Genomic DNA, 284,366 nt, shown 5'->3' on the forward strand with positions numbered 1-284,366 from the left:
TCAATCATCTGCACCATGGTACGCGTGACCGTGTCCAGGAACTGTAGGCGCTCTTCAGCTGAACTGAGCTGTCTCCCGGGGGTATAGGTGTCAAATGGAATAAAGTTAATTGGCTAGAAAAACACGGCACACTTTCACCTTTTCTGGCGCACTTGTAGTTCTCGATTCAGAGAAGCTTAATTAACGACTACAAGTCGTTTGTGGTCCATTATGGTGTTGTTTGCCTAAATTTAGGTCTTTAAGGAGCGGACATCACTCGGAAATACTTTGTTGATGGAGGAATAATGGCCTGTTCAAATTTATCTTGGCCTTAAGTCGCATCTTCTCTATTCTTTAAAATACTTTTATAATCGTACTTTTTGTACGCACAAGGGTATTCTATAGAAGTAAAGTACTATAAACGTTTAGTTTATTTCCTAAAGGATCTCTAAAGTAAATCTGTTAGAGAAATAGGTTTCTATAGAGAGATTCCTAGATCTTGAGACTATATTCAAAATATTCAAATGTGAGTTCCTTGGAATTCCCTTAGGCTTGACGTTACGTCATAGAAAAAAATGCTAGGACGAAATGAAGCTTATTTAGATGAAACTTTTCATTCAAACTGAACATTCTTTCTCCTCAACTTTCTAAATCTCTGTGTTGGGTTCTCGTAACCAGAAAGTGTGTATGCCTCCCCGGTCCGGGTCGGATTTTGCCAACCTTTCAAAAGTTTTGCATCACGAAGTGAAAAGTGAATGAAAACGAAAAGTTTAACAAATAATTTACCTGGAAATCTATTTCAGATATTTCGGGAAGGGAAACAGCATCGTTCTCGCTCGGGATCTTCATATTCGCAACAAACCTCTAAAAAGTTTTTCCCACCCAGTGTCTTTTATTTTCTTCCGTAAAGCCCACATCTCTGCAACTCGTACGATGATTATGACTTCGACACATTTCGGTGCTCGGAAACTTTGCAAGAGGTTTCATCTGCCGGGAACGAGTTTCCCCATGTGAGCCGCACAGGTTTGTCTAAGTGTTAAACCCGAACTTGGACTCCATCATCCTTTTGCCGCTGTCAAAACTTGGGTTCACCGGAGACCACCGTCAAGCCGAAGGGAAACCCGTGATCCCGGAACGGATATGTTTGTGTCTTTCCACTCTTCTGAACTCAACTTGGCGAAGCAGTTTAGACGTAACACATAATCTTTTATGACGGATGAAATTTAACTTTCTGCAGGTCTTTGAAAACCTCCAATGAAGTGCTTTATGGATTTGGCATAACATTATTAAATTCTGTGATGAAGTTTGCCCTAAAATTCCTTAAAGTGTTGTTTGAAACTTCCCTGATTTTAATGAAACAAACAAAAACCGGTAGAAGCTGTTCAAAGTGGGAAGCTTCTATTGACTACAATTTAAGACAATGCAAGTTATCTTGATTGCCTTTCATCTCTCTATAAATCGTTGTTGCCATTTTATCTACTTCAACGCTGCGTCTATCGAATCCAAAGCGCAGTTAGCAACTTTACGGCTCGGCAACAACTTTGCAGACAATTTACTTAATTCAACATCCGTTGTGAAGCTCACCCCAGCTGACCTTTCTCTAACATCATTATTTAGGGCAGCGGTGTGGCGCTCCCTTCCCATCACCCTTTTCGAATGGCATTGGCCAAGTGTTGCCGACGAAAACCAAAAAAAAAACGTGTGAAAGACGTAGAGCAGAAGCAAGTTCGCCGAACGTATCAGCAAACATGATAACGATTGCTACCGTCGCCAGAAAGGCAAAAAGTCCAATTCGATCCAATTCCGATGCCAAGGGGGGGCAGTGTTGAAATTAATGGAACGCCAGCTCGTTCCCCCCCATTCCCCGGTGTTACACTAAGCTGTGGTTGTTTTTTGTGTGTGTGTGTTTGGTTTGGTTGTGAAAAAGTTTTCGCCAGAACGGAATGGGTTTGGGGAAATTGTTTAATTTGACTTTGGTAGACTGCGTCTGGCCCGGGTGGTTTTCGGTGTGTGTGTGTCTGGGTCACTCCATTTTTCCTCCTTGATTCGGTTCGGGCGTTTTGAGGACGATGTAAATCGTAGCCAAAATTCTCCCAAAAAAAAAAAAAAAGCAAACGCGGTTCACTTCTCGCGACGACGACATGGCGGCTTAGGAGATGAAGCCAGCATTCCGGCCGGGCGCAAACAAGAAAAACATGAAGCCATTCCCTTCGGCGTGCCATCTGTCCCATTAGGAGTCGGAGTCGGAAAAGTGAAAAGAAAAGCTCGTTATTTACTCACGCTCCTTTCGCAGAGCAAATGCTAACTCCAGGCAGTGACTTCTGCTTCTGTTTGTCATTCATTTTGCATGAACACATACAATTTATCCTACAAGAAAACAAGTAAATAAAAAATTACAAAACTCCTGTGATGTTGCCAACGCGAGACACGATGCGATGTAAGAATAAAAACACCATGAAGTCGGCTAGTGGAAGTAGAAGGAAAATCGGGCTGACAGACAAAAACGCTGGAAGGCGCAAAGCTCATCTCCGTGTGTCAAAAATTGGGGCCCCCCGTAATGAAATATGTCAACTATGAAGTTGGTTGATTGCACACCCTGGAGGGGGGGGTGGGGCGGGGCGTCGACCTTCCGGGGCAGGGGGTGAACCATATTTATCTTCTTAATTATGCCGAACTCCCCCAATTCCCGTTGGGGAACAGTGGTAGCGATTGTTCGGACACCCTGACGCGCTTGTTTTCGACGGTTTTCTTTCCCGGTCCCTAATCGGATTAGATAATGCAGTGCTCGATGGCGCACCTTTGGCCCTTTTTGATGTGGCAACATAAAACACGGCCATTACGGGTCGCGATTAGCTTTTATGCCTCGCCGCAATGGCTCTTTTCGGCATTTCAAATTAAATCGAACAGGGCGTCACGCTATTTGCATAGTCCGAAATGGAAAAATCATCTCGAAAGGCCAGGAGAAGGTTGGGCCAAAGTGACGACGAGATCCGATAAACGAGATAAACCCACCTCACCGTTCGGTATCGGTTGCAAGCGCGAGCCCCCGAGCGCCGATAATCATCTGTTGAGGACAGGCTCATAATTCCGATTATCGAAATCCGTCTGAGTTGTCCATGCCTTCGTCCGAAAAAGGGAACCTGAAAGCTGGGAACCCCTTCTTACTGAAACATGAGCCCTCTCACCCGGGCTCTTCGCCTTAGTTCCCCCTCGCCGTGCGGTGCATCTTAATCCACTCGTGGCTCATTATTCATTCATCAACCCGAAGCCCTCGGGCGATGCAACTGCGGTGGAGGCGCATGCGACGGATCGGCTAGATGTCTCGGGCCGATCGCCGAAGAGGCGGAAGGCTATCGATACGATCCATCCATCGGTCGAACTTCCCCAAAGGGAACGAGCGAGGGCGATAGTCATATTTTGATGCTAATTTAGTCCCATTTGCGTACAACAAAGAGCGGCCGAGCGGGAGAAGCCTTCGGGAATCGAGCCCACGCGTCTACGCCACGCCACGCAGATTGTCGATGAAATGCATCGGCGCATGTCGGCAATCAATCATGGCTCCCCCCCGCGTACATGCAATCGTTATCGTTACTTTTTCCCTCCCGTGGCGACCGCAAGCGACCTACGCCTGCTGTCGATCCGATAAATCCCACGGGACGAGATTGATAGCTTACTCCAGAAAAGAAAAAAAAAACGCTCCCTTCTCCAAACTCGTTTCTCGAAAGGTCCACCAAGGACCCCCGAGCGCCTTAGGAGTAACGCAATAAATCCTGTCCGTTTCTTCCAACCTTCTTCGAGGTTGGAAGTGCGTAATACTTTGTATCACGTGTCACGACCAGCGTTCGAGCTGCTGGAAGTGTAAAGCTTAATACGGTAGCAGTTATTTATACGCCGTTCCGGCGTTGTCCGGCCGATTCTTGTCGGTTTCTTCCACCGAGTCGAGTCCATCCTTGAGCCGCATCGAATGTCGATTGCGGTTTATTTGTGCAGAAGCTTTTGAGAAGCCTCGCAGAAAGGGGCAGATCATTACTACACTTTAACTCAATTGCCCTTGTTGTAATCATTATTTACATCTCTTCAATTGCGAGTTAGTGTTTCTCATTGCCATTGCAAAGCACTTGAAACGTTGACAGCGATGATCATGTTTCTGACATAACTCATAGCGATGATTATCGCGCACAGCACGGACTACGATCGAAAAATATTCGTTCAACGCTCAGTTTAAAAATGAACTCTGTGCGTTTATACCTTATATGTTCAAAGGAACCTTTGAAGCCTCCAGCATTGTTTACACCTAAGGCGCTCAAGTGTTTACATGAAGGGGATGATTGTTTCTTTTCAAACGAAGTGGTTGATAATCATTTCAATAATTATACAACGTGATAATAAGTTCATATAAAACTACAAAAAGGATCCTCAGAAAAGCAATTAAATCACTCTTTTTTTTATAAGAACCCTGAAATGTACGAATTTGTTTAGGAACGAACGGATTTGCGAAAAGAATTTGTTTCGTTTATATTCAAAATGCCAATGGTAAAATGAACACATTTAAGGGGAGGTGAGTGAAATGTTTTGCCTCGCTTTTTTCTCGTGAGTGACCTTTGACAACTCGATTCGAACGAATTTTTTTTCGATCGTAGTCCGTGCTGTGCGCGAGAAACTCTTTCGGAAAAAGATTTAGAAAACACTACAAAAAACAGACAGGGCAGGAAGCTAATATGCTGTAAAATGTCATGGAAAAGGAGCTCTGGGTATTCGGCACATTAAGGTTGCGAATCACTGGTCTTATGCAATGCTTCCATTGAGCTTTCATATTCAATCTCAGTTCGCTTGAGGGCGTTGTCAAATTTGCCCAATCGATGCGGATTAAATTAAAGTTCTATGCTTGCATGCCATTATTTCATTCATGAATTCGATTTCACAAATCAAATTAAAATGCAAATCAATTCCTTGGCAAGGCGCTTTGACGAGAGAGCGCATTAACTCACCTCGTCGAACAAGCCGTTCAGGTTGAGCCTTCAGCAGCGAACCCCGCATCCCAGTTCTATGTGCTTTTCTCCAATGTTGTCTACACGTTTCCCGGTTAAACGGTATGATTGATCGATGCGGATTCACCCTAGAATGAAACCACCCAACCGCAAAAGGTTTCGTGGCCTCGGAGTTCGGGAACAGTTTTTCTTCTACCTTCTTTGGAGTTTTTTTTCCTTTTTTTCTACAAACTCATCACCCATGCTTACAAACGCCCCAGTTAACGCTTTTAATCATATTAATCATGTACTTTCAACATCCATCAAATGGTGCTCCGGTCGACGCGACCAGCGAGACGAGAGAACGCAAATAAAAACTCACATCCGTCCTTTCCGTTCGCTTTTATGCTTACGGTAGGTTATGTAAATATGCGGCTGAATGCTTCGAATTATGTTGTGCTTGTATTTTTTTTTTTGTTTTCTTTTCACTTCTCTGGTTCTCCTCTCGTCTTCTTTCACGCTCTTTCACCATTTCTCCTTCGGTTCAACGCGTTTCTTCAACTGTTTCGCCCATCTGTACCGCAGCCTATCTTGGCGTTCATATCTTCGCAATCATTCCTCCGTGCCTTCGCATCCAGTTTTCCCTTCCGCTCGCTTATCTCACCCGCTTCATTCATCCCATTCATACGAGAAAGACACAGTTGCCTCGTCGTCGTTCGCCACTTGACGAATTAAAGAAACTTGAACGAGTGCGGGTGTGGTCTGGGGTGGTTGCGGGTGGCGAAGGGAGATAACCGCGGTGGCATGGAAAACCAAACGTACCAGTGCATCCCTTGCTGCCTGCACGAATTTTCTCACCACCGTTCTTCTTTTTTTATCGTGCCACAGTTCACCGCCTTCTTCCATCCGATTGGGTTCCGGAGGCAACATAATGCGATGCAGGCGTACGGGTATGACCTATGCTGCGGCCCAGCACCCGCCGCTTCCACCATCTCCCGAGCCGTGCATATGTTGTGCATATGTTTAACGTCGACGTGAGCATCGGCACGAAACGCCGACACGGAGCCGCGTCGAAAAGTGCATCGCATTATTTCGATTCGCTCAATACGGTTCGCTCTCGATGATGATTATTGGTTTCGCCCCGGCCACCTGGAACAAAGACATCCCGGGGGACGGAGCCGGAATGCAGCTCGCATATGATCGGGTACGATCGATGACCGGGAGATTGTTGTTCAGCATATGTCAAGCGGCGAACAATCTGACTACTTGAACCTTTAATCGAATGCAAATGGAGAGAATTGTCTAAAATGCAAATGAAAACCCGTTGCAAGAGGAGAGATGTGTGTCTTTCAATCTAAAATAAGCGTTTCAAGATGAAAAGAGAGAGAGGACGCGTCAGCTCTTTCCAGACCCGTTCTTGCATCAATTTGTTCAAGATGCTACTAACACAGCGAGCCTATTGCTTACAAAGAAAAACTTCCCCCTTCGAGGTTTCGGACCGCAAAGGAAAATGCATCGCTTTTGTGTGGAAAAGAATTGGAAGAAGGAAAGCCCCCAACTCGCGGGACACCAGCTGTGTCCATCTGTTTGCACAATTTGTAGCCAACGATCGAGACGATTGATATTTGATGCCATATATGCTGCCGGACGGAACGGTTGGCCCACTGTGGAAACCTGGGTTGGGAAAGAGGAGGGGGAGGGTGCATTTTAAATTTATGAAATCAACAACAATGCATCGAGACCCGTATCCGGCGACTTCACCCTGGGCCCTGCTCGGGTTGTTTAAAGTTGATTCGTTTGGTGTCTTCGGTTTTTGTTTTACTGTTCCAGTTATCTCTGTACGTTCGGAAGCCCGCTGGTTCCCTCGTGTGTTTTCCTTCGCTGCTTGAAATGCAAGGCACATTTTCGGCCAAAGCAAGCGCTTCCAATTGTTTCTCTTAGGGATGGAGAGCAAACGAAGAGAGTGAGGGTTTGAAAGCATCGGTTTGACTGAATAGTAATAGGTCTTTATGCTTTCAAACTGTAGCCACCGAAAAAGGACGCCCGGACGAGGTGTGGAACAGGGGAAAGCGGTCTCCAGCGGTGGCCGGATGCCCTCCGCATGGCCAGGACAATGTAGAGAGAAAGGCCGTACTTGTAAAGTAAATATGACATCGTGCAGTCCTTGTTTTCCGAGCGCGACGCCATCGAAAATTTCGAGACGAGAAGTCAACACGGCCGGTTTAAAATGGTTTTTTGTTGCCATTTCCTCCATTCTGCGCCACTCGGCTCGGCCGTGGAAACGGTTTTGTTAGAAGTTTTTGTTTTTGTTGGCGGAAAACAACGCCAACGCGGCCCTTCCACGGGCGGGAAAAGGGTGCAGCCTGCCCGCGCGGGGATACCGGTGCAGTTACATGCACCAAAGTGCATCGCCAACGAAATCCACCGTAATACCCGTCGGCGAGTCGGGAAAAAAACGACGTCCCGCAAAACCGTGAAACTATGAGAAGCCTAAGGGGTTGGTGTATGTGTGTGTAGGTGTGTGTGTGGGGGCAGGGCCGGGAAAATATCACCGGGTCATTGAATGCATCCCACCGTCTAGTTAGGCGTCCCAGGTCAGAAGGTTGTCCATGGTGGTCCGTGTGAAATTGTTCAAAACTGGAAATCAGATTTGAATTCCGTATAGAAAAACAAAGGGAAAAAGCAAGGCAAAAAGCTGGAAGCATAAATTTATTGTCACCCAAAAGCTGGGGCGAACAAAGCGAGTCAACTACGGTGATTAAACCGGGCGATAGCATTGACGACGAAAGTTATAGACGTCTCGCTGGAATATTTATGATTCGGCCGAGAGAAAAGTTATCATATTAATTATTATTCTATACCGCTGAAAACGGTTACATCTTCTAACGTGTTCTGACAATTTGGGACTAGCCAACAATTAACCATTGTCTGCATAAACAATTATGCGTTCGTGCTATTAAGTTTTTCTTTTCCGGTTCGTTTCATTCGACATATGACATAAGAAGTGAGTGAATTGATAACATTTGAAGTGAGGGTAAATTTGTATATAATATTATAAAGTATACAAGTAAAAAAAATGTAAATAAGATTAAGCTACAGCCTTAACTCAGACTATAAAAAAATCCTGAATGTGGAAAGGAGAAAGAACTGAACACAGCTTAAAGGGAGAAGTAGCATAAAACATATCAAAAGGGATGGATCATAAACGGAAAAGCGCAACGAATGAACAACCGATGGTAAGCCTTTGTGTGTATGTGTGTGAGGAAATGTTTTATCTCTTTGGAACAAATAGACAACGACCGATCGGGCCTCGGGGCAGAGAACCGTCTAACGATGGCACCGTGGTCACGACGGTGTTGATGGTGTTGATGATAGTGTCGATGGTGGTTGCATGCTTAGGTTTCGATGCGCGCTGCGATGCAGTAGCAGCACCAACTGACCTAGAAAAAAAGCCCAGCGTCCCATCTTCCGGCCCCCCCGGGCACTCGTATCTCGCCCTAATCAGCTTCATCTGTTTCCAGACGATCCCGAGCTCCGAGAAGAGCACCCGAACGGGGAACTGATGCGGGCACGATGATGATGTCGCCGTGTTTTATGACACGCCAATAATGTGGCCTCTATGCTTCTGTCCGGCATCCCCGGGCGGGAGCACGCTTCGACGCCCTTCTGCTTTTCAGATGATCTACGATCTCCGCTGCGCAGGGATGATGGCGAAGGTCTCTGATCGAATTAAATTATATTTCAGCCAGCAAATGTAATTTGCCGCTCCGCCATTATTCGAGTGTCCTTTGCCAATCCCGACACTTATTAGCGGCTAACGTACTTATACTTTCTACGTGAAACTACTACGTTTTACAGCTACATTTTTCCTCTTTCTAATTCCCACAAAAGGGACACACGTTGACTCAACGTTCGAGGAAAACCTGGGGTGTGAACGACCTGAAATTGTTCGCACCGTCTGCAAGGATGCGTTTGGCCGCGAGGCGTGGGATGTTGCCAACAGCTCGATCTTGATCCCAAAACAGAAAGTAACTCAAATGAACGAAAATCCCACGGCGGCGCGAAACGGTGTCAAAGTTTGCCCGCCTCCCGACTGGAAGCTGGCGATAGAGTAGACTGGGGCAAAAAGGTGCATTCGGTATTTGCAGGAAACAAATCGATAGAATCACTTTAGGCGTGTGTCAGAAAGAACCAAAGAGATGATATGAAGGTTTTGCATATGTTTGTCCTAATTAACTAATTTTGTAAACTTAGAATCAATGCAGGTTGTTTGCACAGCTGAATGTCATATATCGCTCTATTAGCCGGTTATTAATTATGTTATATTTATAATAATTATAATAAGCCGGTTATAATTATTATATTATATATGTACAGTAGTTAAAGTATCTTTAAAAACATGTTTGATTGGCAAATGGTGAGATAAGGTTACATGTTCATCGTCTATCCAATTATGTTGGAAGTAATTATTGAAATTTCGTTTTCCATCACTTCACTTTAGTGATGTGCGCTCTGAGTGAGAATGAGTGAGTGATTCGAATATTAATACTGAATGAACGATTTAAATCCTAACAGATAGTTTTTGTGACTCCCTTTGATTTGAATTCTTAACTGGGATTCGAATCCCAAAAGAATGAACGAGTGGGTAAAAGAGTCGCTAGTCGCCATAGAGATTCGAATCCCAAGTTGTGATTCGAATCCTAAGTTGTGATTTGAATCCCAGTTTGGGATCACTACATGGGAGACTAGTGACTCTTTTACCAACTCGTTCATTCTTTTGGGTTTCTTAAAGATTTCTTTTTTTGGGTGACTTAAAGATTCGAATCATCGTTATGATTATTCACTCTGATTCAAATCTCTAAAAAGAGTTGTTATTCTCATCACTACTTCACTTCTTCCCTTAAATAAACGTTTATTGTGGAGTAAATGTTGTGCTTAAATATTTATAAACAATCTTAATTTGCTAATTAGACTGCTGTAAGTATACATTCATGATACGGTGCATGAACTCCTGTTGTTGTTTTCTTAATAAAAATAACATACAACAAGGCAAACATAATGAACACCATTTCCCTCTACAACGCAATGGCGTCGTTTTTCGCGACTTCCTACGCACACACAATGGCAACGTCCATAAAACTGCATTCGAATCGAACTCCATTGACAGCAGCATCGCTGCGCTGGTCCTTTCCCACCCCCTTCTCCCCCATAACCCAACTCTCACGTAATGGACTCGCGGCGTTGATGAACCATTCCCGCAGCTTTTTTGTTGCGCGTTTCGTGTCATCACCGGTAGCTTTCAGCTGGGACTGGAGCTCTGGTCGCACCTTCGTGGCCTGCGGGATCCTCCGCGAAGTCGTTTGCCATGGCTCGTAATAAGCCAGCATAAAAATGGCTCCCCCGAAGCGTGGGTGGCTCCGGGGCCGTCGAAGCACTCGAGAGCGCGCATCTGCCTGCCAATGCGAGCCAATTTCGAGTGACTGCCCCTCGGGGACCGGCTCGGCTGCGAGTCGTGATCCTTGCCGTTGACAAATATAGACGCTCCCTGACAGTTATCCTCCTCCGTTGGTCCTTTACTGTTTGCACTCGACGGTGGCGGAGGTGTGGGACAGACATTTACACAGCAGTCCGTCGTTCCATCAACGACTCCTCGGAGCGGTTTCGGAACTGATGCAGCAAAAAAGGCCAAACCAAAGGTGGGAGCTGGAGGAAGTGCAATGCCTGGTCGGTTTTTCAAACAACAAAAATAAACCACCGTAAAACGCATAATTCCTTCAATCATCCACTCTCCGGAGGAACATTTCTTTGTGATGCGCCGTTTCTTTGGACGTCTTTTCCCCGCTCAGGGCAAGATGAACAATATGATGGCGGAGATGCCTGCGGGTTGTTCGACGGAATTTAATAAATTATTACGGTCGTTCCAATAATTCTTAAGATATTCTTTTGAAATGATGCTTCCTTGTGAGGTACAAGCTTCCTTGAAAGGCATCTTATTAAAGGCAAATGGTGTCTGCCTTAAGCACAAAGTAAAGTTCTGTTCCTCCCGTTGGAAATAAGTTTTAAATATTCAACTTCAAGCTTGGTAACTATTGCAAACCGGGAGGATATATTACGACGCGTTCGATGGAATGCCTTTTGGGGATGATATGAAGTTACCACCCGCTACCGAATCCGAGTCTTCTCAGAATTGCAGAAAAAGGATCTCATCTGTTGAAGCTTCAGCTTGAAGCTCCCAGGCTTCGGACCGTTGGAAAGACGCCCCAGAACGATGGGATTCGAGTTGGAAAAGGTCGATCGGCGGCAGTTGCCATATTTCATAAGCCACCGGGGTGGCCCTACTTCGTCGGAACAAAACCCAACGGTGAAGATATCCAGCTGTCTCTGGCCTTGAAGCCGAATATCTAATTCTTCTGCGAATTGATCTGGATTGTGAAAACTTGGGGTTATAACATTCAACGCCTTTTCAAACGCTGCTTTGAAAGTTGTTCCAAAACGTGAAACATCAGTAAACAGTGTTTAAATGCAAATTACATCTTTCGTTAATATGAGCAAAACGTATTTCATGAGAAACAGTAGTTCTCAAAGATCAATCTAAAATTGTTTCACCATAAAATATTGATCTTTATATCTCTCGAAAGATAACCAATCAATCCACTTTTTAGCAACGTCGACCCGTTGTGCAGACCATTTAGGTACTTCGTCAGCGATTGTTGGGTGGTGCTTTTCCAACGACCAGCTAAAGCGCCTCCCTTTAAGAATGCTACAAACCATGAGCCATCCTCAATGATGCCACTTTATTGTGACGATGTTCTCGATCGGAATTGGCTAAATGGCATCGGGGCGAACGAAGACAACCGGGGGTGGTGAGCATGATTGTGTTATGATAAACCCCAAATCAAGGCAGTAGGGGGTAGAAGAAAACAAAACCGACGACCAAACCTACCCGTTCCCGCGAAGGAAGCGGTTTTGGGACGTGATCCAAGGCCGACCGTCGGAAGATTGGATTGCGAATTGCGAAAGGTTGCAGGGCCGAGAGTGGTCGTCGCATCGGACCGCAATGCATCCAATCCTAAGCCGGGAGGCTACAATCGTCGGAGGAACGTGATCACGTTGATTAATGAGCAAATTTTAGCAAAACTGTCCGATTCATTAAGCAACGAATGTAAACTCGAAAGACGCGCTCTTCCAGAAGATTAAGGAGGAAGATTAAGCGCCCTCTCACAGGAGCAACCCCAAACCTCCAGATTCACGACCAAGGATCATCGTCTTCTGCGGTTTTGTTGTGATTCTTCCGGGTTATTTTCTTGCAGCTGCCTTTTCGGAGGCGTCATCTCAATTTAGTTTTGCACCAACGAAAACAATAAATTATGAAAATGTAATTCATCGTGAATAACGGATCGCGTTTTGCAAAAACCGGCAAATTTGTTAACCGTTAAGCCGCTCGATGGTTCGGAGGTATAAATTTTATATAAACCCCCCCTTATCTCTTGTCCATTATGTTTTTCATTTGTTTTCTGCAGCCTTTCCTCATTAATATCCACGGAGATGGCGCAACATTTTCGACCAATTAATGTTTGTTTTCTCGCCCAATCCCTTCTCCCGGAAAGGTGATTTCAACTCTTCCCCGAGCGCCCCCTTCTCTTCTCCACTTCCCCGGAGATTTTTTTTGTGGTATTTTTTCTTCCCTTAATTTACTTTAAATTATCTCCTCAACACGATTGCTTTCCCTAATCGGTTGCATTGCATGTGTTCACTCGCCATGCAAATCGCCACACACGAACCAACCTCTGTGAGGGAGAGAGTGATAATAAAATGGCCCAGCTCGGCAGCATTATGCACGAACAAGTCAATCGAAAACCGATCGAACGTTCGCACCGAGCGTTTATGTAATTTTTAATTAATTTTCAATTACCCCCACAGCGGGCGGGTGAGTGAACAACAACCCCCCCGAGTCGAAAAAGCGTGTCGCGGTATTAATCCACACAAACCGGCCACCTTGGTCTCCCATTCCCGATGACCAGTTCCGTTCCCGGTTTCGCGTGTTCGCAGTCATGCAAAAAGCGCTAACCGTCCGGCAGGGTCGGGCAATTACATCTCCCATCCGACGGCGTGCCCTAATTCAGCGAACAAGCGGCAAACAGTAGTTTCTGCCATCGCCGACATCGCCGGTCGAGTGTAATACGTTTGTAGTTATGCATGCACCGACGGTTCGGTTCGGACCCGAGGTCCGAGCTCAGCTCATCAAGCGACGGCGACGGTGGCGGTAGCAGCATCCCACGGGGGAAGAGGTTAATAATGATTATCAAGATGAATTTCTTCCCATTAAACCGCGGGTGAGCTAGTTTGTTTTCCTTCTGCCCGGGGAAGTGCGGGAAAATAAATTTTGCGCTCCCTGCCCATCAGCACACTTTAGGTGTAATTATTCCATTCATTTTTTTTTTTTCGCCCATCCATCCATCCGCCAGGCGTGGAATGGTGGAAGCCTTTGATGGAAAAGGTGCTCTCCTGGCGGAAAAGCTCCGGGTAATCTATATTTAATCATACTTATTCCCTCGCTCGTCCGGGTGGCCCGAAACGTGCCCGAACCAGATGTGTTAATTTTGTGTTGCACCTTTCACCCCTCCCACCCGGGCTCTTCACCCCCCTTTTTCCCGTAGCATGTGTGTGTGTGTGTGTGGAGAAGATGGAATTGGATCGTGATGCCCACATTTCCGCACAATCGCCAGAAATTGCGATTTGATTGAGATAAAAAGAGAGAGAGTGAGAAAGGGAGTGTGTGGTAGGGAGTTAAGGTAAGGAATGACTCAAATACTCACACACGCAAATTCATGTAGAGATACGCAGCTGAGCCACCCGGTAGCTCGTAAAACTAACCTTCCTCAACGGAGAAGCGGAAATTCTGGGCCATTCGAATCCGAAGACGCCCTTTTTCGCACAGCCTTTTCTGTCCGTGGGTAAAGCCATTGGAAGGGAGGGAGGGGAGAGGGGTTAGCGGAGCAAAACAGGCCAATGAAAAATTGACTAAGTTTAATCAGCCCCATCCGAGCTCGTCACGGCCACCCCGAGGGCTTTTATTGGCTCCTGATGGAGGGCGTAGAAATTGGGAGGAAAATCGCGCACTTCGAACGAAGGGAACCCGGAGCTTGTGGGCTGGAAGAAAAAGGGAAGGGGGGGTGGGGGTTTGACCGCGTTAAGGCGCTCGCGCTGGATGTGGCGGAAAGTTTATCCATAAAATTTTAATTACAGCCGATCGATCAATACGCAACGATGTTGCCGTCGGAACGGCGTTTAGTGGGTGGCTAATGCTGGGCAGGGAGGCTAATTTTTCACCGCTTCGCTCGTTCTTACGTTTTGCGTTTTCTTTTTTTCTTTTCCTCTCCCGCAGCAAAATATGAAGATCAACGCTTCCAAGATGGCAACCCCGATCGAAGAGAAAGTTGATCAGAATTTGAAGGTACGGGTGAGTTTTTTCGTTCGGCGGGTGGGAAACACCCCCTGTGTGAAGTTAATACGTTTCTAAGCGAGTGCTTCGTCCTTTTTCCACCCCGCATTTCCCCCCCCCCCCCCCCCCCCCTGCAGACCCGTACGGGCATGGTGATGATAAGCGATGGCAAGAGCAAACCGGAGCTGGCCCGGCTGCATCTGTCGATGGAGATGATCACGATCCAGCGGCAGGACACGACCACCCCCGCACCGACGCCCACAAACGCCACGCACCCACCCATCGAGTCCCGGGTAAGTTCGACGGCCGATAAGCGTTGCATCCGTGCGTGCGAGTTTCATGATTGAATCGGTCATAAGGAGGTCACTTCGATTCGCCCTCGCGGGGTCCCCTCAGTCGATGTTGCCATAGAAGCTAATGGCTGAGATAAGGCTTTCCCTTTCGATGACACAATCCCAACAGGCATACCAAAATAAACCCCCACAATAAAAAAGCGAGAGTCCATTCGAACGAATTGCACCCAAAAAAAACCCTTATCCCTGACCACCCTGAGAGAGTCGCTAACCACATGAGGCTGTTAAAACTAATTATCGGCTCGCCATGCCGGTTACACGTACTCGTTTGGCTACTTCCGCCGCAGGGGTAGGTCTTGCATTACCGATCATTTGTCGTTTTTTTCCCTCTCGGCAATCGAACGAGATAAGCTCCAGATGTTGGCAGAGTAAATAAGCAAACGTCTCGCGTGTGTGTGTAGTCATGAACTGTGGGGTTTTTTTTTCTTCACCTAATGTGATAATGGCACGCCAATGGTTCGGTGCGTACTGGAACCCGTTCGGCGACGATTAAAGTACCCCCGTATAATTTAGGCACATTAGCTTTGGTTAACGTAATTTGTGAAACTGCTTTTAGATGCTAATTGCAATCTACTCTCGAGACGGTCACGCTTTGCGTCAGCCGTCTAACGGATATTGCACCTTTTTTAAATATTTTTCTTCAGTCGTTTATGGTTGGTTCGAAAATGATTTATCGCACGCATTTCGGAAACAGAGAGTCTTAAAACTATCGCAAATTATCGACTACAATATACTTCTCTTTTATTATATACAGTAGGTCCCCGCAGTACGCTAATGTTTGGGATCGAACGCAATAGTGTTTTATTTAACATATTTTCTATCCAAATCACTAATAAGTGTTCCATTTCTTCTATCATTTCATTACGTATCCGAGTGGCCATTTTACTATTTGATACCATATTAATCACTTCAAGATTAACAGCTTAATAAAACAAGAACCAACGTGTATTGGGTCAGGCTGTTGCAGTCATGGCCTTTAAACGGCTGTTTAAAACTGCGTATTAAACACTTCATTCTACCAAAACAAAGCAAAATTGACTAAGCCGAATTTAATCAACACTATGAGCAATCATTTGTGAAAAAATCGCGTATTGCGAATTTACGTATATCGAGTATAGCGTACTGCTGGGACCTACTGTATAACAGTAACAAAATTATTTTACTATTTCTTAGCATTATTTTTGATAAAATGAGGAATGTTTTCTCAGCTTAACGTCTTGAAATAGATGTAATACAAAGAGAGCTACAAAAATAGCAAATTACAGAAAGGTTTAGTACATTCAAAAAACTATTTGATCTTAACGTTTTAACCGACATTATGAATACCGTTTAGACTAATGTTTGGTTTGGTTTTTTATTTTGTAACAGATGAGTTTCTTTCATTAAAGATTGACACATATTTTACCTTAGTTTCTAACACTCTAGTTGATACTATTTCATTTCTCATTCTATCCAATTGGAAATTTTTGCTGGAAGAATAAAATTCCCTTAAGTAAAACCAAAGGACCAGAAAATCTAAAATTCTAATGAACACTCTCTTTCTGTCACACTTCCGTTTTTTTCCCCTCCAGGAACGCATGGTACAAATCACACGCCAGAAGGTGGGCGGCCTCGGGCTGAGCATAAAGGGTGGCGCCGAGCATAAACTCCCGATACTGATATCGCGCATCTACAAGGATCAGGCGGCCGACGCAACAGGTCAGCTGTTCGTCGGGGACGCCATCATCAAGGTGAGCGCACGGTTTTTACACAACCCTTGGGAAGGGACAAAAATGGAGGAAAAAAAGAACTTTTAAAGGAAAGCTGCCAAGGGTGGCCACGGCGGAAAAAAGAAACAAACCCTCCCATGGGGTGACCCAGCTCGGTTTTTATCGCGCATTGACAATCTAACAGGTTTCTAGGTCCTGTTTCTAGTTCGCCCGGTGACTTCCGTCGCGGTTTCGACAGTGATCTAACCACAAACAGACGCCCTCGGAGAATCACCTGTTTGCATAAAAGCCCCAATGTGTGTGGTCCTTTGTGTGCGTGTGTGTGCTAGAGCCCCAGTGAGCTGCATTGATAAGACTGTCTATAAATGGATCCACACCCCAAGGACACCTTTATGAATTTGTTGCCTTCGCATCCGTGTCCCTTGTGTAAACATGGGTTTTCACTTCACTTCCTTCCCTTTTTTTTTTTTATCGCCGAAGGAAAATTATTCAACCAAAGGGAAAATGGAGTTTGGGGAGAACGGCTTTCAGCGATCTCCGCTCGAAAACACTCAACAACAAATATCGCCAATTATATTAGCCAAAATAAATTCGTTTTGGCCGACAGTTTGCTTCGCTCTGTTCGGTGCTTTTTCCTCGTACTTAGAGGAAACCCCTTTGCGAAAAAAAAGAAAAGAAAACACAGCCGCCACTGGCGAATCGTAAGGCACGGTCCGGTTGGGTAAATTATTTTAATCCCAACTTCACCGGCTGCCTCCGGGACCTTTTGTTTTATTCCATTTCACTTCAGTGTCCTAAAAATAGCCACCAGGATCAACTTTTCACCAAGCAGGCCGGATTTTGGGGCCGGAAAACTCCGAGAGGGGAAGGCTAACGGCGGCCAGGAGGGGGATTTTCCAGCGCCCTGAGCACCCGGAGGTAGGAGCTTTCGAAAGTAATCAGAGCATTTCCTCTTCCGGAGCGGTTGTTTTTTGACTGTCCAGTGTGTGTGGATGTATATGTATTTGTAGTTGTGTATGCGTGGTGCAAACACCGGTTTTCTTCTTTCACTGTAAAATTTTTGCTAAAGCTAAAGGACCTTCTTCAGATCGTTTTTCCTACCATTCAACGCCAGCGCCAGCGTTTCCGGAAAGGGAAAATTGTGGTTAATCCCAGTACCCTACTTTTCCTGTTTCAGCGAGTCGGAAAAGTTTCTCACTTACCGTTTGCCACCCAGTTCCACCGCTCGCCCAGTGCATCACTTCGCCGTGATGAAAAGATTCTCCGGCTTGTAAGCTTCTTTTCCGCGCTTGTTTTCCCCCCAGGTTGTACCTGCATCCCTTTAAATCCTTTTCCCATTTTCTTTTCCAATTGTTTCCCAGTGTTCTCCCGTTGTTTAACGTTGGCGAATTAATTGAAAGGACAGATTCGGGACAGGTCTACGGTAAAACACTCCAGACAGGACTTACAGGTGCAGTTTCTCCCCCCCCCCCCTCCCCCACCGGGAAGGGGTCGTAAAATCGGTTCAATCTGGCCAACCCGAGCTTTCAAGTAGGTTGACAAATTAAACCATCTCCGACAATGCGGATTGCAGCAGGCCATGGGAGAGTCGGGTGAAAAGCGCAACAACCGAGGGTGACACGAGGAAGGGAAGTGTACATTACGAACGGTACTTTCACGGTTTTCATCCGGACAACAACGTCCCCGAAACGAGGGTAACTTTTGAATGTCAACGGCCGGGAATCGGAATTAAATCCGGTTGAACTATTACTGAGTTATTACAACCGTAACCTTTTAGAACTTTTCCGACCGTCTGGCGGACATTGGAAGTCGAAATAGAACCACCTGTGCTCGGTGCGGACCCATTGTGACCGTCTGACGATTTGAAGTAGGATCGCTTCCCGACGATGGCTTTCCAACGGTAATGGGCAACCCGTGTTTCGGGCGGATTTATTTCCCATTTTCATCCGCCCGCACTAGTTTTGCCCGTTGACGGGGCCAGAGGCGCGGAAAATCATTCCCATGTCAGCATGGCATGGCTTTTAATTCAAAGTCATCAAAACTTTTCCAAAATGTGGCACGCTACCGGAACCATTGGCTAGTAAAGCGTCCCAATCGGCTTTTCCGGCTTATCCCGTGGTGGAAATTTTATGTTTAAAAGATGACTCCAACAACTTCATCGTATGGTGCGGAACACAATTAAAAGTGTCCACTTGCCCATAAAATGTTTTCAACTGTAGCTCCAACAGAAACATTGTTTTCCCTTTTTTTCACCTTGAATTTAAAGTGTTTGTGCAAAACTGTTTGTGTAAATACTCACAGCCATCAATTTGTAGCAGAAATTTTATCTTCTGTCAGCCAGACACCATGTTTTGTGACCTTCGGTAATCCCCTCACCGGTGGGGAAACATTTTCACTCGGTGGTCAATCATTCCATTCTTTTTCCTTTTCCACTGGTTTGATGTTTTCCAACGGAGGACGGAGGAGAGTTGTGACAAATGGAAACTACTTTTACGTGACAGTGTTTGATTGTTCCAGGTCGCGTGGTTTATCCTTGCCGGTTTTCTGCTTTGTACATGAACCGCCGGTCCGTTTCGTCGGGGAAAACTCTGACAACCGCTGGACAAACCGGGACGAGAACGTCAAAGTGACCACGGGTTTAATTAAGTTAACGGACAAATGTGTCACCATCGAGTGGATCGTGGTAATGATTCCGAATTTCCATGTCAACGCGTCCATCGGTCAAACATTGGAAGAAACATGGATGCTTCGCTTTTCAATGGCGCTTTGTATCCCTTTTTTGGAAAAATTGGCTCAATCCTGTTGGCTTCCATTGTGTTGTTGAATAACGAACTGCTACTCCAACAGAAATGAAATTAAACATTCACAAGCTGGTTTTTGAAACATTGCCGGAAGCTCGCTTCGGAGGGAAAGTTTCCACCCACAAAATATAGGAGTGGAGTTTTCCCTCCCGAGCCGTTTGAAAATTAACGTAAATTCTGGCCTCAAGCGTCGTATGAAAATACCTGTCGGCACATTTCACACACACACACACGCACACAAGAGGTCACTTGAAGCGGTAACCAGCGGCATCGGAACCACGGGAATGATTGGGAAAATCCGTCCGCAACCGGGGGTGTGGCGGAAAGTTCAAGCAATGTTAATTAGATTCTGAACTCGGCCGGGGTTTTTTTTCTATTATTTTTCTGCCACCACTCTCCATTTCATCCCTGCCTGCTTATCATTTTCCGGCCCTTCTCCCCCCCACCCCCCATCGTGAGTGTCTGCCGTTCAGCGGAGAGGAGAGATGAAAATAAAAAGGTCGAAAAACCTGCCCACGCGCTCGTACGCGCTCGCTTAACGTTCCGTGCTTTCAAATGGTTCTATTTTCTAATGTTTTTATTCGTTTTTTTTTCTCCATGCTCTTCAATCTGCTCGTGCTTTTTGTTTTTAGCTCATTCCTTATCACAATTAACTTTTGCTTTATCGCTGCTGGTGTGGAACAAATTTTTCCGCTTCCTGTTGGTCAAAGTTTTATCGCGAAAAAAAACCGAAAGTTTAAAAAAAAACCCTTGTTGATGGGGAAGGTGAATCGCATCAGATTTAATGAGGAACGTTAAATTAATTTTAATACGGTGTAAGTGAATTTAACCAATTTCCGGGATTTTTCTGAGTCCAAGTTGAGGGAATCGAGTAAAACGAGTTAGGCTCAACTTATTATACTGCGTTACTTTTTTACTACTAAACCATTAGACCAAAGTGGGATGAGAATGGGTTCAAAAGTTTGAAAAGAAACTTTCATTCATTTATTGTTAGAAATTACATAAAAGATATTCGATAGCAGGCACTCCATCGCTCAAAGAATTTATAGTGAAAAGTATATAACTGTCCTTCCAGATACATAAGATTTACATACTCTTGATCCTCTAAAACAAAACAAGCCTGACTGCAAATAAATTCCGTCGAAGTTCACGTTCCATAATTCCATTTCCGACCTAGCAGGACATCCAAAGTATGCCTGACATTTGGTTCATTTGATTCTTGTGGTCTTCAAACCGCACTATTTCCAATAGATTCCTTATTGACATCTTCTACTTTTCACCATACCGTTCATTCAGTCCTTGTTTCTGATAGGATTTCCTATACCACTTTATCTAAATTTTCCGCGTTTTTCTTTCCAGGTGAACGGTGAATACATCACGGCTTGCCCGCACGACGACGCAGTGAACATCCTTCGGAACGCGGGCGACATCGTCGTCCTGACGGTGAAGCACTACCGGGCGGCGACACCATTCCTGCAAAAACAATGTAAGTTCCCCCCCGCGCCAGCGGCCAAACAGGCAAAAATGTCCGTTCCGCTTTGTTATTCGGAAATAAAAAACCCCGAACTCAAACGTAAAGCAACATATACACGAGTGGAAAACCCGGTCGAAGGATGCAAAAGCGACCCGGTTTTCCTACAGGCCCCATCTCAAGTTAGAACGAAGAAAAAAAAACAGCTTATTCATAGCTCCAAATGGAGAACAACAACACCAACAAAGTGGAAAACGACACACTTCAAGTGAAGTGTCCCATTCCGAACGCAGGACTTCTCCCGCCTTTCCGGGATCCAATAAAGGAATCACTGGAAATGTTCTTCAGCCTCGCGTAGTGCCTTGTTGCTTCGGCATTTGCATATTTCTCTCCCCGAGCGTTTGGTGGAAAAGCGAGGAAGGAGCAAGGAACCAGCAAGCAAATTATTGTGTTGCATAAGATCTTGGGCAATTATTTCGCTCAGCATCTTCTCTTTGTTCTGGCGTTTGAAGCTTTCTTGCACCCGAAGTGTTTTAGGGGAAAATTTACAGGAAACCCTGTTGGAGATTTGTTTCGAATATGTGCCATCTCATATGACCTTTTATGCAATCGCCGGCTCCAACGGCTTGGGCAAGGGTGTTGTTGTGTTTCATTTAGTTGTTCCATTAGTGTAAAAGCTCTCTCCTAACTGCATTACAGCTTTGGAACAACCCGGACGGTACGCTCGGGATGGCAAAGTTTCCCATTTCCAAGTCGTCCAACTTTCCCGAAGCTGGTTTGCAATTAGTTCAGGAAGCGAACTCCACCGGGGGTCAAGTTATCAATTCTTCATGCAAAGGGCTGCACGGTGGGTCGATCGAGGAGGATTGGACGGTCAATGGCTATGTTTTAAATTGGGTTTGTAAATTATTCCGTTTCCTCGAAGTATATTTTCCCCACCATTTTCAACAAAAAAGGCATACCAAAGCTTGTCCAACACGTTGCTAAAGTGAAGTTTCAGAAAACGATACTCTTTTGGAGTTTTTGAATTAGTGATGTGCAAACTGAGTCAGAGTGAGTGAATGAATGAATTGATTCCATTCACCAAGATGATGAAATTGTATTGGCTCAGTGTGAATATATTGACTCAGTGAGAGTGAATTGGCTCAGGAAGACTGAACTGGCTCACTCAGAATGATTTGACTATTTTGAGAGCTCAAAAATGCACATTTTTTCTATGGATAAGCAGTGATTACCAGGTCAGTTCAGTTCATCAGTAATTATCCATAAAAAAAACTGCCTAATTTCAGCTCGTGATATAGTCAATCCACTCTCCCTGAGTCAATTAACTCTTCCTGAATCAATTCACTCTCCCAGAGCCAATTCACTCTCACTGAGTCAATACATTCAAACTGAGCAGAATCATTCTCACTGTGTCAATTCATACTGAGTGAATTAAAGAATTAACTCTCTATTCTCACTCACTCACTCTGAATTGAATCACGTTACTGAATCGTTATCCTCATCAATATGTTGGATGTGTGAATTTTAATTCTTTGAACTGATGAGTGTTTTGGGGACGTTACAGTATGAACTTTTTGTCACTATATCAACCTGTTTTCGTTACAATCTGGTCAACAAATGTTCAACCCAAAACATCTTCGTTTCGAACAGTGTGCAAGAAAATAGTGCTGGCCTGTGGCAAGCAAAGTGTCCGTTGCCAACTCGCTTCCATGTAGTTACCAACCCCGAGCAAATGCATATTCTGATTGCCATAAATTATTTCCGTTTTCCCCGTACAGTGAGCCGGGAAACGCCGGAGTCGGACAACGATGCGACGTGCGCGGAGTTGAAGGCGGACGAAAATTGGAAATCAGTCAACAGCAGCCGGCCGGTGTCCATCAGCTCCGAGCCGGAAAATCGATGGATTGACTTGGTTTCGGGTAAGTTTTCCCCACGTTGAAAGTTGGAAAGGACAGAAAAATGTCCGTACCGAAAATGATTGATTCACTCCGACTTCTCGCCCATTTGGCCACGCACGTCGACCGGTGGTTTTTGCGCTGCAACTCCTCGGACGCACATTAATCATCGTGCCACCAGTCCCGCTGATGATGGCGTACGTGACGAGGTACATCTACGGCACGGACAAGCTGCGCCCGAACGCGTTCGAGGTGCGTGGACTGAACGGGACGACGACGGGCATCATCCACTGCGACGATCTGGCCATCCTCAGCCAGTGGTTGAAGTACATCACCGACAACGTGGTCGGGCTGACCAGCCTGCAGGTAAGCCGGGACATCCCACCCGGGACATGCCATTTTCCGCGTCGAGTCTGATGCAGCTCTTTTTTTTTTGTCCTTGGACCCTCAGATGAAGCTGTTCAACCGGAACTTCCCGGTCGGCGAGCGGATCGAGTACATGGGCTGGGTGAACGAGGGCGTCATCAACAACCACATCTCGTGGCAGAGCTACAAGCCCCGCTTTCTGGTGCTGAAGGGCACGGAGGTGATGCTGTTCGACTCGCCGCCCCTCAACGTGACCGGCCTGACGAAGGCGAACGTCGCCTACAAGGTGTACCAGACGATGTTCCGCGTGGTGAAGGAGTCGGAGACGGTCGACTCCCGGCAGCACTGCTTCCTGCTGCAGAGTTCCGGCCACGAGCCGCGCTACCTGAGCGTGGAAACGCGCCAGGAGCTGCTGCGGATCGAGAACAGCTGGAACGCGGCGATAGTCACCAGCGTCATCAAGCTAGGCGTAGGTTCCTTCCACCTTCATAGGATGGCTTGTCTCTCTTACGATTCCTCCTTTTCTTTCGTACTTCAGCGCAAAACGTTCGCCGTGTCGCACCACGGAAAAACCGGCGGACTCACGCTCGACTGGCAGGTCGGCTTTTCGCTCACCGAAGGCGCCGACGCCGCCATCATCTGGCAGTACAAGTTCTCGCAACTCCGGGGCTCCAGCGACGACGGCAAGTCCAAGCTGAAGCTCCACTTCCAGGACCACGAAACGCGCACCATCGAGACGAAGGTAAGAAAATTGGCAAGTTCGTTTGTTTCGATTCTCTTATTCGACCTTCGACTTCGGGAGTTCGGGGCGCGCGATGCTTGCGTTTGCGTTCGCCGTTTATAATGGTTAGTTTGGTTTGACGATTTGTCAAAAAAAAAGGACCGGAGGCGCTGGATTGACTTTTGAGTTCGTAGTTTTGCGAATGCCGTAGAGACAGATGCGCCTGCCTGGACAGTAGTTCCAGCGCTACGTTCATACTGCTAATTTCGTTTCTCTTTTTTCTCTTTTTTCTCTGGTTTGATTTTTCTCTGGCTCATCCATCCAACACCCGTGTCACCCGGGGATCTCATCCATATGCGCCAACCTCCCCGCCCCCAATACCCCGGCTTACTGCACCCCACACATACACACCCATCTCCTTTTCCTCCCGATGGTAGGAGCTCGAGTGTCATGTGCTGCAAAGTTTACTGTTCTGCATGCATGCCTTTCTGACGGCGAAAGTTGCTTCCGTTGATCCCACCTTTCTGAGCTCGATCCAGCAGGCCTAGGAAGCGAAGGGTCACAGGTTAGTTCCACGGTTGGCGACGACCACGACGACGACGACGATGGCGACAACGGTGCCGTTCAGTATCGCCTCCCAGACATTGAGGTCCGGGTGGCATCTGAGAGTTTAAAGACTAACCGCGGAAGTGGACGGAGTGTTTGTGTGTGTGTGTGTTTTGCCAGCGTCGAGTCATCTTCCTCCAAGCGCGGGGGGGCTTGTTGGGTGAAGCCCGAAAGGACCAAACCGATACCGCCATCAGGCCATCACAAGTACTTCGGACGCCACCACAGCAGACTTGCCGCGGATCACTAAGTTTAAGGCGATCAATCGGAACCTGCAATCACGGAGCTTTAGGAAAGACACCTCCTCGACCGAACTTCACCCGTCACCCCAAGGGGGTGTGATTGGAGGACGCACGGGAATGGACCTTTTTCGTTCGGCGGGTCGTTTGTTGCTAGCATCGAGGAGCCGTATCCACATGGCGTCTTAATGATAGGTTTCATTCGTTGTAATTGTTGACATGTTGGTTGCATCGAGCGATGGGAAGGATTTTTACCCATCCCCCACAAACCCCCTCCCGAACCTGGGCACGCTTTAGTTAGATTAAGTATAGACATTTCCCGGTTGGGAGATTTAACCGGAGAAAATCCTTCTTCTAGCGGCGTGTGCCTATCGTTACCGGCATGAACAAGGCTTGGCGACCTTGTTTCCTTCTTTGCCAACCGATAATTCTTGCTATTGTATCGCAACCACTTTGCACTGTGACAACAATCCGTACTGTAATTTTCCTATTCCACCGAGACACTACAAAAAAAAATCGCGTCAAATACATCCGATCATTTGTGTATGGAAAACTGTTGAGTTTTTCAGTTCACTAATTTTTTTTCATTCCCCGAGGTGGAAAAAGAGAATCCACCCGGATAATCCCGTCGGTAGCAACTGCACCGAACCTCCCCGCGCGATTGATGGATGGCAGCAATTTTCCGAGTTCCACGGGATTTTCCAACGTTAAGCCCACTCTTGGAATTCATATATGGCATTTTCAAACGAGTGCCGTAAAGAGTACAAGCTAGCGGATGGCAATGACCGATTTTATATCACCGTTCCTTCCATCCGGGCTTTTCCGCAATCGACCGATTCGTGTATTTTATTTTGTGTCTGGTTGTGTCTGCAAACCGGGAATCGGTTGATTAGAACTTGTGAAAAACGATCCATGTCGCCTCACCATGTCAGCTGGGGAGTGGGGATTACTGCCAAACCCGCGGTTTGGGTTTTCCGGATCCCGCACGGCTTCGGTGATAACACCAACAAGTGAGAGCAGTCGGTGGCTGCCAGAGCTTTAAACTATAAATCCAATTACTTGCGCACGGGCGGTAGTTTCCCGCTGGAATCTCGGAAAGCTGGATTAGATATTAATATTTAATCAGTTCTAAAAACTCCCACTTGTAGGATGTTGTCGGATGTGCGATTCTCCATTCTAAACTAAACCTATCAACCCACACACCACGCCCGGGAAAGAAGGTACGAGTATACCAAACTCTGCAAAAAAAAAAAAGCTAACACCCCGTGAAACCCGTTGTAGCTGTTAGGGTAGTAAATAACGAAACAAAAACATAGCGTTTAAAATGTAAAGTTAGGCAAACCACAACTAGTTCAGTGCCGCAAACCGAGCACACTGAAACATGTACCCACCAAAAAAAAAAAAAAACAAAAGCAAAAAGTTATTTAAAAACAAAACTGATATAACCAACAGATAAAACCCGACGCATGCAAACCACAACCGAATAATCCTGGCAATGGAATTTATTAAGTAGAAAAACAGGTTATTAGATAGCGCCATTTTCGATGGTAGGAAAGTAAAAGTTTAAAAACAGTAACAGCACGTGCACTGGAAAAAAAAGTTATTGCTCGTAGTTTTGGAAATTACATCACAGACTATTGTAAAACTTTAATTAAATTTTGTGTACAAAACGCGGAGCACGACGTCGCTACATCGGCCAGAAGAAATGGAAATGTCAATAATCTAAATCAAATTTACTCAACCACACCTATATGCAGCCTATAGCCAGATAACATCTACTCCTAACCAATCCAATACAATATACAGCAGGAAATCCCCGTTCCGAACGTAATCCCAATAGATCAAGCCGGTGTGACCAGAAATAGTCGTAATAAATTAGAAGCAAGAGGTAAAACAATACAACAAAACATAAATACCACCACGAAAGTAAAAGGATTAAAAAAAATATTTAAACAATCAATACAACAAGTATTAAAAGAATTGAATGTGACGCGAAAGTAAGGGACGGAATGGAAACGCTGCGATATTCGAAGCGCTAGAGAGAGAGGATTAAATAGTAGTAGGAAGTTTTGGGTGCGACTTTGTTTGTTTTAAAGCTGTAAACTCTACCGGAAAACGTTAAAAATGCTGCGCATGGCTTTGTGTTACGTTTACGTTTTCTAATTCTTTACACAACCCAGTTGTGCTTTCATAGTTTTACGCATCTGCCTTTGTTTTTCCTCAAAGTTTCGTTCACTTTTCTGTACAATGCTATAAAGTAGCCTTTTCATGCTTTTTCTTGCCTCTTTAAACATTCTCTTGTCCTTTTTAGCTTCTTTCACTCGAACTCCTCTACTACATTTTTCTGTTCTGTTTGTCTATCTCTTCAGATATAAAACAGCGCTGCACATTGTTTGCGACACTCTGATAGAAAAGTAAAAGGATTTCATTACGCTCATTAAAGTAAGCTTTGCAATTTATATGCATTGACGAACGGAGCAAAGAAAAAAAAAGGCATCAGTATTATGAATGAAACAATCTCATGCGTTGGAAGCAGGACAGGATAGAAGAAGAAAAATCCAAAATCCTACGCTTGTTCTGCATTACGGCGAGGCAATTACTTTTATGTGTCTTATATGGAAAAGAAAAAGAGCATTAGCAAAGAGCATATCATACCGACATGGACCTTGTCCTTTCCTAGCGCCTAGAGGACTCGTTTCAAATGGGTCCCCACCCGTTAGCCTTCGTTTCCATCGCAAGAGTGATTTGAAAAAACTGGTAAAATACTGCATTGATTGAACATTTCCCGCTACTCTGTTGATTATCTTCTCTTGCTTTAGCTGGAGCTGGAGGGATATATATTTTGTGACGAATTAAGAAAAAAATACCACTAATGTTGGCCTGTTATTCACGTGAGGATTTTCGCTTGTTAAACTATTGTCATTGAAAGTAATTAATTATAGACGTATGTTGCAAATCGAATTTTTCCATCTAATAGTAAGTCTCCCCAGGAACGGAAGTTACGTTATTACATAGCTAAGAACTTTAAAAACACATTACCACACACAATGAGCAAACTTTTACCATTCGAGCACTTGGAAAAAGATAAAAACTTCAGCTAGAACAATTAGAACGCACAGGGGTAACGTATAAAACGTTTTCCAATGCGGCCAGGTGCGACAGTTAGGAAAACAGTTTAACAGAAAAATAATGACCAAATTCCCAAACCGGTCGCAAGAAGGCTTCTACATAGGCAAAAGTAGTAAAGACAACCGAAAGAGAGGAGAGGAAACTTAAAGCATAAAATCAAAGATCGGGTGCACACTGGACGGAGGCAAGTAAAATGATATATTATTAGACTAGATATACACATATACAATATTGATATTTATCGATCGAAGGTCTATCTATTTAGCAATATGTATATTTACACGTCATGCTCTAACCTGGTGTTTGCCTGGCATCGGGGCAGGCCGAACTTTGCCAAGTTCTTCCTTCGAATCTTTACGATAGATTTCGTGTCGTGTATGTGTGTGTCGTTTGGCGACTTACTTCCGAGAATCCAACACAGATAATCGATGCGCCGCGACATCCAATTCCATGTATAATCGATCCTTATCCTGGTACTGGCACCGCCCGGGACCTAGCAAAACCTTCCAAATCACAAGATGAATATTTTATCTAGCGAAACTTTCCCTAGCTACCGCATGCCTCTGTCCGTAGTCGATACTCCGAAAAGTTTGACGAACATTCTTTGAAGCTATCTCTCTATCTTCACCATGTATCCTTCCGCTATAAAACGGATACGCAAAGCACATTCTTCGAATGCACCGCCGCCCATTTTAGATGAAACAAACAAAGAAACAAAAAAAAAACGATATACCAAAACTACACATTAGAAGATGATGATGGCGCATGAACATATTTAATCAGTACATAAACTCGTTGTGAGGGACGCACGAATGTTCTCCAAAAAAGAAAGACAGGGAACAAATATAAAACGATGAAACATAAGGAATGGTCTGACGGAAATAATGTTCTTCAGGTAGGTCTGAGTTTAGAGTAAAACAAAACTATATTCTGTTTGCATTCGAAACGATCCAAAATTTCACCGAAGATAAAACAAATGCAGATCAAAAGAAAACGGAACTGGATTAGAAAAGCACAAAGCTGTTCTTCCACGCGAACCAGCAAACCGTAGAGATCGACTGCTAGAAACGATCACGATTTATGTAGTGGAAGATCAGAATTCTAAGTCATCCCATCAACTGGACGCTAGGTTTACAATTTTAGCTAGGTTATACGCGAGTGTAGGAGATTAAGTGATACTTTATGGTAGGGTTCGTACTGAGTTCCGTGTTTGTTTTTCTTGTATAGTTTAGAGTGCTTCGAATTAACCACTTTCCAGTTCGCTGCGCAATTCGAAAGAACAAGTGAGGTACGTAATCTGCTCAAAGATAGTGACATAAAGGAAAGAAGGAGCATCAGCATGGCCAATGTGGACCGTGGGATATGTTTCTTCTGTCGAAATGGCCCTGATAATAGGGCGATAAAGCGTGCTCGCCGGCTAAAAATATGAGGTATGGAACACTCCTGTCCGAAGGAGTTTTGCTGCAAGTGGCCGAACGGATCTTTTTAGCTGCAAGAATGGAAAAGAAAATCAAAGTTTAAATAAAACAAATGAAACATCACTAAAACAAGACTTTTCAATATCGTTATCATATCAGTTGTTTAATTTTTCTTCGTGCATTCCATTCATTATTCATTTATACAGCTTTTCGTGTCAAGAGCGCACTTTATCTTAACAGTTTTCTTTGCCTCTCCTTCTAGTCAACCAAAAGAAAACTCTTCCCTTTTGATGGAATAAGGGCTCTTTACCCTTTCCTTTTTATCTCTACTTTTTTTTACATCGTAATAAAAAAAAACTTAACCTGTGGTTTTCTTGTGGCGAAACTATGGGTTACACACAACCGTTGACTTACTGAATAGCTCCAACGTCAGTGAGCTAAGGAAGGCGGGAAACGAACCGTGCACCTTCAGATGCGTCTGGACCAGCTCGTCCAACGTCACGCCGTACTCGGTCTCAAGCATAATCAGCATGGAGCCGTTCTCGTTCAGCTGGAATTTCAAATTATCCGTCCGGCTCTCGGCGTACATGCTCGACAGGGTGTAGTTTTTCCCACTGTCCCGATCGACTTGGTATCCGAACAGCATGTAGCATACCTCGCGGAACTCCTGCGCAATATCCTTGCTGTTCTGGTACTTCGTCTCCATCATTTGCAGCTTCGCCTGGCAGGTGTTTAGCTCCTCTCGGCACGCGTTCAGCTCCTGCATGACGGTCACATTCGAGGTGTTGCTCAAACATTCCGTCAGCTCTCCGTTTTGATCCTGCAGCTTGCGAATGCGATCCCGCAGCTGTTTGATTTCCGCGTTCAACTGCCCAACGAGAGCATTTTGATTCTCGAACGCTTCCACTGCCGGACTGTCCTTCAAATGCATCAAAGGCTTAGGCTTGACGCCCTGCTCGGACATGGTAGCGGCGCGAAGTAGCTGGTTTTCCAGCTCCAGCTCGAGCTCATCCTTGCGCCGCTGTAGTCGCTCGTTGTGCATCCGCATGTCGTCAATTTCCTTCCGCAACCTTTCGTACTGTTCGCTCGTCAACGCCGATCCTAACGCTAGAAAGGCATAACAATGAGATCATAAAAGAAGTGGGCAACAAAATGTCACATAGCAGGCCAGGTCCCAAAACCACAACAAGTTTCATCGAAAATGTAAAGGTAATTGACAAAGCAGGCGTTGTTAAAAACTTCAGCTCCATAATCGAGAATTGACGAAAGAACGGTTCAGGGCATCGGTTTAAACTTACCTAAATCCGGTAGTCCTTTACTGGATTGAATCTCTGCTTCCAACTTCTGGCACAGTTCCTGGTACCCAGCCAGTGTCTTCTCAAGCATTTCCATCCTCGAACGCATCGATCCATCCTGGTTGGCAACGACGGATTGATTGACTGAAGAAAATAAAATACCCAAAATAAGACATGTTGTCCACTTGCCACCATATCCGGGACATACTTGTAAGATCCTTCTCGTAGCTCTCTAGCAGCTGCTTGAGAAAGTCGCGCTCCCCGATGACCAACTGCAGCTTTTTCTGCACCCGGTGCATCACGCTCTGGTGATATTTTAGGGAACGCTTATGTTCGTTCAGATTCTTCTCGAGGATCTCGTTTTGGGTCTGAAGCTCATGGATTCTACCCTGCACCTGGTTCTTCTCCTTGAGCACCGAAGACTGCTCGCTGGTCAGTACCACGTCCTTTTGCAGTATCTCAACGATGAACTTGCGCAACGACCCCGGATGGACGGGTTCCATGGATGTGGCTGCCTGCTGGCAGTAGTCCTTGCCGAGCCGCTGCCATTCGACAAGCTCCTGCTCGAGCTCGCGCAGACGTACCTCGATCGTTGCCGTTTGCACTTCCTTCTTCTCGAAGTACTGCAGACGCGATTTCATGTTGTTCACCTGCTCCTCCAGCAGCAACTTGTTGCCGATCAGGTCGTGGAACTTCTTCAGGTCTTCCTTGAGGCGCTGGTTTTCCCGCTCCATCTTTGCCACGTTCGCCAACCGGCTCGTCGTCACCTTCGAAAGGTTTTTCCAGTCCTCGTAGCTGCCGACCTCAAACTCGAGCGCTTTCACGCGCGATTCCGACGCCGCGAGCCGCTCCGTCGTTTCATCAAGCTGCCGCTTGGTTTCGTCGTATGCGTCGGCTTTCGATTGGAGCGTGTCGTTAATTTCGCGCGTCGTGTCCAACTCATCCTGCGCGAGTTCCAGCTGTTCCTCCAGCTCTTTCACTTGCGTCGTGAGATCTCGTATATCGCTGTTCAGCCGGCTCATATCACTGGCATTTTGGTCCTCCATACTACGGATCGCTTGCTGCAGTTCGAACTGCTGATCATCGGTCGTTTGCTTCAACAGATTGAACTGATTGCGCGATTTCACAAGGTCCTCCTTGGCCTTGTGCTCCCGCTTCCGCACGGTTGCCAGATGTTTCTCCAGGTCGGACACCTTCGCCGTGGCATGCGACAGCTCCAGCTCTAGGGATGATATTTTGTGCTGATTACGCAGCTGCGTGGTAGCCATCTCTGTATTGAGATGTTCTATTTCCTTCTTCAGCACCACAATCTGTATCAAACGGGATAAACGGTTCATTCTACTAGACGACAAATTGACGTTCCCCTTATCACACTTACTCGCGCGCGTGCCTCGATCAGGTCCGCCTTCATCCGACGCGTTTCCCATGGACTTTGGGCGATCTGTGTCGTCTGCGAACCCGTGGCCGAGGAAAACGACTGAGTGCTGACATTACCGTCGCTTGCCATAGTGTCGTTGGCAGTCCCAGAAATTCGTCTCTTTTTACGATCTACAAATATGGGGAAGCTCAGAGATTGTAAACATAAGAAAACCACATGCATTTACAACAACTCACTAATCTCGAACGAATTGTTGTTTTCGTAACTAAGCCGGGTCGAGCCTACGGTAGCGCTGTGGCCGTATGTAAGCAGCGTCTCATTGATGCCTTCTTCGCCAATGATGGTATCCATTGTTCTGCGGTTTGTTCGTTCGGTTTCTCACAGGGAACCACGGTATCTGTCGTATCTAATTGCTATTAAGATGTGTCCTTCCAGTCGACAGCGATTTACAACTGAATAAAAGCTAAATTTCAGTAAATCACGGATAAATTCACGTACGCACCAATTTTACTTCACCGTATCAAAGGTACACAACAAAAATGCTTGCCGCTAGGGCAGGGAGTGGTGTTGGCAGGATTGGGATTCGGATTGTTCGCAAACTCGACTCCTTGACGGAGTTGTAACGGATTGGATCCAATTTGACGGACTCTTTCGGACACGATTTGTTCTCCACAGGAATTCGCCTTTATCATTGATATAATGGTTATCATTTTAAAGACCTTCTCGTTGCGTAGGGCAATCGTTGTGTATTTCGAGATTCGTAGCACATTCAGAATTTGAATCACAAGGTTCGAATCCGTCTAGGAAGTTGATTTCCCACCACTAGACAAAAGGGATGTCAGCGTGAACCTAGTTCCTGTTTATAGTTACAATATGTTGAATAGTAACTAGTTACCAAATCAAACAGAAAAACAGATTTGAAAAAAAACGATTGTTTCACATACCACCATAAATTTCTACATAATTGTTTGTGTTAGCGCCGTGCAGAACAACATTTATGAAAATACTAGAAGAAACGAAAAAACCAAACGAGAAATTTTGCCGTTATTTTGATGTAAAAGAATTCTCTTCACAATGCCCGCTCTTCTTTTCAGAATTCTTTTACCCCTTCTTTTGCAGCAGATTTTCTATGCAATCTAACGTAAACCGACTTCTGAAAAGAAGTGTAAAACAATTCTCTTTACACATGCGGTACACCTCAAAAGAGAACGCTTTTGACAACGTGACTGCATTCTTGTATGCAAGTTTTTCCGGATGTTTTCTCTGGAGCACTTCCGGGAAAACTTGCATGCAAATCTTAAGAAAGTGGGCAAAATTTGCATCCAAGTTGAATGCCATTTTAACGAAATTTACGCCGCAAAAAACACTTACAAAAATTTGCGGTTTTTTCGATAAAATTGTAGGCAAGTGGCACGCATTTTTTCCGATTTTTTTAAATCTTGCATGCTAGGTTTTTCAAATTTTTAAACAAAAATCTGCGGTTTTCTTTACAAACTTGCATGGAAAGGACACGCAATTTTTCCGATTTTTAAAAACTTCCATGCACGATTAATACAAGTACTTGCATGGAAGACTTGTGTTCGAGACTTTCCATACAAGTGTCCAAGACTTGTGTCCAAAACTGCGAGCGGGCCCGACAATTTTCGAACTGAAAATTCAATCTTCGTCCGAAAAATTTAATTTTTCAGGATTTTTCCGGAATAAAAACCTGAAAACGATGGTGATATTTTTGTATAAAAAAATGCTAAAATACCATTTTAAAAAATATATTTTCGGATAATTTAAAGCCGTTTTACTTACCTACTTCCCATATATTTTCGGATTATGGCTAATATAAATAAATATAAATAAATCAACAAAGGGGTTATAGTTATTTAAAGCGTTTATTAATTCTACTATTTGATTAACCCGATTTCATCGCGGGTAAAAAAAAATTTCAAACGATATATATATGTATACAGACAACGGTGTTTTTTATGTATTAGAAGATCCAAATTTTCTCTCAGAATTACAATTACTGTTCCATGGAACTCTTATCTAGCAAATTAATGAAACGTATCAGAAGCTACATTTGTTTTGTATTTTTTCTAGCTTCTTCTCGATACACTGTGTATTGAAACGCTGATAGTAATCCGATTTAAAAATTCGATGAGTCAACGAGCAGCATGGGTCATGCAATTGGTAACAGTAAGCTGAAGATTAATCTAAGATAGCCCAAAGTTATCTATTCCGTACAAGTGCCAAGATCATTTTGCAAGATTCGTTTCAACAAACCAAAATTTCATTCCTTCTTTTTCAACCCGGCAATTTTAACAATGTAGACGAACAAAAAGATAATTTACTAATGGTTCGAGCTGGAGAACGCCAGCAGCTCTACCAGACGTGTAAAAAATGGCCAATTAGTAAAAATATTTCCCATGGGGATCGTAAGAAAAAAAGGCAGACAGTGAGCGAAAAATTCCGGCGCACGTGATTCACGAGGTTTAATTTTTTATCATTTCCGTTTTCAACTCATCCCCGATGTTGTGTTAATCTCTATTACTTTGTCGATACGATTATTGACCCCTGTTCGATACCGGGATCCGATTAGAACAGGTTGAAAAGAAATTTGAAGGAAAGTTAATACTTGACCAGCTATTAACGCAAAGGAGACCCACGAGTTTGATTGCAAGAAGTTGCAGAAAAATGAGCGGCTTAACGATGTGAAGGAATTATTCAACCATTTGCACAGTACTTTATTTAGCATTGCAATAAATCGTTGAGGAATGTTTCATCAAGTCTCAAACAAAATCTCTATCAAACCGTTTCTTAGAAAAGCTGTTAAAGATTCGCATCTTCCGCGAAAGCATCATCGGCGCAAACGGGACCACATTTTACCGAAGGCCACCAACTACATCGTATCACGTTCGTGGCGAATTAAATGTTCTACGTTTGCCTCCATGTTACTACTCGGATCATTTGTAAACAGCAGCCACTTCGCAAAACACCTTCTAGCGAATAGTACCACACCGCGTGTTTTCTCTTTGAACTGGTAATAATGATGTCGTTTTCCGGGAAATACCACTTACTGAACGGTGCTACAAGAAAAAGAAAATAACGAACAAAACAGTCCGTCAGCATCGGGTTGGGGGAGGTCGGTTGTGTTTGCATAACAAATGCATTCCCCAACAAAGGAAAGAAACGGAATACCCCGTTTTGGGAAGGATGAAACGTGACTCCGGATGTGCAGAACGTCTCTCATTGGGCACATTGCGGAAACATTGCTAGCCATCCATCTAGCCAAGGTGTGTATTTCGCTCCTTTGCTGTACCAAACCTCTAGCAAGTTAGCTGGCGGTGATCTTTCCACCGTTCTAAAACATCCAGTTGTACCTGCATCTTCTGCGACATCAAATAAGAACGGTATTTCTAAGACGACAGAACAAAACAAAAAGAAATATTACAACGAAAAATAAAGGAAGCCAAAACTACGGCCTCTGGCTTATTGTTCCGCTTGTTGATTCTATTCCGTAATCTTTAGTAATTGCAAAGAAAGACGCCGGTCCGGGAAACTGTATGACAGCCGGTACTTCCAAATACCACAAGGAGCATTAATCATCTCCACCCGAAAACCGCTCGAAATCCCGTCGGGAAATAGAAAGCAACTCATTTGTGCGTACCCCCGGCACGGCATGGCGAGGGAGATTTGGGTTGTTCTCGAAACGGGAAACATTTGATTTTAATCACTCGACTCATTTCGGATCCTTCCTAGTGGAAAGAGTTATCTCGACGGCAATGAGGAAGTTTTATGCTTTATAAAGTGTGACAACACTTTAAATCGGAGGTTGGAAAAGTACTGAACACATTTTGCTACGTCTTGTGAATTTTCGATTCGGTACAAAATACCGATGTGGTTTCACAATTTTTCTACGACCAATTAGGCGATTTACGGACTACTAAAAATAAAATAATTAACATTCAGTTTTTTAGGAATGTTAACCAAAATATGAAATAGGTTATTTTTCCATTTCAACCCATCCTAAAGACAAAACGATCAAAACTTTCTTTAGACTTGTGCTGAGTGCTGAAGATATGACAACTAGATTTCTAACTCCTACTAAAACAAAGCTAATTGAAAGATGAATTTAAATATCATCAGCAACAACCCAGTGCTTGCATTAAACCAATTAGAAAAATGCACTGAACAACAAACCCTGAAATGCACAAATGACCCGCACATGTAACATACCCTACCCTCGCATCCCAGGATGGGTGGTATTTAATTCGTACCACAAAACAAAAAGTCAATTAGTTGCCATTCGCTCGTGCATCTAATCTTCCCCAATCTCCAAGTGCACCTCGGGCCGGGTTGCCCGAGTTAGCCGACCTACGCCTAGCCCGCCTGCAAGTAGCCTTGAGCGTCGAAATCAAGGACTCGGAAATCTTGTGGGCCCGGTCCTGGCAAAGCCACAGCGAGAACCGGGTCCCGGTGCGAGCCTCCAGCGCAAGCACTAGGACCACCAGGAAGGGTCAAGATGAGGGAGAGCCATGGCGAAACATCCAAACAGATGCCGTTCGTCCCATTGGGGTTCATGTGATGGGTGGAGCGTGGGCGGGGGGAATGCTAGCGGCCGTTGTGTTTGCATTCTCGATGCAGTGCCATCAGTGGGCCTATGTGTTGGTGCAAGAATTCCCCGGGCGGCGTACGCGTTGTACGCTGGACAAGATGTGCGAGAAAAAGAGAAAAGCGTCCGCCGAAGGACTATTTTCACTACCACCATCATCACCATCAAACGGAAAAAAGGATAGCTCCCGACCGGACGTGGAGCCAGCTGGGCGCCTACTATACAGACTACGCTAGCCGACCGTGCCGCGAGTAGTAGTAGTAAGGGTGCACACACCGATACACCCGGTCACCCACGCGCCCTGCATGTGTGGGCGGACGCGAACCGAAAGTGAAAACTTGCCGCGTTCGAGTGGGCGCTTTTCCGAGCCCTCTCACTCCAGCAAGAGTGAGACTAGTGGGATTGCGAAGGACAAAGATAGACCGATGGTACAACAGATACAAACACAATCATACACACACACACATACACACGCAGACACGCCAATTGCAGGCGAAGCTTAATACGAGCCTCCTCGAGTCGCGCAGTAATCGATTTTCGCGTGCCGAAGCCGTCGTGTTTCGGTGGCGGGCCGGAAAAAAGCTTCGCCACTGCCTTCGGGAGTCTCCGTTCGGGAAAGCTGGCGCTGGCTGGCTGCTGGGTGAGAGTTTTCTACGCCACACAGCTGCCGACCGGTCGCAGTGCGTAGGCGGTTGTCGTAGACGGAACCACCACGTGCTACGGGTCTGTTTGCACGCACGGTAAATCTCTCCAGCTCCAACTCCAACTCCAGCTCCAGCTGCATCCTTTTGGCTTGTGTTGCTGCGGTTTGCTGTGTTCTGTGTTTCCAGGTCGCTGGTGCTGTTGTTTTCTTCGGTTGTTGCTGTTATCGTGCAGTTGCAGTGGAGTTCTTTCTACACCCTGTGAACTGTGCAGGCGCCTCCATCGATAACCAGCGCGGGATAAGGCGCCTCCATCCATTATAAGCACCATTGCATCATCGCCTGCTTTTCGACGAAATGGTTGTTTTTCTCTCCATGTACCCTGTGCTGTCCTAGTGATGATCGAAAATCGATACCAGCGAACATAAACATCAAAGTAGGCAACCAGCGTAGGTCGACGGCATTGATCGATTTTTCTAGCGTTCGCCCCCGAGCTTGTTTTATTCTGGATGTCCTGCAAAACTCACAGCCGAAACCAAACGATACGTTTGTTCACACGTGCAAAGGAGTTCGTTCTGCAAATAGGTAGTGCTCCCAAGTGTTTATGAGTAGGTGTGTGGGTGTCTGTGTATGTTTGTCGCTGAACAGAACTGTTCGGGTTTGCTTGTGAAACATTCGTCGCTAGAAGCGCATTGTGGAAATTTGTAACGATTCAACTCTAATGGACTTTTGGCCGGTTTTCTTACTTTTTCTTACCATTTTGAAGGGTGTGTTTTCTTTATTATTTTATGCTTTACACCGTAACTGTGCTGAGTGACGTTGAGAGAGATTTTCAAACGGTAATATTGTCAATGGTTATCTTCTGGTAAAGAATGGTTATCTTCTAACCATTATTTAATCTTTGGAGTTATCATCAACTGGTTGGTTTTAGAATGGCTATCAAACCGCTTTAAACGAGATAAAAGAATGCCAACCGCATACAGCAAGCATTTCATGTTTGAAAGCATTTTCATCTTATTTTTCCTTCCACAGTTTTAGTGCAATTTACTGCTCCCACATTTCACCGGCAATTTTTACTGCAGTTTGCCAGCGCAGTGCATATGAAAGTGTGATTGTGTATGCGTATGTATGTGTGTCTGTGAGTGTCTGTGTGTTTGTATTTTAGTGGAAATCATCGAATCGAACTGTACCGGAAGTGTGGATTATTTTAAGCCAGCAACAAATCAGTCATTTGGCCGCACGTCCTTTCGCGACAGTTTTCCCGAGGCAAGCGTCAACCGTTCCCCCTACCCGAAAGACGGTGTGGTGTACCATTTGGTTGTGAAAGTGTAACCCCGCGTACACACGTGTGTGTGTGTGCTTGTGCGAGTGTGGAAATTATCTTTTCGATTTCCCTTTTTGATTCCTCCGGGTCCGGTGTGTTTACACCGGAAGGCGCGAAAAGGTGCTCTGTTTCGCGGCGAGTTCGGCTGTTATCCGATGCGATCGATGCGTGTGTGTGTGTATTTCTTTTACGTACAGCGAAGGTGATTTAAAGGCACCCCAGGACGGTGCCTCTAAAAGACCGAGGCAAGACGTAAGAATGTTTTCCGGCGAGCGAGGAGCTGTGAACTGCCAGGTCCGGCCTCTCCCCAGCAACATACGATCGCCACAAACTTCGCAAGGACAACAACCGCCCGCTGCGGCTTCGATGAGGAGCATCCCCCCGATCCGGCGGGAAGTGAGTCGTGTGTTTTGTTTCGTGCAAAGGTTGCCATCGTTGTCATCGTCGATTTCCGTCGCCACACTTTAATCGGAACCGGATTGCAGAGCGCGGAAAGGTAAGCACACTCCGAGAGCTTCGAGCGATGCAAACGGGATGGGAAATGGGAGCCCGAAAGGGGCTAAGGAACGACAGGCTACGCCGAAACTATAGAGCATGAAGCCGCGCTAGGACCAACAGTCGTTATGTTATGTAACAGTTGAAACCAATCAGTTTTTTATATATCCTGATATGCATTGGAACTCAAAGACCGGGCAACTAAATGGTGGGAAAACAGAACATTTTAATAAGAAAAACTGTAGTTCCTAGCTGATCATTACTAGTCGGACAATCGATTCTTTATTTCGATCAAAATAAATGTATCAGTTTTTTATAGTGTTACACGTATTTCTGAATCTATGGGAAAATACATTCACTAGCTTGTGATGGATTAATTTTAAGCCATACTAGCTCCAAGGAAAAATTCTTTCAATTGGTATGGAACGATCTATGGCACATTTTCCATCGAAGGTACGTGCAGGAACCTAAGAGCAAACATTCCATTCAAATACACCCTCAAATCGTACGTATGTCGGATCCAACATACCCAACGTGCAGTCAATTGGCCCGGTTTGGCTTCATCGGAAAGCAACAAAATGCCTCGCTTTCCGGCACTCCAGCATATGTATTGTCCAAAAAGAACTCCGGGGAAAATACGTACGAGAAAATTGCCAAATACCCCTCGCCGTTCGGCGAGGGTTTCCCGTCCTACAAGCAAGGGATTTTCCATTGCACGCTGCAGCCTGCGATGGAATCTACTTGCGGCGGAAAATGAATTTCCCAGACACAAATGGAATTACGGAATTCGGGAGATGCCAGGCACGGCATGTATTTGGTATATTTCGCCAATGGCATCTGCGGCGCTCACTGTGGTCCCGCTGGCTGGCATTTCGAAGAACCGGATTTTCCTATAACCCATGCCTAGCGTGTGCAGAATCAGGAGATTTTCCAAAACGAGTATGAAATGTAGGGATGAATTGGAAAATGGTCTTTTCTAGGGATGTAATTAGCGTCGGTTTTCGATCACTTCTTGAAATGTTCGGTACAACCGATTCTTGCCAGTTATATTGCATTCACAAAATAAGCATCCACAGTTAATCGAAACCCATACCGATGCACGAATTGAACCCGCGTACAGTGAAGGTTTCCATCGCTTTAAGGCTCGAAAAAGGCACCACCGAAAAATATAACCCGGCGGCTCATTATAGCCTGTTGTTGGTTGTTTTTTCTACCTTTTTTTTCTGCAACAGGCTAAGGCAAAGGAACTGCGTGATGGCAAAAACCCGAAAGCTCGAAGAAGCGGGAAGAAGGAGCCTGATTAAATGGGTATCTTTCTCACTCGAAACCCGAGGTTCCGATCGAATGGAAACTTTGGGACGGGCGTGAGAGCAAGGGAAACGACAGGGAGCTGTGTCGAGAGAAGAGAAGAAGAGAACTGAAGAAGAATTCGAAAGAGGGTGCACGGCAGACGGTGGCCGGTGGAAAAGTCTTCGCACGAGAGAACGGCTGTGACCTTCGCTACTCAATAACCCTAACCTTCACCATTTGCACAAATGGATGGGCACTCGGGACTCAAGGGCTCAAGGTGGGCTACGGCAATGGTTCGAGCAGAGAAGCGAGAGAAACTTTCCCGGCACAGCCGACGGCCGTCTATGAGGTTGAGAGCGCTGGAGAGCGCAAGAAGCCTCGGAAGGCTACGGCTAAAAATAGACACACATTTTGGAACATTTGATTTCGTTCGCTACCTGGCCCCGGCACGCACCATTTATGCATGTCGGTTCAATTTTCCTCGAATTTCCCACTACGTAGAAATTTCTACGTCGAGAGTTTTTACTTTCCGAGAGATTCCTAATAGTTTGATCTTCGAACTTGATACAAAAGCAGGCTTTGCGAAATTATTCTTACAGGCAAACGCGGAAGACTACTTGGTGGAAAAATTCTCCAACATTCCTACTTTTAAGCTATTAATATTAAGCTTTTCATACAAACTGGAACATTTTTCCGCTCGATACAAGTGATGGTTGTTAACATTCTTACGGACGAGCGAGAGGTGATCGAAAGGTGGAAGTGCTACTTCAACGGACACCTGAACGGAGCGGAACTAGGGGAGTCCAGCAGCGGCGCAGACAGAATTGAGCAGCACATTAGCCAGGAGGTAGATGACGATGTGCTCCCACCATCCTTGGACGAAGTCACTAGTGTCATCAAGCAGCTGAAACAGAACAAAGCAGCTGGCAGCGATGGGCTGGTGGCAGAACTATTCAAGATGGGTTCGGTAGAGCTTGCCGTCAGTATGCACCAGCTAATTGTGAAAATCTGGGAGCAGGAAAGGATACCGGAGGACTGGAAGCTGGGTGTCATCCACCCAGTGTACAAGAAGGGTGACAGAATGGACTGTGCCAACTTTCGAGCCATCACAGTCCTCAATGCCGCCTACAAAATCCTATCCCAGATACTCTTCTGCAGACTCGCGCCCCTTGCTACAGATTTCGTCGGAAGCTACCAAGCTGGGTTTGTTGGAGGCAAATCCACCACCGACCAGATCTTCACTCTACGGCAGATCCTCCAGAAGTGCCGGGAGCACCAGATCCCGACGCACCACCTCTTCATCGACTTCAAGGCGGCCTACGATACCATAGATAGGAAGGAGCTATGGAAGACCATGCGGCAGTACAGCTTCCCCGAGAAGTTGGTTCGACTGCTAGAGGCCACAATGGAGGGGGTGCTGTGTAAGGTGAGGATTTCGAACATGCTGTCGGATGCGTTCGAATCTCACCGGGGTCTGAGGCAAGGTGATGGACTCTCCTGCCTTCTATTCAACATCGCTCTGGAAGGTGTCATGAGAAGCGCGGGCTTCGACATCCGTGGCACGATTTTCACCCGCTCTCTCCAATTCCTCGGCTTCGCGGATGACATCGACATCATCGGGCGGAACACTAGGACGGTGTGCGAGGCGTACACCCGACTGAAACGCGAGGCCGCAAGTATTGGACTAATGATCAATGCGACGAAAACAAAGTACCTGCTCGTCGGAGGCTCTGACAGTGACAGAGCCAGGCTGGGGAGCAGTGTATCAGTGGACGGCGACGAACTTGAGGTAGTAGAGGAGTTTTGCTACCTCGGCACTGTCGTAACTCCGGACAACAACGTGAGCTGTGAAATCCGGAGGCGCATTGTTCAGGGGAATCGTGCCTACTATGGACTCCACAAACTCCTGCGGTCCAGATGGCTTCTCCCACACACGAAATGTGTCATATACCGCACGCTGATAAGACCGGTCGTTCTCTATGGGCATGAATCCTGGACTCTGCTCACGGAGGACGCCAACGCCCTCGCAGTCTTCGAGAGGCGCGTGCTCCGGTCTATCTTTGGCGATGTGTACGAGCAGGGCGTGTGGAGGAGAAGAATGAACCACGAGTTAGCTGAGCTGTATGGCGAGCCGGACATCCTGACGGTGGCGAAGGCCGGCAGGATTCGTTGGTTGGGGCATGTCATGAGGATGCCGGACTCATGCCCCACCAAGAAGGTGCTCACCAGCGACCCGCCCGGCACGAGACGACGAGGAGCTCAGCGAGCTCGGTGGATGGACCAAGTGGAGCAGAACCTGCGAGACATCGGATGCGACCGGGGTTGGAGGGCTGCAGCCATGGACCGAGCTACCTGGAGAACGATTGGTGACCAGGCCATGTCAGCACGACGTGCTCAACTGCGAGCGGGCCATTAAAGAAGAAGAAGACAAGTGATGGTTTCCTGTAACCGAATCTCAACTCGATGCCCAGCTTCCATTTTAGGTTTTTTCTCTAACGAAAGTTTGTGTTCCTATTTGCACTCACCTTCTGCCAACTCCCTTGGGCACCGAAAGGCACCGCAAACACCAGACGAAGTAAATCACACATCTCAAAAGGTTCGCTGGGAAAAGTACTTTCATGTGAAGTCGACTGCAAAACACGTGAAAGAAAAGCAAAGCGAAAAATAAAACACCAAAGAGGTTTTTCTAATCATCTCTCTTTCAATGTTTTTCCTCTGGACAACTTTTCGTTCGCGTCGACGACCACAACCCACCCGGTGTGTGTGTGTGTGCCAGTGCTAGTGACCGTAGAGGACTTTCCCACAAGACCCTGCTGTCGGCCAGGCCACCCGGATCGCCAAGGGTTTCTGTTTGTAAACCTCATATTTGCCAGCTTTTCTCCTTTGATGTCGCTACGACGCGAACGTTCACGGCGCGATTCACGACCGATCCTTCTCCAGCGGAAGACGCACGCGAAGAGAGTGGGCAAGTTTGTTTTCCTTCAACGATCATTGCGTAGCGGTTAGCCCACAATCCGCTTCCCGCGGTTTCCCTTTTTCCCTCCCAGAACCGGTGTTCATCCTTTTTACCCGACGGGAAAAAAAAGCTTTTAGGAAAGTACCCGAAACCCACCCGTCCAGGGGACCGTGAAGGTGGAAAATTTGGAAAATTGGGAGTATTTTCTTTCTGGTACACACTCACGTTCCTGAAAAAGAGAGGGGCGTCAAGGGAAGGCAAAAGTGGGGGACGATTGCGGGCATTGTGGTTTACTTTCTTCCCACAAATTACGTAAAAAAAAATAACTAGGAAAATTCGCCTTACACTTTTATCTCCCGTTTTATGTGTTTTCGGACGTACCATACCCAAGCAACAGTCGGAAAATATATGGTACACCATCACACACATGGTGATTTTTTGGGAGCCACCAAACACGACGCCTAACGTCTGTGGGGGTAATTTGATGCGGATAAATTGATTCCATGCCAATCAAATGCATACCGCAGTAGGCTTGTGTGAGGTTTTCCGAGGCAGCGAAGTAGATAAAGTGGTTGATTATTTGTCACCTTGCCCGCATGTCAGGAGGATAATGTACGTGTGTGCTTCCTTCCTTTTCCTTCTCCTAACTACAGCATAGACCTTTTGTTCCGGTACTCATTACTTAATGAACGCTTTGGTTATTATGAACAAGATGCATATAATCAACATACTTAACTAAGGTGAATGGCATTTAAACTTACTTTAACGTGATGTAAACATTTCTCAATCATATTTTATTGAATCCAAGAAGGCCATCAGTCCATCCAAGAAGGCGTGATAAAATAGTTTCCCATGTCAAACACGCGTGCCAAAGCGGACGATTGGATTTATTTGTTCACACCACGGTCCGTCTGGATGGACTGTCCGCACGCCTTGTTGGCCTTGAAGTGGGTCACTGACTCCTAAGCATCGGTTTTGTTGGTTTACGATTCTTCTCGCTATCTTCGGGTGTAATTATTTCCTCGTCAACACACCCCGTTTTGGCACGTGACCGTCTGCTACGTGAGATGGTGTCCGTCTCGATGGAGGCGCCTGGTGCTCGGTAACGTTTTGTTTGACGTTACGAGCGACGTCGATTGGGTTGCTGCGATGAGATGTTATTATTATTACGGATGCATTGAAGGCTAGCTTTATAAAGAAGGGTTTGGATTTGAGTTTTTAAAGTGCAGAAATGTTTCTATAAGCCACAGTTGATCTGTTGATTGGATTATTATAGCTTAACAGATAAACACCATCTCGGGTGAGGAAGTTACCACACATAATCTGAGCATCCCTACCGAAAGCAAAGCTTATATTATATTTCACCTATTACGCAGTTGCAACCCGGAAAGCTACTTTCCTACGAACAACTTAATGCCGCTTCAATAGCCCCAACGTCACTGACGATGGCAAACTTTCTGCACATATTTTGCAACCGTGCGAGCCGCACATATCCACATATGCCGACGTTCAAATAAACCATTTTACAGCAACCACTTTCCATCCCGGAAGCGGTTTAGAGCAGCGCGTGCAGTGAAAAATTGATAAAGTTCTTCCAGCTTTCAAATGTTTGCCTTTCCCAGCCTCGGCTCGGCTCGGAAGAGAAAGTTCTGGACCTGCGGATACGTTTAACGCAGGAGTTTCATAATAATGAGCGCCAGCCTCGCAACGAGGGTCATCGAATGCTCCATCGACGCCCAATGGTGGAAGTTGAGGAAATATTGCCAGCAACTTTACGTCGTACATGTGTCCTTGAAAATCGCGCTAGAGTGTTCGCGGTGAATTATTTTCCCTTTCCCCGCAGGACGAACGGACAAGTGCTACATGTTTTGGGAAGTTTTCCTTCGATAAGACTATCAACACGCTGCAGACTTGTGCACCGGCTTTGTACAGCACAGTGGGCAAACTTTCGGCGAAATCAATAATAATTTTCCACACATATTGAAAACGGAACCATGCCGCCCAACTCGCCGATCCGTGTAGGAAAATTTCACGGAATTTTTCGAACATTGATGCAATTTATTGAAAACGCCGTTTGGAAAGGAAACCGCTTGATTTTACACGACCGGCTGACAAGACCACGAGGAGGGGCGAAAAAAAAACACTCCCCCCAAACGACAACGTTCCACGCCATGCATATTGAATTTCGAAACGTGCAGGATTACATTTTTGCCATCATTAGCATACCAACCTCCAGCCAACCCCATCGCCCGAAGATCGCCTCTCGAGCCTTTGCGAACGAAAGGGCACAGCAAAAGGAGGAGGACATAAGGAGGTCAGCGTGAAAATTCGCTCTTGGCACACACACACACACACACACACACACACACACACACACACTCAATGCATTCTCGTACACGTTCCGTCGGTTTCGAGTTCGAGGGTAGTCCTTTTAGAACGACGAACGGCACGAACTACCACCGGGTGGGTAACCGACTTCGTTGCTTCTTCTTGCCATTGTCTACACGTGTGTGTGTGTGTATGTTATGCTGTCGCATCTGTCGCAAAGTATGTTTCTCGATAGCGTGCCACCTTCGCGCAATCCGTTGGTGGCGTATCGGCCAGCAGAAGAAGCTCCGTCTTGTTGGAAAAGCGCCTGGAACAGCTTCCAGGCACTTGCTATTGCAGCCTTCTGCTTACGATTCCCTACAAGTATTCCCTTCCATTGGCTACGACTGGGTTCTGGAGACAACATGTGCATCCTCTCTTGAATCCATCGAACTCTAGCTTCCTCCATCAGTTGATCCGATCGGTGGTCTGGATGCGATTGCGAACCCTACATTCCTTTTTCGCCAACCTTTCAGACCGATATTAAAGATTTGCTTCATTTCCCGCTGATCAGCTCATAGGTCTTTATCATATCCCCCCCGTCCTAGGTGAATTAAAGTTTTGCAGCACCATTTTTCCGCCGATCCTAGCACAAAACTATCTTCCGTGTACGGAACCTACAGCCCTTTATGTGCTGCACTCGTTGATGAAGGTGGAAGCGATGATGGACCGTGCCAATATACCCGGAAAGATATCGTCCGTGCACGAAAGAACTCCCAGAAACTGAAGAGGATAAGGAAAGAAAGAAAAAAAACCTTGTACAATAAAGGAGGACACGGAAGGATTTGTATCTTTTGAGGTCTGCCAAAGCCGAAATTGATTATCTTGTCCGTATTTGGCCCATGTCAATTCAGATGTGGACCGGGAGGACAGGATTTTTTTTCTTTTGCTCCCGTTCATAACATGCCCTGTTACCGCAGATGTTCGCTACCCGGATTCCAACGGAGTTCGACTTCGAGTGGAGGAAGGATGGCAAAGAAGGCAAAAGTACATACACATGCCACGGATGCGACTCCGATGCGCCATCCGAGCCGACACGTTTCAATCCAATTTGGCAAGCGTTCCGGCCGTCTTGGCCGTCAGCGCAACAGTAGCAGGCTGGCGAGCGGACCACTCTTTTGCCTTCCCCGGCCCATCTCAGCGAACCGATGCCGATGATGGACAGGTCTCGTGCAAAGTACGATTTTTCTATGCAGAGTATCGCAGCCGATCCAGGAGTCTCGAAACAAGGGAATACACTCGAGCACCCTCATGCTTGGCCTGGCCTGTTTCGGCCTTGATGCAGCGACCACTCCTAGCACAACCTTCCCCTTTCTACTCCTCTCCATCTCGCCCCCTTTCGTTTTGGCGATGAAATGGCAAAACATAGCGATAGATTGCCAACGAAGCGAATGGAAAGCGATTACGCTAAGCCTTTTGGAAGGAGTGCAAAAAACTACCCCTTTCCATGGGTCCTGGGGGAACGGCGCAGGGAGAGGATCGGAAGAATGAGGCGTCGCTTCAAATAGGTTATCGATTTGCCAGCAGTATTTCTGCACGGTACACTAGTTCGGTTTCGAAAAGCGAGAAAACATTCGGAGCCATGAATAACGGACGAAGTACGGGAGAGATTTTCCACAGTACAAGCAAGTCCAATCAAAATTTCCACAAAATCCACCAGGCGCCCCCATCGGAAACAGCACTAAAAGCTCTTTATTTAAATAAATTTCGTGGAAAAAATAATAAGGGTTTAAACGAGTTCCAAAAAGTATGTTTTTATATTTTTAATATTTTTACATTGTTGCATTTTCATAACTGTAAAAACTCTTTCGAAATTGAAGTTAGAACGTATCTGAACATAGCTTCAGTTTTATCTTTATAAATATTAAGTACCCACTGTAAAACAGTAAACTGTTTATGCTTTTATCCATTTTACAATAATCTTATATTTGAAATATAAAACTGCTCCTCACTGGCCTTCCTGTACATTCAAAAGAGTACAAATTGTTAATGTTTTTATTATCATTCACCCCCGTTACGAAACATCAGCAGAACGCACCTCCAATCAATAACATTTGTGTTCGATGGAACGAACCGTTATCATGTGTGTCGTTCTTCCGATGGTGTTGTAACATCGCGTACCGTGTCTCATGTGGCCAATAAAAATGTATTCCGTCCGTGTGTAATAAAAAATAAAAACGGCCCAAGTGTCCCATGGAAACTTGTTAGTGGTGTTCCTCACAACGTAGCTGCCCGGTTACAGCGTCAAGGTTAACATTCGTTTGGCCGCTCGCACCCCCTTGGAAGTGGCTGACTTCAAAACGTTCCAACACTCTTGGAGCCACCTCACCATCATTAATGTCCCGTCTGGTGGTCGATTTCGTAATCGCCACACAAGCGATTGGATTCCAATAGGGTTCGGAACACCACCATCATGCGTCCATTATCGTCACACACACATACAGTCACCAACCAAGCGACTAAGAACCAGCAATGCCAGCTGATTGAGTTTATCCATGCTCTTCGTCGCTGGGCGACTCGTGATGCACTAATTGCGACCGATAAATTATACGACACCGTCTCCGATTTCTAAACCCTCCATGGTGTTACACGGATCCCATCACACGCCACCATTCACTGGTAAATCTCAAGTGGTGATGGTATCGAGTGTCTTTTTTTCCTTTCCCGCTCGAGTCGGATGTTGAATGTCACTTACCATTTGAGCTTGGTTGCGCCACGCGCCCATCCCGCATTCCCAATTACGAAACACTATCAAGTTACGAACATTGTTGTTGATCGTTACAAATGCTCATGTACTTGTCTCGGTTTGGTTCTCTTCCTTGAAAACTAACGGCGCCAAGGGGAAAACCGGGAATCCAAATCCAAATGTGACAAATATCCCATTTCGCACGCTCCACTCGTGCATTATGCAGAGAAGTGGCTTTTTTTCGATTAAATCTATTTCCCTTCCTATGGTTAAAGTGCTAACAGACGAAATTGAAAATCAATTTGCGTTCCACTCTTCTCATCATTCAATCAGCAAGGTTCATTTTTCCACTGGCAACTTGGATTTTGCTCGAATAAAATGTAGATTATGGCGGAATTTAATCGAAATAAATCAATTGATTTTCCTCCATAAGTAGTGGAGAATCAGGAATTGTTCCTCTGTGGTCTCCTTTTAAATCTTACTACTCAGGGCATTGACTGCACTAAGGTTAGATTGGGTCAAAGCAAGTAAAATAGAGAAATTCGAGTTGCTATCACGGTGGAAAAAATCTTCCAATCCCTTTTTATTTCCAACTATTGTTAAAAGTTTATCAATAAAAAAGTCTTATAAAACCATTCAAAAACTGAATTTATATTTTATTTTACTTTTATGTTTGATGCTAAAAATGTTAGTCTTGATCTCCTTGACAACTCCTTCGTTGCTTTCATTTTCACTAGCTTTTGATTATAAGAGTTCCCACAATGCACAAAACGAAACTCCCTCAAAAGATATTAGTTTGCCCACATTCTGTAAAGAGAAGTACATCTATGCACCTTCAAACGTGTGTTGGTTTCTTTCTAATAACACGACGTTAGAAGTTGCAAAAACAGCTTTTCAAACCCGGGTTGCTTTGATGCCCATCCGGGAGGGGAGTGGTACGCTTTTCATCGTTTCATATTTTCTCGGGTAAATTATTTCCTTTTCATGGATACGGGTGGTGATAAGCGCACCATTGCGGGAAATACATTGAAATGGTTTCGTAAATTCACCTTCCTCTTGCCTTCTCGCTCTGTACTTCTCTTTTCTTCTCTTAATCTCCTTGACAGTCGAAGGACTAACGTCTGATGGAGCGATATGATACGAATGGTAGCGCGTCAAACGAGTAAATAAACTCTTCCACCGGTTGAACGATGCACCCGATGAAATGCAATTGCATGACTTTGTGTGTCTGTGTGCGTTGATTTCATAAATGGGAACAATCAGACGACATGCGGGTAGAACGCGAGCGTTGTTCAACCTGATCGGTGATCGGTGTGAAGAAGCGTTTTATTGCAAAACGACTCAACGCTGGGCAACAGAGACGGGCCTGTGTTGAATGCAAATGCACTTGCCAACCACACAATCGAACAATGCAGTTTATCCGTACAGCGATAATGGATCGCTTCATGGAAATACCAACACACTAGAGCAGGCTACATCATTAATTAGGATAATTTATTTCATGATTCAACTCCTGTTCGCACTGTGATACCTCTCTTCGCATTGAGTAAAACAAAAGGAGAAGCAATGAAATTAATTTGTGTGTATCCATGTGGAAATGTACCTCGAAAAAGCACGATTTACGGTGCAACTTTATGCTCCAATTTCACTAAACTTTCTTCAAGTTAATAACTATCTATTTTGGGTATCATTTTGAAAACACTTTAAAGTAAGACAACAGTTTGCTGCAACAAGTTTCACCCTGACCACCACCCTGAATGGCCTCTTCGAGGTGTTTGCAAAAATGGAAATTGAATCATAAACTTCCACTCACCCGCCAACCGCTACCTCCTCCGTTTCGGGCCGGCAAGGAAAACAACAAACAAGTGAGTCAACTTATTAACGCCATTATTTCCCTACTCACGAAGCCCCTAATTGCGAGGGCTTCTTCGGTGTTGGGCTCGAGTGTCCGGATACGGCTGACCGATCCCGTGCCTCCCCCTCCGCCCACCCAGATAGAAGTGGATTGACGTGAGAGTTCGTTGAGTTTCCCCTGTCCGTTTGTTTTCATTCCTGCGTCGCGTGGTAGAAGATCGCTCTCGAAACATCAAGCACCGAGCGGCGAACCGTTTCCGTGCCGAGCCGCCGGGAGTGCTTTTGCAAATCTTCATTTCCTCCTCCTGGCGAATAACTTTTCAATTAGCGATACCGTGTGGGCTGTGTGCTGTGCTGTGCACGTGCTTCCCCCGCTCTCCCGTGCGCCTCGCGTGGAAAAGCACTAGAGTGAAAAGTTGGGCCGCATTTCGACGGTCGTACAATGTACGTTGTTTGTTGCTGCAAATCCGTTAAGTACTTTCGGCACGTGGAAATGTTATACAAGTAGGAAATGGTACACAGCTCGCTATGTAGTTTTGGAAGGTTTTCTCAGGCTGGCCCCTGACTCCGTCCGTTAAAAGAGTTTCAAAATGTTGAATTTTTCCATTGGTTCAAGTTGGCAGAAGCTCCCTATTCGACCTTGGCTACTAATCCTTCCAATTAAAATGACCAAAGATCGAAGGCCCAACGACTCCCGGGTGGTCGGCGGGCGGTCATTGACTTCGATCGACCTCGAAACAGATGCCACCCATGGGCATGGGATATGCTTACCGTGATTGATGGTACGTGACGTGGTGACCGCCGACAAGATGAGCCGTCGGGAAGGATGCCACCAAGGCAAACCGAAAAAGGAATAAAACCGATAGGCATGTGTCGTGGGTCCGCACCCATCTCGACCGGGAAAAAAAAGGTCGGGAGAGGTTTTAGCTGGAAAGATAAATTGGGTCCTTACCCGAAAGGCGGATGGTTTCGCTGTCGCTTCACAAAACCTTCCGTTATTGGCCCAGAAATGTGACACTGGTTCCCGGTGGCTGGGGACCGGGACCAGGCTGGGGGTGGGGCAAATAATGAACCGGCTAAATGGCGCCGGCGTTGCTCCGAGCGCGCGCTGACGGTCGGTCTCCCACACAACGTAGGACGGGGGAGGGGGATGATGCATAAGCGCACGATCGATGCCACCGGGAAAGCGCGATGGCCAAGGCTCAAGAATATGCGAACGCAGATCCGAATCCACAATCCGGGCAACGAGACTAGAATGCAAATGGGAAGCTTTATCTACACTCACCCAGAAAAGGGTTACCCGGGAGCCACCGGAAGGGTCATGCCTGAGAAAAACGGAACAAGCGAGGACTATCTCGACGTCCATTAGCTGGTGAAAAAATGGGACATAATTGAAACCCACCCTCATCGTTATTCGGATGCTTTATGCGCGGTCTCTTGCGACCAGATAAAACCGACACGCACTCCCGAGCGGTGGAAATTCTAGTTAAGTGACGTCTCTAAGCTTACCATTGATGTAAATTGTTTAACGTTTAATTTCATCTAATTAATTGTTTAACGTTTAAATTCAAACATTTCTCTAACTTTGATTGGTCTAGTATGCGAATATCAGGTTACTTCTAAAAAAGATGCTTAATTTCTCTGCGTCACCATGGCGATTGTTCGTTGCCTAAATTTGCAAAACTTTTATTATTCACTTTCGAGGCTCCAATTCCTTTAGCCAGTATTTAATTCTTTGAAATCATGGATTATACAACATACTAACATAAATCAATGCAATAAACGACACAAAGTATAAAAAAGCATAAGAAAAGTTTTGAGCGGAAAAGATTTGACAAAGTTACTACACCAGGTTCGTTTTAACACCGTGAGTAGCGCATCGATCTTCATCCATGACCGGTTCCATGATTAAAAATCATGCAGAGAAATGAGAAAAAAAAAGATGTTCCACAAACCTTAGGCCAAGACCCTTTTCAGCGTGAAAAGAAACCCAGTCCCATTTGGTTCGGGCATTTACTCCGGCAACGGACAAGTGAAAAAGGTTTACCCTTTACCGGTGCTTTGCATAACCCTTCTTTTCGGGTCCTTTGCGAACCCGAGGATGTGTATGTGTGTGTGTGTGTTTTTTTTAGTTCATTCGCCTACAAAACCAAACCATAGAAGTACACAAACGAGCGGACTTTTACGCCCCACTCAATGCGGGTTCGGAACAGCGTTCTTCAATCCTCGCACAAAACCACACACACACACAACCCGCGTTGTGGGGTCTTTTGCTCGTTTTTGACGTCCCGATGAGATGACGGTGCCCTAATATTTCCGCCTTCCTCCTTCGGACCAGGCCGGCATCGGACACCTGGGCAGGGTAAACATCTCAACACCGGGTATCGTCCCTTCGTGCGTTGCTCCCGGCGAGAGAAAATCGATGTAGAATAATATGCTTCCCAGTACCAGAGCGTAGTAGTCACTGTGGTATTGGGGACGATGAAGAGAAACTGTTTACCATGGTGATAAATGGGAGACAATTTTTCTGTGCTGTTTTTCTTTTTCTTTCTAAGTCATGCGTGGCTGAAGACTATTTTAATGTTGTTTTTTCCCCGTAAAAGGGAAAATACATTCACAACATGTTCGGTTGATTCGGTTTTCTCATGAAAAAAAAAACATGTATTTGACTTTTTGGAATAATTTTGTCCCCGAAGAGGGTAGGAAAAATTAGCCTTGACTTAAGATACTACCTGCTTTGACCACCCTACCATCACACACTACAACCATCGGCGTCGATGTAGAGAATGCGACCCCTCCCCGGCAGGCAGGAATGGCGCTGAGCGTGAGGAGGCAAAATTAGCAACCGATTCTTCGTTCGTCCGCTTATCGTTCGCATCGATCATCACGCACAGTTTGCACAAACCGACCTCTAGCTCCATTTAATGGCGAAAGTAGAAGTAGAAACGAAACTCGTAAAACTTCTACTTAACAGGTTTAAAAAAAGACAGCCAAGACGTTCGGTGGAGAAAGTTTGCCCTGAATAGTAACAATTATCGACGGAATGAACAAGCCCCGAGACATCGAAACTATCGGACTAACTGACTGACCCGGACCAAAGAAAGCAGGATAAACTTTCGATTGCCTGGCCTCTTGAGGCAACCCGGGCCTGACCTGACTGCCCGGTCATTGGATGGATGGACAGACAGACAAGCAGACAAATCAACCTCAACTGATACTTATTTCATCGGGACTGAGGTTGGGGAGAATGAGGAAATTATGATGAAACTTTGGCAATTTAACGTTCTGTCAAATTTTGTGCAAAATGCGGGAAATGCTCGCCTCCGTTGAGACATTCTATAGGTTACCTTAACCTTTAGTGAGAAATAACTCTAATCATATTTGAAGGATTCCGATACACTATTTCATCAATATTGGTAATGCTGATTTACTGGAGGAGGATTTTGGAAATTTGCCAGCATTGTTGAAATTCAATCTGAATTTTACCTATCGATTCATTTAGTTACGAAAATTTCCTGTTAATGAAACATAGAAGCATAAAGTCTGGTGAACATGTAAACATTTTTGCAAAACAATTTCTTAAATACATACATACATTTCTTTAAATATATTAAAACTATCGGGCTTTAAAAAAGTAAAGGCCATTTCATTTCATAAAGATGGTTTCAAAACTCAGTAGCCTCCAAACTACATTACAAAAGTGCAAACATGCACGTGGTTCTCCTATTTTAATTGGTTTTACCACATTTTTTACCCACTTATTAAGTGAACCACAGGACTACCATTGAATGTAAAATAGTGCGCCGTTCATACCCAACATCGCCATATTCTGAGACGCACCAACTTTTTCCATTTAACTCGGCTTATGAAGCATTCAATAATCTCCTTTCGGTTCCGTTCATGATGTAAAACACTGACGACCTGCGAGTCTTGGCAACTCATCACTCTCACTCGACTCGAACACCAGTTAACGATCGACAACATTCGAGCGCGGTCCACCGTCGGAGTAGAGATGAAGTCCAGCCACAGAAGGTGTACACCGAGAGCAAGCTGGACGTGTCCAGGACGGGGCAACGCAATCTCGCAACGCTGGCGGGCGAAATTTTACGACGCAATTCAACAAATTGCGCCTCGCAGCTTCCGAGCTCGTGTGTAAAATAGCATCAAACTCGCTAAAGTCGCACGTGCTGAACGAAGGAAACGATGGGGAGTAGTCGTGGGGTAGTCGATAAATAATTTTATTTTATGGCTGTTTTTTCTATTGGCTAGCGCATTCAACTGATTTTCCCGTTACCGGAAGCCTTTGCGTACTGCACGAAAAAGTAGAACGGAATGGGAAATTGAAAAGCATGTTCGTGGAATAAAATTAGCGACAGCTTTAAAAATGGCACTCGTGCCCTCATTCGAAACTCACCGTGGCATACCGAGTTCGCCCGAAATATTGATGGATGCCAACCGCGAAGCAGTAAATTAATTATATGTCACTCAACCAGGCGCCCGGATGTGCCCATCACTATAATTAATAGTGCAATTCAGCTTCAATCAACGTCAACACCCACCTACAATTCCAGCGATGCCTGGACGGTTTGTTTACTGTTGCTTGTAAGCGTGCGTCGACTATAAATATTTTCCTGATCTGCAGTAATGTCAACTTTCTGTTAAAATGATAATGCTGCCCCGGGCTGTTCATGGAAGCATTCCCGGTTGCAATCGGGTTGTAGCAGGACGAAATGATACTACATCCCGGGTTCGTACAGCATGTGAAAGGATAGCTCTACTTCGACTGGTGGCCAAGGAAAACCTGCCCAAAAGCCGGTACTAAACATTCGCACGAAGCTGAACTCATCCTGTCCAAATGTAGTCCGCCAAGAAACCAAGCCACTCAGCTCACGAGGCGAACACCATTTGGCACACTGCCCGGCCGATGCTGGTGTCATCATGATAACGATATTAACATGTCAAGACGTGCCCTTACGTTCAACACACGCTGCCTTTGGAAGGCAGCATTAGTCAATATTCGAAGTAACGAACAAATAATCCGGACAAGGGTCATAGTAACAAGGATGAACGCAAGGTGAACACTGGGTCTACTGGATATGTAACCGAGTGTCGCTTGTATACTCCTCTCGTTATGACCAACCTAAACTACGCCAATTTGAAAGGTCCCTTGATCGGGAGCCCGACGCCAAAAGCCCTTGATCGGGAGGGTTGCCCGATGGAAAGGTAGTTCAAAGGTCACAACCACCGCTTTTGGTACCAATATTTATATTGTGCAACTTCATAACTGCGTTTCAACAGTAGAGAAAACTGGATTCTGGTTCATAACTCATACAAAAGGATTGGTCACATGTATATTAGTTTATTGATTATTCAATATCTAGAGTCAATTCGTGAATCAAATGAACATATTTGTTTCGCTTACGCCCGTTTTGTTAAGTATTAAATTATAATCCTGATGGTTTATTAAACATAACAAGCTAGTTATAGTATGTATGATACACCACTTGATCAACAAGATCGTTAAATTGGCCACATAACGGTGAATAGTACAGAGTGCGTTTTAATTCCTTCACAGACTTTAATATAAGATTTAAAAATTAAAGAATGTTGGTTTTCTTCCAGAAAGTTATCTTTTGTTTCCCCTAAACACATTCCCATGGAAGCTTTTCTTGTATTCCATACGCTAAGGCTTATCTTATCACCCCATCCAATTCTCGCCATTCCGAGAAGGCAATTCACGTGCCGAACATTCCCGGGGGTAAAAAAAAAGTATTACAATTTTTCCTCGCCCCAAGGCCTTACACAGCCGCAGGGCAGATTCGCCCCGAAAAGCAGAAACAAGAAAACAATTATACGCAAAAAATTATAATGACATGGGTAGCTCTCCCGGAACGGACTGCGGTAAAGAATTGACCAACCAGTAGGTAGAAGGCACGTGCAAACTTCCAGCTTCTCTTCCGGATGGATTCTTCTTCAACTTCTCTTCCGGAAAAAGTGGAATTCTCTCATTCAAGTACACTTGCCACGCTCCGCCGATCACGTTCGCCAACTATGGCTTCCTACTTAAATGGGCTTTGCAAATTAAAAGACTACTCTAGATAACACTCCATTGTTTTGAGCTTAGAGTGATATTTTTCATCTAGTTCATGCAAATTGTGTTAAAATTAAAGTCAGGCGATCGCTTTCGGCAACGGGGAGCAAGGAAGGCTCGTCTTCGGCATGAAAAAACTTCTCTCCTTTGAAGTGACGAGCTAAATTCTGATTGCTGATTTCCCCCGGAACCTCAAAGTCCGTTCAGTGTTGTATTATAAGCGCGAAAATATTAAGATTCATGGCATACCGAAGGAAAACTTTTGTTGAAAAGCGGAAATCTTTGAAATTGTTTGTCCATCTTGCTGAAGCATGTTTAACAGCTCGCAAACCAGTCTTTCTCGTACCGATAAATGAATTATAATCCATTTAATACCGTTGCATTACAATAAAGAAAATACACAAAATATTAAGAAAAAACTTTTGAAAGATTCTTTCCACCACACAAACCGAACGGTAAAAACGAATCGATACAAACGGGTAGAAACACGACTTCTATCGACAGCAAAAAAACATGACATGTGGATAGGAAAGTAATCCCCCGAAAGTGAATGTCATTCAAGGATCTATGATGATAGCGTTATTTTGGTGCTAGTTTAAGGATAGCTACGGTCATGGGGGAAAAGGGAGAGTCGAAGACGAATAGGACAAACCTTAGTTTTAGTTTCGTTTTTCCGTCAACGATCTTGCTAAGACTGCTTACCATTTCCTAACCCGGTAGTAGACAACATCTAATGAAGCATAAAAACGAACCGAAATAAATCGAACGAACCGAACAACTACGAGGAAAAAATGTTGACTTCTCCGTGTAACATTTTGAAACCCACCAAAAAATCAATACAAGAAAAAACAAAAATTACTCTAAAGAACCAAACATCACTAATAATAGAACTTTTTTACCTGTTTTGGATTGGATGGAAACGGAATAAGTTTAAACAACGTAGCCATTGACTAATCACTCGACATCCAACACCAACGCGTCGGAAACACAGCGAACAATGGAAAATGTTCTTTGCTTCGATGAAAAATTCCATTTTGCACGCAATCCGACACGAGAAAAAGGAAAATGTTTACGCCCGCTATCAGCATATTTGAGTCGACCCTATGGGAAGAACCGTGGGATCAAACCGGCCAGCTTTTCCGAACAAAAAAGGGTGAAAAAGCGATGCGTTACAGGCCAATCACCTTCAGCTAGCCGTCAATCAACACGTCCTCGAGTGGCTTTAAGCTCCACTGGCTTGGCCGGCTGTCCCCAACGTGTATGTGTTGTGGTGAAATTGCTTATGCTGGTATATTCGCACGAGAGCATGTTGTCCTTGCGCTTGTTGAAAGATGATGCTGCACGTGTCCTATCCTAGGGGAATCGGAAATCCCACCCAAACCGGACTGATTCCTAGCTAATTCGTATGGAAAGAAGGAGGTAAAGGTGTCTCCCTCCAAAGCCAACGAACAACGTGTGAACGAGACACGATTTCACATAGCCACCGCGTTTTTTTTTCACCCCATTTTATCGCCCACTTCCACGCATTTTCCACTCCGATTGTCTTGGGAAAGCCATTTCACATTTCCTTCTCGTGTACGGCCTGCATTCGGTTGGGCAATGTATGTGTTGCTCGATGCTCCACGTGCCGGCATCGTGGAGTGCCTAGCGGGAGCAGCAGATTGTGCAAGGCCAAGCGAAGGGAACCATGCACCATGCCCGTTGTCCTTGTGCCGTGTGGCTTACCGAACGTTGCCTCCTACGGACATTGGACACTCGGTCGCGTTCAAGTTGGCAGCAATCCGACCGTCGGCGGTGTACGAGTGCCCCGAGATCTAGTGGTTCTTCACCCACCGTTCGTCGCCGTCTGCAGTGGCCTTCTCCAGGACTCACGTGTACCGTATCGGATGCCAGCGTCGATGATGTCTACTTCAATTTGAAGAGTGTGCCATCGCACCGTGCGAAGGATGGCTCGTGCGCGCCATCTTTTTTCTTTCCTCCCTCGACGACGACAGAATGTCAAACAAGATGACCATAGAGGGAATGCAGTGCTTGCCACTTCTTATGACACCTGGCATGATGAACAACCGGCCGGTATTCGAAGGAAGCGGAACAGCTCAACGACGACAGTAATGCCTATCATATTGATGAGCTCATTTTACAGCCGCACAACATGGGAGGTGTGGTGTGGTGTACTTCAAGTGATCGACAATAATGCTCCTTAGGAAGCTATTTACGAGCATAGAGCCGATTAATGCTGGATGACGATCCAAGCTTCGCTTGAACTAGAGAGCTTAGAGCTGAAGATAAACAACGGAAAGGAACGATGTACAAGGAGAAATACTTTGAGGCTCAGGAAAGGCAACCGATTCTTCTGGGAAAAACTCATTTATATATGAGGTAAATATTCAACGGATTTAATCATTTGGTTTCAAACTCATTCCTTTACTTTAGTCGTTTACTTTACTTTATTTTCCTTATTCATTCCTTACTTTAGCATTAATGTTTGCGTTTTATTATGAAAAAGAAGTAATAAATAGAAAACTGCATTTTCAAAATAGTTTAAATACTTCAGCGAGACGATTTACAACGCACCGAGAAAAGGTTCTGAACTCCTTTCGATCGAAAAGATATATGAAATGATTTAAGCGAGCATAAAACTTAAATACCTCCAATTGAAATAAAACAATCGGCACGGAAATACAATTTTCAAAACGTCCCAAAAACTTGTTGGAAACTTCTCTTCAAGCACCATAAACGCTTCACACTGATACGCGTTGCACAATTTCAATCCCTTCAGTAAAAGACACAAACATTGTTACTGCTGTCGGTCCCTCGTAGGGGACGTCGGTGTGCTGAAGTGGTAGAGGATGTTGGGATCTTTCGGAGCCCATAGAAACCCGAGGGCTCGTCGCGTTGCCTAACACAAGACGATGGGCTTGAAAAGAGGAAGAGTTATTTAAGGATCTTCACCAACACAATGCCCATTCATGTCGATGTCAAATCGAAACCGACAGCTAACGTTTACAACACATGCCTCGCCAGCCCGTCCCTCGGCATCCCGGGGACAAACATAACCCACAACGCGCGATGGCCGTGCCAGATTGAAGGCTTCATTTGCTCCATTTCGGGTGGTCCCATACTTTAGCCGCCCCAAAAAGCAACATCGGCGACCTTTCTCGTCTCTTTTTCCCCTTGTTCCGTCGATCCGGTTCACATTCCATCGCTTTCCGGCGACGAGACGAGATCATAAAGTTCCACGAAAATCTTTATCAATTGATTGCGACCCGGGCACCCTCCAAAGCGCCCTTCAAAGTGCCGAACCTTGGGGGTGTTTAACGCTCTTCAAGCTTAAACTTACCGCTTAACTTTCGGAAAACGAAATTATCCTAATTAAAACGACACACCCAAGACCACACCCGAATTCGGGTTTGTACGCTGTGGCGCTTGTGATCAACAACAATTCACCGCTTCTTGCTTCCATTCCGAAGACGTTAATGAGCTTTACTTGAACCGTCTCCTCTTCACCCGAACGACGTTTGTCTCGTGGAAAAATAAGTGAGAAAATTTAAACTTCTAACTTAGTTACCGGCTACATCAGACAGAACTATTGGTACTTTTATATTGGTATGGTTTTCAACACACAATAGAATAAATTTAGCAACTACCTTAGCCTTGGAAAAGCTTCTTCCAAGCATTCCTTTCCGAGAGACGATCATTTGAAAAGGAGATTAACATTAGTATCATAATATCGTCCCGGTAGTGTTAAACCGCCCATATTAAGTAGGCGCCCAGGAGGTGCTGGTTTGGCTAATCCTTGAGTTTTCACCGGCTCGAAAATTGCTCATCATCTTTTCACATTTCGAACCCCAAGACGAAGCCCCAAGGCGACCCGTCCTAGAGAAAGGTTTTTGAAAGGTTAAAGCAAAATTAATTACGCTCCTGCACGCACCAAACACGGGCCATTTGGAAAAGTTTAGTGGAAAGACTGTTGGTAAAAATTCGCTACCCGTCTCGCTGCGGGAAATGAAATTCAAGGAAAACTCTCCCCCTCCACGGGCCCGAATCTGGTCAAGTGAAGTGTGAAATAATTTCAAATACTAACAACGCAGCTCGCTGGCAAAACCATGATGACAGCGCAATTTGCGCTCTTGTCAAGTTCCTCCAGCGATTGACAGGACCGACCGCCCCAACCCACCGGGTGCAAGTGTCTCCCCCAGTCGGGTGGAAAAACAGCAGGACACTGGCGGTGCGAAATGCGGAGGGAAAGTTTCCTCCGGAATGCCTGGAGCGGGGATTCCATTCCTGTTTGCGTTTGCTAAACCGCCGTTGTTAATGCGAATGGTACTGAACAGAATTATAAAGTGTAACCGTAAGCTTAACTACCGGACGGCCCCCTTCCGTCGGTGGGATTATCTCCCACGGGAGTATGAAAACTACTTTTATGGAGGATCCGTCATACAAATATTTTCTGATTTTACTGTAGTTCTTGCAACTTTACTCTCATAGGAAGTTTTTACGATTCAATATACTTTCGACCTTCAACTAAGAATCGCTTTAAGTTCGAAGTACAACAAAAATTGATAGAAAAATCCACAGCGAATGGTTTACCAAATTAGGTTGTATTGATTTCGATAAAGAACTTCAGAGAATATTTTAGTTTTATTTCAAAGAGTTACCCTCAATATCTTTTGATGAAAATAAATTCAATGAAAACAATTTCAACAAAACAAAAATTCAAAAATATTTTAGCATTTAAAAAATAATTGGCACTTCATTGAAAATTGAATTATTAAATAATGTTCAAGAATAAAATAGAAAAAAAACAGAAAAATAAACCTACATCATCGTGAGGAGAAAGTTTTTAAAATTTAAATGTCTAAAGACATCATAAGTATGTTTTACATTTTTTTTAAATCCTTACGATTTAAATACGCTAAGAAAAACTTCAATGTTCAATATTCTTTGATCCATCGGGTCACATTATTGGTTTGTTTGAAATTCCGTTTACTTTGTTTTATGTAATTTTCTTAATTTTAAAATGTGATATTAGCTAAAAGGATATTTGCTGTTTTCTGCAGTAAAAGGAAACCACATACCGTTCTGTTTCCGATAACTATCAAGTAGACCCTTGTATGCTGTTTGCAGCCTAAACTGATTAGCTAGTTGTCCTATATCCTTAAAGCTGCCTCAAACCAAAGAGGGCTGGCAAGGAAAACTACCCGATACTTTTACAGTGAAAAACAATTACATATTTTTCCCGCTTTCGACGACGGTCTAAGAACCAGTCGAGAGGAAACAAAAACTGGATGGCCCGAATGGATCGCGAGCCCGGCGCTGCGCTTGACAGCTATTGGAAAACGGGTTCCGGGTAGCAATTCGAGATATTTCAAGTGCCTGCCCGGCGCTCTCGAACTTCTCGAAGATGAACAATTTACGCCAAGCGTTGCGCCACGCTCGGATGCCACTTTTCCGAATCCGTGCGGAATGTTGGTCGCGGAACATGCCACGCGGCCGGAAACGCGGGGCCCAGGGGGGGCGCACACCCACTTGCGGTACGATTTTACGATAACATCGTAACGCGATATGCTAAAATCGCATCCCCAATCTCGCCGCTCGGCCGTCGGGCGTTTTGCTTGCGGAATGTTTCCCCGACATGTCAACACTCGCGATGGCGCCGATGATGTGGCTGATGAGAAATGATGATGACAGCGTCCCACAACGGGGAGGGGGAACAGTGTCTGGGGACAGAAGGGAAAAACTGAAGCCGACAAAAAAATGATCCACTGTAAGTTAATCGATTTTCTTCCGTCGTCCTGCAAACGGTTCCAAGATAAAATCAGCCTGCTTTGCAAGACGACGAAGAGGTTTTTATTGGACTTTCTGTTTTTCTTTCCTTCCTCTTTCTCTTTTTCTGGTTGGGGCAAAAGGCACAAAAAAATTAATGAAAATGAACAACTTTGCCTCGGAAACCAAAAAGCGGTCGCTTTCAATTGATATAATAACAAAAAACGGGTAGGGAAGAGCACGGACGTACCTTGCCAGTTTCTGATGAGGCCAAACACGCCTCCATTTTCTATAAGCGACGGCTATCAAATCAATTTTTCCGTTTGGTGAATAGATTTGGAAGAAAACCGTTCGTTCTTCCGAGGGAAAGCGCAAAAGAAAAGCAATCGACAATTACCGAGCGTGACCGAAGCCAAAGGCGAACTTTCCGATCAAAACTCGGGTTGGTTTTCCACGCAGTTAATAAGAATTTCCATTTCTACAGATTTTTAATACGCTTTTCTCAGCGCATTTTCTGCGTCTCTGCAGAAAATTGTTTTCCACCTCTGATTTAGCGCCATCTGCGGGGTATAAACGGGAGTGGTGCAATGCTTCATAACATAATATTTTCCTCGATTTTCCCTGAAAGTTGATTTCATTTTTCTCCCGGAGGGGTAACATTTCTGATACAAGTTCAAGGCATTCGTTTCCTTTCGCTTAACGAATTTCATACCGTCCAACACATAAATCATCGTGAGTGTGAAAATAATTTGTAATCCCATTAACTACATTGGTAAAGTGTTTCAAATGATACGTTTTATGCATCGAACCACATTCATTGTCCATTACGCACAGGTGGTTTCACAGGAATGGTTTACATTGATTTTAAGCTACAGGGTTTTCCTAAAAACCTTTCAGTAATGATTCGATTACATACCATGATTTTTCCACATCATCACACGATGAACACTGTAACTAACTTGTTGCTTGAGCTCAGACGAGCTTAATTAGAATTTCAACTGATTCAAATCAATCAAACAAGATCGATGAAAACTTATTATGATGTTCTAATGTTGACAACAATTTCAGGTAAAAACGATAAACTGACAAAACGAAACAACACACGGACTTGGTTTTGATGACCATTTTGTACAAATTCTTATGATACATATAATAAAAACAAATGGCAAAACCAAAAGACCTATCGGTTATGCAACTTTGTTGTATTGCGTGCTCTGCAAGGAATGTTCTATTTGATTCGGTGTATAAGTTTCCCCTAATCATTTGTTGTTGATCGAACGTTAACCTTCCTCTCCTGCTGCCACAGCATCCTACCGACAGTAACTTCCACGAATGCAGCAGGATCCAATTACGCCTTTCACCATGTGGAACTCCCGCCCTCCAAAAAAGTTCCCCACCAGAGTGGACCCAACATAGGATAAAAACCCGGGGAAAGAATTCTTATCGCTAGCAAGGAGACTTGCTTTGCTCTGCACCACGGACGGCGGAACCTGCTGCTTATGTCATACCACGACCCCAATATTCGTCACACTGGAATGAGCTTGTTTCGATAACAAATTTGTGTTATTATTTATACCTTCTTCTCCATTTTACCCCACCGCGCTTTGTTTGCTTCCAACGTAGTACACTCCGTATGCTACGACATATGTATTGTTCGGCCAAAACGAAAGACCCTGCATGATATCGACAATGCTTGACGAGAACGGAGAACCAGCAGAAGAACACGGAAAAATACCATCCAAACACTCACACGTAAAAGAGCGCGAGTCAATCTTTTTGCGGCTTGGGGGGGGTGAACTTCTTATGCGTCCCCGGAACACCCCAGCCGACGGTATATGAGACGAGGCAGATTGATAGACAGAACCGACGCAGCAAAACTCAAACCAAGTTGAGTCAGTCACCGTTCGACACGCTCCGGGTTCCTGGAACGCGCAGCGGGGACGCAAGAACCGTTGACGACGTAGAATAAGACACGGTTAAAGCCGGTCACAGCATCCAACTTGTGCGGTTGTTTCTGCGAAAAGCGCTTGTCAGCACCGTCGGGCGTGTGATAACTTTCTTTCCGGATCTTTTTCGTCCACGGATACATTGCTCGTAACTCGTTGACAATTGAGAGACAACTGGGCGAGGGTGAAAGAAACATCATATGACGATAGTAGTACACAATGGGGACACAAACCGTTATCAACGCCATTGTCAAGGCTACGGCCGGTTTCTTACGTCATGCAAGGGCATGGCGATGAAGTGAGCGGCACGGGGGCAAATGAACTTTCCCCACAGCCTACTCGATCTCATTAATTATCCCCGGGAAGTTTACGTTGTGTCATCATCCTTTAACCGTCCAAAGTTCGATGTGGGTAAACAAGATTAAAATTAATTGTGCGAACGTAATATAAGTTGTTCAAAAAATTATGTTTCGTAAAAACTGCCAGTAGTTGAGGCGTAAAGCGGATATCGAGTCTTTGACCGTTTTTGCTGAAATCTTGAGGCATCCTTCATTAGCTCAACCAGCCGATATACTCTACAACCGCTGCAGAAAAGAATTATACCATAGATAACCCCCAGCTTATGACGCCGCCAGAAAGATTTATGATGGCCCTTACAGCTGTTCGAATCTCCACGCTAGACCCGCAGGCTGCACGATCATGAAGTCGGTGGCGATCGGGCCAGGGTGATAGAAAGGTTCCAACAGGACCTTGATGGTCCTTGATAGGTCCACCGTTTTGTGGGTTATTGTGTGGGATCGATTGGCCTATTCGACCTAGTGGTCTTTGTGTGGTAGAGTAAACACAATTTAAAAAAAATAGGGATGTAGCAAATTTATCTCCAAGTAATAAACTTATTGAGGTCATATAAAATAGCTGGATGTTGAATTTCGACCAAGACTGTGCTGAGACAAGTCGTTAATCATTCGAAAGCAACTCCTGATGTCAAAAGATGTTCCAAGTTAACAGGCTTTGCACCTGTTAAAGAGCATCGATAGCAAACCAGTGTAACCATGAAGACGTACTAAACTGTAAGCGAATCAAAGAAAAAGAAGAACTAGCCGGAGTTATGGGCTCATATGACGCAGAAGAAATGTGATACGCTCTTTGGCGTATTTTGCAGACTGTATTCTCTTCGTCACAGCAAACTCAAAAGCATTCCATCTTAACAGTCTCAGGATCTAGGTAAACCAGATTCATTACTCAATAGATAAATTTATTTGAGGATCAGTTTTGTTGCCATATGATTTAGCTAACATGTTATAATGCTAGTGCAGAATACGAGTGTGTTCTCGAATAAAGTCCAAGTAGTGCGAAACCTTTGTCATGACGCCAGGATACGGTGCAGAAGCACACGGTTTGATACTCCAAGAAACGATGCCCACCTGAACTCCGTGATGTAGCAGCGGACCTCCAGAATCTCCCTGCGGAAAACCCAAATGTAAGATAAGGCCTGTAAGTAGATTCCACAAGCAACAGACTTACACTGCACTGTCCTTTGCCGCCTCCAGGATAGGCGGCACAAATTTGTGACGGATGGATTGTGTTCGTATGGATCGCCTTGCACTCCTCATTCGGAACGACATAGTATTCGATGCGCTGGAGCGTGGTGGGAGATACTCCAAAGGTAACATTTAGTCCCCAACCGATTAGCGTCACTTCGAGATCATTTGGATCGTCCTCGACTTCAAGCATATTGTGAGGTAAACGAATCGGGTAGACACGATCACTAAGCGTTAGGGGCCTTGCTAGCTTCAACAGGGCAATATCGTTGATGTAACTGTTGCGGGTATCGTATTCGGGGTGAAGAATGGATTGCTCTATGCTGTACACTGATTCGTCCACATTCACAGATAGGTTAGTGCGTCCCACTTGAACCGTCTGCACTGGAGAGATGGAAGTAACGCAGTGAGCGGCCGTTAGTATCCATAGTTCGGACAGGATACTTCCTCCACAGGAGTGGATTCCCGTTCTACTACGAAGGGATATCATAAAAGGAAAATCAAGGATGGACGCATCGGTACCGTTGACGATCTTGTGGTCCTTATTGCCGAGGAGTTCGGTAGGTGCTGGTATGGCTGCGAGAAGAATGAAATTGTGATGATTTTTACTTCACGAAGGATCATATCGCTAAGGAGGAATATGCCTTACCTAGGGCTGCACCGAGCACGAGGGAAAAGAGAGTTAAGTGTTTAGTTTGCATTATTACATGCTTGAGGAACGCTTTCGTGAAGACTGTGATGTATTTTCCAATGCCGCAAGAGAATATTTATATTTGCAAGTGCACGATACACTCCCCTCGCAGAAGTTTATCTTCTACCAATCGCAGTTAAAGTGTGCAATGATAACAGGTACTCTGGTTTGCCAGCTGCAAACCACTCCTCCTGATTGGCCCCACACTCTGGTATAGCTTTCTTGTCTTGCGAAATAGTCTCGATTCATCGACGTCAACTTAAGAGGTCATCCTCCAAAAATAACAGGTCAGTTATTTTTAAAACAAAAACGTTATCAAAAGCGGAATACAAATTGCGATTTTATGATCTGTTTGTGTTGATTCAGGACCACGGTACAGTTCTTATCGTTCATCGATGAGAGTCATTCGATAATCATCAATGGTTGCGATCCGCCAGGCAGATAACGATGACAAGGGCAGATATTAGAGCAACGCAAGTGCAATTCAGATTCAAACGGAGAGAAAAACGAAGAAAAAATCGAAAGAAATATCGACTTTTGACAACAAGAAGTAAAGAATTTTTGCATAATATGCATAAAACACACCGCATCAACGGCGTTTCTCGATCTCGACGCTCGATCTCATTAATTGTCCCCGGGAAGTTTACGTTGTGTCATCATCCTTTAACCCTCCGAAGTTCGATATGGCTAAACAAGATCAAAACTAATTGTACGAACGTAATTTAAGTTGTTCAAAACATTATGTTTCGTAAAAACTGCCAGTAGTTGAGGTGTAAAGCGGATATCATTCGAGTCTTTGACCGTTTTTGCTGAAGTCTTGAAGCATCCTGCATTAGCTCAACCAGCCGATATACTCTACAACCGCTACCGGACCGCCTGCCCAAGAAGAGGAATACCTTAGGTAACCCCCAGCTTATGGCGCCGTTGATGGCTTGATGGGAGTACAATGGGGCACTTGCAAGTGTTTACCGCCATCGTTCAATTTCTTAAGTGCTACTAGAAGCGAAAGACTGGCGACAACAACGTTGCGAATTACTTAAAATTATAATCAGTAGTTGCTAGTTGATTGGACCTGCTGTTTGTGATCCTACGCGCAGCGCTCATGTTCAGTCGGTCACCAGCATCGCAGCAAATCGGCCCCAAAAACACGACCACTTGCCAGCCAGCAGTCAGTAACGATAGTGTGCTCTCTTTTTGTCGCCTTCAGCTGAGACTAAGACTTCTACTATCAGCAACGCGATGGCGTCGTCATTCGCTAATTGCTCCTACGCACCCGATCCGACGGCCGGCGGCGACACGAGTCCATTCAACTACGGCGAACGCAGCCTGCTGGACGACCGGGACAAGCGGTAAGTGGAGAGGTTGATCGAGCCGTTGATCTAATGTGTGTTCGTGGCCACGTGCTATACGTTGTTGTGAGCCCGGAGTGATTTGACGTCCGAGCACAGTAAAATAACGAGATCGTTTCCTTTGTTTATCCATCCGCCCGACAGAGGAATTACCAGAGCGTCCAGTCTAGCCCTACCGAACCACTCGCTGCTCGATCTGCTCGAGCACAAGCAGAAGCTGTACGACACCATCCACCTAACGCCACCTCCGAAAGGCAATGGCACCCGGCGGCATTCGTCCGACTCGTTCCCGATGATCGAGAATGACGACTTCCAGCTGCCGCAGCGCCAGAGTAAAAAGTCCGTACAAGGTCTCCCGGGCCCGCTTGTGCCACCGCCGGTTCCGAAGCGTACATTTCAGGGAAATTTCCCGCGCAAACCACCAGATTCGTTCGAGGTGCAGAAGCGAACATCTTTGCTAGCGCTTGACAGTTATCAGCAGCAGCATCAGCAGCAGCAGCAGGTCCAGCAGCTTCAGGCCCAGCAACAGCAGGTTCAACAGCTTCAGCAGCAACTACAGCAGCATTTAGCCCAACAGCAGCAGCAGCAGCAACAGCAGCAAGCGCAACAGCAGCAGCAGCACTCTTACGCGCAATTCGTTCGCTCGGAGCGTATCTGCAAGTCGGCATTCGAGGATCAATCGTTCAGCTACTACCCCACGCCACCGAAGAGTGCCAAGAGCTCGGGCAGTGGAGGAGTAGGCGGTACCACCTGCCACAGTGTCAGTGCGACCAGCTTCGACGATCTCGGCGAGCCGGATGATTTCGTGCTGTTCAGCAAGAAGATGGCCTCGATCGAATCGAACCGCTCGTCGAGCGACTCGAACAAGTCGCAGACAACCATCGACACCGGGTACGTTTCGGCGAACGAAACGGATCGTTCCATCCTGACCGGTGGTAGCTGCTCGTCGGCGAAGGCAAGCGGTGCATCGGGTTCGTCCTTCCGCAGCCGGTTCTCCTCCGAGGACACTCAGTCCTCGCTCGACAGCTTCCTCTCGTCGGAGCTGCACCGCACGGACACGATCGAGTCGCTCCCGCTCAACGATTCACCCTTCAGTCTGAAGAAGAACGTGTTCAACTTCGACCTGAAAACATCGCCCCTGATCCGTGGCAGCAGTACCGTGTCACCGAACTCGCTCGACGAGAAGCTGGACAACTGCTCACCGCGCAGCATCGAGAGCAAGGGTTCTCGCAAGCTACCCACCGTTCCGACGCGGAAGCCATCCGGCAGTGGTGCGAAGCTACCACCACCGGGGAGTTCCGGTAGCCGCATGACACCACCGCTGCCACCGTCCCGCTCGCAGCAGGCGTTCGAGACGCGGAAGCTCCAAAAGCTCCAACAGCAGACGCAGCTCAACAACGTGGTGTCAGTGCACAAGACAGCCCTCGAGAGCCTGCAGGAACTGTACAGTCGACCGCTCGGCATACGGCGGAACATTCACCGACCGCCACCGCTGAGCCAGCAGCAGATGTTGGCCACTTCGAGCAAGGGATCTTCGATGCTCCACCTGCAGCGACAGGATTCGGGCGACAACTTCTCAACCATTACCTCTGGTGTGGCCAACTACCAGGGCAAACCGATGGAGAGTTCTCTGCACGGTCCCACCGCCAAGGTTAACCGTTCGTTGATCCGCGGGAAGGTGCCCATCGAAACATCTACCAGCGCCAGCCTTTCAGGTGGAGGCTCTTCGTCTCCCAGCAACAACATTTCCACCCTTCTGACCGGGGCCTCCAGTGGGGGAACTCCGGCACCCTGCACCTCTCTGATGAGCAACACCACCGGAAACTCGACGTCGGCCAGTGAAGGCATTGGCTCCATGGGAGTCAGTACTCCCGGCACGATTCGATCGGTACCGCCGCGAGTCAGCATGCGTCAGGATTCGAGCATCTCGAGCGACAGCTTCAGTCAAACGTCCAGCCCCAGCTACAACTCCAAGATCATGGAAGCCCCACTCCTCTCGCACGCCGCCAAGATGCCCAAGGTGTCCAAGCCGATCGCGAAAAACATCGACGAGATCACCAAAGAGTCGCCGACGGACGTGAACGGGACGGCCGCCATCATCAAGAGCGCCTCAACTCCGGCCAGTCTGCAGACGATCGTGCGCCTTTCCAACGGCTCCAACGTTAGTCTTCAGCACAAGGTATGAAACCCACCACCGAACGACCTCCATTTCAACCACAACGATCACACTTTCGCTCTTTGCTCCTTCTTTCTCGATTTCAGAAATTTCAAATTTTAAAAGCACGCAAAAATTCCAACCCTTACGTCACGAGCGGTCGGCTAAAGTTCCGCCTGTGCCAGATCCTGCTGAACGCGGTCGGCCTGCTTGCCATCGCCGGTGGTCTGGCGGCCTACTTCAACGCCTACCCGACGATCAAGTTCGTCAACCAAACCATCACCCGCACGTCCGTGCCAGCTGGCGGTGGAACGACGTCGGGCGGAACCGGCTCATCTGCAGGCTCCGGTGCCAGCTCATCCGTCACGTCCACCGGGGGCTCCTCGTACGGGGCATCCGGGCGACCATCGCTAGATCTTGCCCCGGGAGGTTACCGTGGCGATCGCAATCCGGCACCCGGCGTCTGCCTGCCGGTGATCGTGAAGTTCTGCCAGCAACATCGGGTCCCGTACAACTATACCGTCTATCCGAACTACATTGGACACTTTGGCCAGCCCGAAGCGCAAGGTGTAAGTACACGATCAGTTCCCCAAATATATCCATTAGTTCCTAAAACGTAAACAAACAGTTCCCAGTACGGTTCTAATACCTAAAACCCTAAACTAATCAAATGCATTTGGCAGGAAATTGATCTCTTCGAGGCCCTGGTCGACGTGCAGTGCTACGAGCTTGTTCCACTGTTCTTATGCTCTCTGTTTGTGCCTAAATGCGGTAATTTCGGAACATCCATACCGCCGTGTAAAAGTTTGTGTATCGGTAAGTAGCCCTTGGCACTTGGGTATTCGAGCAGCTTCTTAGTCTAAACCGTTTCGCTCTCGGTTGTTCTCTCGCACAGAAACGATGCGACGCTGTAGTTTCTTTTTCGACGTCTTTGGCCTGGAGCTGCCGGAGTACTTGCGCTGCTCGATCTTCAACGACGCGGTGTCGGACCAGGAGGAGTGCGTCGGGATGGCCGAGTACAAGGCATCGATCATACGATCGCGGCGTCCCATCACCTGCTCCGGGTTCCTGTGTGACAACAATAAGCGCTGCATACCGGACGAGTGGAAGTGCGACGGCCATGTGGACTGCCACGACCAGACGGACGAGGCGCACTGCGATTCTTGCGGTGACGATGCCATCCACTGCGGGCAGGGAAAGTGCATGAGCCAGAAGCAGGTTTGCGATGGTCACAAGGATTGCCCGTACGGGCAGGATGAACGGAATTGCAGTGAGTATAGGATGACATCTTACCCTTGGTGAAGGTTGGACATAACCCTCGTTTTCCCTTCGACTTAGTTCGACTTAGCGAAAGAAATGGGGATCTCGGACGTGGGACGCTGGAGGTGTACAAGGCGGATCTCAAGCAGTGGGCCCCGGCTTGCGTGAGGAACTGGGATCCAGCTACCTCGCCAACAATGATCTGCTCGCTGCTTGGCTACAGCTCGGTTAACTCCAGCCGGACCACGATGCGTGGCTCCAACCGGACGCTGGTGAGCACCAAGGATGCCTCAGCCATGTGGCGCATGAACCAGAAGCAGAACGTCAACCTGATCAAGGAGTTTAACAGCTGCGACATCAACTCGCGCTATCCGGTGGCGGAACTAACGTGCTCCAACTACGGTAAGTAGCAATACCACTACCGGAAGGGGTATTTTTAGTGCAATGTACACGATTTTGACCTATTCTATCTCTCTCTCTCACACCCTTCAGAGTGTGGTAAGGTACCGAACAAAAAGAACCTAAAGGCAACGAAACGGATCGTCGGTGGCTCGACCTCGAGCCCGGGAGATTGGCCTTTCATCGCGGCCATCCTGGGCGGCCCGGAGGAGGTGTTCTACTGTGCTGGCGTTCTGATCGCCGATCAGTGGGTCCTGACGGCGTCACACTGCATTGGCAAGTAAGTATAGACCAGCATCACCACACGAGGGAGGGAGGAAGGGATGGACGGTACGGCACGATACCGGTAGCTATGAAAAGGTATGTTTTTTGTACATATATCAGTTCTCCCACCAGTCACACGATGCGCAACGTCAACGACTGGACGATCCAGCTCGGGGTCACCCGGCGCCACGCGCACACCTACTACGGCCAGAAGGTGAAGGTGAAAACGGTCATCCCGCACCCGCTGTACAACCTGCACACGGCGCACGATAACGACATCGCACTGTTCCAGGTAAGGTTCCCAATAGACGTCGTGGTCGTGGACTCGATGGTGACGCTCACGTTCCTTTACAGCTGGCCACCAGGGTTGCGTTCCACGAGCATCTGCTTCCGGTGTGCCTTCCACCGCCACACATCCGTGAGCTTCCCACCGGCATCAACTGTACCGTCGTTGGCTGGGGCAAGAGGGAGGAACGGAACTGTAAGTACTACCCCGAGGAGATCTCCAAGGGAAGAACATCCCAGGCTGCATTATGCGAATTAAATTTTTCAACAATCTTTCGAAGAACCCAAACACAACAATGCCCACGACCACTGCCTGGTGTAGGGTGGTGTAATCTTTCGGTTCGAGTGGTTGTTCCCTCCCCGGAAGTTGTCTCTCCCACAGACCCCCATTTATCCGTACACTCGTTAGTACTTGGAAACGGCAAACAGTGGACAAAATTCTTTTCTTTCCTTGTCTGCTGGTTATTGTGTACTTCCACCGAGTCCCGGTTTGTATGAGGCAAAAGTTTTCGATAAGTTTACCGTGAAAGGAACGTAAACCGGGGCCCAACCAACAGCAATCGCCACAAACAGTCCGGTGCGGTGATTGGAAATAGATGAGTGAAATTCAATTTCCGGTGCAGAACGCTTGCATCGGTACAGATCGCACAGATTCGCGCGAAGCTGGGCGGGCATTCCGTGAAACCCCCCTTAAAACTTCCATCCGCACACGGGAACAATGGAACTGGCTGACATGGGTTTTCTTTTGCGGACCAAAAAACACATCGTCACTCGTTTTTACCAGGAATTCCCTGCTTATACTTATTTTAAACTCACCCAACATGATGTTAAAGTTAGCTTGGCCTGCATTTTTGGACCATTCGTTAAACACGAGGATGGAAACTGTGAGAATGCACTTTAACAGACGTGGAAATATTCACTAATCGTAGTGAATAAGATAGTGGCATTAAAGACATGAATTTATTTGAAATAGTGAACCCAGCGAGAAGCCTATGAAGGTATGGAAAATGTTGTTTCATTTAAATATTTCAGAATCATTTCTATCTGGAATCTGAAACGCCTGCTTAGTTAAAGAATCGGACATAAGTTTGCAACGTCTATTTTGAGTATTTTTGTTTCGTTAAGTACATTCAGCCAATCACAATCCCTGCTGATGGACATGAGCCCATTTTATAGCACTATGATGTCCACTGTTTATCGATAAAAATCCATAGATATACTTAACAAGAACGAAGAAAACCCTCTTAGATTCCTGCACCTTCCACTGATTGGAATGTTTGTTTGTCGTCCCTCTTTTCCACTCTTCCCCAGCAACACCGAACGGTGCGTCCTACGAGCCGACCCTTAACGAGGTGAACGTGCCGATCGTGAACCGCGATTTGTGCATCGATTGGCTGGAAACGTTCAACGTCACCGAGGGCATGATCTGTGCCGGCTATCAGGAGGGTGGCCGCGATGCGTGCCAGGTAAGTGGACCCGATCGAAAACCGATTTTCGTTTGCATTAAAACTGCTCATCGTGTTTGTAAATGAAAACGGTACGGTAAGAAGATGACCGAAACCTATCATACTTAAATATGCTTGGAACAGGGTGATTCCGGCGGTCCACTGCTGTGTCCGTATCCGAACGAGAAGGATCGCTGGTACGTGGGTGGAATCGTGTCGTGGGGGGTGCGCTGTGCGCATCCCAAGCTGCCCGGCGTCTACGCCAACGTGCCCAAGTTCATCCCGTGGATTCTGTCGCAGATCAACAATCACTCCGTGCTACAGACGGACACGGTCGGTCGATAGATCACGATCCATTTTTGAGGAGAATTTAAAAAAAAGAAAGGCTGGAAAAAAACATGAACGCACATACAAGAAAGCGGAACGGCTCGAGGAGAATTCGGGCATGACAAGACAATAATCGTGACGTTGTACAACCAGTAGTACGATAGCTGAACTTTTCGTGATTGTGTTTTAATCTATAGGACTGTATTTTTATCGTGTTTGCATAGTAGAATGTTTAAATACACATTCGCTAAATGTATTTTGATAGAGAAACAGGCGTATCAGCCAGAGATGAAAGCGATTGTAGAGAAAAACGCTGATCAAAGCTTCGTTATCCCTCCCCAAAGCACCTTCAGCATCTTTTCGCGTGTCAAGCGATGAAGTGAATGGTTTTGAAAAGAAATTTCCCAGGACCACGGAAAGCGGTTGCGTTCAAACCACACCACGAACGGCCGACAGTTGACACAGGAGGACAACATCAAACCACTGGCAAGCGAAAAAAAGGGGGATAAAACAGGAAAGCCACCGGAAGCAATGAATCATTCAACGGCCCGGTTCGGTTGGTCGGTTTCCGAAGGACACATGCTTTGCTGTCCCTTGTGGCGCTTCTTGACAGCCCGAGGACAATATCCGCTCGGAACGGATGCACCTGTCAACCGTGTGCGTCCATCATGTTCCGTGAAGTGTGAAGGTGCCGGTGGGAGGGGGGAGGCGTCGGATTGACGGTCCGATGGTCCGGACAACTGTCAGCAAAGATATACGGGATCACGCACCGAAATACGCCTAGGGCCGGATTAAGCTTGTGTAAAGTACCGCTAGCGAGCGAATTTCCTAGCTCGCTTCATCAAATGCCTTTCTTTAGGTTATTTTCAACGTTTATAAATTCCACTCGAGTTCCACAAACACTGTCAGAACATTGGAAAAAAATAAAAGGAGCAGCACCCATTACACAAGACAACCGCGACGGGAAAGCTGTCAATCGAGATGGCCTACTTGTGCGTACCTCATTTTCCTGAATCAGTCGTGCAAACGGCAGAATAAGAAGAAAAAAAAAAGATCTGAAGAAACTAAAGACAATAAACTTGCACACGTTAAAGCATTGCACCGGAGATAATATGTACGAGTAATGGACAAAACTTTATACAAAGTGTCCAATCAAAAAATATGACGATAAAGAAACGAAGGCACAATTACTCCTGACAATAAATTGGACAAGAGCCTAGCGAGAAAAGTTAGATAACAGATAAGATGAGTCAAACATGACCAACAGTAAGTGATCATATTTTTCCGTATCGGGAAGAGCGAAAAAAAAATCAGCAAAAAAAAAACATTTCCCTTTAATCAACATTACCCTCTGGGGACAACAGCAGAGAGCAGCACAGTGTTAGTGTTTATTTACCATTGTTTAAAATTCAAATCCACCACACCTTCCAATGGATGTAGCGGGATAGTTATGGGAAAGTTAAGAGTTTTTGAAAATGGTTACGAGGATGACCGATGAGTATTTTACGGTCGTGGTTTAGGGATAATTCCTCCACCTCCTGGCAAAGCGTTGAACCAACCGAAAAAAAAGAGTTCCTAATGGCAGATACAGGATGGTGGAGTGGTGTGGGTGTGTGTGCGTGATTTGTGACACGGAAATTAAAGTGATGGTGGTTAATAGAGCCGGAACGTGTAATGGAAAAGAGTTTTTATATCCAACATGAACTATATATTTTCCGACACAATAGAACTATATACAATTATGTGCACCATTCTGTTGTTTATCTATATCCAGAAACTGTTGTTGTATTTGAATGAGATTTAATGGAAAGATTTAAAGAAATGGGTAGGGGAGATGGCAGAGAAGTAGAAAAAAAACAGGAGTTTGGTGAAATACGTACTTTGCAGACCGCACGATATGAGTGATTTTATCCATGTGAAGCTATTTATTTACAATATAGTCAGGCATGCTAGTACCACCCGAAAGTATCACGTAATGTGTATAAATTGAAGCCTACCAGGGCCCCAATCACATTGAATTGAGTTTTGTTTGAGCTGAAAGCAAGGAAGTAAGATTAAATCAAATAAATTCATTATTCAACCAAGGCAAAGCGAGAGAGAAAAAGCTAATTATGTTGCGTGTTGCATGTATACCTACATATATACAAATATATTTATCAAAACCAAACCAAACTAGCTAACGAAACAACTCCACGTATCTTGTTTAGCGGCATTGTCATGCCATATCCAAGCGATATAAAAATACTAGCAGTTGTATGCTGCTTCCCCGACTAAGGGGAATGGAGGGATTTTGCTTTATCGAATCGGATCATTTTAAAGCCCAAAAAAGCCCTATGAGCTAATGGAAAACTCATCACGATTTACCACCATGATTTATCGAAAGCATACAATACAAGAAATAACTACTCAAGTGGGCAACCATTTGTAGCTCATCGAAATAACGAATACCGCCGGACAATAACACACTCACACGAACACGAATGGATAAACTCATGTAGAGTAAAGTGAAACAGTACAGTTTCCAGAAATATTAAAAAGAATACGTTTCGATTAAAAACAACTAGCAACTAATGGTCAGGTGCATGGACAATAAAGACAAGTAAAACCAAAACCAGTGACAAATAAGCAGCGTTTTGCAGTGCATATTTATTCTGGGGCTTTCGTGGCCCAAGTGAGGCAAACGTTAAAGTAAGCACAAATATACTCCTACGCCCTTTACGATAGAAAATAGTCTGTAAGGCCGTCTGGTCGTGGCCTCTAGCCGTGTTTTGTGCCGTATGTATGTTTCCCGTGAGTTTGATTGGGGGATTCTTTTTTATTAGACGAAGCGAGCAACGCTGCCCAAGAGGAAGCTGTGAGCCCACGAAATCGACGATCCCCGAAGCCCTAGTGATAAGATTCCGCGATAAGATGACGATGATAAGATTTTTTAAACTCATATCAACAACCAGGCTTTTCTCGCCTCCATAGTGGAAGCGATCGTGACCCGCTGGTTGGTTCCTCACGTGGGACGGAAGCCTCCCCGGTAACTGAATGTTTGTGTGTGCCTGGAACTGTGCGAGCGCGCGTGTGAGTATGTGTGTTTGTGTGTACTGAATGTAGAATCCTGTACAAATTGGGAATAACCATATCTTTTAAATGTGAACTAGGACACTGGGTACCGCTTGGCTTGGTGGAGTTCAGAAACGTATCACATTGTAGACCTTTTATCATACACCGAATGATAGATATTTATGGTAACTACTATTAGAGAGCCCCTAGAAGGTCCCTGCACTAAATAATGATCCTGGTGACGGACCGGTGGTGACAAATTATATTAAAAACAAAACCAGACACACCTATGGGAAAAACGCATAATCCAGTTCGAAACCACAAGTTCCTCCCCAGAGTGGGAGGAATATAAGTAAACAAAAAGAGTGAAATATGAAACGAGAACACAGCAGCATCACGAGGCGAGTTTTGTAGTAGTAGTATTTAAGCATATAAAAAAAAAGACCCATACACTCTAGATAAAACATATGATAAAGATAAGAAAGATAAAACAAAACTGGCTAATGAGTCCCTTTCCCTGCTAAAAGTAGAGATTTTCCTCGTTTTTTATACACACCACACTGTCCTGCGTACAACAATAATACTCAATAGAGGACGGTTCTATCGCGGGACGAATGGACGTGGCAAGCGATCCTTCTCGCCATATATTATATAAATATACATATATACATATAAATATATATATATACACACACTGAATATCCTTATATACCTTAGCAGTTAAGAAGGAAACCTGTCTTATGCAAAATAGTTGGGATAAAATACTCTGTAAGCAGCCAGAGCCGTTGAGGAAGAACAAAATGAGCAAATCGGCAAAGAAGATCGGTAAGAAAAGGACGAAAGTGATGTCAGAGAAGGGGAAAGCAAATAATATCAACAGATGCCATTTATCCCTTCACCCGTTTACTGGAGTAGTCGAACTTAGTACACACATATCTGAATACATACACACCGAATACATGCACACTAACACATTATGGAAGGCATTTTTTACGAAAAAAAAACAGCGGATGCATGGGTAGAACGAAACTCTTACACTTTATAATGCTAGGCTAACACATATTCTAACGAAAAACATACAGTATCAGCAGGAAAACAATAGTGCGGCACTGTGCAATGACACTTTTATGGCTTCCAGTGTTTCCAGTGATGAGAAACGGTGAAACTCGCACCCACACACATATGAACAAGTACACCTTTGAGGAAGAGAGAATGAAGGAAAGAGAGAGAGAGAGAGAGAGAGAGAGAGAGAAGTATAGAGAGAGTGGGCAAGATCGAAGGAGTAGACCATTGCGCTAGAAGAATAGCTTTGGATGTCAATTTATGATTACTAAATGTCAATAGTACGGGACAAGAATAAGCCATTCACAATGGGACAGTGAGAACAGAGACATAAAATTCTTGTTACAAAGCAGTTTCAGTTTTATTTCTACAAATACATTAAAAACCAGCATAAACCAACATGAACAAAAGCACAAAAGACATGCGTAAAGCATGTGAAATGGAGATAGATGTTCATTTAAGAAAAACAAAAACAATTAAATGAAGCAAAAAAAAATACTACGACACAACATAAACATATGCGTGGGTTTCAGCTTTAACTAAAACATAGAGCAGCTGCAAGTGCACCAGAACGAGGATCGGAGAAATAATATGGGAGCGAAAAATCGAAATTTCTAATGCACCTGCAACACTATAAAACAATAACATGGCCAATTTCTTTTAACCTCCTTACGGTATTGAATTAAAATGAATATTTAAAAAACAAACATTGTTTGGAAAGTTTTAGAATTCTACCAATTGTTTTACACCTGTAAATCTGCATTGATCCCCTGACGACTGTTTTACGACACATGGCCACGTGTCTCCATGGAGACGCATGGTGTTTTACTCTTTGCTTAATCCCACATGCAATCGTCTCACCAAGCACCCGACTCCTACATCCACATTAAACAATTGGCAAAAAAAAGGGAAAGGAAGGATGAAACATGTGTAGTCATAGGAACCAGTAGTGACTAAATATTACTACCTATCACCAGTAAGCTAAGGAAACACAAACTAATTGTTCATGCAAATCAAATAGAGAGAAAAGAAAATGATAGATTTTATGTATTTCTTCATATACAGGAAACTTAAAGGCAAATCTTTTGAAAAGCCATCCCGGAAGTGGGGAAAAAATGGCGTGTGACCTTAGGTGGAGGGGAAAAAAAAGCACACCGATAACACATCAGTATGGGGAGGTTTTTGTATAGATTCTCGTGCAACTTAAGCGTGCAATACGGGCGTCACTTGCCGGCTTGGTCGGGGGGACAGAACAGAACCGTAAATCACCACCAAAATATAGAGCTTTAGTCTGTCGCGCAGGGCAATGTTTGGTGGTTTGTGAGTACGAATAATGTGCTTTTCCTCATTTTTAGACCCCTCTCAAAGGAAGGCTTACAAAACGGACACTTAGTTCCAGCTTCCAGGCGCGCAGAAACGTACGCAGCATTGGATAAATAAACATTACCGTTCGCCAACGCAAAACTGCACACACTTATCGTACCTTTAACAATAGAGGAGAGGTGCTTAATGAGGGCAAGAGTTAAATATATTGGTTTGAAAGCGAATACAAATACACAAACCACAAGAAAACAGTAACGCATCATACAAAACTGCAGCTTTTTTAGAATGCTTCATACAAAGTATGTTTAATAACCACAAAGCCAGCAAATTCTTAGTGAAACACGCATTGTCGTTGTCGAAGGGAAAACAAACGCAGCAAACAAAAAACAAATGTTCAAAAGTTAAACCGTTTCCCGTGGAGAACCATACACACGCGTGCTCGGTAACATGAAACATAATTGTGCTTTTGCCGTAACTTAGGACTACTAAGCTACAAGTACACGATTAAAACACTCTCATATACGCACACACGTAACGAATTGATAGGCAACCAATATGACAATTTACATACTCAATCAATATCCGGAAACCATCCGCCAGGATGTTGCTGGCTCCCGCTTGTAGTGGAAAGTTATGTAGGACATGAATAAATCGGGCATCCAAACGGACTGCTGAACTATTGTGTGTATGATCAAAGTACGACGTTTACATTTCCCTCATGGCCTGCTTTTGTGTGAGCTTTCCGTTTCGTTTAAATGCAAAACCATGGAACATTCGGTCGCGGTCACGATTATGTGTGCACAACCGATTTTTGTTATTGAAAACAATCAAGCATGCAAAACTAACGATAATGGTCTTCATGATATGAAAACTGGATTAAAAGGGGAAAACAAAACCCAACTATGAGCTGAAAATAAGTAGTCCTCATATATGTGTGTATCGGTGTACGACACCAAACCAGATTGCAAACATACATCTAAATTGAGTGTTCAACATTGTTCAATAGAAGAAACGAAACTGAGCCAGCAGAAACCACGTAGGAAGGAAGAAATAAACTACTATTACCTTATGGAGCAACCAGTAGAAGGTGCGCAGTTTATTACCAACGAATGTAATGTTCGGCTCATTTTACCAATATGTCCTAGAGAAAAACGTTTCAAAACTAGTTCTGTCCAACCACTAGCGGAAAATGTGTAACCATCTAGAAAACATGTGTATCTTTATAAGGACCCCGTTGTGTCATGTTGTTTTTTTTTTCCTATGTAGCCACGTGGGAGTTGTGTTTAGCCATATAAAACCCACCTTTTCGGTAGTGAGTCGTCTGAGTTGCCGCTGGTCTCTTTAGCCGCTAGTTGAAAGTATTGTGTCAATTTTAGGACAAAATAGTAATCACCGTAACGCCCGGAACAAGGTCGAATGAAGCTTTCCTTAAGAACAACCCCCAGTGATCTGCCCTGGGGCGCGTAAAAAAAGGGAACTGGCTCCATAAATTCGTAGTACATTCTTTCCATGCATGACTGTTCTAGTTATGCTTCTCGTTATTTGAGAAATCCACTTACACCATCAATTCTGTAAGACCATCCGGATGGCTTTTCTTGTATCCTTATGTATTTAACCAAAAAGGTTTTCAAACTTTAACGTAGACGAGTGAAATGACAATAATCAATTACCCAAAGGTTGCCGTAAACGAACACCCAGAGATGCCGGAAACCCGTACAGGGGTGCATTAAATGCAACGTAGCTACAATCATGAGTTAATGGACAGCAGAGGTAAACAAATAGAGAAAGAATGAATGCATATTTAATCCTACATTTTACACATACATTCGTTGGGTAGGAACATATTTCCGGCACACAAAAAGCCGTACCAGTTGGGTTAGAATGCAACAGATTGGTAGAAAAGCATCCAATTGCTAGGATAGGGACTGTAAGAATTAATTTTTCGCAGACATAGGATGGATACAGTAGGACGTTTATACAAAGCATAGAGCATAACTGAGTGTGTCGATATTGTTTTCCCAGTGTGGAAAAAAGGAAGTCCTAGTAGGCTCAAGAAAGGAATGGTAATTGTATACAACCGGCATACAACAACAGATAACTAAGCAAAGTGAAAAGATGTATTTAATGTTAAAAGCCATCTTAAAACAAACATAAATTGTGCAATGACAATAGACAAGAAACAATTGAACAACCTAATGGAAATAAAATTGTAGAACGCTTTTTATGTAAGAAAACAGTCAACGTGTTCAAGTATTGTGTTTCGCAGTATCCGAAATTGAATGCAGTGCATTCGGCTACAGCCAAATAGCAAATTGAGTTGATTTCTTAATATTTTCTACACTCAACCATGAAGACACACACACACAGCACTATATCGTTTGAACTGGGAAGTTCAGAATCGATTTATTCTACACTCGATAACAGAACACTCGGCACATCTTCTTGCTGCTTGCAACTGTTTCATTTATCCGAAATTGTTTCCAACCCCTACAGTAGAAGGAAAAATAGAAGGGTAAGTCACCAGCAAGTCTCCCTGTACTGATTGATAAACATTCAAAACTTACATTGCACTGATAAGGATTGCCAGTCAGTCGCATGTCCCGGACGTACATCATACGTTCCCATCTTTCGTCCGTGTTACGCCGGTAAGCCTAAAATCGAACGAAAGGATAATAAGGGATCCATCCTAACACCAAGCACGAACGGAGTTGTTATGTAAAACCCAACAACAAACACCGCCGAACTGAGCAGACTGGAGAATCGCACGTACGATGGTGGTTACTTACATTGTCCAACGATAGTTTGTGCAAACCATACAGGGCAAATCCTGGCACAGAAAGGACGGCGGTAATAATACCGAACGATGGGAGGATTTCGAACCACATTCTGTTTTGGTTTCAACAAAAATTAGTTCTCGACGGACAGAACAAGCAAAAATCTATTTGACAGATCGCCTTAGTGATGGTCGCACCTTAGTGATTCGGAAGACCCAAAGATTCGATCCCTAGGCGGATTCTTAAATTCGTTTGGGATCTGAATAGCTTTGATTTTTTTGGGATTCGATTTTATTCGATTCTGACTTGGTTTGGTTTAGACTTGATCTGAATCTATTTGAATTTGATGTAGCTCGATTTACACACGATCGTCTCTCGACTGTTTGATGGATTGGGATTCGAGTGCCTAGTAGGGATTCGATTTACCCACCACTAGAACGAATCTGCTGCATGCAGCTTGGTATCAAATGCTTCAACAACCTTGGTCCCTATTTGAAAAAATTGCTGAAATAGCTAATTTGTTAATAACTTTTTAGTGCCTCGACCAATTTAAAAAAAACACCACCTTGTACGAAAAATCTTTTGTAGTTTACAAGAACAACCTTGCGGCATTATCTTTCGAGTATAATAAGAATGATACAAATCAGTTCACGCAATCGTTTATTCCATTACAACAACGAACCATTGCATTCTTTTGCTAACGTGTTCGGTAGTATTGTTATATTTTCTATTCCGTTTCAGTTAATAATATTTATCAATACTACTGCTATTCCTATTATTAGTTCTTCTCACTTATGGTTCCTCACTGTAAACATTATCGGCGTTGAACCTATAGGTATTTTTGAGTCTGAGTCGTCTTTCTTCTTATTCTGTTTTCGACGCTTTTAGTGACTTGTCCAAGGAATGTTTTACAACTTCCAATAATGCTTATGTGACTTTGTGCCTTCGTTTTCTTCGTGTTTTCTGAGTCTGTATGTGTATGAGTGTATATATATATATGATGTATTATAATATAGTTTAACATTTGCTTTTGTCTTGTTGTTGTATTTTTAAATTTAATTTTAATTACCTAATCCTTTGTATAATGCTAATGGCCTTTCTACCCGTCTATTTTGTGAACTTCTTGCTGCACTCTCTTTCCTTCTTTCTCTCTCTCTCTTTGCGTCCAGCCACATTACCTTCGCTCTCGATCCTTTCTATCGATATTTCCTATTGTTTCCTATTGCTGTATTCTAAAAGAAATACATCTTTAATGTCTAGTCAAACTTATCTGCATGCATGCAAATAAAAGCTATCTTCGATGAAATTCATCAACAATTCCTTAGTTTTGGTTGTATTTGGTTGATTTTGGGGTTCGTTTCCCTCCATCCGGCATGGCAACTACATTCGACAAATGGCATCCTTTTTAACACGTAGCTTGTATTCCTTCCTCTCTACTGACCCCTACGTTAGCTATGGCTTAAAAGAAATTGTTCTATGAACAATTTTCCATCGCAACTGGGAACATGGCACACCGATCCGTCTCACATCCAGTTTTCTTTTCACTTAAGAAAAGCACGGGAGAAGTTAAAACGTCAACACACGAGTGCGCTTTCCTTCAACACACAGAAACACACAGCATTACTCCACAGGAGAAACTTTGGGACGTTATTCCACGTTCGAGAAATTTTAGTTAACATTCAAACTTGTTCTTAACGCTTCACACCGAACAGGTTCGGAATGGATTTGATCTTTTTCTTCGACCCGTTCAAATACTCCTTGTACATGTCCGACCGCAGGTAGCGTGAGTAAGAGTCACTCTTCATCAGATGGTACACGTGGGCGGCTGCCACATCGAAGCACCAGCGGTTTGGTGGCGCCGTACTGCTCACCGCTTCCCGCGCCAGCTCCATCGACTTCGAGTCGACGTTCACCGGACATGGTGCATCCGGGGCCAGAAATTCAAGATATATGGCATGGGCGGCTTCCTTTACTTTCGATTGTGGTTGAGCTTTCATGCTTTGCACCGATTCCCAGAATCTGTCCGAAAGGAAGCAAGAAATAGTGTGTGAGAATCTGATACCCATTTCCCGAATTTTTGGTTCGCAATGGAGTCGATCTAACTTACTTTAAGTTTTCACCGCTAAATTCTTTATCCAAGAACTTGGAGAATTGCTCGCGACCAACGGGATCGTGTAGAAGTTCCCGCAAGCTGAAGCCCCACCGCTTCACACGCTTCAACGACACGTCTTTGCTGTAAAAGAAGGAAAGCGTAAAAAATGTCGTCATATGAACTGTTCGACAATAATATCCGGATAGACAGAACTCACGCAGTACGATCGGCGTCCCATATCTCGGTGTTATCCGTGATCCAGGGATTTGGTTGATCGGGCGGTGTCAGAAAGCTATCGTACTCATTGTACTGTTCAAAGTAGGAAATATATCTGCAAACACAAAACGGAAGCATGTATTCTGTGTACTATTTCATACTATTCCTGAAATACTAACGATTCGGCCACTTTGGAGATTTTTATCGTGCGCCGTTCCAGCTTCAATTTGAGCAGCTTGATCTGGCGGCTTAGCTGCTCGATCGGATTGCTGTTACCGGCGGTTCCGCACGAACCTGACCCGAGCGTGGACGCTCCACGTCGGTACGCCTTCTTAATATCGACCTCGGTCGTGTTGACACACCCCGGCATCGGACGATGTACGTCCCAGAACGCGCGCTCCTGCGAATCGAGCACCTTCCGTTCGAGCTTGTCGCGCTTCTTATCCACCTTGCTCTGCGCCTCGGCCTGCATGAAGATAAACTCCCACTTGCGCGAGAACATCTTCTGCAGCTTGGCCAGATTCTCCGCCTCGTAGTCGGCCAGCTCTAGGCGCGTCTTGTTCTGCATCGTACGCTTGCAAAGGTACACGGCGTAGTCGGTATTTTCCGGTTCCCAGCAGTTCGAGGGCCAGAAGTACGGCGTCTGGAAGCGATAGAACGTGCCGTCGTTTTTCACCGTCAGCTGGTGGTCGTCGATCGGGAACAGGTATCCGTGTGATGCGAGTAAATGCGCCAAATGGAGCGCCTCGTTCACGTCTTCTATGCTGAGGTTCTTCATGATCCACGCTATCAGATCGGCACCAGTGAATACGGACGGTACTTTGCTCATGAAAGCTTTGATGGTGCGTACCGATACGCCCCCTTCCTCGCCCTGCATCCGCTCGACGATCGCTTCCATCTGGAGAAAAAAAAACATAAAGCCCAATGATGACAAACTTCATCGTACACTACCACCTTCGCTGTCTTTTCCCAAGTACCTTTTTATAAACTAAAATGTTTGGTGCATCTTGGCTCAATGCCGTCTGGGTTAAGTGAGAATGGGAAGGTTGACCAGCACTCTTTCCCGCCGGTCCGCTGCTACCGGCTGTCGAGCCGGCCGTGGTCGATGGCTTACCATCTTTACTGCTGCTTGTGGCCGGTGCCATACTAGTGCCAACCCGAATGGATCCTTCCTCCACCGGTGCAGACACTGTCGCACTAGAACTTACACTCTCTACACCGCCACCCTCGGCCGTCTTGGGAGCACTAGAACTTCCGGAAGTCATTTCACCGCCTTTATCCTTCTCCCGCTCACTATCCTTCTCTTTGTCGTTTTCGCTGCCGTCGCATTTCCCGTTGGTGTTCATCATCAGCTTCTTCGGTGTACCGGTGATCACTGTTACTGCCTTATCAGTCGCCTCCGTGCTCATCGTTACCATCGTCGCTCCCTCGGTGCTCAGGCTCATGGAGGCTCGAGATACCTCCAAGCTTCACCCCGTGCCCGTTTCAGACTCCACCGTTGCGTTTGACAGTACCGACCTACTGCAGCCGGATGTGCTTAATCAAATGATGTATTTTTTGAGCCTGCAAAGAGCAAACCGGAACGCCAAACGAGGAAATGAAGTTAAAGCGGGAAGGGTTCAGGGCAATCGTGCGCCATCTCGTCGCAACGCTGTACGTGCGGCTGGCTTCAATTAAGATTTAATGCCCACCACCGGTCTTATTAACTGATGCAGAACAATTTACCAACGTCCCCATGTATACAACCGGTGTTTTCTACATCCCAGCTGCTACCGTTCTAATCAAATCATTGAATTCCTACACTCGCCAGCATCATCGTGACCTTTCGCCCTGAATCGAGACCCGAAACACGACTTACTGAAACGGTTTCGGTGTTACGATAAGATTAAGCGGCAACTTTTTACCCCGCCCGATTGTAGCAGATTACATCCCGTTTGCTCTGCTGAGACTGAACCTTACAAATAAACCATGGCATACTTTGATAGGAGCTCAATTCTGATTGACAATTTCCAGTTGGCAAAAGCGGTAGGGTAGTTGAGAATAAAAAACAGGAACAATCTACAGTAATTAATATCAACAACGGAAGTGATGACCAACATTGTAGATGATGTGTAAGTTGGTTTGGTCAATCTTACATTCGACATAAAACGGGTTTGTGATCGTTAAAATCATTCTTTGATAATGATACTAATTTTTAAATAGATTTTTTCTTCGCAAGCGTGTTTTAAAGTTCGTCTTGGTGAAAAAACTTGCTGATCTACGAAGATCTCCACCAGTCTCCGCCAGGCCCGGCTAATCTGTTCCATGTGTTATGCTTACACAGACCTCACGGGACACGCTTGTGTTCTGTCGCCATTCCGTAATCAATCATTCTTCCCCCGGGGTCGCCGACAGACCGCGGACGACAGTCCCTCGGCAAACTGTCTCGCGGACAAAACAAATCATTGTACCCGCTTGGATGGCTTTTAACTTTCCGTCGCAATGACGTGATCATCCCGATAGCGATGCGTTTGAGATTGTTTGTACAGCGATTTAAACAAAAGCAGGAAAAAACATAAACCGCCATGCTGGTGTGGAGTGTTCGTTCTCCGAGTCCAGGAGTCGGCAAACTTTTGTCGAAAAGATAGATGCTATTTAGGTTTCGAAAAATTGGCCAATGCTAGTACAAAGTTGGATTTTTGTACATCAAACACAGCTGACCTTTTATGTTGTGTTGTCAGGTATCTGTATTTTCTTTACGACCGAATATAATCAGTTGGTGGGCCGACCCCTGATCAAGACCTTCGGAGAGCCGACTGGAATACGGTAAATAAAGCAAGCTACTATGTTGATAGCTAGTGAACGTGATGGACTTTATAGTTAAAATGTATCAATCGTTGGTAAAAAAAAGCTTTCCAACAGCTATTGGGATAAAATGAACGATTAAGAGCAAATCATTCTCAAATCAGTGTGAAATGCATATGATTTTCTACAATTTTTCTTATCGATAGATGTTTCAAGATTTCCGTCTTTCCCATTTCTTAAACCGAAGATACCTTCAAGGGCTTAAAAAACTAATAACGTGTAACCTTTCCTTGCAGTATCTTCCATCGGTAGCATTTTTTTTGTACATAGGAAGAAGCTTATCCTTTTCTCTTTTTCCTTTTCAACTAGGAACGTCCATCCGCTCTCTTAGCAAACGATAACTTTTCCCTGCTCACTCGCTTTTATCTTTGTCATGGCCTTCATTTATTCTGCGCCGCTTACCAACCAATCCCGGCCGGGATGACTGTGTCAACATCTTTGCTTTTGCTAGTTTCTTCGATTGCAAGCAGCAAGGATTTCACCAACAAAGAAGAAACATCAATGAAAGGATGGTGAGAGTGGGTGGCTTGAATTACTTCCAGCCTGATGAGCATCATCCTCCCAATGGGAGGACGGAAGGTACAGTTGAGATAAGCTGAGTTTTCCACAAACAACAGCTACACACGCTCAGCATGTTGAAACAAATGTCACATAAATGCAATTTTTACTTAATTTTAGCTTCGCCTTGTTTCTTGTAAGGACTTCTTTGCCCGACAATCAAGCTGTCCTTGTCAAAAACGCTCCGGAAACAATTTTCCAGTATAATCTGTCATTGGCAAATTGTGCTCCTTCGCATATACTTCCGGCAATTCAGACAGTTGGTCCTTGTGGGTTTGTTGGAAGCATCCAACGCTCGCCGAAGCCAAGTCCTAGGTTTGATCTTTGGCACAATTTTCCATTCTGATTTCACTCCAATGGCCACCGGGGTCTAGCAGAGAAATTCTCTCTGCGTTTTCTTCGGGATTTTTGCACTTAAAGGTCACCTCAACATTTCCTCACTTTTTCGAGCTGCCGTAGAGGAAAATTAATTTTCCATATCGGCCACAAATAGTCGAGCGAATTTTCCACCCCACACAAATACACTCACACGTAAGCATCCGTGTAAACACTTCATTTAATCGTTCCAAAACATTGTTTTACAATTTTGAAGTTCGTTTAAGGTAGCATTTACACCAAAAAAAAAAAGAAACACTGCGAAAACAAACGAAAAGATCTCTGTGCCTTCACAGTCCTGATTCGATTTTGCGTGGTCTACGGATGCAGGACTAGCAGGGACTAAAAAGTTAGCTTCTTCCGCGATGACATTCTTCTTCGATGCATCGTTTGCCTTTTTCTCTGCTTCTTCAAACCATAGCAACCCGGTGGGTTTTCCACACGCACACAACTTTGGTCCTGCGTGTATGATTTGGTCCTGGAAGAATGATTTGAACTTACACATCCGAGCACATTCTACACTAAATAACGCGAACCTCCACAACCTTCCGATTCGACGGTCCAACATATACTAGAGTTGATTTAGGAGAGCTGGGAGCTGCCACTGTGAACCTAGTTACTGTTGCTAGGTACACGAAACCTAAAAACTAACTAGGTACTCACAACAAATACTTCAGTTACTTTTTAAACGGATAATTTATCTTGCTCAAATGAGTAAAACATCATTTTCACGATATTGCAAATCCCCGTCGCATAAATTTAGCCAAAGACTATTTTTATTTCATATGTCCAGTGTCCTTTGTATCGAAAATTAACGAGTTATAAGAAAGTTGACGTTTTACCCGGATTACCGATGCGTTGAAAAGCTAACTATAATTTTTCCGATGGACCCAATTTGGTCGGATTATCTGTCTAGGATTTATGACCAGAAAAAATTACGGTTACTCGACTACTCAAGCAGAGTTTATTTTATAATGTTATGCTTGTTGCCGTACTTATTGTAATCCTCTAGCATATTTATGTTATGGAGGATATGTTGAACAGTTTTTTTAAATAAAAAAAAACAATTCTTACAATGCCAAAATATATCCACCTCAGTTTAATATGTACTCAAAAAACCTCAAACATTAAATATTTAGTTCAAACTTCAGGTATTAATTGTCATTTAAATTTTGTGACCTTTCCGAGTCCTGCTGCCCTGGCTGCTCCAATGGCTCATCTGCTGTTTGTTCCATCTTCTCATCTTCCGTTTCTTCAAAGTGCACCACCGATTGAACCACTTCATTAACTGTTTCCGTTGGAACCGTAGCCGCCGGATTTTCAACATTCGTTGATGCACAAATCGTCTCAGCCGGGGCTTCCTCCTGGTTCGAATCGATCACTTCTTGTACGGGAGTTGGTGGACGTACCATTTCGATCGGTTCATCGGGATGTTTGTGGTGCTTAGCTGCTGCCCGCATTTCTGCGATCCGGCACGGACGAACCGGTGGAAACAGCCGAAACTCGCTGGGTTGCTCCTCGATCTTATAAAGCCGATCGCAGAAGTAGATGCGCTTGATTCGGACATTTGCGTGAACCTGGATGCGCACTGTTTCCACGTAGTTTGTGCCGTACGCACGACGCGTGAAATCGACCAGATTGAGCTGGATTTCATTCCAGTTGGGGCTTAGTGACAGCGGTATCGAGGAACTAAAGATGTCCACCCGGGTTCCACTCTGGAAGTTTGAGAATCGAAACCGCCGGAGTGATTGTCGGTCGTCCAGAACCTATAAAGAAAGAGAGATGCGTTAGCCGGATGAATGGAGCTCTCCGCTGGTCAACTCACCTGCACTTCGAAGGAAAAAAATTTCCTCAGATTTTTCACGTGCATCACCAGGAAGGGTAGCTTGATGGCGAGCGAAGGGCACGGGTTACACGGGGCCACCATGTACGTCGTGGCTACATTCACGCCAACCAACTCGAAGGTAAGTGAGCGAAGATCTTCGTCCGTTAACCGACGGCAGTGTCCGTTTTTCGTGTGTACATCCCAAATGGCGAGCGGTTTGCTGCCACCACTGGTGAACACGCTAACAAACCCATGCTGGAAGGAGTTTCGAAACATTCCTACGACGCGAACTGAAACAAATTAAAATTGACGGCTAAACCTAGATTTAATATCAAGGCAACTAGGATGAAACAGTTGAACAATGTTGTATGCGAATTGAATGGTAAAAAAAAATGCTGCAATTGTAATTCATGGAATTGGATATTCAAAAACTTCTGTATAATCTATAAATCCTTAACACTTACTTACCTAGAGCATATTGTTGGATAATGCTGGAGCTTTAAAAAAACGTATTTGATGATTTTAAATACCAAAAATGATGCAGAAACTGAAATGCAATTTTCCCAAACCAATGCATCGCTAGTAGGCTGACACTTTTAGTGCTAACCCATGTAATCGATAATCGGCCTAAGCCCAAAAGACCTTCGCCATAAAACCAACGAAAACGATGGCACGAAAATGAAAGGAACCGAGCGGTTCCCCACGTTTTCAGTAGCAGCCACACGTCAATCATGCATGTTTTTGGCACAAGTTTCACTCCTGCAAGCGCGGATTTCCCTCGCTGACCTACATTAACCAAACAAACTCTATCGACTCCGACGGTATTTCGTCATCGTTACCATGGGAGCAAGCTGGTTGAAAAGCTTAGCTGTTATTTGATCGTCCCACGGAGCATGGTGAAGTTGAAGAGCTGCAATTGAAATCACTAGTTGGTCAACCATTTTCGGAAAAATAGTAGCTTTCTTGGCTGTTCAAATAATCAGTCGATGTGAGTAAATTGTGGTATTCTTTGTGCCTGTTCTAACCTTATCCTAAATCCGACACCCAATACGGACTGGAGCATGCCGCAGCAGCGCAAACGACGTGGTGAAGCGAAACGAAACTCCGAAAGGAAGAAGCCACCCAAATCGAACAGATCGGACGAAAGCTTGCACCCGAGCTACACGAATTTGCAACCACCGTAGTAAGCATTCTATCTAAACCATTCTCAAGTCGCGATAATTTCATACCATCTTGCGGAAAACATTTGCCCTTACAGTTCGACCGTGTGTCGCCAGCGGTACCACGCAAACAAGTGCATGTACGAAAAGCAGTTCAACCATGAGCTAAAGATGCTCGAGCTGATGCAAAACTCAGCATACGATTCGATGCGTTTTCACAGGTTTGTGTAAATAAAAAATCTCCTTTATCGTGCCCAATAATGTGTACCTTCCCTGCTTTGCAGACATTTCGCCATAACGACACTCTGGCCACCATTGCATACGCGCAAAGAGATAGAATGGGTGCTGGATACTTTTTTTCGACATCCGGAACGTCAAACGCGCCGTTTGCATGAAATTATGAAGGCTCCTGTTCACTGAAAGCAGTTGGTTAAAAAAGTTGTAGTTCATCTTAAATTAACGACAACAACAGTAGCAAGCGTAAAGGCGCCTTAACGGATGACTAAAAAATACAGTAAAAAGAATTAAATACTATTTCCTCTAGCTATGCTTTGTGTTTTAATTTATACTCGAAACCAAGGTTTGGGTGGTGAGTTTCTTTATTACGGTATATTTTTATTTTTAGGATTCCTGTCAAATGTGGTTGAAGATTAAACTGGTTGCAATTTGTTGTCACTAAATTTCTATTGCATTATAATATGTAGCATAATTGTATTTTTTTTTCGTACCATTTATTTGGAGTGCCAGTAAATACGTGTGTCATGTTTTGCTAGTCTGTCTACAATATGTAATTGCTTTTTGTGGCATTTGGCGGTTGTTTGGGAATTTCAATTGTTTTTAGTTTTAAAATGTATTACAGGTTTTCAGAATCGATGGGACTAATTGTTGTTATGGGCAATTGTTTACCCTCGTTCCGTAATGATTACTCACAATTTTGTGAAATACTTTGGTTACAAGCCTTACTATTCATGAGGTGCAACATCTTTTCATTTCGGTGTTGAGTATGGAAGATAGAGTATTGTAGTTTTTTTTTAATTCCAGAAAAAGAACTGAGCAAATAGTTTTGGTTTACTAGGTGGGTTTATAACTTTGGGACTTTTTTTTTACTTTGTCATTTCAAAGTTGATATTTTATCATTTTTTTTATGTAATTCGGTACACTACCGCTACTTATGTTTTGGCTCAATTGTTTTTGCATATATCTTCTTCCCTGTTCCTTTACACAGCATTCGAGCATATGAAATTCAATGTTATATGCATACAATTATCGGTACTCAGACTTGTCACTTTCTTCACTGGATGTGAACCCAACCGGTTTACAACCGCCCTTTAACAGACACAATAATGTCCCCTGCTGAATCAAAGATCAATCTTGCCGACATCTTCGCTGCAGTCCATTTAGTTAAAATAGCCTCAAATAGTGTACACAGGAATCAAACAACTCGAATCGATTCGATTTTGTTAAATATTTCTCTAACTTCGTTTTGACATTCACTTTGTTACGATGAATAACTCCAACCGCCAGACCGTTGGGGCCTCGCATTGTCTTACAACTCTAAGGTGGTTTCCGTTACAATATAACCGTTTTTCGTTATTCCATATAGCTTGTTAACATGTGTAACGCATTCGACAAAGTAACCCTGTCACCTCGAACGGCAATGAGCCCTAAGGTATAGAAACAGGAGTTCAAACAGGAGTAAATTCCATCTTCGATATATTGTTGCTTTCTTACCTAAGTCCATTACTGAATCATTATGGGAAGTGCAGGGAAAACGAACTAAAAACCAATGAAATGTGTTGTATCCCGTTGAACTAACCTGTCACTAATGATAATGAAACAATACTAATATTTTTATATTTCTTAAACGTTTAACGTATCACAAGAAGAGCAGTAAATAAATTTGCGTTCGTCCACGGTTACCCTTTCATTGAGATTATATTGTTTAGAAAAAGCATTTAGAAAAAAGGCCTGGAGTAAAAGTCAGGGATATTTTGATATCAATGCGAGTGTGAATTCCACAAAGAGGAACCGAAACTGAACACAACCGTCCAAGTATACGAGGGATGGATAAGAGTATATTGCAGGGCTAATGATAAGAACGTTGTACCTTTAGGTGTATCACATATGCGATTACATATGGACAACCACACAAACTGAGTATAGAAGTTGAGCAAAGCTTTGAACATAATAGTATAAAGTATATGTAGTAAAGCAAAGCAAAGTAAATAGTAATAAAGTATGTATAGTAGTATGGATGGATGTTGGATGTTTCCAACTAGCTTTAACTAAATGTTTCCTTTCACTGGATCCATCCCTTCGTGTTGCTTTACTTTATCACTTACATAAACAGATAATGTCGTAAAAAAAGTCCAACAAAACGTAATCTAAACACGGATGAACACAAGGATTTACAAAACGGATAGGAATCAACTCTTCGCTAAATCTTCGCTCTAGTACCATTATCGGACAATATGAATTCTTATAGCTTCCCTTCGTTTTTGACCAGCAACAACGGAAATATACACGCGCTACGCCATTCATCGAATGAAAGAGCGAATTCTAGCTAGCAGTGTCGGATTTCACCAGGGCCTTAAATTGAAGCCCCGGCGACGCCAGCAGACGTCGGCACAGGGAACAAGTGTGTCAGGATGGCGAAGTAGTGTACGCACGCGGCAAACACAACAAAAAGATGCCAAATAGCGTGCGCAAACGGAAAGAGTCCGTCCGCCTTGAAGAACACTATACCGACGATGTAAAGGAGGCCACCGAACTTGAGCTCTGACATGCCGGTGAACTCGTGGCCCCAGAGAACGATCACAACCGACGGCCCGAGACCGATCACAACGTAGAAGAACGTCTCCAGGCACTTGTACCGTTCGTGGTACATCTGCAAATGAAGAGTAACGGAGGTCGCATTGGTATTGGTTCTTTTGGACAGACTTTCTTTGAAATCGCTTACCTGCTGATAGATTATACCGAGCACAGCCATCACCCAAACGCACCACTTGACGACGGACACAATCTGCGGGTGGGTCGTGTGGCCGAGACTGAGCCACGGATAGTACGAACCGGCGATAAATATGTAGATCATGGCACGGTCGCACCGGTGCAGGGCATCCTTCAGTGGTCGATTGCGACTGCAGTAGCAAACGCAGTGGAAGCACGTCGAAACGAAGAACAGCATCGTCAGGGCGACTCCGTAGATGATGGCGGCGAGGGTTTGGGCCGGTGTGTAGCTGCGCCAGTAGAGATTGGACCCACCGTATATCGCCGGTAGTATCCAAAACCCGTGCGTTAATACGTTGGCGATATGTTCCACCTGGAAAACACAATATTTTATTTCTGTTTTTTTAGATTTCCGTCTGTCCTAAAATAGCTTCACGAAGGATCTCCTATCATGGGTCCGATTTTCTCTACTTATCAACATTTGTTTACGCTCCGCGGTGATAAAGAGTAAATTACCTGGGTCGGAATGTAGGCACAGCCGGGTGCGGCACGAGGGTTCTTCAGCTTAACCGACTTCAACTGTTCCCACGGTAGCGTCCTTAGATCGTGCCTCAGCTTGATCCAAAACTCCAGCACACCGAACATGTCCGCCTTCGGACCGCCAGGGGAATGCGGGCTACCATCGTCGGTCGTTTGGCCCGCCATCATTGGGCCACAATCATAACCGCAAAGTTTAAATTCGGCGCCCGCGGTATGATGTGTGGGTGAGGGCGGTTGTCGGGGTTGATGGTGCTGGCAGGATTTGGTCGGTGAGTATTGCTTGGCCGATGGTGTTGCCATGGTCGTCGTCGACGTCCCCGTTCCATTCATGGTGCTGTACTTTGCCGTACCTTTGTCGGCGAACGGATCGTTGCAGATCGAGGCCCCCGCGCGGGATATGAGTCCATCTTGCATTTTGTCGTGCCCGTTTCTGTTCCGCTTGTCGGTGCACGATCTAAAACAAGATATTTGAATAATGAAATACATTCACGCTGAGGTTTTATAACGCATCGTACGCCTCATTGCTGCCACGTGAATAAAATTTAAACAACAACAAAAAAGTAAGAGTCAGTTCAACAACCGTTTAAAATGTTTGTAAACGCTGGGGGGGGGGGGGGGGGGGGGGGGGGGGTGGGGGCTTGTGTTGATTCAGAAATAGTAACATCGTAGTGTGCGGCTGAATTTAGCAAAGCTTCTAAGCAAGCCGCTTGGTGATGCGAACCTAAATTAGCCAACAGACATCGGCATAGGAACGGTGCGAAAAAGAACTAAACAGCGAGTCGAAAAGCGATTTCCGTTCTCTCGGGAAGATAGGAGAGGTTTCTGTGTGTAGTGTTATGACGCGAAAGGCAAAGGTCAAGATAAGCAAGTCTCGATCGCATGGTGGAACTCGCTTTAAACACATGGCGTGCACGAGACGCTCTTCGATTTCCGCGCCGTTCCCACAAAGCGTGATAAACAACTCGCGTTTGTTTACAAACAAAAAATAAAATGCCCGATACGGCGAGCGTGTTCCGCCTGATGATAGGCGATGCTACAGTTCCTCCACAAAGTGTTCGTGCTAGCCTACTTTGTACATTAGACCCAAACTCTGCACGCACGTACAAATGCTTTTGAGATTAACTGTGAGTTCGTTGGTTCGATCTCAAATAAATCTCTGCTTTAGCGGCATTTGTACAGCGAAGCTGATATGTTATCTGGCATCCTTCCGTCCCGAGCCAGGCGTTACACAAGCACACAAAAATTTAGCTTGAGCCGGATCTACCTTCCTTGGCAGTGGAAAGCGTGGCCGGGTGGTGCGGACACGCAAAAATTTATGAACTTCAAGTGACCCGTAACGATGCTCAACACTCGAACCGCGTCACTTCGCGTACTGATTAACAGCAGATGACGCACAGAATCCGGCTTCAGGGCATCCTTAATGTAATTACAAACTCATTAACGTACATTGCGAGACAAAAAAAACACCTCTAAGCTAACAAAAACCTACGCATATTAGATGTTCACAAAACCGGCTCCGAATGTAAGGGAAGTTATGAATAAAAACTTATTTAAAATAGGGAGCCATTTTAAAAGGAATTATTGTTTCTTTTTTCTAATGTGTCCTGTGCAGTGTTTTTTCGTACATTTGACTGAAGCCAAAATTAAAGGTCAACTTATTTCTAGCCTCGTTGCAACACATTTCGCTGAGTTGACATTCAAATCTAATTAGGCCAATTACCGGCCGTCTTGTACTTTGAGGCATTTTCGCATATCTTCCGTTGGTGACACAACAAAAAAACGATAAAACCAAACCTTCTAGAGATGTTTCAAAACCTTTAACTGCTGCCGTTATTTGCGCCCCTGCAATATTTTATCCTTTTTCTGCTAGCTAGAAGTGATCCAACCGGTTTAAATGTACCCAACGCACATCTTCGTGCGGTGTTTATTTTTAGGCCAACGTTTCCGATAAAGCAATCTTTCCCAACTACCAGCTTTTTCTCTCGCACGTGATTGTGAGCAAAAAAAAGTAAAAACATCTCCAACAGATGGTGCGAAAAAGATTCTTTAGCACCGGAGCAGCAAAGCATAAGTAGGCCTTCTCACCAGCTTAAACACATGGTCTAGTTACCCATGATGGTGCCGACAACGAACAACGGAAGGTTGACTCATTTAAAAATACCTTTACCTCCTTCACACGTGGCCGGACTAGCGCGGGGGCGACGATAATGAAGGGTTAGGCATGTTTGTTGCTTCACAAATCGGACTAAAATGTTGCCACCAGGATATGTTTGCGAAATTTATCCCCTGCCAACCAAGTGTAAGCAAATCCAATCAATCAATTCGGCGCTTTCCGTTCGTCCGTCAAGGCGGTTACGAATAAAGGGAAAACAAGAATTCTTCTTGGCTCCACATTGTCTTCGTATAAACACGGCGGGTTCGGAAATCGGTGGTCGTCTAGATAAAAATAGCGTTACGACGCGAGTTTGGAAATGGGATTATCGCACGGAACAGCCGGTCCGGCACGATAGTGTGCGACAGGTGGCAAACAGGACATACGTGCCGTGAAACCGTTGATAACGGACGATCAGTTTCATTTTAATGGTAATAGTAGAATTTTTCCTTAGATTCAGATATTGATAACATTCATAATCGTGTCCAATTTAAGCTATTCTTCGGTTCGTGATACACAGGGAATTGGTTCCGCCGTGTAAAAAACGACCTTGTTGAATTCATAAACTGTTAAAGTTGTTCAAAGCGACTAAATTTCTTTGTCAGGCCAAGTTTTTCCGTTATCAACTGTTCCTATTGAGATATTCTTAAGCATCCTGCGTTTTGCATGCTCAAGCAGCAGGTCCTTTCTAGGGGCATCTGTCAGAAGTCCACATGTCAACAAAAACAAAACAAACTTCCTGCCAGCAGCTGCTTAATCCTTCTAGAGCGATGATGGTTCCATTGGTCTTGGTCCCATTTCCGAGCACCACAGCGCTGCATCTGCCGTTGCGTACTGCATTTCCCTAGGAAAATATGGTTGCTTGCAGCATTCTTCATCGATTTTTCAGAAAAGCAGTCGAAGGTAGGCAACTGTAAACAGCTTTTAGGTCAACTTTTCATTGCGGAATTCCTCTGCGTAACTGTGCATATTCCGGCGGTGATGAACAGTGAACTTCCCGGTCGGTGGAGAGGTAAGGCCATCCCTCCTTGAGCCAATTATTCAATTACCCTTAGTGTAAGGGGCTGTTTTTTTTCCTTGGTATCGTCCGCCAATCATCCAAAATGTTACCATTTGATTTTCGGGTGCATATTCTTTGCAACATTGTTGCGTTAGCACAGTTATCGAAACGTATGAGTAATGAGGTCGACCAAGCATAATCAACTGAACGGTAACAACATTACAGCATTGCCAACCAGGCCTGCGGGCAGAGAAAAAACACGAACTTCGCGAAACACTATGTACGGCGCGGCATTAGACTCCCTTTCTGAGCACGCTGCCGTGCTACCTCCGAACCTTGCAACAACGTTTTTGTCTATCGTATGTTGTTAAGCAATAGTAGAACAGGTTCATTCAACATCACAACTCTGTACACCTGATTTTCCTAAGCGGAGGGGGGCTCATTGACCCGCTGGCCCATGGGTGAGAACAATTATAAACACACAGAACACCGTCTGCAAGACGTGGGACAATCTCACGAGACTTTGCATTCCACCTCTCGAAGAGTCACACACCAAACTAAAGTAGAATGAACTTTTCTACAATATTGCAAAGAACTGAAACTGGGCACCGGTTTGTTGGAGGAAAAGAATAAACTATGCTGCGAGGGATGGAGCACAAACTTGCCTTGCAAGCACCGCGTTCACAAAACAGCAACCTACTACCGACCACGCCGAATGCTCGTGATGAACTGTTTTGAAGTTTTCGACAGTTTTCTGTTTAACCTCCGCGAGCGATGGTGTGTGTGTACCGCACATGAAATACTAGCTGAAATAGCTAATTTGTTAATAACTTTATTTTGCCTTGGACAATTTTATCAATAGACCCCTTAAATTAAAGGTCTTTTGAAGGCAAACAATTCTACACAACAAAGATCCTTCCTCAATTCATAGCTTTTGAAATAAATATTTGAATGGGACGTTGGTACAGAAACCTTGGTTGGTATTCCTGCAGAAATAACAAATTTTGTAATAACTTTATGATCGCTGAACCGATTTGAGCATGTGACCCGTCAAATGAAAAGTCTTTTCAATAAACACAACTTTGTGTAACAAACGATCTTTCCGTCTTTTCTAGTTTTTATCGAAATTAATTGTGTTGAAGCAACAGAACAGAAAAGGAACAAGGTAGATAAACCTCGATTACTAAAAGGCAAAAATTTGCCAATTTATTAACAACGAATGATCATTTCAACCGATTTTCGCAATTGACCCCTTAAATGAAAGGTCTTTTCAAGACATGCAACTTTGTTGAACGTAAATTTCACCATCGTTTCTTGTTTTTGATAAAAAAAACCAGGTGGGAACGAGTTCGCCCTTTGGGCGAAAAAGTAAAACAACCTTGATTTGCAACTTGTATACAACTGCACTTGCAAGAATTCAAACTGGATTGGGTGGGCATTAATTCCATTCAACTTTCTCATGTTCTCACATAGTATTCAACCCAGATTGAAGCGGCGAACGAAGTGGTATAACCATTCGGAGAGCGAATAAAACGCGCACTATTTCTTCGAAACGGCCATTCCGAATTTTATGCAGTGTTTCGTTTCAGAACGTGCTTGTATCATTGTATTTCGTTGAGGACTAACTACTGTTAGCAAAGCTTATAAAATGGCATCGAAGGCGTCAGGATCGGGAAGTAAAAATAATGAACAACGCTACAGAGAAGAGACACCAAGTGACGAATGGTCTGCCGACGATTCCAGCAGTGACTTGGAGGATGAAAGATATGTTCCCGAAGGAGATGACCTTAACGAATGCCTTCGTAATTTAGCTACTAAATCCAAGATGGCTCCAAAGGCTTTAGATATGCTATTGGTAATCCTTCGCCGGGCCGCTCCAGAGGGGACCGAATTACCGAATACTGCCAGAGAATTACTATTTCCAAACGGAAAATCGAAGAAAACGAAATCAATTTCATCTCCGGTGACAAGCGACCAATCCACATCGGATTCCGAATAATCGACGGTTCGAACTCCATAAAAGCACATAATCCATCTGCGTAGATTTCGAAGAAAAAAGACATGCAAGCTAAATCGATACATCGGATTGCGAAGTAGAACGTGTTGAAGGAATTTAGAAAAACTCGGTGAAAAATTAGTGCTTGATAAAAGAGACTGAATGTTCCTTGTAAATTGATAACATTCTCAAAGAATAAAAAGCTTCACAACATACAGTTCCTTCGTTTTATTGATTCTTCAGCCATCGTACATTATAGAGGTCCGTCATCGCTACATTTCCGTGGATGATGGTCGATTATTATGCGCACAAATCACATTCAGCTTAAATAATGCCCTCCGCCGACGTTGCTCGTCTACTCGTTTCGAGTACTCGTTCTACGTTTTGCCTGAACTCTCCTTTTTTCCTCTAGGTCCGAATCTTCCCACAACCTTCCCAAACCAAAGCAAATACGTCGGAACCCATTCTCAGAAATTCGCATGCACAAAACATTCTGCCGACTGATCGGCTCTGTGCATTATGCATCGTGCATTTGTGTGAACGTGTGCATGAAACAATAAATTGCCCTACAGCACTACTGCTTCCTGCTACGTTCAACAGTAGACTGTGCTTCACGGCCTTCTTGAATCCAGAGAATCATTTCCTGATGTTGCACTTGTTGTAAGCCGCCACGTGTCCCGTTCACCACACCCTAGTTCGCTGGTAAATATATAAATATGCGTGTAGTGTTCTTCCATATAGTATTGAGGATATTATCAAACATTATCGTCATTATCATCTGCATTGTTTGAGGTTTCCTACAAAAGTTCAGCTCTCCACTGGATGATCGTCATCCTCGACGGGGTTGTCCACATCGTCGGCGATTCCTTCCTCTTGAACAGTTTTTATAAGAATATACATTATTTGTTTCCCCATTACATAGTAGACCAAGGGTTTTCGTTAGTATATTTTGATTTGTTTTCTTTTCACCCGCTCCCTTACCATCCTTGATGACACTTTACATTCCACTGTTTTTTTTTTATTATTTTTAAATATCTATATCCTTCCACTTAGGCATGCTGCTGTATTCTTGATCCCTTTTCCTTCCGCCTATATTCGTAAGAAATTGGGTTTGTGTGTGTGTGTGTATATGTGCAGAAAGGGATTCATTTTGTTCGGTAACATAGTACACTCCTTAAATGGGGATTAAGATTAGTCTTGTATAATACGCTAGCTGCTTAGTAAAGTTGTTGCAAAAAAGCAATAAAAAGGATATGCCACAGGTCGCCTATCAGGATGTCTTCCTTTGGCCAGCCCACTTTGACGAAAACTTTGTGTATAGATAAAACATTATCAAAACGTACCGTTTTTCAAACTAAGCCTTCCCCTCCCCACTTCCCTCTTCTATGAGAAAGGCAAGCAAAAGCAAAAGCTTTTCTCTCTTGATGTCGAACAGAGATTTTCCCAATGGCACTAGAAACTGTTTCAAATGCTTGTGCAATAGAATACATCTTATCAAAGCGTAGGCAAAGGTGCCTTAAAGTGGCGAAGTTTTTTTTTTTTAATTTAAAAGGACACAACAATGTCCTTGCTGAACCGATTGTACGTCATTCGTGCAGTCGTGGTTTTTGGCGAAGCTTGATATGTTGAGAGGTTTGAAAAAATTACCCAATGCTTTACCAGTCTCGCGTGCGAGTCATCATCCTTGGGGTTCCATAAATACACCCCGTTCGAATATGTTTGTTGCAATAGGATCTAAAAGGAGAAGCCTTCCCTTTTTTCTAATGGTCTTTAGAGTATCCTACCAGTCTCAAGCTTGGTTTTACTCTGCACTATCTGCAGCAGTAGCTATCAATTTGAAATCTATAAACGCTAGAAGTGATAAAAAACATTCTAGTGCATTTCAATGGTTGTATTACATTTGTTGTGTTTGTATTTGAAACCTCTAAGGAGAAAAAGTGTTATTCCTCGTTTTAGGAAAACTGTACACGCAATTAGAAACACATCCATTAAAACTGCCTCTGTAACTACCCCTCCACAACTTGGGTCTTTACACCCACTGGAATGTTGAATGGCAGTGAGTTTACAAATTACTCGGAGAATTATAATTTTATTTAAAAAAAAGGCGCATCCCGTTCTCAATGCTATCTTCCTGAAGAGTTATAACGGGCTGCACCGGCCACATCCCATTTGCCTCGTTTTCGGTGGATTCAAGATGAACAAACATCTCAATCGTAGATAAAATCCTCTGCATACTAAGTGGTTCTAGCAACTACCAGATGGAATTCGAATTCGCCACGGAATAGCATTCAGTGCGGAGCTCAAGAAACTTGTTTCTTTGAACCTTTACCTAGCCTAGCCGCTTGTTACTTCGTACGATTTTCAAATGAAAAATAAACTTGTTCGAAAAGCTAGATTGTATATGGTTTATAATAATCATATGGTTTCTGATTGATTTCTTTTCAATACGGATTACAGTCACTGGCGCTACGCTGCAGTGGTATTTACGGTACAATGTTACAATTTAATGTTTCTTAACTACGTTCACCTGCTGTGAGCAGATAATTTAGGCTTTAACACATCAATAAATTGTCGACCGACCAACCCAGTAATAAAGCTGTACTTTAGCGGCCTCTAACAAACAAGCCTTACGCAGGCAGCACTAGCTACATCTCTAGATACCTTTTCTGGTGTCCGATGCCCGGTGCTGTATTGTTATTTGTAGCTCACTAACCACCACTTCGTGGCGCTAATGATTCTGCTGAAGCTCAAAAGAAAACAGTGCCAACAGAGCCCATCGTTGGGCTAACGAAAAATGTAAAAGAAGCGTTCACCTGCTCCTGCGAGAGCCTATTTGGGTAGTCATGTTATACGCAACTGTTGGAGCTATAAGAAGGAGAAAGTTTCTGAGGGTTTCGTCCTAGGGGTATCGTTGAAATTAACTACCGAATGGGTGATAGGGAAAATCAGGGTAAAGAAACTATATTCGGAATAAAACAAAAAACTAATAATAAAAACGAAAATAAAACACACACGGCACTAGTTGTTAGCTTTACAATAATTATCCATTTATCATCCCTTTCGCGCAAACCATGACGGAGGGGGGTGAGTTTATGATGTAAAAATAATTATTTCCTCTCTTCATTAATTTATACAAATCGATAAGGGACGCCCTACACAACACTATCAGTACGTTTGACACGCGTCATCCGTGTTTTAACACACTTTGCCATAAACAACAACCCCGGTGTTCGCGCGTCCCATATTTAACCTATCAAATTATAAACGAATCGTGAAATGAAAAATTTTGAACAAAATGGAATAATCTAACATTACATATTCTTTTTTTGGACAATTTTGGATACTTTGCGCTCGTTTGCTTTTGCACGCTTCCTCTCCCGTGTGTCTTAACACGGATACCGCCGTTCGCTTTCTACAGTAATTAATGTTATAAAAAGAAACGCGCGTCCGTTCGTAAACAGTTTGTGAATCCACTCGGCGTATATGTTTGCTTAGGCATGAACATACAACACTACAACTCTATTGCCGTTCGACTTTGAACTGGAACAGCCGGCCACGATGTTGTTATACTAGGTTCCACACGTCATTTCCCTAAAACTTTCATCATATCGACAACACAGTATGGGTTTGCGGAAACAAAAAGAAAACATATATATGAAATATTACAATTAGCATTAAATATTACATAAAAAATGACACATATTAAAAAAGGGAAGAAATATCCAATTGATTGTTTTATCCTATTTTGCGCGTTTTTGTGGGTGCATGCCTTTTCCGCTTGGGGGTATAAATCGGGAGATATTTCAAACAGATAGAGTAGAGACCCCCGGCAATCATCTCGAAAGATCTACTACATATTTGTGTTCCATGAACTCGTAGCTTTTGGACTAATGAGGGCCGTGCATGTGGTGGACAGTGGGATCTTCGATCGACACTCCCCTTTACCGCGTACACTGCGTTTCGTTGAAATCTTATTTGTTTCGCTTAACTTGAACATAATGAAACTTTGGAGCGAAGCAAAACCGGAAAGGATGGCGCGTGAGATCAAATTCTGCCCTGCAACGAAATGTGTCTCTACACGGAGGCATATAACGGTCGATGTGTTCTGTGTCGATCTGGTATCAATATGTTGGTGGCCAGGTATGCCCCCCTTATTTGACACTCACTTTGCGCGCGGTTCCTTCTCTTCTGTTGTCTGTGTTCAGGATGTCGACAGAGACAGTTGGACTTATTGAATTCTTCCCTGTCCTTGCCTCAGAATATTCCTTCCGTATCCGCTAGGTGCTATGTATATATATTTATATATGTATATGCTTTGAGGCAACGAAAGTAAACATACAAGCTCCGACGACGAATGAAAACTGCTAAATATCTTATTTCTCCTCTTTCTTTGTGGCGCGCATTCGACGTCCCTGTTGTCACTAGTGTAGTGCCTTTCGTATGTTGATTATGTTCTGTTATATGTTCTCGTTCTACTATGCTTCCACTGTAATTTTGCTGTTTACATGCTTGTGTTATCTTCTTCTCCTGCCTAGCATACGTAACGACAGATAGCAGAGTAATGAGAGGCGATAGTTGCGATAGGCGTTGCGTATGATAGTGTATGCTCGTGGTTTGTGGTCCTCTAAGAAGGATTCAGCCCCCGTGTAACATGTAGTACAAGAATTTTGATGAAGATTTGCTGCAGCGATGCAATAAAATATTTCTAAATCATTCCTCTCTATCGCGTGGCTCCATGCTGGATATTACGCCACCGTATATGCCGCGTCGGTACGATGGGACTGGGGAGAGAGGGTTGGTATGGTGTGTGATGGAAGTAAAAGTAGTAAAATAGTTCACTGATGTTTTGTGGGGAAGGTGGAGTGTTTGATGTTTGTTGTGCTTGGCTGCGCGTGCTAGTGTGAAGTTTAACCGTCACTAGCTGTTCAACTCGATTCCTTTTTTTCTGTAAATGAAAAACAATTTTTTTAGAAAATAATACATTTCAACAGTGATAAGTTTGCAAAGCTGTGCGTTTCAAAAACCTACCACTCTCGGTTGCGTCACCGTTCGTGGCGGCAGCAGCTGGTTCGTCCTTCTTCTCTGCCCCATCACCGTTCACCTGGGCCGGGGTGGCTTCTTCCGCATCACCGTTGGCCTTCGCTTCCTCGGCGGCATCGCCTTCCTTCTTCTCGTCACCGCCACCATTCTCGACCGCCTTCTTGTCATCGTCCTTGTCCTTCTTGGCACCCTTGTCTTCGCTGGCCTGCTTCTTCGATTTGCTCTTGGCCGGGGTGGCCGGTTTTGGCTTCGGTTCCATCGACGGATCCAGCACCAGCTTACCGATGTTCTTGCGGTCGTGCATCTTCTGCATCGCCTCCGCTACATCCTCCAGCGCCCAGGCCGAGTCAACCACCGGCTTCACTTTGCCGTCCTTCCACAGGCCGAAGATCTTGTCCACCGTCGAGCGGACATACTCGGCACCGTCCTGCTGATACAGCAGATGGCGCAGATTGAATCCGGCCAGACTCTTGTTTTCGTCGAATAGCTTGATCGGCGAAACTTTGTCCACCTGCCACCACTGGATATGGAAAACAACACGATAAGATTAAGGGGAATGTCATCTACCTTTACGTTGGTCACACACGCTAAAACTCCTCCGACACTTACCGAACGGGCAACACTGAAGAAACTCTTCGTCTCCCCAGTGACAACGTTCGAGGAACCATACAGGATGTATTTGCCCATCGGCTTCAGCAGTCCATAGCCACGGTTGCATTCCTCTCCGCACAGGCAATCCATAACGATGTCAACACCTTCCGTCGTAACCCTACAAACGTGAGGGAAATACATGTTTTAACCAACTGTTCGGCAAATCCATCATCCCCCCATCACCGTTTGACCGAAAGGTGAAAGTTTGTGTATCTTTTTCACCCAAAATAGCGTTAGAGCAAACAAACGCAACTTACTTCCGCACTTCGTTGACATAGTCGGTGCGATCGATTAGATGATCGATAAGGCCAGTAGCGGCCAGGGCTTCATGCTTTGATTTGGAGCAAACGCCGAAGATGGTCACATTCGGCACGGTGCGAGCCAGCTGCACGATGGCTTGACCCTGAGAAGGAATAGGTAAAAGGTGCGATTAGGTAGCGTTCTATTTGAGTAGCAAGGTAAGGAGTAACAGCAAAGACGAGGACGTTATCTCAAGGGAGAGGTTTTAACGTGTTTTTTTTTATTATTTACACTGTGAAATGTGATCGAATCATTTCATTCTTGAGCAAGAACTATTTTAAAACGAAGCAATTTTAAAGGTGTCAGTGGAAAATATGATTAAAAATCATCAACGTGCAATAAATTTGACAATTTTAGATAACTTTCATTATTCTACCCCGGTTGATGTAAACGAATTCATACGATTTAAACAGTAAACATAATTGCATGTGAACATTGCTTGTGGATATATTTTATGCTGGATATTATTACCGAGTAAGACTAGTTTATCATAATGTGTCCACCGGGACAAAGTCCCCCCACTAAACCTATACAACCAGCTTGATACACACTTGTCGGGCAGCGTCTGTCGGTTGATGTTACAACAACGGCGATGTGCATTTGATGGAACAAACTTCCGACGGGGCATGACCAAGCAAGCAAAAGTGAGAGTAAAGAGATACAGCTTTTACTGTCACGGGATTATTGTCCTCCGGGTACGCCGGAACGATATGGCAACGTCCATTAGGGTCCGGGGTGATGCGAAAGGTGGGCTATTATCGCATTACCGTTGCAACATTGTTTTCAAGCTTCTGCAATCCAGAAGCTTCTTTCGAAGCCAATGGAAGATGGGCATCAGAGAATATCTGCATAATTTGCACACTGCGGTGGAGGGTTGCAGCAAGTGTGTTTACCATTTTGCTTAATGATAACGGGTGCCACGAATAAATCAGTCAAATCTAGCAGCGCGCCTATATCAGGTTCAGTGCAGAATAACAGCTAAAAATACTTAGAAGGCAGTTGTGACGTACATCGGGGGCCTATCCGAATAGGTTCGTGTTGCGGTTTTTCGGCACAATTCATTATAAACGGCAAACCCTTTACTATCATAGGTACGGTGTTGGTGGTGACACTCCTCATTTGTGACACACGGTTGGCTTATCCAAATAATCAAACAACCTTCCGACAGTCACGACGATTCCTTCGGGAGATAAGGTTTGCCGGTGAATGATGATATGCGACCCCGCAAACGCGATGCAGCGTCAAGGGGGTAAGGGGTTTAATGTGTGCATTCACCCGAAATCAATCAATGGCGTATGTTAGGGCAAAATGAGACTTACGGCTACCATTAGGGCTAATAGCTTAGGGTGTACGAGGTGAAAAAATTATATCACCCTACAGAGGATGACAAGGAAAGCTAGGGTAGGTAGGCTCCGAATCGATCGACCGCTCCGAAAGTTGTGTTTCACTAAGATATCGAATACGGCATAATCTGTGCCATTTCTCTTCCAGTATCGTACAACTGGCAAGAAAATGATTAATGGATGAGTGAAGCAACAAGCGTTAATTATATTTTGTAACCAAATAACATCCATCAGCGACTGCAGGCCGAAAATGCGACTGCACACTGCAATGTCTATGTCACTGCCGCTCGTTGGCTTTGTTGCCCTGCCGATGGATATTTATATCCGGCTACGGTACGGGCGCCCGACTGTCTGTCTCGACCAATTACCGGGCGACCGCGAGAACGGACCCTTACCTTCACTACGGTTCGCGGCTGGTTCCATCATCGCGGTCCACTGTCCCAGACCGTAGACAACTTCAAGCGAGACCTGCACCGTGGGGTAACATTCATACCCGGAATATATATATTACTAATGGATATCGGTCTGTAACGGAAACCATTTCCACGTTTGGGAAAAATATGAGAGAGAAAAGTTTCTCCTTTCTGCAGTGGGTGAAAGAGGTCCCAGGAGCGCTTTGTCGGGTATAAAAGCACCATTTGCTACCTTGCCGTGAATTGCGCGCATAGAACTCACTGCAAGCGAAACCCCAGACGATCGATTTCTTGCTCAATAATAAATATATGTTTCGTCCGACACCGTCTGACGTAGAGAAACCCTTTCTTTCTTTCTGGTGGCTCCCGCCAATGCAAGCGCGTAGTAATGGCAACGTAATGGTAATTACGGCCTGGCAATGCTACGTGCCGCCCCCCCCCCCCCCCTCCACCACCACAAGTTGATGTTGTTTATTTGCTACCCCGGCGGTAGCTCGACATAATTCCAACAATCCACGCTCGATTTAGCTGAGATGGAGTTGGAAAACCAGGACCTTCCGCAACGAAACTTCCGTATACGAAGCTCCAATTTTCAATCAGCCCCCTTTAGAGAAAGTTTTACGGCGAGACCCGTCCGTGGAATGTTTACAGAAACCACCCTCTCTAGGCGACAAAGTGAAGTGAAGTTAGTATATAGCAAAATAACCTACCCATTATCAGAAGAAAGAGATTTTCGAACCAGATTGGGACTTTCCCGCTCGGATAGTTTTTGTCCTATACAAGGCAGTTGCAACAGAGGGCAATAATATTTGCACGATTCACAGGTAACAGGAGGCTCCCTCAAGGGTTATATGATAAATAGCAAAACCGTCCCGTTCCACCATTCCGTTTCCATTAGCTGGCCGGGAAACCGTGGCGCCAACTGAATCGTGGTCCTGAAATAGCATGTCTGCGTTGTTCTTGACATAGTTCTACTATGCATTATTGGCACCGTTACCGGAGGGGTGCGATTTACACCAATGCCGGGTCGTCGATCGGTATGTAATTACTTCTCCCGCAAAGCTCACACCGACAACACAGCAAGAGGAAGCAATCGGGATAAAGGACGACAATGTGGCGCCATTCCGTCCGGTTCGTTTCGTCCCTGACGTGAAAAACGCATGCAACGTTTGCAATCGGGCTAATGCTTTCATCACCACCAGTGGCGGGTCGGGAACACTTAACTTCCGATGTTCGCCAGGAAACGAGGACATGTTAATCACCGGCCTATGGTGCTCTAATTCCATGTAAAATCCTTGATCTACTTTTCGAAACATTCGATGCGTGGTACTTTCCTTTAGCTTGTTTCCTCGCAATTGATTGTTTTAAAAAATTACACTACAGTTTACCATAAACCGATTTTTCCGAACTAATATGATATTGTTGTACTAAAAAGAGTAGAAGATGTTTATTTATACCTTGATATAACAGGTTACAATAATAAAAGGAAACAATAACTACTTTTCCCTTTATTTATGCCCCCGAAGTACATAAATGTCGAGAGCAATCATTCACTGGATGGGAACCGTAACTTCCTTCGGAAGGCATCCTTTTTATGTACCATCATTACGTTATCCAAAGAAAAACCACCAACGGAATGGGAGAAAAGGCAAAAGAAATATTGTTCCACGGTACAAGGATCACTTCACACCCAATTATTTACCCACCGGTCGGCTGCCAACGGAAAGCAAGGCAGGACGAAGCAAGCAGTGTCCTTGAGAAACGAATGCCCATATCCCTGCGGCGGACACCGGTCGGCCGGGCTACCGTTTGAATGTTTACTTCCCACAATCAATTCTCGAGCATTTTCGCCGGTTTTACCGATGCTGATCCTGATCCGAATCGTTGCGGTTCCGGGCACGTTTCGTTTGTTTAATATGCGTGGTGGCCAAACGAAAGCCACAAAATACACCGGCGGTCTTGGGGAGAACATTGTGCTGACCAACCGGAACACTATAAATCCGTCTGACCAGTGCATCCTCCAGCTCCCGTTGTGCGTCTTTTCCGGACCTGCTGATTAACAATACCGAATAGTTATTTTCATTTCTATCCGCTAATGTACACTCACACACAGGCGTAATACCACAATACCTATAAAAACGATCCAGAAATAGAAAGTCAAAGCCGACAGAAACCTCCCACGGAAGGGAAAAGTCTCCTCCAACATAAACCTTAAATACCCAGCTTAAGAAAATAGCGATCCTGCGTCCTCTTTCAAGCCGTTGCTTTCTCCTTTTGTGCGGAGGAAAGGGCCCCGGTACTGCTACTTACCACTCCACCGCCGACGGAATGCAGCAGCAAGGACTTGCCCTCACGAAGCGATACGAGATCGAAGATGAGAATGTAGGCAACCAGATAGTTCATCACGATGGCGGCCGCGTCCTGGAATGTCATCTCCTCCGGAATGTGGTAGACGTACTTGGTAGGGACGGCCACCAGCTCGGACCAGGCCCGGAATTCCGGCAGGGCCACCACGCGATCTCCAACCTAGAAGGGGTGAATACAAAAAACGGGAAGTAAGAAATATGCATAAGCTTTAGGGATTTTGTTCGAACAACTGATGCAGAGTACGTTGGGAATGCGCCCTGCTGTTATGATATGATAGGAACTGAAGTTGAATCGATCATTATTTTTGCCAACGAAGAACTTTTGCTGCTTTCGAGAAAAGTTTCCGGTAGGGTTTTTTCCTTCCACAGCGCGTCCTCCTTTCAGCGCAGTTTGCCGAACCTGTAAAAAGCATTCGTCCTGAGCTTTTCGCAAGGTTTTCAACAAGCATAGTAAGTAGATGTATTATTGATTGGCTGACCGAAACCGGCTGCCAACTTTCCCCGTCAGAATCGGAAGGAAGTGCAGGGTCTGTTACTTGATGAAGTGCTTTTCCTGTCTTAAAATAGAAGGAGCTGCTCGTTCCCTGCCGTAAAAAAAACCCTCCAATCCCTTCGACCGGAAGCAATCAATTGGAAAATATCAGTTACATCCAAGCAGGAAAGATAACCAGACAAGAAAAGTTCGCGTGCAATGCAAGCAGATCGATAACTCGAGCTGTGAGTTTCAAAGTTCATTGAAACCTCACGTTGGTTCGTCAAAAACGACCACCTCGAGGGTCTGGAAAATTTAAAAAAGTGTTGGTGAAGGTGAATTTGGAAATGAACGAACTCGCCAACGATGCCACTGGCGAGGAATGCTTTGCCCACAATACTTTGAAGAAACACTCGCCTCTGGATAACTTAGAACAGAGCCCCTCATCAGCGTCAATCTGAGATAGGAATTAATTTTCCACAAAGTTTTCCAAAACAATCGAAATTCAATTCGACTAACCATATAACATGGGCGAAAATAAGGCGAGTCTAAAAGAGACCGCAAAGAAAGTTTTGAACCAAGCTTACCATCTTGGCAAAGAAAGAAAAAACAATATCGATGGGAAACATATTCAAGTGTCTCTAGTTTCATCCGGCTCAGGCTGATGATTTGGAGTTTTGCACCTATCTCTCTCTCAGGCAAACTTTCCAGTGCTCCGCCGGAGCACGGTTGAGATTCAGGATGTTGATTATAATGATATTTCTACTACTGCCACCTTTTCCCGAGTCTACATGATGATGATTACGAGGATGCTCTCTGAGGCTTCCTCTTCCTTAGATGATGATGATGGACACTCGCCCTTATGGGATGTGAGCAAGTCGTTTTCTTCGAATGCGAACGTGATCGTAATTCGTAATCAGCGGATTCACTTTCCCCCCTTTACTGATACACTTCCTCTACTTCTTCAACGAGCACCTTCACTGTTAAATAAAAGCATCTGTATACCTCAAAAAACCTTTCAGAAGAAGAAAAATCGTTTCTTGTCTATTTTTCACGTCCACACCGGGGGAAAACGGGGTAGTTGATTTAACGACCGACACACGACGGGAAAAAAACGGCAAGTTGTAGAAGCAGGATAATCATAGGTTTGGATTTCCTTGCGTCTCATGCGGACCTCTTCACGGAAAGATATGATGCTGAGTCTCGGACCTGAACTGGTTAGATCTGGTCCAGAGGATTTAAAAGAAAGCTTCACCATCGGTCTAGCCTAGGAGTTGGGGGGTTTTGGTCTTAAACAACTAACGACAGCTAGAGACTTTACCAAAAACGCTGAAGAATGGTTTCAAATTTATAAAATAAGAATCCTTTGTTATGAATCTTCCCAAATTTAAACAGAAAGAGGATTGAATTCTTCTATCCTAGTTCTTTCCAAACGAAACCGAGCACTTTATTTTACAATCAATTAGATTTTAAAATTGGTGAAAGAAAAGAATCCTAAGATAAATGCATCGTTTTGTACTGCAGGGATTATTTCAACTTTCACAAGTTGGAAAGTCCTTCAAGTTTGAAACATTCTTCCGGATAGAGAGTAGAGAATATTCTTCTTCGTGACAACAAAAAAGTACACTAAGTTCGGCTAAGAAGGACCAACTTACCTTAAATCCTTCCACTTCCTCACCGACAGCTTCGATTTCACCGGCGCATTCGAATCCGAGGATGGTGGGAGTCTTCGGTGGGGAATCGATTGCCCCCAGTCGGACCATCAAGTCCTGGAAATTCAATCCGCTGAAGAGAAAAGAAAAAGTGTTCGGTAAGTTATAGATAAGAGATACATAGAGGATAGGTCGTGTATCGTTGAGTTTATTTTAATTTCATCGCTTGTAGAAAATTAACATTTGCTTAATTAAAACCGCTTCCCTTTAAGTCACCACTTTTTGTTTAGTAAACTAAATCAAGTATCTGAAAACGTTGTTCCACTATGTCTTGTGTCATTCTCATCTTTTGCTTAAAAAAGGCTTGGGGATGGCACTTGAGAACTGCCAGTTGAAGTTTCTTGTTGTTTGAATGTTCCCATGTCTCTGGCGAGTACAGGTTAGCTAGATTTGGGTGTCCATTCACCCCCACCTTTTCTAGAACATCAGCGGGAAAAACTTTTCCTTGTCACGACACACGTTTCAGCTCCGTTCGATCGTCTGTGGAACGTCAACAACGTCTTCAACCATTTTGACTCCCAAGAGGAGTAAACCCTCGTCGTCGTTTCTCACCGAGAACCACTTGAACCATTCGGTGGACGGATGCAGTGTTGCACTCGCCGCAACGGCATGCAATCTTCCAAAGTCCCGAAGCGTCCCAAAGTCCCCAGAAATTTGTTTATTGGAATATTTCTGGCTCGTTGCACCTCGCTTTGCTTGAAGTGAGCACCGTCTGTGACCCTCCACACTCCAGAAGGATTATGGGTGACGGGAAGAAATTTTCCACCGTTTCCAAATCTTCGCCGGGGTTCAGTCGACGGCTGCAACTGACAAAAATCATATCCAATAAAATTTTCGGGTCGCACACAAATTGAAACGAGCGAGAGTCAACGCTCTAATGGCGACTGAAAGACTCTTGTTGGCCCCTTTCGGTGGCTTCGTTTCGATGAACTGTGAAAATTACACTTGACTAGTGCATTGCAACTCAAGTGATTCTGTACGGTGGTAAAAGAGGGCCATTATTTTCATATCGGGAGACGGACGAATTCCTAACTCGCTGAGTCGAGTTTTCGAATACCGACGACAATGACCTTCGCTTCCCCCCTTCTGGGCATGTGAGAATGTTGATGAGCGTTTTGGTGTTTTCTGGTGAAGGTATTCTAAACCACATGCCACCTTCAAAAGAGGGATATAGGGGCTCGAGGGACTCAGTTTTGGAAGTGAATACTCCGGAGAGCGAGAAGATGTACTCAATTAAGAACGATTTCCCAGCCTGCACTGTGGATGGATGTTATGAAGACCAAAAAAAGAATATTTAAAACATGTCCCAAAGGTGCCCGGCCCTATGTTTTGAAACACTTGACGAATTAAGCATGGCGACAAACACGTAACATCACACTTGAGCTGAATTCTATGTTCATTAGTAAACCCGAAGCGCATGTTTTCCCAGCACTCATTCAGCACTAAATTTAAAATAGTTGTCTCCAAAAGTTTTCCCCCTCCCGCTGTCCTGGAAACTCAAATCCCCCACATCAAACGAATGGCAGCGGCGGCATCTGTCTGTCGTCTTCCGAAAAACGGTTCCATCGTGTAAGGAAAAGTCTGACACGTACCAGACGTAGAAGACGACACTCTGTCATCCTACACCCGCGTAGAAAAGGCATTATCGAGACGCTATGTGAATGATGTTCCATTTTCCGGACAGAAAAAAAAACCCTTTCTCGCTGTTGTTCGGGATTGAGATTGTGTCTAGTGTTCTGATAAGGTAGTCACTTCACAACAGGCGGTAAAATATAGGCACGTAATTATGTGTGATTAGTGTTGGGATGGAGGAGCTTGTAATGCGAGAAAGAGACCCTGTTGTCATCGGTTTAATAGGCATTTGTTTTATTCAAATTGCCACATTTTGTGGTAAAATATTGTCTTCTCTCTTGCTATCAAGACAGGAGGGGGCTTTAGAAGAATGCAGAGAGTAGGGTATTATGGTGAGTTAGGTTAGAAAACATGATCATTCCGCCCGCATTTCGAACCTCATAAACGAGATTAGTGGGAATTAAAGTGAATTTATGAAATTTCCCTTCCCCACCGAACACGCAAATTTGTCTGTCAATCCTAAACATTTGCCTGAGGGATTTAAATGACATCCATTGGCTGCTCTTGTTATTAACAAAACAATTGTTTTAAGCATAAAAGTTTCAACCGGTGGCATCCTACATTGTTTCATGCACACTCCTTAAATGTTATCTATATTACTCTCATTAATTTTCCGTTTCAATTCCATTAAGGGCCAGCGGCATCGGCTTGTAGTGCGAGTTCTGCCGGAGTAGAACGGACGTTTAAACACCGGCTGAACTACTTTCCCGCTGACGAACCGGCGACGATGGGACATTTATCACGGTACTACCACCAGAGCTCTAGGCGTGCAGAAGACAGCAGGAGGACCGTTTTCCCGACCGAGAACGGCCAGACGGGAAAACATCATGCCGGTGGTGGATCTCGTGCGAGGAAGAGCTTTCGGGAGAATGAAAAATGTCGCTCAATTATCGTTTTCCTGGAATCGTCGTCTGTGGCGTATTGTTGCTAGTTGGGGGACTGGTTGGTTGGTGTAATGTCCTCCGCTAGTCGCTGACAATTGTTTATCGTGTCCTTCGTCTTCCCATTGCCACGTCAACGTCCCCACCATGAGTAGATGTTTTTACTGGCGGAGCGCAGAGGATTTTATAAGACCAATTAATAAAATTCCTCTCTTCATTACGCTCCAATAATAGACTTGTATAACATGAAAATTACATGCCGGGTGGAGGGATTCATATACCCCTCGATAGGTTGGAAAATCCTAGCGGATAGAACCTCAGCCGTTATTCAAGACAAATATTTCCCATCAAATAAACACACATAAAAATGTTAAAAAAAAAGGTAAAATTAGTTCCAACCATGAAATTTAACAGCAACGGCACGGAACGACAATACTTTAATCAACCTGCTTCCCCATCAACGGACTACCACAATTCAAAACCCTATTTTCCAACCGCCGATGCAATCCTTTTCTGTGTTGGCTCATCGTAAAAAAACTCACCCTTCCACCAAGGAATGGTTTTGTATCATCGACCATCGGAAAATTTCAAGCACACAAACACACCCCAGCTCAGATAGTTCATCAAAATCTTGATTGGTTCGGTAGTAGAAAAATGAATTTACATTCCGTTCATTCCGAGCAAATTCAGTGAGCATTCAGTGAGGTTTACCCAGCAAAAAAAAAAATAACCCCAGGGAGAACGTTTATGTTAGCTTTACTTTGTTTGTGTTTTTTCTTGCTATTTTCTTTTATACATTAAGTGCTTTTGACCTGTGTGTCAGACCTTCCGTATAATCACTGTTTAACACTACCAAACGCACTAGGAATAACCCCCGGTTCATGGTATTAAAATATCTTAACCTCAATAAACGCTTCAGGGCTCTGGCAAATATTGCTCCCTTTCTTCACAGCCCCACGAGACAGCCGGAAGCCTGGAAAATGAATGTATGTGTCATTCACTGGGAAAATTTCCACTTCCGTTTCCGCACAAAGTTGGTGACACACTTTGAACGATGATATAGCCGAGAAGAAGGTCCATTTTTGTGATCGAACTTTTTCGCTTCAATACCGTAGGCAATTGACTGGAAGAACCAAAACCAAAGGGGACGTTAAGGGTGTCATACTGAACAATGGATGGAACCAACCACACTTACACAATACCGCTCCCCAGTATTTGATGGAGGAGCTCGACAAATTCCAAAGTCCAACCTCCCTTTTTTCCAGAACCGCATGCATTCTAACGGAAATATGTCCCCCCACCGGAGGACTTGAAAGGGAAGAAAGGCGGAAGTACGGTATCGGAACAGGATAGGCCGCTTTTCTCATTAATTGTCCGCCCTTTCCACCCACAAGGCATTACAATGAAACCACGAACCCACACTCTTCTCCTCGAACCGGAACTTGAGTTCTGCTCCTGTGGACAACCGACCCCTCCTCCACTTGGCACTATACTTAAAGAACAAGTGGTATGAACCCGGCCCAGAACCGACGGCAAGGCAAGGCGAATGCGAAGCAATAAGACGTTTACATATTTTGCCAAATTTCATCGACGATAGCGTTGTTGGACGAGACGCGGGAATGAATGAAATTACGTTTACTTAAGGGATTACAGTCACGATGGAGGAAATTTTCTTCGACGATTGGGGAGGACGGAAGGAGCTTGATGGAGCTGTTGTTTTACTACTAGAACGGATGTGTCTCGCCGGAGTGGTGGAAAGTGGAAACCTTTAGGGTCCTTTTTCCAGGCAAACCAACAGGAAATCGAAGCGGTGGTGGTGTTCGGCGAGGGACGTCGGATGAAAATGACAAAATTATGCATTCAACAGTTCCTTGGTGTGTTAATTAAATTGTTGCGACGTTGCATACTATTATGCCCCTTGGTGCGTAAGGCAAGTGACAGTTTGTCTTGGGCTTCAAGCCGCTGGCAAACAACCAATTTTTTGGGGGAAAAAACACAAGCAGCGGCAATCTTCCGGACGAGAAAAGGGTCGAGTGTTTTAAGAAACCACGGTTCGTTGGGCCTGTCGTGGAACCGACTGGTTTTTCCTTTCGGAGTTGAGTTGTTGGACACAAATTTTAGTGAGTAGGCGGAACTGAAGCCTTTTCTATTTTCTAACACCGGCGATCAAAATTGCGTGCATCAACAAGCAAGCGGCCTTTTCGAGGGATATAAGCGAGAGAAATAGAGAGTTAGATAATATTTGAGTTTGAACAACCAGGCTTAAATCGAATGATCGAAAAAAGAGATGATGAACTGCGAAAACCGGTTGGAGAACAAATTTAAAAATATCAATCGCTAAAATTATATCTAATAACAACAACAAAATTGATGTGGAAGCAGGAAAATTGAAGTAAACGATTATTATTCTAATCCGGAAAAATCAACTGAACAACGATCTTTAAAATCTACCTTGCGACGATATCTATTTTCAATGGATAACTTTTCCTCACTCCTTCACGCCCGCCAGAGGCAAACATAATCGATTTCGATTCCCCGTAGTACACAAATCCCCCTACGGGGGAAACATATCTCATCAATAGTAACGACATGTCTTGTTAAAACGGTCCGACCGTACGAAGATGTTCTCATTGTCTATCCCCAATTGATGCTCGACGCGAAAGAAAAAGAAGATAGCTGCAGGCGACGCGTTTTGTTTTTCCAGAAAGCATCACTTTATCTCTACCCTCCATGGTGCCATGAAAAACCAGCGATTTTTATGACACAATTGGAAAAGTTGTTAACATAAAACACTCTCCACGGAATCGACTGTGAGGGCGTGCGGGCTAACATTTCGGCGCAGTAACTACAGGTGGTCGGTGAGGGAATGTTCCGTGCGTGCCGCCCCCAAATGGTGGATGGATGCCGGAAGCGGATTATTCGATAACGAATTTCGGGTGATAATAGTCCGGCGGGATCCATGGGAGGAAGCTAAGGGCGGGCGGGCCTAGACGACTCCCGGTTGTGGACGGGGCGCTATATATAGTGGAAAACCATGCCATAAAAGTGTGTCATAAAATCGCATCAAACCAGGAGCACGTCCTCAAGCTCACGCACAAACGGCGATATTAGTTCGGTCATTATTCGGTGGGCTGAACAGACGGCATGCAGAAGGAAAACTTTCACTCTCCCACTTAGTTTCCATACTTGGCCGTTTAATGAACTTTCCAGCAACATTTCGTTTCGTAGGGTAAGAAAATCTAATGATGGAACATTTTGTCATGGCGATCAATGAAGGCTGAAGCCGGCTGTGCTTCCGTGCTGGCAGGAAGGACGCGTTGCAACAGCTTCGGGGAATTTTAATTAATTTTCTTTCGCCTATAAACGCGCACAAAACACATAGCCGCTGTTAATTAGCGCTAGGCAAATTCCCGGGGAGCAGCATCATCAGGAAGCGTTATTTTGTTTTTGTATCGTTCCCTTGTCCAACAATTCTGCATTGTCTGGGCTAAAAATACTAGAGAAGGAGATAAAATTAAACTGATCTCCAGCGCAATGGAAAACTCCGGAGGTTGTTTTCTGATTCCAACGTTCCAAGCAATATTAATGGAAGAAACATTCGTGACAAATATATGGAGAACAGGTATCCAAAGACAATTACCACAAAGACACGTACTTCCGATAGGATACGATCAGGATACGAAGTTGTGCAGTCAGTTTTGTTGTATTCTAATGAAGGAAAACTCAAACTATAAAAATAACACGCCCGCGAAAAGTCTGATTTTTCGTAGCACGATCTTTTCCAGCATCTAGGTGATTTCTCTAGCCTTTTCTCTACGGTTATCTTTCTATTCTTAAAGTCGCACTTTCCCAAAAGCACCATGTCATCGATCTATATAGACAGCCATAATACCAATTCTGCTGGATGCGAAAAGGGTTTATCCCTCGGGAGTCGGCTCCTCTCAGCAAGACCTTTTCAACTAATCCTCTCGAAACCGTCTCGGTTCAATGTTAGTAAACAAGAAAAAACAAAGAATAAGGCAAGAAGAATAGCACACCACCAAGGACCTGGAATGCCCCGGAAAAGACGGATCGAATGGAAGATGGCCTTTGGTAGGAACATTTGACAACTCTTCAATCAACCGTGCGCTTCAGTGCTGATGACTTTAACCGGAGCTGAATGAGTGTCTAACAAGGCAACGGACCTCTTCAATTCCCCGTTGGTTTATGAGATGTTTTCAAATTCGTAACAAGCGGGATGGGATATAAGAACGTAACAAGGGATGCGAGCAAAAATTATATTGTTTTTTTATTGAAATGATGACTTAAATTTTGGCGGAGAACCTGTTAATTGGACATTGTATTCTTCTTTAAGAAAAAGTTCTACTTCAATTCAAATTTTTCGATGATGATAGAAACTCCATTTTGTTACCGACAGAATGTTCCAAAGCATTCCTCTAATGTTAATTCAATCCACTTGCATACACAAATGGTGATTTCATCAAAAAGTTATCCGTATAGGTGAGAGATAATCATCGTTTGCATAGCACCTCGCGAATAGCATCGTTATGTATAGCAAACCGTCAATATGATGTCGCCATTCTTTGACTTGTTCTTATCCATTGGTCCGACTGAAATGCGAAAGAGTTTTGCAATAAAGGATTATGGTTTAAAGCTGCATAGAATGCTCATGCCGAGGATGCCTTAAGTGTTCGGTGATGGATAGAAGAAGGCAAGGATATGGAAGAACACATTATTGTGCACTCGTCGATACCTCTAGAGCTTATATCTATATCTTGTCTTCTCTGTGCAAACCCACGTTCAGAAAGGACCGACCGGAAACTCCCAGAACGAACCGTTTCCCGGTGAGCAGGGAAATGCACTTGCGAACCATCGTTCTCCAACCTACGCCAACCCGAGTTAGCAAGCCCCAAAGCACAACCGATCGGGCGTCCTTACTTCCATCCTTCCTTCCATTTGCCAGGATACTCAATTATTTCTCGGGGCCAGTGCGCATTCCGCTTGTAAACCTGGACGACCTTTCTGAATACTCCTGCTGCCCTGGCGGGGCAAAGAGATTCGCTATTTTTCCACTGTCAATTCCTTCTATCTGACGTCGCACGGGAGTAGAAAAGAACTCTAGAGGTAGAAACTATCTTTCTCGATCACCAGAGCTCGTGAGAGAGCAGCGCTTGTCCGGATACCCGGTTTCAATCATCCAGCATCTAACCGTATCACCTTTAAACCACCCCATCGAAGCTTATCCCCATCCGCTGGGATATTTCATTTTTCAAATAAAAACTGTGCGCAGCGGTGTGCGGCCCGATGAACAATGAGTTAAAAGAAACAATTTTCCAACTGTACGCCGTTTGTTTGTTTTGTGCTGGCAAACCTCCATTTGCTCATCGTCACATGCCGGCTGGTTGGGTTTTTTCTATTATTCTTTTGCTGCTCGACAAACACACCGAGCAATCTAACGACCATCCATCCTTCAGATGCCTTTTCCCCGTCAGTTTTGCAAAACGTTTACATTTTTTCATTGGATAATTTATGATCGCGAATGGATGTTGTATTTCACTTCGAGCATAGGGTCACAAGGGTTTTGTGTCCTTGCAGTTTGCGATGTGAAAGCTAGAAAATTCTTTTCACATGACCGATTTCATTTTACACAATTTAACAAGCCTCAATATTTTGCTGTTAATTTCCCTTGCGATATTCATGTTATTTTCTACCATGAACTTGCTGTGGAAGGCAAAACAAAACACAAATCCTTAAGTCCAACGGGTTATGCTTGACGTCAGCGACGGCGAGTTTTGACGTGCCCTTTTCACGGATGAATTCCGGAAGCTAGCCAACAATTAATTAGAAAATGTTTCAACAGCAGAAAATAAAACTGCTCTATCTTCCGACCAGACCGGCCACAACAAATGGTTCACTTAGGCAGCGGAAAATGTTTAAGTGTCCATAGGAGCGTGCGCTATCGACGTCAAAGGTCGCTGGCGCAGACGAAGAGCTGGTTGGTTGGCTGTCTAACGGCTCGAGACACCCGCCGGGGTTTGACTTTGGCTTAAGCTCCGCCAAAAATACGGCGCTACCGTATTTTATGACGATTCGGTTTTTATGTCCTTTCCACATTTTATGCTTTTCGGCTTTCAATTCGACGAGCGACCTCCGCTCAAATGGTCTCATTAATTTTTCCAACACCTTTCCCCGCCAATGGCACTATGCCTGTTTGCCCAGCCGATTCACCTTTCCCACTTCCTCTCTGCTTCTCGTCCAACGAAGCATGCTAAATGCTTTACGGCATCAAATCCCCAGTCCTGCCCCCCACCCACACCAGCACCGAACGGTTTGCACTAAAATGCTGCTTACAAATTCATTACCAAATATCACCCAACGGAGGAGGATGAAGGGAATCGGTTCAGCAGCAGGACCAACACTGGAGATAACACCAGAGCCCACATCCCACCCCGTACGCACGCCATCAATGTCGGTCGGTCGGCCGGCCTAATCCCGCTGCAGATGTACGTAAATAAATGTACCAAAAAATCGCTTAGCAACACTGTGCTGCGTAGGTGTCAGGTGGAGCGCGGGTCAGGTCGAGAGAAAGAGGATACAAATAAAATTCTTCAACCATGGTTCGCTGGAATTGACTTTTATTGTCAACCACCATGACTCGTGCCGGGTTTTCAACGCATATCCTTGCACGCCTTGAACGTGAAGCAAAAAGGCAAGACCCTCGGAGAACTCCTGTCTTAACGACGCCGAAGAACGCGCGGGACAGAAAATTCTGCTTGTCGGTTTTCCCATCCACCTTCGGTTTGCCGGTTTGCCTGGGGATTCTCTTTTGGTGTTGTGGGTTTTTATTTTATTTTTCGCAGACGAAAGTCAATTTTGCTCCTCCAACCAAGCTTTACACGGAGGATACCGAGAATCGCGAGGAAGTACCCATTAAATCTTTCCCGCTGGATGATGGGCCGCCACTGCTTTCGGGATCTAGCATATCCGTTACGCAGGATGCACACATCTTGCACGAACCGTTACCCGGTCTCTGGAGGAGGAGGAAGTGTATGAGGAGGGAGGGTGGCGTGGTCGTAAATTAAATATACACGAGGCACCTTTTTGGGTCCGGGTGATGTATCATCGTATTTGAACTTTTCTCCTCGAGTTTCCCGTCGTCTTAATGTTGTTTCTCCAAAAAATCAACATTTACCGCACCATCTAAAAAGGTTTGACCTTCAACGATGTATAAACGATGTCATCTAAACTGAAAAAAGTATTCTGTAATTTAATGCACTCAGCGAATAGGTGATACTTTGTGATAACGCATGGAAAATGCCTGTAAAATGTCCACGCTTGACAATTTAAACCTATAAAGCCCTAGCAGCTGTACACCCGAAAAATTGATTAATCTTTCTGAACAAACAGCTGCCTTGTAGAGCTCGGGAAAATGCGCAACACTAGCAAAGGTTTCTGCAATTTTGACGAAATGTCCACAAAAAAAGCAGATTCGCTAAGCACACATTCAATCCAGTCTCTGTCCAAACATAGCCGCGACTGGGATACGCGTCGCAGCTGGGGATTAGGAAAAATCAACATCATAATCGTTTCCCTGGCGAAACCACCCCTTGGCCCTTGGGGCGGATGGTCTCGACAAACTTAAAGCGATTTAAAATCAGAAACGCGACATCGTTGGAATGTGAAACACACTCCGAACGACAGGACATGACGGTGAAATAATACTTCCCAGCGTGACATTTTCCCATCTACATCCGCTTTTCCTGTTTCCGATGAAGACGAGAGAGTTGCTTTGCGCAACTAATAGAAGTGCTTTAAAATTACCAAGTAAACACCATTAATGTCCGCCCGACGACGCAACCGAGCAGAGTTTCCCGACTAGCACAATACACCCAGATGCAGCCTGGAGCTGAAGCAGACTCTCCAACTCGGAGCGTAATCAGGAAATGAAACAGCATGTGAACAGAAAGTAGTGAATACCCACCCCCCAGTAGGGGGTTTCTTGTCTGAGCGTTGCTTTGAAGTGTGGTAGTAGCCTGCGAGTACATGCTCTCCCCAGCGTCGGAGCCGATCCTCGGTGTCCATTTTTAGTGCCGTTAAATTACATTGTACAACAGTGTTGCGAAACTCGCACACAAACGGCTTGGTCCAGCTGTTTTCTCTCCGGGAGCCCTTCTGAAGTCTTTCCGAACCGGCGTCGTCTGGAGCGTGGGGCAGGGTGTGCTAAGGAAACCACAGACAACTGCTGCGTTACGGGAAGCGTCACCGGAAGTGGATGATGGAAAGCGTTACCGAAGGCCGGTACTGAAGTTGTGTATAATCCCAGGCAGACATTTTCTGGCAAGATTTCGAAACTCACACACCATTCGACGGACGGAGACTGTAAGCAGCGCTCTTCCACTTTACTGTTCGCAGAAAATGATTTTATCGCTGATCTTTTTGAATTTCCTTTACAGTCAATATTTCATTGAAGAACTTGTTGTAGCTGTAAAATTTTCCACAAGCGACACAACTTGGAACTGCCATCCATTGAATCGGTCTTGGAAACGAAGCAAAATTGAACAAGAAAATGTTTTTCAATCGATCCAGCGTTTCGTTTTTCCCGAAAGCCATCTTTTCTTAGACTACTTTAATGCTTTGAAAATATAAAAAATGGATATTGGTGTACATCCCTCGTGTAGTTCAATGCCATAGAGCATTATCCATCGGAACGTAGAGTAACATTTTTTAAAGTCGTTGTCTGCACTCCGCGATCTGATCCTGTGACCGGAGGGCCACATTCATTTTCCATTTCGGTTTCAGTAACTCTTTCGTTTAACAAGCGGAACAGCTAACCATGGCCATCGTCGTGGACTCTGTTAACCACAGACGTCTTGTGTCCGGTGCAGTTCGGTTTTTCGACTCTACCTCATCGTTTGCAAAAGGATTTTCAGGCACTTCAGCTCTGCGTGGAAATGACGGGGCTTAAAAGAAGAGGAAAAAACTCTGTCGTACCCATTGGGCGGAATGTCGCAAGGATCTACGAACTTTCACGCTATGCGCCTGGGCTAACGGAGAGAAATTACTTCTCGAGTTCAGCCAAACGGTATAAAATCTTCGCCGATGTCAGATAATGGTTTACCGTGGACGGACAATGGAAAAATCGGTGTTGACAAACGGACGATTGGAACAAAAACAAGGTATTAGTCTTTCGAAGAAACAAATTTACCAAGAATAAAATTTTCAACTTTTGCTCCTACACTTGTGTGTTGAAAACAAATGCTGAGAACTCCAAATTTTCAAACTCCTTCAATATACCGACACGTCCAGCTGCTCAAATGAAAACGAGTGAAATTTTTGTATCGATTTCACTCGTGTCCCATGGTTTTAGTTATCCCAAAGCAACGTACTCCACACCCCAATCCATTATCCCTCGCTAGGGGTTCACACTGCAGTCACACGACAGTGGACCCCAACACGACCAGCACGAGCAGCAGCAGGCGTCAGGGCATGTCCTTTTCCATTTAGATTCCCATTTGAAACGCAAACATCGTATTATGGAAAAGCCGGTCCTTGGTCTTTGGCCACCGTCATAAGCACACACACACACGCCCGTACACAGCTGCAAAAGAGAAGGAAACTATTCCTTCCGCCGGTCGGTCGGTCGTGTGCCAGACTCGCGAAGGGCAATGACCCTTTGACAGCTGAAACGGTTCACGTTACAGATGGGGACAGGGAGCTTCCACCACATCCGTACGCTCACCCGCGTTCCCTCTTACGACCACCGTGTTGACCTCCAAAAACATATCTCTTTCCCTCTTTCTCTATTCCGTAATGTGCTTGAAGGGTCCTTTTTCATCCGTCTAGTCCTTTCGTTTCACGTTTCGAACCGGTTGGTGCGTCGTGTCGCGTGTAAAAATGTGCTGCAAAACTCACCTGTAAAGAGAGAACATAGAAAACGTGTTAGTATAATAGGAACACAAAAATTCATATCAAATTCTTACGACATACAAAAAAAAATGAAACCAGTTTGCGCCTTAAGGGAAAAATATCGTTTTTCGTCAGGCGTTCAGTGGAATGCCTTTGTCAAGCGTTGGGTGTTTAACAGTGCATAATGAATGTTCCAAATTGTATTAAATTCAGTAGCTAGTTACATCGACATCATGATGTGACAACGAAAAGCTTACATTTTCTAATACCAACTGGACTTTCTTTTTATGAGAGAAACTACCACGTGCATCGGTCCAATGCAAGGCTTTCGTAAATATTGACAAATCAGATGAGCGATCAAATATTGATTTTAAAGATACCGCCATGCTTCACCACGAGCACAATGGGGTTGGAACATAATAGATAAGGCAAGAATGGGAAAATTCAATGGAAATGAAAAACGCCACACACTCCGTTGGACGACGATCTATGCTTGTTAAACATTGACAGCGGGTTGTTTCAGGCAGATGATAACCGAATACTGCACACCCTTCATCGAACCATTTTGCAGATAAAGCGATGGTTTGTGGGATGATCTCGGCGGAGGATCGGGGAGGAAAAAATCGATTACGTATGACAATATTCATAGCCCAACGGTTTGGCGGCGGAAGTGGCGCAACCGCATACCGAGGCGGAAAACCCGTCTTTGGCCTTACCAGGAGCCGAAGACGGGATTGCAAACGCCTACGCCGGGGGAAGGACAGAAGGGCACGTGAAAACGATGAGTTTTCCGAGTACACTGCGTCGCGCCCTTCCATCAACTAACATCTTTTCTTTTATCGCCATTTCACGGTTCGCTCGATTTGTCACGTTTTCGATGAACGTGCTTGAGGTTTTTTCTCCCCCTACTTTTTGCTCATTTCCAACGACAATCGGCTACGCAAAATAAGATGAGGCAAGTTTGGCATTATCAATCTGTCGACCGGGTGACGGAGTTTGCTTCCCAATACAACACGCATAACACCGTGGTACACCAGCATCGGAACCATCATCATCAGCATCATCATCGTTATTATTATGATTTATAGCGATTTTTGCTCCTCACCAGCAGCATCTCATCAGCACGCACATATTTCTTGCGAGCGCGTGTCCTTACAGGCACGTATGGTAATACTCAAAGACATTATCTTCCATCTACATCACACCACTTGATGCCGTCAGGTGGGGTACACAGCACCAGAGCTAACGATCTCTCCTGGGAAGGAATTTGCTATTGAAATTCCAACATCCCCGTCAGAGTCTCTCGGTTGGCGTATGTTTTCCAATGTTCGTTAAACCGATGAAAACGGCATTGCAAGACTATTTTCTAATAAACGTAACAAGGTCAACAATTTCGCGCACTACGTAATGCCAATCAAATTGGCACACAAGAATTCATGAACAATGTCGAAAAAAAAACCGAACCATTTAGTTAGACAAACATCGAAAGGTCCTTGACAGGCAGCCAGAAACACACAATTTCAACCGTCTAGAGCACCGGAGGTGCTGAAATTAATTTAAATCCCACAGAGAAAGGTGAAAGGACTCGAAAGGACGACCCCGAACCCTAGCCACATAAAAAAAAACCTTACCTAAGAGATTCCCAAGCACGCACCGAAGTGTACGGGAGACGCAAACGTTAAAAAAGGGGTTTGGAACAAATGTTACACGCAATAAAAGGCCATAATGTGGAGGCTTTAGCCAATTTGTTACAGAGAAATATTATATGCAATCACGCTTCGGTAGCACATTTGCGATGGAAAGAGAAACACATTCCCCCTTGATGGAGTAATAAAATGTTTGGATATGTTGTGAGTGAAAAATCCTTCGATGGAACTGTGGCTATTCCATTGCTTTGAATGGTTAGCATAGACTGTAAAGTGAAGCCTCAGAAAAGGAAAATAAAAAAATATTAAAACCGCAACGCAACAATTCATCCGTTGTTCCCGATAAATATAAAAACAACATAAATCATCATCAGTCAGCATCGAAATCCGATGCGACTCGTAAAATATTTACCCGAAATCCATCGAATATTGGATCCATTGGAGCATAATCATCACTCAAACGAACCGCAACAAAGCTTTTTATTGTCGTGGATATATTTCCAAATCGCAAGCTCCAACTTAGATGGATCCTTCCTACAATGGTCCCTCTTTCAGGGCCTCAATTTATCTTTCGCACCGTACGTTTATTCCAGTGGATACCTGGAAATCGGCTTATCGCATCTATTTGCCACTTTTTGTAAATAGTTCTACCAAAAAATGTGAGTTTGTAGAGACATGTGTAGGCAAAACAAGATCGGATATTGAAGAAATTGGTTGGCTAGATGTCTTTCCTCGTTCTTTTTACAGTTCTAAACATATCGCTTCGCTGCGAAAAGTAAACAGAATCATAAGGAACCGAGGACGATGGATCAACCAGTCTGGTCCTTTCAGAAATAGGAATATGAATCAAGCAAATGTTGCTTTTTTCGGTATCCATATATCCTCGCTTCACCGTAACGCTTTACATTGCGAAGACTTACTCTCGGTGGGCGAAGAGATATTTCATGATGGTCATGTACGACCTTAGCAGGGCTTAGTCTTGAATGAGCGTTAGGAAACCAGAGCAGATACCGTACATCTCTATTCCGATTCGGGCACGATTTGGAAGTGAGCATTATAATCCCACGTCGTCGCAGTATCCTCCGCATTGCTGTCGTTGGCCACGGACATCTACTTGTTGCTAGGAGCCTGCCCCAGAATAAGCCCACCGTGGTTAAAGCCTTTTTGCAAACGGATCTTCTTTTTTTTTCTTTCGAGCGAAAAACATGACAAAGGGAAACCCACGCAATGGTGGAAAAAAAAGGATCAATTGGCACGAAGAAGATGTGCAGACGATGGCACATGAAAAAACCCAACGAGGCCACATTCAACCCAAAAAAAAACGTTGGCTTCTCGTTCTCGGGGATCGGCGGGAAGCCGTCAAGAGGATTAAGGGTTGAAGATTAGATTGTGTCCTCTTCTCGTTTTACGCTCCGTTTCATTCCATCAAGCCAACTTACTTTGCCGAATATATTTCATGTCATGTGAAAGGAAGACACGAAAAAGAATTAGGAAAGGGATTTCACAGTCCCTTTCCAACTCGCGAGCGCGATCCTCCTATCCAACACCGACGTTGTTTGTCTGTCGGCAGCTTTCGATCACGATCGGACGATTAGCCGGGCTGATATCGGGCCGTAAGGTTTCGTAGGTGTCGCCGGGCGCGTTCCGGGGCACAAACAAACGGATTTAACCTTCACCTTTGCTACACAAACGCTAAACAGGACTCAACACGCAACACAACTTTCGGGTCCTTCGTAGGTGAGGATGTTACCACTCCGTGCTGCAAACTCCCTCCCCATCGACCCGAAAAACTAAAATGGTAGGAGGTAGACAAGGCTGATTTTAGGGATCGATAACGTAGATCCTGCTTTTTTCATTCGCCCTCGGGTTCGGGACCAAAAAATGTATTCGTATTAAAGGTGAAACGATCCTTTATTTTCTACCTTTCGCTGGAATGTGTGCGGGGGTCAATTATTTATCGATTATCGAATCTTTTTTCTCTTCTATCAAATCCAAATAATCGATTTCGGGACAGGAAACCGTTGGTCTTTTCGAAGTCTCAAAAAAGTAACATAAATTATATGCTTGATTAGCAATGACGTGGTGGTGGTTTGCATGAACCAATACGACGATATGGTGTCCTGAACGGGTTTATCGACTACCTGCTGCACGGAGGAGCAGTAGGACAATAACACGAAAACTATTTCCTGGAAAATCCAATCTGTTTAGGCCAATTGATATTTGTTTCTGCAAATCCTTTTCTTTAATTTGAAAGCATCTTTGATTCGTAGGAGTTCTTTTCCCACCACAATCATAGAGCTGCGTCCGTAAACTGTATGTCGTTTGGTTTCACCGTTAAACCCCTCCCGAAGCATCCCGCGCTAATTGAATAAATCTCGAAAATTATATTTCCGGCTTGACGCTACCACAGTGTGCTGCCCGAGAGCGACAAAAGCAGAAAATAATCGTTGTACTGCGGAAGACCTCAAGAGCTGTTTATGTGCGGCAGCTGCAACCAATGTCACTATGGCGAAGAACGCCATTCTCCACCAAGGGGTTGTTTTTGTACGGTTTATCTGAAGCAAGGAAGCAATATTGGACCTGAAACGATGCATTTATGCACACTCTTCAGAGCACTTGCTTTCCCGCGTGGTCCAGCTGCTGGATGTCTGCTTTCGACCATATAGCTCCCCAATGTTGAATACGACGCCTGCGCTCGACTCGGGAACTCGGCACTCGAGGATGTTATAATCTTGAGATTTATTAGTTCACGAGCGCCGACAGAGTTTCCGCGAGCTGAGAGGACTTTCCGATCTACCTTGCCTTCCACCAGAATTCCATACCCCGGTCCATTTGGAGGTGCAGAAGCCTTTTATCATTCGGCAGGACTCAGCGTTGATCGGCGAGCGGAAGATGGGAAAGAAAGAAGGCGGCCAATGCAAACACAACACAATGTGCCCACTATCGGGCGGACGACAATAAGCCGACAAACAACACGAATCCCAGTTATGTGCATACAAACCCCGTCGTATATAAGGCTGCTAGTGCCAGGGATAAGGAGCACTGGAAGCCGGCAGTTGACAGAAAGGAAATGAGAGAAAGAAATCAATTTAATTCAATTATTTCCTCTCGCTATCGAACGTGAGACGTGGTCTTCCATTACATCCGTGGCACTCTTGAGACGCCACAAACATGCTGTCTTCTGAAGACTCGGTAACTAAAAAAACTTGGCCAAATGAAAACGGAAAGAAAGAAATCTCTCTGCCCCGGAATGACCAAGGGTTGGTGGTGTGGTCCGGAAGTATCGCAAAAGAGCAGTATCCCTCTCTAGAGACCTCTGTGTTCGTCCCACAGGACTCGGGATCTGAAAGCCGTGGAAGAGTGTAATCTGGCGTAATAGGATCCTCCCTTCGCCGCGTCCTCCCTTTCCTAAAGGAAGTGCTACCACATACCCAGGGGGAATGGACTGGTCGTCTTCTTTACATATTCCGGTTGGTTTTATTTTTCCACAATGCCCTTGCCCATGTATCTTATCAAATTTTTCGAGACCTCCCACGGGTTTGACATCGTTTCCGGTCACCGATGATATCGCACAACAGTTCACAGTTCTTAATCTAAGAGATGAAAGATTTCCGGTTTGGGCATTCAGTCTCAATCATTCATACTCATTTCCTATGCAGCCGCTTCCTAAAAAGATTTTCATTTAATTTTGAGGGACAATGATAGGCTCCGGGAAGGTTATAGACGAGAGGAAGCAATATTTGAAAGATTCCAAGTATTCAAAAAGGGCTATAATCTTGAACGATTGAGGAGTTAAGGAATATAATCTTTGTTTGAAATTGAGAAACCAAATAACAATCGACGTGATGTATTTCATCATCATAAAAGGTATAAACACCTCCCAAGCCTTTCTATTCACAGAAATGCAAATTATAACCACAGTTTAATTTATACTGCAGCATTGGAACCAACAACCGGAAGAGCGAATAATTTGAGTATTTCCTTTCTCAAATCAAAATCCTGTACCAGACACAATGAAACACCACCAGGTGTGGTAGCAAGAAAATGAGAAAATTCTGCAACTAAACTCTTCGTAAGTCTGTATTCCATAGCGTGCCGACATGTGAAGCAAGAGAAAAAGTCGAAACAAAACCACGACATCGAGACGTTTCTTTCCGCTGCCGAAAGTTAAATACCAAAAAAGGTTATGTTTCATTCCTTCCACTTTGCTCTTTCTTTTCCCAAAATGACTTTGGTCTACTACCCGTTATCCTTGCACGACCATCGTCGTGCGCGTGCCCTTCCTGCCAGCAGCACATTAACTTTATTACCGTGGCGAACCAATTACGAAAACCTGGCGTAGGGGTCTCAGGTCTGGGGCGCCCTTTTTCCAACATTTCCACGAGAGAAATTAGCGGAGCGGTGGAAAAACTTTTCCCACATACCGTGCGTGCTGCTACGGCCTTCATTCCTCTTGAAACACTCAGAAGTTAGGGCCGTGTTCTAATCTGCACAAAGAGAAATTCCATCAGAGTCGGCAGGCTGGAAGGAAACTCGAAACGAAACAAAAAGACCAAACGCTATCGGTACCGCTAAAAGACAGATAGTTTCACGTCGTGCAAGAAATCAAGCTTATCTCAACTCGTCAACGATACACGATATCGCACGGTCCAACCAGAACTAGACAGGTCCCAGGTCGTAAGGCACAACGTTTCATTAGTGCAGTATGGATGTTCGTGAAAAGAAAGCAGCACGAAATAGATAAGAAGGTTATTCATCGCTTTTCCCGGTCACTCAAGAGGCGAGCCTGTTTTTCCCAAAAGTGAGAGAAAGGTGATATATCAAAATGTGTTACCTAGACAAAGGTTCACCGTCATGGCAGGAAAAAACAATTATGACTTTGATACGATGCAATCGGATAACATCATTCAAACGATTCACCAACAGTCTAACGTGATAAGAAATTCGCTAATCTTATGACACACCACCATATATCAATGACTAACTATCTTTCCCATAAGGTGACACATAAATTAATACGAAGAAAATTGATATGATACGATTTCATCACAGGAAGAGAACAAATGGAGAATTTCTGACGCCCGAGTCAACATGACAAAGGTGACTCAATGAATTCTTTTCATCTTCCACTTGCCTTCTCATACGTGCGCCGAATGAATAAACAACGGGGAGCCAAACGTTGCCAGTGGAAGTGGTACTTAAATTGTTGCATTGTTGAAATCATCCTCCCACTTATGCGGTGGACTTCCTTCCGTTTTATTAAAACCGAATTTGTGATTCATAAAACTCTCGGTCAAGTGCTAAGTTGATTGCTCTTCGGAATCGAAGTCAACTCTCCACTGCTCGGTGTTGGAGGAGATCTCTTTGCGGAGATCCCCATCCACTCCACCCACCGATCGTGGTAACTCGATAAATAAGCTCCGATGGAATGCATAATTTAGTTACACTTAATTTTTGCCACTCGAGGCGCCAATTATCAGAACCACGTTTCGCTAATGATGGGCTAATTCAGTTATCAGTCCGGTCAACCGGTGTCTAATTATGGCGAGGCGTTATGACTGGGAAAATGGTATTCAGCGATCTTTTATTAAAGTGTGCTTTATGGTTTATAAAGAATGTAAATGTTTTCCGTACCGAAAATAGTGATATTCAACTTTCATATCAGGTTTTATTCATCGACGTCACCAGCAGTCATTTCAAGGAATGACAAACGAGCGAAACATTTTCATTAAATTGAACCTGTTAAAAACAGGTTCTTAATTACTTATTTCTTAGGTTCAGGAAGATATTCAAAATATAAATCGAAATATAATTAACATCAACAATTCAGAAGACAAAAGTACATTTCTACAATATAATCCTAGCTTGTTCAACTGCCAACACTACTCCAACTTGTTTTAAGAAAAACATAGTTTTGCGCAAATCTTCAAAACAGCATTCCCCGTCGGTGGCAAATGGTAATTTGTGAAACGCAACATAGAAATTCATAATTCATGACTGCAAACATGCTCATGCTGCCTACAGTCTTCCAAAGAGCCGCAGCTGGGAATGCCTTTTTAGTGGATCTACCTAAATGCTACAGAAGAGGTAGAAGAAGCAAATGGAGGCGCTCTGCTTGTTGGCGATGTCCTTAGGCAACCTTCAACAGCGCAGCCAGCAAGTCCTCGGTACGAATTGAAACATTGCTAGAACCTGAAGCAAGAGATGGAAGTAAGTGTACCACTCACATTTGTTGCCTATATTCCGACTGAAAAACGGAAAACTCGCCGGCAACATTGTAGACGAAGACTGGTTTGCTTGACGTTGGCTGCCGTACCGGAATGTAGCGAGGTTTAATTTTCCAGTGCAAGCGCGCGTAGTTTTCGCGAAGAAAATTTGAAAACGAACTGCTAACTGATTTTTTTTTTTTTGTTTGCTTTCCTCTCCTCTAGCCTAGTTGTGTCGAAGTTGGAAACGGAAAAGTTGTTGCACAGCGGAGCGTGAAAAATGTTATGCTACTCTTCGGGCCTCTAGGAACTCCCGCGGAGAGAGCAGCAGAAGAATGGAGGATGATTTTCACATCTTTTCTCCCCGTACGATCGTCAACACCTCCTCGCGCATTCGGATGCGGGGCGAGCAAGCGTGTGTGTGTCTGTGTGCGCGCACATTTTGGCCGCCGATGGAAAGTGAAAACTCACCCGCCGCCTGCAAACAATACCGTTAGCGGGCAGAAGCGTGCCTTGTTATTGCTGTTGGTCGGAAAATTTCTCCACCATCGTATATACAACGCTTTCCTCAGCCTCTTTCGGCAGGCACGGCGCATCGCGGCTGACTGGCCAACCTCCTGCGTGTGCGGGTTACCTTCTTCTGCTCGCTCGCGGGCGACACGACGACGAAGGCCCGTGCGTAACCGCTTCGTTAACGATGGAAAATTGTTCCGCCGCGGGCGAGGTCAGGGTCCGGAAACAGTGGAAGAAATTAAGGAAAAGAAGCAGAGAGCCGACGGGAAAGTGTATTTGAAACAAACAGCACCCAAAAACATCAATCACAAACGGGAGGTTATGTGATGAGTCCAATAAATCATCAAATTAAAGCAATGACGAAGCATTAACGATCGGTATTTTCTCTACCGAAGAAGGTACATTTGTAATGACGATTTCAGCAATTGCATCATACATAGAAATAATTTTAGAAAAGCCTTCTTCCAATCCACTATCATATTTCACAGAATGAAAATAATCATCCTTCAAGAAGAAGTTGTCGCAAGACTGAAAAACTATCGGTTCTTGAAAACTCGCTTCAAAATGTATATTTCGGATACGCTCCAACGCGTCCATGGGGAAATGAAATGGAAAGTCGAATTATTTGCCAATAACCCCACCCCAACCCGACAACCCAAGTCAGCGAAAGGAAAGCAACTCTTCGCAAATATCCGTCCGTCTGCACGTGTGCACAGAAACGAATCCTTTTTCACAAAGACACGAACACAACTGACAACGGACTCTGTCCTGGTCTCATGGTAGGCCATTTCCGCCGGAGCGCCTCGATGGGAGTAATCCATTTCCAAGCGCTCGGAGAAAATTATACATTCCGTGTACGAATGTGTTAGAAAATGTGTCTTCCTTTCGAATGATCTCCTCCTTTGATGCCGTGGTGTTCCGGCATCCGTGATGGTAAGGATATATCCCGTGTTCTCTCCTGGTCACCGGACCGTTCAGCCGGAAGACGATGCCAGAACCGCACGTACTGGCAAACGAAACGAGACAAATAAATTGTTCTACATCATTGATGCCGACATGCGCCAAACCCACCCTAATCCGGGCATTGAATGTAAGGCAATGTTTGCCGGCGTCTAAATATAAATGTACGCGTTCTGGAATGGCGTGGAAAATGGCTTCTGTAATTTCTTGTGCACAAACAATTGGAAGAGTTTCGACGAAATTATGAAAAAGAAGATCATATGTGTAGCATGACTAAATTAAGTAAAAAAAAACGTTGCCTTAGACCATGACGCTACCTTTTCTCCATCGGGACGACACAAATTTACATTCCCTATCAGATGCAGACCGAGACGTACTGGCCTTGAACCTGACCTCAATGTCCTTCTCCGCGGGACAGCAGGGTTGGGGGGGGCCGACGGAAAATGCTTCCTTCCTTTCCTCAGCCCAACAAAGTTCTGCTGTGTCCGTGTTATGTCTGGAGGAGAATCTAATAATTTCCCCCCCCGACCCTTAGATTTCTTCCAAAAAGCCATACGAGTGCCCCGGGGGAGAAGCGAGCACACAAACACAATGTTGCAATCAACCGTTATGTGTTGGACATAGACTAGACGAAATTTAGCCGGCATGCCATCGCACACACCCGATTCACACCCTTTCGGGAAAACCCCTCCCAAACGGGGCGTCGTCGCCTCCCCAGAGATCGATATAATTAAATTACCACCGGCAGACGCAACCATGGGGAAACCCGAGGTAGGAGAGGGGGGGTGCCCAAAAAAAGGACCAAGAAAACCGGACACAATGATGTTGCTGCCCTCCCGTCTAGCGATTACTTTTTATGCTGGCCTTTCCGATTTTCCTTGCGGGCTTTTCCGCGCCAAACAATGCGCGTTTGGATCGTTTGACCTAACCCGAACTCCGGCGAAGCAATAGAAACAGAACAGCGTAAAATGGTAACCCATCCTCGGTTTAACCTCATTTAACCGAGTTTTATGATCCCTTGCGGGCAAAAATAGCAAGCGAACATGAACCCAAACGCCTACATCCGTTTTTTTTTCTTTTTTTTTAAGATAACACTGTTACTGTTGAGTTATTTTCTGTAACCCCCCTGAAGCAAAAGGGTTTGTAAAAGATTGGAAACCTTAAAAAGACACCAGAACAAAAAATTGAAAGTGTATAAATTAAAATCTAGCCCATTGCAAACGAACTTGAAATTCGCCGTATTATACAAATGATGCGATAACCACATTCTATCAGTCACACAGCAGTAGCTATAGCTAGCAATAGCTAACGGAAGACACACACAAAAAACATTAAAAACTTAGATAAGGCTAAGCACCCTTATGATTTATCGAACCCGTTGGCAGAGTGAAAAAAAAGTTCATTTCCTTTCGCAATCTAACTCATTGCCAAATCTTCGTATAAAAAACAGAAACACTAAGCACCAGCAATCAACTCGTGATTGGTACAATCACATTTCAAATATTCCTTTCATGCTCTTCTTGACCACTCTGCACTCTGGTACAACAAAAGAAATAACAAATTTATTTCTAAAAATAAAAATAAACCCAATAATTGTTTAGTTTACGCTCGTGGTCGTTTTTTCATGAACCCCCATTAAAGCGCCTACCCGAGTCAAATTAAACCAAATGTTTCAACAAGCAATATATACTCGGGTACCCCACACGATAGGAAGCTGGAACAGAAAGTCACAATCACGCCCCGCAGCACAGGAAGGATTAATGGCAAAAGGATGAAATCGGATTCCGGTGGTATCAAACATTCACCGCCCGGGCGTACCGATCATTATTATTATTTATTATCATCCTCATCGGATCAGCATTATCACCACACCACCGTGTGAAGAAATGCCGCGACAAATGCCCTGTTGCTTCCAACCCGTACCCATTAGAAGAGGCAATGTGACGAAAGGAGGAGGAAAAAGAAACAAATCCTTCTCGAAGAACGTGATACGACTTCTTCCGACCGGCTAATGGGCCGGGGTTCCGTCTAGGGCCAAGGATCCGTTAATGACTTTGACGCCGCATTGGATGTGTTAGAGAAGTTCGTTGCATGGTCTCGCCCTGGAGTTAACCCAGCAGAGAAAAACTTGCAACGGTGGAAAATAGAAGAGGTTGGTACTAGGAGGGTTTTTTTTCCTGCCCTGTATAGATTGTCACCACTGCCACAACTAAAGAAAGGAGATATGGGATACGACGATTTGCCTTATAATAAATTTGTGGCTTTCCTTCCCTTTCGACGGGTGATCGTTTTTTTCTTTCCCTTTACCCTCCCCTCCAACCGAAAACCGAACCGCAACACCGCATGGTTTATCATCAATTGCACGATAAATAATTAATCAAATCAAACCCACATAAGCGGCTCCTCTTCGTGGACACATTCCCAAATGTGTTTCGCTTAGTCCCACCGGAGGAGGAGTCGTATTGCTCTGGGATGTCATACCGAAACCGTACCGGATCTTTGTAGCCTACCATGGCTAGGAAGGAACAATACATCATGTTCGCCGATGACGGTCCCTCTCTCCATCTCCATGGAGTTGAAAAACAAATGCTACACCACCATGCAGCCACGAAGCTAGGTCTCAAATATCACACTCGACACTCTGCGCCTTCCCCTGCCCTGGGTGTGGGTAATAAAAGGCCACACAAAGGGCAACGGAGCCATCTTGGGTTGTCAGGAAGTACAGGCTTAACTGGCCGAAATGAAGGGTCCCAAGTCCTAGGAGTCCTAGGCACCACCAAGCAGGATCCACGGGAGATCGTTTGAAAAACAAACAGAAGAAGGAAAAAACCCTTCGCTACCAACTACCATAAATCTTTGAACCGTTATTTCAAGTCTCTTTTCCTGTTTCGATAACAATTTCAGCTTCCTCAATACTTAATAGCGCAGTCTGAAAGATAAATTTACGCTAGAAAAATACATCAATTGGCTGAGAAGTACAAACAAGGTACGTAAAAATACTATTTTGTAGTGTTTTCAGAGTATTCCATAGGCAATGGAAATGATTAGGTGCTAGAACACACTCATACGCTTTTTAACGGCTTCATCACTGTTTAGCCGATTTAAATCTATTTAAAACTCCACGTCGCAATACACTCTTTCCTCCGTGGAGTGAGCTTCATAGTGCAAAGCAGCATTTACTTATCAGTTCCCTCATCCCTCCGCATACCTCATACCCCACCACCACCGACCTTCCAAGAAAAAATCACTGCCGCCTTATCATAGACTTGGTGAATCACCAAATGGTAGCCAGCTAGGAAAGTCTATTGCCTCCGAAGTGTGACGAAATCCGTCGCTGATTATGAACGCCGCCTTCCTCTATCGTCCGGCGGAATGGCCGCAGACGGAACAACAAAAACTGCATCGCGCACTGCGCAAGAGGCTGTGTGAATGGATGCAGAGCCACCACCATCGCCAGCACCACTATTCGCTTTCCAGATGAATCTAGTGAGTCTAAAAAAACAACAACCCAATGTGAAGGAGGGCTGCTGATAGGCGTTCCGAATGGCGGTCTCGACGAAGCACTGTATCAAAGAGAGGCGACACTAAGCCTCCACATAGCTTCCACAGTGACGCACACACACGGATGGCAAAGGCGAGCTTATAATCTTGCTCACTTCTCAAGCTGTTGATGGTAATCCAATCTGGCTCCTCTATTAGAGCCAGTCGGGAGATAATTGATTGATTTGATTCAATTACACCATCCCGCAGCACCGAGTTGTGTGAAAGAAACGGTTTGCGCCCTCTGTAGCTGCGGGATCCTAGGGGGATAGGGGACGAAGGTTAATGTCTCTCGCCTCCGGTGGATATGCCGGTAGGTTTATCCGGACCTGGCAAGCAAGCTGGCCGCATTTGTTACTGAATAAAGAACTCCAAACGAGAGCACAAGCTCAAGCTGTCTGCCAGATCCGAGATGCGTTTGATGCAAAGGATTAACTAATGGACATAAGTCTGCAGGAACTTCAGCTCCTACATCAAGTCCATGGACATATGTGAGGTCGTTCTGGACAACGCCAACGAAACTCTATAGTTCCCCGACGAGAATTATTCGTTTGAGGTCCCGCTGAAGATATAGCAATGAGTTTCTACACCCACTCCTCAGCCAGCGAATGATATCGTTTCGTGGTTATAAACAGCTTCCCCAAAAATAGTCGCAATTCTTCGACTTCAAAACAAAGAATCGCGAAAAGGAGATATGCCGCATTCCTACCATTCCAAAGTCACGGCCAAACGCGTTTAAGCGAACCCGTCATCATATCATACAGCCTGCGGAGTCGGAGGCACAGCTGCACGGAATATTAATAACTAGCGCTGACTAACCGTCCTTCGACTGTGCAAGTGGTGCTTCATTCACTTCATGCTTATGTCGTCAAACATAGGCGGGACGAGGGTCGAGTACTGGCGACTTCTAATCACTGTTGCACAACAACACAATAACACCGCCCCACTTGACGATGGCTTCCTTCTTGTATCCAGCCCCTCTTTGCAGTGATTTATTTCGAGTCCAAGACAAATTCGTACATCATCTTGATGGATTACTCAGATGACGGTGCGGAGTGGGAAGAAGGACGTCGATTCAACATTTGCTGGGGAAGTTCTAGCGGGGCTGTGTGTGTGCATGTTTGTCTAGTATCATCGGTGCCAGCCATCAACAATGCACAATGGCGCAGTTGTACGCAGCTGCAACTGCAGACTACTCGCGTGTCTGACGCTTCCCGGAATTTAGCCTTAGTAATACACCAGCCTGCACTAACAACAGCAAGTGCAAGTGCAAGTGGCCGTCGCCGTCTGGTGGAGTGTTTTGCCTACAAAAAAATGCCTATCGATCGCTTTCCCTCCCCCTCCTCTCTAGGTGTTGTCACTAATCGGTGTCTAATCAATGATTCACAACCCCCTCGACGAAGAAGAAGCATTCGGTGCACGGGTGAGGCATACAATTCCGTCGAAAATCACAACCGCACGGGCCAGAGGGTTGCATTCGCCGGAAGGAGAGATAAACGAAATTGGGTTCAACGCTGACTGAGTTATATATTTTTATTTTCTTTCAACATGTGAACCTCTAACCGTCGGCCTACGGTGAAGTTTATCATCGGAAACGCCGGGCGGTGGACGTGAATCATGAAGCAACATTGCCGCATCGACGACGCCGCGGCAATAATTTCAAAATGTCCATATAAGGAGCACGATCACGTTTGTTGTACACGCTATCGTAGCTTAGGAATAATAAAGAAAAATCCCAAAATCACATACGTCACCGCACTTGTGCCGATCGGGCTTTTCCAAATGCCATAACGAATCGCTTTTTTCACTTTCACTTTCAGGCGTACTCGAAAGTGTGTAAACAAGCAGTGGAGGAAACAATGTTTGATACATTTTCGTTTGAAAAGCGAGAACAACCCCATTCTCTTAAGGGGTAATAAAGTGAGTATCATCGTAAATAGTCGTGAAGCGTGAAGTGAGTAGAGGAAAATTTAACTAAGTAACTGGTATTTGAATTTCAACCACTTCTCAAGGTAAGGTATCAGTAGAAGCCCTGCGAGTTACGCCACACGCTTGTAAGCCAATAAAGTTACGTTTGTCAAAATCTTCCAATATCAATTCCACGCACTTGACAGAAGAGGTTCGTGTGGTTCGGTGGAAACAATTTCGGTCGTCAACCATCGAGAGCCACGTGACGGACCAAAAGTATGGGGTGGAAATCAATCTGTTCCATGATGGACGACAATCCTGACAACTTCAGCCGCATGAGGCGGAGCGACTCTAATCTTATCCCTCGGCATCTTGTGTCGTCGGTCTTCGGATGTTTTCCGGCGACGAAAGAGGAAAAGATTCCGCCAAAAATTCAGAACACGCGAAAAGAAAGGGTAAAAGAAGCAAGAAAAAGGAACGAAAACAGAAAGGTTTAAAAATATGCATGCCCGCTGCACTATTATCATCGCACACATCACCTTCTCTTCAAGCTCCGTATGATGAGGGCGGGTCGAAGATCACTTTCGGAAACATAATTCTTCGCATTTCGGTTCGCATTTCGTTCCATCTGTCAAAAGAAAACAGAAATCCTCCCGGTTCCGACGTCGCCCATATGCTCGTCGACATGCCTCTTCTGACAGACTCTGTCACTTCCAAAGCGCAGCCTGATCATACAAGCCTATCATTATGGGGCACAAGGCGAGCAAGGGATGAACACTGGTGACTAAAAAAAGTTCAAGAAATGCGAATAAACTGAGTGCATTCTTTCCCCAACCAACTTTGCTTCTTATCGGCCCTTGGGAGTCACCGCTTCTCGATCCCCCGGAGAACGTCAAAACCAACCACGAGAAATAACACTCCTCTCGAACGATCGATTACCGATCACTTGCGCTCTTCTTTTGCATGTCAAGGAATCTGTCGATGAGTTCTCGAAAAGCGGAATGGCATAAATCATTCGATATCGCGATCGGTGGATTGATTTACCCGCCACACGTCGGGGTTGCGTGCGCTCGTCGGGAAGCGTTAATTTGATAATGAGTGCGAGGTTATATTTATTTTCCAATTTTATTTGTATCTTATCAAATATCAGCCCATGCACAGAGCGTCGATTTGCTCCAAAAAGTCGCCCGGAAAACATCCTTGTGGGACCGCAGTTTGAAAGCGGACGAAAAAGTCGTTAACTTCAACGGTCACCAGAGCAGCGCCAGCAGATCCAGTTTCTGGCGTCTTTTGACTTTCAACAGCGGGCAACAATTTGCTGTGGTACTGGCGCGCATACCCAAGCCATACATGGTACATGGCAGCCGAAGGAGGAGGGAAAGAAAAACACGAATATTCTATATTCTCACACAGCTCGAAAACGAAATTCTGCGCCCGAAGCAGGCAAAGAGAACCAACCGTTCGCCACACATGTGCACTACACGTGTTGCTGCCACGGTCTGCATGTTGTTCTGCATGTGGCGAATGGGGAACATACCGGCCTCGCCCGCGGCCTGAACCTCTTATGCCTTTCCACTCCCTGGCACGTCAACCCATATCTTTAGCGTGCGTCTTTACGTCGTTCTTTTCGTATGAAACCAGCGCGCATCTCACCACATCCTGTTCGGGGTTTCTCGAGGCAGGGCTCCGATGCAGAATCCTTTCCAATCAGGCGTATGATGCGTCGTGTGTAAGGGAGAGAGATAGAGAGTGACGTTTTGGCTTCGGGCTCAATCAGCAACTACCCAAATCTAGAGCCGCCCGACAAGAATACATACAACTTCCGCCTTCAGAATTCCCACTCCCGGTCGCCGTTTGGAGGGTTATCACCGCTCTTTTCCTGCGTACCACATGAATCATAAATGTGCGTTACGCATAAAAGAGCATCGTAAAAATTCGAGCGCATTACCCAGGCCACATTCCACCACCATTGCTGCCACGAAAGATCTTTGCCTTTTTCAAGAGTTCGGGGTTTTACGAGCCGCAACGAGAGGTTCTCTCAAGACGCAGAGTTCGCATAATGTCACCAAAGGAGCGCTCTGGCTCGGCAGGTGATTAAAAAACATGATTTACGGTTATGGGTTCTGCTTCGTTCCGAAAATAATAAAAAATTGCTTAGCTTCGAAGAATTGGAGGAGAAAAACCAAATACTCGATGAGATTGAGCAGACTTGAGCATCATCACTCGCTAGTTGAGAGATCGCTACTAAATTCAATTTATGTTCAACACTCTTATAATGGTTCCAGGAACCGGACGACAACCGAAAACCCGACTTTGGATGTTCTGGAAAGTCGATCGAACGATACCTCAACATCGGATCGATCGAACCACGCCTACGGGGCGACCAATTATCTCGATCGTTCGACGATCGAAAACTCCTGGCTCTTTTCAAGGCGAAGCCCGCCAAAAAAACGACTACAAAACGAAGTCATCAACTTCACGCTTTGCGCGATGTAGATCGATGGAAGACGATAAGGTGAGTCCCAGACCTTCGGAGTAGAAACCGGCAGCGAAGTGTCGCACATTATTCTTTCTCTCGCCCGATGGAGAAAAATCTTCCACATCCCGAAAACCGATGCCCGAGGAGATAGCCGCCGACAAAGGATCCTTAATTAACGAAGGTCCATCTCGTGGCGGTGACTTACCATGCCTTGACGCGGATCAGCACCTCGCCGGCCTGGGGCGCCGGTTCGGGCTTCTTCAGGATCTTCACGTTCTTGAAGCCCCCGAACCCGGTCAGCACGACGGCGCGCATCTCCTTCGGTGGGTCCTCCTTCTTCTCCTCGGCCTTGGCCTTCTCGTCCGGCGTCGTGCCGCCGTTGGTGGCGGCCGCGGACTGTTCGTCGCCGGTGGCGGTCTCGCCAGCGGCCACCTTCGCGTCGCCGCCCTCGGCGTGCCCGTTCTCCGCCGGCGTGACGACGGCCGTCTCGGTCGTGGGCGACGGTGTCTTGGTTTCGGCGGTCGGCGCAACGACTGGGGCTTCGGTGGTTTCAGTCATCTTGACGCTAGTGTGTTTGTGTGTAGGAGAGAGAGTGTGTAGATGGCACCCTTTAGGATTGATAAGTCTGGAAGAGAGAATGGAAAACAGAGACCAGCGTTAGGTAGCCATTTTAATTAATATCTATTAATCAATGTACTGTCCCAGCAAAGGCCAAGACAAAGCGAATGCCGCCGTCTCCGGGAGAAAATCATTTAAAAATCGCGCTATATCCCTTGTCCTGCTTCTATCGAAGAAAAGAATCCCAAGTTGAGGGAAGAACATGGAAAATAACATTTCCCCGAGACACTTCCGAGAAGAAGAAAATAACAGCGCATTTCCCGGTGCCAGCAGAACAGATTCCAGTAGCAACAGCAACACACAGCAGCTGGAACCAAAGATACCAAATGGAAGGATGCCTCCAGAACCTCCCCCCCCTCTGGTGTCTCGCCCGTCCGTCCATTTCGTGAGGGGGAGAAGAGATGTAAATATTTATAAACGACAAGACACGACAAAGACCTCGCCCTGCGCCTGCATCGTTGGGGCGAGGGTGGGGGGAGTTGTGTGTGGTTTGGAGGTGGCACCTGCGCCCGGGGCCAAACTTTCCTTCCCTTTGGGACGACGAAGAACGTTAAGATGCATTATATCCTGCGCTCCCGTGCATCTCTCGCGGGAAGGAACACCCCAGAACCTCAAACTTCGGTGGACGGAAAAGCGAAAACGTCGACGACCGAAGGACCAGTTTTCACGCTTATTCCTTTCTTCTTTTTCCACCCGGCTGTGCGTTGAAACAAGATGGTGGAACGGTTCGTGCGGTGGCGAAAAAAAGGAGGCAAAATGGCAGCTCATTAAAAATGAGCTTCTTTTACCGAATCTCTCAAATACGCGTTGACACCGGAGGCGCGATTGCCTGCAGCGGGTATGGGTGGAGGGGAAGGGCATCTTCCCAGCCAGACCCGAAGCATGACGACGGATGCGGCGTGTAGTATGATGTATCTTTTTTAGAAAGGAAGAAGGAGGGCCTTAAATCAGAGCATCGAAACCTCGACGAAAATGGACTCACTTAGGAAGAACATGAGAAGCCAGAACGCAGACACACACACACACATTTTCCTACCAACCTGCTGGGAAGAAGCCCCACCGAAACAAAGCGGGAAGCTAAGTGCCTGAAACCACCATCGATCCTTTAATGGATGGCACTGTGAGGCTCGGTCGGTCCGAAATTCTCCTTCCGAGGGGGATCGCATCTTTCCGCCTCATCAATAACCGGTCAACAAGCGATCACTATTGCCTTTCTGTTTCATTACGTTCACTTCTTGTGCTTCACCGGTTTCTGATGGAAAGATGAGCGTTGGAGATGTTGAGTGCTCCTCTGCTTGTCGCATCAGAAAAGTGTCCATGATCTTCGGCAAAGTGACAAAATTGGATCGATTTGGGAAGATTTTTGAACGCTCCGGAATGTTGGTCCAACGGAAAGTACATCGAGGGAGGATAGCAAAAAATGCTACATTGTACTGTAATTGAGTTTGCACAAGAACATCCCACAACCTCGAACACGCCGTAGCATACCGTCTCCAGTGGAAGGTGTTTGTCCGACGGCATAATTTAAACTGCGACAACCCGGTCATTACCGGCCTTATGTTTAGGCAAGACGCTTTCTCACTTTTGGTTTTGGTCGTCCTCCAGAAGCAGCGAAACGGGAGACAGGTTGACAGCATTCTTCCATCGTCAAAAATTAACCTACAGCTTCCCGTATTTTCCATTCCCAACCAAGTCTTCCAGCCTAGAAAACCTTAAATGGAAACAAGAGGTGAGGCAGGCCGAGGTTTTACTCGGAGTGGTCGACACAAGGGCGACATTTTCCACCGAGCTACGTTAAACGCAGCATTTCCCGCCAACAAAATGGAACGTAATTTGGACGTAATTGTACCGTTGTAGAACCGATCGGTGAAGTACGCGCTTTGATAAACCGTTTCCCGCTGGAAGGACGAGCGGAACACCAACACACACGCACACATGGAGCACGGAGTAAAAGCTGTGCACTTCGATGACGTTATTATTAACACTTTGACGGCCGCACAATTCACGGTGTCACAACGCTTTGCGACCGGCGCGTTTGCACTAGTTCCTCCGTTTCTGGCCGCCCTGTTTGATCATTCTTTTTCAATCTTTATTAGATTTTACGAACGAACGAGCAACGCACCCTGTGGAATTTGTTTACTTTCCATTTGATATTTGTTTACATTCAGAAGTCTGTGGTGCGTGTCTGGTGACAGCGTTGACAGCACACCAAAATGATGTGATCGGATGCAAAATGAAACGGAGCCATTACATCTATAGATGTAGCCGGCCGTCAGAGTGTTAAAGCACAATTTGCCCAGACGCAAATTATGCAAATTGACTTTACTTATTTCACTTCGTTTTGCTTTTGCCGTGCGCAAAACGAAACGAGAGAGTGAGATGAGTTGAAACCTAATGATAAAACGAATTCAATTATCGAACTCTGCTTTTAGGGACAGGGGAACCGCCGATAATGCCAGGTTGACAAAGTTCGCGACCCTCGGATATGTGGTTTTCGGCCAATGCGCTGCCTTTTTGATGAAAGATTTGTCCAATTGAGTTTACTGTTTTGGATCACTTAAAATTTAAAAAAACCGCTTAAATTAAAAGTAAAACAACTAAAAATGTACTAATAGTAAAACAAATAAATACCCCCATAAAAAATGAAAGACAGAACAGTCGAAACAAACGAAGACGAATAATTTCGTTACATAAATAAAGTTACAAACAAACAATTTATCGCGTGAAAACTATATTTACGCTTGAAGCATTGCTTTTATCAGTAGTATGTAAATAAATTAGACTAACATTCGTAAAAAAAGAGAAAAAAAATAAACCGCTTTGAACAAAACGTGTTAAAGTACCTGTCAGAGCATGTCGAGAACATGACCTAATTGATAAATCAACCTATCATCTATCAACCAAACCGTTTCCGATGGCGATCTCAATATAACATGACCGCTCTTTGACGTATTTTACGAATACGCTGGCAAACAGAGCACAACAATGTGATGTAGCAGCAATTTTCACTTGAAAATGTCACCCCCAGCTCGAATGGTATTGGTGGATGATGTTTTGGAGACTCTTGAAACCACTTTGGTAGTTTCATCTGAAGCCATTTTGGACATCCTGAAAAGCAACGACAGCATCCCAGTTGAACCGTCGGCAAAGTATTGGAAATTGATGGACAGCTTTCCAGCATGCCTGACCGGAGAGAAAAGCGGAGACAAGCGAAGGGAAACACAACGAAAAAAGACAGGATAGCACCTTGCGTGAGGTTATGCGAAAGTGCGCTGATGGATATCGACAGAGCAACAGTGTGTGGTGGTGGTGCTACTCGGTGAAAATGAGCTGCGCGGTGTAACAGCATCTACCCGCCTCCAAGGCACCACCCCCACCCATTCATTCCCTCGCTCCAAACAACGGTCGCGTTCAGCGTTGTTTTCGTTTTCAAAGTCAATGCCGATAAGCGTCATGATGTGTACAACGGGGGTTTGTGTTTTTGTTTTCCACCAAAAACTAAAGCGTTCCACAACTGCACACCCCCACACACACACAGATACGTGCGTTCTTCACGCTTGAACTGACAGTTCGTCAAGTGTAACGACGCCCGTGTAAACGCTGCTGGAGCAGGAAAACCTGTCCAATCGTAAGTAAATGAGGGCAATGGGGGAGGAGGAGGAGAGCAAAAAACAAAACGGTGGAAAAGGCTGTGGAAAAACGAAAAACAACTAACGGGCTACGGGGCGGAAGGAAAATGGGACGGACTGAGGGTGGAGGGTGTCAAACACAAACAGAAACGAACCCGGCTACCATCGGCGGAAGGTCCACCAGCCAGCACACCACGCATCGCATCGGGCTTTGGAAAATAATTTATACAATCAAAAGTTTTCGAACCCCCAAAAACTTTTATCGGTACAAAGCGACTGTTCGCAAGGTCGGTTCGGTTTTGTTTCACACACATTATTTTAAACCCCGATCGCATCTCGTAGACGAAATCCTTTGATCTTCCATAAGGTCAGTGAAATCTGATGGTGTAACGGATCAGGTGAATATATCAAGAGCAAAAAGCATTACAAAGCATTGGCAAATTGCCCAAGCGAAAACGGTTGCTCCTTTAAACTTCAAACGCGTTCCGTTTTATTAAGATGAGGAATTAAGCGAACAAAATTATCTTCCCTAAATTCAGGTTCACAGTTATCAGCTGAAACAACAGGAGAGGCCAAATCAAAAGATTTCCAATTTTTCCTCCAAATCAAATCCGACGCTGGCGGAGAAGAAAACCGGTAATAGGAAAACAGAAACAGAAAAGAAAAACAAGGTCTAATAGGTTTGCCAGAGCTGACCGCCGTTGGAAGGGATTCCCCCCTGACAAAGACTAAAGGTTGGGGTTGGGGGCGGGGTGGTGGAAAACTCGTTTACAATTTTCGCTAACGAGCTTTTCAATTAACGAATGTTTGTAGCAAGTGCCCAAGGGAGCGAATTTCATCGCATGCAATTACATTTGGCGTATGTGTTAAAAACAAGTGTTGAGTTCAAACAAATTTCGATCGGGGTGACGATTTTGAGGTTTTTTTATTGCTAAGTTGAAAGAAGAAAAAAAAACTAACGTTTCAATCCACTTCTCATCAGCAAAGAAAAAAGTTTAAGTTGAACCAATGCTACCAGTGACGATGGCTGGTTAGATGATGATGATGGTGGCGAAACATGATGTAAAAACAAGGGTCCGAAAAACCGCACAACCAGAGCTCGAAAGCCAGAAGGAACACGGATGATGATTGATATAAAATATGGTCGACATAATTAAGCCATTATAAACGGGTTTCCATACGGTTTTTTCCTCTTGATTTGTTCCGTCATGGTGAAGAGAGTTCATGAGTCATGAGCAGTCAAAACTTCATATTTATTTAGAGGGCTACTCTCAGTTTCACAGAAGGAAGAAATTTGACCATCGGATAATTTCGCCCAAAAATGATAAGCAAACAAATTTGAGATGAAATTTTCCCAGGGATATTTATTTCACCGTTTGCTCATGAACTTCCACACGACAGCGTGAGCTTTATTTGATCAGTTTGATGATAGAAACAATAGAAGAATCCCTCGAGTGCCGAGTTGCGACACGCAGCACAATTTTCCCTAGTTTATGTCAATCTGGTGGCGAATTGAATTTCCTAAGGTATGAGAGAGGAAACCAGGGAGGAAAAAAACCCAAACGAAAAAGAAGCACGCTAACCACAAACCCCATCCTGTTGCTGGTCAGCTTCCCTGGGATGCGGGGGGAAACACAAGAATTCTCACACGATCCGAGAGGGCGATCGTAAAATTACGGCTCAACACCCAACCCATTGCCCGAAAACAGCCATCGCGCCCGGCTTTATCATTATAATTATGTTTAGCGTGCGGTAGGGCAGAGTGAGCGGAGGAAAGGAAGCTAACACACACACGAAGGTCAGCCTGAAAACCAACGCACCATGATCAAACTGAAAATTAATCCCACCATCCCATTCGCCAAACTCCTTGTGTGGTGCGGGGGGAGGGTAACAGCATTATCGGGGGGTTAAAACAGAAACAAAAACCTCATGGGAGCATAAAATCAAATATAATACACACAAAAAAAAAACTAGCAAAAGTCATGCACATTCATGGAAAACCAACGCGGGTTAACCCGTTAGTTTGGTCGCGGAAAAAACCTTGTCAAAATCAAGACGAATTCAACAAAACCAAAAACCAAAAAAACCGAGTCGCTGGTTTTGCTAATTTGGCGAGGAAAAATTATTAAATGCTCACGAATACGAACAAACCCGCGGTACGGTGATGGGAAAGATGATGGGTGAAGGCAATTTAAATTTGCCAAAAAACAACGATGCCTACGAACAGCGAACAAATCGGGCGGTTCGAAAGCAAAACAACATGCTTTTTCCCGTACACCTCTTCTGATGATGGATTACTTCCAGCAGTAACGTTTGCAAGCAAGGGGAAAAGTTTGCCGACTTGGAGCGATTTTCTTTTTCTTTCCATTCCACGTCCCAGCCGAACGCAAACATTGCAAAAATGGTGCAAAAATACAGCATTCGTCGGTGGAAGCGAATAGTCAAAGTGAAGTGAAGCGAAGGAAAGTGCTAACGGAAAAAGTATCGGAGGGCAACTGAAAAAGAAGTAAAAAACCGCAGAAAAAGATGCTAAAGACCGATTACGAAGAAAAGGTCAGCTCGCGGAAACGATAAGACAAACAGAGAGAAAAAAGAGAGCGAGCCTCGGAGCGATGGTAGAAGGAAAAACTTTCACATATCAATATTGGCCGCCGATTCCGCTTTTAAAATTTAGTGGGATTTTCACGACGGCACATCGGGTTGCGCTTTTGCTTCCTTCTTTCGCTCTCCAGTTTCGGTGCGCGCGCGAGATCATACAGATCTGCACATTATAAGAAAGAAAAACTCAAACGTGCAATTATCAAATCGCAACATCGTTTCCACTGCGTGAGAGCTAAAAGCAAAGCAGAGCGAAAGGCAGTAAACAGTACGAAAAATAGTAGAGAGATTTCTTTTGTTGTTGCATGCTCTTTTCTTCACTTTTTGTTAGGGATTTCGGTAAAGATGCTTCTGCAAAATGCAGTACTTTTAAACCCACGCAAAGGCCGCTTGTGGTAATAAACTTCTATTTAAATAAAGACCAATCGTACAAGTAATCAAACAAGTTCTTCTATTTGGCATCGATACGACACCGACGCAAAGAATGCTACCATTATACGTCCTTAAATCATTCTGAACAAGCGATCCATTAAACGTCATTTGGTGAAAACGAATGATTCATTAAGGACCAATTTATTTATACCTCCCCACTCCCCCCGGTTTACCAGACCGTCTCCCGTCGTTTTCCCGCACCATACTTGAGGGCTCGGTGTATCATTCCCTGTTCTGACAGTTGTATAATTTATTTGCATTTTATGTCCCGCTCGCTTGGATTGCAAACAAACGCTTAACTCCCATAAAGCATCAGTGCCAATAAGGTACGGGTGTTGGGTAGAAAAATCCTTCAAATCGAGCATGTAATAAAAGACTAAGTTGAACGATCCTCTACATCAGTGATGTCAAACTCGTTTCTCCTCGCGGGCCGCATTTCCTCCCAAAATAGATTCGCGGGCCGCATTTCCTCCCAAAATAGGTTCGCGGGCCAAACCATATAATTGATTGGATTGATAAAAATATGTTCTTATCAATGTGGTTTTATCTTAACAGACAATCATGTTTTACATTTTCACATTTTTTCAAATTAAATTACTTCTTATAAAATCTACTAATTTTGAGTAAAAGAGAGGGTTTGTCGCTCAATCGTTTTCCAAATTTTAATGGATTCAAATCAAGTTTATTGAAATATATGTTGCAGTTCAACACTATTGTGTATTTCGGCAAAGATTTTAGAAAAGTAAAGGTATATAATTACAATAGCTAACTTATTGCTCCACATATGTTATTTTGTTTGGAATGGTCTTGTAGTTCATTACGTTTGTTTTCTATAAACACTATTTCTCCACTTGTCTAGAAAAATCTGCGTAAAACCTTTGCTGTTGTCAACCGCTATATGTCGGCGTGATGTGGATCAAAGTTGCATATCACTTTCTTATTGAAATTGTTTAAATTGACAATCGTTCAGTTCACTTGCAATTCGCAGTTCGTGAAACGATTTACATTAAATATTTTGCTATTGAAAGGAAAGCCAATACTCAAGGATCCAAACTTTCGATGTATTGTTTCAAAGGGGTCGCGGGCCGCACCCAATGTTCTTGCGGGCCGCATGTGGCCCGCGGGCCGCATGTTTGACATCCCTGCTCTACATCCATATGATACCGAAATTTGAGATCAGCAAGTTGACACCACTCGCTAAAAAGCATAAGAGCAAATGAAAAAAGTACTCATACGATTTTGGCAAGAGTCAGTTGCTTCCTTAGAAGATTTCCTCCACAGCTGCACTTGGCATCACTGTTGTGTTTCTTCTGTAGCGACTAAATCTGTCCACTCATTTACCGCCAATCCCGGCAACGACACAAAGACAACGGAGCGCGAAAGCGATTGAACAAAGGACAAACAACATGAAATGGATTTCTCTACTCGACCGGGTTCGGAACGTGGCTTCCAGCGGGAAACCTCGGGGTTCGTGATCGCGATCTTCGTAGCGCGGATGCAACGGAAACAAATGTGCAGCTGGGACAAGATGAGGGTGTAGTAGGCAGCGGCACGGCGCTGCAATGTGCACACAAATGTGTTTTACAGCGAAAAGCGATGGTAATTGCTGACTTTTATTGCAAAATTTCTTTATTTTTGTTCGGGGGGGGGGGGGGGGGATCTTTTTAATCGATCTACTGCCGGTTGTTGCTTGCTGAGCGGTCGAAGAAAGAACGGAAGGGGCACTTGGAAGGTGGGGGGATTTACCATCAATTACCTCACGCCCGCCTCTCCCCTGGATATTCACTCCTTAATCCTTCGACATGTGCCCAGCTCGATGATCTCTATTATCGCAGGCTGTGGAACGGAAGGTAGGAAAATCGTGTGCCGTACCCTTTTCCACCTTCTCTTTTCTCGCCGGAACCAACCTTGCACTTTGCAGAGCTAATAGCGATAACTGATTTAAAGTACATTTGCGAGCAAGGAAGACTTTCGGCTAACGGAATAAACGCAGACGATTATGATAAGTGCAGGGCAGCTCAGCTTTTCGGATCAATTCTGTTCAAAATCTTTCCAACACACATTTATCCACAAACATTTAATTATTTGAAGTCGCCTAAAAAATAAGTGCAACTACGCACCAAAAAAACCATTAATATTTTATCATACGCATGTGCGTAACTTCAAAAAAATATCAGAACGATGAACTTTCTAAAATCAATTCTACTATTTGACTTTTAGCCATCTAAAAAATAATAGAAACAACAACAAAGTATTACCCCCTCAAGAATGAAAAAATAAAAATGAAAGAAGTACACTGTAACGAAAGACTGTGCGAAAAAAGATGTACCAACACACATTGCTGGAAGTGAACAGGAAACGCATCATTTGTACCGCATCATCAAACACTGTGCACTGTTGCTGTTTGCTCAATTTCATTCTCCGATGGTTTTTTGTTTTCTTTGCTACGCAGAATGCACTGGGAAAGGAGTTCTCGAGGAGTGTGAAACGGATGCAACAAGTACCTTCGCGCCTTCACCATTCACGTTTGGATGGGTTGTTTTTTCGCGCCCATTCACTATCATTTCGACGATGTTTCTTTAAGCAACTTCATCTTATTTTTAGGCCATCAAACCCGATATGTAAGAGTTCAAGTTCTACAAACGATTGAAGTAATGTAAGCATCGATCTTACAGCAAAGTAAAGTTTTAAAATTAAAGTTTATTTTTAATATCTATCAGACACCCACTCTCGCTGCGGACTCTGGGTGGCTCTGCAATAGGCAAACAAAGAAGAAGTGTTCAATCTGCACAGAAAGGAGTGCACAGACTCTTTCGAAGGCAACTGTTGCATTCCTCCACAACGTGTGAATATGTCACCATAATCCGGTTACAGCCGCAATAAACCATTTTGAAGCTGTCTCGCCCACAGAAGCGACGATTCTCGACGCACTTGAGCGAACTGAACACTTCTTCTGCACTACTTTCACTCTTCTGCTATGGCGGGAGCTTGGTTTCGAGCAATGTCCAGCAATTCGCCCGCCGGTCCAGAGTCCGTGTGCCAACTTATGATAAAAAGCAATATAATACAATTTATGGCAGTCATTAAAATGAGAAAAGAGCCCGGCAGTCCTAGACGGAAGCAGGAGAGGGAGAAAGGGTCACAGCAATTGTGGCTGGAAAAAGAAAAGCGCTCAAAACGGCTGCCCGGGACGGACACAGACGCTTCGCTTGTTTCGGGATTACTCCACCAAACAACAAAAATCGAGCAAAATCATCATACAAGATGCGTCCGTTTGGTGCGTCTGGACGATATATTAATTTCAATCATCCGAAACCCCTCCAACAGCGTGCCCTGTATGCTTTCTCCAGCCTTCTAACCGACAACATTCACGTCCCAGACGACTTAAGGGTGCGAAAGAAGTGGACAATACATTGACTCCCCCCCTTTCCACGAAGGGGATATCGTGTGCTCCTCTCTCTGTGTCTTAAGAGATTCTGCCACACCACCAAACAACGACAAGAAGGAAAACGAAACCCGAATGGGCGGGAATGTATCAACCGCTTTTTTTTCTACTTTAATGACACAAGTGACCCAGTTCTTTGACATCCAAAGAAGTGCTCGAAGAGGATGATGTCCCACGGACACTGAAGACACAGAACACCAGAAGAAACATCTTCCAAAGGCCATCAATGCACACCGATTGTAGGGGGGTTACACGTTTGACCGATGCCTTTAAATATTGCGTTCCCTTTTCATTTGCGCGTCAATTAGTTTTCCGAGCAGCGATTGCCAAGCGTCAATTTATTACATGACACTCGGAAGATAATTAAGGTTCTGAATATCATAAAAACAATTGTTTCAAACCCATAATTTACTAATAATTTACTGCAAATACTATTTTCCGAATGAAAATAGATACGATGTAGTTGTAATTTAAATTAGGCTAGCTTATTTTCCAAAGTTGGGGAATGCCAGTTGGATCAAGGAGATTGGGTTTCTTGTCCTGTAGTGGGCTATAAGCAACAAAGGAAAATCACAGCCACATGTAACCGTAACGATGTAAATTATAATGGCTACCATTTTGCTAATGCTGGCACGCACCCCGCGCTTCCGGCCAGCACTCGGTGGATAATAATTATCAAAACCATGTTTCGTCCGTTTTGCCCAATCAATCTCTCGCCGCCATGGCGTTCAAGGGCAAATGCAAGGTTCGCACGCAGCAGAGGAACCAGCGTGGAACGTGGTCCTTGCGGTAATGGAAACGTGTTTTGCGTGGGACGTGGTTGCGAACTGCCTTGCCCTCCCGTTGCCTGTCATCGTTCGCGGAAAATAGGGGGGCCAGTGCGTGTTCCGAGGCCAGGACAGACGGGTTGGACGGCCGTGTGGGCGATAAAAAAAGACCCACCTCCAGCAGCATCCAGCTTCCCGGGGCCGGACTCGATTCGCAGCGCAGCCGCAGTGCGGACCGGCATCGCAATTCGCACCGGGATGAGGATGTGTGTCCTACCCCATTCCACTTCACTTCACTCCACTGCATTAGCTACTGACAGACCATATGGCAGGGTGAAGCCATGAAGATGGAAGCAAAGTCCTCTCCATCGGAGGATATTCCCGATTTCCCGATGCTCGATTGGCGCCATTGGCCTACAACTACATTGACGGGGGGAACACAACAACTCCCGTGATTGGCGTGGGCGTAATTGATCCGGAATTGACCATCGAGGCACTATGTATCCATGGTATAGCGCTGTGTGTCAGGATTCCCTTCTTTACATTCCCTGTGTAAAGCACGGCACATAATTTTCCTTCAATATGGCAACGTTATTTCGGTTAAATTGCCATATGAAACCATCCCTCTACTCTCGAAGTACGGGAAGAAGCTTTCGTCCGCACAAATATACTTCCTCGATTCTGTCTCCACCGAGTAAAAGGTCTCCCTATAATCCTCTACGAGACAGGATAGAAATAAACTCCCACACAAATGCGCACTCCGGCTTCCACCAACTGTTGAGAGGAACATCCTGCAACTTACTACCAAACAAACATCAGCAATCATCATACACTTGCAACAACGACGACAACCACGTCACAAACACAAGCGCACACGTATGATTTATGCGGACACAAATGCTACCAGGATGACAAGAAAACGCATGAGCAAATTTCTGCATTTTGCATCCAGTAGTGCAGTAAGGATTCTGCATGGGGGTTTTATTACATGGTGCCTGTGGTTCCAGGAAAACCCTCAGTACATGATCCAAAATTAGAAACGTGGAACACACTTCGATGTTGGGCACGCCATTTCAAGTCAAGCCTAACATATTGTATGGAGAGTATTGGAAGATACACTTCCGGAGCAGCTCAAGGTGTAACATATGGTGTACTAAGAGTAAATCGCAGCAGGCGAAAATACAATTTATTCATAAAAGGAATAATCAGTGATATCCATCTTGGATCTAATAAGTTTTATTTTTTCGTATTGAGTATTTCAATCTGAAGGTCAATATTATTTGAGGACTTACAGGTTTTTGGTTCAATCCAGCTGTTGAGTCTACAACAAACCCGACAAACAAAGGGAGATTTAAACTTGCAACTCGTAAGGTATCCAGAAGTTAACACACCATGGAAAGAAATCTGATAGAATGTTTTCCGTGTGCCAGCTCCTTTTCTGCACAAAAAGAGGACGGAGCGGAAGTGTCGAGTGTGATTGTCATGCGAACATGGGCTCGAATGATCGTGGTCGGAAAAATCGACCAATTAAGAGCTAGATGCTCCGCCAAGTGAGAAGCTTCATTTTGCTTCTTGGAGCTCAAAGTTTATCCTCCAAGGAATATTCAAGGAGAACACAAAGCCCAACGCTTTGTGGGGGCGCCATCGAACACATTTATTCGAAATTCCGGACGAGTAGTAGTCGCCAGTGCAAAGACGCCACCATCTGCAGCTACACGGGGCGAACACATTCTCGCATCCGGTACTCAAGTAAAAATATACCGCGGGGCACGGAACTTTCCACTGCCGTGCGCACATTTAAACCGCCCGGTTTGCTTCGCGGTGAGGAGGCGAAGAGAGCATAAGCATAGAACATAAGAGTTTTAAATAAATAAAGAAACGAAACGAGCAAACGAAAGGGTGAAGAATAACATCGCACCATCGCCAACAGAGGGAGGAGGTAAGACAAATGGCGAAATAAATAATAAAAGAAGCGAATCGGCGAAACGCGAACGGGATCCACCGGCTTGAGGGTTCCGGGGGGACCCATTGGAGCCAACAGGGCACATACACACACATGCAGAACCCAACAGGGATTCTACCGCGGGACAAAGCGGTATAGACATTAAAACTAATGCCCGGAAGTTATCTATTCCGCGGTGGGGAAAGTGTCGGCGGAACACACCGAGGAAAGGCTGGAACACCAACGACGGATGGGGTTAGGGGAAGTGTTGGGTTTCACCAAGTTGGGTTTCTTTCGAGCGAAAGAAAGTGATGAGCGAGAACGTTTTGCGTACGGAGGGACGCCCGGAATTTCTTCCGGTTGAGAATCTCACCTACTGTTGAACCTAATCGTCACAACAATTTGTGTGGCCTAATCAAACAAATGCCATCGGGTGGCCTAATTGCACGCAGTTGGACAGCGTGCACACAATCGTACGGCGGCCGGCTGTCAAAACGCGTTTGCGGCCCGCGGATCGGATTGTTCGATTGACGGTTTCCGGCACGAACGGCGGCAACAAACGCAGTTCCGCCGTGCCGTGTGTCTTCCGCCCGAAGCCGCGGTCTCGCATTCTGATTAGACGATCAAGCGCGCGCAACTTGTTTTTGCAAATAAATCACCATCGGCAGTTGAATGGTTTGAAATAGAATTGTTTGTTTTCCGGATTCCAGAGACGGGAAAAATTGTGTTCTAACAAATGTCAAGAAGAAGAAGAAGAAGAAGGTAGCCAGCGTCTGGGTATAATACACTAAGTTGTGTATTCCGGAAAGATAATTCAATAAACACCAACCGATCGAAGTAGGCGAAATTAATAAACATCGATCAAAGTAGCTTCCGCTTGATACAAATTGGTGTTGTTGTTCACTATTACTTTTATTCAAATTGAAAAAGTCTATGAATAAAACGTTAAATAATGTTACGCAGAAACGCTTGTTTTCACTTCCGCTGACTGTATCGCTCGAAAAACAACACCGAAAATGGCACAGTTTGCCTTCGATAAGCGCGACCGTTTGCCCTCACCGCATTGTTTGTGCAAATGCAGAGGCAAATAATGCACCAAAAAAATCATCCAACCAACCCAACTCCACCCGGGCTGAACAGCGCGCATGATCCATCCGTTCCCATTTACCAGTTTTCTTAAATCAAACAACAACTAATGGCACCTGACGGTGTGTGTCAGTGAAGGCAATTGCTGAAGAAAATCCGCCGGCACCAAAGATGCACAATTCTCCTTCGTGGTTTGATAAGAATGCACCACTGTCAAGTCAAGGGAGGGGCGGGGGATGGATGCAAATTGGGAGCAAATCGACCAGCACAGGTGCATTCTGCACTTTGCACACACAGACAGACAGAACTGAAACACAAAGAAGGTTGGAAACGAAATTGTTGATTTTTTTTTTCTTGTGAATGTTTGCGAACACAGTTCTGATGATTATTGTGCCCTGTTTACTGTGGCAAGCGGGTGGAACGAAATCGAGGGAGTACAAAAAACAAACAAACTTTAAAAAACACCCCAGCAATATGCCAGCGCTCTTACGTTTTACTGATAAAACGACAAACTTGCAGATGAGATCGCAAACGTTTTTTCCTCAACTATACACATTTTTTTTTGTGTTTGGTGATAGGCTTTTTGAAGCAGTTTGAGAACAAATTAAAAATAGGTTTATGTAAATTAGGCATATTTTTCGACATAGAAATTAGTGATTATTGTGCACTACAAGAAATCTCACCGCAATCTCTTTTTAAAGAGGAATCTTCTGGAAAAGTCGGGAAAACAATCCGTAAGAGATGACTGAAGACAAATGTTGTGGGCCACGGGGAGGGAAAGCACTGGGTGCGTGGATGGGCGCAAGCGATTATGACTCACCAACGGTAAACTCTCTCGCTGGAAAAGGAGAGCTTGTAGCCTGTTTTCCAATTGCTTTTTCCAAAGCCTTCCGTTAACCGTGCGCCCTTCAGGATGGCGTGCGTGTACGCAATCAACACACACACACACACACGCTTTGAGCGCGTGCACTGCGTTTGTGGGTGATTTCGAAGGGTTCGAAGCCGCCAGAGTTAAAGGGTTAAAATGGTGCCAACAAGGACAAAGGGGAAATTGAATGCATTCGATTCCCGCTTTCCGGGAGGAAAAACCAATACCACTGCAGTAGGTGGCATTAGATGGTGATGTTTAGGAAATTTTCTAACAATTAAAAAACAACACGCCATAAACATAACATTTCCTGCCCATCGAAGGGTTACCACCGTCTCCCTCTTTCTCTGTCCAAAGGATGGATTTTTAGTTTTGTCTTTCTTTCCCAACAGGAACCCCGCGGAACAGCGAAAAAGAACGCAAGAAACCATTCCTTCTCGATCCCTTTTTCGAGTTCTCCATCTATCCGCCTGTTCGTTCGCGTCGTCCGTTACGAACGGCTAGGGACAGGGAAGGTGGCCGCGAGGAATACATGCTATGCCAGCAACCCATGTGTGGCCAGCAACTTTCGTAGAGGCCGCCGCCCCGCAGGCTTCCTTCGCGCGGGGTTGACAGGCGAAAGGGTTAAAGTTGCGTTGGATGGACGATCGGTCGAATACGATTTGAGCCGACGCCATCACCATCATCATCATCATCATCATGGCACACACCCGGAACGACGGAGAAGAGTAAAGCCGAATTGATATGAAAACGCACTGACTTTACGTTAAAGAACGGTCTCGTCCGGGCCTCAAGATGTACTCTCCTCCCGTGGTATCCTGAGAATGTGGGCGCAAAGCAAATGGAAGGAGCAGAATACGCGTGCAAAGGAATGAAGCGGGAGTCTGCGTCCATTAATTGTCCGAAGCCCGAGATAAATGAGTAAAGTTGTGACGGCGAGATCGAGCGTCAGCTAAATGGCAGCAGCATTTTATGCGACACCGGACGACCAGGCTCTTTGTCGTATCATGCCGGGAAGGTCTCTTATTGTTTAAATCACCAGTTTCGTATATGCTCGATCGTTTGATGAAATTCGATGAAAGATCGATCGATACTGCGTTTTATCGTGCATCATACCCTCATTGCCTCTGAGTGAGATGAAGCACGGCATTTCGGGTCCATATTGCATACCAACCGAGGGACATTTTGCCGCACACACTTGAAATACGGTTGAGTGCCCTAGGCATTATTAGAAATCAACATTTGCAGAAAACATTTCTTCTGTTTGGACCGGCAAGCTGGAAAAGGAAGCGAAACAGAGGGCCAACCGAAGTAGAGCGTTCGTCCGAAAAAATGGTCTTTACCTACCTCTTCCAAATGCGTTATCCTGCAAGATGGCCAATCAAACTAAGATGGACACCGGTCGTAGCAATACAGATGCACAGACAGACGATGCGGCTGGATTTTGCTGTGGATGATCACTGGGCCGCTGGGCGATTGCTTTTTTTTTTTGTTGATTTGCTAAAATATTCAGTACACAAAATGCCACACTATTTCGCTACACTGCGGGCAACAATATTCACGAACACAATTCACAAATGCACTGCCTGTATTGAATCGTACTGAAATTCCGCTACACCTCGGAGAACACTGCACCGCCTGCTGAAGATGCACACTGAACGGATGCAATTTGCCCACACTTTCGCTACCCCGTCGTAGGATGCTGCAAAAAGGGCTTCACCTCGTCGTTTTACTCGTGGTTTCGTAGAAACAATGAAACTCACTGCGATACGGCCGAAGGTTGGTAGTTATTATTGGGATCCGAAGGATGTTTCACCTTTCTCTACGGTGCCCGGAATGGATTGAGATGATTTTGCCGAAAGTGTCGTACGCACGCTAGACTAACCAGAGACTGGAGGGACGCACAACTGAACGCTACGGAAATTCAAAGTGAAATGATTGCTGCAACGGAAAACCATCGGTTTCAGCGCTTCAGATATCGCTACAACCGTTCTAATGACCTCTACTCGAACATGAGACGCGTTCGGCGAATGTCACTTGACCGGTTCAAACGAAGAGCGAGTTCCATCTTGTTCCATCCGAACCGGTAAAGTGCCGTCTCTTTTACACACAATTAATTTTCACAAAAACTAGAAAAAAGGAAAGATCTTTTTCAGCACAAAGTTGTGTGTCTTGAGCAGACATTTCATTTGAGGGGTCAAATGTACAAATTGGTGCAGTATTCATACAGTAATTAACAAATTTGTTATTCCTGCAGAGAATACCAACCAAGGTTTCTGTACCTACGCCTCATTCAATTATTTATTTTATAAACTAAGAATTACGGAAGAATATTTGACGTATAAAGTTGCTTGCATTTAAAACACCTTTCATTTGAGGGGTTTGTTGCTAAAATTGAGGCTGAGGCACTGATAAATTATTAACAAATCAGTCAGAATTTCAAGTTCTGACCAAGGTTTTTGAAGTTTGCTGGTGAGCTGCAGCTTCGTTCTAGTGGTGGGTAAAACGAATCACCAAATCCGAATCCCAATCCACAGAATAATCGCAAGTAATTGTAACCAATCAATACCGATTTGGAAATCGTTTATCTTAATCTGGATCCCCTCCAAATCACAACTGATAAGTTGCTTTTTCCGTAATAAAAACATGCCACACATTTCGGATGTGATGTTCAACGCTGTAAGTAATTCTGTTGATCTTGAAAATCAACTAACGTATGGAAACGTTCTTCGAAACGAAAACCGGACACAGTGAATTTTTTTCCAATTCCAATCGAATCAAATCCTTAAGATTAGAATCTGTTTAGGGATTGAATTTTCGAATCTTCCGAATCCCGATTCGGCCAACACTAGTTTAAGAGTCAACCGGTTCAACCGGTACAAAGTACGCGCTTTCAAAACGTTTACTGCCGTTAAAAATTTAATAATTCCTACTATTACATCACTTTGATATCATAACTGAAGACTTCATTAGGCTGTAAGTTTCGTTATTGATGATGAATCTAAATAACGAGTAAATTGTTCGATAAGAGATAAATGGTAAACGAAACTAGTTTTACCGAATTCAATACGCACCCTGCCATACAAAAGGATACGGAAGTGTGCTCGTTCGTGCTGCAAAATTCACACCTAAACTGGAGAATGAAACGCTTTTCCCCACCCAGTAGCAGACAGTCCAGACACTGCCAGACAGACAGACAGCCAAGAAGCGCGACGATAGACGGGAGTGTAAGAACGAACCGTTTCCCCCACTCGACCGACTACCACGCCACCGGTCTCCAACGTCGCATTCCGCGTGGGGACGCTTATCTTCGGGGTCGATCGTCCAGACACGTCACTGAAACGCATCCCAAACGTGTGGGGCAAAAAGTGGTGAAAATCCAGCGGGTCAAAGGGGGTACACGTTTCCGCGGGGGGTTCGTCCCGTCCGAAAGGGCGCGAGTTTGCGCAAATCGAGGGAGAAAAACCCGAACGCCACCGGCAGCACGAAAACCGGCGACCATAAAAGTTTGCCGGTTTGTTTTCTTCCCTCCGTTTTTCCACGGATTGTATCCTTTTTTCCGGCAGGCAGACAGAGAAAACGACGAAGACGGGAAAACTGGTAGGTGGAAGACGAAACAGACCGCACCCGAACCTCGTGGTTTAGTGCTGCCCCTTCCCGGCTCCAGTGTCCGCTTGCAATTCCTTCCAGTACCATCACCCCACGATGAAAGGGCATGGAAAATTTGATGACGACACTTTGGTGGGCCCTCGTGGGACACGGCTGGTCGCCTCATTGGAGGCCTAACCTAACTCGATGCCAGTGATTTGGGGACGAATGAATACACCATCGTTTGCAGGAAGAAAACACACTCAAATAACACCGAAAACTTCGCCGAGAAAAGGAAAAGTTTTTCCTCCATCATTTCATCTTCATTTATTTTATTCCATTTCTTTTTTCATGCTTTAATGTATGAAAACTCGAACCTCCTGCCAACGTGAGGTGCCGGGTGCCCTACAATATTACCGTGCGCCTATGAATTATTCATCACTCAGTGTCCATGTCTCTTCACCTAGTCCACGCAGAAAATTTTCCACCGTTTTCCCACCTTGGCGCAGAACCGGCCGGGTGGGAGAAAAGGACCGTGGGCCATATGTGGGGAAGGGAACACTGTTGAATCGCACACCGCACGCTGGGTGTGGTCGTCGGTAAGGAAAAATCGTTGGCTTGCGAAAAGAGCACCCGTGCGAGACGCCGGGAAAACTCTAACCGCTTTGCACGACTGCAAAGGGGAAAAATAGGGAAGTGCACCGCCGTGCTGATGAGATGGGAAAAGAAATCGCATAAACGTCAGGCCTCCAACCTGGGCCACTTCCGCTGGGGTCAGTGGGAACGGAATTATCCCCTCCTGCTCCTTGATTTTATTGCAATTTTATACAAGTATTTGTGTATCTTCTCCCGTATGCGTGTGTCTGTGCGTTGGATAACATTGGCGGCACCTAAAACAATCACACCAAGCGACGCAGCAACAAGCCGGCTGAATTTCCATCTATCGATTTTCCGGCAAATACCATTCGGCCAGCCAGTCGAAGCAACATGTACTTCGGCCGTGGCACAATGACTACGCCGGGCATTTTATTCGCCTTTTTCGCTTCCACATTCGCCGTGACATATGACCATTTGTTGATTGTGCCCTTCCGGCTTCCGGTTTTTGTTTTCGGCTGAAGATGAATTGTGAATCCTGCTGATGGCGCAGAGAAGCGGTAATTTGATCGACGCTTGCCATATTTATCCTGCCAGTGACTTTGACTTACTTTTGCCCCACAAGATAACGAGTCTTGGGTGGATGAAATTCTCCCCCTTTTCAATGGACCTTTCTTTCTTCTAACTCATCTTTGGGTTTGTGTCATCAAATGGCTTTTCTTTGATGATGAGTCAACGGAATGTTTACCACGTGGCAACTTTTCCAAACCCGTGTGTGTGTGTATGTGCTGGTGTCTGTGACTCAGCGGTACTTCTCCGGGTGCCCAGAGCATTTTGCCAGAGAGCAGAGATAATGGCAACCGTACATGAATCAGTTTCTGGCCCTGTGGCAGATAATCGATAAGCCAAACAGCAACAACTTGTTAAGCTTCACTCCGTACCATATGGAAGCGGAGATTGCGAGATAAGGATCCGTTTTTGCGGGTTTTGGATGCTGCCGGGAACCGGGGAAGGATAAGGAAGGACGGGGTGCACTTCCACCTTAACGAATCATCATGCAATATGGTGCTGTTTATTGGTCTTTCCGAAAGCATATTGTATGCTATTTTTGGTCACAGAAGTTTCCTTGAAAATAAAAGAACCTGTTTATAAATAGTGAACAATTTATTGGATTGAAAAATCAAATAGTTTATAGTGCAGTAAATATCAAATAGAACACCTTTTGGGCACGTGTCGATGGCCCTTTTGCGGGGTTTTGCAAGAAGAAGAAAATTTGAAAAGTGATGAATCCCATGGTTGATCCTTTCCGGTCTCGGTCTGGTTCGGTGTTTTGATGGACACACACTTTATTGCTTGCCCTTTTTGGTCACTTCATCACCCCGACACGGGCTGTCGAAATTTCCGATCTGACGAGAGACAAATTAAGAGAGTAAAAAAAAGCGACAGCAACATGGAAATGGGACACATTCCGGTTAGCATAGTTATCGAACCGGAAATTGATAAAAATTGGGTACCACATCACGGGTGTGTTCTCGCGAAGGGAATCTGCCGTCTACTCGAGAGGCATGTCCGGGTCCAAGTGTTGGTTTATCTATGTCTATTTTTACCAATTCAAATCGTCCCATAAACATTCATGAGAATCAAGCTTTTAGGGTGGGTGAGTTGGTGCTTTTTTAAAACACAATTCCTAGTTAATAATAAAAGGAAGATGATAATATCCGGTTCGTTCAAGTTTGACCACCCGGAATGCGACATATTTGTACATTCTGTCGTATGTTTGGACTTGTCACGTGCTAGCATTTTTTTTTATTTTTTGATTATCGATAACATTTCCATAATGAACAGTAAAGTCCGCTTCCGGTGGAAAAACACAATCGAACCGGAAGAAGGGAAACCTCAACTATGCGCTTGGTATTTCAATATATGCATTCTGCAAACATTGTTTTCCTTTTTCCTTTATCTTTCTCCGGCCAACCCAAAACATGCTGTCCTTTTGGTTTGCTTGTGTGGTACTCGGTGTAGGTACGGACGGTCGGGAAAATGGGCACCAACCCGGAAATGTCCGCGATGTCTGCACCAAGCGTTGTAAATCCGGTATTCTGTATGCGTGAAAGGAAACCCAAACGAAGTCCCATGGTCCGTTGAGTTCGGGTAAAAAGTGGGACAAAAAGTCAACACAACCGGAACATGATTTTGTACTTAAGGAATTCTTCGGTTGGAGAAGACGAAAAAAAAACAACCAACGTCTTTATTTGTTCCCATTAGATTCCCAGCCCAGTGGCGAATGCATTTCAATAAGATGATGCAATATTCCTTCCGGCGGTTCCCTTTTCCTATCCGGAACCAGCGTTCGCAAAAGGGTGTTTGGGGGTGGGAAATGTACTGTAATTCATCATCACCGTCTCTGGCCACCCTTTGAACCGAGCGTCCCATTAGTGTCCCCACCCTCAGCAAACGGGGTAGATCTACTATATGCGCACCATCCTCAACCCCTGCCCACCCCACCCGGACCAAAATGCGTTGCAATTGCAGACGTCTCGCCGGGTGCACGCTGCAACAATTGCCGCTTCCAGAGGCCGGGCGAACGCTCTGACTCACCGATTGGTCGCCACTTAATTATGCAGAACGGGTCGTCCTCGGGCCTGCTGCCTCGATGGCTCCGACCGGGCGATTAGAAAACGATGGGACACAGCGCTTAATACCATAAATCTGCTGCTCGCAAAACGACAAACACTCTCTTCGCTCCCTCCCTCCCGCCACGCACAGCACCGGATCGTCGGCCCGAAAGTCGGGCCCGGATCATCATAAAACAATAATGTAAAACTTCAACCCCCCGGGCGACCGAAGCCCTTAGGCAAACGAGTCACTGTTTGTATGTTTGTTTGTTTGTTTGTTTGTTTGGTTAGTTGGTTGGTTTGTATGGCCGTTCGGCTTCTCGTGTTCGTTTGTTATTTTATAAACATTTGCCCACAATAAACTTCTTTGGTGTGCGGATCGCCTAATCGCCACGATTCCACATTGGCACGTGTGTCCGTAAAACACAAGTGAAATGTGGCTAGCAAAAAAAAAGGGAAAAACTCTATAAAAGTCAGCATAAAGAGCTTGCCCCGTAATGTTTACACAGCTATGCGCTTTGGTCAACATAATTCCTGGTACATTTAGTGGGGTTCTTTGCATTGAGAGCAAACATGTTGACGAAAATCAGCAGCTGCAGTAATATTCATCCGTGAGAAACACTACAATCAATATGCTTGTTTCATCTGTTCAGCTTCTTGATACTTGACACTCTCGAACGATAATAAAATTAAATGTTCCTAATATTTGTCCTACGAAACTTTCCGATTGCATATTCATCAACATCAAATTCTTTCAACTCAGCACGGCAAAGAAAACTCTACCGTTGTAGATGCGTTCGTATTACACTATACACCATTTATTTGTATACATAATATATATTATTTTATATAGAAAAAAAAGGGAAGAAAAGAACGTTGCCTCGAGGGAGGGTTGTAAATAGGGATGATGATTTAGTTTAGATGATTAAAAAGTAAACGTAAAAACAAGTTTTAAATCACAATTAGCGCTTGATTAAAATAAAAAAAAAACCATAGTACGAAACATACAATTTCCCCGATGATAAAATTTATGGTGCGACGATAAGCGGGTCGATGGTCGGTTTTCATGTGTGAGTATGGTTAGATGATTTTATTGCGGTGTTAAACGTAAGGTTAAAAATAATGAATAAAGCAGCGTAATCTTATGCTTCGTTTTTAACATTATTATTTGATTATAGCCGGCGTCCAGTTTTGCGTGTGCATGTAACCATTCCACCGAGCGTAGGGCAAGAAATGAACCAAAAAAAAAAACTGTAGCACGAGCTTATGCAAGGCGTTGATGCATGACGTACAGTAGACGACACATTGAAGACTTTATCCCATACTCCAATGTTGCCGCGTCTACTCGACAATTCGAATCAGCTGAATATTATACAATGGCAGAGTGACAAAATAAACTCTAAAAGAGCAGAAAGGTTAATCCGGGGACAACAGGGCCAATTTGTTAACTCTTTCCAACACTCTTGTTTCCTTTGTGCGTTCTAACTCTGGTTGCAATACGATTTCAAAAAAGGCTCTCTTCCATGTTCAAAACAGCGAACTAAACGAAACCCAACATTGAGATCAGGGTGCCGCAAAGGGTTCTCTTTTTTGCCTGGGTTTTTGCTAACTCATCCAAACCAAACTGGGTGTTGTTGCCGAGAGCAAGACCCGGCGCACACATTCCTTTACTGGTAACTTTAGCATGTGCACAAGGAAACGTCGATATGTTTAACCCGATCCAGCCGATCACTTTCCTAGTTTATTACATTTGTGTCTGTAAATTTTCCAAATAGGGCAAAGATTTTACGGTTCGGTGCCATTCAATTGACATGACAAGCCCACCGCTTGCATCGGCTGGTAGAAAAGAATCGCCGTAGAACTAAGGAATCTCGTTATTACAGGAGCTCCAGTACTTTTGGCTACGTAAAAAAAATAATCCTCGTTGGTTCCCGGTGACTGATTGTGACAATCTATTTCTTCAACCGTTCACATCTCATTGTCTATTTTAAATTTGTTTTCTGTTCAATGATGTAATTTTAACTTCGAGTCAATCGAAGGATTTTTTTAAATTCCGAAAAATTTACCAAAAGTATGTGTGAAAGAGAGTGAGTTCCTTTCCGGTGGAAATTTGAATCCATGTTAGAACCGTTATGGAAACGATAGATAGATGCGGAGGGCAGATTAACGCAGTCTTTTTTATTTATTAACTACTATTCTCCTAGGAATGGGGGAAATCGATGGGAGGACCCGAAAGAGAGAGAAAGAGAGAGGCAGAGAGAGTTTAAGGCATCCTCCTACGCCAACATCCGCCAAACTGCGATGTTGTCTTTGTACAAGCGCGGGTCTTCCATTCACCGATTTAACTACAATCTACCGGTGGAATTTCCAGCCAAATGTCCTTTTCTCGAGCGAGGGACAACCCATCCTCCACCGAACGGTGCATGGACCATGTTCAAGGGGACCGCGCACGAAAGCGGTACACCGGCGGCAAACATGGATTTTATTTTATAAATAATAAATAAACGTAAGGCACTACACTAACGAGATGGTTGTTTGTTTTGTTTAAAGTGTACTAATATTTGCTACAGTAAGATGTTCGTGGGCAGGTCGGTAGTGTTAAACCGATTGCCTGAACTTTACCGTCGATACACACAAGCACACATAGACGTGTTCATATTAAACACGGTTGCGTGATGAGTTGTGTGAAAAGAACAAAACAAAATAAAACACATTTAATGAAAAACATCACAATAAAACCGTTCCGTATCGTCACAGGGGCATGCAGTCGACGGTGTATCCGCCAAACACACACCTACACTCATAGCTCGATCGACCGGAAACGGTTCAATGAAAGACACCGAACTTTTGAGATCCACCAAAACTTGTCGCCATAGGAAAAAAGAGATAAGAACGGCATCCAAAACTTGTCGGATGGAATACGGCAGTCACGATTGGGAACGTCTTTGGGGACATTTTCATTCACTTGCCTTCGGTACGGAGCATCGTAATATCCCATTTCTAGTAAACAACAAAAATCACTTCTCGTCTACTTCTGTTTGGCTAATCGAATAGGGGGCAATTATAAAAGGAGAATGCTTTTTACTTGAAAAGTCAACATAAAAACCACAAACCTAAAAACTAGAAGTGTTAAAAACTCTAGCTTTACCACGAGAACAGAAATTGCCTCAATTACGTTAAGTATTATCTTTTACACTAAGTAAAATAATCGTGCACGAAAGAATCGTTCCATTCGTTTAAAACTAATCGCTAGGCTCCGCCGTGTGAAGTTTTCTCTCCTAATAATCAATATGAATGATTAGCGGAAGGAAAAGTACTCCAAGTGCTGAAAAAGGAACGCACTACACAATATGCACCCCTTCCTTTTTGGCCAACTAGAGGACAATACGTCACCGTCTCCTGGAAAACTTTCAGCCAATAAAGAGTGTGTACGTGTAAAACGTACCTATATACTATACTAAACGAAAACTAGATACTATACACGAAGCTAACTAATGCACGATGAATATCATCTCCCTCCCTTCGCTTCCCGCCAAGAATCGCTCGCTTAATCGTCCTAATAATCATCCAGTGTGTCACTGTGTGGATGAGAATGTGAGTGTGAAGTAAAGTATGGGGAGGAAGGGGGAAAAAAAATAAAAAAAAACAGTAAGGAAATCGCCCCCGAATTTAGGATCCATTGTCATCGTCCTGCTTCTGGTATCGTCGCTCCTGGTGAATCTTATCAAGCCGCCGCACTTTCCCCTTGGGTGATTGATCGAAGGCACACGGTTCCGTGAGGCTGCGAACGCACGTTTCTCCCTTTCTGCGGCTCGCCGAAGGCATGGTACGGTCGACCTAAAAGGAGAGACGCCACGAAAAGGTGCCATCAGTCTGGGTAATTGTGATATGGCGAGGCTAACAGGGGAACAATTAAACATACCATTGAACTTGGCTGGCCGGGACTCGCCGGGAACGTGTAGGTACGAATGTTGGGCGAATCCAGCACTCCACTGCCGGTGCTTCTGTCGGTGGTGGATACGTACAGGTTAATGTTGTCGCTGATCTGTCGCGGGGACTTCTGGAGGTTGCGCGGCTGCGATTTCGGCGTGGGCGAAAGGAACAGTGACTCATGTGTCTGAAAAAACCGAAGAAATCCTCGATTATAATAGAGCATCGGGAACGGTAAAGAAGTCACGAGAACGAACGATCTAAGGATGGCTGCTTACCATGTCGTTATTACAAAACTTGCTTGTGAACGAGTGAACAATCTGCACGTAAATCTCGTTGTAGAACTTGATGATATCACCGTACTCATCGCGATCGTACTGCACCGAGGTGGCCGCCATTTCATCAACTGGGCAGCGTCTTTCATTCTGACCATTAGTTGTCGTTGTCGTCGAAGTCGACGCTACGGCATCGGTAACCCCATTGGCCGCCGGTTGCCCTTCTGCGGGGGCACGTCGGATGAACACACTCCGATAGATGGCACTGGTCGCCTGTGGCTGGTTGTGGTAGCAGTGCATAATCTCCTTGAATGTTTTCTGCAACTTCTTGATACGTATTGTCACGAAGATGGCACACATCAGCAGCTGATCGAGGTGGCGATCGCGCATCAATTGCCGTGCGCACTTGGTGATCGTAAACTCGAAGATCGTCCAGATGAGTGACGGTTGATCCGATGTGATCTCCGACTCGAGCCCGAGATTCTGGCAAAGGTTGGTCAACCGGACGTACGCCACGTGATACATCTGTGAGTAGAAAGTTAGATTCAGGCGGTTACAAACGACTCATTTGCAACTCCAAAGCTTTCTTCTTCGACCAATGTTTGTTTCACTACAACGTAATCTGATTTGTTCCAATATTCCCTCTCTTTTCATGTACTATGGCAATAACAAACGTCCCTTTAAAACTAACCTTACGGAAGAACAGATTTAACGAAGTCGAAGACTGAGCATTGTTTCCTCGCTGAGGCGAGCAGAAGGATGAGATCAACGATGAATCCTTGTTACCGTTCACAACATTACCTAAAATACAAGAATAAAACATTTGTTGTAGTTTATTCGTCATAGAAGTGTACACAATATTTAATATATTTCTAGTTAATATTCTCCCCTGAAAATGTAACATATTTAAGAAAGCGGGTATGATTAATGCTATGGCCCCTGAAATGTACAACATGTTTGAATGTTAGTAACGGCGGTAGAACACAAGAGTATTGAGTTAGTTCCATTACAGGACAGCTCCTACTGCGGGTTGTTAGTTGATTAAGTTAGGCTCTCATACTAGAGACTAAGCGATGGAGATGGCAGAAAGGAGCATATCTGTCGTACCAGTTTGGGATAGTAATGCATTTTAAAGACACTCCAGTATGAAAGGTGAACCAGCGGATGTGTTTATTAATGCAAGCGGAAAAGCATTCAACCACTCAAAGCTGTAGGGGGGTAATGGGTGGAAATGGAACCGATGGGTTGGGAATGTCCGGTCAGAATGCATGGAATGATCGAAGAAGGTGCGCGCGTGAACAAACCTGGCGCATTCGTCATCTCCGTAGTCGCCTTGGAAGGTGATTGGGAGACCGGCACCGATCCAGCTGCAGCAGCAGTGGACGACGAAGGTCTCCCTGAAGACGTTGATGCAACCGCGGCTGCTATTTGTGCTACCACGTATTTCGTGGCCGCCACCGTCGACGGAGGATCGGCGAACAGTTTTTTCTTGGCCGAATCGGGATGGGGGACCTGGCGCCCAGTCGCACTGAGCTGCGCGGGGGTGGTCGGTGGGCCAGCTGAAAAGCCGTCTAGATAGAGAACAGAGCGGGAAAAGGCTAGTAAGTCGAAGGTGTGTTCCTTCTCGTTCCCTTCTTATTTGAGCAAAACCCATTTCTGTGATGAATATTTCCGCCTGGCGGTAGCTATCGTTCTCGCAAATCAAATCAAACCAAACTTAATGTCTGCACACTCCCCGAAACCTACCCCTCGTGGCACCGTTCGGTGTGTTTCTGGTCGAATCTCCTTTCAGCGGAGTTATTCCGGAAATCTCAGCCCTCTGCTCGACGTCCTTGTTCGAGGGGATTTCAAAGTTTTCCTTCTCCATCCTTTCCCACAGCATCGACGAGCTCTTCCAGCAGAGTGAATCAACCGACTGCTCTTCGATCTGGAACGAAACAATTTAACGTTTATTTACTCGACCACAACAGAATGAATTCTTAAGATGCTCAATCGGAAAATAAATGAAGTAACAAATCCTATCCTAATGAACATATTTTACACAGCAAGTGAAACACAGTAAGCTAGTCTGCCGGTTGATATTGACACCTAGCAATCATAGGTTACTGTGATTCGATACATTTTCTACTCTATAATTATGGTTTAATAAATGAGCTAACCATGTCCAATCTCTTTCGCTAATACACAAACACGGCCATACATACCCGGCGTAGATGGTTTACTATGTCCGGCGTAAGGATGTCACTGTTCGACGACACCGTCACCTCGATGATGAGTAAGAAATTGTACGGCTGCATATCGAACACCTGCAGTATCCAAGGGAAGTTGTTCTGCTCTTCACGCAGGAAAAAGATAATCTCTGCCGCGCATACACAAACGGCCGAGTTAAACATCTCGGAGGCGGTGCACATATCGTAAATCACCTTCGACAAAGGGATCGACGGTCGCTTACGAATCTCCCACGGGATGATGTTTTCCATCAGTAGATAGTATAGCGCTTCGATGCTGTCGAAGCGCGCCTGCAACGTGCTCGAATTCCAGCCGTTAGCGGTCAGCTTCTGCACGAAACGATCCCGCAGCCGATCCAGCCGATCCTGCACAGTCTTCAGTGGGCTCGTGGGGCAGTTTTTCATCAGATTAAGGAACGATTCGCGTGGTTTGCCCGGTTCATGGCCCTGGATTTTCTTCATCAGCTGCGTCAGCGTGCCACGCAGCATAAACCCACCGATGGCACTGGGATCGGGAGCACCGCTCAGCGTTCTACTGCCACCCGGTCCGCGCGATTTCACGCTCAGGGGTGTAAGCGGATAGCCAGCCCCGTTGCTAACCCACCGCTGCGTTCCACCACTCGTGTTGGGCTGACGCGTCAGACTCAGTGCGATCCGCTCGTCCAACATTACGCACCGCAGAATGCGGCTCTCGTAGCGACGCTGCAGAGCTTTGAAGTTATCCTCAAAGTTAGCTACCGATACCAGTCCCACAAACCGACCGTCCGGTGATGATTCATCACCACGCGTGCCCTTCAATTCCCCACTGTCAATCATTCCGCTCAGCGTTGGTAGGAAAATGGTTCGGTTCGTCTCCTCGACACTCTCGCGCGTGGTTGAACAGCCGTTGCAGAGCAATACCATCACGTTCAACTCTCGACCGGCAGCGATGGCCGCAGCCGTACCATCCACCCCATTGTTAACCGCGTCGGTCGAACCGTTAATGCCCGGATGCAGGACGGACGGGTTGATCAGATCCATCCTGCCCTCAGCGACCACATTCTTATAGATCAGATCGATCACGCACACGCTCAGGTTCATGGCGGTGGTCAGATCACGCCGCTGCTCCTGATGCTGCTCCTTCACGCACAGGAACAACACCCAGGCGAATTCGCGCAGCCGATTGTACGAGCAGGGGCTCGGTTTGGCCTTTTTGTTGCGCTTCGGCTCGTCCGGCGTGATGTTGGCCTCGTTCAATACGCGCGGAAAATCATTGCCGAAGCTGTTGTACGCCCTCATCGAGACGTCGAACTCGTGGCGCAGATTCTCGAAACACTGACGCAGCCGGGTCGGTAGCGATGTCACCGCGCACCAGTCAGTCATTTTATTGAAAAACTCTTGAATCCTACAAACAAGAATAATTTATTAGTTGCGGTACTTTGTACCTAAAATCTCTTTACCTACCTTATATTGCACGACCGAAGCAAATTAGTGATGTTCACACCATTCCCACGGATGTAGTGGTCCGTACAACCCACGGACGGCAACTCTTGGAGACAGGCCACATACAGAGAACAGCACATCCAATGTGGCGGTTCACCCTGTGCGAAAGGAATAAAAAAAAGGAAATATAAAAAATCGAAAAAATTGATGCTCTTTCCGCTCGAAAAAAATTGATGTGGCTCATTTGTGTGGGCAATTGCTCAATGAAATTCTCTCATCATCACCCGCATACGAAGGAACACCGAGAAAAACATAAATCCGCTTACAGGGGAGCAAAACGTTTATGTTTATTTGCCTTCATATGAATCAAGTACTTGTGCCTGCCGCGAATGTAGTTGCATCGTCAAGTGCAACAACGACTCCCCGCTCCCTTCCTCTCACTCCCTGTCAGAGTTTGTCTTTTCTCCATGCTGTAAAACATGAGAACGCGAGCGACTGTTTAGTAAATATTCATCAGCGTTCCACATGGTCGCATAGTCGGACACGCGACTGGACATCGGAGCTCGAGGGTGTTCATAGGCCGATATTGGACGAAGGATATCAAATTCAAGTGTCACAATATATATTCCTAGTGGAAACATTTATGAAACCGCAAACTTAAATTCTTGTTCCAAAGAGTAACCTTTGGACCTGAAAACAACATGACCCGTTTCGCCCTTTTTTACTACCTGCTGTTTTCTTATTCCACCGGCGCGGGACACATTTTTAAAGGGAATGCTTCCGGAAACAGCTGTTAGCAGCAATACGCAGCGCGAAGGACAAGGCGCAAGAAACACGAAGAAAGCGTGGTGTAGGAAAAACGTGACAACAAATAAATGAAAAAGTGAAAGACCTACACATACACATGTGCGAACACATTTTCCCATTGCCGTTTATCTTTTGCGTAACACCATCCCTTCCACGGATGTAAGGGATATTCCTTCTCGCCATCGTAGTCGTCCTTCTACCCCTTGGGGGCTTCATTAACAGCTGTTGTTGCGGTGTGTGTTACCAGAAAACCCTCTTTTAAATCAGTAGTGACGAAATGGAAAAAAATCCACACGATCGTCCACAACCGTTCACCGTTTCGGAAGAAGAAATGGGCGCGCAAAACGTACTGGGCAGAGCCGGCAGGCAGAGAACACGCCGCGACAATTAGAAATACGCGACCTCGGCGCTGAAAACGTGTCTGGGATAGAGGGGCGAGGGTTGGGGATGAAATGACCCAATGACTAACACTTTCACCGTGTTGGTGTGGTGGTATACACTAGCGCGTGTAGAGAGGAGATCTGACCAACAACGCGCACGCCGCGAGATACGGCGAAGTGTGGCGCGAATATGTTTTTTTCCTTCCGTTTTTTTTTGTAGCCTCTTGAAACGACACAGAGACAATGTGCGTTTGCCGTTCCCTGCACTACACTGCCCCTTGCATTGCATTAAAAGTGCACGGTTACGTGCGCACGCGGATCGTCAAAATGGACGACCATCGAAGGGAATCGAACGAGTCGATGTAAAATTTGGCCGATAGAATGTAAAAGCGAACGGTGAGAGCGAGAAAAGGGAAGGGAAACGGTCGTTGTGCACAAAAGGACAAAAAAGTGCAGCATGCACTGCAAGGTGCTTGGCTACGGCACCACACCTTACTACTTTTCGTTGCGCCCTTGACCTCGACCTGTAAGGAAATCGTAATCCCTGTCTTCCTTCGAAAGGGGACCTGATGCCGGCGAAAAGAAGAAAAGGTGCAATAGAGTAGGCTATGCCTGTTCTCTTGTCTTTTTAGCAACACCGAGTTTCCTACCTTCCGTAATCCGGAGAGGAGATTTAAAAAAAAAACACAGTTTTCCAACAATAGATCATCATATGTGCCCGTCCATTGCACGTGGTTTTGGACAAGTTTTTGTATTTGCTATTTAGTCAAGCAGCTGCGATCAATTGATAAAAGTGTCAGTAAACAGAACGGACCGTGTTAATCATCATCCAGGTTATAGACAGATAAGGTTTGAACAACACTAGACAACTATACGCCATTTCCACAATACGGTCACTTTCAGGGGCCACTGGACGGGGCGGTTTCACGGTAATGATGCGCCATGGGATCAAGGAAGAAGCAAAACCCCACCTTCCATCCGGCTAATTTTCTTAAAATTGCCAACCAACACACCCAGCTTAGCGCATCCGACTGTCTCAGCAGTCGTGGTTGAGCGCGCTTCTCCAACCCAGCAGCGAAGGGGTCGGCCATTGTCGGAAGCGTGGAATTCCAAATTCCTCCCGGTGGTTTTATTCCAAAAAGCGCGCACGAAAACCTGAGCAATTATGAATAACGCAGCCTCATCGTCTGACCCAAGGGAAGGTTGGTATTTAAAAATTGACAGACGAAATCATTTAACTCACTCAAGCACACTCACGCGCTTGCTCTACTTGAAAGGTAGAGGAAGGACTATGAGACAGAAAAAAAAACCTACGACTCCGAAAACCGAAAACCGTCACCACACCCAAAGTGTATCACAATTAACTGCATCGCCGTATGACTGCGTTTGCTTACGGTCGGAAGATAATCTCACCGGTAACGTGCGGGAAGCGTAACCATTGAAGGGAGCGGGGAGAGATAGGTCATGTTGGGTCGCGAAATTTCACGACGCACCAATCATCAGAATGTGATGCGATGACGTGTGATAGAGTCGTTGTCCAAACTGCAATCATTGTGTACTTGGATGCAACGAAAGGTAATGAGCACTGGCTCGAATGATATGGCCACAATGGACGGTCGATATTAATCCAAAAATGCGTGTACGTGCATCATCGGTAACACGAACGCACACAAGAACGGTCAGCTCACACTTGGGAAAAATGGTACGTTGTTGCCATGCCGTACTTTCTTAAAGGCGAAGTAGGCGCCTTACGGCGGTATGCCGTCTGCTGGGAATGTTCGTTTGCTGTTCACTGTTGCTAGGTTGTTGCAAAAATCTGTCGCGCCAGGTGAACCGAAGGCGCACGATAGCAAAACTTCACCACAACGTGTAGGTTCTCGATTCTTCCTCCAGAGGATTACGTGACTGAGGAGTGCAGCCCTTGTCTAGTTGGCTCTAATGCGCAGTATGATATTTGCATTGCTTTAATGCACTCCAACCAACTAAATTATTATCAAACCAAACTCATCATCTTCTTTATTTTTATCGTTATCGTCATCTACTTCCGGTTCGATTGAACGAACGAAAACGACGCAGCCAAAAGACACACGCGAATCGACGAAACACTACTGGAAGAACTTGAAGTGGATCATCACAAATCACTGTGTACTTGGATGCAACGAAAGCTAATGAGGTCAGGCTCTAATGGTACAACCACAATGGACGATCGATATCAATCCAAAAATGCGTATAAGTGCATCATGGGTAGCAGGAACGCACACAAGAACGGGGACCTCACACTCGGGAAGAACTAGCAATTTTACGTTGTTACCATGGCGTACTCTCTTGACCATATAAGGCGAAGTAGGCGCCTCGCTGGGGGCATGTCGTCTGCATGGAATTTTCCTATGCTCCCCACTGTTGCTAGGTTGCTGATCTTTTTTTAGAATAAATGGACAACGGAGCAACACTTAGGTGACGTGGTTTTCTTAACTTCCGGTCGGATACAACCAACGACAACGTGGCAGCCGAAAAGCACAAACGAACCAACTGCTGTTTCCAGGAGTTTCTTCCTTTCCACACAAAGGCAAGCAACTCACGAGGGTCCGAAGTGAGCTCGAAATTTTCCAAATGCCCTCTGTTGCTTTGCTGTTGTGTGCTTAAATCTGTGGCGCACGTTAGGAAAACAACAAGCCCAACGTGCGAGTGGGTTAATGTGGTTTCATGAATCTTCTTCCAGGGCATTACGTAACGCAAGCATGGTACGCACCCCTTTGTCTTGTTGGCTATATTATGCATTTTTTTGCATATCCTTCCAAAAACTATCAAACCGAACTAGTTATGTACTTTACCAAATGGTAATGGAGGCTAATACCAACGAATATATCAGGGACAATAGTTTACCACTGGCTAGAGTTACGCAATCAAGTGCAGTGCCCATGGCTGTTCATTGGGCTATTGTAGCGTATTTGGGAAAAATGGATTTAGCTACTGAACGGAACAACACGTGCTATGTACATTTTAAGAAAAGGGTTTCTGCGTTGCAACCAAAGATCGCAGCCACTTAAAAACTCGATAGGTCGAACCAACCGGCAAAAATGAAGAAAACCCCTCGATTGCATTTCGATCGGCTGAAAAACGCTTTTAGCAGATAATTTTCATTCGTGCTTCAATCTTTAAATATCATCTGCCATTCGATTTACTTCTCCAGCGGGCGCTGAACCGACCGGATGGGAAAGGGAAATTAAATTTAAACCGATAAAATCCAGCCCCTCCCGTTTTCCCTTGCGGCAAACTTACCGTAAGCTCGTACTGGCTGCGGGTTACCTCGTACGTCCGCCACGAGCGCATCTCCGTGTCGTCGTCGATATTGAGCGTACGACAGATTTCCCGGTGCACTGCACGCTGCGCAGTTAGCGGGCTGCTGGCAGGTTCTTCGGCGGTAGTCATCTTGGTCAAGCCGGTTGGCGTTGTGCAGCAGGCTTCTTCAATCCGAGAAATCTGGGTGATGTAACGAACTTCGATCGACCACGAGTAGTTCGTCCAGTGATGGTTTTAAACGATCTTCGTGTGATCTTCAGCTTGTGTGAAGAAGTCGAAATTGAAAGGATTACAGACTGTGAGTCTGTGTCCTTCAATAAAGCCCTTTTAGAGAAGACGAACTGTGTCTTCTTTTATCAGTCGCCAGGCAGTGCCAAACGTTCGTTTCTGGTGTTTAAAAATTTTACTCTTTTCTCCGCTAGTAGTAGAAGGTGGCTTTTAATGCACAAAACGTGCACACACACATACGCACGCACGATTACGGGACAGCTTCCCCGCTGTGTCAAATGCACCCCAAACACAACAAGCACACGTTCGATGCAAACAGCAAAATGTTTCCAATATTTGTTATCCTTCGATTCGTCAATGAATGTTTTTCTTGTTCGTCAGATGATGCAACGGGGAAATTGCAACGGCACTTTTGGTCGGACACGGACACCACAAGTTCGTGAAACTGTTGATCGTTTTTTTACACGCACAGAAAGTGCATCCACAGTGGGATCCGACTGCGTTCTTATTGCACCGGAGATGCGAAGTGGCTGAAGAACCGAATCCAATTGGACACACCAGCAATATCGGCCCCCTGCGAGGGGTGGAGGGGGATATCTATGCACACCGGTGTATACGCTGCAGCTAGGCACAACTAGGCCTCGGTAATGTTCTATTGCTTCCGTTGTTGCTGCTGTCGATGCTGCTGCACAACTGAACCGAATCCATCGACAATACCCTCCAAGAAGGGAACTTCTAGGAGGTTTGAAGGGACCTCATTCACACACAGAGTCTAGGGGCGGCGGTGAATTGCGCGTCTGACGCGGCCGCCGTCACTGTTTACTTCACTTGCTGAGATAGTTTCAAGGTCGATTTTCACAAACGGACCGATCGTCACACACTTGGGCTAGCTGTTTTCGTGGTCTCTGGATACAACTTCAGTTAGAACTTATGATTGGGAAGGAATCGGAGGACTTCTTTTGGTCAAACACCCCTTGTATCTTCGCTCCATTACGATCTTTCGAGCGCGCGAAAATGTTTCGCTGTCACACAAAAAAGCGGCACACGCAAGATAGATAGAGCACTGCAAAAGGTAGAGAAATCTACCTCATTTTGACATCGGGTATGCAGAAAAATCTGGATACAAATTTTGACACTACGTAAATGGCTGATAATTTTATGCTGTACTACACGAATTTGGAGGATTACAGTTTACAAACCAAATTTACTGACTTGCAGAATTCATGATACACAAAATGCGTTGCAAGAAAAACCTCTACAATTTGCAAAGGCATGGAAATCCAACTTTGTTTCAGTCACAGCCTGATAACCTTTCAGGAAAATGTGTTGCTATCTTTTTGATGTTGGAACGCAATATACTTTCTATGAAAACAACAAAACCTTCACGTAATATTGCAAGTACATTGCATAATGTATCATTTATCATTCGATGTAGGCGTTTTGTCATAGTGGTCAGGTCACACTTACGATATTACCGCCATTATGCCATTTCGGAACAAACACCCCCCAATATCTGCACCTGATGGTCAACGCATATGCCTTGGTTGAGTATCTGCCACATCAAGTAGTCACGGTATATGCAACAACAAGGTCCATAGGTATACGTTTCATTATTGAACTAATTTGCATAATATTTTAATTGTTAATAACGCAGTACCGTAAAGCAGATCCATGGATCTAGGTTAAGCAAACATACAGCCATTTTATTTTTCATTTTACTTTGTAAATATGGGCGGTATTCTTCGGTATTTTCTAATTGTATTTAGAAGGAAAATTTATGGCAAAGTCGTTTCGTCGCTATTGTCAACGTAGTGTTTGTCAAACCTCCTTGAGGACACCTCCTGTGTACTAAAGGCCTGTTCTTGGGGCGACCGGTTTGTTTACATCGTTCTATCGATTTTTAGATCGAACCGCGTATCAACGTGTGAACATTTCGCTACAATGTATTTTTAAGTGCAAAATAACAAACGTTTTACAGTACTAACCGAAGTTATCCTTACCACAATGCGTATACGATTGTAGACTGTGATAATTTGCTTGTGAAAAACAATTAACATCATGGCCATCGGCAAAAATGAAGTTATTTACATCGGCGATAAGGACCTGAACCGTAACCGTAATACGCGTAGTAACGATGAAACGACGGAGCGGCAAATAAAAATCCTTTTCTTCGACCTAACGCACTACAACCAAACGACTCAGTTTTTGCTCTGCTGCGCTGGAGTGTTCGTCCTCTATCTGGTGTATGGCTATATGCAGGAACTGATCTTCACGCTCGACGGATTTCGACCGTACGGATGGTTCCTGACACTCGTCCAGTTCGCTTACTACACTGCGTTCGGTTACATTGAGCGATCGGTCGAGCGAACGACCGTTCCGAGATGTATCCCGATGCGGACCTATGCTCTGCTGGCGTTCCTCACTCTCGGCACGATGGGCCTATCCAACTCGAGCGTGGGTTACCTCAACTACCCCACACAGGTCATATTCAAGTGCTGCAAGCTGATCCCGGTGCTGATCGGAAGCGTACTGATTCAAGGCAAACGGCACGGACCGATGGACTTCTTCGCCGCGTTCGCCATGTGTCTCGGGTTGATATTGTTCACGCTGGCCGATTCGCAGGTCCAGCCCGACTTTGACACATTCGGAGTGTTCCTGATCTCGATGGCACTGCTGTGCGACGCTGCCATCGGCAATGTGCAGGAGAAGGCAATGCGGGAATACCGGGCACCGAATAATGAAGTCGTCATCTTTTCCTACGGCATCGGATTCGTGTATTTAGCCGTGATCATGATGGTATCAGGACATCTTGTAAAGGGAATCGTTTTCTGCGCCCAACACCCGGTGGAAACGTACGGATATGCGTTTCTTTTTAGTCTGACCGGTTATCTGGGAATACAGATCGTGCTGACGCTGGTACGAACTTGTGGCGCTCCTCTTGCAGCCACCGTCACAACGGCTCGTAAAGCGGTCACGATTGCTCTCTCATTTGTGTTCTTCAGCAAACCCTTCACTATTCAGTAAGTTAACATCACTATTTTAAAAGAGTTCAGTAACTAACGAAAACATTCTACTCGTTTTTAGGTATCTGTGGTCCGGTTTGATCGTCGTGTTTGGCATCTATCTGAACGTGTACAGCAAACGTAGCAAACTTACCTTTGCCGATCTGGCCCGAATGGGAACCACATTGTATCGACGAATTTTACGACTGCCGACCAAGGATGGAACCAAAAAATCGCTACTACAAGTGTGATTCTGCCTCCGTAACGGAGCTCTTACATTAACCCAAACATTCAACAAAGGTGCTCTAATGTAGACAAACATACGCATTCAATCGCTCTTAAATGAAGGATTATCAACTGAATGTAATATCATATAGAACAAGTTAACTATAGACTTCGAATTTTGGTTTTATCTATACGATGACAGTGTCGTGAATGTGGTCAGGTCATTCGCCAAACTCCTCCTCAGATACAAATTATGGAAAAAGTTGCTCACGTAAATAATTCGGATGCCTTAGCAAAGCAATAAAACTAGTAGTTCTAGTGTATATTTTTCATCGGTTTTCATTTCAATTTCAGTTTTATTACCCATCCTCGACGCTTCATGTGTCCATCTCTTGTTCATCGTTGCCCAAATCACAATTTGCGCCTACTTGATTCGATTTGGGTCGGCGTTGGTTTCTTATTCGATCTGATTCTTTGTTGTTCACATCGTTCCTCTGTTGCCTTGGTAGCAGTCTCATACACCTGGCTTTTAAGTTTTGTGTTATCAAGTGTCGGAAAGCTTTAATTTTTGTCTTCGTTTCTGTTTCATTCTTATCGGGTAGCATTTTTATCGTACAACCACTAAAACATTGATTTTTTTTAATTTCTAGACTACCACCGGACTCTGACTCTGTCTGCATCGCACTTCCCCTAGTACGGACTACTTGGATGGGGAGGATTGCAGTTTTTTTTATACACAAGGTTTGCTGTTCTTGACACACTAGCGCATCCACAAGGGGATAGTGTCTGTGGTGGTGTTAAACTGAACGTCCAAAGGATCTCCGACAGGAAAGGATGTCTTCCGACTCCTTTCGACGACCCACAAAAGGTTAGGTACATACTATGACGCTACTACCGCTACTATACTGATGCTTTCGATCTGACACTCAAATAACGTTTGACTGAACGTCGGTGTGTTCTAGCTTGTCTCTCTATCACTGATTAATGCACGTCAAACAAGGATCGTCGCAATAAATGCTTGAAAGTTAATTAATGGTATTGGCTTTAACGAGTAGGTGAATGTGGGTGCTGCTCTCCGGCTTTACGGAATGGTAGAAATCTTTCGCCAGCTAACGGACTAGAGAGAGTGTGTACCATGTGTGTGTTTTTGATACTGATAGATGCTTAATAATGCGTGCGACTTTGCTTGCGTTAACCGTTTGCTTCGATTTCCATCTGGCAACCATTTGTTTAGTGTGTTCTTTATAAAATGCTCTGCTGCACAGCTTTTCTGTTTTATACCTGTGTTGTAAAAAAAACTTCTCACTCCTTCTCGGAGGAGCTTTCCTCGGCCGCGGGTTCTATTTCTATACACGCTACAAATTATGTTTCTTTTTAAATTTATGAATTGGCGGCATCGCGAGCCTACCCGAACCATCTCAGTTGCCCATTGAATGCGGTTGCTTCATTATCGACTCTCTGTTAAAAGGAACCACTTTCCACCCCAAACTATCCACTTTGCGCCCGATGCCGATAGTTGCAGTTTAGTGTAAGATTTGTTCTTGCAGCTGTTCTCTAACATGTTTTCTGTTGGTTTATTTGTAGTTTGCAGATGAGTAAAAGTAGGTAAAGGTGTGGTAAGTAATGGTAATATTTGTTTTGTATTCTTATCCTTTTTGCGTTCGACTATAGTTTAATGTGCAGTGCTGCAGATTGCCTCACTTGTTTGCATCTCTTTAGGTGCTAAGATTGGCTGGTTTATTGATTGGAAAAGTTTCATTATGAAATACCTTTAGTTTTGTTCTTCTCTATTCTTTCTTCTTTATGTTTGCTTTTTCTTTTCCCCTTGGTCGGAATAGTTTTTGTTTGTTGTAAGGAGTGTGTCGCGTGTATTGAAAAAGGATCTAACAAAAAACAGTACTCCCTCCTGTGTATCAGGCCAAGTTTGTGCTAGCTGGCTAATAGCTCCATGCATTTCTTTTCCATTTTTTGCTAATATAAAACTGTATCCTTTCCTGCGCATCCCTGCCCTAAAAGCTCCAACTAGACGGATTCCGCCTATGCGCTGGTTTTGATTGGTTGGTATAATAAATGGTTTCCTCCCCGTCCCCTCTTCTGGTTCTATGAGCGGAAAAGGACGTTTCAGCTAAACGGGTCAAAAAACACGCACGCATAAAGCATTGTCCTTCAATTGTAGAGGTACGCACACATACACACACACACACACGTACGCTCACACACACGGGCACACACACACGCACGCACGCGTACAGTAGGAGGTACATTGTAAAATTTCTCAGCGACTGACCCAATTCAAGTCCAGCGAAAAAATGTCCCAAAATGACTCCTCATCACCGCATCTCCGACGTTTGTATGTTGTTGGGAGAGAAATATGTGTTCGTTGAAATCGATAGTTTTTATATGCTTTACCTTGTACAAACTAGCTGTCCCTCCAGGCTCCCAGTAATAGAACTACGAAGAATTTTGTATGGTATGCTTTCCCGGCATTAACGGATGTGATCGCAACTACACCGCTTCGTTCGTCCTGATGCCGGTATAGAAATACAATAAGAGTCGTAAGTGTTGACATGACCACAAGTAGCATTGGTTTGATGTATGCGTTGTTTATTTCCTTTCGCCTTTTTTTTAAACCTCCCAAACATTCCCGCTTCTTATCATCGCCACACCGCTTCCCTTCATTATGCTTATGCTTGAATATCTAATTTAATTTAGATTATAGTTTAATGGGTTTCGTTTCGCATACCAGTTTATTCTTCCTATTCCGTAAACGTAGTTGTGTATGCGATGATTTTTGTTGTGCACTTTCTCGTGTCTTTTTCTGTCGATCTTTTGCGCCTAGCGCTTTGCCTATTTTGTTTCGTTTTCCGATAAAATTGAGGATCATAGAATAAGAATCGCATCGCGAAGAGAAACTCAGAAAATGCGTCTCTCCGCGGATGGGACTTTTCGATGAGGGTGATTCTGATGATGATGTTATTTTGTGGATGGTGTCTCGAAACCTGTCGAAATGCACATGTTCATTATTGTATCTGGTTGTGAGTTTTGTTTGTATATCCGAGCAAAGAAATATTGTTTCGTTTGTTGTGTTTGTTGTGGTTTATATCCGATATTATTTTAGTTTTCATTTTTCGTATGGTTTTGGGGACTCCTTCTAAGTTGGATTACTAAAAACGATCTGCATTTCAACGCATAAACTAACTGATTGAAGTGGCGGAAATTGTGCATTACGCATACTCTACTGTTATGGCAGTTTGAAGACACGTTTGATACATGTTACGCCACTCCACTTCCACTGGACAGAGGAGTTAGATAACTAGGAAAAAAGAAAATAAAGTCGCTTGAAAGAAGACATCCCACCTTATTTAGAGGATTACCTTATTATGCTCTCCTGCCAAGCTCGCAATAAATTACTTTTCAGTTGCATGTTGTTGTCGATTTACTCTTCCCTTCCTGTATCACTATGGTGGAAACGTCTTTTTTGTGCAATTTAGTAAACCGTAGAACAACAGAAAAACTAAGACCTTAGAAAGGTCGAACCTCTGGCGGAACACGGTCTGATGATTATCTAGTTTCTGGCATCGTTCGACGCTTACGTTCTTTAAGTCGTAAGCTGTATTGTGCTCTTCCTTCACATCCCCACGTGGATTAAGTTCACAATTACACATCATAGGAATAATAGAAAAAGGAGTGTACTGATAGAGCGAACGCGAGAACGTAGAGAAAAAATCTAAGATATTACACAAACACTTCTACTACCACAACTAGTCCTTATTAGCACGCAACGGACGCGGATTATCGTTTTCCAACTATTACACGCTTATACACTTGCTTTTTTTGTTTCATTTAAAATAAATCTCAAAACCTACGATTACACAAGTTTAGAATTAGAAGAATAACATTTGAACTTTGGTTTTTTTTCCTTTTTCGCTTCACCTTCGCTGTATCTCTTTCTTGTTTTTTTATTTATTTATTTCTTACTCCACGTCGCACATTACGGATGCGCTCTTTCACCAGACACGATAGGACGGGCGGAAATTGAGAAAAATCGGGAAACTGGTGAAGAGTAAAGGATAAGTCGACTCCCAATCGATAGGATGTACCGATTCTTTGTCCTTGTAGATTTCTCGTATCCTTCTCATTGTTTTCACTCTCTCTCTCCTCAAGTCGTCGTCCTCTACTCGCTAGCCAAGTTTCCTGGGGGAAAAAATCCCCAAGTGTCATTAATCGCTAATGTCCTTAAGCTTTACGATAATTAAAACTAGTAACGTTCAGGAAAAGTCTGTACCACTCTTCTAATTCTCATCTCTCTCACCAGAGCCCGTAAAAGCACGCCAGCAAACCTCCTTTTAATCCATTGCGTTTATTAAAAGTTTTAAAAATTATTTTACGTTCAATCTATTTGATTTTCTCTAGCCAGTTCTAAAACTAACTGAGACTTGGATTTTTTTTTCTAGATGCATTATTTTCAACCAACCCTAGAGTTTCATCATGACATCGGTATTAAAATAGATTGGCAACATGGGGAGAGAACAATGAGAGATAATTTTGGATAAATTAGTTCACATTTCAAAATTAAAGTAAAATGAATGATTTGTTGGAAAAATAGAATTTCGTTTACGTTGGACAACCTTGAGTTCATAATTGTCCGTTCATAGTACTTCGAACTAAGTGTAGTATGAAAACGAATCGTAGGAAGAGAGTTTACGAAAAATGTGTGCCTACATTATTGACCATACCGTAGTCTTCATTGGTAACAGATTTTCTTCGTGAGAAAAACTTGATTAATCCATTTCCATCCCTAAACCACGATTCGCAGGCGTCCTTTCACGATGGACTGGAATGGGAGAGAGACGGATAGATGATCTGATGGTTATTGGTTTTTGTTCTGTGGTGAAGTACAATCCCGAGTCAGTTTGGCGGCGCCGGGAATGGGCTTAATCCTGCACCTCTCGGTACGGCACCTCGGAGGTGATGGTAAAGTTCTGGAAATAGTGGTTCAAAAACTCGAACGTCGGTCGCTTGTCCGGTATTGCGTCCCAACACTTCAGCATCAGGCTGTAGATGTCGTCCGGCAGGTGGTGGTTGGTAGGCTTCGGCATGCGGTACCCTCGTTCGATCTGCTCGATCACCTCGCGGCTGTGCATGCCCGGATACGGCACCTGGCCGTACGTGAACAGCTCCATCAGCAGAATGCCGTACGACCAGACGTCCGACTTGATCGAAAATTTACCGTACACGATCGCCTCCGGGGCGGTCCACTTGACTGGGAACCGGGAGCCTTGCTTCGGACAGTACTCGTCGTCCGCTATCACGCGCGCCAACCCGAAATCACAGATCTTAGCCACGTTGTTTTCGCCGATCAGCACGTTCCGCGCGGCCAGATCACGATGGATCAGCTGCTTCAGCTCGAGGTACTCCATGCCGGACGCTACTTGGGCCGCGATGTAGATCAGGTCCTCGAACTGCAGGAACTGTCCGTCGCCGGTGCGCAGGAAGTCGAGCAGCGAACCCTTGGACATGTACTCCTGCACAATGTAGATCGGTTCCTCCTTCGAGCAGACGGCATACAGCGCAACCAGCCGGCTGTGGCGGAACTTCTTCATGATGGCAGCCTCCTGTAGGAATGCCTGCGTCGACATGGTGCCTTCGCGTAGCGTCTTCACCGCCACCTCGATGTTATTTCGCCATTTACCGTAGTACACTTCACCGAAGTTTCCGTGGCCGAGTTTGCGGATCAATTGGATCTCGTTGCGATTGATTTCCCACTTGTCACGCAGTTCTGGCCCGAGGTCCCACACCTGGGGCTGTGGTTTTGGGCACGGGCTGGACAGAACATGACATAGTCCGAGGGCATTCTCTGTCGAAGGAAATCGTATAACATAAGTTAACAAACCCAGAAAATGTTTATAAAAAACCAAAAGGATACACTTACTTGAGTACGCCATCACCAGCGCGGGTAACGACGGGAACGTCTGATTTGTCGCAATGTAATAACCCCCATTGTCTAATGGTTTTATCTTATAGTGCTTCACGTGATAACCACGGCTCTCCTCCCAATCCTTCACCGAAAGCGAGAACCCATTCGGATTGTGTTCGGATGGTCGGACGAGGAACGTGCCACGAGGGTTTTCGTTCGCCAGCAGCAGTTTATCCGCTTCCTTTCGTGACACATTCTCGAAGAACCAGCTGTAAGGATAAAGTGGAAGTAGAACACGACAAACGGCGATTGGGGAAAGGTGCAAATGCTTACTCTTCACTGTTGACGCTGCGATCTTCAGCTACGAAATTCCACGGGATCAACCCTTCCTGGCGGGTCTTGAGATGCACCACACGCCACCAGTCCGACTCGGTATCGTCCAGGACCTCCATGCGGTCACCCTTGACGAAGCTGACGTCCGTTTCCTCTCGTGCATTGTAGTTGTACAGTGCGACCACTATTCGACGCGTGTTGTGGCCAGGCAAAACTAGAAAAGAAAAAAGGACTTTAGATGTCGAGCGACCGAGGATCCTGCGTTTAAGTTTAAGCTGTTTATTTAGTAACATTACATCTCAGCTAGCAAACCCGGCAGTTTATGTAGAACATCAAACAACGATAGCCTACTGTAAAATATCAAGTAGACAATTCGTCGCTTTCTAGGATCCACCGCAATGATAGTTGTCGCATGGATGTGTTTGTAGTAGACACTACCAGTCGAGGGGCGCAGGTAAAAGTAGGGGAAAATCGTTTTCCATAGCCTACCTTATCCTGTACCCCTCGACTGGTCGTGTCTACTACAAACATTCAACCGCTAGCTATCATTACGGTAGATCCTAGAAAAAGACGAATAGTCTACTTGACCCGTTTGTGTTGGCATCTGGAGGTTTGACGATTCAACATCAAATACTTAACAGTAGGCTAGCATTGTTTGATGTTCTGCCGGAGTTGGTAGATGAGATGTAAAACGCTGTAAGCAATTTTTATAAAAACATTTCTTATCGGAAAAGCCCTGAGAATGTCGTTATCATCAATTTTGTATAGCAAACAATAATGTGCAGATCGGCACCCGTAACGCATCTATAGTTGACCTCTGCACTTTGCACGAGATAACAGCTTCAGAAGATGGGAGCGAGAAGCTGGTTTCTGAAACCACCCTTAGCCTGGGAGGATGGGGAAGGGATTTAGACAGTTTGTAATCATCAACGCATCAGCATTGCCATCCACCATTGGCATGAGCTGCGTTGCGTTGCTTTCTTTTCGTGGCATGACAGGAAGAAGGCATAGGCACAGACACAGGCCGCCGACCGTCCGACGGATAGATAAGACCACGGGACCCGCCCGCTGGTTGCTAGTAACTCCGGTCACGCAATATGTGTGGTAGGGAGCTGCCAGGAGGGCGCGGGTGAAATAAAGTAGCGTTAACGCTCTAGAAATTCCACTTGAAAACAACGGCCACTAGCGGGAAAGAGGCATCACCAGAGCGCGCGCGCGCGACAGCAGCGCGTGCGGCACGAAGGAACGTGAAGTACGGCCCCCTGTCTATTTACGAACGCGTTTCGGTTTCGTGAGCAACAATTTACGATCCCTGGGCGGCTCTCGGCTCCGTGGCGAAGGAAGACTAGAAGCTCATTATGGCCGCAGTCGGCCGATTAGAAGGCCGTTCGGTAGATGCAAGTTGTTGATACCACATTACCCGCTGGGACGAACCCCCCCGCCGGCAAGCTAATACAGTCATGGAATACTTAAACTTTAACGGTGGCGTCGGAGATAATACGATTTGGTTGATAGCGAGAATTAGGAGCAAAAATCGGCTACCACCAGTTCTAAGGCTCAGTTCTTAAACTACCCGCCGTTCTTCCATGTCTTCCCTACTTACGTGGTGTCGTGCGAGGTCTGATGATGTCCACACCGCCCTTCGGGTGCTTTATCAGCTGGCCCCGGTTCGGATCCGGTGTGTAGCGGGAATCGATCGAGCCACCATTGTTGTGCTTCGGCCCGGACAGGTTCGAGTTGAAGCTGTTCTCACCCTTCTTGTAGCCGCCGGGGTACGTAAGCGCTAGTTCCTGGTCCTGTCGCTTGCTGCAGCATTTGTTGCCCATCGTTAGGCGGCGTCAGCGGTCGTCGGCACAAAGATCAAGTAGTACCAATGCACCAACCGACTAGTAAAACCACGGAAGTATGCGGTTGCTTACTACTGATGTCACTTGATGCGCGAATATGATAGTGCGATCTACTCCCTTATCGCTTCGCGTTTCACCCGCTCTCACCGCCGGGAGAACTGGGAGTGAACGGTTCTAGTATATCAGCTGTCGACGCCTCTGAAAGTGGCTTGCTTTCACGTGCGGCTATCGGCGTGCAGCCACGGGAGGAGAAGGCCCGGAACCGTCTCGCGACGCACGAATGATGTAACGGGGCAGCAGGTGGAGGAGCGAGAGGAACAAGAAGAAAGCAACTGCGATGGCCCCACACTACTAACAGCCCGGGATGACGATGACAACAAACATGAACGAGCGATGATGATGATGATCGTTGAAGGAATCCTCATTTGGAGAGGGGCGGTGTGTAATCGATCTTTACCAGGGCCGGCCACCCGAGACCCGAAGGATGCTGCCGGGAAGAGATGTGATGGAGCAAGTGCGCCCGTGGGTGTTCCTACTTCCCTAGCGCTGCGCTGCTAATGGACAAGAGACTCTTATCGTTGCGCCGTAGCTTCTATCTTACGAGAATTTCTTCGCTTCCCTTTCGCGCGCTTGTACCACTCCGTTATTAATTGGTATTACATCTTTCCGCCGTTTCCGGAACAGAGGCGCCGTTCTGACGCATTTATCTACAGCATGTCCTTCCACGGACTCAACGGCACGGATGATTCTGAGCGTGCACTCGGGGAAACTTTTTTCATTAACCACCCAGGACAACACAACACCCGAGTTTGCTGCTGCTTTACATCGAAACTTTGTGAAACAACATTCACCAGAATTTCCTCGCTCCCGTTCTCTATTGGTTCGAGAATTTCTTCCGCTGGCTTGATGTTTTTGGAGGCTTTCGACAAGAGTCGCGAGAGAAACTTTTCGAAACCCTTGTGGCCCTTTCCCGACCGTGGCGCGGAAGGTCGTCGGTCGTCGTTTGCCGCAAAGCGCGCAGTTCTAGGGAAAGTTTATGCTACAAGTATGCAAATTTCCGTACGACAAATTGCACTGATTCTTGGCCGGAGGAGGTGGCGGTGGTCGTGGTGTTCGCTTCGATGAGTCCGGTGCAATCATAGTGTTTCCTTAGGGAACTTTTCCGATGCGCTACGACATGTGGACCGGCGGGAGGGACTGCGACGTCGATATGATGTAAGGTGATCTGAAAAGGAAACGGAGGGCAAGATGTGGTGTGTTAGGAAGTTGTTATCAAATTGTTATCAGGAAATAGTTGTCGAGATAGACATGCATAGTTATGTGGGATCAGATAAATGAACAATATTTATTGGTTATTTACAATTCGGCGATTTGATAATTTATTCGCCCGTTAAAAAATCCACCAACGAGTTATTTTGCGCGAGCTAAAATTCTCTAATGCACAACCAGTATACCATTAATGCAATATATAAGACGGGCCCCGGGCGGTAACTCGGGGCTGCCAAAACGCCCCCTTTAAAAATGAAGTCACGTCTGGCAGACGCAGCCGCGAACAACCGGCCAAAACCCGGCGGATAATGGTTGCCGGTGCGGTCAGGGTGTCGACTTTGAACGCGCGGCGCGGTACTAAAAATGTGTGTAGAAATTGTGATGTGATGGTGGCGACGTGAGGCCGGTACAAAAAAAAAAAAAAACAGATATCACCACGAAGAAAAACCGCGCGTGGTAGTTCTTGGTCGGCGGCTTCGGCCGCGAAGCATTTTTCTCCTTCCCCGGTATTTTTGCCGCTTCCAATGTGCTAACGGCAGTAAAACTAAAACAACAATCTCAAAACCTCGAAGAAGAAGTAAAGGCAGCTCCCCGACCGAGAACGGCGGCGAGAACCGACCACCGGAATGGTACTATTTGACGCCATTGGGGAGCAGGTTTTAAAGCCATGGGCATGGTGTAATGGTAAAGAATCCTAAATCGGTTGGAAAAACTCAGGATCATAAACCGAAAATGTAATGAAAAAAATGCCAACAAACACAAACGTCACGAAAAGACCTCTTTCCATACAAATGAAAAAAACAGCAATCCAATTTAATTTATGTGTTTGTAAATTGTGGGAATTTTTCACATCAACATTAAAGCACCGTTTGGGCAAGCAGAAGTAAAATAACAGCTAAATGATAATAAAAATACAGTAAAATGTTGTAAATGACTTATATTGAACACCTATCTATCTGTCTATCGGAAATACAAAAAAAATACTTTAAAGGTAAGATCAATTTAATTTGTACAAAAGACGGAAAAAATAAGAATATTAAGACATAGAACTTGCATCCTTGTTAAACAGTTAGGACGTAAAATTAACGTATGCGCATAAAATTATGTGATACTTCGGTTTTACCCAAAACGTGCGAGCCATATGTTTTCTTCTGTACCTCATATTTAAATTGAAGGATCTGTGTTTTTCCTCTTTAGATCGTAACATTATAAAGGTTTTCAGGAAAATACTTTCCAGTACAAACATGAAGAATACGACGAATATGGCGGAAAAAACACATTTCGAGGATCGAGGAATAAATGGTTTTCTCCGATATTTATTTCAATTTGGATTACATTTCGTTTAAATTTACAATGATTCGATTTGTGGATGAATTTTACATAATATACTTTTTTACTAATGCGCAACATTTTAGATTGATTGCAATAACACCCCCATGGCTATTTGAGGGTACTAATCCTTCGTATTGGCTACAAAAAGCCCTTGGAACATATTTTAATGACCACACTCTAACAAACCGTTCTCCAATTACAGAAAACCCTCGGGTTGGTGGTGCAAGCAAGCAAGCGTGTAAGTATTGGATGCTTCCTGGAAGAAAATTGCAAACTCCGCTAGCTTAAAGGAGCTCCAAACACAGCTGGTTGGCTCCCCGAAAAGCCTTGTGGGGGGCGCAATGGCGAACAGTGGAAGAGCTTTCCCATTGGGACCGCCGTACGGTAAAATCTACGAATGACATGCTCCATTACTCTTCATAATTGAATGAGAAAAATTCAAGTGCTGCAGCAATAAGCTGCAGCTTGCTACCGAAGCGCGAGGAAGGAGATAAAAAAAAATGTTACAACGGTTCCTTACCGAGGACACCTTTCACCGGAGGACAAGGCAACGTCGTTAATGCCGATGGCACCCGAGGCGAGCTGCGTTAAAATATATTTTACATTTGAGTGAGTAACTTAATTATTAAATTATACTTTACGCATATCGTCTTGAGAGTTGGAAAACGTTCGTTCGTTGAAATAATGTCCCCTCCCTCACCACATCATACGCCGTAATAATTTGAAGAGTGCCCACAGGTACCTCCTTCTAAATAGACAAGAAGACAATGTTCTTTAACGTTCCATATATATTCTTTTATGATTAAAACAAATATTTATATTCAGAATTTGAAATGACTGATTGATCAACTATTCGCTCGGGGCATAAATAATTTGCAATCAAAAACATTCCATCGGCCCACTCTGCCCATTGAAACACCGTTGGCATCTTAGTCTCACTCACACCGCAGACCAAAATCAATTATCCTGAGGCGATGAGAGAAAACTTTTGCACCATTAGCACACGCACAAGACTCCCGCCGCGACCAGCCCGCCCAGTGTCTTTCCAATCAATACGGCGTCGTAGCTGCATTGTAGGCTCATTCCATAGCCGCACAGTTTGGCGAAGGGAACGAAAATCGGCTTCAGATTTGTGCAATTTCTTGGCAATAAAAAACACATCCATCTTCTTCATGGCGAAAGAGGTTTGGTTTTAAAAGTGGATTATCATCACCAAAGCTCGCTGAAGAACTGGTCATGACTAGACACATTCAACCCGGTACACACGTTCTTTCGAAGTCTCGAAGCAGCGGCACTAGAATCATCCGCCGAGTGAGATATTCTCGTCCAGCAGAATGTTGCTCTCCTAGACGTTACTCCCGTCATCCTGTCCTGGGATGACACTGAAAATGGTTTCAAACTAAAGATTGATTACGAAATGCGAGCACCCTCCTTAGCGTCTCCATTTTCAAGCTTGGTTTACATAATCCTAAACAAATCATTAACTTCCCTGTCATGGGATTCCGCTGCTCATATTTAGCATAATATTTTCAGACATCCCCTCAATGGTGGTGCGGATATCAAAAACGGATATCGACAATTTATGTAAACGGAAGTTGGCGAACGTTCGAATACGAAAGCCAAGCCATGTCCTTCCCCGTCCTTCCAGCAAAGACGACGCCAAACGATGGCTTTGTGTGTTTGTTTGGTTGATTCCGGCCTGTTGATGTTGGGGTCGTGCAATCCATCGTATTTCCGAGTCGTTAGCAAGACATAAGACCCGGTGGTTGACATTGCCAGGGCGCCGACGACACTTGTGCCAACTCCTTTCCGCCCGGCAACAGGTGCCAAAACAGGACATGGTAAACACGGATGGCACACCTCCTCCTCCTCGTCGTCCCACCTCGTCGTTCCAGATTCACATTCCAAAGGCGCGCTTTGTCGATCCAATTTCGCGCGAAGAAAACCAACGACTGGCTTTAGAGTGAAGCCCCATAAACCATTCCTCTTCCTCATTAAATCTTGGCAGCACCGCTTCGCAGGACGATGTGCGCCCGGAAGTGGGCGAAACCCGTTTGATTTGCCTTCCCTCCTCCTTCGGCAACGCCCTCCTCAACAGCTCCACCTAGGGTGAGAAGCGGTTTTAGTTTTATTTTACCTCGACTCCACTAATTATAGGTGTCAATAAATGTCGCTCAAGAACGGAAGTGTGGCGCGCATGAACGTCATCACCTTTAGAGCGCCACTCACCAGCCCTTTCCTTTTTCTCGTCCTGCAAAGGGGCCGACATGGACGCTTTCCACGAGCAGCGCAACAGATGGCGGAAATTACACTCCACGGATGGCGAATCGGGAGGCCATCAATCCGCGCGGCGTGGTGCTTGTTTATCGAACGGGATACGTATTTCTCGACTCGCCAAGCCGGATTGTATTTGCAGGATATTGAGGTGGTGTGCTTTGTAACTATGTGCATGGTTGGAGCCGGGATGGATTTTTTAAGCGGATTATCGACGAAGGAAAGAAAAAACATAAAAATACCTACAATCTATTCCAAGCTTTTTGCCCTCAACGGGATAGAAGACGATTATCCGCTTTCCAGACTCTGCAGGACCATTGATTTGTTTTATCGAACGAAAGAAAACAGGTTTAATCCAAATATTAATGATGAAACTGATAGATATTTTAAATTGAAATCCACCTTTTGAAAAGGATATCTCTCTCTCTCTCTCTCTCTCTCGTCATTGAAGTCTAAGAGACTGGAAGGAAGCAGCTTTCAAATCAATATTTTCTTGTTTCATTTTGTCTAAAGCAAAATATGTTACTGAAGAACACTCACCCGAGGATGCAGACATTGAGTGTGAGGCATACACAAATGGTACATTAATTCGCATTCGGCATTGATCTTTTTTTCCTTAAAGATCATTAAAACAAAATTCTCTCAAGAGAAGACAAATCTTCGCAAAATAAAACAAAATAAAATACCTTCCTCTTCACGGAAATTTATGACAGGCGGAAGAAAAATGATCCTATCACCTTCCCACACACACTCGCCATCTCCGACTGCACGGCACCTTTTTGCCTTGTATGGGTACCAAAAAGTGGCGCCGGGTGTTAAGTGTTCAGGGTTTGGATTTCTATTTGATTCGTTTTTTTTCTTTTTTGCATATTCTAAATGCCACTTTTAATGGTCCATTCGCCAGACGTGATGGTAATTTGTCATAGAAGTCTGGCCCGGGGGTAGCAGAGTGAGAATTGTATCGATATCATAAGGTTCACCTTTTTCCATCCCAAATGCTTCGTCGTTTGTTACCGGCACAAATGGCCTGTGATTGTCACACGGTTAGTGTGTTTGAGTGGTATGGGAATTCAAGAAGAAGAAATATCTACATGTCGCCATGAATCGATCGAGCGTTTGGGGGGGTAGGAGAATTTTTCCGCCGTCCGTCACTGGTGACAAGTAACAATTTTTCACTTCAGAACCCCCATTCCAAGCACTCCTCCTCCCTCCACTAATCGGTACTTCCCGAGTAAGGGACTGGACAACACCTGCCGACATTATGGCGTGGCGACAACACGCGATACAGATTGTTGCAAGATAGCTAGCTGTACGTACATGGAGGGTGGAAAATTCTAGTAGCTAACACTCGTTACCCATGCGTTGAAAGTTAAAATACATTTCCCCATCCAAACAAAGGCCATCGAAATCTTCACTGACAACTCGATTCCTCAAACACATAGCTTTACACACGCAAAAGGACGAAACCAACACCCAATCTTGCCACGTGTCAGGAGCGTTCACCAACTGTCGTTTACCTTTTGTTGTGTCACGTTCCTATTTTCATAACGATCTAACGGGTTATTTTACACCCCCGCACACACAACGCTGGGCTCAACAAACAGCTGGCCTGGAAAATAAAGTTCAAGGTTACGTATCCACTAATGACGAAAGTACTTTCTTCCCACGTGGATGATAGTAGGATTTTCCGGAGGCGGACGGTACGATGGTGATGTCACAGTTTGCTAGGTGGTTAGTGACAGGGGTTTATTGTTAACGATAAAACATTCACACGCAATTTAATCTGATATAAGATTTCACAACGATGCATTTGATGAGAATATGGTAATACCAGAAAACGATTTTGAGACAAGACAAATTACTTAATTAACAATATTTATTGCAGATTTTAGTTCAAACTATTAATTTTTTAATATTTGTTTTGTACTGCAGAAACGAACTGCATATCGTAGGAAATTTACCTACGAATATCTTTGGTATTATTATTAATTTATTTCATAATTAATTTTCTTACATAAAATAATTCTTTATTTCATTAAAACTGTTCATTGTGAAAACAAATGATTACTATTCACAAAACAAATAGGTACTGTAACAGCTGACGCGGTGTATCCTAAAGCAAGTAACAGATGGTTTGTACCCGACTAAGCACTTCATTATCAAGTGCACCATATGATGATCCGACGAATGACGCACACCTCATTTCAACCCCGATCTCCGATCAATCGACCCATTCGCACGTACCATTACACTTTCATTGGCCGGGGGTGGTATTGATGTACTTTGTTTTAACAGTTAACTCCAGACCAAAGTGCAGAGAAGAGGAAGATGTGCTGATGACGCTGGATGATACCATAATCGGGGGTGGAAAGGTGCATGAACCATTTTGTACGCGAATGAGAACTCTGTGCGGCAAAAAAAAAACCAAAAAAAACGGCCAAAATGTGTTTTTCTTTTATAGTACATAATAAAATTTACTTTATCGGAGGGACATCGGAAAGTTTTGATGCTTACCAACGAAATCTTGATGCCTACATTCAAGGGTTATTCATCCGTATGGCTTCCGCCTGCCACAAACATTGGGTTTAGCCGGTCGCAAACAAAGGTGAAACAAACGCCGCCTTCTCAAGACGCCGCACACGCAAGATGCCGGCGTCGTGTGAAGTTGAGAAGGCGTGTGTCGGAGCTCAGGCTCGAGCAACAAGCAAAGCTGAAGGAAGATGGCGCAATCGGACCCTGCAAGCAGCACCGGCACCTGCGTGGCTAGATCAATTTGGAAGGAGCCTCAGGTCAAACGCATACAAGCAACAAAGCCTGATGGCTGGAAAGCACAGCGCGTCCACTCATCAGAGAGGAGGGCAAGCACAAGGTGCGCCACTTTGGGTGTGTGGACCCAAAGAAAATAAGCTCCTCTCTTATCTTAACGGCAAGATGTTTCTCGTGCGTGCGTGCGTGCGGTCAAAGACACCAGAGCAGCAACAGCAGAAGCGCCGTTTTCGGTGGCGGGTGGTAATCGCTTGGGAGGTGAAAATGGAGGAAAAACAAGCAACCTCCTAATGCAACAACATACGGTGCGGCGGCGGCGGTCCCGAGCGTAACAAGCCACTTTTGAGAGCAATTCCATTAATGCAAATATAACTCTATGAAGGGGAACCCGAGGGGTTGCTCCTGTTCTGTTCGCCGGGCGTCAAAGGCCGAAACTCTTAAGCAAAGGCAGAAGGTGAGAACATAGACCAAATGAGGCGAACTTTTTACTCCCCCTCCCCCCAGAGACTGGAGCATCTCAGGGGTTTCTTCTTGGCAGCGATTGCTAATTAAAATATGGGAAAGATCGTTGACTTTGAGGCGAATTAAATTATCAACAAAATGGAAGAGCGCCCCAAGTTCTTGTATGATTTTTCTTCCTACCCCACTTCTCAACATTTCAAAGAAACGCTTTCTTTCCACTTTTGTTTTGCTTAAAATTAATTTTATCAATAGCTATCCGTCGTCATTTCAATGACAGTTTAAATTATATTGAAAAAGTGGAAACAATCCAGAAACCGATACCAAATCACAGTTGATCCCCAAAAGCGGCCCCTTTCCAACTCTGAACGATTTTCAAGTGGATTCTGGATTTGCGCAAGAAGAAGAAACAAAACACCGTAAATCGTTCTCCACTGGCCTCTGGGACATTTTCGGGAAACGAATTTGCGTCGAGATTTAGTAGATTACACGCCGTTCCACCGAGGGCATCCGATGTTAATCACGTTAATGAACGGCAATATCGTTACAAACCCCATACACGCGTAGCGCTGAAACGGTTCGGAGAGGCGTACAACAAATCGTCTCTAGCAGAGCCCGAGAAGAAACACGACACGGGAACAAATCGTTCGTGTTGGCGCTTTTCACGGCGGACGCTAATCCAATCGAGACCCACCACCACCACCCGACCCCGGGCGGGTCCTTCCGGCAAACCGAAGAAAAGTTCACCATAGAACCGACCGACCGTTCGATGGATCGTTTTTCCAACTGCCAAAGACAACACAACAACAGCGGAAAGGCAGCGGGACAGACGAAAAAGTACAAAACGCTAGGAATGGAAAACCGGAAAAATCCGAAATCACTTACCACGACCTTCTTGTCGTCTTGAGGGGGCCAAGAGCCAAGAGAAGGCAAAAAGGCATCCTTAAGGCGGCAATATTGTTTCCCTTGGATTATGTGGCCACCCTTCGGAGGTCCCCACCTCCCCAGATTAAAGGTTAAAACAAAAACAGAATAAAACAAGCTTAAAATGCTCCAACGACGGACCCCGTGGTTGGGATTCCCGCGACGAAGGAAACACGACACATTTTCTTGCGGCAAGCAAATCCGGTGTAAAGGAAACGCACACGTCCTCTCGGCATTCCAAGCTAATGAATTACATAATCCGTAGGTGATTCTTGGGGTCTTTAAACGTGTTCACATTCTGCGGCCTGCGTCTGTAAACCGCCGTCAAAAGTGCTGCTCTTCACCTTTGCCCGTGACCCTAAGACGTGCGTCCTTTCAAGCTCTTTGTAGTATTTTGATTTTTACCATGTCCAACTCTTTACCATGTTCAGTTTTCTGTAGAACATAATTGAAGGATTTGTTTTAAGAAAATAAAAATTTAAGCTCAAGCAACGTGCATCTGGTTTTTTCTTCCGATGGACATATCGTGGGGTCATAAGAGGTCTTCAGCTGTGTCTGTCAGACGTAAAAGTTCACACCGGTCTGCGGATCCGGTCTGATGAACAAATTTTCATGTTATTTTGCTTCCTCTTCCCGGCCCGGCATTTCTTGCGGTGAACTTTGGCAGATGGTCCGCGATCCATCAGCATCGGTCGGTCGTCGGGGTGAATGTGTGTATGATGTGTGTGGTTTGTATCAACACCATTAGAGAGCCCTGTCCCCGCCGGGGTCTCTCTCTCTCCTTCGTAACCAACAACCAACCAAGGCAACAAAAAAGCAGGCGATCGTTTCCGTGACCCGCATCATTTGACATTAGGGGTAGGTACTACACTTTCCCGGCCATATCACACATCGACAACAGCGGAACATGGGCCACCGTATGCTTACCCCCCCCTAAACTCGTCTGTCCCATCTTCTTTACTATCTCTTTCACCATATAATACCACCCACTTGCCCACTTCCTCCTCCACAATGCGGAAAGGCTAATGTTTTACCAGTTGGTCAATCGGGGGATTGTGTTCCGTCCGTGTGTGTTTGTCTCACCCCGCCGTGACTCGTGACGAATCGATAAAATCTCATTACCCCACACCATATATCCTTCGCTCCGGTCGCTGCCGTCTCCTGGGGAAGGTGGTAACAACCGTCTGGGCTGACTGATTGTGATGGTAAATTTATCCCTTCATGGACACGGGAGGAGCAACTCTGTGGAGGGGAAGCAGTATGGTGATAGATTCCGAAAGACGACACAAGGGCATCGTCGGTCCCGTAGAGCTTCCAAACCAAACGCTAGTCGATCACTTCAAGTGGCAACTTAACTCGCACCCGCAAAAGAAAAGTAAACGGAACAACCGGTGACATGTATGACCTAATGATCTTCCAGCGTACATTGTGGGCGCGAATCACAACGGAACGGAACTGCTGATTGATTCCCGTTCACCGATTGGACATGGAGATACATTTCTTGGGAAAAGGACCAAGTTTTTGAATGCATAATGTATGTTCCTCCCCGCAAAACTAGTGGAAAACTCATGTTCGACTTCTCGATATGTAGGCAAACGGCCTCTCTTGCAAACATTTTGTACCGAGCGGCTCATTGCCTTCCCTATGATTTTTGCTTCTTTGTGGGACCGTGTTATCCTTCTTTCGCCCGCCAATAAATGATAAAACATGTCTGATTGGGGGAGGCCGATAATAATGAGCCATGCTTCCGCATACACGCAGCAGCACTCGCAGGCACTTATCGGTGGTGGCCCGAAAACAGTAATCGATCGCAAATGATGGCCCGAAACAGAATCGATCAGTGTTGCCGCCGTGGTAGCGGCTTCCATTAGCGGCTGGGAGCCAAGAAACACAAGCAAGAAGTGGGTGCCTGCTGTATTGTGTCTTTTTGGTAATGTTTCGGTAATGGGAAGCGTTTAACAAATTATGTAGATGGGGATGCTAATTTGAGATGGAAGAACGATATAATGTAGCGTGTGCGTGCATTTGATTAGAGATTAAAATTTAACTTGTGTTTATTTTTACCTTGAGGGTACACGGTATCTTTAATAGCCAGATTACTGATAGATCGAGGAGGCAATAATGCGATAATTACCATCCCGAGTACCAACATTAAATCTATATCCAAACGGATGAGTGGAAATCCCGTGTAAACACAAATAGATAATTATAATGCAATTCTCTCGGTTTAACGGTTACCACACATATTGGCATGGATACCACCCACTAGCCGCCCGCCCAATAGTGGCTACCCTTGTGACCACAAATTCGATCTGCACAGCTGGAACCCAACTCTCTTACCTCGTCTGACGGCCGTCCAGGGGGTACATGCCACAAAAAAGAAAACCTTGGGACTATGGCCACCATCGAGTATGAGACTGTGCACACGTGCGCTTGCAGCAAGGAGGTTCGGAAACCTCCCGTCCCAATCGGGCAGCAGCAGCAATAACGATTGATAACAGTTATTTGCATTTCGGACAAGCGCGGCCAAAGTCCTCCCGCTTCAGCTGAAGGTCTAACATCGACGCGTTTGGCTGCCGAGACACCGTTGGCATGCTAGGCACAGGGGATTAGGGAGAGACGAGAGAAGGACAGGAGACCTTTTCCCGATGAAGCGGCGAAGCAGACATGCCGTTGGAGGAAGGTGCTGCGTGGCCAGCTATCTTGCTCGCTGCATAGACGAAACTGTTGTCCTCCTATCTGTCTCTAGACGTGTGTTTTCCAATATATTTTTTACCATGTCGTGCCTACAACATTTGCTACGGATGTGTGTGGCTGCCGGCTCTCGTCACCTTCCCTTTCCGATTAGCAAACCTCCCTGTTGACCGACCGAGAACGGATAGACACAAGCCTTGCGGGAGGCCTCCGATTGGAACACAGATAAGAACAAATTTTAGAGCTGTAGGAAATTCTGGGAAAGTGTGTTCCTGGCCACATCTGGCCCTCCCACGGTTGCCGGGCGACTGGACGCAGGACCCGCGCGCGACAGCTGCAACACAACGGTGAAGCTCTGTTCCATCCCGGCTCGAATGTGTGTTTTGTGCTAGCGAAGCATGAGATTCCGAGAAGCTTACCTTCGATGCTTCCATCAATGACCTACATCAGGGAGGGAGAGAAAGATCCACAAACACATCCGTCGTGGAGTGCAAAGCATAAACATCTCTTTCTTTGTATCCATTTTTCGATAGTAGACACGCATCGATATACGCGCGGCATAAAAGGCTAGCATTAATCAGCACCAGTTTCCTTAACATACACGCGAAAACCCCCACGCACTATCAATCGGATACATCACGGAGCGTTAGGCAAGCAAAAGACGACCTAGCGACTGGCCAATGGCATTTTCCTGCGCGCGTACGTGTGTGCGCCCAGCAGAGGTGTACGTCAGCGCGTTTTCCGATGAATAGAGATATGACGGTCGGCAATGAGATATTTAAACGGTTTGTTTTCCATTGGGCATTTTCGTTTCCTTTCCGCGAAACCAAACTGGATGCTCGCAAAGAGCAAACAACGGCGAGACCGGGGAAAAAGGTTAAATCACAGTGCAGGCAACAATGATGCAATCGAAAGAGTGATTTCTTAATAAATGCTGTCCAGTTACAAGTGCGGCTCAAACTCATTACATTCTAAAAAACAATAATGATGTCATAATGATGTCAAAAACATCATTTATTGTTTGTAACACAATAAAAGTGTAATATTTAATTTTGCTTGCACGAAGGCAGCAAATGGAACGCATTTTTCAAAATGTTCTAATTTCCCATGATAATGTATGGCGGCCTCTAGCCGTCGTGTGCATGTGCCTCGAGAAAAAGTAAACCTCCGTTGGCTTACGAAAAATGAACGGGACGGAGCGTTGCGGTACTTTTGCGAAGGAAACGTTTCTGCATTTTCCTATTGCGAGTGCATCGCATCATTCCAACCATCCGTGCCGCCTCCGGCATACATCGAGTCGGTTTCGGACCACTTCCTTCGCTGGCAGCCGGCACGAAACGGCGGAAGAATCGGCACAACACAACACACGATCACGACCATATGTGCGCGCGGCGAACGGCTTCTCGCCACACACACACACACACACACACAGGATGGTCCGCCGTCCGGCTATTGTTTTTGTTGTTTATCCGGCTCAGCAACGACGACGGACGCAGCGAGCGAGGGTGAGGGATCACGACGATGTTTTCGTGCGCCATCCGCGATCAACAAACACATCCTATGCACGAAATGCGGGGTGTACCGTTCGCCGTCATCAGCAAAGACCGGTTTCCGGTGTGGATCTCTCCACCTAACCTAGAAAATCCTCACCGGATTCGCTGCTTCCAACAATTTTGGCCAGGCGGAGGAAGTGAGATAAACAATAAATATGCGTTCCGTTGCGAAACAGACAGGGTCCGCTGTGAGCATAACCTAATTGATAGCGTTGGAGAGAGCATTGCTCTGTCTTTCGACCTTCACACGAGAAGCATCAATAAATCATTATCGTTCCGAAAACCGACCGCATTCCCGGCCTTATATACGAGCCACAGCTCCAGGTTCTTTCGCCAAAACAAAAAAAAAATTCAAATCAATAAACAAATGAGCACGCACAGCCGGGATGGAAGGGCTTGAGCGCAACACACCGGATCACCACCGGGCGTAAAAGTAAGATCGTTGCACCGGGATCGTGTAAGAAGCGAATGAAGATATCGTCGGCGAGACCTAGTTAGGACTCCCGTTGTTTCGGTCAGACCGGCTGGCTCCGGCACTTTTCCGATAAAAAATAAATCTACACACCCTTTTTGCCCGGTCTTCCCGGACAGCACCACGCCGATGAATCGAACCGGTTTGCGGGCCTAAAGTATGCTCGCTCGGGACACGGTTTCGAGATCATCCAGATCATCTTAGCGGGGGAAAGAAAAGTAGCGCAAGTAGCGTTTGCCACATACCTTCCGGTGTCGCTTCAATCCTGTACGCAATGCGAAGAGGAAAGCGGTAATGGTAATTGCTCACATAAAATCCTCACACAGTAAGAGATGTGCTTCTCACCACTACACTTTGCACCCCGTTTGACCGGACCCCTGATTCCTTTCCTTTTCGTGTGTACCCAAATTTCGTTTAACTCCAACGGTATGCAAAAGTGTTCATTACACCAGTTTTACACCAGACTGCCTTCAAAGGTCTGGTACTCTCGATTGCATTTTCTACGCAAATGTTCTAATCCGGAGATCGCCAAATATACATCACTAAAATTAAAAAGCGGTATTATCTTGGTTGAATATTGTATTACTTACAGATCCCTTAACCTCTGTTCCACATAATCGCGTGAGTGAATTTTTATTTTAAGCTTAAACTTGTGTTGCACCGTTCATATTTTTGGAAGCATTCCATATTTCAGTATTACCTAAAACGAAAAAGAAAAGAAATATCCATTAAAGTAAACGAAATATAGCAAAATACTTAACCTACCTTAAATTTAAATATTTTCCAAATGAGATTCTCTGCTTTGCCCAAAAGTATGTTAATAGTAAGCTACACCAAAACTAAGTGGTAAATTAAGACATAAGCAGCTTTAGATTATTTAAACGGTCCTGTGTCTCTTGATCAAGAGGTTTGTTTGTTTTTTCCCTTTCCTCATTTAGCACTCTCTTCCAATTAACGTCCCAAGTTGACACTCCCGAGCGGTACACTGCAGCATCATAATTCAATGTTTAACCACGCCACACACCGGAACCGGGAACCGGGGCAACACACACACAAGCCTTCGCGACCTCCGCTTAATGAACACCATTATGCAATTTGAATTCAAAATCTCCTATCGAACGACGTGTCGTGATGACACTGGAGAGGAAAAACTCGTGTGCGCGTGTGTCTTTCTGCAGAGTTCGCGTGCATCATACGCGCGCTGTTCACCGCTTCCCCGCGCACGTGCCACCCCCATCTAGAGGGCACGCAAAGGGTGTGGTGGAACGCCGCCCTGTGTCATATCATTTTGTGCAACGAAAGGTGCCAACGTTCGACACTCTGAAGCACGGGCAATTTATACGCGTTAGGTTCATGCTTCACACCTCTCTCGTCACACGCTTCATATGTCCACCGACGTTCTCATCGTCAGTTTTTCACCGGGTGAATGGCACGATATACCCCATCCACCCTCACCCTCGCTCATGAGGCTGTGTGCATCTGGCGAGCTTCGGCGAGACCAGAGGAGCATAACAAATTTTACCGGTGATTATGTGTAGATATTTTTATGAAAGCTAGCGGACACAAGTGCCATCAGGGTAAACACTTTCGTGTCGTAATCCTGTTGGAAATGTTATTTTTCCCCAAGAGAAAATTATACTCCACTTGTGACGCGCGTATTATACGACGAACTATTTGTGAACGTGGAAAAACATGGAAATCTGTTGCTGCACATGTTTTAGCTGAGGTAACATATTCAATAAAAGATTAGAATATGTTCATCGATCTCAGCTAACTTTCAACAATAATATCGAACGGAAAAACGATCGCACTCTGCAAAAGGTAACTTAATAAATGCGATGGATGTTTTTCCACGGCCGGGGTGTAACACAATTTCCCTCGTGTCTCGAAAGTGGCAAAAGATGTGTCATGTTATTTGTTCGCTTCGGAAACCGGGCCCAAGACACCGCATGTCAAATTTATGCCAGAGCACACACACACACACACGCACAAAGGGTTCGACGAGGTAAGCTGTCACCCTTTGGCCGTTTTTCTCCGAAAGTTGACTCCGACTCCCACGGGACGCCGGCTGGCGGCATTCGCGTTTGACGGATTTTACGTCGAGTTGTTTTTACACAATCAGTCCGCTTCCTGCAGCCCCAATGACGTCCTCGGTGTGTGGACATCAAGCACGGGGTGGAGGGGGCTCGTGTGAACCGTCGTGCCGATTGATCCCCAGGCGAACCACCCCGGACATTTCCCCCATCCACCAAAAGCATCCACTACCAACCTGGTGTCGTTTTGCGTTTTGCAACCAACCTGCGACTGCGGGGACACGACCTGCGAGAGGTGGAATGGGGGTATGTGTGTACTATTGACCCAGTGTCAAGCATGCGATGGGGCGCGGTCGTCCATCGTTTCCTTTCGGGGTGGATTTGAGGAACCAAAGTTCTTCTACCTTTGTGTTGTGTTTTCCTTTTTCCACATTACGGGTTCCGGACGGTGGAAGTTGAACGCGATTTGGCGCTTTTCCGTCCGAACAACCCCCCTTCACCCACACCGGGCGGAAACATAACGTTACGTAGCGTCAAGTAACTGGTGTAAACACCGTCCCCTACCCGTTTGCAATGTACATGAACCTATTGGTTTGCGGAAGGTTGGTTCGAAAAGAAAGTACGAAGAAGTATCTATCCGAAGGGGGTCGCAGGAAAGGGGGGCAGGCAGGTGAATCTGGTAAAATATTTACCAATCGTTCGTGTCTGCAAAGATATCAACTTGGAGTCTAATTTACTTAAGGAAAGGCAACCTTTGTTCCACTTTCCAAAGAGTAGCTCTTTCTCTCTCAATATAATTGGCTCAGTATGGTAACGTTTCTAAAAGGAAGACGGATGAGTTGTCCTCATACATAAAGTTTTTGCCCATCTAGTTCGACAATAAATAGCGACGCAACACTATAAAGTCTTTAAGTGCCACGAGAAAGAACTTCAGGATGAGCAAGTAACCTTTCAACTATTTGCTTGCAAAGGAACGTGTACTTTCTATAAAGTCAACATGAAATCCTTCTTATCGAAAACGATACATGTACAATACACTCTCATGAAGACGATGAGCTTCGTGCGGAAGTAATTTTCCATTGAAGATTCTAGGATGTCCTTTATCGAACCATTTTCAGAGGAAAAGCATTTTGGTTAAGGAGCTTCTTTTCAACAACACGATGACATTCTAATGGCATTGAACGAGCATCAAAAGCTAGTTTCTGCACCCCGTAACCTATGCATCAACGACATTTTGAATCACTGCCAAAAACTTCTTTATGAGTTTCATGAATGCTTGTGCAGTATATAGTAATGATAAAAGTCGTACAAGACTATACCAAACGTCTAATTCTGAAGGCTACAAAGTGTTTACAAAGCGCTGTCACATCAAAGCCCCGAGCAAGTACGATTATGGTTATATGAAAGTTTAATTAAATTCCCATTGTTACCGATAATGACACACGCGGCGGCGACATGAATGTCCTTAAGAAAACTCCACACGACACTGATGTGTGTGGTTGGAAAACTTCTCGTAGCTTTTCCTGCACACGCGACACGAAAGTTTGTTGTGTTTCAGATATCGCTGCACCGGAGAAGGAGCGTTTTCGGTCGTGGATTTTGAAAGGCATGAACCAAGAGACCACACTCCACTAGCCACACTTTAGATCCAAGGCAGAAGTCACCGTCTTCTGTGGCTTGCAAACTGCTGACGTGCGCGCACGGAAAGGCAAGAAAATTGGATTAAAATTACACAAATCTCCTATCGCCGGTGGGTTGAGAACGGGAAGATGCTAAAATGCTGCCAGGTGCCTATCATCATCCTAGGGATGTCAGCAGAATGCGATTGAAATGACATCCGACATTCAGGATTCAACCAGAGGTACCCAAGCACCAACCGGTAGGTTTTTGACGCCTGACACTATTCATCATCGAAAAGTTTCCTTCCTAACCACCACCGCTCCTTCTAATCAGGCACGTTTTCTTGCGCAAAAGACAATGGGAAAGTGATTCGATAAACCGCATACTTTGTGCCAAATTGCGACAAGGTGACAAGGCGGCGAGAGGAGTTCGGGTTGCATATCCCGGGAAATGGATAAGTATGCAAAAGCGTCCGGTTGACAGACGTTTATATGGCCATAAACGAAACCTCTAAACCGTTCGCATTTATGTCGTCGTCGTGATACGATTCCACGTTCTTTTGAGCTGCATCAGAGTTATTTATTTGTTTGATTAACATGATAGTTTCTATGGGAGTTTTTATTATAATGAAAAGGATAATATAAATCTCAATATCAAAAGCATGCTCTCTCATTGTGAACTGTTTAATAAGAATTTCCACACCTACATCAACGACTCTCCGTGGCTTGATAAAAAATGATGCTCCTACACAGATGAAAAATAATGCTTTTCTTCAAAGCGTTTTCGCTTCTTGGCCCCTCATTTTATGTCCCCATTCCAACAGAACAATCTGTTTCTTATTCTTCTCAGAGAACAAATGGATAATTCCTACACTCCACCCTAAAAATAACACCTTTCCACATGTTTTATTTATCCCCTAGCCGGTAGTTAGCACAAATAAATAACGAGACCGCAATCATCTTCCTATGCCCCAAAAATGCAACAACTATGCTAGGAACCCCCGTTCTTCGTCACATTGCTTTTTGGCTCAGAGGTCGTTGCATCGTGCAGTAGGCAGAAGAGGGAAAAAAGAAAGTATGCAGAGCTTGCAGGAAAACAACATGCTAAAAGATATTTATGGCTGCCAAATGTAGGTAAATTGTGCCATACTCTGCTCCTCCTCACATGTTCCCGAACACCGGGCCGGTGAAAACTCGAAACCGTTGAAAAGCGGCACGAAGCAAGCACCTGGGTGGACACAGACCGGTTTAGAGAAGCGAAAATCCGTGCCACATGATTTGTACCGTCTCGCCAGGTTGCACATTTTTTTTGTTCTTCATTTCACGAGCCCGAAACGTTCATCTCATATAAACCTCCTACCTCGTCTTAAGAGATTTAAAACCTCTAAAAATGTCAAAAGGTGTATCACGGATTTAAAGAAAATTAACACAAACGAATCATAAGATATTTCAAATAGTCAATTAAATATTTAGAAAACTCTACTCAAATTGGAAATATTCTTGGGTGAAACTTGCTGTTACAGACAAACCTTCGATACATGCGAGGAACTCGAAGCAGTCGTGCTTTACGGGACAAAGGATATGAGAGCAATAAAATGCTCCCCCCATACTCCACACTAATGTGACTGATGTGTCCATCAACCATTAACCATTTTGTGTTCGTGCTCTTCTATCGGAGAAGGATGAAAAGGAAAAGTAAAAAGCGAAATCCTCAACATAAACGACGTCCTGAACAGTTTCCGCCCTTGAGGAGCTAAAGGAACACACAGAGACGACTTCCGACTCCGATAAAAACAATTCACACAAGCACACACATTCAAACTGGCTGACACAAACAGGACGAGTTGTTGTGGAACGGACGTATGGAATTACGTTGACAACACAGTCGTGCTGCTCGTCGACCACCGAGAAAGGAAGTTGGATGAATTGATTTGGAATACTAAAAACCTATCATTCTCGACTCTTTGTCCGGTATCTCTCTGTCTCTCCCGTATCTTTCTTTTCCTGTCTTAAACTCGTTCGTTTTTTACGAAAAGGCAGCGCGAAAAGTTCTTCCGTGCACCGTATGTTCCACCCATTTAGTATTTATCTTCCGTACCATTCCGCCGATACCGAAACTGGCTTTCCCTTCGCCAAAAGACCCCTCCTCATGTCCCTCCACTGCTGACCGAGGTTGAGCGGATTTTCTCGTAGCTAGTTTCATTTTGGTCCGTTAACGAGAGGAGATGCAAAAAAACCAAGACTCTGCACAGAACGGGAACTCTAACCGCTGATGTACGACGCTGACGGGTGGTTCGAGAAAAAAAAATGCACCAAACACGCACGGAATACGCAACGAGCTGGTCGAAGTATGCTATGGTTGTTGGACGTAAACATCAAGCGGAAACAAACCCGCCAACCGAACGAATAAGCGATTGAGCATCCGTTCCGTTCGCTCGCGTGTGTGTGTGTGTGCATTTGAACGGAACGGAAAGGAAGCAGCTCATTCTAGTGACCCGGGATGCTAATTGTCATTTAGAATGCCAGGATGAATTATCAGGTCTGGAATGAGAAAACAAAACAATAAGAAACGCAATCACACAGAAACAGAGAATACTCTTTTAACTGTTGGTAGTGTTTGATTAATATATATGGAAATCACAGTAGTCAACCATAATTTTAGTAAAGAACGTAAAGAAGAATTTTAGTTGAACGGCAATACAGGGTTTCGATCCATATAATGGAATGTTTCAATAGGTAGAGAGAACATTTTAAAAGCAACGATATCAACAAGCTCCCCTAATCGGTTGCAAAGCTCCCCGGTGGGTTTGCACTATTCCCCTAGCTGTCTGACACATTCCCCTATATGATTGTAAAGTTCTCCCAACCGGTTGAAAATATCCCCTATGCTTTTAAAATATTCTCTCTACCTATTGAAACAATCCATTATATGGATCAAAACCCTGTAAGCCTCACTCTTCTAATTCGTTCAAGAGTAATTTTTCAGGCTTACCAAAATTAAGTATAACACATTGTTGGACGTTCGCTCTATAATCCATTTATTTCAAGCAGTTCAAGTGTTAGAGAAGACGAACATCATGTGCGGTGATGAATATCTACACTTTCCCTCACTGGCAAGAGGGTATTTAGATCAGATGCAATGTATGATTCACAACGAAAAGAGCACCGTGTTTTCCATCGGCACGAACTGTTCCAGGGATGATGATGATTTTCCTTACATACTACTCTCAAGTGCCGCTGGGTGATGCCGACGCCATAATTGCACAACTCATTACTTGAGATTTAATGCCTCTTTGCATTTCCTAACAGCGCAGAACACTTAGCTTGGGCGGGAAGGAGTTCCAGCATGTCGCGGAAACACAAGGAGCGGGAAAAGATCGGTTGCTTCAAACCCGTTCCGCAACAATTATTCATTGGAACCCACCGTTTTCTGAGCTAAAAGAAAAATGATGAAAAATTCTTCTAGTCTTGCGGTTCTTTCGTAAAACTATTTACCATCTATTTGTTCACCTCAATTTCAGTAAAAACATTAATCATCTCGTCGTTGCGACTCCAAGAACTTATCAATCTTTCTTCGAGCAACAATAATTAGGACATACGCTTTCATTTAACCCGCTGCAGTGTAAATGGTTCGTACTTAAACCCGTCGTTCTTGCGTTGCGTTGCAGGAAGTTCTCGGTAACTTTGCTGCAAGAAAATTGTCGTCTCTGGGATTCAGACTTACGCCCTCCGTTCGCAACGCTCGCCGCTGCCATTAAATTTATAGGAAATGATTAATCTAAATGCGGTAAAATTAATCTTCCCCCAAACCAGACCGACCCTGAACGACGGAAGAAAGCAAAGCGTTTCGAATTGATGGTACCGGGGGGAACTTCTTGCTGCACACTGCGAGAACTGCCGAGTTAAAAGGCTCTCAGAGATAAAATAACCCCCGATCGTTCCTCCCCCAAACCTCCACGGAAAAGAGGGATACGAAAGAAGGCACAAGATAACTTTGCTTCATTTTATAATTTACTTTCAGTTGCACTTCTGTTTCTATTGCCTACATTCTAGAACCCACCGGGTTTATGCCGCAATTCCAGCAAAAGTTAATTTCTTCCATCAAACACCAACCACTTCTCGCGACTCTGATGGAAAAATTATGTACTAAAAATAGTGAGTAGTCTCTCTACTCGCGGAAATGTAATGGATGATGTTCTCTGACTTTGGGGAAGTGGAATTTGTTTCAAAATCCCTACTTTCTTTTTGACTCTTCCTGTGATTCGCTGTAAGGAGAACCCTTTTCCAACACCAATCAAGCAGATGGAAAACCACTCCTCTGTGCGATGAATCATACTTCTTTGGGATAAAAATAGAAAATACTACACGCCGGTACGGAGAGATGTGTTGCGGTAAAGGACATTGACATCGTACTTGTTGTTTCCTTTTGCTCCCGATGAATCATCGATCAGCCAGAGGATAAAGCAACAACCGGGCAAACAATCGAAAAATTTCTATTGCCAATAAACGGAGAAAAATGCCCATCATAACTCGATCGGAAAATTGTAAAATCTTGTTATGGGTGCTGCAGGGTAGCTTTTTTTCCAGCGAAATGGCCCAGTTAGTGGAAAAGAAATGAGAAAATGCTTCCGAAAGAAGCAGTTCGAACACTTGTACCTGAGACGTTTTTGCGATCTCCATGGTGAAAGGTGAAACAAAAAACAAATTTATACCACAGATAATTGGTTTCGCCGTTAAATATGCCGGAAAATTCAATTATAACGGCCTCCGGTGGCGGCCGTAGACGAGAGAAGCGTGTTTCAGTTCCAGTTAGAAAGGTATAACGTAATCTTTTTTTGGTACTTCATTCTCCAAACCGTAACGGAAAAGGATGCATAAAAAACGGCTTGGGGTCTCCTCTTAGGAAGCGGAAATTTTGCACAAGGGTTTCGCCGCAAATAACTCATTTTGCTTCTTTGTGAATTATAAAACGACACACAAAACCAAACACTATTGTGGGCGATAATACTTTACACGCCAGTATAACAACGGCGCGCTTTACATCCAAATCCCACTCATGTTAATTACGGTAAGCCTTCTCAGCCACGAGAGGGACTCCCGTGTGCCACCAGCGTAGGCGAAAGGTCACGTCCTATTGACCTATTTTAACGCAGCAAACCGTCGACCGCCCGACCTTATGCCCTCTCTCCCGGGGGGTGGGTCGGATACATCCTTGGGCGCACTGTTACTTTCAATCCACTCTACCGGAGTTTCCCCCGAGAAGCCACTTGAGCGGCCTGCAGCGAAGAGGATCCTCGTCCATGGCACTGGGTTCTTATTCCTTGCGACTAAGAATTTTCACTTCACGCTCCCTTTCTCCAACGTTTTTAAAAAGCCGTTGGCCTCATTTCCCGTTGAAGGCTGCAGCTGCAGCTTGCCGACCGAAATGCACTCGTTGCCAAGCGAAGAACCGGGGTGATTTTCTGAGAACAGAAGAAACATCTTACTAATGGTGCTCTCCCTTCAGTTCACTATTAGTGGGTGTTAAACGCCCTGGAGTTGTGCAAATGATACTTACATAACACTTTTAAATACTTTTATAACACAGAAGCAATTTGATAACAAAAAAGTTCCAGTGGCATTTCATCGGTTTACTTCGAAGAAAAACATTGAATCAAAAGGAAACATTGTTTTCCATTCTTCTGACAAGTAATTAGGAAAAATGTTTCCAGTACGTTGAGAGTTGGTATTTCGACTTTAGCACGCTTAGCACGTTCCTTCCGAACAGCATATTACAACAAGCGTAAAGCGTCAGTGACATAGATTTTTCGCAGAACGATTCTCCTCCAACGAACGACCACACACCAAGAGACCCGCAGCAGCAACCCAAAATCTAGGGATGAACGACATCAATTTGGGCTAGGGAAAAAGGGACGGAACGGAACCCGTTTCTCTTCTCAGTGAATCACAATGGAGAACCTTTCTTTGGCCAATGTTGACAGACATTTTGTTGTTCGAGCAAAGAGGTAGCTTTCGTTTAGGACGAGGCTTGTGTCGGTGTACACCTCGAATACCTAACAGTCACCGCCAGATGTGTCTGAACACATGAACATGAACAATATGAGCGACAGGGATTGCGGCGGGTACCGCAAAATGGAAATTTGTTGTCTGCTTATCCGATGTGGACATTCGGCACGACACAAAAATGAAGGGAAAAATTGGAATTGTCAGGGTCTCCTTCATCACAACAGAGTTGTTACACATTAGAAGAAAATTTGTGTGAAAAATTAAATCTGATGTAATACATTCCAACCTGAAGGGAACTTTCTTCAGCGGAACAACTGCCACCGTTCTAAACCTTAATCTCATTAACTTTTGACTTTTTTCCCAAGCCCTTCTTCTAGCCGCAGCTTGTTCAATGACCCTTGGGGCGGTCTCTGTTTTGCTTCTCCGTTCTCATTCTGGTATTTAACTAACTCCCTTCACGAGAACCGGAAGAACCGCGAGTTACAGCAGGTATGGAGGGCCAGAAATAAAGATACCGGGGGCCCCTTGGTAACTTCATTAGGAACGGTTCGGTGAGTTTTCGGTCCGACGAGAGTTGGTGTGGACAAGGGGGAGGTCTACTAAAAGTGACGGAAATGTATCCGTGGGTTCACCGGGTGGGGGGAAAGAGCATACACGGTGGGACGAATTTGAAACCGGATCCAACGGGAAGACGGCATGCCTTCGGTCGGTCGTTCGTTCGTTTGTAGTTCCGCTGGGCGTGTGCCGCTTTGGCCCCAGGCCGAGATTTCGAACGGCCTCGCGCTCACTTTACTCCACACCACTCCCCGCCGAGTGCGACATTTGAGGTCAAACCCGACCCGTGCCACCCGGGAGGGAGGGAGGGGGAATAGGTGCTTAAACCCAACGATGTCCGCATGCTACCGTAAAGCGTTGCGGCCGTTTGAAGTCCAGCTGCAAAAGGAACAGAAGTCGTTTGTGAACACTCCGCAGAGCAATAGACCCCACCTCCGGTATCAGGTTTCCCGGTGGTGGGTCACTTTTCAACCTGACTTACTCGTACGTACGTACGTACTATCGGTTACCATTTGAGCCCCATCTTTGCCACCGTCCTCGCCATTTGACTAAATTACGGGTAAATTATTTAATTTCTTCCAATCCCGGCTAAAGGAAACACGCCTTCGGCCTCTTCTTCGCCATGGAAGGTGTTGGAACGATCGTCTCTCATCGACAAAGAAAAGCAACTGCAGCCTTCCTCCTCGTTCGATGCTCGACCTTTACCGTATCCCAGAGCTAGTCGTCCGGTTTAAATCCGGCACAGTCTAGTCTGGTAGCCACACCGCACCATCGGAACGATCGAACCGGTTTTTCCTTTTCGATGTCAAGTGCACGCAGTGCGGGAGAGGAAAGCGAAACAGAGACCCCCCCCACACTCGGGGCCTCATCTTTGATGATGTTGCCTTTTCTTGAAGAAAACGCTGCTCGCATCTTCCACCGATTCGTGCCAGTGGCGTGTGTTTGTGTCGTTCGGTACACTATGGCGGTCAATTAGGCCTGTAATAGGCCTCCAATGGCGGACAGATAACGGGATGCACCGGAATATCACCATCCATAGGAATATGTTGAGAAGGTAAAACAACGGCGAAACACGCCACGAAAAAAATAAAGACCCAAACACTTTGGAAGATGAATTTGTTTGTGGGTTTTCTAAAGCCCTCGCTGATTCTGGCATTTTAAGTCAAACGCTTTAGAAAAAAAAACAAGCTGGGAAAATACACCAGTAGCGACCAAGTAAAATATGTATCCCCTCGCCAAATTGGGTGAAACGAAGCATAAAAATAGTAAATCAAATTACGTACGCTGTGTGATCTCTGCGTAGGAAAGGCGGCTGGCTGCGGATGGGAAAGCGAAAAGCAGTCCCGAGCTGAGAAATGGCTCCGGCATATTGGAAAGGCGCAAAAACAAAGCAGAATGAAAATCGTGTTATTGAATTTTCTTCACCGATTTTATCATTGGGATTAGGCCATTCTTGAAGCAGTCGAACACAACAAAAACAAACAACCAGAGGCATGGAGAAAGAAATGCAAAAAAAATTTTGTGAAGGATTTTCTTCGTTTCGATATTATTAATTGTTGATGGAATAATATTATTTTAGCGGAAAAATAGTTATGATTGAAATAAACTCAGGAGAAGTGGATGAAAAAACAAATAAACGTAGCATATTTTGATGACAAATACTTTTCGAAGATTAAAAAAAAAGTTCGATAAACAATGCCCAACAGAAAAAGCAAGAATTCTATATAAGGTGCAAGTTATCTTGATGCACAAACTGCCAAAGACACAACGCCATATAGGAATCAAAAATGGCGTTTCAAAGAAATCATGGCCTTGCCATAAACCGCGTGAAAATGTACTTTAAAAATAAACGCCAAGTTTCCCCTTCCTTCAATGTGATTGAACCATCACAAAAGCTTATAAAAACGATATTATAAAGTACAAAAAGCCAGCTCCAGACGGAGAGAAATAATCATAACAACATACGATGGACGAACAGCACATACGACGACTCTTGAGGGGATTCACGCGACCGGCGTCCCGGCGCAACTGCTGTTTGTGCGAACGAACCCTTCCACACAACCATAATATTCTATTTCCATGTGCAACTTCACTCTCGAAATCAATTCTGCGCACGAAGCGAACGCACCAGAGACCGCCCCGGCAAACTGATGCAATGCAATGCTCACCCCCGAAACACTCTGCGCGCAATGGTGGAGTAGTAAAAAGAAAATGCACGCGACATCGACGCGGGATCGTTCCGAATGCACCAACCAGACGGGAAGAAGGAAAGGCGGCCGCCTCTCGATGAATAATGCATCGCCATTTTTATGCTGCAAACCACCATCAACCACGGCGGCGGGGCCGCCACTGGTTTATTTTGTTTCGCGCCCTTCGCTTCGCTTTGTGTGTTTCCGATAGATTTTTCCGGCCGATTTTCAGCTCCGTTTCCCCGCCGCCGCCGAGTGGTTACCATCGAAGGGCTTTTTTCGGTATTAAATACTGCATTAATTTTGGGCTTCAGAGAGCGTCCGATGTCGAACCGCATTCTGGCTACAACTTTTGAGGAAAATTAATTTCAGCCACTTTATTTATGTGAATTTTCCAACGAGATTTTTCAGTGAGAACAATAAATAAACAGATACTCAAAAAAGCAGTAGAAGTGATTGTTATAAAGGATTTATTTTACATGAAGCCCTTGGGTACTAATTTTGAAATTGCAGCATCAAATCATCAGTGGAAGTCACACGAACTCGGAGTTTCCAAAGTGTGCCAAAATGCAGGGTTTCCCACCTATGTTCAGCTTCAACCCGATATTGAAATAGCTCATCAACTGTTGTCTCTAAAGCTTGTGATATTGAAATAGCTCATCGACTGTTGCCTCTAACTCATCTCATTTTGTCTCTAACTCATCTGACTTTTTCTCTAATGCATCTGGGTTTGTCTCAAGCCGAAAACTAGGGAATAAACAAAGTAATCCAAACGTACTTGCTTGGATCAATGTATGTCACTTGACAGCTAAGATAGTGCGTTTATCCCACTGGGTTAAACACCACAATGCAACCTTCTTAGTTGACATACGTATACATGCACGAGTGAAAAGCATACGCAAAATTGTTTAAAAATACATAATAAATTAAAAAATACATAAGAATTTGTTTAAAAATACATAAGGTAGCTTTAAAGAATACAAAAATAATAATGTTTATTGTTCTTGGAGTTCTACAAGTATCATAACCATATTTACTTTGTTTATTCCCTGTTTTCGGTTTGAGACAAACCCAGATGCGTTAGAGGCAAAGTCAGATGAGTTAGACACAAAATGAGATGAGTTAAAGACAACAGTCGATGAGCTATTTAGCTAACGTTGTAGAATGTATTTACATCGCATTTAATCTAAGTAGTGAGTTAACTGACACTAGGAAGTAGAAGTATACTCCATACATTTTCATCAGCTCTGTTCCACTTCTGGACAAGCGAAACTCCCGCATATTTGTGGGATAATATCTCCCGAGCCTCCCACACAGGACGCACCACGCTGGCCCCCACGGAATAAGGTAAACGGAAGTTACACCCATACACCACGAGGATGAGGTTTGGCGTGGGGCAAAAAGTCCCTCCTCAGAGGCCCACACATCGACTCTAAACGACTTTGATCTGCTTTTGTACGGAGCCGTTGCAGCAGCATCTTGCACGCACACGTGCAGCTGTCAAACGATCCAGAGGGAACACGACGCTCGAAAGGGCTCAGCTGTCAAAAACGGAAGATTTATTTATAGTCTCTTCGAGAGAAAACGAAAAAAAAACCCACAGCGACATCGTGGGAGACGCGACGATGGATGTCGGCATCGAATGCGGCCAGGCCAGATGATGAGCGCTGGAGAGTGCGTATGGAAATCAAAGGGAAATGGGACTTTCATTTGCTGATGCCCTTCGAGAGCAAAAGCCTGGTGAAAGATACCACCGAAAGTGTGCAGCATGCCGCGTGTGTGCGGCGTTCGTGGTTAACCCTCGGCCTCTTCACTGCTTATCCAATGTTCAAACGGCAAACGTAACAATGTGACAGCAAACGAAGCATATGGTCTCGCGCATCGTTGGACGTGGTAAATAAGTGAACAACACGAGGGCAACCGACGGAGAAAAAGGACCCCAGCGTGGCCCCCCTTTTACCGTTCCGACGACACACACCATGACGCAAGAATTTTCATGAATGAATCATTGCAAACTATAGGAACGCAACCGGCGTTTTGTGGGTGGCTGAAGCGCTGGTTGCGTTCGAGAGCCCAATCGTCAAAAAGCTTCTACATAATTGAGAAGAGTACGGTGTCCTTTAGTTGGAGGGAACGGTGGTTTGAACAAGCGCAACATCATTATCCTTTTGCGGACCGACCGGGAAAGAAAGGGTGTTTATTTAAAGAGGGGCGCATTTTTCGTAACCGACGATTTGCCACGGATTAATGATACATAAAGGTTCGTTTTGCACAGAAATGCAAGCAGAAACATTATTGAATAAATAATTTAAACAAACATAGTGTGAAATTTGAATATGATTTGACATTATCCTAAATTAGATTGTCGATATACGTCTACGTCTTTTTTAATCCATGAAACTTTTAGAGGAATTTAAGTGAAACTATAATAGATAGTGGATAGTTAAGGTTCTAAATTAAAAACAAAAATTCTTCCTTAAGTTTAAAATACTACTAAGCACATTTACACGTCGAAATCAGTTCTAAAAAGTTTTTGACCCATAGATAAATTAAAATGCAACATAAAAATTATTGTAATATTTTATATAATTTTTTTTGGGAAGCTAAGTTTTTGCTTAGCCTTCGAAAACAATCGGTTTAACAAATATTATAAACAAATTGTAATTTAAAAAATTGTACTAAAACGCTTGGTACGCAACGTGTAACACGTGTTAACACGTTGACTGCCAAGCGTTTTTAGCACACTTTTTTAGTACAATATTTTTCAATAAAATTTGTTTATAACATTTATTAAACCAACGATTTTTGAAGGCTAAGCAAAAATTAAGCTTCCCAATGAATTGATATAAAATATTACTATAATTTTTATGTTGCATTTTCATTTATTTATGGGTCAAAAACTGTTTAGAACTGACTTTTGCTGTCACCCACTTTTGGGTGACATGGCAGTCAACGTGTTAAAAAAGATTGTACTAAAAACGTGTGCTAAAAACGCTTGGCAGTCAACGTGTTAAATCTTTCTATTGTGTTGTGCTCTTCATTCCAAACGTGTAAGAAAGAAAATTCTCAAACTCTAAAATTAAAATCGACTTTAAAAATATTTCCACGAGTGGAAGAAACGGTTTTCCCTTCGGAAGTAGTAAGCATCGGAGCGCTGTGTGTTTGTGTCGTGCACGGTCACGCGGAATTCATAGCACGACTTATTGGCGCCGGTGCCTAACCGACAGCACTCCACTGGCGACCGGACTTTTGCACATACCATACTCCACCACACCCCCCATCAAAGTATCACGAGCACCCTCCTCATCTCCACTTTCCTCAAACGCCATCCACACCACGGAAGGTTGTGCTTCTATTTTCCTCTCCATGGGGAATCAACTCTCGCCTAGCGCTTTTAGTCGATGATGATGACTGTCGTTCGCCTACTGCGGCCCAAACGAGGCTACTACAACAAGGACCCCATCGCCATCGGTTCGAGAATTCGGTATTGGCGGCCGTCTGGCGTTCGTGCAGCAAAGCGTGGCCGCCACACCGACCGGAAGGAGATCTCCTTCGTTTAACGCAAAAAGCTGTACGCTTTTCATTTGGGGGGGCCCTATCCCCCCTCCTTTGCTTGAGAGATCTCTTCTCGTCGGTCGTTCCTTTCAGATGCCACCGGGTTTTCTACAGAATGCAGCAAGAGCAAGCAAGCACACATACATGTTCAGTAAACTTTTGTGTTTCTCGAAAGGACACGGTTCGCTGATTATAATTCCATTATCTAGAAACCGTGCTTGTTTCACTGAACAGCGACAGCAGCGAACATTCTGCTGCCTCGCTTGACACTTGAGAAAAGTGTGAAAGAATTTTTCATCATCCCCAAACCACTCTTTCGTAGCGATAATGCAATTGGCAAAGAATAAACTATATAATAATATGAAAACACGCGACCGAGTATTATTTTTATTGTCGCTTCACGCGAGCTAAAAACCGGCCACGAAGCGTTCGTCCTGTTGCCAGCAGGACGAGGGGACTTTCACTTTAAACTGTTCGCCTTCAACTCGCACCAACCGCTAGACGATCGAACAGAAAGAAAACGACGACAGGCAGACACAGGAGGATTCGGGAAGATCCTCACAGGAAAATTATCGCGTGGGTACGTTGTCCTACTAACCGAAAAAGGAGACAGACACAACGACGGGTGTGTTGCCACCGTCGTGGAGGCGTCGCTAGACAGTGCATCTATCTGTTGCCCCGGCGGGAAAACGGAATGCACGATGATGCACAAATAATATTAATTAAATTTCTTCCTTTTAACTCGAGCCGAAGAAAGGGGAAAACTTACGACCATCGGCGGATGGACACATGCCAGGAAATAAGCTAGTTTACTTAGCTTAATTGGGGCCGGGCAATTTTTTCCAGGAATTATTATTTATGTTTTGTTCGATAAACTTTATTATTTAGTGTTGTACTTTAATTTGTTAATTGGATTATTGATAATATTGATAATCAGGAACATACAACTCTAAAGACATTCAAAATAGTTTTTTAATTGTCTGCTAGTTGAATATAAATTAAGTTATTTTAGAAGTGAAAAATTTTGTCCCTGTCAGTTTCAACAACTAATAAATAAAACCTTGAAAAGCTTCTATCATATACGCAACTAATAAAATCAAACCATTTCAGTTTTTCCCACCTTTGAAAGTGCTAGAGATTCCGTTTACCATTTACCAGCTTAACCGCAATCAAAAGTTCAGAAGATAGCTTTGAACTGAAGAGTCTTTTTGTGTGCATTTTTCGCACTTGAAATGTTCTACGATAATGATTGGAAAAAATGGTTACACTTAAAGAAGTAGTACTTAAATGATTACACTTTATGAAGTGTTAGAAATCGAATCCTTTTACCGAATGATGACTCTTGACGATCGAAAATATAGCTCAGCACCCCCGTCGTTTCCACTTTACCCAACGACTGGCTGTTTGCCAAGCTTTCGATGAATGGGTTGTCTGGAATGGCGCGGCGTACCCGAAAGCGATGCATTAGAAAACATGCACACCATTTCCCTTTTGCCCAAAACCAGTCGTGACTGAATTTCGCCATCGCGAAATTTGCAGACTACCTTTCGTGTTCACGACTCGTCAGAGGTTTTTGATTCCTGCAAAATGTAAAACAGGTACGTGTGCTTGGCCTCACAAAAAACCGATTTGAATTGAATATAGGAACGCAATTCTGGTTCGATAGCTATATTTCGTTTGAGTGAGCAGAAGGTTGTGAAAAAGGATGCTGATGATAAGCGTACAGGAAATAAACGGAGTTGCCATTTGTCAGTGAATTTTCAATTTGTCCTACGCGTCCGTAACGGCGGCGTCGGCAGAATGGTGGGTATGATTCTTTGCAAAACAAATGCAAGGCAAGCAACGGTAGATGGGAAGGAATATATGCCCCGGAAAGGACACACTACTGCAGTTAGGGGGTATCGTCGTGTCGGTTCGTTGCATTCCATGCTTTCCCAGGGGTTGCAACTGCAGTCTGCGGACACAGAGTTGACACACTCTACATGCCGTTTACACCCTCGGGATGGGTGTTGCCTGCTTTTTCCAGCACGCGTTAGCGAACAGGGACCGGAGGCGAACTCTCTATGAATACATTTGCACGAGTAATGAGACTGTGTCAGCACGAGCGAAATATAACAGCGCGCCAGGACTCTATAATGTGCTGTGAACTATCCAAAACAGGCTTGTGACAGGATCAAAAGCGGCTTCAACGTTTCGTTGCTTGTGTGATTTTGGGTGTTAGAAACGCTGACCTTGCAGTTGTTGGCTAGTAGGTTTCAGCATACCACAACTTTACTGTCCAATAACCGGAGGACCTTCAATAGGATGAAGGATGGGATTTGAAACCGTGAAGAGCACAATGGTGACAAAGACCCTGATTTCTCGATAAAACTACAGGGATTCGACGAGGCCGTGGTTATAAAACTGATGAGATTGTCAGAGCTGAACGTCACACGCGTCACGAACTGCAGTGGATCAAGTGGACACCCTTCCGGAACATGTCAAGGATATTTATCTAATTGCACCGAGACCGTCCTTCGTTGAGTCCCCCGGGACAATCCCGGACGACGGCGCCTAGCGTTTTCCGTTATACCAGAGGCAAATGTTAGTGGTGGAAAATGTCAACTCCATTGGAGAGGGAAAAAGAAAAGACGCTGCTATAGGCGAAACTGTGTGTCTGTAAGGATAAATTAAAAGATATGCACCAAGCAGCGAACCTCCCCATGGGATAGACGGATCATGATGATGCGAAAGGGACGGAAAAAGCTAGGTTGAACCAAGAAGCGCATCCAAGGATAATCATACCTCTCTCAAGGTGAATGCAACCGCATCCCGACAAGATTGTGGTTTTTCATGTCGTGCGGGCAAAGACGCTCTCTCGTCTTTGAGGGGGAATTACAAGGTTTTGCCATTAAGCGCATTTAAAGGATAGTCTTACAAAAAGGGATTCAACTGGGAGCTGCGAGTATTATCGTTATGGCGTGTGGGGAGTGGATTATGACAGAGCGTAATAATTGAAGCGAGTTCTTGTAAGTCCTCTAGCGAATGAAAAGGCTCTGGCAGAAGTAGACATGCAGCATGTCAACGACTATGTGCATTGAGAATACAGCATTGCATAGAAAATAAACTAAACCTCGTCCAAAGCTTACATAGACGTAAAAAGATGTCATAATGAAGGTATAATAAATTAAATTCGCCAAAGAGTTGCTCTTTCACTTGGTTTTCCCTAATACTTTCACTTTCAATTGAACTACACGAAAAGAGTTTCCACTCTTCAACAGACTCTCTCTTTCAGGAACTAGAGTCGAGCATCGACTCTGCTTCGAAATTTTACTTGGACAAAAGTAACCATCTACTCTAAAACTTGTTGACTCTAAAAAAAACACAGCAACTGATCCACCAAAAACAACGAAAAGCGACGCCCGGAAAAGACAACTGTGTTCGCCGAGAGGCTCACAACAACTCTCGCTTTTCACCGTGGTTAAGAGGTCGGGAAAGTTTTGGACCGCAAAAATATGGTAATGCACTGCGCGACACAAGACACAAAACGACGGAGGAGGTCGCCGCCCCCGCACACAGCTGCAGCCCGGAAACCGGAAGTGGCTTGAGAGGGCGTGCGAAAAAGTGCCAGCCACGGAGAAGGGAATTTCGTTTATTTTGCTCCAACAAAGTTTTGTCCCGGCGAGATGTTGCCATGTTTGAAGAGTACGAGTCGCTTTTTAAACGATGTTCGGAGAAAATGGTTTACATAATTTAAAATTGAATTTACTACAAAGATGGTAACATTTGAGACGTTTTGGTGTCGTAAACAAAAACAAGTCCCAATATTCAGAGCGGCGCATTCCATTCCGGTTACCTTCAGGTGTCAACAACGGAATATTCCAGTCATAGACAAGCATGTACAAATGACCACGATACATCATCAGTCTACTAAACACGCAACACTTTTCTCTTTTGTCATCTTCAGGTGATACCTGTTTTTAAAGATACCACACTAAAAATAGCAATTTATGGATGAGATTCCTTGCTACCGTGACAAGTTCAAGATGGACATGGGTTGAATTACGAACATCGTTCATTAGAGGTGTACAAGGCAGAAGTAACGAATCCTACGCCTCTTGTCCAGTTTGCTTGTCCATACGGCAACACCGTGGAGGAGCTGTCAATCAATTCTTTGCAAAGAATGTGCCACTAAAAACAATGATATTCGGACAGAAACAGAGTTTCATAGCCCATAAACAACCAGATAACCACCTAGAACAACCTTCACTGGCTGGTGGCAGTATCGGTGTTCGAGGATCTAGTGTTTTTTTTCGGCTGGAGGGTAGTTTTATGTCTCTGGCACGTTAATTAACCGATACTCCGCATGTTTACGCAGCGCTACTGTTGGGAATATCTTCGTTCCTCTCGAGGTTGCTCTCAAGCGTAAGCAGACCATGCACGATTGACGAGAGTACTTTCGGTAGAGCAGAAGAAAAGGAAAGCTGAAATTGGCCAAATTGTCCATCATTTAGTGTTGGACGCATTGTTGCATACTGTTTATGCTATATTGCGAGCAAAGATAGCAGAGAGACACAGAGAAGAGAGAAGGAACTCTATGGCCAAAGGCGAATGTATAGGGGGGGTTGTAAGTATCTGCAGGGACGCTCGACGCAACGGAAGTCGCCATATGCAGGCCACTATTGAGAGCAGCACCGAACGATCGGTGTTTGATGTTGTTGATTGCAGTTGCGCGTCTGATAAGATAAAAGGCCTCTTGATGAGCGTACCAGCGGGACGTCGCCGAGGTCGTTATGCACTGGGGCAGGAAGGCCAGGAAGAATGCACACAAGGGCTGGGAACAGTAGTTGCCCACTTGCAACACACAGTTATTGGACAAACTTTCCTTCACCGAACCACCGCCCCAAAAAAAAAAACGGGTTGCATGTGTGACTCTATCCTCCGTGACGTGCTAAACTTCTAAAACATTTCAAGCCCCCAACTAAAGGCGTCGGTAGTAAAACAATCCGAAAACAAGAACACGAAAAAAGGATGATGTGCTCCATACTCATATGAGAAATTTGTTACCACACGTGAAGTCGTTGAATGTTGGTAAATCGTCGCCCGGGAACGAACGATGGACGGCATCGGGTTTAAGGGAAGGCTAATTTGGGTCGTTGATGTTGCGCCAGAGAGAGAGGGAAGGGTTGAAACGGATGATGGATCGCTTTGGATGACTCCACTCGTTTGCCAGATTTTGGCCGACAACAACCGCAGCCTGCTGTGTGTGGCGTACCAGCAGCTGGACGAGCAGACGGCTACGTTAGGTCCACACTCCTTTCTTTCATACACCTTCCTCTGTCCTGTTGTCACTCGACCAAGAATGCCATTCGTGGCATCATAAATAATGTCTCAACTGAAAAGTGGCCAATTGCTAATGACAAACTTTGTCCATCGTGGTTGACATTCATTCACCGGCACACTGTTATCATTACTGGGGTTCCGAAAGGGGTTGCGATAGAATTGGGGTTAAAAGATACAGCTTCAGTCTAGAGTTAGCGTCCTTTTTCTAAGTATTTCAAGAATGTTGCTTTTCAATACCACACGAATATGAATCCCTAAAAGTGGAAGATGTATAATACGGTATAAATGTTAAAATTGTTTCAAATCCACTCAACGAACCCGAAATCCGACCTCCAGCCCACGAATAAAAGCGACAATCAAAAGGTTTTACTGAACTTTGAGGGCGGTAATTTTCGCTCGATAAAATTCCGGAACAACGATTTCAATCTCGTAATTCCTGAAAGATGCTAAATTACCCATTTAATAAAGCTCTTCCCATGCCGATGCTCAATCCACAGAGATTTCATCCTGATACCGAAAACACCTTGGCAGCCTTCCAACAACAATGCGCGCCACCGGTGGTGTACGGAAGACAACAAGGACCGCCTGTTAAACCAACCAAAGCCAGGCTCATAATTTACAGTTTAATCCATTACCACGTCCTTTTGCGTGGAAGCAGTATGGAGCGGGGGAAATCAGCATAAGCGACGCACTGGAGGCCTGCACGACGTCAAGGTTTTCCTCCATTCGTGCGGTGCTACCGTGGGTTAAAAACCATTTATTAATCCTCGACGGCATCCATGTACAGTCCTCCAACGCACTCCACTTTCGGTTCGAGTTTATTGGCCATATTGAACTCGTCTCGCTTGCTCGCTAACCAACCAGCTGCACACAAAAACCAAAATACGTTGCATTGAACAGGCTTCGTATCTCGAGCCCTCTTAGAAGAATACATAAAACGGCATCAATCGATAGGGTTTTTGCATACTTTTTTTTGAGGTTATGAACATTCTAACGCACATTCCAAACCCAAAGTTCTAACTTGGCGAAGTTTTTCAGTGACGTGCTAATCGAACAATTTTCGCCTGAATTCAATACTGAACACACTCATGAAGGAAACTGATAATCTTCAAATCAAACCCGCAGTAAAAAGGATTGTACGCCTCCCGGTGAAGGAAGACAAAAATAAAACACACAGAAATATCGGAAATGGATACACTCTGGAGCAGTCCGAACGTGTGGGGTGGGTAGGAAAAAAAGACGGACGCATGCGCGTGTGATGGAGAAAGATTTTTCCGGTGGTTTTTACGCGCGGCTCACCGTGGCTAGGATAGTCAAGTGGCCAGTGGACGCTATGCTACGATTGAAGAAGAACTAAGAAGCACAGAAAATTCTATACAAAATATTCAGTTTGAATAATCTTTGATGAAATTCATCCCGTTTCTGTGCTACTCTCAAATACAGAAATGAATAATAGAATGCCAAAAAAGGGATCATAGTATTTTCTTGGAAAAACTTCAACTTCAGGAACGCGCCTCGCACCTGAATACTCTATTCTGCATCAAAACAGATATCAATTAAAAAATCGATAAATGTTATGGATCTTCGGCCCCCTTCGGCGGGGATCCTGCGGAAGTAATGAATAAAAAATGTAGCCAGGAAAAAAACCCCCATGCATACACATTAGTCTGTAACGTCCATATATCATGGACTTTGAGAGCTTATCAATACATCGATGATTATTTGATTGATTGATACGCTCCGTATCGGAACGGAACCGAGCGAACCCACCGATGTGGATAAAGCTGGGGATGTTTAATGGCGCGTGTACACGGTTCTAAAAGTGGAGCCCAAAATCGAAAGCAAACACACTTCTAATGAATACAAACGGAAATTATTCATACGTTGCGGGTGATCGATAATTCGAACTCTTGTAATTTTTGATGCATGATAAAACGAGTAATAGGTTGTTCAAAATAGAAAAGCTATCAACACTAAGCCTGCTTAAAGTTTAAGTGGTACACTTTGTGGAATTGAACTACACGGTATTTCATCATCATAAATACTAGCTGTAACAGACAGACAAATTTTAGAAAAAGTACAACATAACGTATGTAGCCTGAGTGGGGGAAAAAATAATACTTATCCATATGTCCTAACCTCGCTAATGCCATTTTTCTGGCTATCTAAACTATTAAAACACGAGTCGTTGATATTTGAAGCTCAAACTCAAAGTCTTTCCCCCACACAAAGGAAAGTCCAATGGATCGCGGATGCGGACACAAATTTCACAGAGAAGTGTAGAAAGGATCGCTTCCACTCCAAATTCGCAACACCATAATTGGTTGCGGTTTTCGCGCTTGTGGTTGGGTTAATTACATTGCTCTACCCTGAACTGACACGCGTCAGTATCTACAAGGAAGGAGTGTCCGGGGTGCGGGGACCCGTGAAAAGTGAAACGGGAGAGGATCACCTCGCGCAACGGGCCACCAAAATATGCGTCTCCATATGTTCCGGTTGACCGGTACCGCTTTTTTTCCTTCTCCCGCGGACACACATTGATGCAAATAGCTGGTCCCCAACTTCTCCGCCTCATCACTCCGCCGGCCCATCCGTCCTCCCGTTGGGGATTCGTTAACAATTTTGCCACAGGCATCGTCGTTTTCGTCATCCGTCACCGATTTGGCACATGGCGCGCGCGGGGGGCCTATTGTTTCGTCGGAGCTGTAGTTTCACATCGGAATACCGTCATAAATACATCATGCTTGAGCAGCGACGCTTCGTCTTCGGGATGACCAAATCGCATTCCACACACAACAACTTCCACCTCTCGTTTGTTCCTCGGGACACTCTACTTTGGCACATGAAAAGTACGTCCGCATATCGGCAAACGCCACCATCCTTTTGTGAGTTGGCGGCGGAATTTCATCGCCTGCTTTCCTGGACGGGCAATCTTACCTGCAAAGAAAGTAACAGAAATAAACGAAGTTAGAAAAACGAACAAAGGCCAAGAGAGGGAGGAAACAATATAGCCTGTGTCTGTGTGGGGAAGTAATAAAAATGTTTCGAATTGTTGTCGAAGAAGGGATCTGCAACGTGGCGGCAACTGGCATCAGTTTCGTTTGGGATGAGAAAATCTTTATTGCCATAAAAATACCATTCGCCATGAGGAGGACGAGGGCCCTAACTGACACAGTATGTATTTGAGAAAACATTAATCACACCACGAAAAGATGAATGTTGAAACGAATATGTCTTGAAACCTCAAATTTAAGAAACTGCGGTCAACTGTACTTGATAAATATTTCTTTTTAAACTAATGATCTTTAACAGGTATGAAACGTTTTTTAAAGAGGTTCAACAGAGAATAAATATTTTACAAATGCTTTAAGCTAGAATAAAACTGACCATTTGAATCCCAATTCGTGTACTTCGAAAACGTTCATGAACATCAAAGTCGGATGGTGTAAAATACTTGTACTGGCGGATGGGTTCTTTAAAAGTCCGAAGCAACCCATTCCCAGGGCAAGGCATTCGAAAAAAAACCGCTGCCTGAAAAGTTGGTCGTAAACGAAACGCGGTTCATTTCCATTTCGCCGGATGAGGCAGAACGGCGCACGACGAACCCTCCCGGCCGGATCGATGACAATCTCATTTCAAATCGAAATGTGTGAAGCAAGCAATGGCGGAAGCAAAAGCGACACTACGCCACAACATCGCTGGCTGGGAATTACGCATGACGGAGCACATGGGCTTGGCATTGGGGGAAAGGGCTGGAATATGTGGTATAGTCCGCAGAACGCACCAGAGATAACAAGCCACACCAAAAGCAGAGGCTCGTGTGTAATCGCTCACTCTCGGACCTTGGGTGGTTTCGTCAGTTGGTCCCCGTTCGATTGCCAAATTATTCGTCATGCGGTCATGCGAAAATGGGGATCGCACACGCGAATAGCACGCATTTTACTGCCGACTTAGGAGAAGTTTTCCTTTTCAAAGGCAAAGAAGTTCGCTTTCTCTTTCTACTACGGACCTTTACGATGCGCGAGAACGGTTCCAATTCGGGTTTTTTAGGTGCTTTTCAAACACGTTGTTGTTAATCTGTTCAAAGTAGCATGAATCTGCTATGGAAAATACTTTACCAACAGGCTTTAATAAGTAGATTACCATCGATTCCAACCGACCACGCACAAGTTTGTTATTTTCTTGCATTCTCACCTCGAGGGTGTTAATCATAACATCCAGCCCCCTATCCAACCGTAAAGCCAACAAATGCCTTCGTTGTCTGCAAATGTATTTATTCTTTTTATCTGGTCAATCTAGAGCAGTGATGTCAAACTCGTTTCACCTTGCGGGCCGCATTTCTTCCCAAAATAGGTTCGCGGGCCGCATTTTCTCCCAAAATAGGCTCGCGGGCCAAACCATATAATTGATTGGAGTGATGAAAATATGTTCTTATCAATGTGGTTTTATCTTAACAGTCAATCATGTTTTACATTTTCACATTTTTTCATATTATATTACTTCTTATAAAATTTATAAATTTTGAGTAAAAGAGAGGGTTTGTTGCTCAATCATTTTCCAAATTTTAACGAATTCAAATCAAGTTTATTGAAATATATTTTGCAGTTCAACACTATTGTGTATTTTGTTAATGATTTTAGAAAAGTAAAGGTATTGTAATTACAATAGCTAACTTATTGCTCCGCATTTGTTATTTTGTTTGGAATGGTCTTGTAGTATAGAAACGTTTGTTTTCTATAAACACTATTTATCCACTTGTCTAGAAAAATCTGTGTAAAACCTTTGCTGCAAAGTTGCATATCACTTTCTTATTGAAATAGTTTAAATTGACATTCGTTCAGTTCTCTTGCAATTCGCAGTTCGTGAAAAAATTTACATTAAATATTTTGGTAATTGCTATAAGCCAATACTCAAGGATCCAAACTTTCGATGTAATGTTTCAAAGACCGCGTCCACACGGCATCGTAGCGTAGCGATTTTGACACTCCGTCGTAGTCTCAATTATTTTTTATGGCCGTGGCTAAGGCCTCTCGACCAACATTTCCACTACGACGGAGTGTCAAAATCGCTACGCTACGATGCCGTGTGGACGCGGGGAAAGGGGTCGCGGGCCGCACCCAATGGTCTTGCGGGCCGCATGTGGCCCGCGGGCCGCATGTTTGACATCCCTGATCTAGAGATTATGCTAATTGAAAGATGTTCTTAAAACAAACATTGAAAATAGGAGTAAAGAGTGATTCTTTTCTTATTTTGGATTGCGAGATTGAGTTGGCAAGAAAGTGGAACATATTTTTCTCTCTTCAAGCAGATGTAACATACACACACACAGTGAACTAAATTCATGGCAACAAAATATCAGTGAATGGCTCATTAGAAGTTCATGGTCGGCGACGCATAAACCTAGCAAATTACCAGAGCATACGGCACATCACCCAACCCAGAGAATCAGGGTCCGTTCCGTTCGCCGGCGCGCAGCAACATTGAAAGAGAAACCGCCATAAATTCCGGTAACCACGCTAACCGACCGAAGGGCCTACAGCCTAGAGCCTAACACTGTCCGCCTGGCAGGAAGCCGCATGATACATTTCTCATTAGCATGTCGCACGGCGAGTCCGTATGTACAGGAGGCCGATTTGTTTCTGGATTTACCGGCAGCAGATTTGTGGTGGTCCTCGCACGGGAAGGATATACAATAATGAAAAAATAAAACATCTGAGCTAAAGCGTCCAGCAAATGGCTCCTAGAACTCTGCGAAAAGCGCTACGAAATCTTCTCCCGAGGCTGGCGTGTAGGTGGTGTGCGCTCCTTCCTTCTGGCAAATGCTGCTTTGCAATGCAGATTTTCCTGAAGGACACGAACGTAGCCAACGTGTGGCTGGAGTAGAATGAGTTTTACTGCCTCTTTCGGGGGAATGAAAGCGGCGCTTTATGTTCGCTACCTTCCGCATCGACGCTTCACCAATCATCATCATCAACATCGGCAACTCGGTTACCATCTCTCTTTGCAGCACGGACTCTTTAAGGAGCCACAGGCGTTAAAACCCAGCCAGGCAGAGAGAATCCGCCAAGCTTTTCCTTCGTATGACTTTTTCCCCCATTAGAACCGGTGCCGACCCGAACGAATTGTTCTCAACTAACACATCGCTCCAGTGCAACTTGCGGACCTGGAAATACTAACGAATATGGCCCGGCAAGTTCAAGTGTACTCTCTTTTGCTCCTTTATCTCGGTAACGGTTTTTTTTTCGCACCAGCACCTTTTCGCAATGGCCCCCACCGAAGGATGAAACTCCAGATTCCGACCGTCCAAACCGAGTCTACTTCTAACAGCAGCTTCTCTTAGGGGGAACACCTCGGCGCCGTCCGGTGGCGTACAACAAAAAAAGGGAATAGTACAGAACGAAAACTCAAAGACTCCAAGAACGGATCCATCCTGTGCTGGGTGTGTTCCGGATTTCCCTCCCTTCCACCCTGCGAGCCTTAAGTGGTGAGCACGACGAAGGAAATAAACGGATGCACCGGAATTGCATCAAGTGCAGGGGACGGCGCCAACGCGTACAACATTCGCTGCGAGACACAGTTGCAAAAAAGAACGATGATGATAGTAACAACGAGATTTTCCCCTCCAGTGGACCACAAACACGGAGAGCTAGTTGTGTTGGCACTTTTTCCTTCCACTGTAAACATTTATATCCTCTTGGAAGGAGTATAAACCAACGCGAAACAACACGGCGTTGGTAGGGGAAAGAAAAACGAGAACGTACCAAAATAAATGATGGCAATAATCAAACACACCGTTGTGTACACCATCGGCGGAGGGTATCCTGTCGACAAGGGTTAAGAGAACAGCAGAAGGGGTTGTTGCTCCGTCCTCGGCTTAAACTGCGGGCGACGGCGGTTCGCCACGTTTTGAAAAAAAAAAAACCGGCCGTAATGAGGGCCGATTTCATGTCACCCCGGAGCAAGATTGCCACCTTCGTCGTCCTTTTGGCTACCACCAGCAAGCAGTCCTTTCTTTGGCTAACGAAGTTGCAGCTGTTCGATTCCAATGTTGTATTCCTTTCTGCCGCTTTAGTACAATTCTTTTTCCCCAACCGCAGGCCAGCCTCCTGACGAAGGCTGGAGAAAAAGCTGCACAAAAAAGGGGGTAAACTGTAGGCGAGAGTTCACCCGTAAACAAATCATAAGTGTCACCCGGAGATGAAGTTGTGCATTATCATATGCCGTTGACTGTCAAGCGTTTTTAGCACACTATTTAAGTACAATCTTTTTTAATAAAATTGGTTTATAACATTTATTTAACAACTAACAATTTTTGAAGGCTAAACAAAAACTTAGTTTCCCAAAGAATTGATATTAATTATCACTATAATTTTCATGTTGCGCTTCCATTTATTTGTGAGTCAAAAACTTTTTAGAACTGATTTCTCCTGTCACCCGCTTTTGGATGACATGGCAGTCAACGTGTTAATGGTGGAAGGATGGAAAATTTCAAATGGCAAATGGCTTGATCGAGAACTTAAAAGAAAGCCGTTCGATCATTAAGAAAGGCAAATGGCGATTCATTTAGTAAACATAGGATTAAGAAATGGATAGAAAGTATAAGAAAAGAATAATTTAAATTTAGTTGTTTTTACAATGAAACATAATGTGCTTTTTATGCAAAACAACTAGCCGACTTTCAATGCTCGTGTTCACACTCACCGGTACTCATTAGCCGAAGCAAAAACAAGTTAAAAAATAGTTTTTAGTGCCCACTAAAATTTGGATCCATCAGTGAAACGAAGCTAACTTAGCACAAGCAGTAGATTGCAGCTTCCCAGGAACACAAAGCCACACATACAACCGGGCACAATATCCACTCGGAAGCTCCGAAGGCAAGCGAACAACGAGCAAAGTTTCCAGCAGAAACCGGCCACCATCTAGCAGGACATTATACGTTTTTTCATTATTTCCATCAACCACACAGTCCAGACGGACGAGACACGAGACTTCCCTACCAGACGAGTGCCACCTTACCTTCCCTTTTCCTCCCCCCTGCATTTCCCCAATCGCTTCCAAAAAACACTCCCGGACGATGGATTGTGTGCGGTGCAGCAGTTTCCGCGGGCTTTCGTTGCTGCTGTCGTTGCACTTTTTTGATTAAGTTGAGTCTCACAGTCTGCCGGTGTGGGATGCTGTTTTGCGGCCAGAACCGGCCCCCGAAACCGTGCTCGAATGAGCGAACCACATTTGTAGCAATCGCAGTCTCGGCTCAGGACGACCGAACGAGGAAAAAATATGTGGAAAAATGACTGCCAATTTATGTAGGAGTTTGTACAAAAGACTCGCGGAAATGCTCTCTCTCTCTCACACACAGACACGTGCGCCCTACTGTCGCCTCTCCGATCCTGGTCCACCACCCACAGGAACAAACCGTACCGACAGGATATACTGTAGTCGTTGGTTCAACAAACTTGTCCGCCATTGTGCTCCACATTTTTCGTTGGCGAAAAATTTGTTTCTCACGGGCAAGGACTGCAATTGTGTGCCTTGTAGGTGTGCTACGAATTTTTTTTTTGTCCCGCGATAGTGTGAAGTGAAAGTGTATTTTTGAGCTTTCCTCCATTCGACCCCGTGGGGCGTTCGGTTTTATTTTGACAGCCCAGTTCAACACACTTCTTTCTTTTGTGCAATTTCTCTGACCATTTGAACTTCCTTTTCCATTACAAAAAAGTAAAGCGGTTGTCCGTTCAAAGTAACGAAACGGAGGTTGGCGAAAAGTGTAGCGATTTATAACACCGTCTCCGAATCGAAAAGGAATACAACAAGAAAAAAAAACGACGGTGTTTTTGTCAACGACCACAGATACCAGCAGCACTTGACTGGAAAAAGGAAAGGCGTGCACATTTCTTCTTTCAACAAACGACATTGAATCATGCGAACATGAAAGCATTAAATTAACCTCCGAAAGCCAACCGTACGAACGTAAATCAATGTCATTTACCACCCACCTGGCGCGGATGAAAAGGTGGCCACGTGAAATTGAGCAAGATACATTTATCTGGGTGGGTTTGGTTGGCTTATTTGTATTTCTTTGCGAATTCTTGAAATATCCCGAAAGAAAATGTGCATCTATCGGCAGAATCCAGTTCGAAGATGTTGGCGTTCGCCTCTGCACGGTGCGATTACGTGTTTTCGCATACGAACCGGTCGAAGTTCTTTGAAGCCTGAGACATTCATAAATGTTCTCTCAACAACTGGCGGGCAGCAGAACAAAAACCAAACCGTAATGATGCAATGATTATTCCACCATCAATATGCCGGAAAAGATATACTGAGAAGCCGCAAACGGAATGTCATCGGCTAGGGAAAACAGAGTGATTTATATGATGTGAGATGCGGTGTAGGAACAATGGCGTCATAGATCGTGCCCCTTCAACGGGTGTCCCTTCCGAACGTTTCCTTGCAGTCGTAGCATCATATCCAGCATTGAGTGCAAGCCATGTTTTAGTAAAACATAAATTTAAGGTGACGAAGAACTTTGCAAACAACTTCAAACTTTCTCTAGTGTGTTCCTAGGAAATATTGAATAGAAATAAGAAAAATACCAAGTCAAATAATCCATGCAAAAACATTCCATTTCACACATTTCAAAGCCGACCAAACAAAGTACACTTAACCGCTACGATGATGACGGGGGCTGTGAAACCGGCTTTGATCATTCGACAAATTGATTTCTGGGGTCAGCCAACGCAACCATCAATCCAAGACGGAACCGATCCAGACCCAATAATCGATAACAAAACAGTAAAAAAAGAAGCAAATCGTGATCAAAAACCAGAAAACTGAATATGTCATCGGGGCTGTTAAAACTGTGCGCGGACGAAATTGGATACCCTTTCATCGGTTTTCCAATCCGTTTCGGTGGTTTGCAATCGCACAAATCGAGCCACGGAATAAACCCAGTAGTAGTTCCTTCGACCACGCCTGGGCTTCGAGAGATTTGGGTCCGGGTTTGTTTTTGACACGAGGTTGGGGCGGCTTTCAGACTCGTGAAGGAAAAAAAAAGGCAGCTCCATCCATGCCCGATTGAAGGCTAAGCCGAAGCACCACAGTAATCATGAACGAACTGGGAAGGGATGGAACGAAAATGGACACAAAAACAAATGTGTAGAAAAATCTAACACAACAACAACAACGGCGAAAAAACCGGTCAGCGATCAGCTGCTGCACGACGACGGTGAAGCATGAAGATCTCGCGCTCGATCGACCGCTTTTTCCAAACGCGACTGAGGGCCCGCAGGCGAAGAAACTATCGCGGACAAACGCAGCAGGGGAATCTTAGCCTCGACTTCTGGCCCCCCTACGAAGAAGTCAAGCAACACACGAACGATCGGGGTGAAGAAGATCGCGTCGCGGTGGATGGTGGTCCACAGCGGGAACGCGTAGATGCTGCTGTCGGTTTCAAAGTTATACTTTGAAGTGTTCAAAAACGCTCCTCCATCGACGTTCCTCCATCTCCGAAAAACCCGTTCCACGAGACAACCAAGAAGAGGCGACGCGGGATTTGTGCGGTGAAAAGAAAAAGCAAAACAATAACAAAGATAAGAGCTCCCCAGAGAGGAAGGGAGGGAGCCTTAAACCAAGGTACAAACCGCTCAACCAAGAACACAAGGAAGGCACACACATATACTCGAGAGTGTCTCGTTTGTGGAGGGCAAACACCGAGCTCAGCATAAAACATATACCACCTTCATTCGTTTCCACATTCGTGGCGTTGCATGTGTTCCGGAAAATAAAATCCATCCCATGTTTGAAGGATTTCCTTGCATTCACGTCCTCTCTGTTGATATGATCGACCACGGTTCAATCCTACGCCGATCGGTACCCCGGTTTTGTTTGACAGAAACTTTACTTTCACCTTTCTTCCGAGTGCTCTGCCCCCTTCTGGCAGATGTTATCTTTTTTCTTGGTGCCACCCGAGACGGTTTTCAACACATCGGGTAAAGTATTTCCGAAACTCACACACACACACGCACATGATCTGCATAATTTTACCTTCCCGAATCATACGTTTAGTGACGGCAACGAGTCACGAAGTTAAAGGAAACCGTGTTCAAACTACCTTTCTTCGAGATGCAATCTGTCGCAAGTGATGAGTGATAAACATTCTTCATCACCTTCACACTGAGACCCACATATTTCCAAGGTTTGTTTATATGGATATGTCTTCAAGTCACATTTATTCGTTCATATTATTAAATTTTATTGTTTCAATTTTAAAATATTTTTTGGGTTGACCATGGGAATTGCCGTTTTATGTCACACATCCAAGCAAGCGACTTAATTCACTTTTCTTTTATATTTTTCTCCATCAAATCCCCTGAGACAAACCATCGCCTACTGCAGATGGGTTTGGTTTTGGAAACATGACCCAAAACATGCCTGCAACTGAAGCATCAAATGCAACATACATGGGCACATCAAAAGGGGACCTCTGTCTCTCTCGTTACCCACCTTTTTTTCGGTGACAGTCCTCTAACGACAGACAAAATGACATCATCTTCACATATGCGACGCCGGTGATACTCCACTCCTCTGGTCGAAGTAATACGGAGGCATCTCCGCTCGTTCGTCGATGGTAATATGTTTGTTCCAGTGCCCGATATGGTACATGATGTGTCAAGCTTCTTTTCCCAAGGTGATTGTTTTTATGTTTACCCACAACACACACAATCATACCGTGGATGTTTCTTAGTTGGTTTTAGCAGTTTCGCTGTCGCCAGCAACATAAAACATGGAAGTGGAAGAGTTGAACTGGAAGTCAATATCATAAGTACGCTTTAAACATCCTTCGCACAAAAGTTTTAAGGTCTACTCAATAAAAATACATACATTTTAAATGTAAAACTGCAACAATTTATTCAGTTCATCCACCACAAATGCAAAGGTAACCCGGAGCAACGGAAAACGATACGCGAAAACCTGTCAGAACGCCCCGAGAGACTCGTTTTCCCCGGGGATCGTGGTTAACTGGCACGCCAGTCGTCGGCGGTGGAGGCGGAAAACGCATGCGTGGGAAGAAAACAGGAACGGAGAACATCCCAATGTTATGGCGTTCAGATACTTGCCTGATGTTCTCCTATTTCTGCAACATTTTCAAAACACACTAATCGATACTACGACGTACATTGGCGATAAACACACTGCCCTGAAAAAGTGGTGCACTCCAATGTATCACCAAGTTGTCAAAAAAAAAAAAAAACGGTGATAAAATGGTCCAACTTCCCCACCCGACAGCCTTTTTGGCCAAAACACAGGAAGCCGCTGAACGAGTCCGATAAGAGGGACACCGAAGCGGCAATCAATTAAACACAGATTTCGGCTGTTTTCCGGCCAATCTGTGAGTCAGGCGATACTATTTCGATAGTTCAACCGATTAATAAAAGAAACCAAAACTTTCGCATTGCTGTGACTCATGCTTGTTCCAGGGGAAAGTTGGAACCATACGTGAATTGTTCGATATGGCTTCCATCGCAAACGTTTCCTTATCGCAGTAGGCAACGTTAAAAAACCCCAGAGTAGTTTGCTTGTTCAACGAGATAAAATTTCATAACTCCAAAACATGATATCAATTTCGTTTTCAACAGATAAGCAACTTAAAACTTTATCGTAGGAAAACAGTATCGTAGTAGAAAGTAAGCAAACATGCACACCCTTCTAAAGAAACAACAAAAAACCCCCAAGGGTAAATCAGAGAAAGTGATAACGTGTGAATGATTCATCAAACATTTTATGATAAATTGATGGCCCCTTACCTTGTGTTAATTCGATCCAATAATTCCGAAGCAACTGCTACGATCCGATAGTCCGACGATGACGATCTGATATGACAATTTTCCTTTGGCAACCGTTCATCCAACGTATACACCGTAACAGAGCACTTTTCGCAAACTCGAAAACTTTGACGCTCCGTGTAAGGGAGGAACACTGCACAACGATTTAATTCACTTTTTTGGATTATTTCTATTTTTGCTTTCGCATCCACGAAGCATTCACTTTCACAAATATTCACTTCTTTTCATCGACACTGTTGATAAGGAAAATTAAGAAAATGGATTATTCATAAGACGCTTACGAAACTGAGTTTAACTGTCGACAAACAACGGCATTCCATTTCTCGGCTTTCCCGTTTCTAATTGAACGAATGAAATTAATGAAAAAACCGAACACAATTGCTAACATTCTACGTCTTTCAAATAGGAAACTCCAAAATGGAAACTTTGTCTAGGCACAGTCTTTCTAGAGACGGAATCGAAGCATTCTTCAAAAACTCTTGAGAAAGAAGAATGAACCATTTGATGCAGGGAGAAAAGTACTGTTTGCAATTTAAAATTTTCTGGAGTAAACACTTTTTTCATGTCTACTGCGAAGATGATTTGACTTCTTCGTTTTAAGCTTGTTGGTGGACTTCCTTTCCGTCGTTTTCCACACAGTTTCTCTCGTAATCACCGATTCCGTTCGCTTCTCGCCTAGGAACGAACCACCCTCCTTCGGTTATTGTTGCTACTCGCGTTGAAGTTTTTCCTGTGCGCACCTATACAGGCCCAAATCACACTCACACATCCTTTTCGTTGTTGCCTGCCTGTGTGCTCTTGACACAAAAGGACGAACGCGGTCTGCCATGCAGGCTACCAACACACAGTACCAACGGCGATTTGAAATACTTTCACCAACACCCACAGACTTGCACAGAGTTTCCTAGCCGTACGACGCGGTTGTCCTTCTTTTCCGGTTTTGCTTCCGGTGCAGGATATGCTTCGCACTAGCCGTCTCGGTCTTTTCCTTTGATGCTTGCAGAGGGAACAAAATACGCAAGCACCCTTTTTGCACAAAGGCCAAATTTGCGTGTGAAGGTGTGCGTTGTTGTCGCCGTTGCCGTTGTTTGAAATTCGCTTCCGACGATGCTAGGCATGTTTTCCCAATTGTTCATTCCTCCGTTAGCTGCAACGTTTATCTTTTTCCGAGCGAAGTTCCCTTTGCCACCTCATCCTTGAAGGGATACGTGCACACATACGCAAGTAAGCAAAGAAGCAATAGTTCTTTGGTGTTTCAAAAAAGCATCCTTTAAAAATTAGCATAGACAATCATAATCGCCAGCATCAATTTACATTGATTGAAATTGTACATGGAAACATGAATTGATTTTCTGGAATCGATGAATACGAAAACTTTCTAAAACGATCTAGTAACATGTCATCAAAGCAGCAATTTAGTAGTTGATTGAATCATCTAGCAACCGGATAATCGACTCCTACGTTCGCATTCACGAACGCACACCTCACGCATACTCGTACAAGTATGTGCACGCACGCGCGCACACAAACGCAAACAACTAACAACATACCGGTGCAAGGGAAAGACGCATCCCTCCGCCGGTGACCCCCTCGATTTAAACCCATTTCTTCTATTCCAGTGGTCGGTAAACTCATAAAGAAATAAACTGTGAATATTTGTCCTAAAAGGAATAAGTTTAGTCAGTCAGCAATGTTTTGATGAAAGCTAAGTACTTCTTTTGTTCCTATATTGAATGGCCTACATTCAGGGTAGCAAACATAAAATATAGTGCTCTAATATGCTACTTAGTTACTAGCGATTTGACCCATTATCTTCTGCAATTACATCATAGTCTACTAGTTAGTTAAAACCAGCTGATATGTGCACAAACATGATTGTTTACAATGTACTTGTTCTCAGTAATAAACCTAACTGCAAGCGGCTAATCCTTTGGCGAACACTGCCTCTCGTCAATCGAAGAACTAGCTGTAACTGCGATGGCGACAAAAGGTATCTTCTTTAAATATTACGAAAATAACAACGGCCCAAACCACAGAAATAGGCCTCGTGCAGGTACTGAGGCCCTTTTCGGAGACGATGCTTGCCTTTGCTAAGCGCTCGGTCGAGCCCCCCTCCGAATACTTTTGGCATCTGAGACGTTTTGACTCGTCTTCCACCTTCCTTCCCACCCGTTTTAACATTCTTCTCTAAGAAGTGCCGTATCATAATGTGCCGCGGTCGGTCATCGGCACCACATTGTATGTGGGTACTCCTTTTTTGGCACCTCTTTTGTAATCCGGTACCGTGCCAAGCAATTCCGTTGTTTTGTTTTACACCCGACCAGACGAACGGGCAGACAGACCGCTTCAACTGCGAGGGGATTGCCTATTTTAATGCTTCGCCTTCTTGGAAGCAACACACAATAGGTTCGTTTTTTAAAATGGCTGAAGTCGGCTGGTGCGTTTACCTACATTCGAATGTTCAATCGTAGGAAAACATTATCGCCATTCCTTTTACTACTTAGCTATGGACGAAATATTGATTTTAGATCATCGAACCATTGAAGCCCACAACCGTAGGCCGGGGAATTAATTTTCGTCCAATTCCATAATTGTTTCAATGTTGACACCCCTTTACGCCACTTTGCTGCACACACCCACCACCCGGGCAAGGATACGTTGTACGCACACTGGTGAAACGGGTTTCCTTTCTCTCGCGACCAACGGCGACCAAAAAAGGATACCAGAGTCGCAGACACAAACACAGTTAAACTACTTTCCGACTCCCGTTTGATGTCGGTTGCTGCAGCAACGACATCCCTTTCGGTCACTAACGGTTGCTAGTAGCTACGCACACAACCGCAATCGGCTGCAAAATTTATGATCAATTTTACATCCTTAGAATTGCGATTGTTCACTTCGTTTCATAGAATTATATCCTTTTACTCCAGAAAATTGGTCGGTGCAGTACGAAAATGATTACATCTCTTGTCTCGCAATTGAACAGTGCACAGAAAGGTTGGTGGTACCGGGACATAAGTATCCTTTCGCCGACTGTGCTTTGTATTAATGAACACTTACACGTAAGTAACTAAAAACTTAAAAAACACTTCACCAGGTGCCACAATTAGAAAACACACTTTCATGTATGTTTTTACTCGATTGAAAGACGCTCGTCACGAACGATGTTCACCGTTTCGCACTATTCTCCAGACTGAACAACGAAACACAAAACTAGTGTTGGCAGAATCGGGATTCGGAAGATTCGAAGACTCGATCCCTAGACGGATTCTAAAGATTCGAATCCCATTTGATGGCTCCTAAAGATTTGATTCGTTAGGATTCGAATCAGATTTAATTTGTTTGGGACTTGATTTGATTCGATTCTGACTTGATCCTAATCTATTTGAATTGACTCACAATGATTAGCCGAATTACCCGGTTGACAGAAATTTAAATTGTTGCTGGTACTATGTAGTTCCAGCAAGAGTCCCAGCAATCTGCCATGGAAAAACTTGCTGGTACTACATGACAGCTGCAAAAAATTTGAGTGTTTGTCAACCGGGTAGTCACATAACGAGTCGATCTAGATACAACCCGGTTGACAAAAATTCAAATTTTTTGCAGCTGTCATGTAGTTACAGCAAGTTGGCCGGTTGCTGGGACTCTTGCTGGAACTACATAGTACCAGCAACAGTTTAAATTTCTGTTAACCGGGATATGTTAAAACGAATCTGATTGTTAATATGTGCCTATATTTACCATCCTGTAACCGTAAACTGCTGGACTCAATTTGAAGGTGAGCAGGATAAAGCATAGGGTTTGAGTAAGAGGTTTTGGGGCTACACTTGCATCGGTCGATTCTGATAGAAAAATCGGTTTTTGACACCTGGACCGCACCGGTTTTTTTATATGTAGTAGTAGTATGTATATTTTATAGAGGTTTTGAGCTTTTCTTTATATGTTACGCTTAATGTAGTCGAATAAAACTATCATCTCAGAATGGGTTTGAATCGAAAGATTGGAATCCCAACCGGGAATCGATCTTTTTATTCTCTAGTTTAGATTACCGGTTGAAATAGGTAATTTACCGGTTCAATATCTCGTTTCAAAACCAATTTCAAATTACCGGTTTAGTAAACTGGTTTCAATCAGCTAATCCGAACTCAAGCATTACACTTTAAACGTACATTGACAACTCAAACGGCGCTTGTCACTTTGAATGCCGAAATTCGTCAGTCTTCTTGTTTCAGCTATACGGGGAAGTAGTGCGCGGTTTGTTCTTGTGACAAACTATTTTACCGTCGTCTTCAGCGGTTCTTGTGTCTTTGTTTATAACGCCCGTGTGATCGGCTCGCACGTTTAGTTAAAAGTGCATTAAAACGAAACAATTGACTGGCTTTGTGAGACGTAGAACGGTGAAGCGTACAACTCCTTCGTGCTAGCGAAAAAGAAGAAAAAAAGCAGAATGCAGTCTCATAGCAAAAAGCGTGTCTGCTATTATTACGATAGTGAGTAAAATCGTCCAACTGGTAACATCTGGATTCTGTAAATAGTGCCCAACAAACCACAAACGATCGCAATTTTCTCCGCATGAGAAAGGAATCATTTTTAAAATTTACAACCATAGTCACCTAGCATTCACTTGGCTCCAGCAACCGTACAATAAACAGCCGCCATTCACAACTACACACACCACTTCATTTTCTAGAACCGATCTCTTCGGCACGCTAGTGGACTCTTTCTCTCTTTAGCGTGGAATAGCATTCTACGGTCGCTTGATCAAAGTTAATGCTAGAAGACAGTGACCGTAAATTTTCGAAACTGAAAACGCGCATTCTATTTCAATCCTCGATGTTTGTGTTTTGCTTGCTTTGCCGATTGGTGAAGCGCAAATTTTCTTTCATTAACCGTTGATTATGGGTTTTTCTTGTTTCCAATAGGCGACATCGGAAACTACTACTATGGCCAAGGACATCCGATGAAGCCGCACCGCATACGCATGACGCACAACCTCCTGCTGAACTACGGTCTTTACCGCAAGATGGAAATCTATGTAAGGATCCGCGATGCTTGGAAACTTTGCTTCGCAATTTTGTTATTTGAATTGTCATTTCAATTTGTCTCAACCAGCGTCCACACAAGGCTACTGCGGAGGAAATGACAAAGTTCCACTCGGACGACTATATCCGGTTCCTTCGATCGATCCGCCCCGACAACATGTCGGAGTACAATAAACACATGCAGCGATGTAAGTGTCCTTTGTTCAGCATCAAATCTTCTCCGCGGGTTGCATGATTGACCGAGCTTCCTTTTCTCTTTAGTCAACGTGGGCGAGGATTGTCCCGTGTTCGATGGTCTGTACGAGTTCTGCCAGCTGTCGGCCGGAGGGTCAGTAGCGGCTGCGGTAAAGTTGAACAAGCAAGCGTCGGAAATCTGCATCAACTGGGGTGGCGGATTGCATCATGCGAAAAAGTCGGAAGCTTCCGGCTTTTGCTACGTGAACGATATCGTGCTTGGGATCCTGGAGCTGCTGAAGTATCACCAGCGCGTCCTGTACATCGATATCGATGTGCACCACGGGGATGGCGTAGAGGAAGCGTTCTATACCACCGACCGCGTCATGACGGTCAGCTTCCACAAGTATGGAGAGTATTTTCCGGGCACGGGCGATCTTCGGGACATTGGCGCCGGGCGGGGCAAGTACTACGCGGTGAACATTCCACTGCGGGACGGCATGGATGACGAGTCGTACGATTCGATTTTCGTGCCGATCATCTCGAAGGTGATGGAAACGTTCCAACCGTCGGCGGTGGTGTTGCAGTGCGGTGCCGATTCATTGACCGGCGATCGGCTCGGTTGCTTCAATTTGACCGTCAAGGGTCACGGCAAATGCGTTGAGTTTGTGAAGAAATACAATCTCCCGTTCCTGATGGTCGGAGGCGGTGGGTACACGATTCGTAACGTGTCCCGCTGCTGGACGTACGAGACGTCGGTGGCACTGGGGGTCGAGATTGCAAACGAGCTGCCGTACAATGACTACTTCGAGTACTTTGGACCGGACTTCAAGCTGCACATCAGCCCGAGCAACATGTCCAACCAGAACACGACCGAGTATCTCGAAAAGATCAAGAACCGGTTGTTCGAGAACCTTCGGATGCTGCCTCATGCACCGGGCGTACAGGTGCAGCCGATCCCGGAGGACGCCATCAACGACGAATCGGAGGATGAGGATAAGGTGGACAAGGACGAGCGGCTACCGCAGCAGGACAAGGACAAGCGGATCGTGCCCGACAATGAGTTTTCCGACTCGGAGGATGAGGGTGAAGGTGGCCGCCGGGACAATCGTTCGTTCAAGGGACAGGGACAGTCGCGCAAGCGGCCACGAATCGAGAAGGAAGTCAAGGTGGAAGATGTGAAGGAAGAGAAGGAAGCGAAAAGTAAGTCCACCATTTGACCACCGGTACCGACAGTGAATCATTTACTGACTCTCTCTCTCTCTTGGGCTCGCTTTTAGTGGACACCAGTGGCGACAAGGAAGAAACCAAAGTGACTGAAGAGCCGGTCAAGAAGGAAACGACGGCTGTTGCCTGATCGTCACTTTCGTCGTTCCGAAAGCAACCTTCCTCGTAACTAAGCCCACGAAAGAGCTTAGGGGGTAATCTCGAGTATTTTACGGAACAAGGGGGCGTTCGGGGTCGGGACGTTCGTAAACCATCATACAAATCTCGTGCAAACGGACGTCGATGTTATAAAGTGAAGGATAAACAAATTTATCTTGAGAGTTCCTGATGGACTGGGTCTGATGGCGAGCCAGCCAGCGCCCGAACCGGTCACATGATGCGGTGATTTTTACTATTTTCTTTCCAACAGAATACATTATTTAAAAAGAAAACAAAACATTGTCCCTTCGCCAATAATACGCGGAGTCGCGACTGAGCATATATACAAAAGACTAGCCATTTGGCCAAGGGCGAACATGATATCAGACATGTCCGGTATCACATAACAGCAACAACAGTAGAGCCAATTACAAAGCGTTTTTTAAGATTTAAGAAGTGGTGCCGAATGTGTATGTACGTATGTGTATGATCTCAGGAATGATGAAAAGTAAACACACTTCCTCCCAAACTAACAAAACTACAACAAATACCGAAACTTTCAGATGAAACCGATAAACTTAATACAAAACGTACCAATTGTAATGTAGGAGCGGAAAGCATAAAGCCGAACTAATGTTCAATAATTGATAAAGAAGTTTTATCTCATATTCCCCATGATCACCAAATTTTATTTCGTAGCTCACTTTTGTTTCAACAGACGTTTTCAATCCATTTGGTGTACCGCATTATGTACGTTTGCAGACATGTTAATTAGGCCTTAAGTAATTAATTGGACAGGACAGAAGTCATCTGGTATTGGATTGAAAACTGTGGTAGAACGGAGTAGCGACGAAGAAAAACAGAAACAAACTAAAAAATGGACAGAGTCACGATAAAATTATTAGAAGCGCACGTATCAGACACCTTTTGCGACAAACACATACACTTGCATACGCGGTCATTGAGGACCGAATTAAGATGTATCACTCCTTACACGAAATCGTATCGGATGCGGCGAGGCGTTTAGGAATAGAAAGCGGTAGGGTAAAGCTAATCAATTTAAACCGTGGACAGGTGAGGAGCTTTGCGAAGAGGCAGAGCTTATCGTTTCTGATGCAATTAAGTAAAAGTATTACCAGGTAAATACATGTGAGTTGCAGATTTTCAAACGAATACATTTCTGTAGCCTGTGCTTTATTTTAGGCTTCCCACTTTCTGCTCGCGTATCATCATGCTGGTAGGGTCGTATCATCATGCTGGTGGATTTTAAACTTCTCGCTTGAAACGTGTCCTAGTTCCCAAAGTTATACCCAAAGTATTAATGTTCGACCAACGAAGAGCCCTCCCCCTCTCCCCCACCATAGCCAGCCATACTAATCACTTGTCGCAACTTTTATACCACCAACCGCGCAAGTTGACCGTCCGTATCTTTGGTGGAGAAACGCTGACCCTTGCTTGCGGAAAAGGAAACCCAAGCAGTTGTTGTGATATTCCTGTAAAAATCTTGATATGAATAGCGAATGCTTCGTTTGCGGAGTACGTTTATTTCAAGTCGAATTCAAATGGACACACTATACGGCAGGATGATCACCAACATTTCAATTTATTTTTAAACCATCCACCCACCAATTAGATGACCTCCACATATTTGGCCTAGACAACTTTGATTATCCTGCTGAAGAAAACATTTAGACTGCGGGCTTGTAATTCGACTTGAATGTCGTAACTTACGCGAAAACAATCTCTCTGTGTTCGGATGAGCTTTCGGAATGTTAGGGTGAATAACAACGTGGTGATTTGTTGGTCTCCATTTCTTGTATCTTTTCTCAGCGCCCACTTCTCCGCTGTCATGGCGACACACGCTAATCTAACGACATGACCGAGTTGAGGCTAGTTATGCTATCACCTTGACTAGAAGCGATCGAACCGCGCTTGTTCGGATCGTACCGTGGCCCCCCGATGTAGCTGATCGGGTTGGCGTACTGACGCCGGTCCGGTCCCAGGTAGACCGGTGGCAACCGGCGATGTTTGCTCCGGAATGGAACCTGCGGGCCGCTCGTTCGTTCGTTCTTCTTCAGTTCGCCGGTTGTTTCTGCTGCTGGTTGTTGGCCACCTGCAAGATCGAGCTGACATTCATGAGACGGACCTGACCTTGCGGTACGGTCCGGGCCGGTGGAGTCTGTAACATCACCACGGCCAGCGGCCGGCTCTTCGCAAGCAGCTTGTGGCGAAGCAAGCGCTACTACTCTATCCTTACGGGGCGGCGTTCGCGGAGCGTTGATGGAGCTTGCAACGAAAGCCTCTGGCGGAACATACACGGCGGATGCAACCGGTACCCTCCGGGACTCTATCAATCCATCCTAGACGAAGGTGCGAGGGTAGATGACCGGATGAGTAAATGGCGTGGCGGTTGTGTTTGCAGGTGAGAAGGACTGATGGCGTACATGGGGGGGACAGAGGCGATCGTATGGATCCAAATGCCTTAGCAGCGCAGAATGGCCAATGAAGTGGTGCGTTGGTGCAGAAAGAACGGATTGATATCTCTACAGGTCTGCCATAGTGGACCGTTACGTTCTGTTCTTCTCGGTAGAATATTTACCGCCAAACTCACCCAAGATCTTTCGCGATGAATACAGTATGGAAGCAGGCATACAAGAACACGAACAACAACCCTTACGCCAAACATGAGGGGTTTGCTTTATTCCTTTCAAGCCACTCGAAACCCAAGGTCCCAAGAAGCGACGCCTGGACGACATTTGCTTACATATTTCACAAATTATTACATACGCACATACAATAATACACAAACACACATACAATCACGTGGCAAACGGAATCCCTGCTTTGTCCAAGGAAATGAGTCTTTACACTAGGGGTTTTTGAGGACAATCGGAGGACAAGTAAACGTTGTAGTGTGTTCTAATAAAGGATATCACCATCGAGGAAAGTCTGCGAGGGACATCGTTTGCCATCCATGTTACACTCTCGTCCACAAACACAACACACCAAACACAGTACTTTAGTCGATCATAAACAGTCCATCGTAAAAAAACTACTTTAAAAGAAATGGCCACCAAAAACGCAAGCAAACACACAGATAGTGAACTGGCCACACTGGGCTCAGAAGGAGAGCGATCAACCGAGCGCGGATTACGCCGGCGATTCGGGAGTTTCATCGATTTTGAACGGCAACGGATTGGCACTAACGAGGGCCGGCGGTGGCGGTGGACCCCATGAGACTTGCCGAGGACTCCGGGAGCGTAGACCGTTGGTGAGGGGCGTCGATGTCTGGATGGCCACCGGGAGTGGTGTCGGTGGAGGAGTGCCTCCGGCCTGCTGTTGCCTGTTGTCGACCGGTTCGGTAAACACCAACTTCGGGGGTCTCCGGGGCCCGGGCGAGTGGTTGGTACTCTTGCGGACGGTTGGAACCTTGCTCATCACCGGCTGCCAATTTCCGCGATGTGTACGGGGTTGTCGGTTGTTGTACGAGGGGAAGGCCACACGAGGGTAAATCCATTAGTTTCGAGGTATTGGAAGACCGGCTCGAGTGGATTCGCCGACATTCCGTGTTTTCTTCCAGGAAGGGGTAGCAAATGAAATAGTCAATTTGAGGCTCGCGAGGGAGCAATTGGTTCATTTAGAAAAAGGTTATTAGTGTTCTACCATTGAATTATTGCTTCTCTTTTAGTATAACCTTGTGTTCCCGATTAATTCTACGTCAAGAACTTTATTATCATTGGGTCTACTAAATACCAATTACTAGTTCGTTGCATTTAACTAATTTCCCCCAGAAACTATTTCATTTGCTGCTCGCTCTTTTTACTCCGGATTGGAAAACATTCATCCATGCACATACCAGAACAACAATTCCGTCAACGGACAAACATGCGGATGCACTGTCATGCACATCGTGGGACATCTGGTTCCACCCGTTAGTTAGGAGGCACATATCTCGACATATCTCGACAGGCACAATCACACCGGACAGACAAGAGGACGAAGAGGAGTACATAAGTACCGGGTTTCGGTTTGCATACAAGTATCATTACTACTTTTATTTCACTTCCAATGACGGCTCGACTAGAATCACTTGAACATGGAACATGTGTGCCGAGCTGGTCGGACAATAAATAAGTAAGTATACACCGCCAAGCTGATCATGCGGATCATTATTAGGGTCCAGCGTTGCCATTTTCGTTAGGGGTGTTAGAAAGTTGGGTGCTCGGTGTTACATGACCTACAGAGGGCCTTCGGTAGGTGCGAAGGTTAGTGTACCGCGCCCCGGACAGGGAAGTTCTTAGGATCGTGGTGGTGATATGGATTATAATTTTGTTTTGGATGTCCTTTCACCATCGTCATTATGGCGGAAGGAAATCCACTTTTTCACCGAAACGAAAGGGATGGTGAACTAAAAACTTTTGGAACTTCAATCAACTGGCCATTGAACGGATGGATAAGTGAGGTGGTGGGTGGATGAATGAAGGGCGGGGTGGATGGTGCGGTTAGGGGTGGCTTTTTAATACTGGTGTTTCTCCGACTCCGTGCGCCATGCGACTGAGCCATCGAGGTGGCCTAGGTTTGGGTTAGACACGGAACTCATCGCTATGCAGCTGCAGGTCGCCAAGGTCCAGCTTGTTAAGGGTGACCTCGCTGATCGAACTTAGCGGGGCCAGCGCCTGAATGCTTACCGGATTGTCGGTCAGCTCGCTATCGTCGTCGTCGTCGTCGTCCTCGACGCCATTGTCGTGGCCGTCATTGCCCTTCGCCTCACCGTTGGTCTGACCATGGCCATCGGGTACGTGATTTCCGTTTGCAATACGGTTCCGCTGTCCTTCCGGGGCAATGCCATTCATTTGCGGGTCGCTCTTGGAAGGATCCTTATTAAGGAGCGTTTCGCTTTCCTCCTCCGCTAGAGATTCCCACTGAAGCTCGTGGTCAATTAGTTGGCTGTCTGTTTTAACCATAGGATTCCGGGAATTAATTAATGAGAATTATATTTCGCAATAAACCAATGACTTTATTTTATCAATTTTCCACTTACCACGAATTCCACCGGTAACCGTTTCCACCGCTGTTGGCTCTACCTTCTCTGCTGGCGCTGTCGCATTACCATTCTTCAGAATTCCAACCAACGGTTTGCCATTGTCCTTCTTCTCCTCGCCAGGAACCTAAATTAAACAAGTTAAAAATCAATTCATCCTGATAACTCTATCACCGCAATGTGTCCGCACGTTCCACCCACCGATTTGTACCCGAACCCTTTGACGTTGGTCGTGGACGATTCGCTCTGCATCTTGGCCGCCTGCTCCTTCGACCAGATGATGTCCTCGTCCGTTTGGCGCTCGATGCGCTTCCGGTACGCCCGGTCGGTGCGGTACACCTCGATCAGGCAGCACACGACGATAATGACAAAGATGGCGGTCATGGTGATGAACACGACCTGCGTTTTTTCCTCCTTCGTCGACGGATCGAAGTAGACCGCCTTGTACGGGACGCGGATCGGTGCGTCCACGACCCAGTTCTTGTCGATTACCTGTCAAAGTGCATTAGCGCCGGAGAGGAAAAAGGGCGTTGTTATATTAATTCGATAGGGTTCCGGTTCCTTCCCCCCGGGGGGCGTTCTTTTGTGGTGCAAATGAAAATAGAGAAAAGGAAATTCTCTCAGCACAGTGGGTTTTTCAATTCAAAATAAGGTTAAGAGTGGGATATTCAATATGATTTAGATATTTTTTCCAGTTTAAGAAATTACATTTCATGGGAAAAAGGATTTTTGAAAATTGATCCAAAATTTAACCATTTCTCCAACGATCACAATCCCATAATTCAAATCCGTTCAGGATGTTGTCCCATGGTTCACTTTTAGATCGTGACTCAACGTGACACTGGCTAATCTTCCCCCTGGCAGAACGGTTACTGCAAACCTTTGGCGATGGGGGCTTACCGAAGTCATATTGAGCGCCGACTCGTTGAACGATGGCAGCTTCTGGATGACGTCGAACTGCTTGCACTGGGCCGACCGTACGCCCTGCGAGTTGATGACGGTGATGGTTTCCGCCTCGCTCTTCGTGAACAGCATGTACTCCTCGAGCGGCTTCATCGTTTCGTTGTTGACTTCGATGAAAATGTCTGCAAATGGGAAAACCAAAAGGGGGGAACGAGTCCGCAGTCCGTTAAATTAGAATGGACTCGCGTGGAGTGGTTGGCTGGAAGTGCGTGTACTCACTCGAAAGGCAGCCATCGTAGCTCTTGTAGACGGCGAAGCGCGGATCGGTGGTATTAACGCCACCAATCTGGACGTGATTGGAACCGGGGTCGGACACGGGCACCAGCGCTTTGCTCGTCACGTTCCCGATGGGAATGTCCACTCGGTCGACCAGCAGCGACGTGTCGTTACCGCGGCGCGTGTAGTAGATCGAGTGGCGTGCGTCGTCCATGAAGTTCCGGTCGACCCGCGCCCCGTACGTCACGCCCTCGCGGTCCTCCTCGATGTAGAGGAAGTTCTCGGGAGTGATGGCCACCATTAGGTAGTAGCTGCGGTCGTTGCGCGATTGCAGCAGCAGCATGACCCGATTCACCCGGCGCAAATCGTTGCTGGAGAAGGCCAACTGAAGCCGCACCGAGGTGACACTCTCGGCCAGGGCGAGCTTACGGAGCAACGTCGCCTCCCCGCTGAAGCTGGCACCCTTCTCCTCCGAGCAGAACTCGCCCAGGAAGCTGGTGTGTTCGCAGTTGCAGGTGCTCTCCTGTTTGGCAAAGTTTTCCGTGCAGATGCCACCGTTTTTACACGGCCCGGCATCGCACTTCATCTGGCAACCGTTCAGGACACCCTCGGTCACTGCAACGAGCAAAAACCGGTGAGCAAACACGTGATTGAGTTAGCGAGCGAGCGAAGTTCGATGCCGATAGGATACTCTAGCTCCTGTCGGACTAATATCGCGTGTACGGCGAATTTTCCGGTGAGATAATATTTTTGGATTAGCGTGGAAAACCATTCCGCCAACGGAGCACAATGGCAAGTGTCCTCTACGTTCGTGCAATATCCTGTCGAACTTGTCATCTCCGGTGTTATATTGGAAAAGTGTTCAAGAACATAAGATAAGGCTTTTTGATGGGAATTTAATTTGAAAAAAGTCATTTGTGCAAACACTTTCACTATGGGATTTGGGTGCCCTTACATCTCTCTACAAAAATGTAATATTCCTTTGCACACTTGCCATTGAAAGTTCTTATGGACCTACCAAAAAAGAATTCTATAAAGGGGATAAGGGGATTATATGCCCTAGTTTTTTGATCACAGAAGGCCTGGAATAACTTGGGTAAGTTGTTGAAATATTTCAAGCGCAGTTTTTTTGTGAGTTAATTAAAAAACCCTATTTAAAGTCATGTCCTATTTTACCAAACTTACCGTGTGCGTTGTTCTGTGTCACCATTTCCCGGAGCGATATTAAATTGTCCCCAATCTTCAACCCCCGGACGCAACCGATGTACCCCTCCAGCTCGGCCGTGTCCTGATTCGGTCGCAGCAAATTGGCCGGATCGTAGCCGCCAATGTTAAACTGGAAGTATTTCGTAGGCGGTGCTGGAGGGCGATGCGGCGAAAGGACCTCTGCGGGGGAAGAAGACGGTACCAGTAAGGCGAGTGTGAGTGATAGGGAATCGAATGGTTTTTACCGAGTTCTGGATTGGTCCACGGTTTGTTGGAGTACTCGTCGAGCAGCAGGAAGCCCCGGTCGACGGTGACATTGTTCTCGTTGACGTACAGCGTGGTGTTGGTTTCGGTTCGTATCACCGCGATCTGGATGCTGCGGCCGTTGGTCAGCTCGCTGTGTTCGATGGTCAAATTGATGATGTCGCTGCCGTGGTTGTACAGGTAGACGACCTCGCTGTGATTCGTGAGGTACAGGTGGACGAAGTTGTTGTGATGGTCGTTGGCGTACAGAACGAACGCGTCCCGGTCGTACGTGCGAAGGTTCACGAGCAGCGAGGAATTCAGTATGCTTTGGAGGTTATCCCGCTCCTCGCGTATGTCTTCCGATTCGGAGAGAAAATTGCGCTTAAGGTACGACTCCCGGCTGATGAAGGTAAGGGCGTCCTCATTGATGTCTAATTAAAACACAAATGGGTTAGTTCAGTTTTGGGAGGCTTAAACCAGCTTCCATTTGTCGATACCTACTCGTGTCACAGTGCTGGCCAAGATGTGCCCAACGGTTCTGGCAGACACATTCGAACGTACTCCAAAGCTCCCGACAGTAGGCTCCGTTCTTGCACGGGTTCGGTACGCACGATGGTTTGCAATCCTTAATAATTTCCGACAGATGAACCGACATAAAGCTGTAGATGTCCAGAATCTCCCCGTTCACCACGAGCCCCCGGAAGCAACCGATTAGTCCTTGCTTGACCGTGTACTTCTTAGAGATTTCCCTGCACGGGTCAAAAGGAAAAGTGTTAGACATTCCCTTACGAAAACAAGAGTACGTATCGATACTTACGTTGGAGCACCACCGATGAACATGCTGCCCTCGAAGGGACCAAACTCTTCCTCCGGCTGCAGGTCAACCATGCGCGTGTCCGTGTTGATCATGAACCGGACGTGGTGTTCGTTGTAATCGATCCAAATCTTGTGCCATTCACCACCGTTCAGCTTGCGGTTCGTATCGATGACCAACGTTTTGGGCGTGCCGGTGTTGAGGGTGAAGTTGAACGTGAGCTGATAGTCACCGGTCAGGGCGACCATGAAGGAGGGATAGTTGGAGCGGATCGGCGGCTGGAAGAGGAGAATTGCCTTCTCGCCGGTCGTACGGAAGGAGAAAGCGATATCACCCTTGCGCCAACCGGGCACCTCAATGTACGACTGGGACGTGGTGAATGTGACGACGTACTTTTGAGTATCTGGCATGAAGGAGAAAAGTTATCGCATGAGAACTCCTAAAAGGTGCTACTATTTCCTCGGCTTCGAATTACTTGTTTCAACACATTCCAAAGGTCCTAGGGTGATGCGCCCTTGGGACTCCTCGTCTAGGCCTTTCTGCTGCAGGAAGTACATCTGGGTGATGCCCAGATTCGGTGGCTCCTTGAAGTATCCCTCATCGGAGAGCCAACGGTTGAGATTCGCATCGCAATTACACGACTGGTTGACATCTTCGCAGTTCGTCCCGACCGCGCAGGTACACGATCCTCTAGAGATATACATGATTGGAAATGTTACCAAGTGAGGGATCATGATGGAATGACGAGCAATGGCTAACCTTTTCACTTCCCCAAGCGAGTCGACGGTGTTGTTGTTCATCGAAGACTTAAACCATGTGGACGAATGTAGCTCCAGTGGGGCTTTGATGCAATCGTACTTGATGTACTGCGTGCAGTAGAGCGAGTGCGATATCAACTCCTGTAGCATCTCCGCGTTGAACTCCCGGTACTGGATGTTGAAGCTAAAGTCCTCATCCGTCGCCGACCGCACGTCCACCTGCGACGGCAAGTTGTGCTCGACGATCGTCTTGGTGGCGTTGGTCAAGCTCTGGAAGTCACACTTGACCCGCGCCGGCGGAAACACCCCATTGCCGTCGATGTCGATCGAGTACACGTCCGATTTGGAGAATCCCAACAGCGCCAGTTCCTCGCACGTCTTGCGGAAGTTCGTGAAGTGGCAGTTCTTGCCAATGTATCCCGTGTCCTTGCAATCGCAGATGATCCCGTCGTCCTTGACCGCACACTTGCCTCCGTGCTCGCAGGTGTTTGGCTTCTTGCACGGGTCCACGTACTTGCAGTTATCCAGTGACACGTCACCGACCACCCGCTCGCTTTTCACCAGATACCGCGGCTCTATCTCCACCTCGTTGATCTTCAGATCGCGCAGGCAGCCGACCAGACCGGAGGCGGCCGCCTTCAGGCTGCTGCCGATGATGAGCTTGTCGCCGGTTTGAAACGTCAGCCCGTACATCTGCGTCACCGTGTACCGGTAGTCGACGACAAACTTCACCTCGTTCCGTTCGTACGATAGTTCGATGGCGTGCCAGGACGTGGGGTTGTCGATGCGAATGTACGTGGTATGGGTGATGTTGCTCTTCATGTCCGGGCAGAGATCAAAGCTCAGCCGATCGGTGGCAAGACGGATCTGGAGTTATTATAGAAGATTTACTTAAATTATTTCCAATTAAACTCTTTTTAAACACATTCACATAACTCTTAGTCACTTTCACACCTATTTTCCATGGAAAACTTTTCCAAAAATGGCACTGGATTTTGTTTTACAAAATGACTTAAATTAAAACAACTTAAAGTCAAAAATAAAATACCCTCCGGACATTGCAACCTTGATCCCTACGTTGCTTTAAGTTCTTTAAAAATCCTAATCCAGAGTTAATCTAAAACCTAAAAGCTTTGGAAACTCCCACGAAGAACCCCGTCCCCCTCGCACGTAGGTTAAATATTTGCAATCCTGTCAACGGACACTTTTCGCCACAGGAAAGGATCAAGCACCTCGGTTGTTATTCGATATCGTTCGGTTTGGTGCGATATTAAAAAACTTCTCCCACCGACCAGAAGAGCCAATGTACCCCTCATTCGTTGTGTGTTTTCGGTTGAAAGTTGGGAAAAAGTCTCCAATTCGGTGGCGGAGAGTGGGTGGTGTGCGCCGGGAAAGTGTCATTTTTATCGGGGGGAAGCATTGGTTTCCCTCGCCTCGTTGTGGTAAAGCATTTCGATTTTTGCATCACCTTTTTCCCTTTTCTTCCCATGCACGATTTGCGGGGGAAATTCCTGAAGACGCACCCATAGACCTAGGGAATGCGAGATTATCACATACAATCACGTGTCGGTGATGTGATCATCGCCCCGGAACCGCACCCAGTGGAATGCAAAGCACCCAGGGAAGGGGAATGGTGGTGTCGGATTTACAAAATCTCCATTTTCCCCAAAAAACCCGGGGGGCGGACCGAAATTCTTATCACAGTCCCCACAGGGCGTTGGGATAAATCGGTTCATTACCGTGGTTACCATCCTCCGGGGGACGATTGTTTGGGTGTTTTGGCTTTCGGGCCGTCCTGTGGCGAATGGAATGTCGGCAACCCGGGGGGATGGATGCGGTTAGGATTGCGTTTCTGGTTACGATTTGATTAAAAATGCTTTCCTACCCTCGGTTTGAGGGTCGGTTAGGAAGAAATCTGTGCCCACCTGGTTGAACAGCCGAGGGGTTGCGTTTTCTTACCTCCCAGAAACCTCGGCCTTCGCTCGTTTGAACCTCGCTGTATGCCAGGACGGCCGTCGCCTTGCTGCTCTTAAAGTCAAACACGAGCGAAAGCGTGTCGTTGTTGCTCATCGGCCACCAGATGTGCGACTTGGCGTAGGAGAAGGTGATCGGGACGACTTCAACGTTCGCCTCGTAGAACTCCTCCTGCAGCACGCCGATGTAGTGCACCTTCGGGTTGCCCTTCTTCAGCTCGAACAGCACCGACACGTCGTTGTAGAAGACGTTCTTCAGCGAGCCGACAAAGTTGTTGCTCGACGCCAGTCCCTTCCGCTTGCTCAGGTTCGGTCCACCGCCGAAGTAGATCTCCGGGTCGAACAGCAGGTAGTGGATCGGCCCAAGCAGCTCCATCACCTTGACGTGGTCGTCCAGGATGGCAATCACCTTGTCGTGGTCGTGCAGAATCGTGAGGTTGTGCCAGTAGTGGCGCGTCAGGTCCTGCCCCAGAACCGCACTCATCACCCCATCACCAAAGTCCATCTCGATGTACGCCGAGTGGTTCTTGATCGAAGCCGCAATGTACTGCGGTTTCAGCGACTCGCCGCTGGCGTAAAACAGGGCCGAATCGTCGTAGTTGGTCTTGAAGCGCATGCTGATGCGCGTCATCGGCGAATGGACGCGGTCCTTCCAGTCGTAGATGCGGAACGACACATAGCTCGATCCTCGCAGTGTTAATACTGTGGCGGCTGGAAGCAAAAACCAAAACAACCCGAAGGTCATAAGGAAGGTCCCTAGAGTTCTTGTGGGTGCAAAACAATTAAACACTCACTGTAGATATCGCAGTGTTCACCCTCGTACTTCGTCCCGAAGCAGTCGCACGATATGTCGTAGTAGTGATTAATGCAGCGCGAGCCGGAAAAGCAGAGATTCTGCCGCGAGTGACACTTGTTCCGGCAGCCCTCCTTGACGTTCTCGTGCTTGGTCGCGATGAGTGGCGTTATCGGGAGCAGGTCCGACGCCGCCTTGCCCGAGCTCAGCACGACGTTCCGGATGCAGCCGACGAACGACTCAATTATGTACTTTACACCGTGCAGTTTTTCCTCCGAGCTGAGTCCTGCCGTCCGCGGAGGAGATGTGTGTGTGTGTGTGTTGGCGGTGGAAGGGGACCGGCCGTTTCCGGCCGTAGGAGAAAATGAACCGCAGAGACTTGTTAGTTCGAGCTTGTCAGTGTCCGTATCTTGACAGGTTGGGTTAATGAATAATGATTTTCCCGTTTCCCCATTCCTTTAGGATGCTCATGTTTCTAGTTCAACTCTTTCCTATAGTTTTCTTTAAAAAAAATACAATTTTACTTCTAAATGTATGTTAAAAAATATCTTATGCAAAGTCTTTTAAAATTGTTATCTTTATGTTATGTTTTTTCAAGACGAACAAGGCTTCAGTCTACCTTCGGCAGGGAACACTGGGAAAATATCAATATCATTCAATCGCATTAAATCACACCGAACACATCATTTCGCAAGCCACAAATCATTTGTACAAGGCATGCCAACGTTTTTCTGTCCAACAGTTCCCACCCAATTGGGGTGTGATTTTCTCATTTGTTTTTCCACCCGAGTTTCTCCCGCCGTGCCGTCGGTAAGCCGACACGTGTGGTAGTTGTTGCCACATCCGATACCTCCTAATCGCACTCATTTATCCTTCGGCGCGTGAAAATCGTCAAGAGGAATGGCCGTTTTTCTCTCGCAACTCGTAACAAACTCGGGCCTGAATGTCATTGCCACCGCCCGGAAAAAGGCTCGGCGACCGTCGGAAAAGGACAACCGTCGTTGCCACGTTCCGCCAAACGAACGATTGCCACAACATAGTACAGCAACATAACCGTTGCCATCAATCTTATCGAAGATTAAGGACGCTTTTCTCCACATCCCTAGGTTGGGTGTTTACGTGAGGGTGGGAGGGGGGTTACGCCAAAGGGAAAGGATAGCTGCTAGGGGTTTATTGGAGGCGACGGGTTGCTTGGGTGCGACGAAACAGGCCGAAGCTTTTCCGACGACGACGACGAGATGGATCCGATGGCATAGATTTGCGAACGGCCCAGAGGCTTTTCCGAAATAGGACAGCGTCTTAGTGAGTGGATATGTAGAGCGACCTTTTTGTGTTTTTGCTCCGGCAGGGATAGTGTGGGTGTGTCTTAAAGAAGGATTTTTCTTAGCGAACAAATCAAGCCGCGCATGGGTTCTGCCTAATGGATGGAAAATGGATTTGATTAAATTACCAACTTGTGTTTGTGCGATGATAAATAATATTCCACGCGTGATAGATAACTCTTTACAGTCGTGTGGAAATGTTTTGCTATGTTGTAACACATTTTACCACCTTTAATACAACATTGACTGTGACTCAAATACATCGTGTTGAGATTATGCTCATTTAAACAGTTGAATTTGTTTTAAATTGAATCGAATGACCCTCGATGTGAAGTCACGAATGCTGTTACAATGCAGGTCAAACAAGTGGATGAGGAAAACTTTTGCCTTATCTACAGTTATCTGACTTTAACTAACGTGTTTTCCGATAAATCCTCGACTTTCCACCCCCTTTACAACGGGGCAACTAGGGCGGTATCGCAGCAAAGGAAACCTTGCACGTGTCCTGGAAAAGTTTGTTCCCCTCCCTCTATCGTGTCGGGGAGTCGGGTAAGGACGAGAGTTTTCCGTATGTGAATAGTTCCATGAACTCATTGGTTTGGACCGGGTTGGGGCCCTTAGTAGATGATTTAAATTAATCGGTCCCAAAATACCGTATTGAACAATGGTTCGTGTGTGCGGGTTGTACCGAGGGCACATGTAAGCGTCGAGCAACACGGACGTGCCATCTTGCATTTCCGCCCGGTCGGGATGGGGAAATCGGTACGAAGGAAATAGTTACGCTCCGCATCGACGCTGCACCGAGTCGACGAAGTGTTGAGCTTAGCCTCGGCTATTCCCACCATGGACATGAACGCGCCCCCCGTGTACGTGTTTGCGTTGTTCTGCTCCACCCGACCCCAGCCCTTCCTGCATGCACATCTCCCCGCCCGGCTTCCGGCTTTCGTTGCGCCCAATTATTCTCGGACCACTTTCCGGTGACGTTTTTATTGAAACGAAAAGTTTATTCTAATCTCCTGGGAAAACTTCTGCCTCCCACACCCCAAAGTCCGAACAGTGCGAAAGGGGTAAATTAATTTTAATGGACACATGTGGGTGCAGATCGAAAAGTTCGTCTTCCAGTTCCCGGTTGCGTTCTCGTGCTGGTGTGTGTGTGTGTGTGTGTGAAGTCGTGCCAGACGCGCCGATAAGCTCGAGCGAGCACCGAAGGAAACCATAAACAATAAGTGACCGCCAAGTTGGCAAGTCCTCCCGATGCTCGACATTCAGTGAGACACCCGATAGTCGATGGGAATTGTTGTCGACCGAAAGCATAAATCACGAGAAGGTTAAACGGTTTGGGTAAATTATTTGAGTTGTTTGCAATCGTTGCTCGGTCGTGGAGTAAATCATTCATGACGGCGCGTCTAAGATCTATCGATAACTTTGACTTTTCGGTAGCATTTAATCAGTGACCTTTCGGGTCCGTCACAGTTTAAAGGGTATTTATTCGAAAGAAACTTCCTTTTAAAGCAAAACGAAGAGGGGGGGGTGAATATTTTCCAATTGGATGCTCTTTAATGCTCTTTGGCACGTAGTTCAACCAGGAAAGGATAGGTCTAGATTGTCACGTATTAATTTCACTTAATGTACTCGAATTCCATCCAACTCAATTGCCATATTTGTGCCCAACTCAAACAAAAAGACCCTCACTTCCACGCGGAATTAGCAGTTTTGAAGGAAAATTCCCCTCCCCCAAGCACGTGCCTGTTCGTTGCTTCTGGAGACGAAGGAACGACTTTGCAAGCGCGATACATCTTCCGCGGTGTCTTCGAGGAAGCACGATTCGACGGTAATGATTATTCCACCGTTGCCGAAGTCGATTTGATTGGGAACCGCCTCGATGTCGATCAACCTGGGTTGGTTTGTTATGAACCGCGGCGGCGTGGTTGGTGAATAAGCTCCTTCCGCACTCGTCGTGGTGAAATAATAATACACGACAAGTGTGTACAGTAGGCTCTCTTGATGTGGAAAGGTATCCAATTTGCCTTTCCGCTAGGCATGACGAACGCTTGACGCGTTTTCCTAACGATGCTTCGACGTGCCGCAAAGTAGGCTTAGCGCCCGGCCTTGCCTGTCAGCGGCAGCACCAACACCGACTCGAAAGGTAGGTTCCTTCACCTAAGATTGGCTTCAGCCGGCCGGGAGCCGTTTAACGGGTGTCTTGCCGAAGTTGCCGTCGCGTTCGGAAATGATTTTCAATGATTTGAAAAGCGCCCCCCCCACCTCCTCTTTCCCCCGTCATACACATTTCGACAACTCACCGCCAACCAGGACGACCGACATAAGATTGATGGATACGCCGTAATTGGTTTCGTGATTTAATCCCTTTAGATACACTTCCTCCTTGTTGTTATCGACACGGGCTATCAGGCGGGCGCCGTGCACATCGATGCGTACCTGCGGAAACACCAGACGAGAAAAAAAGGGAACGAGACGGAGAATTAATCAGTGAAAGTGGTGGAAATTGGGCAGGTGTTTGGGAAAACGCGGTTCGGTACATGTTTAAGATTATTAATATATCATTAACGGATCATCAGTAATTATGAAAGTATCTCTTTTTCCAAATGTTTTGAAGAATTTGTTAGGTTTTAATTTGAAGTTTAATTTGCAACATAGATTCACCAAGCTCCTAAGGGTGTTCACATACAATATTAATTCGTTCGTAGAACCAACTTCCATTTTGTACACCATTCATTACCTTCCGTATTCTTACTGTTGAATCTGCAAAACGAGTGTTCCCAGAGATTGTGTTATTTTTCACAACGGCATGTCTCAAGCACCTCGATTACCTGTGCGTCAACGCATAAAAACACCGCTTTTTTTTAAATCGTACACATAAAAAGGGTCGTTGCGTACGTTTAGGTAAGCAAACAAATGTGTCTTGTGTCGCGCCTGGCGTGGGCGATGGACAAAAAAGTTCCCTTTTATGTGAATTCAATTCAATCGGCGCTTTTCAATCCATCCACAACAACATAATGTTTCAACTCCGTTACAGGCAGAACCCGTCTCAAGTGGTGCTCGAAAGGCAAAGGCCTCCGAATGGGGTGGCATTCGTTCTCTCTGACACCCTCATCGCCCGTTATCGCCTTTTTCCGCAAATGAATATGTATAGAATCCTTCCCGGAGCGGAGTTTCATTTTGTTTTAGGGGTTGGAAAGCGGCCACTTCTAGTTAGCGCTAGATTCTATCAGGCGTTGGTAAACAGAAAAACAACCCTTTCAAAAGCGGTCTTCTTGATGGGCTTAACGATATGGGCATGGGATAAGAACATCGCCCAGGTGGCAGCAACAAAATGTCCTTGAAGCAACCGGTTGTGGATGAACTTTTGAGTAGCGTTGTCTGGTGTATGATATCCAATCGTATTTTTCTCGTCACATTCAAAAGCAACGTTAGGGGTGATGTAGGACATTTCTTTTCTGGTTCTCAAGGAGTGCTTTTGAGGCTCCCTCATGTAAAATTTAATTTTGACCTCATCATGAGGTATTTACCATCCGTGTGCGCTGCCTTTCTGCTGCTAAATTGTGAACTTTTCATCATTCACTTTTAAATTGGAGTGGGCCAACCATTTTTAAGTGTACTTTTGGAATAAATTTGTTGCTAAATGGACTCGTCGCTTGGTGAAGTTAATTGCCATGATACTTCACCGCTAACATATTCACCATCACACCACTCACCATGACGCTGTGCCACTCGTCCCGGTTGAGACCCTCGCCGACGGTGACGCTCGTCGAATGGTTTCCGAAAACGTGCACCACCTTCAGCTGGCCCTTCTCGACGATGACGTACAGGGCGTACGGGTCCAGCTTCACGCCGGCCGGCGTCTTTACGTTGTGGTACACGAGCAGCCCGTGCGGCAGACGGGTGCGGAACTGGAACGATATCTCACGGCAGAGTCTGCGGAGAAATTTGAAAACGAAAGCGTTATGAGTTCGATTGATTGGAAGAGTAAATTTCAGTTCTGTCAGCTTTAGGCTAAAAATTAACCGATGAAAAACAAAACCCACACCTGTGTGGATGCAATAGTAAGGTGTGTTCACGTACCTGAGCTGAAAGGTTTGGATGGTTTCGCCGTCCATCTGTATGAAGGTGTTGTTTTTGGCAAACATGAACGTTTTCTCGTAGCCCGTCTCCTTGAACGTCAGCTCGGAGCCGCGCAGCTCGTCCGGAACCGGCGCCAGCGTGCTGCTGGACGAGTGCAGCGACCAGGCCTCCTGCGTCTGTGTGCGTACGGTCGACGACGACGGATCGGCGGTGGTCGTCAGCGGGACTGGCGGTTGCGTTTCTGCAAGTGAACGATGCCCCAGGTCGATTAGATGTGGAAAGTGAAAGCGAGAGTGGCAAACAAAAAAAAAAAAAAAACATCGCCCAATTCTTTGCGCCCTCCATCGATCATGTGTTGTAATTTATTGTTCTCACTCTCGCTTCGTTCATTCCTTTTCCCACTCGGATCTCTCCTAGCGGAAGCGGTGGAAGCGAACCGAACCAACTTCAAACACACTCCGATGGAGGCGCCTAATCCCCCGTAAGACGGCCGACTCACGTGTTTCATTAGCACACTGCTGCATGCACTGTTCGTACGTTTCGAAATTGTTCTGCAAATTGCCACCGCAGCCGCCCCAGATGAACTGCGTACAGTTGTTGATCGTCTGCTCGAAGCGATACCGATAGCCGAACGTCTGGCACTGGCCCGGTTCGCCCGGCCCGGTACATTTGGCTGAAGGGGGGAAGGAGGAGAGGCAGAAAGGTACACATATATCATCTGCAGGCCGACGATTTTCCCGGCGAACGTAAAGCCACGGGATGGGGCCACACTTACGGTACACTATTTCTTTCGGTGGTTCCATGGCGTTGGTGGGGATGGCGAGGACGGTGCCGGACGGGTGCTCAGGAACCAGCAGGGTGAGGCAAATCGTAAGCAATACTGATGCGGCATGATAGGTCATTATTTAACCGGGCTGTTACCGTTTTTTGTTGCTCTGCTGCGTTACACTGTGTTTGGGGAAGAGAAAAGAGAGCAAAAGGAAGAGACGTTTTACCAACCGAACTAAACCGAACGGCAGAAGGAACCACAAATTACGTTTATTGCAGAAGGAATGAGTAGGGTCGTGAGTGAAGCCGAGTGAATGTATCGTAAATGTGTCCTTTTCCGAGTCCGATGCGGAGGACGAAGTGTTTGCAGTAAATTAAGATTATCTCCTTAACGGTTATGTGTCGCACAGTCTCAGATTGAATCAATTGGTTTTAGTAACACGTTGTTTTAGTAAAATGATCTAAACATGAGTGACTTTATAGAAGTAGTGGAACCTCATTTGATATTTGTTATTTTTGGTAAACATCACGAGGACACACTTGTTTGCAGATAAAACAGTTTCCACTTTCCCATTCCTTCCCATTTTCAATCGATATTCGTTTAGGAAGACACCTGTTTTTCACCATCCTGGACACCAGTATCTTCACCTGCTTCCATCTTGAAACCTCTCAAACCAATATCTATCCCTTTCCTTGTTGCTTTTTGCTCGTGGAACGACGCAGCTCATGTTATGTACACCGTAATTTCCACAACAAATTGATTAATTTGCTATCATTTCTTCTGCGTGCGATACGTGTTCCGGAAATCCAGTGTCTTTCCAACAAGCCTTCGATCGCTCATCTAACTTCCGTCTCTCTCACTCTCACACATACATACTAAGACACAGCGGTGCCTTTAGCGTGAAGGAAGCTTTTAGCTTGATTTTCCGACCGGTGATGGTGGAGACGCCTGGTGCTCGATGGGAAAATGAATGCCATGAAATCTCCATAATTTGCCTGTCGGGCTACCAACATGACACCTACCCCTGCCGTTTGTTCCTCTCTCACTCCCAAACAATTTGCAGATCAATGCCTTCCGGAGATCCGGAGCGAGCTGAGACGTTGTTTTCCATGACGCGTTTGGGATTTTTCTTCCTCCCCGCCTCTCAGGGGGGCCTGTCGTTATGCCACTTTATCCGCCTAGCACGACTAATCCACGGCTGTCGTGTTAAACACTTCCCTTGCTTCGCGTGCTTGAACGAGTGTGAAGAAAATCTCATAAATCTTCCCCCGGGAGTGTGCGAGCTTTTTGAGCCGCCATGCAGCCGGATGACGCAAAAAGAAAATTTGCCAGCCGGGACCAAATTCGGTTATTAGAAAAGCTCATTACTCTTGCGTGGAAATAGATTACGCATGATGGACGGACGTGAGCGATTTGGCAGCAGGCCGGCCTGACTGGCTCCTAGACTAATACACCCTTGTGCGTCTGTGTTGGGGTGTGGGAAGAACATTATATTAATAAAAATAACGCTCATCGTTTAATCGGTGCAGCTATCAATTTGCAGAGTGTTAAAATAATACTCTAGAAGTAGAACCATGGTAGAGAGTGGAATATTTTCAATTATTCTTATTCTTCCCAACCCACCGTGGGAGGAAAAATCTCATGATACGTGCACGATATAAGGGCGTGACAGTGAACATTGTTTTTTTTCTCTCTCACCGGAATGGTGAAAAGAAAAGATTCGGGCCGCGGCACGGTGGCGTCGTAAGCGCGCAAACCATCGCCGGCAAATAACGAGTAATCCTCCCGGCTTCGGACTTGTTTTAATATTTACCTTCGCAAACCGTTCCCCCGCCAGAGCCAGCCAACACTCGGTGTATCATTAATAATTTACCGAGCAAATAAATTAGTACACCCATTGTGCGGTCCGGATTTGCCGGCGCCACCGGCATCATCTTCGAGCCATTCGCGACAGTGTGCAGAAAGGGGGTTGCATGATAGATTAACCGAGGGGTGGGTCGGTAGAAGGTGATGGCGGAGAGGTGCAGGGCGGTTATTAAAAGTCCAATAAAATTACGAGCATCACAACACCTTCCCGTGGAGGATGCAGCTTCTTTCCTTGGGTTGGAGAAAGTTTTCGCGTCGCGGAGTTTTTCTGCGATCCTAAGACACGCGAATCGAGAGCAACATTTTCCAGCCATCTTGTGCAGCCTCGCCAAGTAAAAGTTTGTAAAACTGAGCGTCATATAATTTTTAATATTAGTTTTTAATCCTTTCATCCCTCACTACACAAAGAATAAGTAAAGCTGGTTATTTACGAGGGAAAGTAAATAAAAAAAAACCCGAGAATAGCTAGGTACATTTAAAGAAGAGACAGAAAACATAAATTAATTACCCAAGTTTAGTTAAATTTAATCCACCGCGTATAATCTGGTTCACGTTATATTTTCCGTGTCACCAAGTTAACATCTTCTCTGCTCTTCTTTCACTCATTTGTTCAACATTCACTACTGTGACTTGCCCTTCGTACTAAATCTTACATTTCACCAAGTTCCGGAGACTTTCCAGATGAAGTAAGCACCAGTTATCAAGTTCTTGGAACACTCCGCTTCAGCAGGCAGTCACTTCCCGAAGCGGTGGAAACGCTTCTGGAAGCAATTTGCTCGGGCATTATGTGCGGCAAAAGTTTTTAAAACCCCGGCAGATTTGCTCAACCTGTTTGAATCCGTTGCCCGTAATTAGCGGACTAGCGAGCCGGTGTGCTCAAGAGCTGTAAGATGCAGCGAGCGTCGGGGTTCGAGTTGTTGTTTGCGCAAACAAGCGAGCCACACTTTCAAGTGCACACGAGGTTTTGGTAAACGATGTAGAACGATGTGAGGTGGTGGGTGAACGGGGGACGATTGGAGCTGGCTGGCGGCATTAATGAGTTGTTTTACGATGCCGTAACGCTGCCGGTCAGGAGAAGTATGTTTAGTGTGGTCGGCCGAGAGATAAGATAAGGAATAGGGTCAGTCGTGTCGAGGCGAATCTCCGTCGACCCAAACGAGGGAGTGAACAGTTGGGGTATTATACGGCGTGTGTCTATGTGTGTGTGTGTGTTTTTTTTTTGTGAACGATAAAGAACTACTTTCATTAGCGGGAATGAACCTTCAGGATCATTTGCAGTCCTTCGTAAGGGATTGATTTTTAACATGAGACCAATGTTATGAACAAGAAAAGTTATCTACTACATATTTTAGCTTTTTTTATGTATGGAGTTCTGTGTACACTAAAAACTCGACCAATACTTTTCACACATTAAGCTTAAGTACTGCAGATGTTGTTGAAGGTTTGTTTGATCACTATTCTTTGATAAAATCATCTAAATTTTACAATTGAAAGTCAGTTTTACTACACAAACCAAACAAGCATGTAAACAAATGTCAAGGTGTATCCAACATAGTTACCTTAAGGTTTATACATTATGGGGAAATTGATGAAATATCAAACATTTTAAATGTCGTTATGGTAACTATTAAATTCAAACATATCTTTCAAGTAGTAGTTAAAACCATTATTCTTTTCTCAATCCTTTCGTCACCGTGCAACGCCGGGGCGTCAAGCTAGTGTTGCCAAAAACTCGAATTTTTTTCTAGAGAATGTAATGTGTTTCTCAAAATAAAAAAAATGTACATTGCCTTTTATCTAGATATTTTATCAGCAGTCGTATTTTGTTTGCTTGAATAGCATTCTCACAACAATGTAATTATAATGAAATCCGTTGTGCAGCATACCACAATCCTCTCGACTTACAATGTTGCAAAGAATACAAATGCTCCAGAGTGCATTCATTGGACGCTTTGCTATGTGACCTGCTTTAAAAAGAAATTTTTCCACATTCCTCAAAACCAACCGTCGAAAGGAAAAAAAGGGGCATCGTTGGCAGAAAATTGTTGTTCAAAGGGAGATACACAAACGAGCCGCTGCATTCTACCCGAATTAGAATAATATTATGACTAATGCCAACAGATGCACGTATCGTTCGCTGGAAGAGTGATACGTTTGCTCAGGATAAATCCTTCCTTCCGTCCGTGCGGAACATTGCCTTCTGACGTTCCGAGTGTCCATCGCTGCTGTTTGATGGCAGTTTGCCCATCCGGTGGACGAGTGGTTTAGGCTGTAGAACGGTTGCTATTTACTTCCTCCCATGGAGGTAAACAAAGTGTTTCCAAATCGAGAAAGAGACAGAGGTCGAGGTGCAGCGAGTGGTCAGTTAGCCATTCTTCTAGCCAGTGCGCACCCTTTTGCAGTCACGGATGATGCAAACAGGCCACATCCGCATACGCCCGGTGGTACGTGGTATGAGATGTTGACGGAGCTGACCGCCGGACGGTGGTTGTTTTCCAACTTGCCGATGATGTACGGTAACACCGGAATGTCAACTTTCTTGACGGTAACATATTTTCCGCCGCTGCACGTGCGAGGAAAGCGACTCGTACCGGTAGACTTCATCCGGCGACCGTAGTTGGACGTGAACAATGTCCAGTAGAGGGTTTTTTTTGGTATCCTTCCTCATAAAATAGAAAGGAAAGAAATTCCGATTTGTGCAGCGAAGAATGCACACGCTCTGGTGCAATGGGAAACGTTCTGCATATCATTCGTCGAATAGGAAGACTTCCTCCAAACGTCCGAGGTCTGATTCCTCGGCCTTTCCATGCTCCTTTAGTGTGGACGACTTCTTCAGGACATTCGTCCGTATGACTCCGTACCGACTGATGTTTGCAGTTGTGAGCTGATGTGATTATGCCGGCATGCAGCACGATGCAGCACGATTGACGAAGGCGTCTGAGAGAATAGAAAGTGACAGCCGTAATGTCATTTTGTGTTGAAGGAGTTCTCCGCTACTTCCGTTGGCTCCTGGCAGCTGCACAGAACCGGAAGGAGATGCGATTACGCTCACGGGAGACATCATGGCAGCATGGCTGTGCAGCAACATTAAATAGAAATTCACACACGACCGGCCACAGAAATGCAGTGGCAGAAGTGTGCAGTTCGACACGGAACGATCATATATAGCTCGGACATATCAATGCACCCCCCTTCCTAACGTTCTGATACATTTTGCATCAATCGGTCACGTTAATGCGCTCCCGCTGACGGAAGCTGATGGTTTTATCCCACTGATTTCCGAAGAGCCTGAAACGCTGGGTTGCGGTCTCGGACGAGGTTCGGTCCGGGAGATGGCCCACTGTCACTTGCTCGAGCATGAAATGATCCGTCCGCATTCACACTCCGGCGCACGATAAATCCGATTCTCGACACGTCCGGGCGTCCTTCGGCTTCTGTTTCCAATCCCCTTGTTACCCCACCCAGATGGACTAATTTTACGGAACAAAATATTATGAACTGGGCCTAATTTTACCCGATAGAATTGGGTTTTCAATACAGCTGCAAGTGAAGGCTTGGCGTATCAGGCATCCGAGGAACCCTTCTCACCGGATAAAGACGCCACGTTCGATAAACTTATCACGTACAGCGGCAATCGAGACGGAAGAAATCGCTGTACCGTGGTTCCTATTTATCTCTACGCTTTCGGTGCCATTAATTGAGCACGAAAAAAAGGGTCGGCACGAGCTCGCTTCTTCGCTGAGCGCCGAGAATCTACTGGTGGCCAGCGAGTGTCCATAACAAAATGGGGAGTTTGTTGGTGAGCACACTTTGACAGCTCCTTTAGAGATTTCCTTTCGCAACATCCGAGGGGTTTGGAAAACTTGCCGGATGAGGCAGTGTGTAGATGAAATCTGTGCCGCTCGTGCTCGTTCCATTGAGACATGACAAACTTTTCCACCATCTGTGAGCGTGTGTTTTCGGTGTTTTTCTCAGATTTTTTGGCTTCCTTATCACTGACCCTATGGTTGGAAATAAATCAAATCGGTTTGCAGTGGAGCAAACTATGGCTTGAAACCATACAAACCGGAAAGAAAAATAACAGGGGCAAATCAAGTCCAGTGTTCGAGAAAAAGAAAAGAAGTTTTTGTAAGTGATTTATTCTCGGTAATGTTTTATTTTATCGAGTTGTCAAAAACAGCTCAGAATAAGAATCATTCAGCCCAAATTTAGAGTAAGGAGAAGCGCAGTTAAACCATATACCTGTAACCGAGCGACGTACTTGACCTGCTTTTGATCAAAATTTAGTGAAAGAGGTTTCACTAAATGTTATTGGTGACAAACTTTAATAACTGTGAGGTATAAAAGGAAAGGAAATAAGCTTTTTCATATGTGTAATATAAATAAGATAATGAAAAGTAATTTCTTTATTAACAACAACATATGTTTATTCATTAAACAATGTAATCAATGTTGTTGTATAACTTTCTAGTACCTTAATCACTTCAAACTATTCGTAAATCATTCCAAGGTATCAATTTCAGCAGAGTTACATTTCTATTTGAAAGAAGAGAACTCGTACATAATTTATCACACGAGAAATGACCGTTGAAAGCCTACCGACTCCACCGGGCACAAGCTGTAGCCGCTTGGGGGCCTATTCTTCGATATGCATGATTAAGTTTGTGGATTTAACTAGGGGCTCTCAACTTTCCTCATAGAAATTCAACACTCACGCAGCTCATTTGGGTAGCGCAGCTACTAATCGAGTTATGCGATGAAGTATTCGCACTACCCGATAAATCTGGATTTGAGGTAATTAGAGAAACTGAGACCGAAAGCAACTTTCCCACCAGAATCCTGATTACAGGACATGATGGAGGTATCGGAAATTCGTGCCAATACCGGAACCCCCTGGTCCCGATGACCGCACAATGAGGCCGGGGAGCTTTTGAGCAGAATCGGAGCCTTCCGGAAAATTTATGAAAATTATACCGAAAGCGGGATTCAAATGCGTAAACACACGGGCACACATTCTCACGCACACGTGCGTGCACGATCGCGGGCTTATGTTTTAGAAAATTAGATCCCAACAAACTTTCCACCGGTGACGGCAACCGGTTGGGTAAGAACGAAAAGAGCATCGGGCAGAGAGGTAATTATGCCGATATACTGGGGAGAACTTACATGAGGCAAGCATAATTCATGATATCCAGCCTCGCCTACACGGAGATTATCAATTTGTCCGGTGCGCGAACCTGCACAAGGGACCGCACGGTCGTGCCGAGAGTTATTTCGGCGGATATTTATTGGAATTAATTATTCACCGCCCGGTGGAGGATTGCAATCTTTCGCTCGACCGGCGATCAAACCGCCAAACCGGTCCACCGGCGTATCATAATAATTACATCGATGCACCGCACTGCAACGTACGTGCCGCGAAGCCTGCGGTTGCGATTGTTGTCCACGTTTGGGTCGTTATTGTGTTTTTCCTGACGGAAACCACCGGCGCATTAGTTTGCTCTAATCGAGCGCTCGGATGCGTGTGACTGCGCTAAGCTTCTTATTTCCGCGCTTTGAACGGATTCCGCCGACAGAACGATATCAATTACACATGAAAAGCCCACTTAAGTGTAAATATTTGTTCACTGGTGCGATGATTTATGCCTCGAATCGGGGGGGTATCGATCTTTAAACTATTGTTTGAAAGATAGTCACATTCTGGGGGATTGATTGGTGTAATGTATTTGAACTACTTTTGATTTCACTGTGGATAAGTTGTGTTTAGTTTGAACTATGGATGCTGCGGGTGTATTTATTAATGTATTGATTAGTTCAAAAGCAATTTACATTTCCGTAGCAATTTCAAAACTAGCTAAAATGAAAGGATAGTGTAAATGGTGAATTACAACTAAAAATTTGATACACAATTTTGTTTACCTTCAATGGTTTGGAATCTTTTCAGTGTTTGAAATCAATTTTGCACACTTTTAGGCACTTGCGTAATATACACGTCAGCAACACTTGATCATCAACTTGTATAACAGAGGGAATTGGTTTGCCACACAACATTCAAAACACTTAACTAAAACAGAAAATTAAATAGATTCACTGTTAAAAATTAAACAAACTTCGTTGGATTCTTATATTTTTATATAAAACTTAATGCACTGTTTTGTTATATGGAAATTGAAAAAAAAATACAACTTAATCGGCAAGTAACACTTAGATCACACAATTGTATTGCACAACTCTTGAATCAAGACGATGAATCATCACATCCCATTGTAACACTATCTTCACTAAATTTGACTCCGAAGAGAGCAACGATGTCTTATCGTAATTGTGCTGGTTCGCGGAAGCATTTATGTTAACCACTTTCGTTTTGCTTCTGGTAGACGTTCACTCAATCAGAGCGGTTTAAGATATTATCACTTGTTATTCTTGAGGACTGGCCATGGTTGTATCTGCCAGAGGAAAGACACACAAACAAGCAGAGGTTTTTTTCTTTTCGATTATTTACTCACAATTCACAACAAAACCGTTAATCCAAGGATTCACCATATTATTTCAATTGCTTCTTTTCTAAATCGTCGTTATAGTGCAATCTCCTGGAATGTATTCATCTTTCCATTTTTCTCCTACTCCTTGTCGATTTTTTTAGGAACTAATTCGCACTTCCTTTATCACACTATTACTTTCCACCAATGATCTGTCAATTGATGACATCCTAGGCAATGCCGGGGAGATTAAAGTGGAACACAACTTTCGACTCCCTGGATCACTTCTTAGCAGTAGGCAAGGGCACACATATTTTCTTTATACACTGAAATCAAGGACCTTCTTCCGATTCGCCGACCGTTCGCCTTTTCGCTCGTTTCGGTAGCACTGCCACATGACGACTAAAAGGCTAACCAGCTTCGATCGATCCCGGGTGCACTACATAACGAAGGCGACAGACTACACACTGCAACTAAGACGACGACGACGACGAGGAAGGTAATTGCGCGCCAGTTGATGTTGCATTCCAGTCTCGGAAGCATCTCGCAGACTGACTGACTGACTGACTGTGACTACTTGAAGGCATTCGCCGCAGAACACACGGCTGCTCGGAGACGATCGCGTACTGATCACGCTCACGGTGGCGGATAATTGAATGATGAGTCGTGCTTCAATTTAAACTCATCACTCCGGTGTTCGTCACACCATCTACCTCCCGGTTGCCGGAAAGTGGAGTTTCTAGTGGACGGATTCTTTTCAGAGCTCAGTTGCCGATGGTTTATCAAACGAGGTGACGAGGAAGGGTGGTAGATCATAGAATAAGGGAAGGTGCAGGCCGTTGTCGTTGTGATATGAAAAGGTTTCGCGCACAAAAGACATTCTTACGCGGTAGAATAGCAGAAACCTTTTCTTCACCGACATATGAAATGCACCATAAAAAGTTTGAAGTATCATTCCTAATCTCATTTCAAGAAGTTGTAGAAACTTTTAATTGAAATTTGAAGAGCATTCATAAAATCCGTTAGAGCTCCTGATTCATTCAACTTTAATTAACAACAGTTTCAATTCTATGGAAAACATAATTTTCAAATTGATAGCATTTTTTAATGCCTCGTTTAAGTGAAACAAACAGTCTCTAAATGGTACTTTAATTTCGGTAATGGTAGCACATCCTGTTCATTTTCGATTCCAACAAAGCTATTCTATGCCAGGATTTTCGACGAGTATCCGATGTAGCACATGTAATTAAACGCTAAAAGCCACGATGCCGAACTTTTCAGCTTGAACTCTTCTGTAATCGAATTCGATTGGTTTTGTTTTTCTTTGTTCGATTGCTTTTGGAAGTATAGGATTCGTTAATGGGATGGAGGAATGAAAAGGTTATCAGCCAACGGTGAAAATTGGAAAGATACTTGTTTATAACTGGCTAACAGGAACCGACCACACCAAGTTGGTGGGTGGTAAGAGAAAAGCAATTACCGAACATTTAGAAATGTGTATTGGCTAGCCATTAAAGGAAGATCAAGGTGCTTATTGAAGCATTGAATGTGTTGATTTCATTCATGAATCAACATTTCATTCTGGTCTGTTTTGTCCCTGTATCCCGTACCAGGCGGTTTTATTCTATTTGCAACATCTTCATCTAAATGAGTCTAGTGCGGGTTCAGAACCAAAGCACTACCGTCTAACGTTAGTCATCAATTAAGTAATTTTGCTCATCAAGAGACCGGTTTATGGATGTTTTTTTGCGTTAGAGGTTGAACCTGAGAAAGATCCTCATACTTGAAACCAACACCCCTTCCTACCATCATCTTAGCTCAGTTGTACGCTGTGTTGGAACGAGGGTAAGTTAATTTAGCACGTGACGAGTAAACGGAATTCCGGGGAACACTCGGACAGTAATAAATAATTTTAAACTGGTTTCGTGTTACAAGTAGTATAGAAGATTTGTGTGGTTTTAATGGCGTTAGTCCCATGAACCACAGTTGGCTCTGTCTGCACCTTGGGCGCACTGCAACCACGTTGGGTTTCTCTAGGGAAATATTCCGAATCTCAAAACCTACTTTGATTTATTGCTTTTCTTATTTACTTGAGATAATTTATTAGATTAATTTAAAAGCCGTACACATGATAGTTGTGGATGATTTTGGGCGTTTGATTGGAAGAATTCTTTAACAGGAAAAATAAAAAAAATTCACAAATTTTATACAGGAGCATTAGAAGAATTCAAAAAATTAAAGAAGCTTTCTAATTGTCTCACTACTTCACACAGTCGAGTTGATGTTGACAGATTAATCTATTATCATGCAAAATGAGTACCGACAAAACAATGGTTTTCAGATGTTGTCGTACTGCTTCACACGTTTCATACTTAAGACGAAAAAACGGCAACTTTCTTTTACTTTTCTTATGCTGTGGTGCCGAAAGTTTTCTCCTTTGTCATCCAGGTCACCATTGTTTGGTGGTCGTTAATGGCAAAAAGTGTTGGAGAGACCCGAAGCACCATGTCTCATCATGTCTGCATCCTTATTCCGTGGTGCTGTTTTGTCCCGAGAAATGCATTCTATTTCCTTTCAGATACCAGAAGCACCTGGAAGTTGCCATTCACGCTTCTTGCCCTCTCTTTTAAACACATCAACTTTCCACAACCCGGTGAAAAGTTAAACCAAAGTTGAGCGTTCTGGCAGACCTGTTGGCTTTTTTGGCGACACTTGTTTGCCTGGGGTTGATGTTTAACGCGTGTAGTTTAACGCGGGATGCTGTTCAGTCTTCTTATCACCGGCATGAATCCAGTGCCCCAAACCCTTCAAAAGACTCTTCTGGCATCCTCCGGCAATTATACGGAAGATGAGAGCTACAACAGAAAACAATTCGAAACCGGAAAATTAATTACGATCGTTTCTTTTGAACTGTTATCTCGCATGACGTACAACGGTGATAGGGGATCAGCTTTGTGGAAAGTTGAAAACCTCTGCGAAAGGATGCAGCGACTCGACGATATGGGGGTCTTTTATGGCAGAATGTTTACGGTCGTTGTTTCTTAGTTGGAACTTTTCTCCCGTAAGAAATTGGTGGTGACTTTTTGTGTATAGTGAAAAAGAAAACAAGATGACTGTGGGTTAAGAGTAACGAACTAACATCTTGGGAGAGAAAAAGTGCTTCGAATAACGAAATCTACGGGGAACGACTGAAAACTACCATGGGTGGCAAGGTATACGACCTAAATATGTGATATGACCCCATCTGGTTAACTGATTGGAAATAATGCAACAGATAAAATGGCTCCATTTTGAGGACGCCTTCGTTGGATTTTTCTGGAACCCACACCGTCCAGCAGTAGAGTGTACTTTCCTATGCATATATGAAGTCCGTGTCGGTCGTTAGTTGGAATTGCTGTTGGTTAAACGTAACCAATCCAAGCGAGCCCAAGAAAAGTTTATTAATTACAAGTTCGAGCTTGTTGTCTTGTAAAAAAGTTGGTTGAGATGTCATCAAAAGATTAAATTGGCCAGAAAGGTTTACCACTTATTTAGCATGGGTCAGAAAACGTGTAAGCCAAAGTGTGTAGTTACGGTTCGGATGGATAAATACCGTTTGATAGACAGATAAAAACGTAATGTTGAAAAAGTGAAGGAAAAAGCGCTCAAACTTGATACTAGAAAACGAAAATAGTAGTAAGTTGCCAAAGAAGGTGAGTATAATTTCGAAACTGTGCCCGAATGTATTTCAATATGTACTTGAACTTTCTTGTTTTGTTGCTATTGCGACCCACTCTGGTATGACACGTACAACTTTATTCCTTGCAGGAACCCAAACTTTTGCTACTCTAGCAAAAAGCTACAATCAAAGTTACGTCCCAAAAAGCATCCAATTGTATGGCTATGTTCGACCAGTTGATGACTCTTTGTTATTAACCAGCATGTGTCTGTGTGCGTGTGTGTGTGTGTGTGATGGTAGGTTTTGGACTCGATTTCTTACGCGAAACAAAGAACACTCATTGCCGACAGTTTAGTCCCAGTTTTAGTATCTATGCTGGTTTCGTGGTGGGAAATGATAATCGAGGGTGCTAGGGAGCTGGCCGGAAAAACTCGGTTCGTTGCGTCTGAAAATGGTCCACTCAAATTCGTCCCGAAGCCCCACGGGTGTCCCGTGGCCCGTGGGTCTTCAACCTGCGATCGGACTTTGTCTGTAACTGTATCCGCTTATCTAATTCAGTCAATTGTCGTTACTTAAGGAAGTTATTTGATTCAATAATCCACCGTAAGCGCAGGCACCTACCAGAAGACGACCGTCGGCCGAACGCAACGGTCCGTTTGTCCCTTCGGACATCCCCACGTTCGCCCTCTAAGGTGGAGCGTTTTGGTAGATAAGCCTATAAGAAATTCACTAGCGTGCTCTCTTTCGTGCCTGGCGCGATGTTTGCACCGAGAACACTTGTACCAGCGTGTCTCGCACGTCTAACGTGGTGGCACTAAAACCTTCTGCAAATATTTCCCTCACCGAAGGAGAGGCCCATCCAGGGGCTTCCTAACGTCCAGTTCGAGCTGTTTGTCGAAACAATTTGAACACATGTCCGAAAACCGCCACACCGACGGGCCGCGATTGTTGTGGATGCCGTAGGAAAATGTCTCGGTTTCGAAACCCCACACCGTCCGCCCGAGGGAAGGGAAGGGCAAATCACCGCCATTTAGCGGTGACCCTAAAGTGAATATCGCGGCGAGGGGCAAGCGGCCATTTTCCTCGGACGGTTAGCTGCACCAAACTGTCAAGCAGTGCAACTCGCCCTTTAATGAAAGTTTGTTGCAGCTCCGGCTCATTTGCATGCAATCTAATCGAGAGCTGTACATCGCGACGCTGCCTACCGAACCGTCGGCTCGGGTTGTCTCGAGCTGGGGCGGTGTTGGATGACAAATTCCTTCCCCCCGCCTTGCGCCTTGAGCGCCGCATGTCGTGCGGCGGGGCCGTATCTGTAGATTACTATCTTCATCTAATGAACGAAACCGTGTACTAACGCCAGGAAACATAACCGCCCCAAGTGATGTCCGCGGGCTTTGTACCAGGGAAGTACACTTCACCGGCAAGAATGTTTCTGTTTGAGGGCCAACATGCCGAAGACGGTCAAAATGGTTCGACATTTTCGGAATGGTCACGCGAGCATACGTCACACCGTCATTAATCACCGTGAGCAATCGTTTTAAGAAGAACATGTTAAATGTTTTGGATCTTGTGTTTCAGATAAGGGTATTTCGAAAGTATTGTTCATTTTGTTGTTACGAGAAAGTGTACACAACTAAAACGTCTTAAAAATGTACAATATCTGGCATTTGCGAGCAAAGTAAAATTCGGTACGAGGACCTCACTCTGGTTCAAGGTTGCAATAAAACAAGCTTCAACCGATGGCGTTATCAAATTTAGAGCAAGCTTAGTGTACTCCCAGGAGCCGTTTCGATTTTCTGAACGTCCGGGACGGCATTTGGCAATAAAAAATGGCCATACACTTTATCCACGTCGTTATCACAACAAGCCCGGTGCCTGGCGAAATTGAAATAAATTGGCCAATTATTATTTGTGCAAGGCCCTCCGGGGAAAACTACCCAACGGCGCACAAACAGCCCGGTGTGGAACGGTGCGTGGATCATCGCGAAAGAGACACCGGGGGCCAGATTAGGAGCGTCGAACGAACACGATTTGGTTGGCATTGGTGGTGGAAAGATTTGCAAAATAAAACACGTGTTCGACCACCGAACCGACCTTTGCGATAAGGTGAATAGAATCGCGACTCGGACTCGGGTAGTTGCTAACGGTTGTCGGTGTCATCGGTTCATCTCGGTGGCCTATTGCCCGTTGTCAGTTTTATAGCACCATTTGCCAGAATCACTGATAGGCACGCGTATCTTATCGTAAGATTTGTGAGGAAGTAAGCCTCAAAGACACGGTTTGCGAAAACCGGGCACACTTCGCGATTCGCTTATCAATTTCGCAGATAGCAGCAACCTGGAAAAGAAGCCAGCAGCCAAAATGAAGCATAAAATCAATCAGCGCCATTAAGAGAAGCGCTAGCGTTACGCAATCGACACCAGGCGGGGGTAACGCGTTATCATTATCGTTTAATTTTGGAGTGATTTTGAAACTCCGACTAGCAGGTTATTATCGACTGAGGCTATTTCGATCGAATGCTTATCGGTTGAATTCGTCGAAAGATAAACCCATCCAGTGGACTTATGGCTATCTCGACTCAGCACACAAATTCCGCTGATTGCTATTTGGAAAACTTATTCGTTTTCTAATGTTTTGCGTTTGAACATGCTATTCGAGTTTAAATTGCGGGGCTTGGCATTTCCAACCGTGTGCAGGGCCAGGCAATGCACATCGTGGGTGGTGGATGCAACAATTTAAAATAAATTTACCCACAGGCGCAACCAACGAAGCGTGCCGCAAATCAACTTTCGAGCGAGAAACCCGTTCGTTCACGTGCGCGCCTCGGGCAATGCGCCACCACCAGCGGGGAATTGTGTTGCTTGCGTCATCGCTTGAGGTGATTCTTGAATTGGGACTTTTTGTCCGCAAAACAGCACAACGTGTTCCCGGCGAAGGTGCATTGGACATCAATTTTACCCTTTTTTGGGTTCGTTTTTTGTCACCGTGGAAGATATTTCCGGTATCGACTGGATTGTTCCGGCCGGATTGGATGTAACAGCCCCATGCCGGTGGCGTACGCGTGTGGTGGTAGAATGGACCCGCCGTGAAGCAGTGAAGCAAAAATTGACAAAATATTGATGCCGCGAGGGACTTGCCAATGCCGTCCGGGTGGTGGTAGATAAGATGGTTTCTTTGTTTTGTATTGAGCAGTTGATAAGATGTTACAGCGGGACAGATGTGTGGCTAACGGGAAGCGAACTTTTTTTTTCGTTTTTGCTTTGCAATTTTTATACTCGTTCAAATCATTTACCGAATCTGGTGTGTTTTTTCTTCATGAGTTTCATGTGTTTTTCTTCATGTTTAAGTCAGGTGGTGCCCTCCAGTTGTTTGTTTTATTTTGATTTGCAAAAACCGAATTTCTTGTTGGGTCATGTGATTGTGATAGAAGTTTATTGCATTTAAAAAAATATATTATTGCCTGCTACTTGTGTCTGTTAAGTGTCTTTAAACCATTAAAAAATCTCAGATAGTGGTTTTGAAATTAACAAAGAATTTCCTTTAAATGAAAGTGCGGATAGTTTCTAGCCATCTAGCAGTCTACTCCTTGACATTCTAGTCAAGAGTTGATATCTGAAATATTTTAAGCTATTTGGCAGTTGGTGGTTTTGAAAGGGTCTTTAGCTCTCAGGCTCTCTTAAGAAGAGGAAATTTCCTATAGCGCAAAAGGACACCCGAAACCCATTAGAAATTTTTCCAAACGATTTGGCAATCGTCGTTGCAAAAAAAATCTGAAAATTTTTACCAGTTTTTCTTTCTCCTTGGTTAAGTCACAGCTGATGGCTCTTAACGTGTGTGTGAGTTGAAAACGGGGTCCGTTTTTTTTCGTTATGTGCACTTGATCGCAAATGCACTCTAGGGCGTGATTTGCATTATCGAGCATCCGGAAAAAGAGAATAAAGTTTCTGGGGTTTCAACGAGAGGCAAGGGACCCAAATCAAGCGACACAGAGAATAAGGCTTCCAAAAACCGACAAAGGTGTCTTCGGGGCGGCACCGATTCGAACTAAAGTTTTACATATTGGAATTTTAACTATTCTCGCCATTAGAATGCAATTTGCAACAGAACCAACAACTGAGTGGAATTCGGTGTCCCCAACCGGTGAAGGAGAACGGTGGAACCGAGATGGATGGACCGCTATGATTCCTATATGAATACCGACTGAATTCTAGTTAGCAGAATTCTTTCTCGATGCTCTTCTTTCGGCACTGCACTGTTTCTTGCCTTTTTGAACCGTTTCACACTCACAGCAAGTGGATAAAAACCCGTTTAAAAGAATTGTGTCAGCGGGCTTCCATTCCATTGGAAACCATATTTCAAATACTCGTATAGGCCAAAGTATTTATTAATCCTTCGTCACCGTTCGGCTCCTCTTTGTGTGCTACGTCTATTCTCTTCTCGGAAGTATCACTGCTCCCAAACGGGCGAATCTGCACAGACATTTGCAATTTAATGGATTTTCTGATGAGCATAAATCACGAATGGAGATTCCACTTTTTTTTTGTTCGCCACTACGATTTGAATATTTCTTCACTTTGCCGTTCACTCCGGAACACACATTTCACGAGCGAGCACTGGGTGAAACCGTAATGGACACATTTTCCACTTCTAGCAGAACTTTTCACTAGAATTCCATCACCTTAGAATTGAATTCTTTGAATTTTTTCATCCAATTAGCACATATTGTTTTCGTTTTTTCACAACTCAGAGGTCAAAGAATGAAAATTTTGTTCGATTCAGAAGGAAATTGCGCTTGGAGTAGATTTTCCTCGGTTCGCCTCCGGTTATTCCGTACCGACGTGTTCGACAGCTGGCCACCGGCGACTGCTGGCGATGGCGATCTTACGATTACTAAGCGACTAAGGAACGGCCAAGTCAATGCTCGTAGGCGTTAACGACGCTGGCCGTGATGGCGGAGATGGCCACTTAAGCCACTTAAATGCGATCCGGTGCGGTGTGCGTGGTGTTTGTGATTCGAAACGACGGCCAGACCGTGGCGAGGTTCGGGAAAAAAGGCATGTCCGAGAGATCAAGCCGAAGGGAGGTGTGGAAGGTAATAAATATCTTGATAAACCGCAACCGTGCTTTGCGCCTTCTGCGGTCAGATACGAACCGACGCTGCAGCGGAGATAACGATCTAGCGACTTTAGATATCGCTAGCAAGGAAGTGTAAGCTCTGTGGTTGTTTTTAAATTTTATCTTCTTGGTGTCACTCCCGGAGGTGGTTGATCTTTGACTTTGCAGGCCCAGTTGAGGGAAAAGAGTATTCCCGCTTCACGACATGCTGCAGAAAACGACACGGCACTGTAGCTACGATGGGATCAGATTCGTGATTTTATGCACCATTGCTTATCATAGAAACACACATTAACACGGCAGGTGAGATTGGAAAAAGAAACTGCGAAGGAAGGCACCGATTTGAACCACTTTCCACACCCAACTAACCGTATGCTATCTCGACAAGCTCCCGATGGTCGGCTGAAGACACTGTAACCGCTGCTATGTTCGAGAGATCTCGCCTCCACCTTCCGGGGGGAAAACAGTCCCTCTGTTCAACCGTGCACTTCGACGGCTCGACTCGAACTGATACGCAGCAGCTGAGCTCGGTGCGCTGATAAGCTAGATGGTGCCGGTGCGCACGTTGTCCACCATATACACGGCCAAGACACGCCCGAGGTGCCGGCTGAAGGTGGCAAAAATCCCGTTTGAGCTCCAGGTGATCGCGCGCGAGCGCGAGAGTGAGCGGATGCGCGATGCTACCTACAGCTGTTCGCGGAACTCAGCGAGAAATCAGACCGATTAGTTGTTGTTTTCCAAAGATGATTTAAAACTTGTTGTACCTTGTACACCTTCATCTCTTCTCAATCTGCTATAGTTTTTGTGGGGGTTTTCTAACACTCTGCGCTCTTGTATTCCTATTCTTCGTTTGAACGACATTTTTCATCGCTTCCATAATCTTTGCTTTGGAAAAGCCTATTTACACAACAACTGATATCCGAGCGCTTACGCAACCGGTGGGCGAGGAAGATGAGCCCAATGTTTGCCGACCTTATTGACGCAATTCACAGCTGGAGCGGTCGCCACTTAGCACCGGTTGGAGAATCTTGCCCGATTTACCCACAGGGACCTTACGCTAAATCTGTTTTAAACAGTCTGCTTATAGTGGATTTCCAGACCAACCGTGGAAGCGCTTTCTACTGGCTTATTTTTAGTATAAGTGTATAAAAAGCTTGAAGTTGGAGGTATATTGTAGTCATAACGAACACCACCAATCTTTTTAGAGAGCCATTTTATAGCGTAGGCTTCTGTATTGATAAAGCTAAACATAATTAACCGATAAGAAACTGGCGTACCTCTTTTATGGTATAGCGACAACACAGAATGGGGAAACAAATTGTAGAGCTCTGGTATCGTTGGAACAATTTTGTCTTGGCGTGGCCTGTTGTAGTATAGTCACTTTGTTCTGGCACATAATTGTTGGCACATAAACGGCAAACCCGATACCCGGATGCATCCAAGACGGCACAGTGTTCTGCTCACCAAGGGACTATTTTTTCGCATGGTGACAACAGAAACAATTACGATCGTAAGCATAATTTATCGCTCGCTCATTGTTAAAGTGTTCATTTGTAGCGATGATGGTGGTCACAATCGGAAAGAACCATGGCACGATGGGGCTTCGGTTGCTCGGTGCTGGTTAAGGCCCCATGCCGAGTCGCATGTTGAAGTGTGATCTTGTGGCAATGTCGTATGCACTTCCTAATTATTGCTGCTCGCTGTGGACTTGTGGCACGTTGCATTTGCCGAACGAGACGTTGGTCCTTGAGCTTATCGATAAATGACGGACGCCCGTGGAGGAAAGGTTCTTTTAGCTAATAGGTTTTGCAAGGTTGTTGCAATTAGGTTGTTTTATCGAAGATCGTTGAGGACCTAGTTTGCTAAATGAATATAGCTCTCTTCTTCTCTAGCTAGGAATTTAACTTTATTTTAAACCCAACCCTTACGAAGATTTCCACTAGCTTTTCATCTACAATTAATGGAGGTTCATTAGATGCCTTTTCCGGCAGTGGGTTTGTGTTCATTTCCCTTTCGATAACATAAATCAAACCGCCACGACCACGGCTGCCGTTGTGTGAAGCGAAAATGCTTTTTATATTTATAAGGTGGTAAGTGGGTTTACGTCGACCATATCCTTAGCGGCACATCCTGAACACGCTGTGCTTCTTAGAAGCCGCTGCCGAGCTTTTTTTCCCTTTTACCAGCCACGAAAGAGAACAGGCCCGCCTTTGAAAAAGCACTTGCAAAGTCGCTTGCCTACATTCAGGCGACAACGGAGCGTACACAGTGGGTTAAATTGTGGATATATTTTTGCTCATTGAATTTAGGGGAAAGCATTTAAATAAGTTAGGAAAGTACATAAGAAATGTAAAGAAAATTCAGAGTTAGAAACAATGCACACTATTTAATCATATGGTAAAATCCAGTCATGTAAGTAACACAGTTTTCCTCAAATAAGCGGATTTATAGTGTAATACGAAACAGCTTTCCCATTGTGCTCAGCCCTGTGCTTTGTCGACTAGCAGTCGACATACGAACATGACGGCGGGCACGAAGTTTTCCAACGTCTCGAGATGCGCTTCACGGTGTACGGGTCTAATGGTTATCCACATATTTTATGGTTTTCTTTTCACGTGTGCATAATTCTGTACGTAGCTCGCGTTTTTCGCCACACTGTCGAATAGTAGCCGAATCTAGCCGCCGTTAAGTGGTCTCGAAATGTGTGCTGGAAGGTGGCGATGTACGTACGAGCGCTGGCTCACAGCGGTTGATTTATGCGGGAAAATAATTTATCCTATGAGATTCAAATGGATGGATATCAATTTAAGGAAGAGAAATGTCTCTAGAAGGGTAAGCAGGAAGAATCTGTTTAAAAGGTCTCGTTATTGAGGAACAAAAAAACTTTGATGGAATCATGTGAATTATGAGATTTATTTAAGGTATGGCAGTATCACTAAATAATGTTTAATGTTAACTTTCAGTCGAGGCATAGATTGGAAAGATTTAAAACATTATAGTTAGGCAAAGTTGCACATTTTTTGAACCTTCAAGTCATAGTGCGACCTACGAAGCTCACACCGTTTCGGAGGAAATGGAATGTTTTTGACCTTTCCGACGGTGAACTTCCCCGTTATGACGTACGCGGTATACCGGCACGCCGAAAGACGATCCCGAACGCGCGTCTTTCGTCTTTGAAATGTGTACGCGTGGCCAAGATGTTTGTTGGCCGCTTCGTCTGTTGTTTTATCGGGCCGTTTTCCATCCCTTCGTCTTTTCTTCGCCACTCGCGCTCGAATGCGTTCTGCTCGGTCCGCATGGGTTCTTCTCCGACTATAATTTCATATTTCTCGGTTTCCTTACGGCTGATTTTGCCAGCATGCTTTACCGGATCGGTGCATCATGCCATTCGCTGGCTGTGGGAAGATCGGAAGAGAATGATGTATGTGTCGTTTTTGTGTAGTCCCATTTCCTTTATCCACGTTATTTTGCAAAAAGGAACTTGCGACTGTTATTTGTTTATAAAGAGTAAGAGAAATATTTTGAAATACTTAAAAATAACTAAATCAGTTTTGTAATTGTACTCGATTTAGTTTAAATTGTTTTTGCTTGCAAGAGTATCTAATGATATGGAATGTTCGCTACTTTTAGTTATTTCTGTTTCAGTTCAACCAATCTTGTTTTTGATGGTACGTTTTGATTTTTTCTCCGATAAATCGTTCAACATTTTCCGCGGGCTTTGGCCATTCATTCAACTCGTCGATCGGCACTAACACTGCTTCACCGGCCCACGCTTAGCAAATTCCTCGGCTAGCGGCCCTTCGTCTTGAATCGCGAACGTAGAAACAAGTTGCCAGATGCACACATCTTCCCGTGCACATTCGCGTGTGTCTCATCAGCGAACACGACACGGAGGTTAGACCATAAAATGTGCAATTAAAATTTATGAAATGCTTACAAAATGGTGTAGGTTATATGCTCCCGTTGCTCTTCTATCTACTCGGTGGATGCAGCTGTGGTGCATCAACGGAAGGATGGCAGCCTTTTCTCGGTACACTTTCCGGTTGTACTTTTGTGCACCTCGTCGTGCCAGCTTCGAAAATTATGTTATGTGTTTTGGGAGTATGGAACTGATAGATATTTACGATATGACCGGTACACGCGAGGGCGCTACAACTGGGGAGAAAAGTAGGGTACATTGCACTTGCGGTGTTCGCAAATGGGGCCAAATTGGCATTTTAGGTTTGACATGCAGTTGGTGCAATGAACGTGGGCAAAGCACCAATTTTTCAGCATGTAAAGCTTTAAATTCCAAACAGCATGCTTGAACTTTAAATTCCACAAAACCATATTCGAAATAATTTAATCCGCTTTAAGGCATACTGAAATCTTTAACTTTCGCACATTTTAATTTGCCGCAATTATTGCGAAAATTCCATTCCCAGAGTTGATGAAAATAAATAACAGTGAACCAGCACGCTAAAAGCACGTTTTCCAAGCGACAGACCGCGCATTCGGTAGATCAAAAAGATAGATCAAATAAACTGCCGGAGTAAAGTAATCATTCGGTGCGCGTTGGGAAGAATTTAGGATCGGATGTTGCTTATGTCTCTCTCTCTCTCGAATCGCTTCTTTCCTCCTGTTCCATTTCTCTTCTTCCTGGGGGGCTACTTGGGTTTGGCTCTGATGGTGTAATAATCATGTATCTGGCATAAATGAAGGAACCGGGTAGGGTAGGTAAAAATACGACCATAAACTACACACCGCAGCAACAACAGAGGCAGCGGCGAGTCATTGAAACCTTCTCGTACAGGGGAAAGAACATCTTGAAAGGGCAACAGAATTCAAACGAAATGTAATATTCTCACCAACACCAGGAAGCGTGCGTCAGTTCGTCACGCGTCAGCTGGATGGATGAATGTTTGTTCCCATCGGGCTCCCGGTGGCGGTGAAAAACCGCGAGTGGGAAGCGATTGAAGATGTACAACCGGTGTATGGTCGATTGAGAGCTTCGAAACAATGCGATTGCCTTGGCCACGCCGAGCTGGAAGCTTTCGCAAGTGAGCTTTTGGAAGATCCGTAAATCACCGTATCTAAAACAATGTTTTGTTTTTCTCACTTAGCAGAAGTTTCTCGTTCGCCTAATATTTCTTATAGATCACCAATTTTGTTTCTATATTCATGTGTTCCAGTATTGTGGTATCGACCACACGGCGAACGTTGCAGTCCATCGTCTCCGAGCGTGTTTTACTGTTCTGTGCACATTTTGTCTATCTTTGGTAACTTGTCGTGAGCGTCATCCGGTATCGTGGGAGCAGTAATGGGTGTTTCGCTACACTACGAAGCCACTACGCCGCGTTCTGGCCGGCATTTGCTGAAGAGACCGTGGACTAAATGTGTCGATCGTTAGCACACGGTTGGCCGGTGGTACGAATCGGAACAATCTCAGGGTTACGGAGCCTTTTGCGTACGAGATGAGATCATGCGGCCTCGGACACGAGGTACAATTTAGGCCGAACGACGGCGGTGGTGATTTAGTGTGCAGCTAATCCTGCGCCATGGATTTGTCGAACGCAGTGGCCATAAAAGGATACACTGAAGGAGAGGAAAGGACAAGATAAGGTGCGGAGTTTGGATTGAAAAGTCGTGTTTCGTTAGCCTTGGTTCGTTTTATAAGTCGTCGGAAGTATGAACTTCCCCAAAAATCAATGTGTTGTTTTAAATAGTTGGTACCGCAAGCAAAAAGTTTTTTTTTAAAATAAATATAATGATGATGTTATTGTTAATCCCAAATTACAAGAAAATACAAACTAAACAAATTTAAATAACACATTTTTAAATAGTACAGCGTCAACGAAACACCCTGTTGTTCGATCCAACGTTCGTCTGCATTCGCGCATTGAAGTCTCTTGTTTTGCAGCATGCTCTGCATCATGGTTGGCTTTTCTCCCGCTTGGCTGCGCTGCAAAGTAATCGCGCCACCTTATGCTCCCGCTCTCGAAGGCTCCAACACATGTAAAATCATGATCACGAGTCTAGTTCACTTCAACTGAGGCTCCACGAAAATAGGCTCTATTCCGGGGGGATCAGTTCTCTCTCGGTTCACCCCAAACGAAACGACCAGAGAAAAGGCTCCGCTGAGAAGATCGCGAGCGATCGCGAGAAAACTAAACATGCAACCCCCTGGCAACGATGGCGGCGTCGTACGAGAGAAATGGTCGAATTTGTGCGCTTTCCGGTGCATCGCGTCATGATGGCGGCCGGCGCTAGGAAACAAAAGCGCTCTTTCTCTCGCTCCCGGCTCCTCGGCTCGGCGGGAGGCTTTTCGGCTCCAAGACGCTGTAAACTCGCGGTTCTGGGAAAGCGTACTCCGTGCCGAACCATTCGCCAGTTGGCCGTCGCACAAGCCAGTACGCGTCGCTGAAGCGTGTTGCGCCTGCGTGAGAGTCCGTCGTGGCGTCGTTCGCCTATCCAGTGTGTGTGTTTTTTTTTGTCCCTCTGACTTGCGCCCCATTTTGACCCCGCGCGCCGACTGCTCCATCGTGCGCCTACGGGTGGCTGTGTGTGAGTGCGCTGGGTTTTCTGAACGCGACTCGTTTGGACGTGTCCCGAACGGGGCGAGTTTTGGCGATCCGCAGTTTTTGTGCAGACTTATCAACTTTACCCTCAAGGTGTAGTGTGTAGGGTGTTTTTCTTGTGCTTACGAAATTATCACCACCCGAGAACGGACCGTTGTGCTGAGAAAGTGTAGGTTTTCTACTGTCGAGCGGCACATTTTCGAGTCAACCCCATTAGCACCGACGATTAGCACCGCCATAAAGATTCGCTTGCATGGCGGAGGAGCACGTCCGGAAGGAACGTATCAAGAAGCAAGGAAGTTGTTTGCCTCCTCGAACGGTCACCTGATCTCGTGATGGTTTGCAATCTGATTGCGAAATTGTGTTGTATTTTTAAAAAGTGACGTGCTGTTGATGTGGTGATTTTCTTTCAATTTTCCCTCTACCTACAAACCTTCAGCTTTTTAGTAATTCCTGTTCCAAACTCGAAGCAAAGGGTGGCATTTGAAAAAGAGGGTTAGTCGAAACAATCTCCCAAAAACAAAGAGGAAAGTCGTGGACAGTGGACACGGTTGTAAACATTCATGCCTCACGTTCGTTCGAACGAACGTTCAAAGTCACGAT

General features: G+C 45.1%; 14 protein-coding genes across 15 annotated transcripts; 4 read left to right on the forward strand and 10 right to left on the reverse strand.

The window, feature by feature from the left end:
- Positions 1–14,337: 14,337 nt before the first annotated feature.
- LOC131262887 (gamma-1-syntrophin) lies at positions 14,338–24,255 on the forward strand. Its single transcript, XM_058264976.1, has 9 exons — positions 14,338–14,400; positions 14,526–14,681; positions 16,313–16,471; positions 20,611–20,737; positions 22,504–22,644; positions 22,802–22,986; positions 23,072–23,455; positions 23,525–23,728; positions 24,145–24,255. The coding sequence occupies exons 1-9, from the start codon at positions 14,338–14,340 to the stop codon at positions 24,253–24,255; spliced, it is 1,530 nt and encodes a 509-aa protein (XP_058120959.1).
- Positions 24,256–29,247: 4,992 nt separating this feature from the next.
- On the reverse strand, positions 29,248–32,300 carry LOC131262888 (mitotic spindle assembly checkpoint protein MAD1). Of its 2 annotated transcripts, none has more exons than XM_058264977.1 (5): positions 32,009–32,300; positions 31,773–31,942; positions 30,603–31,704; positions 30,398–30,538; positions 29,248–30,206 (listed from the first exon to the last, which is right to left on the reverse strand). In XM_058264977.1, the coding sequence occupies exons 1-5, from the start codon at positions 32,121–32,123 to the stop codon at positions 29,485–29,487; spliced, it is 2,250 nt and encodes a 749-aa protein (XP_058120960.1). In that variant the 5' UTR covers positions 32,124–32,300; the 3' UTR covers positions 29,248–29,484. The 2 variants fall into 2 exon arrangements, with proteins under 2 accessions (XP_058120960.1, XP_058120961.1); XM_058264978.1 differs by having other exon boundaries at positions 29,248–30,200; positions 32,009–32,294.
- A 6,471-nt stretch (positions 32,301–38,771) lies between these two features.
- LOC131262974 (uncharacterized) lies at positions 38,772–73,840 on the forward strand. The gene is made up of 12 exons (XM_058265083.1): positions 38,772–38,836; positions 67,231–67,372; positions 67,517–69,551; positions 69,635–70,096; positions 70,211–70,343; positions 70,423–70,797; positions 70,866–71,189; positions 71,280–71,466; positions 71,583–71,742; positions 71,805–71,931; positions 73,047–73,201; positions 73,325–73,840. The coding sequence occupies exons 2-12, from the start codon at positions 67,263–67,265 to the stop codon at positions 73,523–73,525; spliced, it is 4,269 nt and encodes a 1,422-aa protein (XP_058121066.1). The 5' UTR covers positions 38,772–38,836; positions 67,231–67,262; the 3' UTR covers positions 73,526–73,840.
- On the reverse strand, positions 65,099–66,033 carry LOC131262975 (chymotrypsin-2-like). Its single transcript, XM_058265085.1, has 3 exons — positions 65,982–66,033; positions 65,316–65,908; positions 65,099–65,254 (listed from the first exon to the last, which is right to left on the reverse strand). Exons 1-3 carry the CDS (start codon positions 66,031–66,033, stop codon positions 65,099–65,101), a joined length of 801 nt encoding a protein of 266 aa, XP_058121068.1.
- Positions 73,841–81,315: 7,475 nt separating the features above from the next.
- LOC131261883 (uncharacterized) lies at positions 81,316–81,880 on the reverse strand. Its single transcript, XM_058263733.1, has 3 exons — positions 81,730–81,880; positions 81,508–81,594; positions 81,316–81,430 (listed from the first exon to the last, which is right to left on the reverse strand). The coding sequence occupies exons 1-3, from the start codon at positions 81,826–81,828 to the stop codon at positions 81,404–81,406; spliced, it is 213 nt and encodes a 70-aa protein (XP_058119716.1). The 5' UTR covers positions 81,829–81,880; the 3' UTR covers positions 81,316–81,403.
- A 520-nt stretch (positions 81,881–82,400) lies between these two features.
- LOC131267602 (regulator of G-protein signaling 7-like) lies at positions 82,401–88,350 on the reverse strand. The gene is made up of 6 exons (XM_058270520.1): positions 88,304–88,350; positions 85,003–85,588; positions 84,205–84,923; positions 84,027–84,140; positions 83,825–83,950; positions 82,401–83,736 (listed from the first exon to the last, which is right to left on the reverse strand). The coding sequence occupies exons 2-6, from the start codon at positions 85,468–85,470 to the stop codon at positions 83,409–83,411; spliced, it is 1,755 nt and encodes a 584-aa protein (XP_058126503.1). The 5' UTR covers positions 85,471–85,588; positions 88,304–88,350; the 3' UTR covers positions 82,401–83,408.
- Positions 88,351–88,956: 606 nt separating this feature from the next.
- Positions 88,957–89,903, reverse strand: LOC131265292 (cilia- and flagella-associated protein 20-like). Its single transcript, XM_058267552.1, has 2 exons — positions 89,628–89,903; positions 88,957–89,568 (listed from the first exon to the last, which is right to left on the reverse strand). Exons 1-2 carry the CDS (start codon positions 89,901–89,903, stop codon positions 88,957–88,959), a joined length of 888 nt encoding a protein of 295 aa, XP_058123535.1.
- A 1,944-nt stretch (positions 89,904–91,847) lies between these two features.
- LOC131267728 (monocyte to macrophage differentiation factor) lies at positions 91,848–98,031 on the reverse strand. Its single transcript, XM_058270670.1, has 4 exons — positions 97,979–98,031; positions 94,250–94,727; positions 93,747–94,106; positions 91,848–93,674 (listed from the first exon to the last, which is right to left on the reverse strand). Exons 2-4 carry the CDS (start codon positions 94,685–94,687, stop codon positions 93,378–93,380), a joined length of 1,095 nt encoding a protein of 364 aa, XP_058126653.1. The 5' UTR covers positions 94,688–94,727; positions 97,979–98,031; the 3' UTR covers positions 91,848–93,377.
- A 4,691-nt stretch (positions 98,032–102,722) lies between these two features.
- Positions 102,723–158,685, reverse strand: LOC131263332 (synaptic vesicle membrane protein VAT-1 homolog-like). Its single transcript, XM_058265515.1, has 8 exons — positions 158,122–158,685; positions 141,595–142,014; positions 111,662–111,791; positions 109,479–109,694; positions 105,370–105,515; positions 105,071–105,230; positions 104,450–104,981; positions 102,723–104,366 (listed from the first exon to the last, which is right to left on the reverse strand). The coding sequence occupies exons 2-8, from the start codon at positions 141,945–141,947 to the stop codon at positions 104,347–104,349; spliced, it is 1,557 nt and encodes a 518-aa protein (XP_058121498.1). The 5' UTR covers positions 141,948–142,014; positions 158,122–158,685; the 3' UTR covers positions 102,723–104,346.
- Positions 158,686–166,622: 7,937 nt separating this feature from the next.
- LOC131267161 (retinoblastoma-like protein 1) lies at positions 166,623–177,158 on the reverse strand. The gene is made up of 8 exons (XM_058269945.1): positions 175,893–177,158; positions 171,448–171,584; positions 169,981–171,388; positions 169,523–169,703; positions 168,468–168,577; positions 167,780–168,301; positions 167,494–167,688; positions 166,623–167,408 (listed from the first exon to the last, which is right to left on the reverse strand). Exons 1-8 carry the CDS (start codon positions 176,040–176,042, stop codon positions 167,241–167,243), a joined length of 2,871 nt encoding a protein of 956 aa, XP_058125928.1. The 5' UTR covers positions 176,043–177,158; the 3' UTR covers positions 166,623–167,240.
- An 896-nt stretch (positions 177,159–178,054) lies between these two features.
- On the forward strand, positions 178,055–179,681 carry LOC131262150 (adenosine 3'-phospho 5'-phosphosulfate transporter 2). Its single transcript, XM_058264078.1, has 2 exons — positions 178,055–179,161; positions 179,226–179,681. Exons 1-2 carry the CDS (start codon positions 178,200–178,202, stop codon positions 179,392–179,394), a joined length of 1,131 nt encoding a protein of 376 aa, XP_058120061.1. The 5' UTR covers positions 178,055–178,199; the 3' UTR covers positions 179,395–179,681.
- Positions 179,682–183,151: 3,470 nt separating this feature from the next.
- Positions 183,152–235,541, reverse strand: LOC131262738 (tyrosine-protein kinase Src64B). Its single transcript, XM_058264803.1, has 5 exons — positions 235,285–235,541; positions 187,222–188,690; positions 185,619–185,832; positions 185,301–185,554; positions 183,152–185,225 (listed from the first exon to the last, which is right to left on the reverse strand). The coding sequence occupies exons 2-5, from the start codon at positions 187,442–187,444 to the stop codon at positions 184,303–184,305; spliced, it is 1,614 nt and encodes a 537-aa protein (XP_058120786.1). The 5' UTR covers positions 187,445–188,690; positions 235,285–235,541; the 3' UTR covers positions 183,152–184,302.
- A 4,019-nt stretch (positions 235,542–239,560) lies between these two features.
- LOC131262446 (histone deacetylase HDAC1) lies at positions 239,561–243,077 on the forward strand. Its single transcript, XM_058264449.1, has 5 exons — positions 239,561–239,813; positions 240,246–240,358; positions 240,436–240,553; positions 240,627–241,742; positions 241,820–243,077. Exons 1-5 carry the CDS (start codon positions 239,771–239,773, stop codon positions 241,894–241,896), a joined length of 1,467 nt encoding a protein of 488 aa, XP_058120432.1. The 5' UTR covers positions 239,561–239,770; the 3' UTR covers positions 241,897–243,077.
- A 1,520-nt stretch (positions 243,078–244,597) lies between these two features.
- Positions 244,598–268,010, reverse strand: LOC131261941 (axotactin). Its single transcript, XM_058263813.1, has 20 exons — positions 267,874–268,010; positions 260,095–260,267; positions 259,819–259,992; positions 259,320–259,560; positions 258,953–259,172; positions 257,540–257,675; positions 253,916–254,200; positions 253,108–253,832; positions 251,150–252,015; positions 250,866–251,080; positions 250,394–250,793; positions 250,078–250,325; positions 249,576–250,007; positions 249,310–249,510; positions 248,128–248,739; positions 247,846–248,030; positions 247,147–247,437; positions 246,946–247,072; positions 246,593–246,855; positions 244,598–245,348 (listed from the first exon to the last, which is right to left on the reverse strand). Exons 2-20 carry the CDS (start codon positions 260,219–260,221, stop codon positions 245,055–245,057), a joined length of 6,042 nt encoding a protein of 2,013 aa, XP_058119796.1. The 5' UTR covers positions 260,222–260,267; positions 267,874–268,010; the 3' UTR covers positions 244,598–245,054.
- Positions 268,011–284,366: the final 16,356 nt, after the last annotated feature.

Source organism: Anopheles coustani, chromosome 2 (assembly GCF_943734705.1).
Source record: "Anopheles coustani chromosome 2, idAnoCousDA_361_x.2, whole genome shotgun sequence".
NCBI lineage: Eukaryota > Metazoa > Arthropoda > Insecta > Diptera > Culicidae > Anopheles > Anopheles coustani.

Excerpts from the sequence above, each read along its gene's own strand:
- LOC131262887 (XM_058264976.1), top strand. The coding sequence starts at position 14,338 with ATGAAGATCAACGCTTCCAAGATGGCAACCCCGATCGAAGAGAAAGTT. Across the intron at positions 14,682-16,312 it reads ACCCACCCATCGAGTCCCGG|GAACGCATGGTACAAATCAC; the intron begins GTAAGTTCGACG and ends TTTCCCCTCCAG. Across the intron at positions 16,472-20,610 it reads TCGGGGACGCCATCATCAAG|GTGAACGGTGAATACATCAC; the intron begins GTGAGCGCACGG and ends TTTTCTTTCCAG.
- LOC131262888 (XM_058264977.1), bottom strand. The coding sequence starts at position 32,123 with ATGGATACCATCATTGGCGAAGAAGGCATCAATGAGACGCTGCTTACA. Across the intron at positions 31,705-31,772 it reads TGATCGAGGCACGCGCGCGA|ATTGTGGTGCTGAAGAAGGA; the intron begins GTAAGTGTGATA and ends CGTTTGATACAG. Across the intron at positions 30,539-30,602 it reads CTACGAGAAGGATCTTACAA|TCAATCAATCCGTCGTTGCC; the intron begins GTATGTCCCGGA and ends TATTTTCTTCAG.
- LOC131262975 (XM_058265085.1), bottom strand. The coding sequence starts at position 66,033 with ATGCAAACTAAACACTTAACTCTCTTTTCCCTCGTGCTCGGTGCAGCC. Across the intron at positions 65,909-65,981 it reads CGTGCTCGGTGCAGCCCTAG|CCATACCAGCACCTACCGAA; the intron begins GTAAGGCATATT and ends TTCTTCTCGCAG. Across the intron at positions 65,255-65,315 it reads GCGGCAAAGGACAGTGCAGT|GGAGATTCTGGAGGTCCGCT; the intron begins GTAAGTCTGTTG and ends GGTTTTCCGCAG.
- LOC131262974 (XM_058265083.1), top strand. The coding sequence starts at position 67,263 with ATGGCGTCGTCATTCGCTAATTGCTCCTACGCACCCGATCCGACGGCC. Across the intron at positions 70,798-70,865 it reads GCAGGATGAACGGAATTGCA|TTCGACTTAGCGAAAGAAAT; the intron begins GTGAGTATAGGA and ends CCTTCGACTTAG. Across the intron at positions 73,202-73,324 it reads GTGGCCGCGATGCGTGCCAG|GGTGATTCCGGCGGTCCACT; the intron begins GTAAGTGGACCC and ends TGCTTGGAACAG.
- LOC131261883 (XM_058263733.1), bottom strand. The coding sequence starts at position 81,828 with ATGTGGTTCGAAATCCTCCCATCGTTCGGTATTATTACCGCCGTCCTT. Across the intron at positions 81,595-81,729 it reads ACAAACTATCGTTGGACAAT|GCTTACCGGCGTAACACGGA; the intron begins GTAAGTAACCAC and ends GTTCGATTTTAG. Across the intron at positions 81,431-81,507 it reads GCAATCCTTATCAGTGCAAT|GGGTTGGAAACAATTTCGGA; the intron begins GTAAGTTTTGAA and ends CTTCTACTGTAG.
- LOC131267602 (XM_058270520.1), bottom strand. The coding sequence starts at position 85,470 with ATGAGCCTGAGCACCGAGGGAGCGACGATGGTAACGATGAGCACGGAG. Across the intron at positions 84,924-85,002 it reads ACATTTTAGTTTATAAAAAG|ATGGAAGCGATCGTCGAGCG; the intron begins GTACTTGGGAAA and ends TTTTTTCTCCAG. Across the intron at positions 83,951-84,026 it reads TGGGACGCCGATCGTACTGC|CAAAGACGTGTCGTTGAAGC; the intron begins GTGAGTTCTGTC and ends CTTCTTTTACAG.
- LOC131265292 (XM_058267552.1), bottom strand. The coding sequence starts at position 89,903 with ATGTTTCGAAACTCCTTCCAGCATGGGTTTGTTAGCGTGTTCACCAGT. Across the intron at positions 89,569-89,627 it reads TTTTTTCCTTCGAAGTGCAG|GTTCTGGACGACCGACAATC; the intron begins GTGAGTTGACCA and ends CTTTCTTTATAG.
- LOC131267728 (XM_058270670.1), bottom strand. The coding sequence starts at position 94,687 with ATGCAAGATGGACTCATATCCCGCGCGGGGGCCTCGATCTGCAACGAT. Across the intron at positions 94,107-94,249 it reads GTGCCTACATTCCGACCCAG|GTGGAACATATCGCCAACGT; the intron begins GTAATTTACTCT and ends TGTGTTTTCCAG. Across the intron at positions 93,675-93,746 it reads TCGGTATAATCTATCAGCAG|ATGTACCACGAACGGTACAA; the intron begins GTAAGCGATTTC and ends CTTCATTTGCAG.
- LOC131263332 (XM_058265515.1), bottom strand. The coding sequence starts at position 141,947 with ATGACTGAAACCACCGAAGCCCCAGTCGTTGCGCCGACCGCCGAAACC. Across the intron at positions 105,516-109,478 it reads ATTCCGTCGGCGGTGGAGTG|GGTCAAGCCATCGTGCAGCT; the intron begins GTAAGTAGCAGT and ends ATTCCTTCTCAG. Across the intron at positions 104,367-104,449 it reads CGGTGACGCAACCGAGAGTG|AAAAAAAGGAATCGAGTTGA; the intron begins GTAGGTTTTTGA and ends TTTCATTTACAG.
- LOC131267161 (XM_058269945.1), bottom strand. The coding sequence starts at position 176,042 with ATGACTACCGCCGAAGAACCTGCCAGCAGCCCGCTAACTGCGCAGCGT. Across the intron at positions 171,585-175,892 it reads GCAGCCAGTACGAGCTTACG|GGTGAACCGCCACATTGGAT; the intron begins GTAAGTTTGCCG and ends CCTTTCGCACAG. Across the intron at positions 171,389-171,447 it reads CTTCGGTCGTGCAATATAAG|GATTCAAGAGTTTTTCAATA; the intron begins GTAGGTAAAGAG and ends TCTTGTTTGTAG.
- LOC131262150 (XM_058264078.1), top strand. The coding sequence starts at position 178,200 with ATGGCCATCGGCAAAAATGAAGTTATTTACATCGGCGATAAGGACCTG. Across the intron at positions 179,162-179,225 it reads AGCAAACCCTTCACTATTCA|GTATCTGTGGTCCGGTTTGA; the intron begins GTAAGTTAACAT and ends ACTCGTTTTTAG.
- LOC131262738 (XM_058264803.1), bottom strand. The coding sequence starts at position 187,444 with ATGGGCAACAAATGCTGCAGCAAGCGACAGGACCAGGAACTAGCGCTT. Across the intron at positions 185,833-187,221 it reads CAGACCTCGCACGACACCAC|TTTTGCCTGGCCACAACACG; the intron begins GTAAGTAGGGAA and ends TTTCTTTTCTAG. Across the intron at positions 185,226-185,300 it reads GCTGGTGATGGCGTACTCAA|AGAATGCCCTCGGACTATGT; the intron begins GTAAGTGTATCC and ends TTCCTTCGACAG.
- LOC131262446 (XM_058264449.1), top strand. The coding sequence starts at position 239,771 with ATGCAGTCTCATAGCAAAAAGCGTGTCTGCTATTATTACGATA. Across the intron at positions 239,814-240,245 it reads TGTCTGCTATTATTACGATA|GCGACATCGGAAACTACTAC; the intron begins GTGAGTAAAATC and ends TGTTTCCAATAG. Across the intron at positions 240,359-240,435 it reads ACCGCAAGATGGAAATCTAT|CGTCCACACAAGGCTACTGC; the intron begins GTAAGGATCCGC and ends TGTCTCAACCAG.
- LOC131261941 (XM_058263813.1), bottom strand. The coding sequence starts at position 260,221 with ATGACCTATCATGCCGCATCAGTATTGCTTACGATTTGCCTCACCCTG. Across the intron at positions 250,794-250,865 it reads TTTGGAATGTGTTGAAACAA|ATACTCAAAAGTACGTCGTC; the intron begins GTAATTCGAAGC and ends CCTTCATGCCAG. Across the intron at positions 250,326-250,393 it reads TTCATCGGTGGTGCTCCAAC|GGAAATCTCTAAGAAGTACA; the intron begins GTAAGTATCGAT and ends TGACCCGTGCAG.